This window comes from Bos grunniens, chromosome 9 (assembly GCF_055505025.1).
Source record: "Bos grunniens cultivar Pamir isolate PY7600 chromosome 9, Bosgru_T2T1.0, whole genome shotgun sequence".
Taxonomy (NCBI): Eukaryota; Metazoa; Chordata; class Mammalia; order Artiodactyla; family Bovidae; genus Bos; species Bos grunniens.
The window spans coordinates 91801441-92038209 of record NC_141173.1 but is presented as its reverse complement, the minus strand read 5'-3'; the positions used below and the strand labels follow the sequence as shown (position 1 = coordinate 92038209).

The 236769-nt window shown below is 40.0% G+C and overlaps 1 protein-coding gene across 24 annotated transcripts; it reads left to right on the top strand.

Moving 5' to 3' along the window:
- Positions 1-21408: 21408 nt before the first annotated feature.
- On the top strand, positions 21409-185869 carry IPCEF1 (interaction protein for cytohesin exchange factors 1). 24 transcript variants are annotated; one of them, XM_086318432.1, is made up of 15 exons: positions 21427-21590; positions 31562-31921; positions 32142-32252; positions 63331-63599; positions 69961-70004; positions 97549-97601; positions 113185-113221; positions 113845-114014; positions 144276-144349; positions 145770-145841; positions 153347-153405; positions 154717-154805; positions 163873-164245; positions 177945-178138; positions 184654-185869. In XM_086318432.1, the coding sequence occupies exons 6-15, from the start codon at positions 97578-97580 to the stop codon at positions 184858-184860; spliced, it is 1299 nt and encodes a 432-aa protein (XP_086174558.1). In that variant the 5' UTR covers positions 21427-21590; positions 31562-31921; positions 32142-32252; positions 63331-63599; positions 69961-70004; positions 97549-97577; the 3' UTR covers positions 184861-185869. The 24 variants fall into 24 exon arrangements, with proteins under 24 accessions (XP_086174559.1, XP_086174548.1, XP_086174560.1 ...); XM_086318420.1 differs by having other exon boundaries at positions 113182-113221; XM_086318433.1 differs by lacking the exon at positions 31562-31921 and having other exon boundaries at positions 21409-21590.
- The last annotated feature ends 50900 nt before the right edge of the window (positions 185870-236769 follow it).

Here is a 236769-nt window from a genome sequence, read left to right as displayed (position 1 = left end):
AGTTTATGCAATCGCCTGCAGTTAATACACTTCAGTAACCTGCTATTTGTGCCATGTAATTGCACATCTGGTGTCATCTAATTAAAACATAGAAGTTTAGGCATATTGGAACTGTTGCATTATATAATTTTGTGTATATGTAAAATTTCTTTATCTGGATGTGTTTTATTTCTTACTTTTTGATAAGGAAAATCATATTAACACAATAAAACCACCTATATTATCACCTTGGGGCTTCCCTGGTGGCTCAGCGGTAAATAATCCACCCACAGTACAGGAGACACAGGTTCGATCCCCTGGATCGGGAAGATCCCCTGGATGAGGGCATGGCAACCCACTCCAGTGTTCTTGCCTGGAGACTCCCCCTGGACAGAGACCCCTGGCTGGCTACAGTCTACAGGGTCACAAAGAGTGGACATGACAGAAGCGACTTAGCATGCAAGCACATGTTATCATCTTAATACAAAATTTTAAGTTTATTTATAAAATGCTATCACTGCTGATAAGTTAATCTCTGACACCATTTCTCCTTCCATCCAAATACTAACCAGGGCCTACCCTGCTTAACTTCTGGGATCAGATGAGATCAGGCGCGTTCAGGGTAGTATGGCCTTAGGCCCATTTCTTCAGGCTTCTTTTTCTGGGTCACAAATGATCCCAGTAGCATTTTTCCCCATGCTCATAATTTTAAAAACTGAGGTGTCCCTTACAGATGTGACCCTGAATTCCACATTCAACTTCATGTTAACTTACTCTTAGATGCACTTTGCTGCCAGTCACAGCCTTATAGTTATAGTCTTAGTTTGGACTCAGTTTTTCAAACAGAGCCAGGGTTTTCTGGCTTTGTTTTCCTTCTCCCAGTGCCTGTGAGGGTTTTTCTGTGAATTCCCGCCAGGAGCAAAACGTGCAGATTCCAGAGACAGATGCTTGGACCACTCTGCAGGAGGGCTGTCTGGTGTTGGCTGCTCAGATCCAGGGGGCTTGCGCAGCCTTTGATGGGAACTGGAGTTCTGTCTGGCTCAGTGGTGGTGCTTGGGGTATGTTTTGTGAGCTTAGTCACGCGTTTGGTTCCTTCTCTGTCCCTGCTTGCTGTCTGGAAGGATATCAGAGCAGCATGGCCCAGGGGGTCATGCAAGGCTGAGAACAGTGAGCCTGCAGGAAGATGCCCTGGAATTTTCTCCATGAAATGCAGAGCTTAGCATGTGTGCGTGCTAAGTCACTTCAGCCATGTCCAACTTTTTGCAGCCTATGGATTACAGCCCGCCGGGCTCCTCTGTCCATGGGGTTCTCCAGGCAAGAATACTGCAGTGAGCTGCCATCTCTGTCTCCAGCAGAGATTAGAGCCACAGTCAGCTCTGTAGGAAAACAAACAGGGTTAGATCTGCCCCACAGCTAGGATACTGATGATAAACGGTGGAACTTTTCTATGAAAGTTTTCACTGTAGAAATCGCTGACTTGAGAGTTGAATGATGTTAAGCCCTGGGTGGTTTTTTTGCCCAACTTGTAGGGGAGAATAGTCTTTTCAATATCCAGTCTCTGGGGTTTCTCATGCTTCTCTGCTCTCTGGCTGTCATAGTGTGAGCCCTAAATCTAACTGGTTTGGCTCTGATGTTCAATTTTTTCTCCCAATTACAATCAACATGTGAAAATCTCCTCCACTTTACTTGGGTCTGCAGAAATTTAAATCAGAAATGCCACGTTTAAAAAAAAAAAAAAAGACTCAGCTATATTTTAGCTTGTTTCAATGTTTGTGGCTACCTAGATTTCCTGGGTGTGAAGAACCTGTTCAGAACATATTGTGGTAAAGAATCTGCCTGTAGTGCAGGAGACGCAGAAGACACTGGTTCAGTCCCTGGGTCAGGAAGATCCCCTGGAGGAGGGCATGGCAACCCACTCCAGTATTCTTGCCTGGAGAATCCCATGGACAGAGGGGCCTGGTGGACTGCAGTTGAAAGGGTCACAGAGAGTCAGACATGACTGAGCAGAGAGAGAAAGAGAGGGAAGGCAGTAACAGCATAATGATTGAGAAGTTGTAAGTGAATATTTTGGGCTTCAGAAATTTCCTGAAATTCCCTGAGTTAATAGCTGTGTTTCAAACATAATTGAGGGGTGGCATTTTACCAAGAATTATAATCTAAATATACCACAATATTATTATAAATATTAAAAAAAAAATCTCTGCTAAGTCACTTCAGTCATGTCCGACTCTTGGTGACCCCATGGATGGCAGCCCATCAGGCTCCCGCATCCCTGGGATTCTCCAGGCACTCAAAAAAGAGAAAGGCAAAGGCAAAAAATAATGGACACTGCCTGTATAAAAAGAAAAATGAACCATGTTGTGATTCTGATACTAGGCCCATCTGTATGCATGTATTAGCAGTTCTTTGCATCAGATACTTCTAAGTAGCTTAGAGGGGCTATTCCAGAACTCTTCTTTTCAAGAATCATATTTTCCATCCTGTAATTTTAGATGTCGGAAGAAATATTTGATCTAAAAGAGGAATCAGAATCATTTAAAGTTTTCTGAACAGGATTCCTAACCATATTTTAAAAAACAGTTGGCACATCAGCTTTATAGGTGAAAACATAATAAGACCAATTTGTTTATATTTGTCATAATTAGAGATAATTTCCCTCCAAAGACTGTTGTTTAGATTGATGCCAGTGGCCACAACCAAGGAAAAAACGGAAGAGAAAAGTCAGAAGTCCACAGATCAAATACAGAATCTTAATTTTTAGTTCCTCAGTGCTGCCTTGTTAATTAATGACTGCATATCTCAGCTCGCAAAGTTCTTGGTGACTCAGATGGGTGAAGAATCTGCAGTGCAGGAGACCAGAGTTCAATCTCTGGGTCATGACGATCCCCTGGAGAAGGGAGTGGCCACCCACTCCAGTATTCTTTCCTGGAGAATCCATGGACAGAGGAGCCTGGTGGGCTACATGTAGTCCATGGGGTCACAGAGTCAGACACCACTGAGTGACCAACACTTTCACTTTCTCTCCCAGCTCATATATTCAGACCACAGTAATAGATTCCAGGACACCTGGCCACTAGTTTGGCATTGCCACTAATTCTGTGAATGTAGTCAAGATGCTTCTTCTTCTTTGTTTCTTTTGGTCTTGCGGCCTGTAGGATCTCAGTTCCTGGTGTGGAATAGTCATGGTGAGGTTAGTGGCTGCCATCCTGGACACTGTAAATCATGAGACATTTCTGTCTTTGCAGGAAAATTCTGTTGAAGGAAGAAACTAGAGGTAGAGTTTTCCTCAAGTATAACTGAATTTGGGTGTTTGAACAAAACCTCTGACACTCATTTCTTTCTACCTTTCAACTATTTTTCTATTGTGTTGGCTCCGTTTTCATTCCAGCAAGGTGGCCATAGTGACTGTAATCTCACATCTTAACAAACTTAAGTTCAGCATGAAAGAGCTTCTCTTTCCAAGAACTCCTGTGCAAATGCTGGAAGCTGGCTGATTGGACCTGCTCAGATCACAAGGAAGTCTCTGATTGGCTTAGGCCTAGTCACATGCTCTAGCCCTGGGCTCTGGACCATTAATGAAACACAAAGGAGCATAAAGGATAAAACAAGCTGACAGAAGAGTAGGTACAGCAGTTTTAAGAAACAGAAGCAGACATAAAGTCTTAAAGTATGTTTGTACAAAGCATCAGACAATATCCTATGAACAACAAAAAACACCTAAAATGAAATTACTTAGAGGTGCAGGGAAAAAAAAAGGTGGGCAAAGATTAGAAAACAGACCCAAGAAAATGGGTAATGACGGTATTAGTTTCGGATAAGATAAATTTCAAGGCAAAAGCATTGGGTAAGACAGAATGTCATTTTAGATGAAAGATACAGTCTACAAGGAAGACATAATACTCAAAAACCTATGCTATCCCAAGTACATGAACCTGAAACATATTATACAACATCTACTGGATATATAAGAAGAAATTGACAAATACCCAATGTCATCAAAGTTAACAAATGTCCCTCAGTCTTTGACAGATCAAGCAGACAAAGTAAATAAAGGTTTAAAAAGCATGACATAATTTGAAAGTAGAAATAATAGATGTAAATTATTTACAGTACAAAGAACTGACCTTTTAAAAAGCATTCATGGGACATATATGATAATTAATCATAAACTCAGATAATACAAATCTATTTTACATAGCATAAATTGTACATCTTACAATCTAGTTATTATTTTGTGGTAGATCTAGAGATAAATAGCAAAACAATGATTAAAAAATGATCAGTGCTCCAAACTTAAAAAAGCAAACCAAGACATCCCCACTAATGACTTTCGGGTTTAATATTGATACTATTTTTAGCTCATTCTTTTGTTTTCAAGGATCAGAGATTCTTGTAATTTATCTCAGGAATAGGGGAACAGATTGCTACGCTACGGGAACTAGAATAGGAGGAAAAATGCCTTTGGAACCCAGCTCCCTGCTTCTCTCTGTTAGGGGGGCATCTTTTTGTCCCCCTCTTCTTTCCTCCTGCCCTGAACCCCAATCCCTGTTGCAGGTACAGAAAAGAAAAATTAGGTTAAAGTCATGTGTTGCATTTCTTTTCTCAAACAAATGCATAAATCTGCTTTCACATTTTTGTGTGTGACTTGGTTAAGGAGAGTCAGCATCCTTGTGTCCAGGAAAATCCCAAGGCAAGCACAAAGTGGAGTTTCTTTGTCATAAGGATGGGCCTGATCCTGGACGTTGGTGAATTTACAATGTTACAGGCATGAAATTAAAAGACACTTGCCTCTTGGAAGGAAAGCTACAACAAACCTAGACAGCATATTAAAAAGCAGAGATATCACTCGGCCAACAAAGGTCCATATAGTCAAAGCTATGGTTTTTCCAGTAGTCATGTATGGATGTGAGAGTTGGATCATAAAAAAGGCTGAACCCCAAAGCACTGACACTTTTCATCTATGGTGCTGGAGAAGACTCTTGAGAGTCCTTTGGACTGCAAGGAAATCCAACCAGTCAATCCTAAAGGAAATCAACCCTGAATATTCATCAGAAGGACTGTTGCTGAAGCTAAACCTGCAATATTTTGACCACTTGATTCAAAGAGCTGACTCACTGGAAAAGGTCCCGATTATGGGAAAGATTGAGGGCAGGAGAAGGGGGCGACAGAGGATGAGCTGGTTGGATGGCATCACTGACTCGCTGGACATGAATTTGAGCAAACTCTGGGAGATGGTGAAGCAAACTCTGGGAGAGGAGCCTGACATGCTGAAGTCCATGAGATCACAAAGAGTCGGACATGACTGGGCAGCTGAACAATAATAGCAGGAGCCAGCCCTCCAAGCAGTGACTGGCTTTTCATGGCTGCACCAAGGGAAACAGACACATCATGTTATTCTAACTTCTGTGACAGCGAAGTTAGAACATTATAGATGGTTAAATTGTCAAAATAATTCTTGAAGACACAAACAAGTTACCTTGAAAATAACCTTCTAGTTTGTCATATTCCCTTTAATATCAAGAAAAAATGAGGCATTACTGTGTTTTGCAAGGTTGAATGTGGAAAACAGAAGGAAAAAACTGATTTCTATGGTGACACTCAAAAGAATTTTTACATCTTTTTTCCTACTGTGATATAAAAACCCCACAAATTGCTATTCTAAGTCTCAGCTCATGACCGGTGAAGGTCTGAGACATATTTCACCACCTTCCTTATGCTTCAAAGGCTTAATAGGAAGATTGAGAGGCTGCTGTGTCTGGCTCGCTGATTCAATGACAGCATTTGCCACATGGTGGCAGTGATCAGACCTGCCTGAGGAGTCGATCACAGACTCCTGTGATTCATCTGGATCGTGGAAATCTGATGGTATAAATATGCAGTATCCACTCATGTGAATTACATACAAACTAATAGACCAGTGACAGGCTTCCTTATAGAATGAAACATGTGAAATCCACCCTGTATGCGAGACAGCAAAAAAGACACAGATGTATAGAACAGTCTTTTGGACTGTGGGAGAGGGAGAGGGTGGGATGATTTGGGAAAATGGCATTGAAACATGTATAATATCATATAAGAAACGAATCACCAGTCCAGGTTCGATGCAGGACACAGGTTGCTTGGGGCTGGTGCACTGGGATGACCCAGAGGGATGGTATGGGGAGGGAGGTGGGAGGGGGGTTCAGGATTGGGAACACGTGTACACCCGTGGCGGATTCATGTTAATGTATGGCAAAACCAATACAATATTGTAAAGTAATTAGCCTCCAATTAAAATAAATAAATTAAAAAAAAACAAAAACTGCACTCTGATCGAACACACACACACACACACACACACACACACACAAAATCAAAATAATAAAGAAGTGGCAGATTCCAGATGATAGGATCTGGTTTTCAAAGAATTTTTTTTTTTTTCGAATCAGTATCTATTATCACCAGTTAGTTATATTCAACAACTATTTCAGCAAATATTTCTTTGGTGTTATATGCAACTCCTGGGGAGGGACAGATGTGTGTCTTTAAGGGGTTACTTGAATCAGGGAGGATGACTTGGCGAAACCCATTAGAGGTGAGGGGATTGGTCGGAAAGGTATCACAGGTCTGCCGAGGATGAGAGCTGCACGTGGAATGAGGTGGTTGGCAGAGCTGGAAGGAGATTAAAATAATAAAATTTGGTGATTTACTCCTGAGGATAGATAGGGATCTGGAAAACAAAAATCTAGTGTCTCTCTTGCTTTGGCTTGCTGTTGTTTAGTTGCTAGGTGTATCCAACTCTTTGCGACCCCATGGACTGTAGCCCGCCAGCCTCCTCTGTCCATGGATTTCCCAGCTGGAAAATACTGGAGTCAGTTGCCATTTCCTTCCTGACTCAGGAATTGAAACCGTGGATTCTTTACTGTCTGAGTTGCCCAGTAATGTCCATATTCTAATCCTTATGTGTGCCAAGTTGCTTCAGTCATGTCCAACTCTTTGAGACACTATGAACTGTAGCCTGCCAGGCTTCTCTAGAGGTTCATGGGATTCTCCAGGCAAGAATACTGGAGTGAGTTGCCATTCCCTGCTCCAGGAAGGAGATCTCCCCGACCCAGGGATCAGTGCACATATCATTTTATGTCTCCTGCATTAGCAGGCGGGTTCTTTACTACTAGCATACCTGGGAAGTAGTCTATGAATATATTATTTCACCTGGCAAAGGGACATTGCAAACATGATTAAGTTAAGGATCTTGAGATGGCGAGATTATTTTGGATTATCCTAGTGGGCCCGGTGCAGTCACAGGATCCTTACAAAAGGGAGGTCGGAAGGTCAGAGCAAGAGGTGATTTGACAACAGAAGCGGAGGTTGGAGTGATATGGGGACAGTGGGCCGAAAGTGAAGGCAGCCTTTAGAGGTGGAAAAAGCAAAGAAGTGGCTCTCCTTAGAGCCTCCAGAAGGAGTCCAGCCCTGACAGACCGTCTGGAACTTCTGTCCCTCACAGCTGTAGGACAGTAATAGGGCTGTGATGCTTTAAGTCTCTGAGTTTCCGGTGATTGGTTACAAAAGCAATGGGAGGGACTTCCCTGGTGGTCCAGTGGTTGAACTTTGCTTTCTAATGCAGGGGGTGTGAGGTCAATCCCTGGGTAGGGAAGTAAGATCCCACATGTCTCGGGGCCAAAAGACCAGAACATAAAGCAGAAGTAGTGTTGTAATAAATTCAATAAAGACTTTAAAATGGGCTTCCCAGGTGGTGTTAGTGGTAAAGAATCCTCCGGCCAGTGCAGGAGATGCAAGAGACACGGGTTTAATCCCTGAGTCTGGAAGATCCCCTGGAGTAGGAAATGGCAAGCCACTCCAGTATTCTTACCTGGAAAATTCCATGGGCAGAGGAGCCTGGTGGACTACAGTCCATGGGGCTGCAACGTGCCTCAAGGTCAAAAAAACAAAACATAAAACAGAAGCAATAGTGTAATAAATTCAATGAAGACTTTAAAAATGGAACACATGAAAAAATTCAAAAAAAGAGCAATGGAAAACTGACGCGTCCACTTACATTGTTTCTTTCCTTCGTCCCTCTTTTCCTTCATTTTTTCAACAAATATTTATGGAGTGTCTGCTACGTGCTGAGCATTGTGAGATATATCAGTGAAGAAGAGACTGGCCTTGGCTTCTAGAAATTTATAGTGTAGAGTGAATTATTATCATAGAAGTACTTCAATTTACTGTATCATGAATTTTTGGACTTGTAGGTTTTGAAGAAACTATCAGTAAGTCCTATGTCTAGACAAAACTTTGTTCTTCAACACTTCTGTCTTCATTCTATACTGTCTCTAGTTGCTACTAACATCTTGAAAATTCAACAATGTATACTAGAAAACTTGCCACAGATATATGTTTAAAAATATTTCCAGCACCTACCCCATTGCTTGTATGTCAAATTTTTTGATCATCTATTTTGTGAGAGTCTCTTACCCTGCCTCCACCACTGTCCATCCTTGCAGGCTCCAGACTGTCTGCTGATGGATGGCACTCATACATGGCATGGAAAATCCAGTGGCGCTGAGCCTCTGAGCCACAATCATGGCTGGAAATGTAGGAGATGGGCAAAGAGTACTCAGAAGTGTTAGAAGGAGTCCTTCGGGAGAAGCATTTGTGGCTGAGAGATGCGACCCTCACTTGTCAAAGGCCTGCTTCGCCAACCAGCTACTGTGTGCCTTGGGCGGGCCCTGGCCTCACCTACAGAATATTGGTTTTGTCCTGTCCTCAAAACTGAGTAAGATAAGTATGGCTGAGATGTTGTGTCTCACCTAGGCATGGTCTTCTTCTTATTGATTACTGCTTGATTCAAAGATGGTTTATAAGGTTCTCAACCAATAGCATTGCAGACTCCATGGGATTTGTCAGCAGCTTGCTAAAAGGCTAAAATTGCCCCATTTACCAATTCATTCACCGAAACAGGGAATGGTTATTTTAAACTTTTAATTCACAAGCATAGGGGTTTCTGAAAGCTGATAAAACAACCCATTAGGTGAAACTGATATGGGGATCTTTGCTGGCTAAGAGGAAGACTCCAAAGGAATCAGGTTGGAGCTACTGATTTTCCTATTAAGCAAGTGACTGAGGATTGGGAGAGAAAGAGAGAGAGAGGCCAAGCACCGAGCTTTTACATATAAATAATTCAACCAATATTACTTGATCATTAGATACGCATTGTATATTGGGGTTTATAGTTAAAAAAAATCCATGCCTTTCAAAATCTTCCTTATTTTAACAAGGAGAAGATTTCTGCAGAGAAAAATAATAGAATATTAAGAAATTACATTATATTCAGGATGGTTTTTATTCAGGGAGGCTGGGATCCTTCTATACAACTTACCCCACACCCCTTGGCTTGGTAGGTGAGCTGTGCCCAGTTCCAGCTGTTCTTCTGCTTTTATTTGTTACTTTTCTTTCTCATCAGCTTCAATTATCAACTGTGCCACTGATTCTCCTCCTTACCCAGCTCAATGCTTTCCTTTTCTTGATAAAAATATGTAGAAATGTCCTCTTTACTAGCTTGGAATGAGATTCATAAATGATATAGCATACTTATAAGCTTAAAAAAAAATCCTGTGTGTGTGTTAGTCGCTCAATTGTGTTCGACTCTTTGAGACCCCATGGACTATAGCCCACCAGGCTCCTCTGTCCATGGGATTCTCCAGGCAAGAATACTGGAGTGGGTTGCCATTCCCTTCTCCAGGGGATCTTCCAGACCCAGGGATCAAACCCAGGTCACCTGCATTGTAGGCAGATTCTTCACCATCTGAGCCACCAGGAAATCCTTATTTACTTTTAAACTTAAACAAACAAATGAACAATACAACGCAGTACAGTAATTTGACTAAGGGCAGGAGGCCTAGAGCCAGCTTGCTCAGGTTCAAATCCAGTGTCTGCCATGGGACCTTGGACAAGTTACCTGACCTCTCTGTGCTTTAGTTTCTCCTTTATGAGATGGGGGTAAGAATACCCATCTCAAGGGGTTATTGTGAGGATCACAAGTGAGTCATATGTACAGCTCTTAAAATACATATGGCACACAATAAGCTCTCTGTTACCTCATAATGTCCTCGGTGAGATATAAGGAAGAAATAAAAGTAGTTTATAATAAAATAATTTATATTTTAATATATGAATGTTCAGACATGATCACATTAGCAAAACAAATGAAATAGTCAGACTCGTACTCCAATTCATAAGGAGTAAGTTTTTATTTAAGTAAGATATTCAACTGAGTATTGTTGACATTTGAAAGGATATTTGGCTTTTGAAGAACACCTAACTCACTGTATCCTCATACGTATGTCAAATCTGTGTAACCTGATGGCTACTAACACAAGTGTACAAAAGACTGATTCCATAAGCCAGCCTTCCAGTGCTATTGTGATTTTCTGAAATGGTAACTTGTTCTTTATAAACTTCTAAACAAAAGAGATTTATAGGATACATTCGGAAGTAATGATACTTTAAAGTATATTAAAGCCATGCCAAAAATACTTTGTTTCTAGACTCAGGTAAAAATATACTATTCATCTCTATGAATATCTGTTCGTAAACTGGGCTTCCCAGGTGGCCCAGTGGTAAGGAATCTGCCTAGCAATGCGGGAGACACTGCAGACTTGGGTTCCATCCCTGGGTTGGGAAGATCCTTTGGAGAAGGAAATGGCAACACACTGCAGGATTCCTGCCTGGAGAATCCCATGGACAGAGGAGCCTCGTGGGCTAGGGTCACAGAGTCAGATACTGTTCACTGCTGTTGTTCAGCCTCTAAGTTGTGTCTGACTCTTTGCGACCCCATGGACTGCAGCATGCCAGGCTCCCCTGTCCTTCACCATCTCCTGGAGTTTTCTCAAACTCATCTCCATTGAGTCAGAGATGCTGTCTAACCATGTTATCCTCTGCTGCCCCCTTCTCCTTCTGCCTTCAATCTTGAATAGTATATAATAGTAATAAATAATAAATAAAGTAAAGGTAATTATATTGACTAGTGGAAAAGGTTGAAAAAATATTTCAGGTCAGGCAGAAATTAGAGATGATGGCATATGCTTTGGATGGATGTATTTTTTTTTTGAATCTTGAATATTGACGTATTTTCATGTATCACACTTAACTGATATGCAGTGGCTGAGGTTCAGAAAGTTGAGTTATTTGTATATATGTTTTACCAACATGGCCCTAAATCAGTAACACAGCTGAGGGTTGTGTTCAAAATGTGATCTTGAAATGATTTGCCTGCTTTTGGAATAGGGTTGTTTCTGTCTGAACTGAAAGGATCTAACAAATTCATATTGGTTCAGGTTCACTAGTGGAGCTTAAAGGCTGCCCTCCCAGAGGGATTGACAGTGAAGAGAAGGAAACGTCTTAAAAAGACAGGAATAAAACTGTAATTATGGCATTTCAGCCACCCAAGAAAGAGTCAGAGATGTTTTATGGATGGTGTTAGGGTGACCCCTGGCATACTACAAATCACAGCTTTCCTGAAAGATAGATTGTGTTCTTGGATCTTAGAGTATAAAATTATAGCCCTCACCAGTAAAATACGCATAAATATCAGTTATGAGAATGGTGATTTACTGAGGGCCTTATGCTAGTTTATGGGGATACAATTTTAAAAAACAGTAATCCATCCCTGCTTTCGAAGAGCTGACAGTCCAGTTAGGAAGAAAACTTCCAAACAGGGCAGCTGCACAGTTTGCAGGTCCTAGTTCAAAGTGAGAGCAGGGGAACCCTTGTCTGAGGATTACTGAGAATTTTGAAAGGGTGAGTGTTAAACCAGAATGGGGGCCTTTCTAAGGACCAGGACTTGAGAAGACACATGTCACATGTGCTTATAAACATAATTATAATAAAACATAATTCGAGATTTTGTACAGAATGCTATGAGAGCAACGAGGAGGGAATAGCTCAGTCTGAAAGATGGGGAATGCTTCCCTGAGGAAATGACTCGTGGGCTGAACCTTGAAGGATGGTAGCTAGGTCTGGCTGAGGGATCAGTCAAGCGGAGCTGAGGGACAGCACTTGCCCTCTGTGTCAGCCCTCTCCACTCCAACCTGAGGATAGGCTTCCCACTTAGCTCTTCTGTTTTGAATCCTTCTTGTGATTTCTTTACACCATGTTCTTGGTCTTTTTGTAGTTGCTGTCAATTTCAAATGTTACCTTTTGACCTCAGAGGACAAGAGGTGAGGGTTTGGCTCACTTGAGAACACCTTCCTCATCCCATGATAATACAATCTCCATCTTCAGTGCTTTAGTGTTGGTTACTTGGGTGACTTCCTCCTGCTCCTTTTTTTGGTGTGTGTGTTTTAGATGCATTAACAAATTTTTATTTATTTTTAATTGAAGGCTAATTGTTTTACAATATTGGTTTGCTTTCTGCCACATATCAACATGAATTAGCCATAGGTGTATATGTGTCCCCTCCTTCTTGAGCCTCCCTCCCACCTCCTACGCTTTCCCAACCACTCTGTAGGTTGTTACAGAGGCCAGTTTGAGTTCCCTAAGTCATATAGCAAATTTCCACTGGCTATCTGTTTTACATATGGTGGTGTATAAGCTTCCACGATACCCTCTCCATTCATCTCACCCTCTTCTTCCTCCCCCACCCTTGTCCATAAGTCCATTCTCTCTGTCTGCATCTCCATTGCTGCCCTGCAAATAGATTCACCAGTACCATCTTTCTAGATTCCATATATATGCATTAATATACAGTATTTGTTTTTCTCTTTGTGACTTCCCTTACCTGTATAATAGGCTCTAGGTTCACCCATTCCCCCCCCCCCCTTTTTTTTTATTGGAAAGAAATAGTTTTATAATATTGTGTTAGTTTCTGCTATGACTTGGGTGACCTTTTTAAACAATATGCTCACACTTTGTAAAGATGCCTATGTAGCATCTCCTGACTCTTCACATAGTTAGCACCTCAAAGCTCTCCTTCCACTTCCCAAACTCTCCAGTGGCTCTTTCTGCGTTAGTGCAGATGTTCCATACTTGTGCTGTCCAGCCCGGTAGCGACTGGCAAGTCATCTTGAGCACTTGAAATGCAGCTAGTGTGACCGAGGAACTGGAGTTTTAAATTTCATTTCATCTTAGTTACTGAAATTATATTTCAATAGTTAGTGGCTGTTGTTTTGTATAGCCTAGCATGTTTTAACTTTTATATTATCAAGGCTTATTTACTGTCTTTCCTAATTTTATATTTTCTCAATACCTTTATTCTCAGTGTTGGAAATCTGCTGTGAGTATTGCATTGTCATGACTATATAAGTATTGCTTATTTTACAGCCAAATTATATAGAGTAATCAACGTTCAGTTCTTTCACTGTTTTTATTTTTGATGTATTCTAATTACTTTTTCAATTTGTATTTTCAATTCTCTACTGACCCTTAGCTTCCTCCATATTTTCAAGGATAGTACCACAATCTGTGATTCCATTTTTTTCTCCCAGAAAGTTTGCTTTTGAAGATATTTCCCCCCTTGCTTGTCTGATGCATTGCTGTCTACATCAGCCACTTCATCACTTCTTTTCACTCCATTGCTAGCTTGGTCTTCTCTTTCCTGGATTCTACCTCTTCGTTGTCTGGTTTACTCCCCCCATTTGCCAGGATACCTCACCAAAGAACTTCCTAGGAAAGGGTTGTGGGAGGTCATCTTTCTGAGTCACCCTTTCTGGGTCTGAAAATAGGCACGTTCTGCCTTCATGCTTAATTGATAGCTTAGTTCAGGATCAACAAGCTTCTGCCATGGGCTAAACATAGCTGCTGTCCAGGTTTTGTACAGCTCAGAAGTTAGGATAGTGTTTGACATTCTTAAATGAATGAAAAAAAAATCAAAAGAATAAGAATATTTTGTAACACATGAAAATGATATGCAATTCAAATTCTGGTGACCATAAATAAAGTTTTATTGTAACACAGTCTTGTTCATTCTTTGATATATGTCTATGGCTGCCTTCAGGCTGCAGCAGAGGTGAATAGTGATCTGTGACCATTTATTACCTAAATATTTACTATTTAACTCTTTACAGACAAAGCTTGCTGATTGCTAGTTAGGTGGTCAGAGTCAGAAGCCAAGTTCTCACTGACTTGATGCAATCAAACCATAACTCTGGATGGCCTTCCTTCACTTTCCTGAATGCTTTTCCTCTACTCTGGTCAAACTCACCTCCTGGCTAGTCCTCTCACCTATCATCACTCAGGCTTCAGGGTCTCTGGACTTCTGCATCTGTCCTTCCCTCTTCCAGTCATTCTCTTTCCTCAGATGTCTCTTGGTTCTCTCCACTTCTTTCAGATCTTTACCCAGAGGTCATCTTCTTTGTGAGTTCTTCCCCGGACACCTCATCTAATTTTTAGCCTGATTCTCTCCCTGTATCCTATGTATTTCTTCAGTTCAGTTCCGTCACTCAGTCATGTTCGACTCTTTGCTACCCCATGGACTGCAGCATGCCAGGCTTCTCTGTCCATCACCAACTCCCGGAGATTACTCAAACTCATGTTCATCGAGTCAGTGATGCCATCCAACCATCTCATCCTCTGTCGTCTCCTTCTCATCCTCCCTTCAATCTTTCCCATCATCAGGGTCTTCTCCAATGAGTTGGCTTTTCACATCAGGTGGCCAAAGTATTGGAGTTACAGCTTCAGCATCAGTCCTTCCAGTGAATATGTAGGACTGATTTCCTTTAGGATGGACTGGTTGGATCTCCTTGCAGTCCAAGGGACTCTCAAGAGTCTTCTCCAACACCACAGTTCAAAAGCATCAATTCTTTGATCCTCAGCTTTCTTTATGGTCCAACTCTCACATCCATACATGACCACTGGAAGAACTATAGCTTTGACCAGACGGACCTTCGTCAGTAAAGTAATGTCTCTGCTTTTTTTTCTTTTTTAAAATTTCTTAACCTGCTTTTTCTTTTTCCTTCTTAGCACTTATTACTACCTAATGCATTAGATGTGGCTTATTTTTTTAACCTTAACTTTTTATTTTGTGTTGGAGTATAGCCAATTAACAATGTTGTGATCATTTTAGGTGGACAGCAAATGGAGTCAACCATACATATACATGTCTCCATTCTCCCCCAAACTCCCTTTCCATCCAGGCTGGATGTGGCTTATTTTGTGTAGAGAGCACACCATCCTGATTGGAAGGCTCCTGACGGCAGCGTTCTATCGTTCAATCCCTGCTGTAACCATTGGAATGGTGCACCAAGATGTTTGCTGATCGTATGAATGAATGAAAATAGTGTAAAATTAAGATACTGCAGAACTTCAGAGGTTTTACTCACTTGCCTTCTAACCCTCAGTTCTACTTCCAGAGAAGTCTGGAACCCTTCTGTTTCTAGTTTCTGTGGAAGTAACTTGTTTTTTTTTCTACTTGGGAGATTTTAGGATTTTCTCTTTTTTATGTTTGGGAATTTGATTGTGAGTTGAAACTTTCTCCTGGGCCCTCAATGAGGCTTTTTAATCCAAATACTCTTGAACCTCACTTATTGGAAATCTTTCATGCTATTTCTTTGATGAAGTCATTGAGTAACATTTCCTGAAAGATTTCCTTGAATTTATCATCCAAGCCTTCCATTAAAATCTTTATTTTGCAGTCATATTTATAATAGATTGCCAGGAGAAATATCAATAACCTCAGATATGCAGATGACACTACCCTTAATGGCAGAAAGTGAAGAGGAACGAAAAAGCCTCTTGATGAAAGTGGAAGTGGAGAGTGAAAAAGCTGGCTTAAAGTTCAACATTCAGAAAATGAAGATCATGGCATCCCATCCCATCACTTCCTGGGAAATAGAGGGGGAAACAGTGGAAACAGTGTCAGACTTCATTTTTCTGGGCTCCAAAATCACGACAGATGGTGACTGCAGCCATGAAATTAAAAGACGCTTACTCCTTGGAAGGAAAGTTATGACCAACCTAGATAGCATATTGAAAAGCAGAGATATTACTTTGCCAACAAAGGTTCGTCTTGTCAAGGCTATAGTTTTTCTTGTGGTCATGTATGGATGTGAGAGTTGGACTGTGAAGAAGGCTGAGCGCCGAAGAATTGATGCTTTTGAACTGTGGTGTTGGAGAAGACTCTTGAGAGTCCCTTGGACTGCAAGGAGATCCAACCAGTCCATTCTGAAGGAGATCAGGCCTGGGATTTCTTTGGAAGGAATGATGCTAAAGCTGAAACTCCAGTACCTTGGCCACCTCATGTGAAGAGTTGACTCATTGGAAAAGACCGTGATACTTGGAGGGATTGGGGGCAGGAGGAGAAGGGACGACAGAGGATGAGATGGCTGGATGGCATCACTGATTCGATGGACGTGAGTCTGAGTGAAGTCCGGGAGTTGGTGATGGACAGGGAGGCCTGGGGTGGTGCAATTCACAGGGTCGCCAAGAGTCGGACACGACTGAGCGACTGAACTGAACTGAACTGAGGGGTTCTTTCTTGTTCTCAGATTATTTATCTTTCTTAACAGCCTTTTGGAGAAGGCAATGGCACCCCACTCCAGTACTCTTGCCTGGAAAATCCCATGGACGGTGGAGCCTGGTAGGCTGCAGTCCATGGGGTTGCCAAGAGTCGGGCACGACTGAGTGACTTCACTTTCACTTTTCACTTTCATGCACTGGAGAAGGAAATGGCACCCCACTCCAGTGCTCTACTCCTTTTGGAGAAGGCAATGGCACCCCACTCCAGTACTCTTGCCTGGAGAATCCCAGGGACAGAGAAGCCTAGTGGGCTGCCGTCTATGGGGTCGCACAGAGTCGGACACGACTGAAGTGACTTAGCAGCAGGAGCAGCAGCAGCAACAGCCTTTTATTTTTTTATGGATATACCATCTTCATAAATATCTGTAAGAATACCTATCAGAAGATCATTTTCCCTTCTTCTTCACATTTCTTGTTTACCCAAAAAGGTGATATGGTATGCCTCAGCACATCCTGAGTGACACTGTCATTCCAGAATGTGGTGCTTTCCCTCTGAAGCACCCATATGCACATATGGTCTGTATTCTCTGTATAACTTTAAATTTTTTAAAAGAAGAATCCCTCATGATATTGCTCAGGGTAGAGTGAAATGCTGCCTGGAGGACTGTGTGTACTTGATATGTAAAGGCTGGGCCGATAGAGGTATTTGGCAGAGGGGTATGGGAGAAGGCTAGGTTCTTAGAGATTTTCAACGAATCTTCCAATTTTCATCCTCCTTGCTTACTTAGATGTTCCGCCTTCTCTTGGCTTTCTGAGTTTTGATGCTCTCAGGCATTCTGCATCACAGATGACCTGTTTCTTCACCATGGTGTCCTACTCACGGATGGAATTCTGTGACTCCCCTGCCCTCCTTCATCTCTTTCCCCTCCTCCGTCATCCCATCTTCCAGAAATTTGTTGAGATCTCTCAAGCTCTAATGCTCTTCCTCCATTTCTGCTTCTGCAGAAGTAGTAGTATGGGCTTATATGTTTTTTGTACTTTTCCTATCATTTTAATGGAGTCTTGGGAAGGAGGGAAAGGGGCAAAAAAAAAAAAAAAAAAAGAAATCTGTGATAAACCCATCTTGAATTGGAAGGACTAGAGGATTCCACTTCTATAAATCAGGTGATTATGCTTGGAGGATTTAAGTGGCTTCAATCCTGTCCCCACAGTTGTAAATTGCATGCCCTTTGAGGATGTCTTTGAAGATGGCATTTAAAGCCTGATGAGAAACAAGGTCCTGCTACTGATGTGACTAAATACTTTCCATATCATCTGTTACTTTTGCACTGCTGTTGCCTGATGCAAAGCACGAGAGGACAACTCAGCACAGGGAAAAGATGAGGCAGAACTGCCTAGAAACAGATGTTTCTAAAGCAAGAAGCCACTGGGAGAACTTTCATTGTATCCCTGGTCAAAATGTACAGCGTCTTCTTATAATCCCGTCACTCCTCCACAGATTTGATTTAATTTTTGTCATCTCATGAAATTAATATAAAGAAATGAAAGGATGTCTGAGACCAGAAACTGAACTAGTTTTCAAACTTTATTTATTCCTCAAAGGCAAAGCTTTGAATGAGGTAGTAACTTGGTTATATATTCTCTTTCTTCATTCCTTCAACACTTATTTATTTTTAATGCAGTTTTTATTGACATTGGATGGTGAGGTATGGGAGGTGTTGGAATGCAGACTATGTTTAATCAATAAATTAAATAACTTCTGAAAAAACAGAGACACAAACCATGCCTTACAGAGGATTTCCACTTTGCTTTTGAGAATGTTGCCCTTAATCCAGTGACACTGGTCTCTGTCAGCTGTTATCAGCACCTCTTCACATGAGGAAGATCCAAAGTCAATTTAGGTCTTAGAATTATTTACTTCTCCTCCCAGAATGACCCTTCTCTCCTCATCCCCAGTGGCTGTGGACTAGGAAACAGACCCTCTGTTTGTGCTGGTCTAAGTAGTTCGTGTTCACAAAGGAAGATGGAAGGAGTGACCTGCTTTTGTGTCTGGTGGGGTTGGTGGGGGCTCCATGCAATAAAACTCTGCCTTGTCATCCTTGGAAGGAGCAGATTCATTGACCCTTAAGAGGAGAAGGGCCAGGTGTCAGGGAGTTCTGATCCTAATGGGACAAATGATTAAGGTGATTATATAAACCCATATAAACTTACAGAAAGGTCCAACTCTGGGCTTGTGTTGAGGTTTTCTCATGCCTGTGGTTAGGTAAAAAGTTATACTTTTTTTTTTCCCACTGAAATTGCTTCAGCCACTTTCCAGATTCTAGGCTACTTTTATAGTGTCATTTATGATGTTCTTATGTGGTACTTTGTTTCTTGGAGATGGAATCATGAAGATCATTAGGTGTCCAGGTCTGAGCAGTGTAATCTTGGTAATGACTGGAGTGGGCTGCAGGCTGATTTACTGCCTGGGTGAAAGTCTCAGATTTTCCCTTATTGGTATGACTATACTGAAGATTATATCTTTAGGTGAGTCTTCCCTTTTGTTAATATTTGGATGGACAGGAACAACCTGTGTGAGCCCCACCTCCTGGAACGCATGCTTTATAGAGTTCTGTCCCCTAGAGTGTAGATTGGATCAAGAATTTAGCTTCTAACAAGCAGAATGTGACAAAGTATTAGGATATCACTTCTGAGAAAAGGTTACAAAAGATTGTGACTTCTGTCTTGTTCACAGTCTCTTTCTGTCAGAAGGTCCACTGAGCTGGGCAAGGGAGAGCTGAGTTGTCAGGGGTTGGAGTAACAAGCCACAAAGGAAAGGTCACTCACTGTGAAGGCACAGGTGAGTTTACAACTGGAGGAAGGTTTAGGAAGGGGCATGGGGAGGGTTGGGACTGATGTGCTGTGGTTCGCTTGCTCAGTTGTGTCTGACTCTTTGCAACCCCATTGACTGCAGCACGCCAGGCTTCCCTGTCCTTCACCATTTCCAGAAGTTTGCTCAACTCATGTCTACTGAGTCGGTGATGCCATCCAACTATCTCATCCTCTGTTGTCCCCTTCTCCTCCCCGCTTCAATCTTTCCCAGCATCAGGGTCTTTTCCAATGAGTCAATTCTTTGCATCAGATGGCCAAAGTATTGGAACTTCAGCTTCAGCATCAGTCCTTCCAATGAACATTCAGGACTGATTTCCTTTAGGATTGCCTAGTTTGATTTCCTTGCAGTCCAAGGGACTCTCAAGAGTCTTCTCCAACACCACAGTTCAAAAGCTTCAGTTCTTCAGTGCTCAGCCTTCTTTATGGTCCAACTCTCACTTCCATACATGACTACTGGAAAAACCACGGCTTTGACAAATGGACTTTTGTTGGCAAAGTCATGTCTCTGCTTTTTAATATGCTGTCTTGGTTTGTCATAGCTTTTCTTCCAAGGAGCAAGTGTCTTTTAATTTAAAGGCTGCAGTCACTGTTCACAGTGATCTTGGAGCCCAAGAAAATAAAGTCTGTTACTGTTTCCATTGTTTCCCCATCTGTTTGCCATCCCCAAAGGAAAGACTTGGCAGTTTTATGGCCCCTGAGGTGCAAGCAGGTCTGTGGGAGGAGGGCCAGGAATAGACTGGTCCTAACTGAGTAATGGGGATTTCCCTACCTCCCTTCATAAGGAGGCCTCTAGCAGAGGCCCCAGAAGAGAACCCTGCCCCAAGGCCTCAGGTAAAATGACTCTGGAATGTAACTAAGCCACAGAGCAGGACTGACAGGGAGCCTGGGACTTTGACCACCACTCCCCTTAGATCCTGTGAGGTCCTGCTGTCACCAAGTCTGGTGTGGGGAAGGCAGTATCCCTATGAAACCTTCCAGGGAGAGCCTTCATAATTGCCTGTGATCAGGTCTAAAAGGTGACACATGGGGATTTAAGAGGAGCTGGACTCCTCATTCCCATCCTCCTTCACTCTCACTTATTTGCTCTGATAAGGCCAGCCGCCATGTCCTGAACTGACTGAAGGGAGACCTACGGGGTAACAGCTGGCACTGAATCGAGGTCATCAATCCTATTGCCCTTGAGAAACTGAATCGAACCAACAATCATGTGGGTGAGTTTGGAGGCGTTTCTTTTCCTTGAGATAATTACAGTCTCTGCTGACTCCTTGGCTGTAACCTTGTGGAGACTCCAGCTAAGCTGGGTCCAGATTCCCGGCACTCAGAAACTAAGACGTAATAGGTGTCTGTTGTTTTCAGCCTAGTGCTGGGATCGTCCGTTGCACAGCGATAGATAACTAATACATGTGCTAAGGATCTAGTGACCACATTTTGGGAAACTGCATGGTCATGAGCCTGTTTCAAATGACTTGATTCCTTTTTGTTGAAAGTGGACCATAAGTACAATGAGATCATGTTCTTTCCTCAAGAAAGTTTAAGGAGACAAGATGCTGGTATTGAAAAAGAGAAGTCAGAGGGCAGACATTTATTGATGGTGAGTTCAGGTCTCCCTAATTTTCCCCTGTCATTTTCCTTTTCGAGCACGTGAAATATAAGTTTTAAAGTTAGAGAATCTATTAATTATGCTGCAGGAGAAAGACAGGCTGACTTATTTTTAACATAAGATACTTTTTGCACATTTATCTGTGTCATCTATTTAGGAGTAATATGAACACTATGAGGTGAGAAAGAAGGGAAATGCAAAAGAACATTGAGCCTAAAAGAGGTTGATGATAAAAAAGCAGCATTTCAACTAAACCCACCAGGAACAGCTCTGCAAATGACCTCACCCCACCCCACCCCACCCTCGCCTGCAAATAAACATCTTTGCCTCCAAAATGAGAATGCAAAACGATGTAATGTTTCCCACGTGTGGCCTGGAAATGAACATACTGAATAGTGTTTAGTGATCAATGGAGTCTGACAGAGGAGAGGTAACTAATTTACATGAATTGTGTCCTGTGTTTTGGAATCAAGGAAGGCTTATTAACAATAAGAAGGAAGAACAATGAGATTGGGGAAGTTAGAGATGACACTTCCTCTTCTTTTGAAAGAGCTTTATTCTCTGGCCAGCTTCTAATGGTCGTCTTGTGGAGCTGCCCCAGCTGTGGCTGCATACGGAGGAATCCTCAACCTTGACCTCAGAGTATTATGAATTTTCTGAAATCAGGGATAAAGAGCTGGTACTTGGATTTACTCTCTTTTTATTGCATGTAAGTAAAACCACTCCTTGGCTGACGTATAAAGTCATTGCTTGGCATCTCAAGATGGTGAAGCAACGGATACTCTGGCACTCTCTTTAAAATAGTGAGCTGTGAGTAAGATGTGACTCTTGGGATGTCATGTTTGCTCAGCTTTTCATAAACTTGCTGTTGGGAAGTCCAGTGCTACAGACACTTTTAGAGTTTTGAAGGAGAGAACTGTGAACTCTCCTTTCTTCTATTTCTGTAGTGGATGTTGTATTGGTAACTGCTGGGACTGCAGACCACGAGTTTGATTTAGAGGAACAGTTTGGCATGTGTGTGGGTCCTGAGGAATTCATCTGGGAAAACACTCTGTGGCCACCCTCTTTTGAGAAGGTGTGTTCTTTGTAGAGAATCCTCCTTTGTATGCAGACCGCTGGAGGGGATTTTACTTTTAGATAAAAAGTCACAGGCTTGATAAGATATCTCCGTATGAAATGGGAACTTAGGTAATGTTGGTTCAGAGGTTTTTACCCTGGACGTCTGGAACGTTTGGTTTTCTTTGCTTGTGAATGTGTGAAAGAAACTTAATTGTAAGAGGCAGGATTATAAGCCACCAAGGCATTGCTGACTGTAGTAGTGGAATTTATTAGTATGTAGGGGCCTGTGTGTTCTTAGGCATTGTATAGTCATACACAGACTCGGATTCCTCTACAGCTAATTAAAATTTGACTTGGAAATAGAAACAGAAAGAACATGGGTTTCCTTCTGCGCACATCATGCAAGTGAGAAGAAAAAGGACTTCAGTTTGTATATTTGTTGGTATACATATTCTTTATTTTTAAACGTCTCTCTCCTCTCTTTATATATCAAGTGTCTTTTCTGAAGATAGTCCATGTGTGAACTCTTGCAGGCAAGCTGCGTTAAGCAGTATGGAAATAGGAAGTTCTTTCCTGTGGTGGCTTGCTGTGGCAATAAGTGATAAGAAGTTACTTCATGACTATTGCCTGACTTTCTTTTTCACTCGCGTATCCTTTTTGAGCAGTTCACTTCTGCTTTCCACCTGCTGTGGAGGCCAGGCAGAATGAGTTGGGAACTCAAGCAAGTTTAATGGGTAAATGGTGTATGAGAGTGAAGAAAACCCTATAAGCTCTTTGGTGTTGAAGAAAATCCTACAAATGGAAGAATTCTGGACTCTTGAGTGCTCGGAACAGTGCCCGTCCCATACTAGGCTCTCAGTCAGTGTTTGTGCAATGAATGAATGATTGGGCTTGTTCATCACATGAGTGTGGTCTGGCAGTGTTTGCCTTATCTCTATGACTCAGGCACGTAAGGAAGTCCAGGTTGGAAAAGGTCAGAGTGAAGCAGGAGAGGAGAATATGAAGGTGGGAAGAGAAGAAAGGGTATATAGAAAAGACATGATAAGAAACCTTAAGAGTGGCGTTATGGTGGCCTGTGTAGAGGTGTAGAGGGGGGCGGAAGTGGTGATGGGGAAGGTGGTGAGGACGTAGAGTCTGAGCTGCTGGTAGAGATGATGGTTGAGATGGTGGTGGATCCTGGAGGTGATGGTGGAGATGGTGGAGGTAGTGGTGGAGATCCTGGAGGTGGTGGTGGAGATAGTGGAGGTGGTGGTGGAGAGGGTGGAGGTGGTGGAGAGGGTGGAGGTGGTGGTGGAGAGGGTGGAGGTGGTGGAGAGGGTGGAGGTGGTGGTGGAGATGCTGGAGGTGGTGGTGGAGATGCTGGAGGTGGTGGTGGAGAGGGTGGAGGTGGTGGAGAGGGTGGAGGTGGTGGTGGAGATGCTGGAGGTGGTGGTGGAGAGGGTGGAGGTGGTGATGGAGGTATTGGAGGTGGTGGTGGAGAGGGTGGAGGTGGTGGTGGAGATACTGGAGGTGGTGGTGGAGATGCTGGAGGTGGTGGTGGAGATGCTGGAGGTGGTGGTGGAGATAGTGGAGGTGGTGGTGGAGAGGGTGGAGGTGGTGGAGATGCTGGAGGTTGTAGTGGAGATGCTGGAGGTGGTGGTGGATACTGGAGGTGGTGATGGAGGTACTGGAGGTGGTGGTGGATACTGGAGGTGGTGTTGGAGATACTGGAGGTGGTGGTGGTTACTGGAGGTGGTGGTGGAGGTATTGGAGGTGGTGGTGGATACTTGTGGTGGTGGAGATGGTGGAGGTGGTGGTGGAGATGGTGGAGGTGGTGGTGGAGATGGTGGAGGTGGTGGTGGAGATGGTGGAGGTGGTGGTGGTTACTAGAGGTGGTGATGGAGGTATTGGAGGTGGTGGTGGATACTTGAGGTGGTGATGGATGTACTGGATGTGGTGGTGGAGATGCTGGAGGTGGTGATGGAGGTCCTGGAGGTGGTGGTGGATACTGGAGGTTGTGGTGGATGCTGGAGGTGGTGGTGGAGATGGTGGAGGTGGTGGTGGATACTGGAGGTGGTGGTGGAGATCCTGGATGTGGTGGTGGAGATGCTGGAGGTGGTGGTGGAGATCCTGGAGGTTGTGGTGGATACTGGAGGTGGTGGTGGAGATGGTCGAGGTGGTCATGGAGGGAATGGTAGAGGACGTGATAGAGCTGGTGGTGGAAATGGTGTTGAAAGTGGTGATAGTGGAGAGTGGTGTTGGTGAAGGTGACGGTAAAGATCCATAGATGTGATTGTAGAGATGATAGTGGTGGTGATGGAGGTGGCGGTGGAAGAAGTCGTGAAGTGGAGGTGATGATGGCGGGTAGTGTGATGTAGTCGGGTAACAGTTTGGGGATTAGACACATCTGTTCATAGTCTGTATCCACCACGTACTAGCTCTATGACCTCTGAACCTTCAAAGTGATAATTATAATAAAATGAGCTTTTTGTACTGTCATGTAAGGATTAGAAATGCAGTTGCATGGTGCCTGCCATCGCATAGATCTTTACCAAATGGCAATTGCCAACAAATTTTCTTTAGTTTTTAAAACTCTATGGTCACACTTACAAATTTAATCACCAATTTATCTTTTTTTTATTTTGTGTTGTTTTCTACATTCATATAGGTTTCTCAAGAGGCAGGTCAGGTGGTCTGGTATTCCTATCTCTTTCAGAATTTTCCACAGTTTATTGTGGTCCACACAGTCAAAGGCTTTGGTATAGTCAATAAATCAGAAATAGATGATTTTCTGGAACTCTCTTGCTTTTTCCATGATCCAATGGATGTTGGCAATTTGATCTCTGGTTCCTCTGCCTTTTCTAAAACCAGCTTGAACATCTGGAAATTCATGGTTCATGTACTGCTGAAGCCTGGCCTGTAGAATTTTGACCATTACTTTATGCACCTGACTTGCCTCTTGAGAAACCTATATGCAGGTCAGGAAGCAACAGTTAGATCTGGACATGGAACAACAGACTGGTTCCAAATAGGAAAAGGAGTATGTCAAGGCTGTATATTGTTACCCTGCTTGTTTAACTTATATGCAGAGTACATAATGAGAAACGCTGGGCTGGAAGAAGCACAAGCTGGAATCAAGGTTGCCAGGAGAAATATCAATAATCTCAGATATGCAGATGACACCACCCTTATGGCAGAAAGTGAAGAGGAACTAAAAAGCCTCTTGATGAAAGTGAAAGAGGAGAGTGAAAAAGTTGGCTTAAAGCTCAACATTCAGAAAACGAAGATCATGGCATCTGGTCCCATCACTTCATGAGAAATAGATGGGGAAACTGGATACAGTGTCAGACTTTATTTTTCTGGGCTCCAACATCACTGCAGATGGTGATTGCACCCATGAAATTAAAAGACGCTTACTCCTTGAAAGGAAAGTTATGACCAACCTATATAGCATATTGAAAAGCAGGGATATTACTTTGCCAACAAAGGTCCGTCTAGTCAAGGCTATGATTTTTCCAGTGGTCATGTATGGATGTGAGAGTTGGACTGTGAAGAAGGCTGAGTGCTGAAGAATTGATGCTTTTGAACTGTGGTGTTGGAGAAGACTCTTGAGAGTCCCTTGGACTGCAAGGAGATCCAACCAGTCCATCCTAAAGGAGATCAGTCCTGGGTGTTCATTGGGAGGACTGATGCTAAAGCTGAAACTCTAATACTTTGGCCACCTCATGAGAAGAGTTGACTCATTGGAAAGGACTTTAATGCTTGGAGAGATTGGGGGCAGGAGGAGAAGGGGACTATAGAGGATTAGATGGCTGGATGGCATCACTGACTCGATAGACATGAGTTTGAGTCAACTCCAGGAGTTGGTGATGGACAGGGAGGTCTGGCGTGCTATGATTCATGGGGTTGCAAAGAGTCGGACATGACTGAGCGACTGAACTGAACTGGACTGAAATTTCATAAAAGAAGCATGATTCATGAATTATTGATTAAAAATAAATTTTATATGCTTAGTTTTCAAGACTGTTAAATACATGATAGTGTATTAAAAAGACCATCAATAAAATGATGTTTTTGAAATATTGTGATATACTAAGGTTAAATTAATAAAAAGAAGAAACAACTTTCAGCTAAGTAAAACACTAAGACTGAGGTAAATATGTTAATGCATTAACATGTAATTAATTTGGTTTATGGGCTTCCCTCATAGCTCAGTCAGTAAAGAATTTGCCTGCAATGCAGGAGACCCAGGTTTGATTCTTGGGTCAGGAAGATCCCCTGGAGAAGGAAATGGCAACCCACTCCAGTATTCTTGCCTGGAGAATCCCATGGTCAGAGAAGCCTGGCAGGCTACAGTCCATGGGGTCAGAAGAGTCAGACATACTTAGGGACTGCACCACCACCACCAATTTGGTTTATAGCTGATGATAGTTTTATTTGTCTTCAAGCTTTTCTATTTTTTTTTCAAATTTTTCATTAGTGAAGCATATTGAGACTACCCTAATAATCTGAAAACAAAATAAATGTGGAGTTAAAAAAATCAACGCAATTTTAACTCTCTTAATCTTCCACTAAGTAGTTTTTAGTTATAGTGTGCTAAACTTTGTGGTTCCTTGCAGTTGAATTGACATGAGTTATATTATTTAATCTTCATTGGGAATTCCCTTTGAGATTAAGTCTGGTGCAGAATTGTGTGACAGCTCTAAAGTGAGAATAGTGAACCAGATCCCCTCTGGGGCTGACTAGTCTACTTGGTTCCTGGAATAACATGAAAAAAGGCTATTTTCTCTAGATGATTTATAACTGCCTCTGAAGCTGTATTGGGTAACATTCTAGCAAGTTCAACAGTCAGTTGGATAGTTCTAAATTAAGTTTATATCTGCTGTCATAAGAGTAACTTATTTTTAGGGGAATATTGACTTGTCTTTTTCATTTTGGTATACCTGGGGAGAGATCAGAAAAATATTTTTGTAGAGTAGCAAATATTTCTTCTTAGGATCTTGGCCATCCCACTCAGTACTGACCGGTCACTGTGGAGGAGGCCCTTATCAGAGACTTAACCAAAATCATTTATTTTGGCTTATAGGCACTGGAACAAATCTCCTGTCCTTGTGTTAGAAATGATCAAGTGAGAGATTATTGGCAGACAAAGAGGCAAAAAAAAAAACCCCACAAATATCAGCAAAAAACAGATTTCTTAAACTGACATGGGAGTTGAAATAGAAGGCATTGAAATGTGAAAAGTTAACAAGTTTAAACTCATCCCAAATTGCTAGAGTATGGAAGAACTCTTAAAAAATTTCTGAATAAAAAATGACCACTTCTTTAGCAAAAACTGAAATTTAGATTAGGGATGAAAGAACTAAACCAAACAGTGAACCTTCTGCCCAGTTGTAAAACCCAGGGAAACCCAGTCAGTATGCAATGCAAATTGAACTAGAAGTAGCAACGTGGTAGGCTTTGGAACAGATGGTCCATAGCATTTACTGAATGTTCATGTGTGGAGTTGAATACAACTCCAAAGATATTGGATACAAGATATTGAATACAAACCAAAGATATTGTCGAACAAGGCACTGTAATCAACACATTTATTTTCACATGAACAATTGTCAAAGCAATCTCTTTTCAAAACAGTCCTGGGAAATACTAAGAGCACTGCTGTTATGTCCATGAAGTTGAAGCTTCTAGAGTTAAAATACCCTAAAAGCACTCAGCTAGGCAGGTACGGAGACAGGATTCAAGCCCAGATCTTTGTGCATTTCTGAGCCTGTGGCCTAACTACCAGTGTACATGACATTGCATTGATTTCATTTGCATTCAATATTTTCTTACATAAGTAGTGAACTGAGGCCAAGAATTGGGAGACCAAGGAGGAGTATGAGCAGATTCACTTCCTGCTTTGAAATCTCCTTAACTGACATTCCTTTCTATTTCTTGGTTGAAGAGTTAATGGAAAAGAATTTTTCTTTTTGGTGAGGGCACTCCCTGTGTCCTGACCTGACTGCATGTATGTGGTTGTCAATGTAGCTACTTCTTGGTGGTTGTGTTTGGTTGCCGAGTCATGTCTGACTCTTGCGACCCCATGGATGGCAGCCCACCAGCCTCCTTTGTCCATGACAAGAATACTGCAGTGGGTTGCCATTAGGCTGACCTAAAGGGTTACTTTGCCACAAAGGTCCGTCTAGTCAAGGCTATGATTTTTCCAGTGGTCATGTATGGATGTGAGAGTTGGACTGTGAAGAAAGCTGAGCACTGAAGAATTGATGCTTTTGAACTGTGGTGTTGGAGAAGGCTCTTGAGAGTCCCTCGGACTGCAAGGAGATCCAACCAGTCCATCCTAAAGGAGATCAGTCTTGGGTGTTCATTGGGAGGACTGATGCTGAAGCTGAAACTCCAATACTTTGGCCACCTCATGCGAAGAGTTGACTCATTGAAAAAGAGGGACTGGGGGCAGGAGGAGAAGGGGACGACAGAGGATGAGATGGCTGGATGGCATCACTGACTCAGTGGACATGAGTTTGGGTAAACTCCAGGAGTTGGTGACAGACAGGGAGGCCTGGCATGCTATGATTCATGGGTTTGCAAAGAGTCAAACACGACTGAGTGACTGAACTGAACTGAAAGGATTACGTAGGGAGTACTTCTCAACCAAATGGAACCAAAGGAGTCTGGAGATCCAGTGGGCTTCATGACTTTCAGAACCATCCTTGGATAGTCTGTGACTTTCGTCAAGAGACATAACCCTTGACCATCACAAGCGTCCCTCCTGTTGCTCTTTTGTAACAATGTCCTATTTAATTTGAAAAATCCAGTTTCTTTGTTGAGTGTCAGTGCACCCATAGTGATGATACTACATGTTAGGCCTTGTTTATTAGTGGGAACAGCACAGATGAAGAGGTTAGGAGGCCTGAGTATTCTGCCTGTGGCAGTACAAAGGTTGTGTGCTACCAAGCAAGGCCTTTAACTTCTCTGCACTTTAGTTTTCTCATCCATAAAACCTGAGATAAAAATACCTATCCAGTTTTGTTGTGTGGACCAAATGCAATTAAGTGGAAATGCTTTGAAGCAAATGAAAACATTATAAACCAATGGGGCCTTCTGTCTTGGCTCAGATTTTATTATCTTACCATGTAGAGACTCAGTTGATATATAAGAGCTTTACAGGCAAAAGAGGATTGGATGAAAGATAGTAGTGGGTGTTATGAGTTAAACTGTGCCTCCTCCCCCAAGGGAAAAAACCCGCTAAAGTTCTAACCTTCAGTACCTCAGAGTGTGGTCATATTTGGAAATGGAGGAGTTGTGGATGTAATTAAGTTAAAGTCATAATGAAAGGAGCCCAGATCCAAGCAGACTGATGTCCTTGTAAGAAGAAAGCCTTGTGAAGCCGGAGGTAGCTTGGGAGAAAGCCATGTGATGAGGCAGACAGAGATCCGAGTGATGTAGCTGCAAGCCAGTGGTCACCAAGGAATGGCCAGCCCTCCAGATGCCTTGGGGAAGGTGAGGAGGAATTTTCCCCTGTGGGTTTTATGGTGAGTGTGGCCCTGATGACACCTTGATTTCAGACATCTGGTCTCCAGGGTTATGAGAGAGTAAGTTTCTGTTGTTTTAAGCCACTCAGCTTGTGGTCTTTTGTAACTATAGCTCTAGGAAACTAAAGGGAGTAAAGAGTAAGAGTCATAAACTCATCTAATTGCTGGCAAGTGCTTCGAGGGACCAAATCCAGCATGACTCATTTCTCTGACTTTAACCGGTGGCACTGGGCCTCAAACAGTAGATCCACTTCATCACTGAATGGGAATGAATACAGACACTGAACAATGGGACACATTAACAGAATGGAAATTAGGCTATTGTGAAATCTGTAAAAGAGCCTCCTTTCATGAGTTGAGTCTAGTTGGGGATTCCAGATTATTATACTGTTGTGGTCATCTACTAGATATGGAACATGAGTGTCCGTTTGAGAGGATGTTTATTTCCTCAAGCTGTACAGTGAAAGAAAAGTTCAAATATTCTGAACTGGAAAATGATGCGATGTGATGGTGTTTTGGTCCAAACATAAAAACTCAAGACTTCAATCTAAACATATAGCGAAGAGAGACTTCCCAAGTCATCGACGTTGGGTCCTTTTAGTTCTTTCATCTATGATTGTTGATCCCTTTGATACATAAGGACTTCCCTGGTGGCTCAGACGGTAAAGCGTCTGTCTACAATGTGAGAGACCTGGGTTTGATCCCTGGGTTGGGAAGATTCCCTAGAGAAGGAAATGGCAACCCACTCCAGTACTTCTTGCCTTGAAAATCCCATAGACGGAGGAGCTTGGTGCAGGCTATCCATGGGGTTGCAAAGAGTCGGGCACGACTGAGCGACTTCACTTTCACACATAAAATTAGTTTGGTATCGCATAGCTGTTTTAATGGCAGCATAAACAGCCAGGGTTTTAAGTATATTCTTGGGTTTTTCTGCAACTTAAGAATCTCTTACTTCCTCTTTTCAGTCAGTCCAGTTTAAATTACCCTAATCCCGATTACCATAATTATCCCTAGCAGGACAACATTCTTATAGCAGGAAAACATTACTGTAGGTTGGCTAGTTCATTTAATCTATTCAAAACTAAAAATACCTTTTTGTTCCTCCTCTTAATTTATTAACAATCAATTTTCTTTAGACTTGTTATTAATTTTAGGTAATTTCTTTCAAAATGCTCAATGGAAATTTGTGGCTGGTTAGATTCTTTCACATTGAACAAATTAGAATTTCTTTTTTTCCCCTGACTTTCACGAAGGGAAAAACTTCCTTAGGAGTTTGGTGTACTAATCTCTAATATTACCTAGGAATAGAACATTTAACCATTTATAGAAAATTTTTATATCGATACCAAACATATCTAAAATAGGAAAATACAAGACCTCTCAGAAAAAAGGAAAGAAATGGAGACAGCTCAAAATTCTTCCCAGGAGTCTCAATTTAACATTATCCACTCCCACAGAATATAATTCGGTGTAAGGTGTCACTTCTCACCCAGAAGACACTTGGCTATACTAAGTCATGTTTGAAAGAGGAGACCTTTCATTCTTTTAAAAAAAACTGAGAAAATGACTGGGAACATGAAAACCATGCTTTTTATGGTTACGAAGCTACTTGTTTGTGATTATTCTGTTCGGATAACTCAGAGGATAAAGCCATATGGGGGATGTTTGCACTAGTTTTTCTGGTCTGATGACTACATGTTACCTCATCAACTTCTTGAAACTTCTGCAAGTTTAGCAAACTAATGGTTGTGCCAGGAACATTTAATTCGTTCACTTGAAGTACAGGTCAGTTATAACAACTTTGTTCTTTCTACCTGTTAAAAGCCTAAGGCAAATTACGCCAAAGGCCTTATTTGCTGATTCCTTGTTGAACCATGAATCCAAGCCTCTCTTATGATCCTGATAAAATAGGCAAAGAATTGTTCTCACTTGTGAATGTAAATATTAATCATATAATATGATGAAAAGGCCATGTTTGAATATTTAACATTCACCAAGAGCCTTTTGGATATCTCATGTTTTCCAGGGGTTTTACTGCAAGAGAACAGACATGATCATCTTGTAAGTTCCCTTATCATCATGTGAATTAACATTATCTTTCCCTGGTTAGAGTCAACTACAGCCATTCTGTCAAAGAGAAGGCTCTGAACTTGAACTCTCTTGGTGAAACTTGGCCAGGATTTTCCAGCTCAAGCTGCATTTCACCCTGGAACACAAGCCACTGAGCTCCCTGGACTTGAATTTTCAACTTGATTAACCAACTGGAACCTTTTTTGCGTAGGCAACAGGGACTTAGAGGGAATTGTCGGGCAGGGCTGGAGGTACGCAGTAGGCACAATTTATTTTGTGGACGCTCACCAGCATTCCAGAGTGAAGTACAGATCAGTTGCCTTGACAAGAACATCAGATCCCCAGCTATCCTGTCCCGAGAAGCCATCAAGAGGAGAGAGATCCCAGACCACTTAGCGGAGTAAGTGAGCAGAGCAAGCAAGGCTCGGCTATTCCTTCGGAAGGGACTTGCTTTTCAGTTTGGTGTTCCTGGGAGCAGCAGAGTCCTAGACGTGGGGTCGTTTCCACTTTGCATTAAACACTTACTCCTCTGTGATCTATGTTGGGTGTGGGTTAGCAAGAGTCTCCTCTCAGTCCCGGATGGAGTTCAGATACTGAGCATTGCCGTCTGTTCCCCACAGCCTCATGTTTCTTACCATGGACCTGGGCCTTTTGCCAATGGATGGAAGCCCCTGGCCAGTGAGGTCTCCTCTACAGTGTTTAGAACTTCCTGGGCAGTGAGCGCCACTGAGGTGAGCTTTGGAGTGAAGCCAGAAAATAGGGTTCGTGAGGGCTCCTTGTTTCCAACTGCTGTTTCTCAGGCAGGCTGCATTGGTTCCCACGTTCCCAGCTGTGTGATTGGCACTACTGTTATCACTAAGAGTTAACGTGTACTTGCTGCCTCCCAGGGAAGGTGTTAAAGGCAGTATAATCCTTGTCTAATTTTCTCAATCGAATCACTCTGGAAAGTGCTACCTCCCCTTCACCTGATGAAGAAACAGGTTCAGAGAGTTTAAGAACTTGGCTCAAGGTCACGCAGAAAGTAGTGTAGGCGGGAGCCCAACCCCAACAAAGCCCAACCTTTGATTCTGGCACCAGAATTTAACATATGGCTGCCTTGAGGGAAGAGGGAAAAGGATGCCACGAGATTTCTTATTTTTAGATAAGGCTGATTTGTGCTTCTTGCCCTCTCCTCTCATCCCCAGGCTGGAGTATATGTCATCGAACTCCATTTAGGCCAGAGGATGCTTGTTTGGGTGAAGAATATAATGTCAGGAGTGCTTGTCACCGATTTGCCCAAGTGCTGAGGAATATCTTATTTCTAAAGACATTTCCAGATCATAGCTGAGGAGGCTTGGGACAAAGCCTCATTCAAATTGGAAAGGGGAACAAAATAGACATTAAAAGTTAGGCAGGCAGGATTTTGAGGTGTGTTTGAATAGTCTCCTTTCATGGTTTCTATTTATTATAAGACCAGAAGAAGTTCTTGAGAAAAAAAGATTTGTAAATACCAAATTAGATAAAAGGATAGTATAAAAGATTTCTTTAGGCAAATACTTTGCATTCAACCTCATGCTAAATTTATATTATCAACTATCATGCTATTTACTGCTTGTTTTTAAAAATACTTATTTTTTTAGCATACATATAATGCATCTTGATTGTCAAAATGCAAATAAACAAGGAAAAGATAAATATTTCCCATTTTCCTACCATATTGAACTAAACATAGTTAACATTTTGGTGCAAAAATTTCAATACTTTGTCCTTTTTCTTTATATGTGTGTGTATTTGGAAAAAAAAAAGATACAACTATACTCTGACATATTAAAATTATATTTCTATTACATTACATGTGTTTAGAATTGAATGCTCAATATTCTCTGGTTGTTCTCCTTATATTCTTTTGAGAGTTCATGGAGAGCTGATCAAAACAAATAAACTTGGTTGGGTATAATTTTTAAAAATCATTAAGCTCTCTTCCCCCCTCATTTAGGGGTTAATTTTGCTTTGTCGAATCACACTTGTATTGATATTTTCTAGGACAAGGTAGCTTTGTTGTCTAATACTTCTCTTCCTAGACTTCTCTTCTTAGTTATTCATGCAAGAAACACTGTCTTCTTTTCCTCTACCTGTTCACCCAATCAGTAGCCCTCAGGAAATCTTGGCTGTGCCCTATTTTTTTTTTTTTTCTTTACCCTTACTCCCAGGTTTCTGGGCCTCTTTTTCAAGATTAGCTGGCCATATTGGACTAATCCCTCTGCTGAACCCTACCGATCGCCTTGCCTCTCAGAATGTGTCCTGCTTCCTGGTATAAAGCAGAGATTCTCTGACTTTTTTGCTTCCTTGAATGCCTTGCGTGGTCTGGGGCTTTGAGTAAATATGACAAAGACTTGGGTTTAGCAATCTTTTTTATCATGCTGTCATTTCCAGTGAACAGTCTGCTCCCTGTTCTCTTGGAGAGCCTAGAGAAAGTAAAGTGAAGTGAAAGTGAGAGAGTCACTCAGTTCTGTCTGACTTCTTTGTGACCCCATGGACTATATAGCCATGTCAGACTCCTCTGTCCATGGAATTCTCCAGGCAAGAATACTGGAGTGGGTAGACACATTCCCGTCTCCAGGGGATCTTCTCGACCCAGGGCTCAAACATGAGTCTCCTGAATTGCAGGCAGATTCTTTACTGTCTGAGTCACTGAAGTTTCACCGATTGACATTTCAGTGTCCATATTTTATAAGTGGGAAAGTTGGAAGCTGTTTACTCAAAAGATGTTCTTCCACCCTTTTGTTTGTTTTTGTTTTATTTTTTGGGAAGGAGACCTCCTTCTAAATCCTAAATGCCTCTTCATGTGGAACCTCTGAGCTATGATGTCTACAATCACCCAAGGGTGATTTAGATCGACTTTGTGCTGTGTGCAGGGAAGATAGTAATGGACCCATGGAGGAAACTGAGGCTCAGAATGGTGAAGTGACTTGTCCAAGGTTGCGAAGAGTTGGACACGACTGAACGACTGAACTGAACTGAACTGAACTGAGGCTCTAATCTAGTCTACTGCTTCTTATAGGATGTTTCTGCCTCTGGAGCATCCTATTGCTTTATCAGTGAGTTGTCTCTACTGATTTATCATTTAGGTAAAGTTTGATTTCAAGCCTAATTATCTTCTGCTCCTCACTGTGTCCTAGCCTGGGTCATCCCATTGAGCAAGTATCCTTAGCTTATATTGAATGTTTCGGAAGCCCTCTCCCCACCTGTGTTGGAGGCCTGATGTCAGTGCCTACTGCATAGGATCAGACACCAAACCTATTTTGGCTCAGAGGGACCGTGGACTCCATTTGGTCTCCATTGATCACTTTATGGATAGGGAATGGAGGTCCAAAGAGCTTTTGTGATTTCTCAAGTGTGAGCAGCTCGTTAGAGGTAACGCTCAGTTCACTGCTTAGGTTTCCTGACTCCCAGACTCTCCACTGTTAAATCTGGGTTAACATGAACACATTCTTGGAAAGGAAAAGTCTTTCAGTCGTTATGAGTTACAGTGCCATTGTGTGAATTAGCCGGTTCCGACTGGGAGCTAGTTTTGGTTGCCAAACCGTTTGGCTCATCTGTCCCACAACTTCAAGCTGATAAACACTTAGTCTAGACCCTCTAAATGTCAACTGCCCGGCAACAAAGACTGCAGCATTTATTCTTGAAGATTCGTTCAGCGTTTTTTCTGATTTAAAATGTTTTTCAGTACAATGCGGTATTGTCCTGTGTGTGTGAAGATGGTAGATTTCCCTCATTTCATCCTTCCTCTCTCCTAATCCTCATCTCTCTCAAGGCTGTGCCTGTACAAGGCACTAAGGTTGAGTCTGTGACTGATAAGACATCTAAGCAAACTGGCTCATTTGAGGAGCCAACCCATGACTTGAGTTTCAGTAACACTCCAAAGGCCGTCAGAAAAGGAAGTCGATCTGGGTTTGGGCACTTTGGATGAGAGACAAGCCTGTATTTCCACAGGGCAGCAGCTAATGCTGGCTTTTTCATTAGAAGAAATTTCTTTCAAGTCTTTCCAATCATGATCCTCTCCAGGGCACCCCCCACCAGACCTGCTTCAAGATCAGCTGAACATTGAGATGTTGTAAGGTTTTGGGGGAAACCTCCTGATTACACAGATCTTTACTGATAATTTTTCTTTACCTTGTAATGTGCTTTTTTTTTTTTTTTTTAACAAAGCCCCTACCCAATCTCCCTTTCTCTCCTCGGGCTCTCTTATTAAGTGACAGCTTCTCTTGGGCTCGGAGGGTTATTTGTGCTGACTTTGTGCCTAGTGGTTTCCTCAGTGATTTAGCAAGCTGCACAGATGGGGCTGGGGGAGGGTGCCCAGCTGGCAGAGAAGACGTGGCAATTCAAGCAGAACTGGAGACAAAATACTTGAGTCTCCAGTTCTGTTTGCCAAGGGAGAGAAATCTCTTCAAAGTTTTCAAGGTTTTTTTTTTTTTTAATCAAAAAGTTCTTAAGCACACCCTTAAACAAAATGACCAGTTTTAGCTTCTTGATAAGCTTAGATTCTCAGATAAATATTTGTCACTCACAGGCTTTCACCAGAAGGTGAATTTGCCTCATAAAAAGTTATCAAATGTTAGGTCAAGTGTCTGTCTCCTGAAGTATGAAAACGTCATGGTCCCTGATTTTTCAGTCACGTACGTCCTGCGTGCTTGCTAAGTCGCTTCAGTCATGCCCGACTCTTTGCCACCCTATGGACTGCAGCCTTCCATGGGTTTCTCCAGGTGGAGTGGCTTGCCATTTTTCTCCTCCAGGGGATCTTTCCGACCCAAGGATCAAACCAACTTCTCTTATGTCTCCTGCACTGGCAGGCGGGTTCTTTGTCACTAGCACCATCTGGGAAGCCCGTGTTTGTTCTGCATGTGAATTAAGGAAATTGTAGCGGGATTTTGTTGGTGACAACATCGCCTTTAAAAAAAAAATGGAAACAAAGAATTCTTTCATTAAGGTTCACCTTTAGCTGGTAGACTGTTTCAGTCCAGGAAGCTTTGAAAGCAAGGCGTAACAATAAAAGTCAAGAGCTAACAGAACTTTGGAAGGCTTGGATCCATGTCTGAACTTACTTGTAAGAGAAAATTCTTGGATTTGTTTTAACATTTAATCCAATAAAACTTTCTTGGGCAAAGTGTTAGCTGAAAGAGAGGCTGTAATTTTAAAAGTCCCATTGGTATTCTGTTAACAGGAAGGTTGTTTCCCATCCTATTTTATTTTGAGGAAGTGGTTTGAACTGGATCTCTTTTGTTCCATGCTTAAAAAAAATAGAGATTGCATTTGTTGTTATTGGTTATTCCTGTGCTCTCTCAGAGAGGATTATTCTTAAGAGGAAATAATCTGGTAGGTAGTATTGAATTTCAGTTGTTTTAAGCACACACATGTTCAGTCTTCACTTTCTTCTTACCAGGGGACCAAGAGTGAGCTCCTTGTGACAGAGGTATGTTATGCTGTAATTCTTACCAATAGAAGCTGGAAGTAGCTGTGAGCTAATAGGAAATATGACAACATGACTTCCTAGGGCCAGGAAGTACCCTAGAGTTTGCTGAGAGGAAAGCAACGATTAAAAATGGAAACGTGTCCTGCTTTGAGAACAGATGATAATTTCCTCTGATGGCAGGAAATCTATTTATTAACATAGAGAAGAAAGAAAGAAACAGAGGCTCAGAGTTAAGCACAATTCTCCTTGAAGAATTTTTTTAGAGGACTAATTTGCTAACAGGTGCTGTTACTCTCCAACGTGGGGAAAATTTTTAATTGTGGGGAAACTTAATATGCAGCTTTTTCCAGTTTATTGGCCAAGAAATCCCTTTATAACCAAACACTGAGCAAACCTTGTGCTCATCCACTATATTTTAGAATATTGGTCTTTAGCTACTCCATCCTTTAACTAAAATATACATTTTTAATAAGTGAAGCAAATTCTTAACAGCTGTAATTTTACATTTTGTTGGCATAGTTGTTCTATATCTAGAGAAAAAGACATAGAGATACAATGGAAATGAAAACTTAGGCCACTGGTGAAAATTTTGTGTGTATGAATGATAGTAAAAGTCTTTGGGATGCTTTTAGTCCTGAATCTTCGTGACATAGTTTAGGTTTGAATTCTAAAACAATGAATAATAAGCAATAAGGGAGTGAGAGGCTTCTACACTCTCAATAGATAAATTGTAAAACAGAGGTTAGAAATGTTTTGCTCCAAGGGCAATGAAGTTTTGCTGCAGCTGCTAAGTTGCTTCAGTTGTGCCCGACTCTGTGCGACCCCATAGACGGCAGCCCACCAGGCTCCTCTGTCCCTGGGATTCTCCAGGCAAGAATACTGGAGTGGGTTGCCATTTCCTTCTCCACAATGAAGTTCTAAAATGGTATAAATACATATGGAGGTATGAATCATGTATCTCTTCTTGTTTCTTCTAACTTGACAAAGCCTATCCAAATTATGATGATGACAATTGTGTCAGTTCCACGGAATGCGTGTCTATAGATACTATTGTATGTAAGACTCAGTATATTCCCTTACATTGAGAAGGGCACATATCCAAAGAAAACATTTGTGAAGTTGCTGTCAAAAAATAACGACTGAACAGAATTCATTAGAGACTTTTATGGTTCTCCCCTCGGGACCATGTTAGAGCTGGGGACAGAGATTTATGTTGGTTTTCCATCACCTATATTCTTAGCATTTGAACAGTGACTGACACAAAGAAATATCTGTTGAATGTATTAATTTAGCTTTTTTAAATCAACTAGTTATTTTTCACTGAAAAGGTAATACAGACATCCATTTAAAAATTTAGACTTTATATAAAGCACACAGGATGGAAAGTTATATTTACTACTCACACTGGATTTCCAGGCTTCCACTATAAAAGCAACCACCGTCACCAGTTTATACATTGTTCTAGAATATTCTATGCATATAGAACATACAGATGTATTTCAATACATATGAAAAGTATTTAAGCATAATGCATATATGTGTATATATAGATATGCATATACTACTACTAAGTCGCTTCAGTCATGTCCGACTCTGCGACCCCATAGACGGCAGCCCACCAGGCTCCGCCATCCCTGGGATTCTCCAGGCAAGAACACTGGAGTGGGTTGCCATTTCCTTCTCCAATGCATGAAAGTGGAAAGTGAAAGTGAAGTCGCTCAGTCGTGTCCGACTCTTCGCGACCCCATGGACTGCAGCCTACCAGGCTCCTCTGTCCATGGGATTTTCCAGGCAAGAGTTCTGGAGTGGGGTGCCATTGCCTTCTCCAATGCATATAGATATGTATTTAGTTATTTAGCACGGATAGAGGTGTACTACATAGATCATGCTACATCTTAAACTTTTTTCACTTAAATACTCTTAATGACGTATACTTTAAGAATTGCTTTCCAATAACTGAGCATTCATATAACATTTCCATTTTGCTTTTCATTTCTTTATGATTGAGGTTGTCTTTTTATTTGTTGCAAAGCTTTCGTGCTTGTTTTCTATGAACCGCCTCTAAGTTCTTTTTTAATTTTTCTATTGGTTTAATGGTCTTTTATAACTGATTTGTAAGAGGTCTTTTTACATTAAAAGAATGAGCTCATTGTCACATGTGTTGAAATATTTTTCCCAGTTGATCATTTGTCTTTTGACTTTGCATGTTATTTTTTTCTGTGCAGAAAAAAACTTTTATGTCATCACATTCACTAATCTTTTTGGAATCTGGGTTTTGTGTATTGTTTAGAAAAACTTTCTCATCTCCAGAAGGAAATAAATTCTCCTATACCTACTTTTAATAGTTTTGTTATTTTATTTTATGCATTCAAAATTTTTATTTACCTGAAAGTTACATTGGTGAAACAGCTTTTTAAGATGTTTTCCACACAGCTACTCAGTTGACTAAGTCATATTGCTAAATTTTAGCATATGGACTTTGTGACCCCATGGACTTTAGCCCTCCAGGCTCCCCTGTCCATGGAGTTCTCCAGGCAAGAATACTGGACTGGGTAGCCATTCTTTTCCACAGGGATCTTCATGACCCAGGGATCAAACCCAGCTCTCCTGCATTGTAGGTAGATTCTTTACCATCTAAGTCACCAGGGAAGTTCCAAACATTTATTAAAAAAAATTAACATTGTTATTATGGAAAATGCCCAACATATAAAAGTATATGAGGAAGATGACCTGATAAGCAAGATTTTGACATTATTGACCATATCTAAGACTGGAAATGTTTATTTCTTTTCTTTAACATTTTCAGCTACATAAATAAGAATTAACAAAGATGTTTATTTAAACTGATTTCCTGCATTTTCCCCATGAAAATAAAACAAAACAATCATCTTCATTAGGAAGACATTAGGAAAATTTTTCGTAATTTTTAAATGCCAAATAGGGTGATTGCAGGGAACAAAATATCAAACAGTATTGTATAATTCCATTTCCATGCTTTCTATCTTTCTGTTATTTTGTGCTCCATGATTCTGGGGATGCCTACAATTACCTGAAAAGTCTGACTTACTAACAAATTGCACTGATTTTCCAAGAGTCTCACTGGATTTCTGATCTTTCTTCAGTATATATATGAATAGAAGCTATTTCTTAGAAAACAGTACATCTTAGCATATTTTGTTATTTTGTGTTTCTGGTAATATTTTGATTTTTATGTTATTCATTTTTCTATATACACCTAGAAGGCAATGGCAACCCACTCCAGTACTTTTGCCTGGAAAATCCCATGGAGGAGCCTGGTAGGCTGCAGTCCATGGGGTTGCTAGAGTCGGACACGACTGAGTGACTTCACTTTCACTTTTCACTTTCATGCCTTGGAGAAGGAAATGGCAACCCACTCAGTGTTCTTGCCTGGAGAATCCCAGGGACGGGGAAGCCTGGTGGGCTGCCGTCTATGGGGTCGCACAGAATCGGACACGACTGAAGCGACTTAGCAGAGCAGAGCAGAGCTAGATTTAGTGGACGGAAGGCATAATCAGTATCAAATGAGTTACATTAAAATATAATCATTGTCAGAGAATAACACAAGCCACTGACTTGGGGAAAATATTTACAAAAGGCATATCTGATAAAGTACTACAACCCCAAATATACAAGGAACTCTTAAAATTCAACAAGTAGAAAACAAACAATATGATTAAAAAATTAGCAAAATATCTGAACATATACCTTACCAAAGATACAGATGACAAATGTGTATGAAGATACTCAACATCTTATCTTGTTAGGGAAATGCAAATTAAGACAGGGAGATACGTCTACACATCCATCTGAATGGTCAAAATCCCAAAGCACTGCCAACACCAAATACCTGTGAGGATCTGGAGCAACAGGAATTCTCATACATTGCCGATGAGAATGCAAAATATGGACAGCCAGTTTTGGAAGTCAGTTTGTCAGTCTCTTACTAAACTGAAATATTCGTATCATATTATCCTTCAGTTGCACTCCTTGGATTTTACCTGAAGGAGTTGAAAACTTATATCCATATAAAAACCTCAATACATGTTTATAGCAACTTTATTCACAATTGCCAAAACTTAGAATCAACTAAGATGTCTTTAACAGGGGAATGGATGCATAAACTATGGTTCATCCAGATAATGGAATATTATTTGATGCTGAAAAGAAATGAGCTATCAAGTCATCAAAAGACATTGAGGCTTCTGAAGTGAATTTTAGTAAGTGAAAGAAGCCAATCTGAGATTACATGCTATATGATTCCAACTATACTGTATCCTGGAAAAGGCTCAAGGAGCATTTCACATAAATGAGATCATGTTACTGCTCTGTTTATAATCCTCCATTTGAATGTATTTCACACAACTGACTGAGCCTATAAAGACACATGTGGTCTGGCCCCGCTTACCTCTGATTTTGCCTTTTAATTCCCTCTCACTCATTCTGTTCCTAGCTACACTGGCCTTCTTTCCGTTTCTTAAATTTATGGACACTAATTTCATACTCGGATGTTAGGAAAGAAAAAAAAACCAGCTTTGTTGAGGTACGTGTGCTGTGTTGTGCTCAGTCGCTCAGTCGTGTCCGACTCTTGGAGGCCCCCTGGACTGTAGCCCACCAGGCTCCTCTGTCCATGGGATTCTTCAGGCAAGCACACTGGGGTGGGTTGCCATGTCCTTCTCCAGGGGATCTTCCTGATGCAGGGGTTGAACCTGCATCTCTTGTGTCTCCTGCATTGGCAGGCAGATTCTTACCACTGTTCTACCTGGGAAGCCCTTTATTGAGGAGTGATTGATGTTTAATAAATGGCACAATTTAAAGTGTGCAGTTTGGTAAGTTTTAACATATATCTACACCAATGAAACTGTCATCACAATCAAGAAAATGTAATCCCTCTCACCAGCCCTTCCTTATTTTCCACATCCTCAGGTAACCACTGATCTGCTTTATATTATAGATTATTTTACATTTTCTAGAATTTTATCTTTTTTTCTGACTTATTTTTCACTCATCATAATTATTTTGAGACATTGCTCTTATTACCATGTATTAATATTCAATTTTATTTATTTTTATAATGGTTCAATATTCTGTTGCGGCCTTCCCTGGTAGTGCAGATGGTAAAGAATCTGCCTGCAGGTCAGGAGACCAGGGTTCAAACCCTGGGTCAGGAAGATCCTCTGGAGAAGGGAATGGCTATCCACTCCAGTATTCCTGCCTGGAGAATCCCATGAACAGAGGAGCCTGGTGGGCTACAGTCCATGAAGCTGCAGAGTCAGACACAACTGGGCAACCAACACTTCCACATTTCACTTTCAATATTTCATTGAGTGGGTATACCACAATTTTGTTTATCCATTTACTTATTGATATATATTTAGGTTGTTTCCAGTGTTTGGCTATTTCAAATAAAGCCGCTATATACATTTGTGTACATATCTTTGAACATACATATACTTTCATTTCTCTTGGATAAGTATCCAGGAGTAGAATGGCTGGGGTGTAGTTGGTGCATGTTTAACTTTTAAAGAAACTACTGGTTTTCCGAAGTGATTGGACCATTTTTTATATTCCCACCAGTAATGTAAGAGCATTCTGTTTGCTCCATTTCTACATTGAGGCCTAGTGAGACCAATATTTTTAACTTTAGCCATTCTATTAGGTATGTAGGGGAAACACTGTGTTTTTAATTTTCGTTTCCCTAATGAGTAATAGCACTGAACATCTTTGCAAATGCTTAGTTGACCTCTGTCTTCTTTTGTGAAGTTTCTGTTCACATCTTTTGCCCATTTTTAAAATTGGGTTGTTTTATTGAGTTTTGAGATGTCTTTAAATATTCTGAATATGAACATTTCATCACATATAGTTTTCATTTTATTCCCTTAAAAATGTCTTTCGAGAAATAGAAGTTATTTTAATAAAAGCTCCTATCTTTTCCTCTACAAATTTTATACTTTCAGGTTTTACCTTCAGGTGTATGATTCACTTTGAGTCAGTTTTGTATACAGAGAAAGATATGAATCAAATATGTTTTTTTTTCTTTTTTGCACCTAGATATTCAATTGTTCCATCACCATTTGTTGAAAAGATTATGCTTTCTCTGTTGAGCTGCTTATGCAGTTTTATCAAAAATCAATTGACCGTATATTTGTAGATTTATTTTTGGACTTGCTGCTTTTTTCCATTGATCTATTTGCCATGCTTCATGTCATACTATACTGTCTTGATTACTTTAGCTTTACAATGAATCCACACTAGGTGAGTAACTCGTTGTATTGTTATAAAGTTGTTTTGTCTTTTTTAGCTCCTTTGCATTTAATAAAAATAATAGAGTCAGTTTATCAGTTAAAAAAATTCTGCTGGAATTTTGATTGGGTGTGATTTGAATTGATAAATCAATTCAAAGAGAATTAACATCTTAACAATATTGAGTCTTCTGACTCTTGAATAAGGCATATCTTTCCATTTCTTTAGATCTTTAATTCTCCTCGCCATATTTTTTGCATTTTATTGTTAAGTCTTTCACATCTTTTGTTAGATTTATCCCTATTTTGAGTGCACGTCCTTCTACTCTGCCATCTTGAACAAATGTCCTCCCCCATTTTATATTTTTTGATGCTATTATAAATGTCATTAGTTTATAATCTATTTCCATTTCCAGTTTTTATTGTTAGAACATAGATACAAAATTTATACTTTATATTTACCTTCTATCCCACCTTTTGATAATTCAGTTAGTTCTAAGAGCTTTTCTGTTTGTTTTAATTTCCATAGGATTTCCTTTCAAAATGTTCATGCCATCTGCAAATGAAGAGTTTTTCTTTTTCCCTTCCATTCTGTAGAATTTGTTTAAAATTTTTTCTTGCCCCATTGCACTGGGTAGCTTCTTGAGTACAATGGTGAATAGAAGTGGTGAGAATGTTTCTATCCTCACCTTGTTCCTGATGTTTTCATAATGTGAGCTTGAGTTTTTGGTGCACACACTTTCTGTATCTATTGAGATGATCATGAGATTTTCTCCTATTATTCTGTTTATATGGTGATATATATTGATTGCTTTTCAATTGTTAAGCCTGGGATAAACTTCCCACAGTCATAATATAATATACTTTCTATATGTAACTGAATTCAACTTGCCAGTATTTTATTAAGAATTTTTACATCTGTGTTCATGAGGGGTACTGGTCTACAATTTTCTTTTCTTATAATGTCTCTGTTAGTTTTTCATATCTGAGTTCTGCTGCCTTCTTTAAAAGAGTTGGGAAATATTCCCTTCTCTACTTCCTGGAAAGTTTTAAAAGGCTTTTTGGGTCGTTTTGATCCTCATCATGTTTTAATTCTTCAAAAGTTAAAAAAAATTAAATGTATGTAGTATCTTTTTTATTGAAATATTTATCTAGTATGTAATGAAAGTTCATGGATAAAAATGTTGGATCATCTGTGTGCTTAGTTGCTCAGTCATGACCGACTCTTGCGACCCCATAGACTGTAGCCTGCCAGGTTCCTCTATCCATAGGATTTTCCAAGCAAGAATACTGGATCATCTGTAGGTTTTATTTATTCACATATTGTAATTCTTTACCTTCTTCTAAAGCTAGCATAAATATTTAAAGTGTAGAAATGCCAAACCAAAGCCAACATGTACATATATGTATTTCACGTGTATTATTTTATTAACATATAATATGCCAAAGCCTTTGACTGTGTGGATCACAATAAACTGTGAAAAATTCTGAAAGAAATGGCAATACCAGACCACCGGACCTGCCTCTTGAGAAATCTGTATGCAGGTCAGGAAACAACAGTTAGAACTGGACATGGCACAACAGACTGGTTCCAAATAGGAAAAGGAGTACGTCAAGGCTGTATATTGTCACCCTGCTTATTGAACTTCTATGTAGAGTACATCATGAGAAACGCTGGACTGGAAGAAACACAAGCTGGAATCAAGATTGCCAGGAGAAATATCAATAACCTCAGATATGCAGATGACACCACCCTTATGGCAGAAAGTGAAGAGGAACTAGAAAGCCTCTTTATGAAGGTGAAAGTGGAGAGTGAAAAAGTTGGCTTAAAGCTCAACATTCAGAAAATGAAGATCATGGCATCGGGTCCCATCACTTCATGGGAAATAGATGGGGAAACAGTGGAAACAGTGTCAGACTTTATTTTTTTGGGCTCCAAAATCACTACAGATGGTGACTGCAGCCATGAAATTAAAAGACACTTACTCCTTGGAAGGAAAGTTATGACCAACCTAGATAGCATATTGAAAAGCAGGGATATTACTTTGCCAACAAAGGTCCGTCTAGTCAAGGCTATGGTTTTTCCTGTGGTCATGTATGGATGTGAGAGTTGGACTGTGAAGAAGGCTGAGCGCCGAAGAATTGATGCTTTTGAACTGTGGTGATGGAGAAGACTCTTGAGAGTCCCTTGGACTGCAAGGAGATCCAACCAGTCCATTCTGAAGGAGATCAGGCCTGGGATTTCTTTGGAAGGAATAATGCTAAAGCTGAAACTCCAGTACTTTGGCCCTCATGCGAAGAGTTGACTCATTGGAAAAGACTCTGATGCTGGGAGGGATTGGGGTCAGGAGGAGAAGGGGACGACAGAGGATAAGATGGCTGGATGGCATCACTGATTCGATAGACGTGAGTCTGAGTGAACTCTGGGAGTTGGTGATGGACAGGGAGGCCTGGCGTGCTGCGATTCATGGGGTCCCAAAGAGTCGGACGTGACCGAGCGACTGAACTGAACTGAACTGAATATGTAAATATGTATATTTGTTTGTTTGAGGAAATATATTCTAAGAGGTGCTCTGAGTATATACTGTGATTTCTGGATTTGAGCAACTTTTCATATTATTTCTTAACAGAATGTCTAAAAATAGTATGTCTACTGTTACACTTTTAAATCAGTGTGACAGGAATTAAGAATATTAAGGATTATTTAAATTCTCAGATGCACCAAAAGCTTTATTAGCTGGATGTTCCAGGCTTCTTGAAAATAAAGCTTTTCCTCGGGGCTGTTGAGGTCAATTATATTCATTTTAGTCTCATCTCTATCTTTTTTTTAAATCTCCCTTTTTTCATTCAATCACTTTCTTTCCAGAGTGAAATGAGCTATTAAATGGCCAAAAGATAATCACGAAAAATAAAAGAAAGAAAAATCAAGATCTTTAGTCAGACACAATTTGGAAATATAAGTCCCAAATCTCTGAAAACAGTTATTCTTTTTATTTTTGCTTCTTGACTACATATGAACTGAGGTTTGCTTCCAGGCTTTATAGTGCATTCTAGAGTTTTTGTTTTCATTCTTTTTATCTTGCTTTGTTATTGCTTATGATAACACATGAATAAAAGGGAGAAATATTTCTGGGTTAAAACCCAAAACAATAGAATGATAATCAGATAGGATCAATTTATTCTAACTTAGTGTTCTAAAGAGTATGCTCTCATGATTTAACTGTGCCTTATATTTCTGGAAAAGTGTATGAACTTAAAATATGTTTGACTTTAAAAAATAAAGCAGGGAAGAATTAGAAGACATGTTTGTGTTGTGGTTTGAAATTTGGGGGACCTAGGAATGATTACCTCTTGAAAGCCAAGAATTTTCTCTCGCCTTTTTTTTTTTTTAATTTGGAAAACTCATGCTTGAAGTTGTGCACTGGGAACATGAAACAGGCTTCAGACAGGTTTGAATCATCAGAGGCTTTATTCAGATGAAGCCTTGCTAATCTTGGGGTTACCACTGAAGCCAGTTGTTGTTTGGGGGGCTTTTTAACAAGATATTTTTGCCTTCATATCTCAACTTAATTTTGTGCTTCTCATTCACAGATTAAAAAAAGACATGATGCATACTTTGATTAAGCTTGGGAAGTAATGATTGATAGCAAGAGAGGACCCTGAAGCCAGAGGAACGGAATTAAGGAATCAGAGACAGGCCATCTTATTTCTATTTTCTTTATGCAGAAATGTCTCAAGATGAGATTAGAAACAATGTTTTGCACAAATATATTTTAAAAATGTTTAGCAGGCACATTTTCCAGTCATGTTATGATGAGAAACAGATGTAGATGCTGTTAAATCATGTCAAATGTGAACTGCCTGTGTACCCCATGTATATGTGTAAATATTTAACTAGAAAACCAGTCACATGAGAATGACTCTGGAGAAATCTTGGAAGAAGGAAGCCACAAATTATAGGTCTGAAATTTACCATGCAAGGCTTAGGAGTCCAGATAAGTAAAACCAAATGAAGAGACAGAAAGTTGTATAAATAGTTCATGTTTTTTTGGGAGGGGGAGGAAAGAGAAAGGATTAGGGAGAATTTTAAAATACTTCAATGACAGGCAGTACATTTAATTATAACCAGAGTGCTAAGAATCATACGATTGGAATTCAGTTATGTACTTGAATCTAGAGTATATTACTTACCAACTCACATAGGAAAAATTACTATGGACTTTTAGCTTATCCACTGTTAGTTTCTAAAGTCACTGTATAAGGCAAAAGTCATACATTCAGCCTTATCCCTGACAGTCTTCCTGGAAGGCACTCAATTGGAGACAGAGAGTTCTACTAACACAGCTAGTAGATCTGTTGAAACAGAACTCCATATTTCTGTAGGTTCTGGATGATGAAGTTCATGGGCCAGAATGGGGCAGGGGAAGGTAATTACTGATTTCAGAAGCATGTTGTATGGAAAAGTAGAAATGAAAACAAAATTGCAGCTTCCATTGCACCCATAATCTTGAGTTTACACTTCTTGAGAGGAAGAGTGAAATGAATTTGCTAAATTTTGTTTATTTATTTTTTTAAGATGAAAAAATATAATTTTATGTATTTTTGTTTTTGGCTGTGCTGGGTCTTCGTTGCTGCTCCGACCTCCTCTTGTTGCAGTGAGCAGGGGCTACTTCTCTCGTTGTGGTGTTCAGGCTTCTCACTGCAGTGACCTCTCGTCGTGGTGGAGCACAGGTTGTCGAGCACACGGGCTTCAGTAGCTGTGGTTCCCACTCTGGAGCACAGGCTCAGTCGTTGTGGCACATGAGCTCAGTGGCTCTGTGGCATGTGGGATCTTTACGGATCAGGGATTGAACCCGTGTCTCTTGCGTTGACAGGTGGATTCTTTACCACTGAACCACCAGGGAAGCCACATTTTTTGTATGTGGAGCATTTTGAAGTCTTTATTGAATTTGTTACTATCTTGTTTCTGTTTTATGTTTTGGTTACTTGGCTCTGAGGCTTGTGGGATATTACTAGCTCCCTGACCAGGAATTGAACCTGAACCCGCTGCCTTGAAAAGGAAAGTCTTAACCACTGGACCACCAGGGAAGTCCCTGAATTTTCCCCATTTTATTACTTTATTTGTTTTCAGGTTTAATTTTCATTTCATCAAAATAATATTGTCTAATTATCTCCTGAGCTTTAGGTTATTTGATCGAAGTATCGTCCCCACGTAGTGAAATGTACAGCTCAGAAGGGTTAGTTAGAGTTCTGTGAGTTTTAACAGATGCATGTTTTCACGTAACCCACACTGTTACCAAGATATGAAGTATTTCCCTTGTGCCCCATGACAATCAATCCCTCATCCTCTCCTCTCCCCAGAGACAACCATGGCTCTGATTTCTTTCCCTGTAGATTACTTTTGTCTGTTCCAGAACTTCTTGTCAATGGCATCGAATGACATGCTCCCTTAGGAATCTGGATCCTTTTATTCATCACAGTATGTGATGTGTGCATTAATTTTTGCTGTTTTATGTATCGGTAATAGTTCATTCCATTTGCTGCTCTCTATTCTATCAAATGAGTACATCCCAATTTGTTACAAATGGAGGTTTGTACCTTTGGTCACCTTCACCCATACCCCGTCTTCCCACTGGCACTGCCTTTGCTGCCCCCTTCCCCTGCCTTCCCTCACCTCTGGCAACCACCAATACGTTCTCTGTATCTGTGGGCTTTTTTTTTTTTTTTAAGAGTTTCTTTTACTATTCCACATGTAAGTGAGAACATGTAATATTTTTCTTTCTCTAACTTATTTCACTTGGCAAAATGCCCTTTAAGCCCATCCATGCTGTCATAAACGGCAGAATTTTCTTTTTTATGGCCAAGTAATATTCCATTGTGTGAGTGTACACACACACACGCACACAGTTGACCCTTAAACAACATGGGTTTAACTGCACAAGTCTGCTTATGTGCAGATTTTTTTCCATAAGTACATGGAGTACTACATGATCCAAGGTTGGTTGAACCTGAGAGGTGTATCAGTTCAGTTCAGTTCATTCGCTCAGTCATGTCTGTTCAGTCGCTCAGTCGTGTCCGACTCTTTGCGACCCCATGAACCGCAGCACGCCAGGCCTCCCTGTCCATCACCAACACCCAGAGTTTACTCAAACTCATGTCTATTGAGTCGGTAATGCCATCCAACCATCTCATCCTCTGTCATCCCCTTCTCCTCTTGCCTTCAACCTTTCCCAGCCTCAGAGTCTTTTCCAATAAGTCAGCTCGTCTCATCAGGTGGCCAAAGTATTGGAGTTTCAGCTTCAACATCAGTCCTTCCAATGAACACCCAGGACTGATCTCCTTTAGGATGGACTGGTCGGATCTCCTTGCAGTCCAAGGGACTCTCAAGAATCTTCTCCAGTACCACAGTTCAAAAGCATCAATTCTTCGGCACTCAGCTTTTTTCACAGTCCAACTCTCACATCCACACATGACTACTGGAAAAACCATAGCTTTGACTAGACGGACCTTTGTTGACAAAGTACTGTCTCTGCTTTTGAATATGCTGTCTAGGTTGGTCATAACTTTCCTTCCAAGGAGTAAGCGTCTTTTAATTTCATGGCTGCAGTCACCATCTGCAGTGATTTTTGAGCCCCCCAAAATATACAGAGAGTTAACTAGGAGACTTGAGCATGTGGGGATTTTGGTATCCTCCCCTGGCTGGTGCTGGAACCAGTTCCCCTTGGACACTGATGGACAACTGTATACCACGTTTTCTTTATCCATTCACCCATCAGTAGACATGAAGGTTGTTTCCATGTCTTGGCTATTGTAAATAATACTGCAGTGAACATAGGGCTGCAGGTATTTTTCAAGTTAGTGTTTTCATTTATTTTGGATAAATACCCAGAGTGGAATTGCTGGCTCATATGGTAGTTCTATTTCTGGTTTTCTGAGGGACCTCCATACTGGTTTCTGTAGAGCAGACATTAATGTTAATCACACAAAATAAATACAAATTTGTGAGGTATTTGGAGTCCTGGGTAGTTTAACACAGAGAGCTCAGGGAAGAGCTCTATCTGAGAGACATTTTGGGGGAATGGAAAGGAGCTAGCTGCTGCTGCTAAGTCGCTTCAGTCGTGTCCGACTCTGTGCGACCCCATGGACAGCAGCCCACCAGGCTTCTCCATAAAGGAGCTAGCACTAGATACATAATGTTTAATAAAGGTTAAGTTTTCTTTTTTGGGGAAATCATATTACTTGGAAGAGACAGTAATGTTTTAGCATACATTAACCTTCTTCCCCATATGTCCCATTGCAGAACTTTCCTCATCTAAGATGACTTGTCATACTTGTAAAGGAGTTCCTTGTTTTTTTTAAAAAAATAATTGTACTTGTTTACACTTTAGAAATGGGAACTATGAAGACTGTGTAACTCATTTTTAATGGACTGCCCCATGTTCCTAAGTTACAAATATTGTAACTGATCTTAAGTTGAAAAATATTCTTATCCTGTAAAATTAACAAATTAGAACCTTCAGAAGTATTACTGCTTTATGGAAATTATAAGTGCATATTACTGTTCCCATTGTATTGCGGTAGGGGCTGGTATATTTACAGTTCTTTCACTAATGTCTTTTTGAGGAGGTTTGAAGTTAATATGAAGTATACTTTATTCTTTGTTGTATATAAAAACTGCTTTGGGAAGGAATGCTGACTTCTGAATAGGTTTGGTAAAAACGATGAATTAAGTGGTGAAAATAAACATTTGAAGTCCTCATTAAAATATTTCAGACAGGAATATAAGCATGTGCATCATAGATTTTGGCCCCTTCTCATCCTGTTCTCATTTCGTTCTTCATTTCACTCTCTTTTATTTTTCTCCCTCTCCCCCTAAGAATTGCTGAAGCTTCTAGAGAACTATTTACACTTAAGTGGCAGTTTTCAAAGGAACTCTGTGCCTTTCTTCTTTTCAACAGTAGGATTCTTATGAGAAATTCTTTGTTTGCTGGTTGTAATATTTGTCAGTGGGTGCATGTGAGAGGGGCAAGTTGGGAAGAGTAACTCGGTATGTGATAAGTGTATGTGCTATGAGTGTAGTACTTAGCGCATCAGTTCAGTTCAGTTCAGTCGCTCAGTTGTGTCCGACTCTTTGCGACCCCATGAATCGCAGCACGCCAGGCCTCCCTGTCCATCACCGACTCCCAGAGTTCACCCAGACTCATGTCCATTGAGTCAGTGATGCCATCCAGCCATCTCATCCTCTGTCGTCCCCTTCTTCTCCTGCCCCCAATCCCTCCCAGCATCAGAGTCCTTTCCAATGAGTCAACTCTTCGCATGAGGTGGCCAAAGTACTGGAATTTCAGCTTTAGCATCATTCCTTCCAAAGAACACTCAAGACTGATCTCCTTCAGAATGGACTGGTTGGATCTCCTTGCAGTCCAAGGGACTCTCAAGAGTCTCCTCCAACACCACAGTTCAAAAACATCAATTCTTTGGCACTCAGCTTTATTCACAGTCCAACTCTCACATCCATACATGACCACAGGAAAAATCATAGCCTTGACTAGACGGACCTTTGTTGGCAAAGTAATATCTCTGCTTTTGAATATGCTATCTAGGTTGGTCATAACTTTTCTTCCAAGGAGTAAGCATCTCTTAATTTCATGGCTGCAATCCCCATCTGCAGTGATCTTGGAGCCCCAAAAAATAAAGTCTGATACTGTTTCCACTGTTTACCCATCTATTTCCCATGAAGTGATGGGACCAGATGTCATGATCTTCGTTTTCTGAATGTTGAGCTTTAAGCCAACATTTTCACTCTCCTCTTTCACTTTATCAAGAGGCTTTCTAGTTCCTCTTCACTCTCTGCCATAAGGGTGGTGTCATCTGCATATCTGAGGTTATTGATATTTCTCCTGGCAATCTTGATTCCAGCTTGTGTTTCTTCCAGTCCAGCGTTTCTCATGATGTACTCTGCATAGAAGTTCAATAAGCAGGGTGACATATACAGCCTTGACGTACTCCTTTTCCTATTTGGAAGCAGTCTGTTGTTCCATGTCCAATTCTAACTGTTGCTTCCTGATCTGCATATAGGTTTCTCAAGAGGCAGGTCAGGTGGTCTGGTATTCCCATCTCTTTCAGAATTTTTCACAGTTTATTGTGATCCACATAGTCAAAGGCTTTGGCATAGTCAAGAAAGCAGAAATAGATGTTTTCCTGGAACTCTCTTCCTTTTTCCATGATCCAGAGGATGTTGGCAATTTGATCTCTGGTTCCTCTGCCTTTTCTAAAACCAGCTTGAACATCTGGAAGTTCACGGTTCACGTTTTGCTGAAGCCTGGCTTGGAGAATTTTGAGCATTACTTTACTAGCGTGTGAGATGAGTGCAATTGTGTGGTAGTTTGAGCATTCTTTGGCGTTTCCTTTCTTTGGGATTGGATGGGCTTAATGCTATTAGAAGACATTAATTATTACTCACTGTTTTTAATGAGTGTTTTAAGCAAAAGGCAGGATGTAGATAGCAATAAAGATAGGGTGAATACTTTTCTAGGTTCTTCTCACTTTAAATTTAGATCTGCAAAAGAGTCTAAACCTTATTAAATACTAATTTGTGTTATTTTTATCATAATTTGGTGAAAGAGATTATTTGGTGGGAGAGTGAGATTAAGGATAGCAGAAGTAGAAGGTACAATTCTGGACTCCTGTTATGGACAGAATGGTGTTCTCTCCAAATTCATGTTATAGACCTAACCCCTAGAGCCTCAGAATGTGACCGTATTTAGAGATAGGGCCATTCAAGAGGTAATTAAATTGAAGTGGGAATGTTAATGTGAATCCTAAACTAACTGTGACATCCGGATCTTACACTTCAGCCTCAACAACTCTGAGAAAATAAACTTCTGTAGTTGAAGCCTCCCTGTGGTATTCTGTTGTGTCATCCCTAGTAAACTAATAGAACCACCCGTATGATGGATCATACACAGAGGGGAAGAAACACAAATGTGGGTTGTATATAGTGTGTATAGGTGGAGGGAGCAAGAAGAGAGAGAAATAAAGTAAGATTTGGGGGTAAACACACTGAGGTCTGAGAACCGAGTCTGGCATTGACTATCTACATGACTTTGAGCAAATAAGTTACTGGGTTGGCCAAAAAGTTAGTTTGGGGTTTCCCATAACATTTTTTTGAAAACTCAGATGAACTTTTTGGCCAACCCAGTGTTTGCCCTTCCTGAGTTTCAGGTTTGTCCTTCATAAAATGTTTTCATTGTGAGGGGCAGGGCTGAGAATTGGAACTGGGAGGTGTTCCTGAGTGTTTATCGCTCTGCCCCTTCGTTGCCATGTACCTGCTTTCCTGAGAGCAGCTGTAGGGTGAGGGTGTGGACGCTGAGACCTTTCTGCAGAAGGATGTCACAGATCGTCTCTGGGTCTTGGTTTCTTGACTGCACAGAAATAAGGGGATTGCATTGCACTGTTGAGCTCTAACCCAAGGTCATTTCTTTAAACTCTAAAATGTTACATTTTTAAGGAATTTAAGGAAATGAGTTTGGATGAGAAGGCATGGAAGGGTATTCTGGATAAAAGTCACCATGTATACTGAAGCATTATTAAATAATGAGAAAACAAGCACTGATGAGGTTAATTTGCCTGTCATGGAGAGCTTCTTAGAATCAGATACCCGAGTGGGTAGAACCGGTGAAGAAGGAAGTTGAGGGTAGTTTCACTGGTTGAAAGGAAAAGCTTGTGATCGAGAACTATTATTCATTTCTTTTAAAATTAGTGAGATATAATTTTTGTGAAAGCTCATTCTAATATGTATGTGTAAGATGGATAGATGCAGGAAGAGGAAGAAGGTTGAAATATAGGGAGAAGAATAAAGATAGGTGGGCCTGGTGATGGTTGCAGAGATGGAAAAATGGTGACGAGTGTATGGTAGAAATTACTAAGGAGCGGGTGTAGTAAGTGAAGGACAACGGAGCCCAGGAAAATGAGAAGCAAGGGTGGTGAACCAGGCTCTTGAGGGGCAACTGGTTTTTCCTCCTAAGAAAAACACCTGTCTGGGTCAGTGTCGAGATGGAAAGGGCTGAGTAGACAGCCAGAAAGTACCAGCGTTCTCGTTAATTTTCTCATGACTTAAAACAAAAGACTGTTTTAGGCATAGACAAACTGACTCTGTCTAGAAATGCAAATGAGGATTTTTTTCCCTTTTCCAATTTGAAGATAGGTGGGAGAGTTCCCAGGTTAATGTTATAACCATTTGTGGTACTAGGAGGTCAGCAGAGAGCCGTCAGTAGGTGGCTGTCTATGGATCTGATCATCCTGGCCTCTTGTTTTTCAGGATCTCTGGTTTCTGTTCCAATGACTTACTCTGCCAGGAAGCCCTGATGTAACAAGTACCTCATTCAAGATATCAAAATGGTTCTTCATTTTTTTTTTTTTAATTTGTTCAGTGTTTGCTCCCAGTGGTGTTAGGGGTGAGCCTGCCTGCCAGTGGAGGTAGACGTAAGAGATGTAGGTTTGATTTCTGGGTTGGGAAGATCCCCTGGAGGAGGGCATGGCAACCCACTCCAGTATTCTTGCCTGGAGAATCCCATGGACAGAGAAGCCTGTTGGGCTGTGGTTCACAGGGTCGCAAAGAGTCGGACACGTCTGAAGCGAGTTAGCATGCAAAGTCCTAGGTGATGCACTGAGAGTTGGGAAGGAAAAGATAAATACAATGCAAACCCTTTCATCAAGAAAAACCTGGGCGAAGGGCTGACAGACTTGGATATGGACTTGTGTATGCTCCTAAGGCAATGTGACAGTACTGCTACACAGCTGCATTCGAAACCTTATGGGGACTTATGCAGAATGACTAAAGCTGTTGGGCTGTTGATCAACGCTGACTCCAGATGATAACTGTGTGTTCTGAAGGCGATCTATATAGTTGCGTATTGCAGAGTCAACAAATAGAAACATAAAGGAACGTGGGAAAAGAGAGGAAACCATTATTAAGCATCAACTAAGTGCCTGAGACCAACTTCCCTGGTGGCTCAGATGGTAAAGCATCTGCCTACAATGTGGGAGACCCAGGTTCGATCCCAGGGTTGGGAAGATCCTCTGGAGAAGGAAATGGCAACCCACTCCAGTACTCTTGCCTGGATAATCCCATGGACGGAGGAGCGTCGTAGGCTACAGTCCCTGGGGTCGCAAAGAGTCGGACACGACTGAGCGACTTCACTTCACTTCACTTCACTTCACTTCACTTCAAGTGCCTGAGACCAGCTGGGCAAATTCACGGGAACTGTGTCCCTTTTGCCCCAGGTCCTAAATTATGATCACTTAAGAGATGCAGACATTGAGACTATGGTTTCCCCAAAGTCCCACACAGCTAGTTGGAAGCAGAAGCAGGATTTCAGTGTTTGTCCACAGACCTTCTACCACGTGGTGTGGTTACAACTAAATGAGACAAATTAAGCATGGGTGAAAGAGGAAGTGGGAAAACTGAGTTTTGCTGCCTCTGTGAAAATACGTGTGTGACTCAGAGATTTCTGACAGCAGGACCCACAGTTTGTGCAGTCAAGGTCTGGAAATATTTCAGTTACTAGATGCAGGAGATTTTTTTTAACTCAATGACAGAGGCTTTCTATCAGCCAAAAGCTGTGATAAGTGTTTCTTTGAGCTGGTATATAGACATACCTATGAGAGCAAGGTGGCCTCTTTGAATGTTTGACACTGAAAACCAAGTAAGTATAGGTGAATCTCATTTATTTGGAAATTATCTATACCAAAAACTCATACATCCAGCATACAGCAGAAATCAGCAAACCAGTAAAACTGTGAATACTCAAATAGATATCGTAAACAACAAATAATAAATTCCATGCACTATAGTTTTTATTCCATTCAAAATGACCTGAAGCCCTCAATTTTTTTCTTATTGCGTATCTGCTTTCCAAATCTATTGGAACATAGAAGAAATTTTTCATTAGTACTATAGAAAACAGGGAGAAATAATGTCTGACATGAAAGAAATAGACAAAAATATTTAAAAAAATATAAAAAGCAGCTATAAGAGTTCAGAGATCTCAGCATCAATTCAAATTATCGTCAAAGACCCTCAGGATCCTAGGAATTACCCTGTGTTGACTGAAAAAAAAATGAACCCCCTAAAAATTGAGAATTATGTTTCATTCAGTGGACATTCTGAGGACTTCAAGCCCAGGGGACAGGACTCTCAGATCACTGTGAGGGGCTGCTCCTAAAGAGGCAAAAGGGGAGCCAGGATATATAGGAGTTTTTTACAACAAAGACTAGGTAAACGGAACATCAAAAGATTACGGTTAATGAAAGAAAACCAGGTATCTCAAGTTAATGAATTTAGTGCTTTTGCATGTATGGGGTGATGCAGGAGTCTGGGCTCACTGAAATATTCCTTTGATGTGCACCTCAGCTATCTAGGGCCAGTATCCTGTGCTTTTTCATCCCGTATGTCCTCAGGGTGCACCACTGGGGGCAGCTGTAGCAGTTGACTGCTGGATGTCAGGCATCCTGTTTCCATGCTGAGTTCCCTCAGAGCTCCCTATAGGGGAGGCAGCAATGGGATGGCTTGATGGCTGCAGCATCCTTTGTTTACTGACAGGGCAGGTGGCATTGTTAATTCACACCTTGTAATATGCCCATGCAAGAAAGCAGATTTTTTAAAAATTTTAATTAATTTTTTAATTGATGGATATTGTTTTACAGAATTTTGTTATTTTCTGTTAAACATCAACCCGAATCAGCCATAGGTATACATATGTCCCCTCCCTCTTGAACTTCCCTCTCATTTCCCTCCCCATCCCACCTCTCTAGATTGTTACAGAACCCCTGTTTGAGTTCCTGAGTCATACAGCAAATTCCCCTCTTGGCTATCTATTTTACATATGGTAATGTAAGTTTCCATATTACTCTCTCCATACACCTCACCCTCTCCTCCCTTCTCCCCATGTTCATAAGTCTGTTCTCATGTCTGTTTCTCCATTGCTGCCCTGTAAATAAATTAATCAGTGCCATCTTTCTAGATTCCATATATATGCATTAGTATATGATATTTATCTTTCTCTTTCTGATTTACTGCACTCTGTGTAATAGCCTCTAGGTTCATCCACCTCCTTAGAACTGACTACTGGCTGAGTAGCATTCCATTGTATATATGTACCACAGCTTCTTTATGCATTCCTCTGTTGATGGACATCTAGGTTGCTTCCATGTTCTAGCTATTGTAAATAGTGCTGCAATGAACACTGGGTACATGTGTCATTTTCAATTTTGGCTTCCTCAGGGTATACGCCTAGTAGTGGGTCATATGGTGGTTTTATTCCTAGTTTTTTAAGGAATCTCCATACCATCTTCTATAGTAGCTGTATCAATTTACATTACCACCAGCAATGCAAGAGGGTTCCCTTTACTCCACACCCTCTCCAGCATTTATTGTTTGTAGACTTTTTGATGATGGCCATTGTGACTGGTATGAGGTGGTATCTCATTGTAGTTTTCATTTGCGTTTCTCTAATAATGAGTGACGTTGAGCATCTTTTCATGTTTGTTCGCCATCTGTATGTCTTCTTTGGAGAAATGCTTGTTTAGGTCTTTTCCCCACTTTTTGACTGGGTTGTTTGTCTTTCTGATATTGAGTTGTATGAGTGGCTAGTATAATTTGAAATTTAATTCTTTGTCAGTTGTTTCCTTTGCTATTATTTTCTCCCATTCTGAGGGCTGTCTTTTCACCTTGTTTGTAGTTTCCTTTGCTGTGCAAAAGCTTTTAAGTTTAATTAGGTCGACTTATTTATTTTTCTTTTTATTTCCATTACTCTAGGAACTGGGTCATAGAGGATCTTGCTTTGATTTATATCATTGAGTGTTCTGCCTATGTTTTCCTCTAAGAGTTTTATAGTTTCTGGTCTTACATTTAGGTCTTTAATCAATAATGAGTGTATGGCATTAAGGAAGTGTTATAATTTCATTAGTTTACATGTAGCTGTCCAGTTTCCTCAGCACCACTTATTGAAGAGCTGTTTTTGCCCCATCATATATTCTTGCCTCCTTTGTCAAAAATAAGGCACCCATGGGTGCATGGGTTTATCTCTGGGCTTTCTATCTTATTCCATTGGTCTATATTTCTGTTTTTGTGCCAGTACCATACTGTCTTGATGACAGTAGCTTTGTAGTATAGTCTGAAGTCAGGAAGCTTGATTCCACCAGCTCCATTCTTCTTTCTCAGGACTGAAGAAAGCAGATATTTTTAATGTTGACTCAGAGTCATTAATAGAAGATTAAACTGCAGGCTACTTTTCTAAGTACATAAGAGGTATATAGTGCATTCATAATACATTCAGTTGTGTAAAATAACTAACATGAAAAAAAGTGTCATTGCTTAAAAGGTAAGAAATCAGCCATCTGAAAACTTACTAGTTATGCAAAGTAATGTATACTGAGCAGAGCTGGTGCCTTATCATTTAACTATGAACTTTGATTTCCAGCTACAAGTTTAGCTGGCATAGGGGCAGGTGGCCCAGTGCTAATAACCTCCTGTTGGTCTGAAAGAGAGAGAAAGAGACCAAGAAGATAAACTCCACCTTGGCAGGGACACACCATGCTGCCTCAATTCCTGCTTCTCGCTGTAGTTACCACGTGGAGTAGTGGCTGCTGCTGCTGCTGCTAAGTTGCTTCAGTCGTGTCCGACTCTGTACGACCCCATAGATGGCAGCCCACCAGGCTCCTCTGTCCCTGGGTTTCTCCAGGCAAGAACACTGGAGTGGGTTGCCATTTCCTTCTCCAGTGCATGCATGCATGCTAAGTGGCTTCAGTTGTGTCCAGCTCTGTGCGATCCCATGGACAGCAGTCCACCAGGCTCCTCTGTCCATGGCAGGTGAGAGTAAATATCCTCAGTCAGTCTTTAGTCCCTTTCCTTATCTTCCACCAAAGAAACTGGAAAGTAGGAACAAAGCCCCTTGCCCATGGCCTCTATGGAGTGCTGTTACCACATGTATACTGTTCCCCCAACACACTCATACAATGTCACAGCAGTAACTAATTTTCAAGTGTGTATTGAGTAATCATATTGACAGCTTTTTGTTTTAGTTCCTTATTCTTGTCCTACTCTAGTTGTGCTAAAAGTACCAAAGTATCTGATAAAAATTCAAAAGAAGGCTGACTCACAAGGAAAAAATAAAAGGGAGGGGCTTATATAATTTGCAAAGTGTATAATGAGTCTTCACACAGTACTGATTCTTAAGAGATGTTTTAAATGTCAGTTTTTTTCTCTCTTTGTCAGAGAAATGCTGACCCAAAGTTTCACAAAGCTGTTAAATGTCTTTTCAGAAGTTATAAGTACAGACTTAAGAAATGGATTTATTATGTCAGGGCTGATGGTGACCTTTAATGTCAAAGTGTCTATGAAACTTGTGCAGCTTCTAATATTCCCTTTTATTTAAAAGAAGATGCCTTAGTTCTCCAATTAAGAGAAACCACTATTTCCTAGGCATAGTATAGCTTTCAGTAAAATATTTGCAAACACTTTGTAAAATGCTGCCTAAACAATTTGTGTGTATCAGACTTTTGACTTCTTCTATGCCCTGGACACCCTTGGCAATTGGAAGAAGCCTGTGGACCCTTCAGCTGGGATATTCTGGGTGGCACAGTGGTAAAGTATTTTGGGCTTCCCCGGTGGCTCAGATGGTAAAGAATCCGCCTGCAATGTGGGAGACCTGGGTTCTATACCTGGGTTGGGAAGATCCCCTGGAGAAAGGAAGGGCTACTCACTCCAGTATTCTGGCCTGGAAGGTTCCATGGACAGAGGAGCCTGGCAGGCTACAGTCCATGGAGTTACAAAGAATCAGACATTAGTGAGCAACTTTCACACTTCACACACGGACCCTTATTCAGAATAATGGTTTTAAATGCATAAGACAAAATACAAAGGATTACAAAGAAACCAGATATGTAAAAATATAATAATAAAAATGTGTGATATAGTAATATGTGCGCTTCTATATTAATGCATTAAATAACAATCCAGCAGCAAGTCTGGTGACATTTGAATGATGGTGAGGAGCATAAGTGATATTTGGAGAGAGCTGCAATAACCCAGCTGGAGACAAGAACACCTGTGGTTTCTATGGGAAACAAAATCACAGACCCTGATAATACTTCTGTGGTTTGTTGTCAGCGTTTATATTTGAAGGAACTGTTAAATTTCAGTTAGAATTCAGTGAAACTGAAGGTATGTTTTCCCCATTTGCATGTATAGAATCCCAGCGTTCTGTTCACAGGATCCATGAGCCTCAAACTAAGGGCCCTTAGAAGAGGAAAATCATTCTCATGGAATTATGAGCATGGTTGAGATAGTTTCTTCAAAGAAATGTTTGCATATAATTTCCAAAGCAGTTATGAACATTTATATTTTTAATTTTAAAATGGAAATGTCATTCATTTATATTCTTTTTTTGGGTTCATTTTGTTTTTAATCTTATTTATTTATTTTTGGCTGTGCTGGGTCTTTGTTGGTGCGTGAGGGCTTTCTCTAGTTGCAGCGAGTGGGGGTTTACCCTCTAATTGTATTCCGTGGGCTTCTCATTGTGGAGGTTTCTCTTGTCACAGAGCACAGGCCCTAGAGCATGCAGGCTTCGGTAGTTGCGGCTTTTGGGCTCTAGAGCACAGGCTCAGTAGTTGTGGCACACGGGCTCAGTTGCCCCACAGCATGTGAAACCTCCCTGACCAGGAAAGATTCTTCCCTGATCCAACCGTGTCCTCTGCATTGGCAGCTGGATTCTTAACCACTGGATCACCAGGGAAGCCCTCATTTATATTCTCACTTATAATCTGATTTGTTTTTGAAACCATTTGAAGCAACTTGAAGAGATTCATACAGCAAACTATAATAGGATGGCAAGTTAGTGGATGAGAAAAAGGAAAATATTGATATGAAATGTAAATGGTGTCTTGAAGTAAAATTAATATACAAAGTGTATGTGGGAAGGTTCTAAAGTACTCTTGTACTTTACAAGAGTACAATGGCAAATTTAATTCTAAGTTTAACCTTCAATGTAAAGGGTAAGAAGCAATTAGCTACAGATTCATGATCACATCTCCTGAGATGCCCGGCTCTCTCTCTACTAACACTAGAGAACAATTCTTCTGTTAGCTTTGCCTCATACTCACTGTCTTAGCTTGAGCTGCTGTAGCAAAATACCCTAGACTGGGTGGTTTAAATGACAGACACGTATTCCTCACAGTTCTGATGGCTCACAAGTTCCACGTCAAGGTGACAGCTTGGCTGGGCTCCAGTGCAGACTCTCTTCCTGGCTTGCAGACGGCCACCTTCTTGATGTGTCCTTGGAGGGTGGAAAGAGAGTGATTGTTCTCTTTTATGTTCTTTTCTAAGGGCACTAATCCCATCATGAGGTTTCCATCCTTATGAGCTCTGAAAGGCCCATCTACAAATAACCTTCACACCGGAGGTTACACTTCAACATCTGAATTTGGGGGTGGAGGGATACGATTCAGTTCATAGCAATGATACACTGGGGAATGAAATTAACGGTACATTTGAAAACTTCCTTTGTTTTATTGGGCTATCTCTTATAATTTCTCATGTAAACCAATGACATGTTTCTACTGGCCCAGCTTACTTTAGTAACAGATTTTAAACTTTCTAGTGTAAATTTTTTTAAAACATTTTGAAGGTATGAAGTATTGTTATTTATTTTTAGTATCACCTCCTTGGTGGCACTTGAAATGTGGATTAGTGATTATTAACTTTCATGTGTCATAGACCAATTTGAGACTCTGGTGAAAGCTGTCAATGCAGACACACATTAAACTCTGTATACAATTTCAGGGAATCACAGACCTCCTGAAGTCTCAGCACTCTAAGAGTAAATAACTCTGCAATATACAGTAATAGATAGGCCTTTAGACATATTATATAAATATTGTTTACTGTAACTGAGCATTTGACATGGATTGAGAACCAGCCAGTTGGATTTAATGCTCTTGGCAAGCATAGGAATGCAGTTATTCCATGCAGCAGATTAAACAAATGCTTCAATAACTTGGAGAACAGGAAAGCTGCAGGCACATTTAACAAAATACAATGCTAATATTTCAAAGTTGGAGGGATGTCTGTGTTAGCCAGACCCAAGTCTTGTGCCCAAGATTCTCAAGTTCCTTGGGGAACATCACAAATCTCCAGCTACCACCATTTCATGGTCCCAGGAGACGACGCCCCAAACATGGGCATAATCCTCAACTCCCTCTTCACCCCCTTCCCCCCATCATTACCATTGCTCAACTGAGACCAGGCTGTAATGTGAGAAACTGGAGCTAAACAAGGTACAAATATAATACAGACTTACAAAGAAAAAGCTCTAAGAAACTCGGTATTGAAAAAACATGTTAGAAATGACAATAAATTTCACATTTTAAAAAGCTGACAAAATACCAGAAACAGCACATTAGTCAGAAAATTAAGGTCATTTAAAAACTAACTGCCTGACAGATCTCTGAAATACTTTGCCCCTACATGTTTAGGTGTGTGTTCTTTGGTGGCCTCGTCACACGATAGTGATCTTAGAGTCATTTTTCTCTAGATAGCATAGAAAGATAATCCAGTCTGTCTGGCATAAGCTGATTGGAATTGTTTTCATTTCTACTGATTGTTCAAAAAAAAAAAACTTCTTTTGGGCTTCACAGCTTATTGCTGATAATGTAAAATTTTAGGGTTTCTCTCTCCTGTTTTGTTCGACCGTGAGCTTTAAAATTTGGAAGGATTTTCCCCGAACTTGCTTCAGGTTTATTTGAAACCCTGTTTCCCTTCACTTGTCATAGACACAGAGAGACCTATTTACACTATGATATGATCTCTGGTCCTGAGCCATCCTTTGACTGTGCCAGGTGGGTCGGCCAGTGGAAAATAGAGTATTACTGGAAGTTATTACCACACTGAACAGCTGGCGGTAACCTAATTGTACAAAGAGAGTGCAAGCAACATATGTATTCCAGCAACAACAAAACAAGTATATCCCTCTCTGTATGCCTGCTCTCTGAACTCGTAAGTCGCAGCTCAACCTCATGAGAGTTTTTTGCTCTTCTCTCTCCCAGGCGGCTCAGGGGTAAAGAATTCACCCTGCAGTGCATGAAACACAGGTTCAATCTCTGGGTCAGGAAGATCCTCTGGAGAAGGAAATGGCTACTTGCTCCAGTATTCTTGCCTGAGAAATCCCATGGACCTGGCAGTCTACATACAGTCCATAGGATCACAAAGAGTCGGACATGATTCTGAACTAAACAGTGAACAGCTCTCCGCCTACTCCAAGGGCTGCCGATATATGGCTGTGGCCATTTTTGTAACACCTCCATAGAACCTTCTAGTAAGTATCCTTAGGGTTCAGGCTCAAGACAGCCAAGACAGAAAGAAGAGGAAAATTTTTCTCCTCCTGATGATGTTGGTTAACCTTAATAGGAATTACTCATTTTCTATTGAAAGGAGAAGAGATGTTCTTTACTCTTTACAGAAAGGTTGCTCTCCATTTCCTTTGCTTTCTTTGGGCTTGCATCATTTTTTTTTTTCAGTTGATACAGTTTTCAGTTGGTACAGTCAGTTTCTTGTATGAACAAATTAAAATGTCTCCTTTATTGGAGATGATATAATTGACTATAATAACTCATGAAATGTTTGGGAAGTTAGAGTTAAGCTGTTGGCCTAAATTTAGTTTGTTATTAAGGTGTTCTAATAACAGTTAGAACAAACCAATTCTAAAAAGACATTTGGGGGACAGTTTAAGAGATTGTTAAATCAAAGTGGTGTGTATGTGAAATATCATCATCCTATGTTTTCTAATATGTCCTCAACGTTTTTTCTAAGAAAATTTTTCTATATTTTCCATAGTTCTCTAACACAGAACCAGTTGATCCTGAATCGATGTTTTTCAGTGAATTTTGAGAGAAACAATCTTTGCTTTCTGTCATTATGTAGCTTTCCCCTTCAAAGAACACAGAAATATTAAACAATGAATATTTGATATGGCACCAATCATTGAACCTTATAAGTTATTGGTCTTGTTCTCAAAAGCACTTCTGTGCTTTATGTGCTGGTTTCAAATGTTGAAAATGTCCATGTGGACTTTTACATTGTTCTGCACCCTAGGACCTCCTGCTCAAAAACCAAGATAAGAAAAGAATGCTCTTCAGAGCATTACGGCTCATTAGGGTGCCGTCCAAAATCTCATACATGCCTGATAAAGTTAGTGGAATGTCAGGGCCTCTGCTGTGATTAAAGGATCTAAATGTGACTTGTCAAGTAGCTCAAATATTAGCTCTAATCCCCATTTGCACAGAGCTCTGAGTTGTGGCTTTGTAGACACAAAGCTGTATGTATAGAATATCCCTTGTTACAGTCCAAATTTTCCAAATGAATAGAAGAAAATGGAACAGGAATACACAACAAGTTAAGAGTGGGTTATCTCTGGAGTTGGGCTCATGGATGATTTTTGTTTTCTTTTGTTAATGCTTTTCTTTTGCATTTTAAATTTAAAACAATGTAAATATATATATTTTACTATAAAAAACATAAAAAGTGGAATTGATGCTGTGCTTATTGGCAGAGCCATCTTGGAACAAGGACATGGTGGACAAAGGTCCTGAAGACACTTTGTTCCTTCGAACACTCAATAATAGGCATCATGTCAGACGTGCCCATCAATTTCAGGTTTAAAAATATGCTCGTGGTTGTTGTTGTTTAGTCACTAGGTTGTGGTCCGACTCTTTTGAGACCCCGAGACTGTAGCCCACCAGGCTTCTCTGTCCATGGGATTTCCCAGGCAGAAATACTGAAAAAAATGGGTTGCTATTTCTTTCTCCAGGGGATCTTCCTGACCAGGGATGGAATCCTCATCTACTGCATTGGCAGGTGGGTTCTTTACCACTGAGCCACCAGGGAAGCCCATGCTTTTGGGTAGGCATGCACGCCTAGTCATTTCAGTCGCGTCTGACTCTGTGTGACCCTATGAACTGTAGCCCACCAGGTTTCTCTGTCCATGGGATTCTCCAGGCGAGAATACTGGAATGAGTTGTCATGCTCTCCTCCAGGGAATCTTCCCCTCCCACCATTGCAGGTAGATTCTTTAGGGCTGAGCCACTGGGGAAGTCCATGCTGCTGGTAGGGGTGGTGAATCAGGAGCCTACTCTTGCAAGAAGGGCCAAGCAATTAGAAATGTAGTGACTTTAGACCAACAGGAAAGAGAAGGGGAAAGCTTCTTGTATAACCTGCATTTAGCATTTGCATCTCATTCATCCACCCTCAGTTCCACCATCAGGAGGTGAGTGGGGGAGGGTGTAGGTGGGAAGGTCCTGATAGCCTCTCCTACTTTAATGTTCCTTCATCGTTACTGTAAACCACTGATGCTGACATTCATGAACCAGCATTTAATGTAGAATATCCGTTGTGTTCAGGGAGAGGTACAGAAGGGGAGTCTTCCTAGGTCAGGAAGTTGACATAAGTGAATTTGTGCTCATGTGAGTTTCTAGGGTGTGTGTTGGAACTTTGGTGTTAGTGGTAAAGAACCTGCCTGCCAATGCAGGAGATGTAAAAGATGGGGTTCAATCCTTGGGTTGGGAAGATCCCCTGGAGAAGGGCATGGCCAGCTACTCTAGTATTCTTGCCTGGAGAATCCCATGGACAGAGGAGCCTGGTGGGCTACAGTCCATAGGGTCATACAGAGTCGGACGCAACTGAAGCAACTTAGCATGCACGCATGCATGTTGGAACTTAAGGGAGGGCAGACACAGGTAAAAGGTGTGATTTCAGCCTCTGGGAGGAGCAGAATAGGGAATGGTAAAGCTGAGAAGTGACTTTTGTGTTTCGTGTTTGTCTGTCTTCTTTAAATCCTCTTCTGTGGCAGCTTCTTTCCCTCACCTCTCATGCCTGGCCCCCTGCTGCCCTCTGGCTGGTCCAAGACCTACAATAACTCACTGTCCAAATCGCTCTCTTCCCCTTTGTTTTCTTTCTCCCTGTGCTTCCTTTCATTCTCATCAAGTGTACCCTGAGTGCACAGCATATCAAAGCCCAGAAAAGTCTGAAAGTCATGAACTTTACTTCCTTCATGGAACACAGTCTCTTGAACCACGTCAGGATGAGAGTTGGCCAACACACGTGGCAAAGTTATGCTGCAGCCAACCAACTGCTAATGTACTTGTGCATGTCATAGCAGGGTCACTCCTGGCTGGCAGACAGCATCTGGTGAACAGCTGAGCAGCTTCAGAAAGGACTCAGAGGCGTGTCCAGGTGCAGTGCACGGGGTCCAAGAGCCCTGGGAAAGAAGGGCTGAACTTATCTGCAGTTTTGGTTTAGACATGGCAGACTCGAATGATGGACAGAAATCTTCCAAAAGCAGCTGGACTAGAGCAAGCCCACAGCCTCTCCTACTTTAACGTTCCTTTGTCTTCCCTCTAAACCACTGATGCTGATATTCACAAGCCAGCATTTTATATGGAATACATACTTTGGTCAGGGAGAGGTACAGATCAGATCAGATCAGATCAGTCGCTCAGTTGTGTCTGACTCTTTGTGACCCCATGAATCACAGCCCGCCAGGCCTCCCTGTCCATCACCAACTCCTGGAGTTCACTGAGACCCACGTCCATTGAGTCAGTGATGCCATCCAGCCATCTCATCCTCTGTCGTCCCCTTCTCCTCTTGCCCCCAATCCCTCCCAGCATCAGAGTCTTTTCCAATGAGTCAACTCTTCGCATGAGGTGGCCAAAGTACTGGAGTTTCAGCTTTAGCATCATTCCTTCCAAAGAAATCTCAGGGCTGATCTCCTTCAGAATGGATTGGTTGGATCTCCTTGCAGTCCAAGGGAGAGGTACAGAAGGTGAGTTTTTCTATGTGCAGGAAGTGGACACAAATGAATCTGTATTCATGAGCATTTCTAAGGAGTGTAATGGAGCTTTAGGGAGAGAGAGAGCCCTGGGTGCCTGGAAAAAGCTGAGATGAGGGAAGTTTGGCCTCATGAGAGGAGGTGGGGTTGTGGATGCAGAGGTCACTGACCTGGATCCTCCCTGTTCTCTACACCTCCTCACACAATCCCTCTTCCAGGGTATCTGGGTTCTGGAGAGAGAAATACAGTCAACTGAAAGTGTGTGTCTGTATGGAGAGCCCTCATCAAAGTACTGATTAAAAACAGACATGTTGGGGGTTTGTTAGGGATTCAGGGTAGCACAGGGAGCCACCTGTGAGAATTGGGGTGGCAGCTGTCTACAGAGTAGTGGATGCCAGCCAGCCAGAGCTGCATATTTCAGGACATTCATCTTCATTTGTAAAATGGGAATAAAAACAGCATCAACTTTACAGAGTTGTTGTGAAAACTACATGATGAATGCCCGTACAGCACCTAGCATAAACACAAATGAAATAATAATCAGGGCTTAATAAACGTGGGCTATTATGATTTTCGGGCTTCCCAGGCGGTGTTAGTGGTAAAGAACCTGCCTGCCAATGCAGGAAATGTAAGAGATATGGGTTTGATCCCTGGATCGGGAAGATCCCCTGGAGGAGGGCATGGCAACCCACTCTAGTATTCTTGCCTGGAGAATCCATGGACAGAGGAGCCTGACTGGCTACAGCCTATAGGGTTGCAAAGAGTCGGACACGGCTGAAGTGACTCAGCACACATGGACACTGTGATTTTCATTGTTGTTTCATTCTTTTTGTGAGATGCCTTCTCTCTGCTTATCTTCTACTTATTTTCAAGTGATTGCACAGCATTGATTTTATTTGGTACAATAAAATGGATTTTGGCCATGTTTTTGTTTTTAATCAGAGAAATTACTTCTTGGGATGTCATAGAAAAGGGTTAGATTAATCCTTAAGTAGATCAAATTGGAGCAAAATTTTTTTAAATGATTGTGGCATCTCCAGTTTGAATTTTTACTGAATAAAAATGTTAGGCACTAATGTCATTTTCTTTTTGCTCTAAGAAGATTGTGAGAATAACTAATAACATTTGGTAGAGGTTAATATAGTATTGAAAGCAGTCATTTGAACAGTTTTGAACTCATTTTCAAAGACATAATTGGAATAATTTTCAATAGACATCAGTCCTTATTTCTTAGGAAATGACAATGATTAAATTAACTGCAGACAGCTTCTCTTATTGTTGTTTGAAGACAATGGGAGTCTGTTGAGAATTGGTGGGGGGAAAATGAATGGTACATGTTCTATTAAAGACTTCACTGCTGAAACATTTTTCATCCACTCTTTCTGTCTGGCTGTAATTTATACATTTAAGGCATGGTCTTCAAATGCAGCTTTCTTTACTGTATTTGACCTACATAATGAATTCAAATGAAGGATAAGAATAATGCTTTTCCTAAGGCTAAGATATAGGTTTTTCTTGGAGGGGGTGAATGATATGCCAACTCAGAAAGAAAATGATGCTACATTTGCAGCATTCTGTGGAAGCTGAAAGGAGAATTTTGTTCCTTCTTTGGGTATTTTCAGGATTCTGTCTCTGCTTCCTTATGACACTGAGCACTGGATAAGGGTGAAGTATCGCACTCATTATTCAGGCATTTGAAATTACTCTTTTCTTTTGAAAGGAGATATTCAAAGCATTGAGTGTCAGAGAAATTGTGCCTGGGTGGAAGAGTAAATGGATCTTAATCTGTCCTCTCAGTGTGAGGCTTTCTGGAGGTGGTGAAGTGGTTTTAACCAGTGGAAAATAGCACCCAATTTCTTTAAGATCTTCCTAAACTCAAAGTGATTTCGTCAGTACATCTGAGTCCAGATACCACCCAGATAAGCATCTGCAGTCACATTTACCTAGACATGGGTGGTATTACTTTTAAAATTTCAGTATTACTATAAAACTTGTCTGGCTTTTACGCCCATGAGTGCTCTTGATGGGAAAACCTGTTTGTGTTCTTTCTGGCTGGAATGTCTACTTAGAGATTCATTCTTCTGGCGCTGAGCAAGTTACATGCACTGATACCCCAACTTTTCTTGAGTTGGCCTTCAACCAAACAATACCAGGATTGTGAGGTCCAAGAGTAGAAAGAAAAATTTTATAACCAGTTTAATATATCAATTCTAAGAAGTTCTTGTACAAATGCTGATTACCACAGCTGAAACAGTGCTGTTTTCTCTGCTTTGAAAAGCAGAAGGAAGTGACATGAGTCTTGTTGCGGGGAGAAATATGGCTGGTTCACTGCTAGGTGCTCTAAACACAGACGTGAACAGAAGCCAGTGACTTGGCATTCGGTACAGCTAACATTCATCTACTTTTATATCGCTTCTGGTGAGCTGTTACAATTTCAAATCATTGCACTCGGAAAATATTTAGATAAAACATAACATTACATTACCTTGCAGTTTAAAATAACAAAACTAGAAATTTAGGCCACAAAGTGTGAGCAATGTGCAGTGCAGCCCATAGAAGAGGAAAAAAGGATGTCTGGTTGTTTTTGATATGAAAATAGAGGACTTTTTAATGTAGTGATGGACTAGATATTACTTATATGTGAAATATAAAATATAATACAAATAAACTTACTTACAAACCAGAAATAATCTCACAGACATAGAAAAGGAAGCTATGGTTGTTGTCCTTGTGATTAGAAAGTTGCTACTTTGCTGCCTTTTCTTGGGGTTGATGTGGTAGGACTTTGACCTCCTCCCATGCAGTCGTCCTGGCAGAAATCTGATGACCACTTTCTTGACTTTTTCTTGTACAGATCTGAGTCAACGGAACTGGAACAAGGACCCTCATAGCTTTTTGGTATGTAATTGAGAACTCTTCAGAACTAATTCTTTCTCTTAGTGATATTTGTGACTTGAACAGCCTGTACTCCACTTTGTTATTCTAATTTGTGAACCAAATTGTAATAGCCTAGGTATATTTATTCCTATGGTAGGATTAATGCAGAGAGAAGCTAATAGAATTAATAAATAACCAGCTGTATTTGGTCCTCTGGATTTTCCGGAGGACCTGAAAATGGATTTTTGATAGTGATTACTTTTCAGTAAGAGAGCTGTTTAGCAAAGCAGTTTATTTATGGAATTATCTTGTTTGATCCCTTTAGTGGTCAGGAACGTACCATAACTATCGAATACCATAAAACTGTAATTATGTGAAGAATCTATTTTATAAGAAATAGATGCCCACATATAAATTACCACCATTTCCCATAGCCCTTTTCATCTTGTAGAGCTGAAACTTTATGCCCCTTAAGCAATAACGCTTCCCTTTCCCTTCCCACCAGCCCCTCCCACCAGTATAACAATACTTCCTGGCTCATCGTTTTGATTACTCTAAGTATTTCATATAAGTGGAATCATACAGTGTTTGTCTTTTTGTAACTGGCTTATTTCTCGTAACATAACGTCCTCAGGGTTCATTTATGTTGTAGCATTTTGCAGAATTTCCTTCCTTTTTAAGACCAAATAATATTCCATTGTGTGTATTTTGCTTATCCATTCATCTGTTTATTGGTTGCATCCATGTTTTGAGCTATTGTGGATAATGCTATTATAAACATGGATGTACAAATATTTCTTTGAGATTCTGCTTTCAATTCTTGTGACTACATACCTGGAAGTCAAATTGATGAATCGTATGGTAATCCTATTTTTAATTTTTTAAGGCTCCACTGTATTGTTTTCCACAGCAACTGTATCATTTTACTTTCCCACCAGTAGTCTTCACAGAGTTTTTAAGTACAGAATGCTTTTCTAATTATTTTGACATATTCTTGCTGGGCAGTCAATATTGTGAAGTTTTGTGTGAATATATTTTGAACACAGATGTATTTTTTTTGTTCTTTTTTTTTTTTTTGCTGTGCCTATGAATATTATGTTCTAAGACCTACTCAATGTTAATTTATGTTTCCAGGTGACTCAGAATGTCAATAGAGTTTTTCCAGAACAGAAATATGTAGGGCCAAGTCTCAGACTTCTAATGGAAAAACAACTTAGACTCCAAGGATTTCTTGACTTATTTTAAAATAGACTCTATGTTAAAATCTGTTCTGGCAGTGAAGGAGTAGTTACCACATATGTTTCTTTCTTCCCGAAGACTTGTAATTCTTTTGCACAAAATATACCATTTTGACCCTGGAGGAGGGCATGGAAATCCACTCCAGTATTCTGGCTTGAAGAATCCCATGGACAGAGGAACCTGGAGGGTTACAGTCCATATGGTCACAAAGAGTTGGGCACAACCCAAGCAACATAGTGTGCATGCATGCATACCAGTGTTAACAGGGGTAAGGACTAAATTACAAAGAGAGTGGCTAGCTGAGAAATTACTTACATATCCTTTGAAACAGAATCTGCCACTTCTTCAAATTATTGGGACGGCAGGTTAACATTGGGGCTGTTATTTTAACTGGTTAATGATATTTGTGCTTTCTTAAATTTTGGTTCAAAATATGAACGTAGCTTTCTAAGGGACAGAATCTGATTCTAAAACTGATAGGTATTCACTGAATATTTTGAAATCTTTTGAGGTTACTTGCACAAATTAATGGACCATTTCCCCAGAAAATGTTCTGTATTTATTGTTTGTAGGGAGTGAGGAAAAGGGGGAGGAGAGAAATAAGCTTACTCAGGAAGCAAAACAGTTCCTATTTCAGACGTTTTTCTCTGAGTTTATGGTCCTCAGTAGAAATGTCAATGTCTTTGCTAATCAAACACCTTCTACTAATGTGTTCAAAAAAGGGATTGACTACCTTAGGTATGTCAGTTTACTTTACAAGAGAAAAATTTACACCTAACTTAAGTAAATTAGAAAAGTCTTTTGTTAATGATTATAAAGGCAAAATAACCCTTATCAGGCCACGCTAGGCTGTGCCATGGTAGCAGATTAACTCTGAAGGCTCAGTGGCTTTACACAAGAAACTTCAGTTTCTTATTTACACTATATAGTCAATATTAGTTGACACGAGAAGGGGAGGGCTCCTCTGCTCCACACAGTCCCTCAGGGATGCAGCTGATGAAGCTCCACCCCTTGTGGCATCACCATGGCAGCAGGTGGCTGCAGGGTTTGCCGTGACAGCAGAAGAGAGCACGTGGAGGACTCACACTCGTCTCTAGACAGGAGGTGTTCCACATCACCTCCACTATTGGCCAGAACTAGGCATATGGCCACTCATCACCACATGGGGCTGGAAGTCTTCTTGCAGGCCCAGAGGGGAGAGGAAAACCAGTTACAGTGAGCACCAGTCATTTCTTCTTTGATGAATTTTGCTGGAAATCCTTGTACTTGGCACATATATGAAACAACTTTCTAACTCTGTCACCTCTCTGCTAAGTTGCTTCAGTCATGTCCAACTCTGTGTGACCCCAGAGATGGCAGCCCACCAAGCTCCCCTGTCCCTGGGATTATCTAGGCAAGAACACTGGAGTGGGTTGCCATTGCCTTCTCCAATGCATGAAAGTGAAAAGTGAAAGTGAAGTTGCTCAGTCGTGTCGGACGCCTAGTGACCCCATGGACTGCAGTCCACCAGGCTCCTCCGTCCATGGGATTTGCCAGGCAAGAGTACTGGAGTGGGTTGCCATTGCCTTCTCCATGTCACCTCTCTAATTCTTTATATTTTAATATGCTTTCCTTTGGTGAGCAATTTTAATCTTTTAAAATTAGTTTCCTGTTTTTTTACTTGCTGACTTTAGGTTGGGAAAAATAAAGCAAGTATTACTGACAAGGAATTAGGGATGATATATATATAATTGACAATGGAAAAAAATGGCCCTCGAGTGTTTAGATGTCTATAGACTCTATTTGTATTATTAATAATATCTATTATTTCTTCTAAATAAAACCATCATTACTTGAAATTAAATGTAACTCTAAACACAGAGGTTTGATTGCAAAATCAATTCATGAGATATCAAGCAAGGAATATGAAACTAAGAACAGTTTTAATAGATTGTCTTTCATAATTTTTCCCCATTATTCAGCTTTCCCTGAATCTTAATGTCATGGTTTTCTCCTTTTCACTTTATTAGAGTGTTTTACCAAGCAATACTTTTATATAGGGTACGTGGGGAATAAACATGTCTGAGAAGGTATTTTGACCTCATGATTGATTGCGTGTTTGACTAGGTATTGAATTTTATGGAGAAAATTTATTTTCATTTAGAACTTGCAAGGCAAAGCTCCAATATCTTTGACATTCCATGTTGCATATGAGAAAACTGATGCCATTCTTAGTTTGTTTCTGTGTAGATAATATCTTTTTATCTTGTCTATAAACTTTTAAGAATTTTCTATATCTCTTAGGAATTCTGAAATTTCATAAGACATGTCCCAGGTGGTTCAATGGTAAAGAATCCACCTGCCAGTGCAGGAGATGCAGGTCTGATCCCTGGGTTGGAATGATCCCCTGGTGAAGGAAATGCAACCCACTCCAGTATTCCTGCCTGGGAAAGCCCATGGACAGAGGAGCCTGATGGTCTAGAGTCCATAGGGTTGCAAAGAATCAGACACAGCTTAGCAACTAAACAACAAGGTTCAAGTGCACATCTTTGGAAATATATCTGATTCAGCATTTTGTGGCAGTGGAAGATTTTTTTCCCTTCTTTGTGTTCTGCTTCCCACTGTTTTGGTTTCCCAGGTATGGCCACTGTTAACTCCAGGTTCGTGTTGTATTATAACTAAAATCCCAGGGGAAAAAGGACAAATCTTATCCTAATACTCCAGGAAGAATTTCCTGAGTAGCCTGAGTTGGTTCATGTACTCCTTTCTGAATTGGTCATTATGTCAAAGAAGTTAAGTATTTTGGTCCATCTACTTCTTACCACCTCTACTGCTTCTGCTTGGGCTCAAGACATTCTCACATCTTCTTGGGATGACCTCAGGGAACTTTTAACTAGTTCCTCAGTTTATATTCTCTCTCCCTTCAGTCTCTCTCAGTGTTAGAGCCAGAGCTGCTAATGTGTTTGTCAGATCAAAACCCTGCAAAACTTGCCTGTTTCATTTCAAGGAAAGCTAGAGTCTTCAACCATCACTCAAAAGACCACCAAGATCCATCACTCGAAAGACCACCAAGATCTAAAAGATGATACAAGAGAGATGAGGGATGCAGATCATGGAGGGCCACATGGACAGATTTGTACCCTGTCATAGAGTTGATGAGAGGCCTTGGAAGGGTTTCTAATTGATAAGTGACATGATCAGATCATAGAAAGGTTTATCTGTAGCAGGATTGAAGATGAAATGGAAGCATAGGAACCAAGATAGGGGGAATCAACTAAAGTGGTCCAGGCCAGGTGATGATGGGCTGAACTACACTTTGAAGTAATGAGAATGGAAAAGAGATAAATTTCTATCAGTGATGCTAACAAAGGAGAATCAGTTGGTCTTTGTCACTATATATGACCTTAGTTCAGACCCAGTTCTCACACCTACTAGATTTATGTAATTTATATAATACACGTAATTCTCAATTCAAATTTCTTTTTGAATTTAAAATAAAAATGATAATTCCTAATGCAAAAAAAAAAATGACCACCAAGACCTGCATGCTCTGACCTCCCATGACCCTTCTGACCTCATCTTCTGCACCCTCCTTCCATTGCTTACTCAGCCTACACTGCTGGACTCCTTGTTATGCCTCAACAGGCCAGACACACACCCAATCCCAATCTGGGGCCGCTGCGTTGACTGTTCCCTAAACCTGGGCGGCTTCACCCTTGAGTAGCCATTGGCTGTTTCTTGATGTCTTTCAAGTCTTTACCCAAATGTCAACTATTTAGTGAGTCCATTTCTATCCATCTATTTAAAAATCACAACCCTCTATGATACTCTCTACTATTTTATTTTTCCCTGTTTATGTCCACCTGATATACCATTTGTTTTACTTACTTATCTTGTTGTTTGTCTGCTCCCATGTTTGTAGATCCCTTGAGGGCAGGAGGTTTTATCTGTTGTGTTCAATATTGTATCTTCAGTCTGTTAGACTGCCTGGCATATGATCAGCCAGTACCTATTTGCTGAATGAATGAATGGTTGGCCAACCTAAGCCATATACTTGCTCCTGTGTGGGAATGTGGAGCCACATGATTAACAGAGCCACACTGAAGGGAAAGAGGCAATTCTTGAAGTAAAAGATGCTGGTTAGACAAAAATTAGTAAATAGTCAATAAAAGATCCTTCTAGTGAAGGATTTGAGAAATGAGGGCCTGTATTTAAAGGGCCTGAGATTAATAGGTGGAATAAAGCAGCAGATCTGAAACCAGATGGTAATTTTCCAATTTGCTTGATTTGGAATTTTACATGATATAATTAGTTTTTAAATGTTAAGCAATTTTGCCTGAAAAAAATTATAGGGAAAATAATTTTCTCTGATTTTATGAATAATTTATTTCATTTTCAATTATATTTTTACTCCCACTGATCAGTGTATGAAAATATGTTAGACTTTGGCAAAGAATATTTTATTTCTTTCAGGAAAGCAGATTATAAGATGGATAATTGGGTAATATCTCTATATTAGATTTTTTTCTTAACTATTTTTCTGCATTTGAATGACATTTTTTGATGTTAACAATTTCGGGCTGAATAATTGGTAGGTTAAGAGCTATAACTCAGAAGCTTTTATGTGCATCTCATTTTTCCCCCTTATCAGTCTTGTTGAATTTCTACTTTACTAATTTTTGTTTAAAGAATTAGCTTTGTGTTTTATTAATCTTCTCTATATTTTTCTATTTTATTGATTTCTGCCTTTACTTTTTCTATTTCCTCCTTGGGTTTGTTATTTTGCTATTTTTCTAGTTTTTTCCTTAAGCTCTTAATCTGTTTTTATTCCTCTTGTGTTTTGATAAATGAATTTAAGGTATAAATTTTCCTTTGAAAAATGCTTTAGCTGTGTTTCCTAAAACTTTTGATATATAGTGTTTTCAGTGGTGATAAATTTTAATTATTTCCCATTTTCTTTTTAATCTATTAAAATTTTCAAATATTTTTAAAGTTTAATTTTTATCTTTATATTGGTGTATAGTTAATTTACAGTGTTGTGTTAGTTTCAGGTATACAGCAAAGTGGCTTAGTTATATACATATACATATACACATATCCATTCTTCTTCAGATTCTTTTCCTTTATCAGTTATTGTATCCTAGAATATTGAGTGGAGTTCCCTGTGCTATACACAAGTCCTTGTTGATTATCCAGTTTTGTTTTGTTTTGTTTTGTTTTTAGTACTGCAAGATTTAGTTTCCAGACATACAGACTTTTTAAAGCTATGTTTTCATTATTAGTGGCATTAGTCACTCAGTCATGTCTGACTGTTTGCGACCCCATGGACTATAGTCCGCCAGCCTCCTCAGTCCAGGGAATTCTCCAGGCAAGAATACTGGAGTGGGTTGCCGTTTCCTACTCCAAGAATCTTCTCAACCCAGAGATAGAACCCAGGTCTCCCACATTGCAGGCAGATTCTTTACCATCTGAGCCACCAGGGGCCAAAGTTTTCACTATTAATTTCTATAATTAATGCATTGCAGTCAGAGAACATAGTCTGTGTTAAATTGACTTTGTGAAATTTATCAAGACCTCTTTGTAATATAGTACTTTTATCAATTATTGACAAATACTGTGTATTCTGAACATGAGAGTTCATCCTTTGTTTCTCAAGTATAGAGTTTTGTGTGTATAAATTTGCTAATTTGTATCATCTACATTTCTGTTTATTTATTGTCTGCTTGGCAATGGCACCCCACTCCAGTACTCTTGCCTGGAAAATCCCATGGATGGAGGACCCTGGTAGGCTGAAGTTCATGGGGTCGCTAAGAGTCGGACACGACTGAGCCACTTCACTTTCACTTTTCACTTTCATGCGTTGGAGAAGGAAATGGCAACCCACTCCAGTATTCTTGCCTGGAGAATCCCAGGGATGGGGGAGCCTAGTGGGCTGCCGTCTATGGGGTTGCACAGAGTCGGACACGACTGAAGTGACTTAGCATGAGCTATTGATATAGTTTAATGTCAATAAACTATGACATTTTATTTTTGTTATCTATAACATATATATATAATTGTTAAGTTATATATTTCTCTTTCCAGTTCTGAGCTGTAGTTTCTTAAGACAATATATTTATATGTTTATGCTGGTTATATTTTCCGATCTTAGTTTTTGTTATAAATGTATATATTTATCATGAATTTTATATTTTCAGATATTAAAATTGTCATCACAGCTTTCTTTTAGCTTATGTTTTCCTGGATATCTGTTTCTATCTTTTAATTTAACATTTCATATCTTTTTAGATAACATATTGCTAATTCTTACTTCTTAAATTTTATTTTGAAATAAAACTTATATTAAATATAATATTAATAGAGAAGAGTGCACAAAACTAATGTGAATAGCTTGATTTATCACACAGAAAAAATTCTTGTAACTATTACTTGAATCAAGAAAGGATATTCTTGGGACCCCAGGACACCTTTTGTGCCCCTTCTAATAAATAATCCCTGCTTTCCTACCATTTGTAATCCTTACTTTCTTGCATTTCTGTATAATTTTATGACCCAAGTGTACTTTGCTAAACACTGAGGTCTAGTTTTGCCAGTTTTATTATTTTGTATAAACAGAATCATGCCATTTATTTTCTTTGATATCTGATTTTTTTCTCTCATTATAAGACTGTGAGATGAGTCTCCTCCTTTTTATTGCTAAGTAGTATTCCAGGTGTGACCAATCCACAATTTATTTATCCACTTTCCTGTTGATAGACATTTGGATTTTTAAAAACATTTTTGCTATTATCAATAAAGTTGCTAGAAACATTCTTACATAGGTTTTCGACTTTTGTGTGCATGCATATCTGATGCATGTACACTTAAGAATAAAATTTATGGGTCATAGGCTATACTGGTTAGCTTAGCAGATTTTGCCAAACAGTTTTCCAAAATGGTTGTCTTAATTTACACTTCCGGCAGCAGTGGTTGATTGTTTTCATTGGCTCTACAGTGTACTTGCTATTGTCAGTCTTCTAAAATTTCATGATTTTGATGGATGTTTAATGATGTTTCTTTGCAGGTTTGCCTTTCATTTCACTGATTGTTATATGAGGCTTAGCACCTTCTCATACATATATTTACTAATTGATATCCTCCTTTGTGAAATGCCTAAGACTTTTTTTTTCATTTTTCTTTTGGGTTTTTCTGTGTTTCTGACTGATTTATAGGAGTTCTTTATGCAGTTTGGTATATAGCCTTGTATAGGTTATATATATTGCACATCTTTTCTCATTCATTTTCTTGCTTTTACAGTCCCTAATGTTGTCTTTTGGAAAATGAAAATTCTTAATTTTAGAGTTCCAACTTACCAAGTTTCTCCTTTATGATTAGACATGGAAATGACAGTATTTTCAATAAATTATGCTCAGACAGTTAGTTATTAATTTGAAAAATAAAACTAACCAGAATCAAAATTCAATTGCAAGTAGATTATAGATCTAAAATGAAAGACAAAACAACAAAAAATTTAAAATAAAAGGTAAAATAATACCCCATGGCTGTAAGATAATAAAAAAAACAGCAAAGAAAAAGCACTAACTGTAGTTATCTTTGCAATTAAGTCCTCTAATTAATGAATGTGACCTAGCCTTCCATTTCTTTAGATGTTCTTAAATTTCTTCCAATAGTGTTTTGTAGATTGCCTCATAGAAGGATCTCATGTCTTTAGTTAGATTCATTCCAACAGATTTGGGATTTAATGATGCTGCTATATGCATATCTTCTTACAAATTTTATTTTCATGCTATTTGTTGCTGGAATGTAGAAAGTTATTGGTTTTTACATACTGGGCTGGTATCTAGCAAGCCTTCTATATCCACTTTTAGTTAAAATAATTTGTGTTGATTCTTTTCCACGTGTAAAATCATTGTTGTTGTTCCACAACAACATGTAAAATCATATTTTCTGAAAATAGACGATCTTAATTTCTTATTTTTTAATTATTGTAATTCTTACTATTTTTAAATGAGCACTTCTGACACAATGTTGAGAATCGTTAGTATAGTCCTGCTGCTGCTGCTGCTAAGTCGCTTCAGTCGTGTCCAACTCTGTGTGACCCCAGAGACGGCAGCCCACCAGACTCCGCCATCCCTGGGATTCTCCAGGCAAGAACACTGGAGTAGGTTGCCATTTCCTTCTCCAGTGCATGAAAGTGGAAAGTGAAAGTGAAGTCGCTCAGTCAGGTCCAACTCTTAGCAACCCCATGGACTGCAGCCCACCAGGCTCCTCTGTCCATGGGATTTTCCAGGCAAGAGTACTGGAGTGGGGTGCCATTGCCTTCTCCCAGTATAGTCCTAATATCCAAGAAAAGGTTCAAGATTTTTCCATCAAATACGCTGTGGAGGAAAGAGCTTATTGAAAATGATAGAGGACCTCATTGGTTTGCCCATGACAGAATTTGGGAAGGGCTCAGCTTGGCTTGGCTTGGCTTGGGAAGCCTGGCGTGCTGCAGTCTATGGGGTCGCAAAGAGTCAGACACGACTGAATGACTGAACTGAACTGAACTTGCTTGGCTTGGCTGTTCATCTGTTTCATGTGGTTTCAGCTGGGGTGGTTGGGACAGGAAGACCCACTTCCAAGACCACTTTTTCAACCACACATCTGTGTTCTTGGCTTTTCCTGGCACTTTGTCTCCTGGGACTCCACATGACTTGGCTTTTCCTGGTACGGCAGTCTCAGAGTGAGTGGACTTTGTAAATGTTGTCTGGTTTCCTCAAGAACAAGTATTCCTTTTTCAGAGCTAAAATTCTACAAGTTGGAGTCCATGCATTCATACACATTCAAATTTAACTTATCTATTTAATTAATAAAACGTTTCTAAACGTTGGACATAACCAAATTTCAGTAAAATGGTGTCAGGAATAGGTAAATAATTCCTTGCTTTCTTGTGATGACAAGACTTTTACTTTTGAGGTTAAAATTATCTAGGGCAGTGGGAGGGTGGCAGGTGCATATATAAGTTGAATATGAGAAGATGGGTATAAAACTGTGTGTAGGTGAGGTGTGGGTGAGAAGGGAGTATGAAATGAAGAGAGCAGGCAGGCCACAGGAAGCCCGGCAGACCACAGGAAACAGGCTGGAAAAAAAAAAAAAAAGCTTAATTAAAAGCAAGAATAAAACAACCCAAAGACAATGGAAAATCTCACACATAAGGTCTCTGAAGAGGTGGAAACCAAAAATAAGCACACGTATGTTCAGAGAAACACAAGTGGCTGGTCAATTACATTCTACTCTCATTTTTGTATTATTTCTCAGGACTTTATGTCAATGATAGTCTAATTAAAAAAAGAGCAAAAATTTCCTGTAGAAATGAACATAAAATAATATTTTGTAAAACTTATATATCCAGCTTTATGATTCCAGTAGTTTTAAAAACTGCTCAATTGACGTCTAAAGCGTGTTAAATTAGAGAGAACGGTCTTTGAGTCCCTCTCTGGTCTCAATAGTGTACATATATATTTGTCCACTAGGTGTCTCTTTGCATATATATTATGATTCCAGAGACAGCTAATCTAGTTCTGAAGGCAACAGTACATGGATTGTCAACAAATGTCTCAACTTGGGGGTATTTAAGAATGGCTTTTGACTCAGCAGGTAAAGAATCTGCCTGCAATGCAGGAGACACAGGAGATTCGGGTTCAATCCTGGTCAGGAAAATCCTTTGGAGGAGGAAATGGCCACCCACTCCAGTAGGCTTGCCTCAGAAATCCCATGGACAGAGGAGCATGTCAGGCAACAGTCCATAGGGTCACAAAGAGACATGACTGAGCGACTGAGCACACGCACACACACACACACACACACACACACGAGAATGGGTTTAATAATTTAACAGCTCTTCTTAGATAATAAATAGATATACATCTCTTTAAAAATTTTGGAGACATTAACCAAGAATTTGTCAGCAGACACAAAAATCAGATACTTGCATCAAGGTTGTTGAGAGATTGATACAGATATGTAGGACGGCAACCAGGAAGTGAGCCCTACATTATTTATGAATGAAGTCTTGGCAAGGATGCTTAATTCGAAAACAAACTTCGTTTGAGTCTCTGATGTCTCTTTCTAGGTACTATATTCCTTGCTGATCAGATCCTTCAAAATCACCCTGTGGCAGCGGATTTGTAGCCCTTTGAGTGCATGCTTAGTCGCTCAGTTGTATCTGACTCTTTGCAACCCCATGGACTGTAGCCCGCCAGGCTCCTCTGTCCATGGGATTCTCCAGGCAAGAATACTGGAGTGGGTTGCCATTTCCTCCTTCAGAGGATCTTCATGACCCCAGGACTGAACTCATATCTCTTAAGTCTCCTGCATTGGCAGGCAGATTCTTTACCACTGAGCCACCTGAGAAGGTCAGCCCTTTGAGTAAAAGATGTCAATTGTGGTGAGTCACATAAAGCTTCTCTGAATTGTTCAAATTTGGTACATTGTTTAAATTTACTCTAACTTGTCCTTAAGTAGAGGGAGGGTCAGAATAAGTCAACAGATATTTATTAGGTGCCTACTGTATGCCTGGCCTGGAGTGTCTACAAGAATTATGGCACTCAATTTATTCTTTAAGAATGTGATGAGATTTACTGTTTGCAGAAAAATTAAGCATGCTGTTAAGGAGAAGTTGAAAAGGCAAAGTTTATTATAAGAGGCAGCACTGCTAATATCCAAAGGACCCCAAGATGGGAGTCTGAAGACTTGAATTCAAATTTTGCCTTTATGACTTGCTAGCCATGTGAAGTAGCTAGTCTACGTGCTCTGAATATCAGTTTCTTTATTTGTGAAAGTGTATGTATTGTTACTTTACTGAGTTGAAGTGAAGACTGCAAAGAATTTTTGAGAATCCTGCAGAGTGTCACTGTATCTAAGAGAAGTCGCCTTTTTTTTTTTTTTGGATAAAGGCTGTACCTGTGCTCAGATGCTTAGTTGTGTTTGACTCTTTGCGACCCCATGAACCCACCAGGATCCTCTGTGCATGGGATTTCCCAGGCAAGAATACTGGAGTAAGGTGCCATTTCCTCATCCAGGGCATCTTTCTGACCCAGGGATCGAACCTGCGTCTCTTACCACCTCCTCCTGCATTGGCAGGTGGGTTCTTTACCACTAGTGCCACCCTGGGAGCCCCTTGGTTAAGGCAGCCTTTCCTGTGCTGATGCACAGCAGGTTAGCTCCTTATGGTCACGACCTCTGCTTTTAGATTGGGCCTCATGCATTATTTTGCAAAAGCAGCAAGTCCCATCGAAACAATGTTTCCCTAGAAAGAATCAGCCAAACAAAAGAAGAATTTTTGTCCAACTCCAGAGCAATGGGTACAAGCAGCAGGCAGCTTTTGTAATAGTTTTTCTAGCTTCTTTCTAGCCTGCAATGGTTCCATAGAAGAGGGCACTGCTGCATGGAGTTATACTTACTCACTTTTGTGGAAAGAGGGTTCAATGGAAGGTTGTTGGGTAAAGCTTAATTAAGGTGACAGGTTGCCTCAGAGCAGTGTAAACACAGTCTGGATATCACAGTCAGAAACATGTGCTCTCTTCCAGAGAGAGAAAATATGCCTGCAGTCACATGGAGAAATTTAGGGCTGCAGATTGTAGAAAGGGAAGGGTGATCATTTGCCATTCTTGTCTGGCCCATCTTAGCACGCAGCATCTACTCTGGCCCATACAGGCTGGAGTGAAGTGAATGTAAGGATCAGGTGTTGCCTAGGAGCTGCCACTATGGACAAACAGGGGTGTATGTACTTCGGGACACCCCGTAGCAGACCTAATAACTGATCCTTTGTGAGAAGGGCTACCAGTGGTTCCTGTGGCCTTGTCATATGCCTGGAAGCCCTGTTCATACTTGATGGAGCATACTGGGGCTAGACAGACTGGGGCTAGAGGAGGTTCCTTGGGTTTCCATCACAAATCTTATAAATCCAGCCTCAGCACACAGCTAGTTTGAATGGTAGAATTACTGACTCCTAGAAGTTCCTTCCATCTGTCACTGGTGTGGGAGAGGAGGCAGGTACTTTGCAGGCTTTATCTGCATTGGTGCACGAAGTTGCTACTATGGTGTGCATTTTTGTGCGTGTGTATGTTGAGGGGGTGGGTGAAAGTATATTTTGCAGGCCCCCTGCCTTTATACATAATTTGAAGAGCCAAAAATCAGTGTGCTAGCTCAGTTCTGGAGGGCTGGTGGGGTTAATCTGGGCTGGCATCATGGAATTTAAGACAGTCATAGGAACAGAATTGATCCCATAGGTATGAGTCCCACTGGTCTCTGGGCATCTGGTTGACCCCACTGGCTGTTAAAGGGAAAGTGCCTTCTTGGGAGCAATGAGCACAGGGCACACGTGGGCAGCACTGGCTACACTGGGAGGGGGATTGGCAGGGCTCCAGTCGCTTGCCAGAGCCCTAAGGCATGCTGGGTTGCAGATCATAATCTGTGAATCTTTCGGGTTCTGGAAGCTGCAAAGGGACCTATATGTCTGAGGTCAAAGATGTAAGGGAGCTTCGTGCCTCGCTAAGCTGGGGCGGCCACCAGCCTTCTGGGTTGGTGCAGGTTCCTCCAAGAGGTAGAAGAGGGATTGTTGGTCATCACTTACATTGCTTGTTACTATGGTAAAAATGATTGTTTAGGGATAGAGATTGACATTATTGGCTGAAAGAAGGGCTTTTCCATCTTAGATTTGTGGACTTTTATGTCTAAATTGTGATTGTCAGGGCTGAAAGCTTATGTGGGAAGGTAGGAGGGAGAAGAAAAGATGAAGGCTGCCAATTTCCCCAGACGATGGATCACAGCATTTCGGTGGTGTTGAAAATAAAGTAATTTTAATTATAGTTTCTGTTTAAAAAAAGCTGCGACTCTTAAAACCATCTGTTGGATTATCTTCAAAGTGGAGAGACCGCAGAAAAGAAATGTAGTGAAATGCGTGGAAGAGTTAAAGACAAAAAAGAGAAAATAAATGAAAGAAGAAGAATAAGACTTTTAAAACTTGTAGGAGAGATGGATTGGGACAGAATGACAATAAAGCTAAAAGGAAAAAGTTTTCAATAATTTGAATAAATTTTTCCCTTTCATAAATTTCCTGGACAAAGTGATAACCACAGACAAGCCCACCCAATACATGCATGCTCCCAGGGGGTGGGGATGAAGGGGGGGCATCTTGAATTTTGCTCCCTTCTCTTCTACTCTGCCTTAATAAGAGATGTCGTGCTAAGGAGCAAAGCTAATGGATTGTTTCATGTTCTTCACTTTTTTATCTGAGCAAAGACGCATTTTCTCTGCTGCTCCCATGGTGTTGCTATGATGGACAGTCACTTAACAGAAGACGCTTACAGGCTGGTGTCATTGCTAGTTAAGCGTGTACTTTGTTGTCACACATTTTCCATGCTTTTTTGATGATTGAGAGTTCTGCCTTTAGGTGACCAGCATTTTCTGCTTCTGAAGAGCTCTAGTTTTTGGATTAAGAATAATGCCCATTGTTTGCCTACGCTCTTGGATTGTCTATAAATCCATTTACTGTTCTGAGAGTGTCTTGTTGAGTGCTAACACTGTAATTTTAAAGGATAAGCCTGTTGTGAATGAATCTGTTGGCTTTTAAACTTTTTGTTCATTATGTTGTTTTCACTTAAGGCTCCATTAAAAAGAGAATAAGCCTAACCCATAGTTTTTTTCAAACGGAAAACTATCTTGAGATCATAATAAATTGTCTTCTTTAAAATAAAGAAGGCAATTTTTTATTTATATAGATATAAATAAAGACAATTCTTTATTCTTCTTTAAAAGGGTAGGCATGGTACTTGTTTCACTACATCATCCCCAAAGATAATTTTAAGACATAATTAAGACAGTTACTTTTGGATCAATGGAAACTATAACTGCCTTTAGTGAATTTTTTTTAACTTAAAAAATGCTAATTATCAACTGTCTGCTTTATCAATAGTGCATTTGTTGTGTATTGATATTCTTAATTTATTTTCTGGTTTTAAAATGGTATGGGACCAGAATACATATAGTTTACCAAAAAGTTTCTAAAATAAACTGCTAGAATGAAGTTTTATTTTGTTAGGATAAAACAAAAAGGAACAATTCTTCACCAGCGTCTTAGCTAGCTTGGACTGCTGTAACAAAATATTGTAAACAAGGGGGCTTATCAACAACAGAAAATTCATTTCTCACAGTTCTGGGGGCTGGAAGTCCAAGAATATGGTGTCAGCTTGGTTAGGTTCAGGTACAAGCTCTCTTCTGGGTTGCAGACTGCTGATTCTTCTTATAGCTATACATGGGAAAAAGTGAGTTTGGTCCCTTCTTATAAGGGCACTAATTTCATTTATGAGGGCTCCCCCCATACTGCATCATGAACTAATTACCTCCCAAAGTCCCCACCTCCAAATACTATCACACTTGGAATTAGATATCAACATATGAATTTTTCAGGGACACAAACATTCAGTCCAGAAAACCAGTAATAAATTCAGGAACAGTTTCGTCTCTGGAATTATAATGAAATATATTTCCACTTTTCAATTACAGGACTTATCAGAAATACAAATATTTTATTTGATTTCATTTCAGAAATACAAATATTTTATTTGATTTCATCTCACTGACTTAAAAAATAGTAATGACCTTAGTGTTTTTGCTAAGTCTCCTGTGGTATTGGGAGAAGGCAATGGCACTTCACTCCAGAACTCTTGCCTGGGAAATCTCATGGACGGAGGAGCCTGGTAAGCTGCAGTCCATGGGGTTGCTGAGTCGGACACGACTGAGAGACCTCACTTTCACTTTTCACTTTCATGCACTGTGTTCTCCAGTGTTCTTGCCTGCAGAATCCCAGGGATGGGGGAGCCTGGTGGGCTGCCATCTATGGGGTCGCACAGAGTTGGACACAATTCGAAGCGACTTAGCAGCAGGAGCAGCAGCATGTGGTATTGTGTTAAGGAATTGTTCTCTAAAGAAGGTAATTGTCTCAGATAACTGAGAAAACTATTTCCTTAAACTCTGAAATAAGGTACCAAAAATGTCTCTAGGAGAGTAGGTTAGGGAGTTTATTCAACCTTGAAGTGGGAAAGCTATTTTATTTGATGAAACCTGTTATCTAACTTGTTCAAACCCTTTGGTTGGGTGCTAACTCCATTAGGAAGAATAGTTTTCTATAATAAAGCTATTTCTGGGTAATTGCACCCATTCTAGGTAATTGCTACCTCTTGTTGAGCATCCACGTGTCTCCCATATGATATTTCACTTAATTGTAACAAAATCCTATCAGCTGGTTATTGTCATTTCTGTTTAATGGATGAAGCTCTTACTATTTAGAGAAATTAGGTGGGTTTTTTTTTTAAGTTTCCACATTTAAGTGGTGGAGTGAGATCTGTTTGGCCCTAAACCATGTGTGTGCACTGATTTTAAAACATTTTTTTTGGTTGTATATCTATAAAATAATATGGAAACCCTACGTACTTCCTCACATTTTAAGTTGTCACCCGGAGTTTTTATCATACGTTTGCTGCTGCTGCTGCTGCTAAGTCGCTTCAGTCATGTCCAACTCTGCTCGACCCCATAGATGGCAGCCCATCAGGCTCCCCTGTCCCTGGGATTCTCCAGGCAAGAACACTGGAGTGGGTTGCCATTTCCTTCTCCAATGCATGAAACTGAAAAGTGTAAGTGAAGTCGCTCAGTCGTGTCCGACTCTTAGCGACCCCACGACGGCAGCCCACCGGGCTCCTCCGTCCATGGAATTTTCCAGGCAAGAGTACTGGAGTGGGGTGCCGTTGCCTTCTCCGTTTAAATAGTTGCAAAAGATGTAATTTGTGGCATATTATGAATCTTGATAGTGAAAAAAGGTTATACGTGCGTGCTAAGTCAAGTCAATCATGTCTGACTCTTTGCGACCCTATGCACTATAGCCGGTCAGACTCCTCTGTCCATGGGATTTTCCAAGCAGGCATATGGGAGTGGGTTGCTATGCACCCCTCCAGGAGATCTTCCTGACCCGGAATCAAACCCACATCTCCTATGGCTCCTGCCACTGGGAAAGCCTGAAAAATGTTATATTCTCTTTATAACTTATTAAATATAAACAGAAATTTGATATGGTTAATTATTTTTTTAAAGTAATCTTTGGAATTTTAGATTTTACATAGCACTTCCCCCCCCCCCCCAGAACTCATATTTTTATTCCAACATTCCATGGATTTTTGTACAATTATAAAACATTTTTATGCTTAAAACTTATTAATAATCCTGTAATACATTTCAACAATATATTGCATATATTTAAAATGAAATTTATTAAAAAATTTTGAAGTGGCATAATCCTTTAAACCATAAATGATTTCATTTGGAGTGAGTCATTATAATTATTATTGGTTTGTAATTTAACAAAAAATATGAATATGTTACACATCTTGACAGATGATGATTAATACAAGAGGTAAATGTTTTTATTGAAAATGCAGTGTTTAATGACACAGATGAGATTTTCTTCCTAATTATGTTGTTCAGTCTCTCAGTCGTGTCCAACTCTTTGCAACTCCATGGACTGCAGCACGCCAGGCTTCCCCATCCATCACCATCTCCCGCAATTTGCTTAAACTCATGTCCATTGAGTCAGTGATGCCATCCAACCATCTCGTCCTCTGTCATCCCCTTCTCCTCCTACCTTCAATCTTTCCCAGAATCAGCGTCTTTTCTAATGAGTCGGCTCTTTGCAACAGGTGGCCAAAGTGTTGGGTATGTAACAATACCCATGAGTATTATTTATTTCCAGTATTAGAGTTCAGAACCAGTTTTAATCCTGTTTTTTATGTATGTGAGCACTTAAAACTATTTTTCATATAAATAAATAGGTGGGAATGGAGCACTTTTTGAACTTCTTCCAAGAATATGCCAAATATCACAACTACTTTTAGTGATTAATAGACTTAAAATAGATTTTTCTTCAATTTTGTTGAAAGCAAAGAATTGGAAACTTGATTTATAAATGTTATTTGTTACTCTTGTTAGGCTCTTATATGTTTTTAATTCCTGGGAATTATACAAAAATTCTTTATCAAAACATCAGAGAACTTAACACTTCTTCCTTTAACTCTTTCACTCATAGGCAGCTTCCTTAAACTAATATTCTCAGAAAGGTTGGGACTATGGAAAAATTATTACTTCCAAAGCACTTTTGCCAGCATTATTATTATTTTCCACAAGCTAATTTTATTGTGTGCTTTATAAGTATTTTTATCAAATCTTGGTGCTACCTAATTTTTAGAGACACCATGTACCCTATAACATCGTTAGCTGAGCTGGTTCCTTTTGTCCAGACCATAAGCAAGTGTATTTCCATGAGTCTTCATAAATATCATCCCACTTCCTAATTCTTCTAAAGTATGGCTGGGTGCTTTGTATGGAAGAAGAGAACCTAGATAAAGCTTAGGTTGTTCTGACGATTCTTCTGCCGCACTCTGAATCATTTTGGTGACATTTTAGATTTCACATATATCGACCACCTCAGGAATATAGTACCAAGGCTCCAAAACCACTACATGAACTACTCAAGTGAACACTCACGTAGCCTCCGTAAAGGCACATCTCCTCACCTATGCCTCCTTGCACCAGTGTTTGCATATTATTTCTGCCCATTTGCTCTCTGACTCAGGGAGGTTTGACATCACACAATCTCATTTCCACCTTCTGCAGATTGGGAAGGGGATTTCTCATGGGCTATTCATGACAGTACTATTCCACTAAATGAAAAAACAATTGAAATTCATAGGTTTTCTTTATGGAAACTCATCTGTAGTTCAGAGCTTTTATTTTCTGTATTTTAAGTTCATTTACTCAACAAATGTCTATTTACTCAACCAGTATACAAAGACGAGATAAAGAGCAATAAACAGATAGACAAGGTAAGAAAGAATGCCTGCTGCCCTCAGGTAAGTTACTATAGTGGGAGTCAGATGTTAGCAAAGTAATTGCAAAATTAAGAATCCTATACAATTATGAGACCTAAGGGGCTATGAGAACATACAAAAAGATACTGATCTCTAATAAATATAGTGGAAAGCTTTCTTGACTAAATGAGAATTGACCTGACTGTTGAAGAGCATGCACTAAGGTTCTGAAATGGGTAAAACATGTTTAAGGAATTGATTCTTAACCACTGGACTACCAGGAAAGTCCCACTATACATATTTGGCTATAGATTTCTTCAGACTTTTCCCTCCAAGGCACTGATGTGTGACTTGTATCACATAAACTTATATTTTTATAATAAAAAGTGAATGAAGTTCCACTGCATATATTTTCCCTACTGTTTCATTAAGAATATATTGTAAAACTCTTCTCATGTTTGGTATGGTGCTCAGTTGCTTCAGTCGTGTCTGACTCTTGCAACCCCATGGACTGTAGCCCACCAGGCTCCTCTGTCCATGGGATTCTTCAGGCACTAATACTGGAGTGGGTTGCCATGCCCTCCTCCAGAGGATCTTCTCACACCAGGGATTGAACCTGAGTCTCCTGTGTCTCCTGCAGTGGCAGGTGGGTTCTTTACCACTCATGCCACCTAGGAAGTCCATAGTTGATGGCAGATAGTAAAGATTCAGCAAATGTCAGCAGTCATTGTGAATGTCACTATTGTCATCAACATCACCTTGACAAATTGTCCTCCAGCAAGGCTATAATAATTGGGTATCCCAACAACAAATTTTTCTTTTCGACACCCTCCACCAAACTTGGCTTCTAACAATTTTTTTGTGTATGCCAGTTGTGAAGATTAAAAATGGAGCCAGGCTGTTGTTTTACTTTGAGCTTATTTCATTACTAATGAGACTGAATATTGTGGTTGTTTAGTCGCTAAGTCGTGTCTGACTCTTTGCGACCCCATGGACTGCAGCACACCAGGCTCCTCTGTCCCCCACTATCTCCTGGAATTTGTTGAAATTCATGTCCAGTGAGTCAGTGATGCTATCTAACCATCTCATCCTCTGCTGCTTCCTTCTCCTTCTCAATCTTTCCCAGCCTCAAAGTCTTTTCCAACAAGTTGGCTCTTTGCATTAGGTAGCCAATGTTAGTCATTTGTATTTTTATGTTTTGAATTTTCCTTCACTTGTTATCTTATTAGTTTGATAATTATTTTGTTTTATAAAATTTTTAATATTTTTATTGAAGTATAGGTGACATTGTGTTAGTTTCTGGTGTACAACAAAGTGATTCAGTATGTGAGTGAAGTGAAAGTCGCTCAGTCATGTCCGACTCTTTGCGACCCCATGGACTATACAGTCCATGGAAATCTCTAGCCCAGAATACTGGAGTGGGTAGCCTTTCCCTTCTCCAGGGGATCTTCCCAACCCAGGGATTGAACCCAGGGGTCCTGCGTTGCAGGCAGATTCTTTACCAGCTGAGCCACAAGGGAATATATATAATATGTACATGAATATAAATGTATATGCATATATACATTTTATATAGTTTTTCAGATTATTTTCCATTATAGGTTATTATAAGGTATTGAATATAGTGCCCTGTGCTCTACAGTAGAACTTTGTTATTTATCTGTCTTGTATACTGTTCAGTCGCTCAGTCATGTCCGACTCTTTGCGACCCCATGGGCTTCAGCACGCCAGGTTTCCCTGTCCATCACCAACTGTCAGAGCTTGCTCAAACTCATGTCCATCAAGTTGGTGATGCCATCCAACCGTCTCACCCTCTGTTGTCCCCTTCTCCTCCTTCCTTTAATCTTTCCCAGCATCAGAGTCTTTTTTAGTAGGTCAGTTCTTTGCATCAGGTGGCCAAAGGATTGGAGTTTCAGCTTCAGCATCAGTCCTTCCAATGAATATACAGGACTGATTTCCTTTAGGATTGACTAGTTTGATCTCCTTGCAGTCCAAGGGACTCTCAAGAGTCTCCTCCAACACTACAGTTCAAAGCATCAGTTCTTCGGCACTCAGCTTTCTTTATAGTCCAACTCTCACATCCATACATGATTACTGGAAAAACCATAGCTTTGACTAGTCAGACTTTGTTGGCAAAGTAATGTCTCTGCTTTTTAATAAGCTGTCTAGGTTGGTCATAACTTTTCTTCCAAGGGGCAAGTGTCTTTGAATTTCATGGCTGCAATCACCATCTGCAGTGATTTTGGAGCCCCCCAAAATAAAGTCTGTCACTGTTTCCATTGTTTTCCCATCTATTTGCCATGAAGTGATGGGACCAGATGCCATGATCTTTGAATGTTGAGTTTTAAGTCAAATTTTTAACTCTCCTCTTTCACTTTCATCAAGAGACTCTTTAGTTCTTCTTTACTTTCTGCCATAAGGGTGGTGTCATCTGCATATCTGAGGTTATTGTTAATTTCTCCCGGCAATCTTGATTCCAGCTTGTGCTTCATCCAGCCCTGCATTTCATTTGTGCTTCATCCAGCCTGGCATTCTGTATACTGTAGTGTGTATCTATTAATATGAAGCTCCTAATTATCCTCCCCCCCTTTCCCCTTTGGTAATCACAGTTTTGTTTTCTGTCTATCCGCGAGTCTGTTTCTGTTTTGTAAATAAGTTCATTTGTATCATTTTAAAAGATTTTATGTGTAACTGACATAATACGATATTTGTTTTTCCCTGTTTGACTTATTTCACTTAGTATGATAATCTCTAGGTTCATACATGTTACTACAAATGGCATTATTTCATTCTTTTTTATTGCTGAATAATGTTCTATTGTATTCATATCACAGTTTCTTTATTCACTCACATGTCAGTGGGCACTTAGCTTGCTTTCTTGTCTGGCTACTGTAGGGTGCATGTATCTTTTCAAGTTAAGAGTTTTCATCTTTTCTGGATATAGAGGCAGGAGTGGGATTGCTGTATCACATGGTAACTATTTTTAGTTTTTAAAGAAATCTCCATACTATTCTCCACAGTAGCTGCACCAATTTACATTCCCACCAAAAGTGTAGGAGGGTTCCCTTTTCTTCACATCCTCTCCAGCATTTACTATTTGTAGAATTTTTGATGACAGTTATTCTGACTAGTGTGAGGTGATACCGCATTGTAGTTTTGATTTGCGTTTCTCTAATAATTAGCAATGTTAAGTGTCTTTTCACGTGCCTGCTGGCCATTTGTATGTCTTCTTAGGAGAGATGTCTATTTATGAATAGGTCTTCTGCCCATTTTTTGATTGGGTTGGTTCTTTTTCCTTTTTCTTTTTTTTTGATATTGAGCTGTATGAGCTGTTCACATATTTTGGAAATTAATCCCTTGTCAGTTGTAGAATCTGCAAATATTTTCTCCCATTCCATAGGTTGTCTTTTTGTTTTGTTTATGATTTCCTTTGCTGTGCAAAAACTTTTATGTTTGATTAGGCCCATTTGTTTTTTTTTAATTTTTATTTCTTTTGCCTTGGGAGACTGACCTGAAGAGACATTGCTACAATTTATGACAGAGAACATTCCTTCTATGTTCTCTTCTAGGAGTTTTATGGTGTCATGTCTTGTATTTAAATCTTTTTTGTTTTTTAATTTTTACAGCGTTGTGTTGATTTCCGCCATATGACAATGCAAATCAGCCATAATTATACATCAATCCCTTCCCTCTTGAGCTTCCCTCCCCTCCCCCATTCCACCCTTCTAAGTCATCACAGAGCACCGGACTGGGATGCCTGTTATACAGCAACTTCTCACCAACTATCCATTTTACACGATAGCATATTTGTTGGTGCTACGTTCTCCATTCATCCCACTCTCTCCCTCCCCAACTGTGTCCACAAGTCCATCCTCCACATTTGCATCTTCATTCCTTCCCTGCAAAAAGGTTCATCAATACCATTTTTCTGGATTCCATATATATGCATTAATATATGATATCTGTTTTTCTCATTCTGGCTTACTTCATTCTGTGTAACAGGCTCTAGGTTCATCCACCTCACTAGAATTGACTCAAATTTGTTTTTTTAATGGCTGAGTAATATTCCATTGTAAATATGTACCATGTATTCTCTATCCATTCATCTGTCTATGCACAGGACTGCTTCCATGTCCTAGCTGTTGTACATGGTGCTGCAATGAACACTGGGGTACATGTGTCTTTCAGAACTCTGTTTTTTTCAGAGTATATGCCCAGTAGTGGGGTTGCTGGGTCATATGGTAGATTTTTTCCCTAGTTTTTTAGGGATACTCTGTACTATTCTCCATAATGGCTGTATCAGTTTACATTCCCACCAACAGTGTAGGAGGGTTCCCTTTTATCTATATCCTCCCCAGCATTTATTGTTTGTAGATTTTTTGATGATGGCCATTTTGACTGGTGTGAAGTGATACCTCATTGTAATTTTGATTTGCATTTCTCTAATAATTAGCAGTGTTGAGCATCTTTTCATGTGTTTATTGTATGTCTTCTTTGGAGAAATGTCTGTTTAGGTTTTCTGTCCATTTTTTTAATTGGGCTTTTTGTTTTCCTGACGTTGAACTGTATGAGCTGTTTATATATTATGGCGGTTAATCTTTTGTCAGTTGTTTCATTTGCAATTATATCCTCCCATTCTGAGGGTTGTCTTTTAATCCTATTTATTGTTTCCTTTGCAGAAGCTTTTAAGTTTAATTAGGTCCCATTTGTTTATTTTTGTTTTTATTTCTATTACTCTAGGAGATGGATCAAAGAGGATCTCGCTGTGATTTATGGCAAAGTGTGTACTGCCTATCTTTTCCTCTAAGAGCTTTATAGTTTCTTACATTTAAGTCTTTAATTCATTTTGAGTTCGTTTTTGTGTATGGTGTGAGGGACTGTTCTGACTTCATTGATTCACATGCAGCTGTCAAGCTGTTGCAACAACACCTGTTGAAGAAGAGACTGTCTTTTCTCCATTGTATACTCTTGCTGCTCTTGTCAAAGATGAATCAACCATAGGTCTGTGGGTATGTTTCTAGACTCTTTATTCTGTTTCATTGACCCATATGTCTGTTTTCATGTCCTTGCCATGCTATTTTGATTACTGTAGTTTTGTAGTATTGTCTGAAGTCTGGGAGAGTCTTGCTTCTTGTTCTTTTTCTTCAGGATTGCTTTGGCAATTCTGTGTATTTTGTGGTTCCATATGAATTTTAGGATTGTTTAATTCTGTGAAAAATGTCATGGGTTATTTGTAGGGATTGCATTGAATCTGTAGATTGCTTTGGGTAGTGTGGTCATTTTTAATAATATTAACACTTCCAATCGAAGAGCATGGGGTATCTTTCCATTTCTTTGAATTGGCTTTAGTTTCCTTTATCAATGTTTTATAGTTCTCAGTGTGTAAGTCTTTCATCTCCTTGATCAGGTTTATTTCAAGGTGTTTTTTTTTTTTTTTTTGACATGATTTTCAAAGAGATTGCCTTTTTACTTCCTCTTTATGACTTTTCTTTTCTCCCTGTATCTGGATATGTTTCCTTCTTTAGGTCTGGGAAGTTTTCAGCTGTAATTTCCTCAAATACATTTTTGATCCCCTTTTCTCTTTTTTTTCTTTCTGGTACCCTTATTATGTGTAGATTGGCATGCTTTATATTATCTTATAGGTCTCATATGTTGCCTTCTTTTTTTCATTTTTCTATCTATTTTCTCTTCTGATTGGGTAGTTTCTAGGTCACTTTTTTGTTTGGTATGGTTTAATTTGCTATTTATTGCCTTTAGCTCAGTTTTCATCTTGGCAATTGAGTTGTCTAATTTTAATTGGCCCCTCTTTATAGTTTCCAGTTCCTTGTTACAGTGATCCCTATTTCTAGCAATAATCTTTCTTAATTTCTTCAGAATTTGTATTACTTCCTTTTTGAACTCAGGGTCTGAGTAAACTGAAAAAGCCTGTTTCATTATTTGGTCTTTCAGGTGACTTCTCTTATTCTTTTATTGGTGAATAGTTTCTCTGCTCCTTCATTTTAGTTGTATTTCTGTGACTCAATTTAGGAGAAACAGTTATCTGTTGTGGTCCTGAAGGGCTGTTTTTATGTGGGAACATTCTATATGAGTCTCATTAATGCCGGGGCTGCTTTTGGTACCTGCCACATTGTTCTTCAGGGGTGGTGTGCCAGCCAGTTCCCCTTCGTCGGGGGTGAAGGTTATGTTGTGGTGACCAGAGGCTGCACTCGTTTTTGGAGGGGTCTCCTCTTTGCTCTGCGGTTGTCATAGCTCTGTCAAGGACGGGGCCTGTTCTCCAGCTGTTGGAGTAGAAGCTCTAAGATCTGGTTCTAAGCTGCGTGTGAGGTAGGCAGGACTGGCGCACTTTTACTGGTAGCGGAGCCCGTGGGTATTTTTCCGCCAGAGCTATCCACTGGGACATGCTTTCTGTGATGGTCCCTGTCACTCTTGTGTGTGCTCACGAAGCGCACTGTTGACAAAACTGCCCTCTGCCCCACCTCAGCAAAGGAAAAGCCGGTAGTCAGCTTGGAAGTCCTTCCGGTGCTGTGTTCCGGAAGCTGCCAATGGCGTAAATCTTCTGTGAAAGTCATGCACCCACCAGGAATCAGTTCAGATTTCAGTCCCACCCTGCGTGTGGGCCACCCACACGTGCTTGTGTGTGCCCAGAGCTTGTAGAGTGGAGCTGCACCCCCCGTGAGCAAGCTGAGGATGAAGCTGCTCTGGTGGGGTCATGCCACTCCCTTTGCACGTGCATTTACAAATAGGGTTCCCATTGGTCCTATACACACCTCCAGTGGCCTGAACCATTCTTGAGGCCCTTGGAATTGTCTCTGCATCCAAACCAAATCTTCTCCCTGGTTCTGTCTGCTGAAGTCCCGTGTACCAGCAACCAGCCACCACCATGCCTTCCACCAGTGATGCATCTCAGGCTGGGGTGTGCAGTGAGGTGGCCAGGACCTTCTGGGCACCTTTCTCTCTGTCCTGCTCCTGCAGGCTGGCTGCTGCATCCTCCTCTGAGCTCCTGAAACTCCATATCTGGTTGAGGGGTCCCAGAGTGAGAGAGGCTTTCATAGCTCAGGTCCATCCCAAGCTTCTTTGTTCTGTCCTTTCATCCTGCCCAGTTATGCGGTGGTCTTTCTTGCAGCGTTGGTTCTATGAGATCTTCAGTATTCAGTGGGTATTCTGTGAGAATTGTTCCACATGTAGATGTGTTTTTGATGTATTTGTGGGAGGAGGTGAGCTCCATGTCCTTCTATTACACCGTCTTGGTCTCCCAGTCTACTTATTATTTTCTTATTGGTGAATAAGAGAACTGTTTATGCTATGATTTTTTAAATGAATACTGCAAATGTTTTCACCAGCCTGTGATTTGATTTTCCATTTATGTTTGACTGTATTTTTTAAACAAGTGAGTTAAAAATTAAGTAAATTGGTCAGTCTTTTTTTTATTGTGGTTTTTCTCTTTGGCATTTTACAAATAAATGTTTTATTCATATCAGTGTAATATAAATATGGCATTTTTGACGTAAAGAAGGGCTATGCATTTTCAGAATTTGGGAACGATTGGTGTAAGAAATAAAGTCACATGGGGTATGGATCTGTCACTGGGAGAGGTGAAAGGCTTTTTGCTTTGCAGAGAGTTTCAGTGGCTTGTGGATGTTTAACAAGTTTGTTGCTTATCAAAGTAGATTTTTTTTCTTAGTCTGAAGATATGAGATTTTCGTCTTTTTGTTTTCATCTTCTTTTCTTGAAACCAGAGTGTCTTGTTTCTCAGGTAATCCACTACAAAGTGCAATACATCAAAGGGGGCTCATCTTCATATTAAAGTTGAGATTTCTGAGGCTGAGGGATTGGTTACATTTTTGAAATTGTTCAGTTAATACCATCAGAACAATAGTAATAGATCAGATATGTCCACATCTTACATTGTTATTCATCTTGAAGATGAAAATATTTTCACTTTTCAAAAACATATGTTTATGTATGATTCAGTATTGTTGTTAAGTTGCTGGGTCATGTCTGACTCTTTGCCACCCCATGGACTGTAGCCAGGCTCCTCTGTCCTTGGGATTTCCCAGGCAAGAATACTGAAATAGGTTTGCATTTCCTTCTCCTGGGGAACTTCCTGACCCAGGGATGGAACCTGTGTCTCTTTCATTGTAGGCGGATTCTTTATTACTGAGTCACCAAGGAAGCCCATAGTACAATATTAAGTAGATAAAAATATATATATAATATATCTTCCTGTAGACTTGAAACAAATACTGACACATGTGCAATTAAAATTCTGGCTTATTTTATGAACTCAGTTTTTAACAGTTGGCTTATTCTGAATTAAAAGGCTTTGTAATGAATTGCTTTTATTGTGAAATTCATCAATCAGAATACAAGTGCTTTTCTTCCTGTCAAGAAGATATACAATTTTAAGAGTGATTTCCTCCAACATTTAACTGAAAATGCTTTTTCTCTTCTAGCTTTTGTTTCTACCAATCTGACGTCATACATGGCTACTGATGGCAATGAGCTTGTAAGTATTCTTTGGAATATTCAGACTTTAAGTATCGTCAGTTTGATGAATGAGTAAAAAATTAGGTTGATTTTAAGTTCGACTAACTACTTATTGTCCATTTCATTAGTCATAATGGAATGAAAGAGCTTCCCTAGTAGCTTAGATGGTAAAGCATTTGCCTGCAATACAGGAAACCTGGGTTCGATCCAGGGGTTGGGAAGATCCCCTGGAGAAGGAAATGGCAAACCACTCCAGTATTCTTGCCTGGAGTATTCCATGGACAGAGGAGCCTGGCGTGCTACAGTCCATGGGGTTGCAAAGAGTCAGACACGACTAAGCGACTAACACACACAACAGAATTAAATGATCCCTTTGTTAGAGTTCGAAAGTTTCTTATGATCACCAAGCTTTTGTTTAAGACCCCTAGCTGTTTAAATATCATGAAACATAACCATGATTTTGACATAATGTACATAAATTTGTCCCTATTTTCAATTAATTCTGGTATAGTATAACCTCTCATGCAACTTCTATGGGAATAATTCTGCTAATTATTATGCCAAAATTATAGGTTCCTTTAAAAATAATTTTATGGCCATAAATTTGCCTAAATTAGGTAAGTCAGTTAAGCAAGTTTCCTCTACTAGATGAAGAAACTCATGCAGGGAAAATAGAGATGTTGATGTAACATGATACTTCAGATGGAAGGGGATACACAGACTGTAGCCCACCAGGCTCCTCTGCCCATGGAATTTTTCAGACAAGAATACTGGAGTGGGTTGCCTTTTCCTCCTCCAGGGGATCTTCCTGACCCAGGGATTGAATCTGCATCTCTTGTGTCTCCTGCATTGGCAGGCAGATTCTTTACCACTAGTGCCACCTGGGAAGCCCCTTTATTGGTTGATTATGCAGGGAAAATAGAGAAGTTAGTATAAGTAACATGACACTTCAAATAGAAGAGGCTGTAGTGCAGTGTGGGATTGGATGGTGTGCATCTTTTGGCAAATCTAATGACTTCATGATGAATGCGTAGGACAGAGTTTTTGGGGTAGAGCCAAAAGCAGAAGCAGAAGTGGGGTGTTAAGAAAATATAGTATAGACTTCCTGCCAAATAGGGAATGTGGACAGTGGTTTCCTGATGCACATTAAGAAATGGATGTCAAGGCAAGTTGTATTATAATGATAGAGAAATTGAGTGAACTAGACAGCTCCTGGAAGAGACACCTTACTAAAAACCAGGACAACATATTAATTTTCTGCTTGATAAAAATTTCATATTCCAGAGGGAGAGAAGGCAAAGAGCACTTTTGTTTTGATGCTCCTTCTAAATGAGGAAATCTTTGCTAATGATGAAAAATGGTGGATAGTTTGGGAGACAAGGGTGCAGAAAACCAAAAAAGAAAATGAAAATTATAGTCGCTTATGCAACCTAGGAAATTCACTATCTAAAACTTGCAGAAAGAGGGAAGTCTGATTTTTTGCACATGAATGGGTGTGTGTTTGATAATAGAATATGAATAATCACGGTGAATATAGGGAAGAACAATAAAGAGAATAAATGTGCTTCAATGGAAAATTTTTGCAAAGATTAGATATAAAGCTGTGTGTCAGTTCAATTCAGTTCAGTCAGTTGGTCAGTCATGTCCGACTCTGCAATCCCATGAACTGCAGCACACCAGGCTTCCCTATCCATCACCAACTCCTGGAGTCCACACAAACCCATGTTCATGGAGTCGGTGATGCCATCCAACCATCTCATCCTCTGTCGTCCCCTTCTTCTCCTGCCTCCAATCCCTCCCAGCATCAGGGTCTTTTCCAATGATTCAGCTCTTCGCATGAGGTGGCCAAAGTATTGGAGTTTCAGCTTCAACATGAGTCCTTTCAATGAACACCCAGGACTGATCTCCTTTAGAATGGACTGGTTGGATCTCCTTGCAGTCCAAGGGACTCTAAAGAGTCTTCTCCACCACCACACTTCAAAAGCATCAATTTTTCAGCACTTAGCTTTCTTTATAGTCCAACTCTCACATCCATACGTGACCACTGGAAAAACCATAGCCTTGACTAGATGGACCTTTGTTGGCAAAGTAATGTCTCTGCTTTTGAATATGCTATCAAAGTTGGTCATAACTTTTCTTCCAAAAAGTAAGCGTCTTTGAATTTCATGCCTGCAGTCACCATCTGCAGTGATTTTGGAGCCCAGAAAAATAAAGTCAGCCATTGTTTCCATTGTTTCCGCATCTATTTGTCATGAAGTGATGGGACCAGATGCCATGATCTTAGTTTTCAGAATGTTGAGCTTTAAGCCAACTTTTTCACTCTCCTCTTTCACTTTCATCAAGAGGCTCTTTAGTTCTTCTTCACTTTCTGCCATAAGGGTGGTGTCATCTGCATATCTGAGGTTATTGATATTTCTCCTGGCAATCTTGATTCCAGCTTGTGCTTCCTCTAGCCCAGCATTCCTCATGATGTACTCTGCATATAAGTTAAATAAGCAGGGTGATAATATACAGCCTTGACATACTCCTTTTCCTATTTGGGACCAGTCTGTTGTGCCATGTCCGGTTCTAACTGTTGCTTCCTGACCTGCATACAGATTTCTCAAGAGGCAGGTCAGGTGGTCTGGTATTCCCATCTCTTTCAGAATTTTCCACAGTTTATTGTGATCCATACGGTCAAAGGCTTTGGCATAGTCAATAAAGCAGAAATAGATGATTTTCTGGAACCCTCTTCCTTTTTCCATGATCCAGTGGATGTTGGCAGTTTGATCTCTGGTTCCTCTGCCTTTTCTAAAACCAGCTTGAACATCTGGTAGTTCACGGTTCACATATTGCTGAAGCCTGGCTTGGAGAATTTTAAGCATTACTTTACTAGCGTGTGAGATGAGTGCAATTGTGCAGTAGTTTGAGGATTCTTTGGCATTGCCCTTCTTTGGGATTGGAATGAAAACTGACCTTTCCAGTCCTGTGGCCACTGCTGAGTTTTCCAAATTTGCTGGCATATTGAGTGCAGCACTTTCACAGCATCATCCTTCAGGATTTGGAATAGCTCCACTGGAATTCCATCACCTCCACTAGCTTGTTCATAGTGATGCTTTCTAAGGCCCACTTGACTTCATATTCCAGGATGTCTGGCTCTAGGTGAGTGATCACACGATTGTGATTATCTGGGTTGTGAAGATCTTTTTTGTACAGTTCTGTGTATTCTTGCCATCTCTTCTTAATATCTTCTGCTTCTGTTAGGTCCATACCATTTCTGTCCTTTTTCAAGCCCATCTTTGCATGAAATGTTCCCTTGGTATCTCTAATTTTCTTGAAGAGATCTCTAGTCTTTCCCATTCTATTGTTTTCCTCTATCTCTTTGCATTGATCTCTGAGGAAGGCTTTCTTATCTCTCCTTGCTGTTCTTTGGAATTCTGCATTCAAATGGGTATATCTTTCCTTTTCTCCTTTGCTTTTCACTTCCTTTCTTTTCACAGCTATTTGTAAGACCTCCTCAGACAGCCATTTTGCTTTTTTGCATTTCTTTTTCTTGGGGATGGTCTTGATCCCTGTCTCCTGTACAATGTCATGAACCTCCGTCCATAGTTCATCAGGCACTCTATCAGATCTAGTCCCTTAAATCTATTTCTGACTTCCACTGTATAATCATCAGGGATTTGATTTAGGTCATACCTGAATGGTCTAGTGGTTTTCTCCACTTTCTTCAATTTAAGTCTGAATTTGGCAATAAGGAGCTCATGATCTGAGCCACCGTCAGCTCCTGGTCTTGTTTTTGCTGACTGTATAGAGCTTCTCCATCTTTGGCTACAAAGAATATAATCAATCTGATTTATGTGTTGACCATCTGGTGATGTCCATGTGTAGAGTCTTCTCTTGTGTTGTTGGAAGAGGGTGTATGCTATGACCGATGCATTCTCTTGGCAGAACTTTATTAGCCTTTGCCCTGCTTCATTCTGTATTCCAAGGCCAAATTTGCCTATTACTCCAGGTGTTTCTTGACTTCCTACTTTTGTATTCCAGTCCCCTATAATGAAAAGGACATCTTTTTTGGGTGTTAGTTCTACAAGGTCTTGTAGGTCTTCATAGAACCATTCAACTTCAGCTTCTTCAGCGTTACTGGTTGGGGCATAGACTTGGATTACCATGATATTGAATGGTTTGCCTTGGAAACGAACAGAGATCATTCTGTGTGAGATCAAAGCTGTGTATACAGGATATTAAAGGAGGTCACGGGCAAAAGCACACAGAGGTCACAGATCTGTAAAGACAGAATCAGGGAAACTCAGGTGTAGAGTATCCAAAATTTATGAGAAATTTTAAAAGAAAAAATGCATGTGATTATAAGCATGTGTATGTGTTATTTGGGAAAATGGCATGAAAAGAAAGAATTAGGACTGTTGAGTCCTTGAGAAAGATAATGCAGGGTTTAATTGTGATAAAAAAAAAAGTAATCTTCCAGCTGGAAAGCGTTTATCTTATATGTTTAAGAGGAAATGGAAATTAAGATAATGAGAGCACCTAAGGACTTCAAATGAATAAATTGATTCATTGAAACATTCATTTAATGTTCACTGATTACCTCTCCTGAGTTTATTATGTGTCAGCCACCTACTACGTAGGAATTGGAGATTTAATGGTGAGTTGAAACAAGTCAAAATCTCCATGTCTTTAAAAAAAAAGTATGGCCTTGGATTTTTGAACAAAGATGGCAAATCTGATTAGCCAAGGACTAATGCATTATCCTGGAACTCCCAATCTAGGGCTCTTAACCGTGTAATATGTAACCTGCTTCCCCTTTGGTTCCGGGCACAAGTGGATTCTGTTCTTGGTGGAAACTGTTTTTGGGTCTTTCTCATTTCATGAGCCATCATCCTCCACCCCTTGACTGAATCAGCTCAGCTCTCCTTGTGTGTCAGTTTTCCTGTTATTTTTATCTCACAGCCATCAGTGTCTGGCTGGGAACGCTTAATATCTCTCTCAAGCATTTCTTCCAGCTGCTTTTCAGTGGTTACCCTACTTTATCTTTCCATTTAGAAAATTAGTTCCATTTTCTGCTGTCATTTGTTCTCTAAATAATATGTAGCACCAGAGACCTATTTTTATGCTAGGTGGTTTTGATAGGCCTGACACATTTGACCTAATGACATCCCAAATTACCCTTCATTTCCATTAAAATAACATGTATTGAGCTGCGTGTGCTGAGCTCTCTGCTTGGTGCTGGGGTACTTAGAGGAGGAGCCGACCACCTGGTGGGGGCAGGGTGATACTTCTAAGGGACTTTTATTGATCCCGACGTGATAGGTATCATTGAAGTGGTATGTAAATAGTGCTAGTTCAAGAAACTAGACTCTACGCATTTGAAATTTTATTATGTGCACAGTAAAAAAAACACTGTTCTTTTTTTTGTTGAATTGTTGTTATCTGATAGTATGTTTCTCTTGCCTCTGATTTTCTCTCTTCTGAAGGGAAGCAGCAGGATTTTCAAAGCTAAAGCTTCACACAGAATCAAAAGGATTAGCTCATTAAGTTCTGTCTGTTTTAACACCTAAATGTTGGGTTGGCCAAAAAGTCTATTTGGGTTTTTCCAGAAGATGTAACAACAGCCCAATATGTTCCCATCTTCGCAACACTTGCCCTCCCCCTGCTCACTGGGCTCTTTGCTTCTCTCTGCACTTGTCTCCTCCCCACCCCTCAACCAACCTCTACCTGCCCAACAACAGCCAGGGTGAATTTGCCTACACATAGACGTGATTTTTCTACTCATCTTTTCCCATCTGTTCAATGGCTTCCATTGGCTTTCAGATGAACTTTGTACTTTCCAGCATAATTTACAAGGCTCTTCGTGATGTGACTTGGCTCCTCTGAACACGGTTTCCACCCCCAAATCCTGCCATCCTCTGTGTGTGGTCCATGCCTCCTGATTGTACCTGCATTACTGTGCCACATCCTCTTATGCATAGGTCTTTATCTGGAGGCCCGGCTCTGACTCCTCAGTTTTAGGTCAGCACTGTGATGGGGTGAGACCTTGTTATCCTTGCTCAGTTCTCTTTCCTCTGTGTTGCCCTGGAAGCTGTGTTAAAACTTTCTTGCCACTGAATTGCTGGTCCTTGGCACTGAGTAACTGTGCAGTAAGGGGTGGTTGAATAAACAAAATCCATAATCTACCAACTTGTGACCTGAAAGAAAGCACTCGCCTAACACCTTTAGGATCTGGGTCAAAGATTTTGGGGAAATTTCCACCATTATGATTATATTTGGTACAATCAGTAAACATCCATTGTGTAGTTCGTATAAGGCTTTCCGTACATTATACTGTGCTTCTTCATGTGGCTCAGTGGTAAAGAATCCGCCTGCCAATGCAGGAGACATAAGAGACTTGAGTTTGATCTCTGGGTCACGAAGATCACCCTGGAGAAGGAAATGGCAATCCACTTTAGTATTCTTGCCCGGAAAATCCCATAGACGGGGGCGACTGGTGGGCTACAGTCCTTGGGGTCGCAGAAGGGTCAGACATGACTTAGCAACTAAACAACAGCAAGCAGCACGATACTGTGGTCATTCAGCATTATACACTAAATCAGTATGCTTAGTTTTCTTTTATGATTTGTTTATCATTAAAATAAATAGATAAATATGAGTCTTAAAGGCTTGATTACTAAAGTCTCAGATTTCAGTAACAGCATTTTAGCTAAGGAAGGAAAGCAGCCTTAATTTAAGGATGACAAAGCTCAGAGAGAATGTGACACAACATCTTGTTTACCATTGTACACAATTCTTTTACCTAAAGCTTTCAAGAATTGCTTTCAGGGATTGCTCTAGTGGGGAAGAAATGTCACAGTTCTCTTAGATCAAAACTTTATGACAGTGTTTTCTCAAAAATTGTTTAAAATAAATTTCCTTCCCTAAATGTTTCCTGGAAAAAAGAAATGCCAAGGGAAAACTTTTTCCTGAAATGGAAGTCTCTGCATAGAAATCTGGAGAAGGCAATGGCAACCCACTCCAGTACTCTTGCCTGGCAAATCCCATGGATGGAGGACCCTGGAAGGCTGCAGTCCATGGGGTCATGAAGAGTCGGACATGACTGAGCGACTTCACTTTCACTTTTCACTTTCATGCACTGGAGAAGGAAATGGCAACCCACTCCAGTGTTCTTGCCTGGAGAATCCCAGGGACGGGGGAGTCTGGTGGGCTGCCGTCTATGGGGTCGCACAGAGTTGGACACGCCTGAAGCGACTTAGCAGCAGCAGCAGCAGCAGCATTGTTGTCTTAGAACTACAACTACTTACCTCAACATGGGGAAAAAAAAAAATCTAAAAAATACTGAAAATTAAACACCTCCATTAATGCTGTTAGGGTTTCCCTCGTAGCTCAGTCGGTAAAGAATCTGCCTGCAATGCAGGAGACCCGGGTTCGATTACTGGAAGATCACCTGGAGAAGGAAATGGCAACCCACTCCAGTACTCTTTTTTTTTTTTCCCACTCCAGTACTCTTTTTTTTTTTTCCCACTCCAGTACTCTTTTTTTTTTTTCCCACTCCAGTACTCTTTTTTTTTTTTCCCACTCCAGTACTCTTTTTTTTTTTTCCCACTCCAGTACTCTTTTTTTTTTTTCCCACTCCAGTACTCTTTTTTTTTTTTTCCACTCCAGTACTCTTTTTTTTTTTTCCCACTCCAGTACTCTTTTTTTTTTTTCCCACTCCAGTACTCTTTTTTTTTTTTTCCACTCCAGTACTCTTTTTTTTTTTTCCCACTCCAGTACTCTTTTTTTTTTTTTCCCACTCCAGTACTCTTTTTTTTTTTTTCCCACTCCAGTACTCTTTTTTTTTTTTCCCACTCCAGTACTCTTTTTTTTTTTTCCCACTCCAGTACTCTTTTTTTTTTTTCCCACTCCAGTACTCTTTTTTTTTTTTCCCACTCCAGTACTCTTTTTTTTTTTTCCCACTCCAGTACTCTTTTTTTTTTTTCCCACTCCAGTACTCTTTTTTTTTTTTCCCACTCCAGTACTCTTTTTTTTTTTTCCCACTCCAGTACTCTTTTTTTTTTTTCCCACTCCAGTACTCTTTTTTTTTTTTTCCACTCCAGTACTCTTTTTTTTTTTTCCCACTCCAGTACTCTTTTTTTTTTTTTCCCACTCCAGTACTCTTTTTTTTTTTTTCCCACTCCAGTACTCTTTTTTTTTTTTCCCACTCCAGTACTCTTTTTTTTTTTTCCCACTCCAGTACTCTTTTTTTTTTTTCCCACTCCAGTACTCTTTTTTTTTTTTCCCACTCCAGTACTCTTTTTTTTTTTTCCCACTCCAGTACTCTTTTTTTTTTTTCCCACTCCAGTACTCTTTTTTTTTTTTCCCACTCCAGTACTCTTTTTTTTTTTTCCCACTCCAGTACTCTTTTTTTTTTTTCCCACTCCAGTACTCTTTTTTTTTTTTCCCACTCCAGTACTCTTTTTTTTTTTTTCCCACTCCAGTACTCTTTTTTTTTTTTCCCACTCCAGTACTCTTTTTTTTTTTTCCCACTCCAGTACTCTTTTTTTTTTTTCCCACTCCAGTACTCTTTTTTTTTTTCCCACTCCAGTATTCTTGCCTGGAGAATCCCACGGACAGAGGAGCCTAGCAGGCTGCAGCCCATGGGGTCGCAAGAGCTGGACACGACTTATCGACTAAACCACCACCACCCATTAATGCTATTGCTTATGGTATTGTTAAATGCTCCTTATAAATACTAAAATTGCATGGGAATGACAAATATCACATTCGGTTTAGTGTAACCTGGGGTGAATGAGAGGGAAATGGAAAAGGGAAGTTGTATATCATGTATTCATATTTCATTCCCTTAAAAATAAAGTAAAAGCTAAGAAAGAAAAGAAGGAAGTGAGAAATGTGTACTCAGTGAGTTAGAATATGAACAGCTGAGACTTTTGATATCATGTAGTTAAATGGCTTTTCAATTTCAACATCCGACTGTCAGTGAACAAGTGTTTGTCTATAGTTTATTGCAGGAGAGATTATAAGCACAGGAGCATAGTTTTGAAAACACGTGTAACAACCTCTGTCTTTTGGCTCTAGGACTCCTGTTACTATCATGTCTCCTCTTTTCAGTCAAGATTCTGGAGAGACTAGTCTTTAGTGCTCTGTTAACTTCTTAAATTCCCATTACTCTCCAACCCACTGAAATTTGTTTTCTAGCCAACACAATGATGAAACTGTTTTGCCAAGGTCTCTAGTAATTTTTTCTTTCTCTTTTATACTGGTGAGTGTTTGATGGTTTTGGCTCACCTGTCCCTTCAGTCTTTCCCTCACTCCCACGACAATCCCTCTCCTGATTTTCTTGTTTTCCTTTGCTTGTCTGCTCTGTCTCCTGGCAGTCTCCATTCCTCTTAGTTCTGTGTAAATGCGTTGGTCTTCCTTTGGATTTTGACTTCACTCCTTTTACATCCTACACATCTGAGTGATCTTACCCAAACTCAAGATTTCCACTCTCTATATGCTGATGATTCCTAATTTTACATCTTTATTCCAGACTTCTCCCAAATCTCTAGACTCATAAATACTATATATGCTATTTTCCCATATGTTTACTATGGATATATATGTATATATTTATAAATGCTGCTGTGTTAAGTTGCTTCAGCTGTGTTTGACTCTGTGTGACCCTATGGACTGTAGCCCACCAGGCTCCTCTGTTGATAGGATTCTCCAGGCAAGAATACTGGAGTGGGTTGTCATTTCTCTACTTAAGCCATATTCTCTATCAGTTCAGTTCAGTTGCTCAGTCGGGTCGACTCTTTGCGACCCCATGGACTGCAGCACGCCAAGCCTCCCTGTCCATCACCAACTCCCGGAGTTTACTCAAACTCATGTCTGTTGAGTCGATGATGCCATCCAACCATCTCATCCTCTGTCATCCCCTTCTCCTCTCACCTTCAATCTTTCCGAGCATCAGGGTCTTTTCCAATGAGTCAGCTCCTCGCATCAAGTGGCCAAAGTATTGGAGTTTCAGCTTCAGCATCAGTCCTTCCAATGAACATTCAGGATTGATTTCCTTTAGGGTGCCTTGGTTGGATCTCCTTGCAGTCCAAGGGACTCTCAAGAGTCTTCTCCAACACCACAGTTCTCTATATTGTTGTCATTTATTCCACTGATTAAGCTAGACACTCTTTCCCTGACACGTTTCTCTCCCTCACTTTCCACCTTCTAGCTTCCTCCTCCTCACCCTCCTCTCCTTGTCCCTCCTTCTTTTTCTTCTCCTTCTTTTTCCTCTTCTCCCTAGTTCTTCTTTAATTTCTCCAGTTTCTCTTCAATGTAGAAAGTGCCATTGCATCCAGCTTCTCCTCAAACTTCAATCCCTGCTTTTCTCTTCTCTTACTTTATATAACATCAACAACCAAAACAAATATCTTAAAGGTTACTACTTTGTGAATTTTATTCTTAAAATAAATATATGTATTTTACCATTTCCTTTTGTGACTTTGGGCAAAACACTAAACCTTGATTTACTTCAGTTTTCTCCTCTGACCTAAATGGTGGGAAGGAAATCTAAAAAAGAGGGGATGTGCTTATACATATGACTGATTCACTTTGCTGTATGGCAAGAGACTAATGCAACACTGTAAAGCAATTATACTCCATTAAAAATTAATTTAAAAATTTTCTTCTCAGTAAAATATGCATTATAATAATGTCTAAGCTGTAAATGTGACAATTCAGTCCAAGTATTTATGAAAAGACTCACCCTGGCTATGGCAAACACTATCTAACTATAAGCTTTATGCTTCTTGGTTATCATTGTTTTCAATTATTGTCTATTGTTATTATAAAGTCTCTTATCTATCTTCATTTTTCACTATCAGAGGGTTTCTTTTCATATTAACTTAGTAATATTTAAGGTAGCTAGTCTTCTGAAAAAAAGTAGCAAGTTTTTCATGTATTTTTACAGGTGAAATTTTAATATTTAAAGCTTGAAAATTCTCTTTACAAAATTGAGTTTAATTTGCCAGGAAAAAGGAGAGATTTTTTTTTATAGGGGGGCAAATGTGTTTTGTAGAGAAACTCCCTAATGGTTTTATCAGCTGGAGCTGGCTTGGCCCTAAAAAATTTAGGAATTTTTGTAGCTTGGTTAATGGAGAAGGAAATGGCAACCCACTCCAGTATTCTTGCCTGGAACATCCAATGGATGGAGGAGCCTGGTGGGCTATTGTCCATGGGGTCACAAAGAGTCAGACTGACAGAGTGACTAATACTACCCTAGAGCTTTGAGGCTGTTTGTGTCCTTTGGCTCAGGCTGCTGGCCACTTAAAGTATTGGTAGCTTAAAATTGACAATGCTGTGAGGTTTTATACCATGGAACTTGGGAAAATGGCGCAAATCAGGACCCATCATAGCATGCTGCTGCTGCTGCTAAGTCACTTCAGTCATGTCCGACTCTGTGCGACCCCATAGACGGCCTTCTACCAGGCTCCTCTGTCCCTGGGATTCTCCAGGCCAAGAACACTGGAGTGGGTTGCCATTTCCTTCTCCAATGCATGCAAGTGAAAAGAGAAAGTGAAGTCGCTCAGCTGTGACTGACTCTTAGCGACCCCATGGACTGCAGCCCACCAGGCTCCTCTGTCCATGGGATTTTCCAGGCAAGAGTACCGGAGTGGGGTGCCATTGCATCATAGCATATCACCGTGTAATTTTAAGACACGATCATTGTGAAGTTTGATGTAATGACAAACTATTTTATGGTGAATTTTAATATGTCACAGGTAAATTGTACCTTTTAAGATTTAATTGCTATATAAATTAGAAATCAGTATAATAATTACCCTTAACTTGGATGTGAACACCATCATTCAATATCAGAGGAGGTCCATTTGTATATTTTACACTGGTTCCTTTGTATATTTATACAGCATGTGTTTTTGAGCGATTAATGACCAAGTGAATTTTTTTAACCCCCCCTGCTTAAAAAGTAAAAGAAAAATACTCTTTTTCAATACAAAGGAAATATGTATTTAAAAGAAAAATTTCCTCAAATTTTAGAGCCAAATTAGGGCAAATTCAGAATTTTAAGTTTTACCTACAATATCCCAATAGGAAGAAAATCTTGTGAGAAAAACACCTTATTAGGCTTCAGATATTTGTTATGAAGAGACACAGCTTCAATCCCTGGGTCAGGAAGATCGCCTGGAGCAGGAAATGGCAAGCCATTCCAGTCTTCTTGTCTGGGGAAATCCCATGGACTGAGAAGCCTGGCGGGCTGCTGTCTATAGGGTCACAAAGAGTCAGACATGGCTGAGCATACTTACACACACATTTGTTATAATGGTTATAATTCCCTATCAAAAAAAATGGTTTCATAAAGTGCTCACTGTTTGCTTGGCTTTTTCTCGCTCATCTAGTGGAATAAACCACATGTGAGATCTTTTTGAAACTGACGAGCTCGTGGGTTCCACTTCCTGTTGTGAGGAGTTAGACATATCTCAAACTTACTAAAGTTCTCAAGATTGTTTTCATTCTTTCTTGTAAACCAATTTAGGTTTCAAGTTCATGTCGATCAAGTGAAAATGCAATTCCCACTAATTTATTGTTCCTGTAATATGCAGCTCAGCTTCTGGTTGGGGGAAACAGTTTGAACACTTACACAGATTTTATGATCATTTGCCTTAGGAAAAGTTCTGTCTGAGGCATAGGGCTGACTCAGTGACTAAACTCCTTGCCCGAGTTTTAAAAAAAAAGTCTGAATAAAGTCCTCTCGGTTTTGGGTGCTCAACCTGCTTGAGGTATCGTCCAGCCTAGAGCCCCACTTCTCATTAGTCCAGGTGCAAGAATCTAGCATAGACCGAGGCCTGTTTTGGGGCCACGTTGAGACAGAGTGTGCAGTTTGATAGAGGGTTTTCTCTAGAACCAGCCATCAGCTTGTATGGTAGAACTGGAAAGACCTTGTCAAATTGTGCTGTGCTGAGTTGCTTGAGTTGTGTTAGACTCTTTGGAGTGGACTCTATGGACTCCATGGACCATAGCCCACTAAGCTTCTCTGTCCATGTGATTTTCTAGGCAAGAATATTGGAGCAAGTTGCCATTTTCTCCTCCAGGGTATCTTCCCAACCTGGGGATTGAACCGATGTCTCTTACATCTCATCTCCTGCATTGGTAACAGGAGATACCTTTATTCCTAGCGTGACCTGGGAAGCCTGCTGCTGCTGCTGCTAAGTCGCTTCAGTCGTGTCCGACCCTGTGCGACCCCACAGACGGCAGCCCACCAGGCTCCCCGTCCCTGGGATTCTCCAGGCAAGAACATTGGAGTGGGTTGCCATTTCCTTCTCCAATGCATGGAAGTGAAAAGTGAAAGTGAAGTCGCTCAGTCGTGTCCAACTCTTAGCGACCCCATGGACTGCAGCCTTCCAGGCTCCTCCGTCCATGGGATTTTCCAGGCGAGAGTACTAGCCTATAATTAATGGGTGGAGGAGATTCACCTGCTCCCAGTCAGGAGGGATGGAGCGTGGGCTGCCTCCCTTCACGGATACTACAGTGTCCTCTCCTACTTTCTCTTCCTTTCTAAGCTGCTCTTTTTTATCAGCTAATGCGATTGACCTTGTTCAGATGCGCCAGAATGGTCTAGGACTGCCTCTGTCCATAATTCCCTTTTCTTCCTACTCCCTGTGGTTCTTAATTTGTCTTGAGAGCTTCCTGGGGTCTCCTGGACCCCAGATTCTCTTAAATTATTCCCACTGTCTAAATTGACTTACTCTCTTCTTTTTCAGTCCTGGCTGTCAGCTAAGTTCTAGCTATCAAAATAAAATACATTATCTGAACAGTATATTTGGGTTAAAATATTTTGTTAATGGGCTTTGCTGAACTCAGATAATTGCATATAGAAAAAAGCCCAGGAGAAAGAACGTTGGAGAGAATAGTGGGAACTTTAGATCAGGATGCAGGTCAGTGTGGGAGGTATCTTATGAAGTAGAAATGACTAGAATTTGGTCAAAAATACCTACATTTTTGTTGCCTGTCATGGCTCTAACAGGTCTTCTCTTGACTAAAATTTAGGGCAGATATTGCCTTTGTCATGTCCATTTTTCAAAAGAATGATTTATTTCTTCAAGAATAAAATTTTATTCTAATATTTGTAAAGTAAAAAGTCAGTATGAGGTGTCTCAGGAAATACAGTTTAAGGCACTTTAACTTCATCACTGAAGTTAAATGATTAGAGAAATACATCTGAGAGAAATACAAATCCTACCTATCCTAAAACTTGATAGGAAATTTTTGTTTATTATATATGAAACATTTGTTTACATCTATAATCATATAATATTACCATGCATACATAAAGGATTTTTAGTTTTTAGTGCATTTTTGTGTACAACCATATTAAATACTTATGAGACTTATGGGATTGGATTTATAAATATCTTGATTTTACAAATGAAGGAAGTTGGTTTTGAGTGCTAAACTGACTTTTCCCTGGGTAACACAGCTACTAATTACAACAGCTGTAAGTTGATTTCAGGTCTCTGGATTTAAAAATCCCATCTTACTTCCACTCTGTCACATTCCCTCTTCAAAAATATAATAGAACCATTGTAATTATTAAAGCAATAGTTAGATACAGAGGATATTAGCCAGGTGCATCTAGAATAACTTTATAAGCTCTTGTAATAGAATTGCATACCAATGTTTAGAACTCCTTTTCGATTATGTACATTTTTTTTCAAATTCTCCACTCAAAAGATTATGTCATTTAACCCTGACTGAATTCAGCTTAGATATAATGGAGGAAAAAAAAAAATCTCACACACATACAGAGCCAGTTGAAAGATTTTTTTTTCTGTTTTTGTTTATAGTCTGATGATTTTACTTGAATTATTTAAAATGTACTGTGAAAAATGTGTATTTCAGATATAGTATCTTTTTTCTAATTTGAATCTTAGAAGAGCTAGTATAAAATAGAAATTGGTAATTAATTTATCTTCCATAAGACAATATGTGAATTAAACCTGGCTGCAAATCAGAATTTCCCAATAAGGAGGGTTGATAGGTAGTTACACCTCACCAAAAGAGGTTGTGGAACTTCTTTTTCTGGGATGGTTAATTCATGTGGTTTACATGCAACCCGATGGAGGTAGCAGGACCATGAATTTAGTAGTCTGATGTACACCTGTAGTCCTGTGAGACTGTAATGGTTGTCTTCCAGGTTTATTTAAATAATTGTTGCTCTTTAGAAATGGCACAAAATAAAGCATGCTATAAGTTTTTCTTCTCTCACAAAGAATAAAAGGGGAGATTTTTTATTATTTTTAAGAACTTGAGTGAACACTATCCTGTCATAACTAAAGTGGTAGTGAGAAAGGTGGTTGTGGCTGGAAACAGGAAACATTAGTGATAAATGCTGTGTTCCGTAGTTTTCAGGTGCAGCTAGATGTCTATTGATTCTAATTAGCACATTTTGTGCCTCAGCTAGTAAGCGCCCCTTTAGCTCTGCTGGGAGAGTCGTTTTTTTTTTTTTTTTTAGCTTCCATCCTGCTCATAAACACTGCCACCTCCTCCCTCCTTCTCTCTTTACAAATGTTACAACACAATCAGAAATTTCCTCTTTTCTCTCCTTCTTGCATTTCCAGCAGGTTCCCTTGCGTCAGAAGCAGAGAAAGAAAACTCAAGGTAATTAGATCTTTTGTTTCTTTATCCCCTATGTGTGTGTGTGTGTGAGTGTCGTGTTCTCCTGGATGTCTTCTTTGGGATCCGATGTTTGTCTGTCTTAATGCTAATACCAGGACGTGGATGGCAGATTAATGTGGGGTTCTTGTTTTTGGATCGATTTTAAGAAATGATGGCTTGCTGTTCATTTGGATTAATCCCCCGTGGTATGTCAATAGAGCTTACAAAGACTGGCACTGAGTCGGCAAGTGGCTGTGTTTCTAGGTGGGCATTAACCCTTTTCCATCTCTTGCATAACTACTGCTATTATTGTGGCAACAAGCTGGTTAGTGCAGTGATGTGCCTGCCAGAATCATGATTTTCATGTTTTCAATTTACTCGATTGAAGAACGTTCTTAGACTTACACCTGTATGTGTCTCACTGTTTCTTTGATCTTGTCCCTTCTAAGCACCAAATGAATGTTTAAAAATAAAATCGGTAGATTACTTTAATTTTCACATTTACTTTGCATAGATCTTGGTACAAAAATCCAACTTCCTGAAGGTAAACAGTGTACAGTTCCCTTTCACTCTGTCTTATAAAGCAGGGTACGACGTTACGTACTTTTTCATGTACTTGTTTGCAGGTTTTTTCAGCATGAGTCGAAGGAGGATATCATGTAAAGACCTGGGGCATGCTGACTGCCAAGGGTGGCTCTATAAGAAAAAGGAGAAAGGAACTTTCCTAGGCAACAAATGGAAAAAGTTCTGGGTGGTCCTGAAGGGGTCGTCGCTGTACTGGTACAGCAATCAGCTGGTGAGTCCACTCTCTTCCTCCTCTTCCCTCTTCAACAAAGGGTGGGTCAGAGATCATGATGGAGCAGGTGGTCCCTATGGGAAAGATCATTTCAATTTCTGGGACTTGGAATAGAGCAAATAAACCAATAAGCTCTAGAAACTGTTTCTGTGGATACGTAGGTTTTTCTGTTGTACTTGGAGGAGAAAACCATCCCGCTTGACTAATCTTTGGTTGGAGAGGAGCATCCCAATGTATACCTGTCTTGAAGGAGGATTTCAGGGCCTGTTAATGTTACTCTGCCATGAGAGATGCTAATCATTTCAGGATTTCCATGGACAACACTTGCTATGGACACTTGACATTGCTAAGATCTCTACTAAAAAAAGGGTCTCAACTTAAAGAAAAGTTGAGGGTATAAACTGATTCTGTCCACAGAAGCTGTTTTCATTTTCCCTCCTTCATTATTTTCTTTTCCTCTGACCTTCTCTGTGGCTGGAGTGGGCAGGAGTTGGTTTTGGAATCTCTAACCTGTGTGCCAACATTGTGTCGCTGACTGTCATCTCTTGTTCTTTGGCATGTACGCTGATGGCTTTAAACTAATGATCCTTGGACAAGTCTTGATAAGAAAGTTGCCTAATTTATCCTGTAATAGGCAGTGTACTTTTGAGATCTATTTTGCAGGCAAGTTTTCTGTTGGAAAGGGCTGAAAATAAAGTTATTGTTAAAATGTGTAATGATCAAAATTAAAAAAAAAAAAAAAGTGTGCTGATCCTTCCTGGCTTGAGGCATTCTGAAAACAATGATGTTGTTGAATATTGAGCAGAGACCTTTCACAGAAGAACTCTCTCCACTAACCCGGAGTAGCCAACTGCTGATCTAAGGAGAGCTTGTTTCCCGTTTTGGTTGAGTGAAGGTCAGCAATGGATGTCCTTTAATCTATTAAGGGGAAATCATTTAAAAATTGACCACAAGCCAGAACAGTTCTTTTTATATGACACCATTCTTTTAAAATATCTTGTGTATGCCCATCTCTTGAGCAACAGAGCTTTAGGGCAAGTAACTTTATAAATGTAAAATAAGTGCCCTGTGTAGTTTGAAGGTGAAATTTTCAGCTAAGAAATCTACATTCACTGGCCACTAATCAAAAACTTGTGTATCCACGTGACCCAAGGACCTGTCCTGTAAGGGTCTGGTTAAACTGCACTCAAATCCAATTCCACTGCCCTGGAATCAGCTCCCTCTCTTGTGCTTCTCTCTGTACGCCCCCTCCTCTGTCTCCTGCTCCCAAGTTTATTGCTTTGGTTTCACCCAAAACCTGGTACAAAATTCTTCACTGAGTTTTATAACAATATATATTTTTGAGTTTTAGCAATTTTATTAAAGATTTGGGAGGTTCACAAGTAAGAACCACCTTGTAGAATATGTAATCCTCCACTGTCTCCTTTTCACTCTTTTGTTCTCTCCTGGATACATTCATCATCTCCTCTAGCATGGAATGGTTTCATCCAAATTAAGGCAACCTTGGGCTGGGCTCTCACCTTCCACCCTAAGGGGTTTTTCCTAAACAAATACAGCGTCCTTCTTCTTCTTCTTCTTTTTTTTTTTAATGACAAAGTTTAAGATTTGTTTACTTTAAACTTTCAAAGATGCAATACAGTATTTTTTACTATAATCACAGTATTGTACATTACATCCCTATGATTTATTTATTTTATAACTAAAAGTTTGTACTTTTAGTATCTTCACCCCTTTTGCTCACCCCTCAATCTCCATTTCAGACAGCCACCACTCTGTTATCTGCATTTTTGAGCTTAGGTTTAAAGATTCTACATAAAAGTGAAAGCATACAGTATTCATTTTTCTCTGTCTAATTTATTTCACTTAACATAGTGCCTTCAAGGTCCATCCATGTCGTTACAAGTGGCAGAACTGCATTATTTTTAAAGCTGAATGTGTGTGTGTGTTAGCAGCTCAGCCATGTCCGACTCTTTGCGACCCCATGGACTGTAGTCTGCCAGGCTCCTCTGTCCATGGGATTCTCCAGGCAAGAATACTGGAGTGGGTAGCCCAGTACCCACCTGGGATCTTCCTGACCCAGGGATTGAGCCCAAGTCTCTTGCATTACAGGCAGATTCTTTACATCTGAGCCACCAGGGAAGCCCGTTATAGCTGAATAATATTCTACTATTTACATATCTCAGTCAGTTCAGTTCAGTTGCTTAGTTGTGTCCGACTCTGCGACCCCATGGACTGCAGCACACTCACATCCTTTTAATCCACTCATCCATCGATAAACATTTGGACTGTTTCTGTATCTTGGCTATTGTAAATAATACAGCTTCCTTCTTAATGAAGGTTAATAAATTAGGGTTAATATAATTTTCTGCTTCTTATTTATAATGTTTCAGGCTTTTGCTTTTGGCTAGTTGTGGCAAGTTATAGTCTGGATCTTTTATGAAATGAGACGGCTTACTAATTTACTTTTTAATAGCTCTTTAGGAATTTTCTGAGACTGTTGGGAAGATTGGGTGCTGATGGAGCATAGCACATCTGTGGGAAGTAAAAAAGCTCAGATATAAGCCTGGCATTAATTTCCTTGTTCAATCGCATTTTCCCTCCAATATGTTCTCGGTGCTGTTCCGGTCTTCATAGAATTGAATCCCCTCTGAACCACACATGGTTACAGAGTTGGCTTATTTGGCCTCATCAGTTCATTTGGCTTGTTTCTCTTAAGGGAGCAATGAATTACCTATTTTAGGCATTAGGAATCTCATGCTTCCACAGGGACTAGCACTGTTGACAGAGACTTGATGCGGAAGAGGAAAAGGAGGGACCATCAGACCCCCTGGAGGCCCCCGTCCTCAGTTGCTGTCATACAAACACATAAAGCAATACTCAGGGAGCAAATGATGAATTCGAGCAGAAATAGATTAGCAACATTGAATGGAGATAAACTTATTGTTATCTGGCCAGAGAATTATCCTATTCAGCTAGTGGTATATAACAGAACAACCCTTTCAGCTCCCTAATTCTATGCTGTATTATAGAGGAGTCATCTCTACACACACACATACACACACACACACATACACCCTGACATCTTAATTATATGTTTGTTTGGGGGGAAAAAGTCTACTCAGTGAATACTTAATTTAAGAGTCATAGTCCTGCCATCCGTGTGAATATCAACTGTGAAGTAAGAGCCAAACACATACGCTCAGGCTGAGAACATTTATTTACTTTAAGCCACTCAAGGAATTCAGACTCAATAAAGTAGCTCCCAAGGCATCTATGCCTTATGAAGAAACTTCTTTTTCTTCTACATTCCCTGTTGCCCATTCTTTTTCATACGGTAATGAAGCTGATGGTTTCATAGCCAGAGTCTCCTCTTATCAAATGCCTGCCAAATGCCAAGAGAGACTCGAGGTACCTTTCCTACATGTTTTTTTTTTTTTTTAACTCCTCCAAAATACCCTCTGAAGTAGCAGTTGTCACCTATTTTGAACGTTGGGAGAAGGCCGAGACTCAGGGAACTCACGCACATTCTCCAGGTGATCAGAGTCCTAACGGAGGGAAAACAGATCCCCTTAAGCCCCTTAGACGTCTCAGCCCCAGGTTTTGTCCTATGCCAACCTGACTCCATGCAGGGACCAGGATAAGCTTGGTTCCGTGTGGTTCCCCGCTATTGTCTGCCTTCAGAGGGGCTCAGAAGGAGCAACTCGAGAAGTGAAACGTGAGGCTGGGCTTATGTGCAAGTGCAGCTGCTGTTGTGGTGTCCCTCTGCTTGTCGCGCTTGTTACCTGACAACCTGAGGAGACGCCACTCTCACCTCTCTCAGGGTTTTGTTATCGTCGTTACCTAGTAACCGACACATGGTGTACTTCCTTCTTCCACCACACTTTGATGCTTTAAAAAATGCTACGCAGATTTTCTTGAGAAAGGTCAAGTCCAGACATTCATCTATCGCTTTTCACACCCCATCTTACTCGCATAGAATCTCATGCTGCACACAAGAATTTATGGCATGTTTTACAAAACCATATTCAAGTTGAACAGCCTTAAAAATCCAGGCTGTTTAAAATCTTGGATTAAAGTCCACACAAGTGCTTTTCCTTGCCCCTGAAGTACCAGTTCATTTCCTGGCTACTGATAATCTCCTGGCCCCTATCTGTCTTATTCTCCCTACCCTCTACACTGCCACCCAAGCTGCAACTGCAGAACTAATTTTAATTCTTTATTAATGGCATGTATGCCAGCTCTCTCTTTAAGCCTTTGCATATGCTGTTTATTGGCTCAGATAACTCTTTGTCTTCATCCTGTAAAGTCTTTCTCCCACTCAATCCCATCAAGCTTACTCCTCCTCCTAAATCAAATTTTAGTTTGAATAGCTGATCCTCTTAGTGTCCTTACCTTTCCTCTGACCCAGATTAGGCCACCTCTTCTGTGCCCACGGCAGCCTATGCTTAATACTTATTACACTTATCTTCCTCTTTTGTACATCTTGTTGTGTGTGTTTAGTCTCTCAGTCATGTCCCGCTCCATGTGACCCCGTGGACTGAAGCCCGCCAGGCTCCTCTGTCCATGGAATTCTCCAGGCAAGAATACTGGAGTGGGTTGCCATGCCCTCCTCCAGGGGATCTCCCCAACCCAGGGACTGAAGCCTGATGTCCCATATTGCAGGCAGATTCTTTACAGTCTGAGCCACCAGGGAAGCCTGTACATCTTGTTAGTCTTGCTGTTTTCCACTACTGATAATAATCTCTATAGAGCAAGACTGAGTATATCTTTAGCCCCTTAGGCGGTGTCTGACACTTACTAGGCACTCCTGTTGTATTTGTTGATTTTATAAATAAACAAGATTTAGGAATCACCAGCATTTATCTTACCCGTGGGGGTTTTGAGAAATGGGCTGGGGAGTAAAGACGGCTTTTGATGGAAAATGATTTTCCAGTAAAATAACATCTATTAAAAAAAAAAAATATATATATATATATAGTCACACCTAGTCATGTCTGTTCTTAAAAATACAGGACAAGATCCAATTTGAGATTTGCTAGAAGGTTTCCATGGTCCCAGATGGGTCCCACACAGCTGCTTGCTCCCATTTTGTTAACGTCTTACTAGAGTTTATTTTATTAGATTCTTTCTAACCATGGCCTCTGGCTGAAAACGAGGGTTTATTGATCCAGATCACCAGGTTAGGGCAGAAATGTTGAAAGAGAGAAGGAAGACTTCCCAGGGAATCCCCTCCACTCGAGATTTTCACCTGGATTCCAGGCACATCTGAAGACTGATGTTTGGGATCAGCATCTTCTCTCTGGAAGAGAACAGACAAAGTTTTGAATTATTGTTTTCTTTCAGGCGTGTTGCTATGAAATAGTGACAGGATAGGTCCTGAAGATGTGATTACTTATTGGTGAAAAGTATCATATTTTTTCAGCTTTAAGATTTCCCCTTTTGCTATAACTTATTTTTCTTTTCTAAGAATTCTTCATTAAAAGTTTGCATAGTTCCTTGAGAAATATGTTGTGGATTTTATTTATACCCAAGACTGATCATATGGTAAATATTATATATATATATATATTATTTTGTTATATAACCCACTTAAAATCAGTGAGGTTCTTAAACGTTTCTGCTCACAGAGCATTTAATCATTTTGGTGGCGTATCTTCTTACTTTATCTAAGAGCATATGTGAGCTATCAAAATTCATCAAGGGAACATATGCATTAGGCTAGTATAAAACTTGGAGGCATTGCCTAAACAATTTAGGCTTTAATTACAAAGCACAGTTTAATATTAATTACAGATAACAGATATTAAAATTCTCTTTCTAAATGAGCCAAACATGAAAAGTTTATCATCTATCCTTCCATTCATCCACCTACCCACCCATTTATATATCCTCTCATCAGTATTTATTGAGACTTAAAAATAATTTGGACTAAGTAGTAGATGTAGATGTTATAAGTGTAGAATTACAAATAAATGAGAGACTGCAATTCTTCAGTCTATTAAAAGCTTAGAGACTGGTGCACACAAAAAGACCTGTGTCAATGACATGATCAAAGAGAAATTGGTGAAGAAATGGCTCTGAGAGTGAGAAATACAGATGAATTCTATAAAATTCAGGGTAAAGGGAAGTATTTTGGGTTGAATGTGGGAGAGTTCTGCCAAGCAACTTTTATTCCTGAAAGATTCTTCTCCCTTTCTATCTAGGAAGGTGTGTTTTTCCTTATCTCATCATTTCCCAAAGCTGTGTGATTTCCTTGGTCAAAGAAGCTAGCCTTCTTTACTGGATAAATATAATTTTCACCAACAAAAAAACATTGTTCCTGTGGATTGCAGTGAATTTAGAAAGTCTTCGTGGAGAAGATCAGCCTTGGAAGACAGTTTTTATTATTATTATTATTTTTTTAAGGACAGAGGGTAGAAGGGTGGGCATTCCAGTCTGGGGACTAATGTGAACAAAGGAATGAAAATATAAATGAACTGTGCCAACCCATTGTGTTAGGCATTATACTGAATTCTCAGAAACCCTGGCAAGATAGAGTTTATTATTCCCATTTTTCAAGGCGTTTAATGCAGCTGAGGGAATTTAAGTAACTTGCTCAAACCTGCTTAAGGAGTAAGTGGCAGGACTGGAATTCGGAACAAGATCTACCAATACTAAAGTCAGGCTACATGACCTCCCCGTTGAGAGGTGAGCCAGGATCAGTAAGTGTGGCCCCAAATGCACATGGTAGGGATGTGGATTTGGTCAGTAGGCAGTAGGGAGCCACTGCAGATTCTTGAGTCTGAAGATGACCTCATGAAATTGGCTTATGAAAATACCAACCGAACAGTAATATAGGGGCTATGTGCTGTGCTGTGCTCAGTCGCTTCAGTCATGTCTGACTCTTTGCGACCCATGGACTATAGCCCACCAGGCTCCTCTGTCCATGGGATTCTCCAGGCAAGAATACTGGAGTAAGTTGCCATGCCCTCCTCCAGGGGATCCTCCCAACCCAGGAATCGAGCCCATATCTGTGGTGTCTCCTGCATTGTAGGCCTTTTCTTTACCCACTTAGCTACTTGGGAAGCCCATTAACACACTAAGACCCCCTAAACCTTTTTTCCCGTTAGCTCATGGTATCAGAAGGTGGAGAAGCAAACCTACAGATCTGTCTCTTGACTACCTTTATAAGGCATGTGACTGGTTTGTTATCTGCTGCACACAGGCCTCCTGAATGCATGGTTTCTCCAGCCCAGCAGAGCCCCTTAAACTGCTGCTGTAAGTGACATTTGCAATAAGCAAGGGCACCAGTATAAAGACAAATACTAATGGAATAGTGGCAGAGCAGCATGTCACAAACTCCCATCAAGTACAGGACATGGAGTGAAGAACAGAACCAGGAGAAATCGTGTCAGAGCAGGGCTGGTAGGCAGTGCGAGTGGGCTGTGCAGGAGTGTCCTGTGTACCCACAGGAAGCCAAGAGATGCTCTCCATACCATGTTTCTACCAAGAAATGGGAAGAACGGGGTCTGACAGGAAAACATTCTATCCCTAAGTAAAAGCAGAGCTTGGTTCATGGACTCTGAATGCACATTTATGGCATAAAAGAATTTCAATTCTCTGTCTTCATAAAGCAAAAATCTCAAGTCTTTGTGATTGAGTTTCACGTTAACTGGCACTTTATTTTGCTTAAAACCTAAACGTTATCAGTTTGAGAAGAAATCCACTGTGGTAGATCTCCCCATTTTAGTTCTAGGGTTTCTTCTTTTGATCCTTGGTAAAATATTTTTTATCTAAGAAACAGAATAGATACATGTATACATATTTAAAAACATGAACCACTGGAGAACGAAATAGGAAATCAAGGAAGATTTAAGTTCTGGGGGAAATCAAGAAAGATTTAAGTTTTGGCGGCCCTTGCTTTTTTTGTAAATTCTTTGAAGACTGTAGCAGAATAAAAGGATCACTGGCTCCGAGTCTCCTAGAGATAACAAGTAATGAAACTAAAAACAAGCAAACCTACCTACCTCCCCAAACAAAGTCACCTCAATTCCTTGCCCTGCCCAACAGTAAAAAACATGCATATCTTTAGTAGCAGTTCAGAGTTCATCTTTATAGCCTATCCGCCTCATCAGTGGAAGTTTAAAGCCATGATTTTTTTAGACTTCCAAATTTTTGTATATAGAATATAAACTTGTATTAGATGACAACTGATTTTTTTAAAAAATTCAGGTAGAGAAAGAAGCAATAACTTTTAACTAACACCTTCTCCATTTTTTATTACTGTTCAACTTGCTACCATTTAGCAAAAAGCAAAATTTTCATATTGTTTACCTCAAATCTTATTGCTTTACAATTGTGGCATACTCTCCATTAAAAATAAAAAGATGAAGCAGTCAATCCAGTGATTGATTTAACATGGCTTTCATTTGGAAAAGGGGGAGGGGAAAGAGGGAGTCATGACGAAGAAGAGACCAACAAACAAAAAAGGTAAATTAAACATACAATGGTTTTCTTTAAAGAAGAAGAAGAAGAAGAAGAAAATGTTATTTTCAACAAAAGGGGGGAAAAGCATTGAAAAGCCTTGAGTCAAGCCATAGCCAAAACCATATTCTAAGTAGCTTTTCTTTTTTTCCCTGTCTTTTTTTTTTCTTTTTTAAAAATAAAATCTCTTCCCAAACCATTATCACTTTTAATCTTCCCAGGACTGGGCTTCATCTTCAGTCTGGGGAAGATGATATGATATAGGGGCAATATAGGATGATATATATAGCCTATAGGATGATATAGGGGCAATATAGGATGATATATATAGCCTATAGGATGATATAGGGGCAATATAGGATGATATATATAGCCTAAAGGATGATATAGGGGCAGTATAGGGGCTATATTGGAGAATAAAGGAGCTTTCAGAGGGTCAGTTAGGAGATGGTGACAAAAGGCAGTTGTTGAAACGTGAACTCCTAGACTGGAGGGGAAACTAAAAATTTAGGACGCAGTACACAATAAGTGGGGCTTCCCAGTGGGTGTGAGTCATAGAGAACTGAGTGAAAGCTGCTCAGTCGTGTCCAACTCTTTGTGACCCCATGGGCTGTGCAGTCTATGGAATTCTCCAGGCCAGATTCACTAGAGTGGGTAGCCTTTCCCTTCTCCAGGAGATCTTCCCAGCCCAGGGATCCAACCCAGGTCTCCCGCATTGCAAGCGGATTCTTTACCAGATGAGCCATAAGGGAAGCCCAGAAGTCGTAGAGAAGGGAAGCCAAGGGAAGTCATAGAGAACCAGCCTGCCAATGTAGGAGATGTAAGGGATGTGGGTTTGATCCCTGGGTTGGAAAGATCCCCTGGAGGAGGGCATGGCAACCCACTCCAGTATTCTTGCCTGGAGAATCTCATGGACAGAGGAGCCTGGAGGGCTACAGTCCATAGGATCACAAAGAGTAGGACACAACTGAAGCGACTTAGCATGCACTCACACAGTTAGCAAGGGAAAGGTATGTGGAGCGCTTGATATAGAACACAAAATATTTGAAGCTAAAACGTCTCCAAGTTTTAGAGCCTGGAGAGACTAGGAAAATAATATGAAAATTGAGGAAGGACAAATTTGTTGGTAAAAATATGCACTTAGACTCATTGTCAGTGACTTTTCTGGTTTATTTTAGTTTTGTACATTCTTTGTATAAAATTACTAGGAAACCTATGTTCTTTAGTAGTAGAGTAACCATTTATTGATGCCTTTTGTGCTGTTGCATCAGTGATTCAAGGGAGCCCAGGAACCCCTGGGCCTCATACAGAAAAAGGTGAATCACCAACTCTTTATTTCATAAACGCTTTTGGTAAACTGCTGAGTTTATATGTTAATATAAACATATAACCATATGTTAATATATGGTTTAATGGGCTTCCCTGATAGCTCAGTTGGTAAAGAGTCTGCCTGCAATGCAGAAGACCACAGTTCAATTCCTGGGTTGGGAAGAACTGCAGGAGAAGGGATAGGCTACCCACTCCAAGTGAAGTCACTCAGTCGTGTCTGACTCTTTGTGACCCCACGGACTGTAGCCTACCAGGCTCCTCAACCCACGGGATTTCCCAGGCAAGAATACTCGAGTGGGTTGCCATTTCCTTCCCCAGAGGATCTTCCCAACCCTGGGATTGAACCCTGGTCTCCCGCATTGTAGTCAGACACTTTACTGTCAGAGCCAACAGGGGAGTCACACTCCACTCCAGTATACCTATTATACAGACCTTGCAGTTCTTTGAGAATTCAACCTGCCAGCCTGAATGTGACTGACTTTCCCCCTCACTGCCTGAATGATTCCACGTGTCTGTAGGTTCAAGTAACCGTGACTATATCAGATGTTTTCAGTATTCAGCTGCATATTTAGGTCATGTGAATTTTGGAAGATCTTAGGTTTGGAAGGGATTTTTCTTGGAATCGGTTTTATAAGAATCTCTATAGAAAAGACTAATACGGTTTTTAGATTAAACTGAATATACCTTTGCAGAAAATGTTACTTGAAAGCCTGAATTTCTCTTTTTATGAGAAAACTGCTCTGAAAGTTTCACTCAATATAGAGCATCTTTTTTTTTTTTTCCACCATAAGAAAATAAGAAATGGGTTAACTCTCCCTTTGAAAGAGTTGTTGATGTTTTCTTAACTTTTTTTAGTAATCAGTTATTAACATAGATTTGGGGGAAGATGTCTGAACAAGTTTAGCATAGGTTGAAAAAAAATCTGTAAGAATTTATATTGCAATCAGAGCTTATTATATTCTTTTTTTCCTTTTCCCCAGTATAATGGGAACACCTGAGGGCATATTTTTTATCTCTCTGATTTAAACTGTTTCTAGAGACTCCCCTGGCAGTCCAGTGATTAAGACTCTGGGATTCCACTGCAGGGGGCATGGGTTTGATCCCTGGTCAGGCAACTAAGATCCCATATGCTGCCCGGCGTTCTGCAGTCCATAGGGTCACAAAGAATCAGACATGACTGAACAACAATGCTGCACGGAGCAACCAAAAAAAAAAAAAAGAAGTCAGTGTTCAGCATTCAGAGTTATCCTCTGTGAATACTGGTGACCGCCTTGGTCTTGGGATATCACTGAATGTATAGAGTAAATGACACACCCAGAAAGTGAAAAAAAAAAAGCCAAAAAAGAGAAAATTATGTCCCTGGAGCCTAGAACCAGTAGGCACAGAATAGGCACCAATCATTTTTTAAAATACAATTACTTAATTATCACATTACATAATTGTCAATTATTTATATAAATCAATTAATCAAAGCATGTTGGACGCCTGATTATTCCTGGAGTTCTACCAAACAAGATCCTTCATGAATGATGGGCTTCTAATTTGTTTGATCTCTGTATTCATTGTTTTGGCCAACAACCAGCTTCTGAGAGTGTCCCATACAAAATTCCAGTACTTAACAATGCTTCTTCAGTGAAGGCAATTCAAACCACTGAAGTAAAATGGATACACTTGTTGCCAACCCATATTCCTGGAGTGTGTATGCGAAAGGAGAATGGGAAGGTGGAGGGCGAAAGATTGTTGAGCAGCTGGAAGTGAGCGGTTACCCTCAAGATGATGACTTGAGTGAAAGGAGGAAAACGAATTTAGGTACCACTTGAAAGCCTGAATTTAGGAATGACTGAAGACTTTTTGAATTCTTTTCCTTCCCTCATTATAATTCAGGCATGTGGAAAAGATCTTTAAAATGGATGCTTGGTTTTGGTTTAATGTATTTGTTGTCTGTGATACTATCACCATGTCTTAACATTTATTTTCCTTGGTAGGCCTCCGAATGCATTTCTAAAATAATGGTTCCCCACCCATAGCTTTATTTATTTATTAAAAATTTTATTGGAGTGTAGTTGCTTTATAATGTACTAGTTTCTATTGTATAGCAAAGTGAAGCAACTAGAAGGTATACTTGGGATTTACATATATACAGTATTGATACTGGGATAAAATAGATAACTAATGAGAACCTACTGTTTAGCACAGGGAACTCTACTTGATGCTCTCTGGTAACCTAAATGGGAAGGAAATCCAAAAAAAGACCAGAGACATGTACACCCATTGTGACCAGGGCAGTCTGTAACTGAGGCAGGCTGTCCTTTGTGACTTCTTATTGCTAAATTCCCACAGTGTGGGAACAGTTGCTGACATAGCCAATATTATTTTCCTTTCAGTTCTTTCCAAACTTTGCCGAAGAAGCTGTGAAATACCAAGGCTGTGAAATATTTCGCCTGTTGTCTTGTGCTCAGGGCAGGTCCACTGTGTTTGGGCACTGATGCTTTGACGGAGGACCCCAGGGTTCATGACAGCGGCTGGGCTGTCCGAGGATGGTCCTCAGCTCGTGGCAGGGACTGGAATGCCCTCGGGAGATCAGTGGTACCTCCTCTCCTCTCCTCTGGCGGCCAATGCCTAGTGCTTCTGCTGGTGTTTCCACAACCTTCCTCTGTTTTACTTCATCTTTTTTGGGTGGAATCCAGCTTCTCACTTCTTGGAAACTTAAATAATTTTTTAAATGCCTTAAATAATTAAGAAGATGGTTTAAAATGTCAGACAGATATGGAGAGAGACAGAAAGAAATGAGTGAATTAAGATCATTTATTTATTTAAATGAATTATGATCCCGTGACCTTGATGCAATCACTCCAAACATTTTGGTGTATGTGTTTGCAAATATTTTTCTGTGTTTCCCAAAAATACAGTTATACCATGTGTGAGATCATAACTTGATTTTTTCACCAAGCAATTATTACAAAAATATTTTCATTTCTATATACTATATATATACTATATACTATGCATATATACTATATGTATATATATATATCCACAGCATCATTTCTAATGGCTGTATTACATATGGATATATTATAGTTCATTAATGCATAGAATTTGAAATCAGAAATCTTGGTTTTAAAAATTCTTTAAAATAGCTAACAGGAAATAGAATTTACAAACACACATATACTAAGTTGAATATAAAGCAACATGTGTTTAATTTATAGTATATGTTTAATATGGGCTTCCTGGGTGGTGCTAGTGGTAAAGAACCCACCTGCCAATGCAGGAGACGCACAAGATGTGGGTTCAGTCCCTGCCTGGGTCAGGAAGATTCCCTTGGAGAAGGGCATGGCAACCCACTCCAGTATTCTTGCCTAGATAATTCCATGGCTGGAGGAGCCTGGAGGGCTCGTGAAGAGTCAGACATGACTGAAGTGATTTAGCATGCAAGTGTGTTTAATATATTTGCATTTATATAGTTATTGGTATGCGTATAAATATATTGATAGGTGAATGCGAGTGTGTGTGTGTATCTCGGTTATTCTTTTAAACGAGCAGGCAGGAAAATGAGTTTTGCCAGCATGGATATGAAGGACAAATGTCACAGGGTCCTTAGTCCTGCCCTTTCATACTAACCTGTCTCATCCTAGGTCAGTGATGCATTCATTTTCTTATAAGTACCTTTTGACCAAGAATACCGTCCCTACGTAATTCAGAGTGGTTGTGAGAAGAGTAAACGCATTTTAAGGCAATATATAAAAGATCAAAGGAATACGTATAATGGCAAATTTGTGTACACTTTAGATGAAATGTGTGTGTATAGCATTGTGATTTTAGGATGCAAAAGGGTTGTGCTAAGGATTTTCAAACACTAGAAATGTTTGTTTTTGTTTTGGCGGCAATGGCTGTCATGTGCTAGAGATTCTAAAAATACTCCTACTGACCCTGTGTAAAGGGTGATTTTTAAGCCATAAAACAGGAAAGTGAACTAGGAGGCCCTGGGGGCATTCTTCAGCACAGTAGTTCCTAACGTGGAGTAAGAGCTTAGGTAATATGTGATTTAGTGATGAGGGCTGTGTGCACATTTTCCAAACAATAGAATGAGAAGTGACCCATGGGATGAGCTGAACTTTTGGTTAGATTTGAGGATTTTCCTGAGAAGTCATTATTTGAAGATTTATCGTTCCCTGCAGTGCAAGCTTTTTAAGGTCCAAGGGACCAGATGCTTCTACTGACAAGCTAGCTGATAAACTCATCTGTCATCGTGCTGCTGTGTTTGGTTTTCCATAAAGTGTGTTTCAAGCACATTTTGAAAGGAAGCTATGCAGTGGAAGTGACAAGAAATATATATATAGAACATTTTTTAAAGGAGCCAGAATTTAGAACATGTTTGAAACAATGTCTTCAAAAAGGACAAAAGGGACTTCCATGGTGATTCAGTGGTTAAGACTCCATGCTTCCAAGTGCAGGGGGTGAGGGGTGTGGGTTCGGTCCCTGATAGGGGAACTAAGATCCCACATACTGCACAGCATTCTCCCTGCCTCCCAGATAAATGAAAAGGACACAAAGAAATGACATCTTAGAGTTGAAGTTGTCCCTAGATTCAAAATCAGGAGGATGGGCGCTCCTCTGATGCTAGAGCCACTCATCAACCTAGGCCAACCCCTCACCCTCTCTGGGCCTTCTTTCTTATCTGTTAGACTGGAATGTGAATCTCTGGCTATTCCCTGGGAAAGAGGCAGTCTCATGAACAGCATGTTAACCACTGATATTTTCCTATTGGAATCTTAGGAAACTTACTGTGGCAAATGCATTCTCATCCTTCACTGACAAATAATGATTTTCAGAGGAGTATCACCACATTTTTTGGAATTTATTTTTAGAAAATTGTAGTACCTCAAACATAACATGCAGTCACCCCTCTTAACCATTTTGAAGGGTACAGTTCAGTGGCAGTAAGTGCATTCACATTATTGTGCAACTGTATCCAGAACTCTTACCATCTTATAAAACCACAGTACTATATTCAGTATCTCCACCTCTGGAAACTACCATTCTACTTTCTTTCTTCATGAATTTGGCTATTCTTGGTACCCCATTCAACTGGAATCATGCAGTATTTGTCCTTTTGTGACTGGCTTATTTCACTAAACATAATGTCTTCAAGGTTCATTGCATCATTCTGTGGCATGTGTTAGAATTTTCTTCCTTTTTAAGACTGAATAATATCCCATTATATGTGTAGACCACATCTTACTTGCACGTTCGTATCTGTTGATGATCACTTGGATTGTACCCACCTTTTGGAGATAGTGAATAATGCTGCTGTGAATACTGGTGTACAAAAGTCTTTTTGAGACCCTTCTTTCAATTCTTTCAGCTACATACCCAGAAGTGAAATTGCTGGATCATATGATAATTCTATTTTTAATTCTTTGAGGAACTGCCATACTGTTTTTTTTTTTTTATGGTGGCCATTTTACATGCCCACCAGTGACGCACAGGGGTTCCCTTTTCTCCACATCTTCACGACCATTTGCTATTTTCTGGTTTTTTGTTTGTTCGTGTTTTTGGATAGTGGCCATACTAGCAGATATGAGGTACTGTCTCATGGTGGTTTCGATTTGCATTTTCCTAATGATTTGTCACCTTGAATATCTTTTCATGTGCCTTTTGGGCATTTATATATCTTCTTTGGACAACTGTCTTTTCCCAGTGGAGTCTGTTCAGCTGTGGCTGAGCAGTAACTTAATGGGACTCAAGAAACTCATGAAAGCAGTTTGAAGAGATTTGAAATTTTCTGGAGTTTTGGAAGATTTAATATGCATGGTGTGAAGGCACAATTATGTGCTATAATAACTGTGATTTTGAAACAATCTGCCTTATTTTTCTTATTTCCACCAAATTTCTAATATTGAAAGCAAACATGCCAGACTTCAGGTTTCTTAAATGATGTTCCTTTATTTATTCTTCCTTCACTTCTGCTCTAGCCATGGATGGAAGATGACCTCTATTGGGAAACAAGACACGTAGCTTATTCTGTAATAGTGACATTTAGCCAAATGTCTTCCTATTCATTTAAAAAATTTCCTTCCTGTTTAGTGCTTTTTCTTCCCTTTTTTTTTTACCCTGACCATGCTGCCAAATAGACCAACTCTAAATAGGTGGAAGTAATAGCGTCTCTAGGGTTTTAAGGCTTCTAAAACACTGGTGGGAGTTGAAGCTGGATGTGGAAGATCACGTATGGCCTTCTGTGCTAAGGCTTGTGCCCTGTGAGGAAGATTTTATATTATAGAGAACAATAATAGAAGATTCTTTTATACTAAAATTTCCACCTTGTTCTTATAATGATATTTCAGAAGATAATGACTACTTTTGTATGTCAGACTGCCAGAAAATTCACTGATAACTTAATTTCGTTAAAACTGTGATTTCGTAGGGAGAGAATGGAAGAATGTTTAAGTAAGCATGGCTAGCTAGGATTGCTGATTTACACATCATAGAGTGAGATGCCAGTCACTTGTATGTGTGCATGCTTGGTCACTAATTATATCTGACTCTTTGAGACCCCACGGACTGTAGCCTGCCAGCTCCTCTGTCCGTAGGATTTCCCAGGCAAGAATACTAGATTGGGTTGCCATTTCCTTCTCTGGGGATCTTCCCAACCCAGGGAACAAACCACGTCTCTTGCGTCTCCTGCGTCTCCTGCAGTGCAGGCAGATTCTTTACCACTGTGCCACCTGGGAAGCCCGTGGTCACTACTTAAATATGACCTAATATGATAATGAAAGAGTCATATCCTTGGGCAATTTTTAAAAGGAAATCATGAAGAGGGCTTCAGGTGCAGAGCAGATGGGCTGTTCGTGAGCAGGAACCACTAGTAGGAACACTTTCTGTGAAAGGAATAGCATCGTGGTTTAGATTTCCCAGAAGCAGACCCTGAGAGAGAATTTAGGTGCAAGTACTTTATTTGGGAAGTGATACCGGAAATATGTGGAAAGGAAATGAGGAAGTGAGAAAAGGTGGAAAGTCAGCTGATAAAGCTCTCTTGAGCATGCAGATCGTGACTGTGAGTAGCTAAAGCTTAATTCTGCTGGGGAACCCTGAGAGCCTGTGAGAAAGACACACCTCTGAGTTTTCCTCCCAAGGGACAGGGACCCTGGAATATTTATACACCAAGTCGCATCAGTCGTTGCTTGCCCTGGGGGCAGGGCACCCCTGCACAGATGGGGAGCTGGAATCTGGCAGCCAGAGAAGCCTCCCACAAAGAGATGCAAGGGCCGGCAGTCCAGTCTGGCCAGCGTGCCCCGGGTGATCAGGACGTGGCCGCGTGGCTGGGTCACCCACAGCATTCTCTGCAAGTGGTCGGCTTCCTTCTGAGGCCTTTTCTCTCCCCCTGTTAGAGCCCCAGCCTCTTCAGTACCATCCTGATTATCACCACCAACACCTTCAGTCCATTTTTATAATGAATGGCCACGATCTGTGGGTTTGGTAGGAAATCAGGCCTTTGTGTTGATTAGTCAAGAACACTTGCCAAATGTTTTCTATGTAGGACATCTATTTCTAAGCATTTATAAGAAGAAAAATCTCTTTGGATGAAAATCTCATTATATGCAAAATACAGCGCTAGATAAACTCAAATGCAATAGCATTTAAATAGCATACCCCGGATACTGTATGAAGGATGCAGAGAGCTTGCTAGCATTATTGCTCTCCAAAGAATTTAAAATATTTTTCTACAGCCATTAATCTGAGACAGAGGAAATAAGGAAGAGTTTAGACTGAGAAGGAGCTATTTGGAGGGCTTGGCTGACAGTGAGCAGAGTGAAAAACTTATTTTACTTTACCTTTGTCTTTTTTGGGTCATTCCTTCTATTTTCTTTCCCAATTCTTCTCATTAATAATAAAATCTTAAATTTTATTTTAACTGTATAAAATTATATACTTCTGACAACTTTACAGTATTACATAGATTCATATTAATTCTAATTAGGCTCACTGACCCAAGAGGTTAAATGCTCTGCCTAGGATTACACAGTAAGTGGCTTGCTTCAAGATACTCTGATTCAAGTCCAGGATTCTTTCTTCTATGACATTTGTCAACTGCAGATTCTCTTCTATGATATTTCATCTGTGGTTGAGACTGAAGAAATTGTTGGCTAGAATTATTTAACTGACTTCTGGGTTCTGGTCTGAGTTCTGTCACTTTAATGAACCATATAATTTTTCTCTTGTACGATGCCAATCTATTTATTGGTTGTGCTCGGTCTTAGTTGTGGCATTTGCATGCTTAGTTCAGGCATGTGGGATCTAGTTTCCTGATCAGGGATTGAACACAGATCCCCTGCATTAGGAATGCAGATCTTAGCCACTAGAGCACCAAGGAAGTCCTGAATGCCAGTCTAGTTTCATGTCTAGGTTAAATAGTGATCAATTTTGTAAATTCTGGCATTTGAATATGATAAATTTTTCTCTAAATACTAAGATATTAGTACCTAGATGTCATGTACTTAGTACTCAACAAAAGTTAGGTTTTACTAGAGATTTTACTCAAGATTATTATAATTACTTCTCAACAAAGGTCCGTCTAGTTAAAACTATGGTCTTTTCAGTAGTCATGGATGGATGTGAGCGTTGGACTATAGAGAAAGCTGAGTGCCAAAGAATTGATGCTTCTGAACTGTGGTGTTGGAGAAGACACTCAAGAGTTCCTTGGACTGCAAGGAGATCCAAGCAGTCCATCCTAAAGGAGATCAGTCCTGAATATTCATTGGAAGGACTGATGTTGAAGCTGAAACTCCAATACTTTGGCCACCTGATGTGAAGAGCTGGCTCATTGGAAAAGACCCTGATGCTGGGAAAGATTGAAGGCAGGAGGAGAAGGGGATGACAGAGGGTAAGATGGTTGCATGGCATCACCGACTCAATGGACATGAGTTCGAGTAAACTCCAGGAGTTGGTGATGGATAGGGAGGCCTGCTGTGCTGCAGTCCATGGGGTGGCAAAGAGTCAGACACTACTGAGTGACTGAACTGAACTGACTGATACTTCTCAAAAGGATTTCAAGTGTTCTCACTGCCAGTCTTGCTTCTGATATCTAAAAGAGGAGAGAAAATCATTCTTTCTTCTTCCTTTGCAGTGCTTATCAAAACCCAGTGCTAATAATGTCAGCTGTCTGCCTGCAGGCCCACATAACACTAGCAGACTGGAGATGGCCGTGGTGTATAATCTTTCTAGTTCCTTTCCTGAAAGGAAGAGGGAGTGGAGTTGACTTTTCATAACAAAGCAGCATCACATAGTCTGTCATCTAGAGCCACAAGCCAACTCCACTCCCTCTTCCTTTACATTTCAAGGAATTTTCTGAGGGGAAAAAAAACTACTAAAATCACCTAAAAATAAGGACAGTGTCACTACTAAAAGTTTTTAGACTGTGTTCCACTAACTATCTTGTAGTCAAAATTCTGTGCTCTGTTATTATTTGTGGGGTTCTGTCACCATGTTTATTATATTCAATTGAGTTCATTTGTTTCTATTTGTTTTTAATTTTGGGAACTGCTTCTTTTTTGTTTGCATTTTTTAAAAAATATAAATCATTTATCCAATTTCAAAGTCAAAACTATATAACTAATTATAACCAGGTGAGTCTTGCTTTCGTCCCTGTTCCTCTACCCTTTTGCCTTCCCCCTTTTACGTTTGTTTTTAAAATTTTTTTCTATGATTTATTTTTACAAATAAAGATGAGTATGTAGGCATGAACATATCCTATCTCTTTTTTCTTACATAAAATTAGCATACTGTATCTATTGTGCTATACCTTACTTTTTCTCTTGCCTTGTCCTGGAGATTACCCTGTATGTATATATGTCATTTTTCTTAGTTATTCATTGTATGTGGATACCATACACACTTTATTCAATTGTCCCCTGATGATAGACATTTGAATTCTTTACAGTCTTTTGTTCTTGCAAATAATGATACAATTCATATGCCATTCAACATATTTATATTTAGGACAGATCCCAGGAGTAGGGTTTCTGGGTCAAAGAGTAAATACATTTTTGCTAGTTAATGCTCAGTTTCCTTGCAGTGGCTTCCATTTTTGCATTATTGCCAACAGTGTGTGAGTTCATATAAAGTTGTTATAAAATATTGGCTTATTCCCTGTGCTGTACAATATATCCCTGTAATTTATCTATTTTATACCCGGTAGTTTGTACCTCTTAATCCCCCTCACCCATTTTTCTCCTCCACCCACCCCTCTCTCCACTGGCAGCCACCAGTCTGTTCTCTGTGTATGTGAGTCTATTTCTGCCTTGGTGTATTTGTTCATTCATTTTAGTTTTTAGATTTCACATATAAGTGAAAACACACAGTATTTGTCTCTTCCCATCTGACTTAATCCACTAAGCATAATACCCTCTAGGTCCATCCACATTGTTGCTAATGTCAAAATTTAATTCTTTTTTATGGCTAAGTAATATTCCATTCCATTGTGTATATGTATACCACATCCTCTTTATCCAGTCATGTTGGTGGACAAGAAAATTGGGCAGCAATACTCATATCAGGCAAAGTAGACTTAAAAATCTATAATAAAAGACAAGAAGGGCATTATATAATGATAAACAATTCAATCCAAGAAGAGGATATATCATTTGTGAACATAAATGTATCTACTATAGAAACATCTAAATATATAAAGCAACTATTAACAGACATAGAGGAAGACATTGACAGTAATATAATAATGCAAGAGGACTGTAGTAGCCTACTTATATCAATGGACAGATTATCCAGTCAGAAAATCAATAAGGAAATAGTGGCCTGAAAAGACACATTAGATCAGATAGACTTAATAGATAGCCACAGAACATTCCATCAAGATCAGCAGAATACATATTCTTTTCAAGTGAACATGAAACTTTGTCCAAGATATATTACATGCTAAGCTACAAAATAAGTTTCAGTAAATTTCAAAAAATTGAGATTATTTCAAATATTTTTTCTTACCATAGTAGTATGCAACTAGAAGTCAATTTCAGGAACAAAAATGGAAAAACCACAAACACATGGAAACTAAAAAACTTACTACAAAAAAACCTAATGAGTTAATGAGAAGATCAAAGAGGAAATCAGAAAATATCTTGAGACAAATAGAAATATAACTTTTCAAAATCTATGGGATGCAGCAAAAACAGTTCTGAGATGTTTTTAGTGATGTAGGCCTACCTTAAGAAATAAGAAAAATCTCAAGTAAACAACCTTAACTTTCCATCTAAAGGAATTAGGAAAAGAACAAAGCCCAAAGTCAGCAAAAGGAAGGAAATAATAAAGATTAGAGAGGAAATAGAGACTAAAAAAACAGTTAAAAAGATCAATGAAAGAAACTAGAAAGATATTTTTAAAACTGGTAAACCTTTAGCCAGACTCATTAAGAAAAAAAGAGAGTGAGACCAAATAAACAAAATTAGAAATGAAAGAGGAGAAGTTACAACCAATGTCACAAAAATATAGTCACAAGTGAATACCACAAACAATTTTATGCCAAAAAATTGGACAACCTAGAAGAAATGATTAATTCCTAGAGATGTACAATCTTACAAGATTAAATTAGAAAGGAATAGAAAATCTAAATAGACCAATTCTTGATACTGAAATTGAATCAGTAATCCAAAATCTCCTAACAAATAAAACTTCAAGACCAGATGGCTTCACAGGGGAATTCTGCCAAACATTAAAAAAAGAGTTAATCCTTCTCAAAGTGTTTCAAAAATTAAAGAGGAGGAAATACTTTCTAGCTCATTCTACAAGGTCAATATTACCCAGTTAACAAAATCAAAGACACTGCAAAACAAGAAAATTGAAGGCCATTAGAATTTAGTGACACCTGTTCCAAAGTGACATGAGAGTGAACTGCTCTGCTTAGAGTTTAGACTTTGCTTGTTTCCTTGGAAGGAAAGTTATGACCAACCTAGACAGCATATTAAAAACCAGAGACATTACTTTGCCAACAAAGATCCATCTAGTCAAGGCTATGGTTTTTCCAGTGGTCATGTATGGATGTGAGAGTTGGACTATAAAGAAAGCTGAGTGCTGAAGAATTGATGCTTTTGAACTGTGGTGTTGGAGAAGACTCTTGAGAGTCCCTTGGACTGCAAAGAAATCCAACCAGTCCATCCTAAAGGAGATCAGTCCTGGGTGTTCATTGGAAGGACTGATGTTGAAGCTGAAACTCCAATACTTTGGCCACCTGATGCGAAGAGCTGACTCACTGGAAAAGACCCCGATGCTGGGAAAGATTGAGGGCAGGAGGAGAAGGGGATGACAGAGGATGAGATGGTTTGATGGCATCACCGACTCAATGGACATGGGTTTGGGTGAACTCCGGGAGTTGGTGATGGACAGGGAGGCCTGGCGTGCTCCAATTCATGGGGTCACAAAGAATCAGACACGACTGAGCGACTGAACTGAACTGAACTGAACTGTTTCCAACATACTGGGAGTTTCAGGGTAGAACTGAGCAAACCATGGATTTATGTGGAGTACTAAAGTTTTGCAAATTTCCCGATTTTGATATTCATTGGGTAACTTCACTGAAGTTTATTTAAAGTAATTTCAAGAGTGTCAAATTCATATTCATGCATAACTGCAAAAGCATATTACAAAGAAGTCTATATTTTCTTTTTTAAACTATTTTCCCCTTGAATTTAAGATATTCATTTAAAGACCTGTACTTTATTGAATAACAGGATTTTGAGGGAAATGGTACAAGGAAAATACACATGGTTTCTAAGGTGTCTCTTGATTTCAGAATTATTGAAATGTAAAAAATCAGGCTTCTTAGAATCAAGGAAATAGTGTTCCACTGAGAATAGACAGGTAATTATACTCTTTATTTTTAACCATGAAATACATAATAGTTTCCTATATTATACTTCATTTGTTTCTGGCTTGGTCTTCTTTGACCTACTTAGTCTCTGGGATATATTTATAACACTCTTATTTTTCTAGGCCTGCCCTTCTACCTTTCTGACATATGTAGGTCCTTAAGAACTGATTTTGTCTATTTTGTACTATGAAAAAGTCAAACTTTATTGATGGCAATGAACACTTATTTTGCATTTAGATATTAAAACTTAACATCTTATTTTAATTAATTTAAAAAATATGTCTGAGTGTGGCAAATTCTATGTAAAATACTTTTCACTCTAAAATTCCTGTAGTCCAAAAATTGAAGCAAATAAATTTTAACTTAATTTTGTGTCTAAAGTTTGAACAAGTCATACTGAGTCATCAGTGGAGTCATCAAAGACCTCATATTTTGCCTTCTTTTAAGTCTTATGGATAGACAAACAGGAAAAATTTCATTCATTATTTTTTACTCCCCAAACTTTTCCTGCATCTCATATTTTTAAAAAGTTTTATTGAGATATATTTCACATATCATAAAATTACACTATTCAGATTTACAATGATTTTTGGTAAATTTACTGAGTGATGAGCCATCATAATAAATCAGCTTTAAATAATTTTCATCATATCAATAAAATCCTTTATGCCTTTACAGTCAATCTTCATTCCCCCTCCAGGCAACCACTATTCTATTTTCTGTCTTTATAGATAGATTTGCTTTTTCTCTACATTTTATATAAAAGAATAATATAGTATTACATGATTTTTTGTGTCTGTCTTTTACTTAACATTATGTTTTCAAGATTCTTCTATGTTTGAGCTCATGTCAATTGTTCACTAAACAGTATTCTGTTGTATGAATATACCACACTATTTACCAGTTGATGGATATTTAGGTTGTTTCCAGATTTGAGCTATTATGAATACTGCTGCTATAAATGTTTGCAGGCAGATCTTTGCATGGGCATATGCTTTCATTTCTCTTGGGTAGATACCTAGGAATGGAATTGCTAAGTTGTATGGTAATTATTAGTATATATTTATATTTTTTAGAAACTGCCAAATGTTTTTCCAGGTGACTTCTGCATCTCATTTTAGCACTTTATTGACTGAGGAAAAAGACCATGTTTCTGTCCTTCATTCATTCATAAAGCTCATTTCTTTATTTTATTTGTGTTGAACACCTTCAGTTCAGTTCAGTCGCTCAGTTGTGTCTGACTCTTTGCAACCCCATGAATCGCAGCACGCCAGGCCTCCCTGTCCATCACCAACTCCCAGAGTTTACCCAGACTCATGTCCATCGAGTCAGTGATGCCATCCAGCCATCTCATCCTGTGTTGTTCCCTTCTCCTCCTGCCCCCAATCCCTCCCAGCATCAGAGTCTTTTCCAGTGAGTCAACTCTTCACATGAGGTAGCCAAAGTACTGGAGCTTCAGCTTTAGCATCAGTCCTTCCAAAGAAATCCCTTCAGAATGGGCTGGTTGGATCTCCTTGCAGTCCAAGGGACTCTCAAGAGTCTTCTCCAACACCACAGTTCAAAAGCATCAAAAGTTGAACACCTTAGCTTATCTCAATAATTGATGATATAACTGTAAACAACAAAATTATTTCCCTCAAGGTGCTCAGTCTGTTGGAGAAACAGAGGAATACCTTGATAACTAAATACAGAAAGAGAAGTATGGTAAGCAAAGCCCATTGTGGAGGTTGGGACATAAAGCAGAGGGCATTAACTCCAAGCTTGGAGGAGCAAGGGAAAGTTTTGGAGAAGGTCACACCTAAGTTGATTCGTGGAGACATATCTAGGAAAGTGAGAGAGGAAGGGCTTTTTAAGCCTAGGAACAGAAGGCATCTTGCCCTGCTTGCAGTCAGAACCCCTTTACCCAGATCGGTTTTACTTTTCTCTGTAGTAATTATTGCTTAGAGTGTGCTATGGAATTTATGTGCTCATATGTTGAGCTATTGTCAATTTTTTCCTTGAAAGTAGATATCCCTGTCTGTTTTGTTCACTGATAAAGCCCAAATATCTGACACAGTGCCTGACACAAAAGAGGTACTCAGTAAATGTTCATTGAATAAATGAATGTATAACATGAACAGTTTTAATAAACATGTGTGTTTAATGCTGCTAATATACCAACTGCAGATGAAACTTCACCAAGTTGAACAAAATCAGAGTTGCTAGAAAAGTGGAAGGATGAATATGTGGTATTTAAGATTGTAGAGCATCATATCACAAAGTGAAAAGCAGTGTCTTGTTTCAGAATGTAACACTAAATCTGATAAGACAAGTTTGCACAGTGACCAAAGGATGGTGTGATACTTCTGGTAAGAGAACAAGATTTTTATGACATTAGAATCCAGGGAGAAAATTGCAGGTACCAATGAAGAACTTTCAAGTAACTTTTCAGAAAGTTAGAAATGATTGGAGAGGAAGGATGCTATTTGAGAAAGTTAGTTCAGTTAATGCAATAAGGAACAAGGGATCTGAGGGGGTGGGAGGAGGGAAAGGAGGAGAAAACTGTCATTTCCTTAGGATTTTCCCACTGTGATTGTCATTTTTGAGGTATTTTTTGCAAGTCAAATAAGCAAAGACAATTTTTGACACAGTTATCTGTGATTTTGAATACAGTTTGAACATAAAGTGAGAAATGCCTTTGCTCATAGAAGAAAAATTTACTGGGGAAATATTAAGGTATCTTTTACTCATTTTTATTTAGGCTCTTATTTGAAGGAATCTCAGCCATTTCAGTTTTGCCAGAAAGGAATCCATCAAAATGAAGATTTACAGTTTTTCTCTTACATATATCTGTATTTAGTTTTTTGTTGATTTATTTTTGTGTTGTTGTCATTTAAGATGGCCTTCTTGTTCTGATAGTAGATTATCTAGAGAGTACTAATGCTATAAATTGGGTATCAATTATAATTCAGCTCAATAGAAGTATTTTTTCTGTGTTTTAATTTTTTCATTTACTTTTGGTTGAGTAAGGGGTAGGGACACTAGAGAAAATGAAACTATATAATTGTAAAAGTGAAAAAGTGAAAGTGTTAGTTGCTAGGTCAAGTCTGACTCTGTGATACCATGGACTGTAGCTCTCCAGGCTTTTCTGTCCATGGGATTCTCCAGGCAAGAATCCTGAAGTGAGTAGCCATTCCCTTCTCCAGAGAAGATGAAACTGTGTAATTAACCATGGAGTAATCATGAAAGGCCTTTTATACTCTGCTTAAACACTTAAGGAAATGGCAACCCACTCCAGTAATCTTGCCTGGAAAATCCCATGGAGGGAGGAGCCTGGTAGGTTACAGTCCATGCGGTCCCAAAGAGCCAGACATGACTGAGAGACTTCACTTTAAACACTTAGACTTTCTCCAAGAGCAATTGGGAACCATGCAGGATTTTAATGAAAGAAGAGGTTTGTGGAGTGAAGATTTGCTGTGATTGTGATTTGGACACTAAATCAGAGGAAAAAACAGAACTATGGAGAGGGATAATGGTTAATGGTTTCGAGGACTTCTGCAGTAATGGTAGTCTGAAGGTGGTGTGGGTAACAGAAGCTTTGAAGAGCTGTGGCAGACGCAGCAATGATACAACTTAGTGGTTACTCGCACAGATGCTGAGAAGGAGATTGAAGTGTCAAAGATGTCTCCCATATTTCCTGTTTTTGGACAACTGGATAGAAAGTGACATCATTCACTTCAGAGGAGAACACAGGAGAAAGAGAAGCAGGCCTTTTGTGGAGGGAGATGATGAGTTTGGTCTTGGATTTACCACTCTCGAGGGGAGAATCTTAGTTTGTGCTGCCACATAGCAAAATACCATAGTCTGCAGGGCTTAAACAACAAATACTTGTTTGTCAGAGTTCTGGAGCCTAGGAAGTCCAAGATCCAGGTCTCGTGGATTCCATATCAGATGAGAGGTTTCTTTCCGGTTGGAAGACAGCTGCTTTCTTGCCATATGTTCAGATGGAGGAGGCATGGGCAGGAGCGGGAAAGCACTGGTGTCTTCATCTTTTTATAAGGGCACTAATTCCATCAGAGGGGTTTCACCCTTATTACTTCATCTAAACCAAACTACTTCCCCAAGACCCCACTTAGAATACCATCAGGTTAGGGCTTCAAAATATGAATTTGGGATGTGGGGGAACACAAATATTGGGTCCATGACAGGGAGCCTGTGGAGTACTCATCGAATAGGTACATTAGGCAGTTGGATCTTGGGATGGGCGCACTAGGACTGAAAGGAGTTTGCGGCTATAGGTTTTGGATACGTGTGTACAAATGTGGTTATACACGCTGCCATGGAAGTGCGTATGATCCCCTGTGGAGGGTATTGGAATAAGAAGAGAGTGAGTTTGTACTTAGAAATCTGGGGCATAAGAAACAGAGCGGGAAAGAAGACCCTATGAAAGAAAGCAAGGAGCAGTTAAATGGGGAAGAGGGGGAGGCTGCAGAAATGCATTGTCAGAAAAGAGACATTTCATGAGGGAGGGAGTGGGCTGGAGTGTCAGTTTCCAGAGTTCAAGTAACTGAGGGCTAAAAAGGGTACATGGGATTTAGCAACATGAAAATCATTGCGGTTTTCGGTAACAACTCTTTCTGTGGACTAGTGGGTGTAGAAATCAATGAAGGTAGGAAGTAGAAACAAATGGTGAATATAAATTGTTTTATTCTTTCTAAAGTAATTGTAGGAATTTACTTTAAAATACCCTAGCCCCAAATAGCATTTTTTTAATTGAGGTAAAATTCACATGAGACTGTTGTTTAGTTGCTAAGTCAGGTCCAGCTCTTTGCGACCCCATGGACGGGTGCCCACCAGGCTCCTCTGTCTGTGGAATTTTTCAGGCAAGAATACTGGAGTGGGTTGCCATTTCCTTCTCCAGAGGATCTTCCCAACCCAGGGACTGAACCCACATCTCCTGCATTGGCAGGTGGATTCTTTATCTCTGAGCCACCAAGGAAGTCCTCACATGAGATTACCCAACTTTAATGAGTAATTCAGCGGTATTTGGTACCCTCACATGTGCAGCCACTTCCTCTATCTAGTTCTAAAACATTTTCAACAACCCAAAGGAAACTCATGCCCATTAAGCAGTTGCTCCCTATCCCCTCCTGCTTATGGCCCCTGACAACCACTAATCTGTCTTCTGTTTCTATGGATTTACCTATTTTGGCTATTTCATATAAATGAAATTATGCAATATATAGTGTTTTGTGTCACTTCTTTTCCTTTATATAATGTTCTCAAGGTTCATCCACATTAGAGTACTTATCAGTACTTCCTTTGTTTTTTATGACAGAGTAATATTCCATTGTATGGATAGGTCACTATCTGTTCCTCTGTTGATGGACCCTTAGACTGTTTCTGCTTTTTGACTATTGTGAAATAATGCTACTGTGAACACGCATGTATTTATTTGAGCACCTGTTTTCACTTCTTTTGGGGTATATAAGACTGGAATTTCTGGAGCCTAATGTAATTTTTTTTTAAACTCTAATTTTTAGTATGGGTGAGGGAGGGCTGCATTAGGAGTTTGGGATGGCAGATGCAAACTTTTATTATATAGGATGGATAAACGGCGAGATCCTACTATATAGCACAGGGAACTATATTCAATATTCTGTGATGAACCATAGTGGAAAAGCTGAATAGCTGAATCACTTAGCTATACAGCAGAAATGAACACAATATTGTAAATAAATCAATTATACTTCAATTAAATAAATGAAAAATAGTATACTTTTATATAATGCTGAGAGTCCACAAAAAAGCATTGTGCATTGTAGAGAAAGTTGAATCTCTTCAAATGCTTTACATTCTCTTTAGATAGTATTGGTGAAACCATCATCCAGTGATTAAATAGCCCATCCAAAAATAAATAAGTCTAATTGGAAAAACATATAACTTTTAAAGAAGGAAGTATCCTTTGAATTGAGTTTTGAGTTTTATAAGAAGAAAGATCTTCGAGTGAAGAGTCTGGCTAAGTTGGTGCACGTAGGAGAGAACAGACGGAACAGACCTAAGATTGGAAGTTTCACAGTTTAATTTTTCTGAAGAAAGAGTGCAAGTTACACCCTAGTTGGTGATAAGGGAAAGAAGCACAGATGAAAACATGAACTATGAGCACTCAAGGTGCTGACCTAACAACTAGCTGCCTTTAATTGTGTTTTCAAAACCAATTTTTACATATCCTCTAATAACCACTGACTCATTTACGTTTTGCTTTGTTTTTCTGGCCATGCGGTGCAGCATGTGGAATCTTAGTTCTCCCACCCATGCCCCCTGCATTGGGAACTTGGAGTCTTAACCACTGGACTGCCAGGGAAATCCTAGACTCACCTACGTTTAATGTTGTGGACTGTATTTCTCCATTCAGAGATACTAGTGTAGATGGAAGATTTGAGTTCTATCTGTGACAAGCAATCTAGCCTCCTGTGGGTCAGTTAAATTTTATTCATAAAGGCTAAGAAACTTTTTAGAGGCAGAGCAATGATTATATTCCCTGTAAAATTTTTGGTATTGTTTAATCTTTTATCTTGAAGTCTCATAGTTTTTATATAAAACTTTCATAATGAATCAGGTACAGTACAAAACTCACTAGATTTTAAATAATGGTTGGAATAAATTAGGTTAAGCTGCTGAAATGCCCAACATCTTTTATTATTTGTTGAGAAGATTTTTAATATTTATATTTGAAACACTGACATGCACTTTTTAAAAAGCATTTTATTTTGCATTGGAGTATAATCAATTAACAATGTTGTGATAGTTTCAGATGCTCAGCAGAGCAACTCAGCCATACATATACCTGTATCCATTCTCCTCTAAATGGTGTTTTAAAGTGGCATTTGTTTTATGTCCTTAGAAGTATCATTTTCCTGTGCACTCTTTCCTTTATAGAAAGAACTCGAGGAATTGATTATGGAACTGAGATTTTCCAAGACATGGCTCTGTGATTTAACCCTCTGGGAACTTACTAAACTTGAGAGAGAAAATAATGTTTGTTGAGTATCTGTTAAGTGTTTTATTTTTCCGAGCTTATTTAAATCCTATAACAACCAGTAAGTGGTGGATCCATGATATGAACCTCAATTTTAATTAACTCCAAAATCAGGCCTCTGTTCATCATGTAATAGGGCATGCTGTTAATGACTGTGTCTGTGATGCTAATTAGGTTCCACCTTAGATACTTGCGGCTCACTAGAGAAGTAGGATGAGAAAGATACTGAAGATGGCCATGGGCTCAAGAGGAAGTAGAGCTCTGATCAGTTAGCTCTGATGTTTTCTAGGAAGACAGACAAGAAGGGGTTGGGTGGGTCTTACTTGTGCCACACGTTGGCTGTCCCTAAACTGTGTCATGTTACTTCTCAGAGAAGATTCTGGATGCTTTGTTAGAAGAATATTAATTTCTCTTATAAAATGTATGTCCGGGGGAAGTCCAATGCTGATTCAGAGAAGTATCTTTTGATCCTCCTCCATTTCACTTGTTCTGTCCCTGTTCAACATATGATCTCAATAAACGAACTGCTAGGATTGATGCATTTATTCCTATTTGTGGTGTGTGTTTATTTCAGGCAGAAAAAGCTGATGGATTTGTTAACCTGCCTGATTTCACAATAGAGAAAGCATCTGAATGCAAGAAAAAGCAGTAAGTTGTCTATCATTTCCCACAACATAATGGGGCCAAGATAACAGCCTTTTTATAAGCTCCTCAGGTGATATGGTGGTTTAGAAGTTCATGATGATGATATTCAAATGTCTAAAAATTTTTACTTTATGTTTTGGCACACCAAACAGTAATAGAAGCTTTTAACCTCTTGTTTTCTGGAATTTCACTTTGTGAAGCAGATGGTTTTTAAAACCCCATGGAGCCCTGGCAGGGCATGCTGCTAATGACCATGTCCATGATCCAATGAGAAACGAGCTGCCATCCAGGACTGGCAGGGTGATCAAATGTCAAGAATGTGTCCTTGTAAAGAGAATGGCTAGTTAAATAGGACTCACAAGAGCAGCAGATATGATATGAGACCAGTTTCTTTTTCTTAGTTCATGAAATTGTCAGTAGCATTCTGAAATTGAATTCTCTGAGTTGTCTTAGACTTGGGGATTGCACCCTGATACACTTAAAGTCTAAGAGATTTGATAAGCAATGGGAGCCAGAGTCCCCAGCCTCCAGACTCCCAGTCAAGTGCTCTTCCCATAACAGGATCCATCTTCATTTTGTATATGTGTCTTTTTCATCTTTTACTTATTCTTTGTTCTGCTTTTGACATCACTTCCTGTTTTGTTAGAAAAGGGCAGTTCCCTATTGACCTGTGTTTCTAGTAGCAGCAACTGATTATTAAAAAAAAAAAAAATTAACCTGTTGTGAGCTTTAAGTCTGTGCCATTGTGATGTAGCTGCATCAGAAAGTACCTAGTGATGCATGAGGTTGCGTCGATTCTTGTGGTTTTGACCAAACCGGTCACGTACAAAAACTCTGGTCCACACTACAGGACTTCCTGTCTAAATGGTAAAGAGGAAATACTTTGTTATCGTCGATGTTTTTATACTTTTCTTTTAAACTCAAAAATCTGCCTTGTATTTTTTCTTCACCAATAGAGGATAGCTTGGTTAATGTTTTTGATGTGTTGTCACAGTGTAGAAACTTTATACTTAATTATTTTTCTATAAATGCAGTATCTGAATTTAAATATTTTGCTTGTTGGAGTTGATCTGGGTACTTTGAAGTTGCACATCTACCACTTTATATTTTAGTTTATTGTCTCTATAACAAACAGCAATTGAAAATAAAAGAATATGTTCATATGTTTTAAGAACAGACTATTGATTAGTCAAGACTAAGTCCTGGTCTGAAAGTCCTGACGTGATGAATTCACCCTCTGCTCCCTACATATAATAGAGATTAGACAATAGATATTTAATGTAATTAAAAATTCTGCTTTTGTAAATTAACAAAGAAATCAGATGAACTTACCATGTATATATTTGACTGTTTTACTGTTGACTGCACTGTTGACTGTACTAATTTCTAACTTCTCATGTGTCTGTGCTTTTCTCCTTCCAAGCGCTTTTAAGATCAGTCATCCACAGATCAAGACCTTTTATTTTGCTGCTGAGAATGTGCAGGAAATGAACCTGTAAGTAGAGAAAAATCACTCGATATAATCTTTACAGATTATTTTGGTTAAGTGTCTGAATTTTAAGCATATGTGCATTTCATTTGTTTCTGCTGCTTTACAGCCTAAACTCCTTAGCGATTATAAAGTCTTTCTGCTTTCTTTCCTAGTATTTGGAAGCATTTTGGAGCACTATACAGATCAAAATGGCTGTTTTAGGAAGAAGTAGTAGGGTTCTTCTAAGGGAAGCACTCAGACACTAGACTGAGAAAGGAAAAGACAGATGACATTGTAAGAAAATGTGAAAGTGAGAATTAGCCTCACAGGGAGAAAAGCCTGCAAGAGTTGTGTTACAGGTCCCACAGCTTTCAGAAATCTACATGGAAACTCCCTGCAGGACTTCGTATGTGCTGTGTGATTCATAGTGACTCACGTTTATCATCTCTCCATGTTCCATCCTGAACATTTTGCAGCACGTCTTGTTCAGAGTCCCTCTAATATAAAAATGTATATCACTAACTTCATTTCCTGTTTGCTCAGGTTAAGTGGAATATCCTGGTAGAGCATTGCCTGCCTTGCAACATCCCCTGCTGGTTTATATTACAGTGTGATCCCAGTGGGTCTTATTTGAATGAAACTATATATATTTGAGGTGCTTGTGGCATTGGAGGGCGTTCTGTTTAATTAAGTCCTATTCTCAGAATTGTCAATGTTTCATTGCTTTCAGTTAATTAATTAAAAATATGTGTATGGATTATCTATGATGTACTCCCTTGTAATAGATCTTGGGCATTAAAAATGAAGAATACAGATTTAATATCTCCATTCATAGAGCTTATTGTTTAACCTATTTATATTTTTGTATCTAATTATATCTATTAATTTAGACATAATGACTTTATCCTTTTGCTCTGTGTAATTTCTTTTTTGCCTGTTGCTCAAGAAACTTAAAGAAAAAAAAAACTACTTTTCACTAAGCATGCATGAGCAAGAGTACACACACACATGCACACACACACACACACAGAGCACCTTACTCTGTATCCTCACAGAAGCCCTTTGTCACTAGAATCATTCTCATCTGTTCCCTACATTTACCTTCCCATTACAAACCTTCAAATGAGGGCAGAATGGCTTTTTAACACAAAGTTAGGAAACCCTGTGTTAGAAATAACAAAGCAAGGTATTGACAATCGAGTCTTCCAAACGAGTCTTTTATTTCCTTGGACAAAGGGAGAAATAGTTTCTATCCTCTTTTGATTTTAGCTTTTCCCTCTGGCTTTCTCAAGCATCTGAGAAAAATAGGAGCAGATACACAAAAGGAGGATGAGATGGTTAGATAGCATCACTGACTCAATGGACATGAGTTTGAGTAAACTCTGAGAGATAGTGCAGAACAGGGAAGCCTGGCGTGCTATAGCCTGGGGTCACAAAAAGTCAGATATGACTTAGAAGACAACACAACAACACAAAAGGAGGAGATGAAAAACTTGACAGTCAAAGTTCTTTTTTCTCTTTTTATCTGCGTTGGTAACTCTAAATCCTATTGATTAGCAAAGTCTCAGTTCAGTTCAGTTGCTCAGTTGTGTCCAACTCTTTGTGACCCCATGGACTATAACCCACCAGGCTTCTCTGCCCACGGAATTCTCCAGTCAAGAATACTGAAGTGCGTAGCATTCCCTTCTCCAGTGAATCTTCCTGACTCAAGGATCAAACCCAGGTCTCTTGCATTGCAGTTGGACTCCTTACCTTCTGGGCCACGAGGGAAGCCCTTTTTAAGCTTTACTGGTGGTGAAATAGAGCTGCCCGTCAGCCACCTCTCCCCACCCCTATAGGCTCCTGCCAGTACCTAGCTTCTCCCACGAACTTCCTGTATCTCCAGCTTTCTTCCGTTCTGTATTCTTTCTGTTCATCCCAGGGCTGGTTCTTTCAAAGTAGTTCTGTTCACTCCAACAAGGGGGAGAGTAAGACTGACTTTACCAGGAAAACAATGACACAAAGTCTTTTGTTACCTAGAGAATTTCTCTAGCTACATGGTGAAACACATTTTAAAAGTGTGAGACCCTTACAAGATTATCTGAAACTCCTCTATTTCAGGCAAATTTGCTCTCTCAATCACACATCAGAGTTATTTAGCTCTTGCTCTCCCACTATTCCAGTTTTGCTTACATATCTGGTCCATTCATCTTCCCTTTGAAGTGATCTATCTAATGGGGAATACAGTTATATGAGCATTAGCTACACACTCTGCCTATCTGACTATTAAGTCTAAGCCTTTCACAGTTATCAAAGCCAAAGTCTTCGGGCCTTTCTATGCTGTGAAGATCTGTGTTACTTGAGATTATTTTAGCATTTATCTTTCCAGCTTACAAATAAGATTATAAATTGAAATTTGAGTGTGAGGTGTCCTGGCCCCATATTTTTGAATCTCTCAGTGACTTTTATATACAAAAATTGTCTATCTGGCCACTCATAAGTAAATGGCTCATTTTGTCTATGCCTGAATGTATCATAATTTTTTATTTGTAATATCATTATTAAGCTTTATTTGGAGAAAGCAATGGCACCCCACTCCGGTACTCTTGCCTGGAAAACCCCGAGGATGGAGGAGCCTGGTAGACTGCAAACCATGGGTTCGCTATGAGTCAGACACGACTAAGTGACTTCACTTTCACTTTTCACTTTCACGCATTGGAGAAGGACAATGGCAACCCACTCCAGTGTTCTTGCCTGAAGAATCCCAGGGACGGGGGAGCCTGGTGGGCTGCTGTCTATGGGGTCGCACAGAGTCGGACACGACTGAAGTGACTTAGCAGCAGCAGCAAGCTTTATTATTCTGAAGATGATTTTTTCTAGTAGCTAACAATGCAGAATCCCTTTGGGATTGCTAGTTAACCTCCTCCTTCTCCCACAAGACTAGGCAGAGGATGTTTAAAGATTTGCTCTTCAGTAGCCACTGAAGAACTTCCTTTCTTACTGATGAGGCGTGTTGGAGCCAGGACATAATGCCTCTGGGTATCAGTGAGACGCAGAGGTGCTGGGGAACAAGGGAGTGGTATTTGGAGAGATGGGGCCTGTTTTAGAAGTTCCCCTCCTTGAGAAACTGCCTTTTTGGGTGGTGACGTTTCTCATGAAGGAAAAGGTAATTAAGTTTAAGAAACACTGTGTGTTCTGCAGGGACCCTCAATTTACAAGTGCAGGGGTGAGTAATTAAGGGTAATGTAAAAGTTGGTTTCTAAACAAAGGCTGGTGGTAGCTGCCTTTCTCAGGCAGTGTTTGTGGGAAGAATGTTCTCATTTTGTACATCAATTTCTTAACACTTGTACTTCTTCAACGCACACATTCACAGCAAGTTAACATACAACAAACTCCCAGGAAACATCTGTCGTCTTCTTTTATATAAATATAAGTCTTTTTGCATCTATCTATTTAGCTACAAATAGAAAGTTTTCTACTGCCTAGATGTTAAAAAAAAAAAAAAAGTTCTTAGCAAAGAAGGTACTCTAAGCCTGTAGGTTCTAGAAAGAAAACAAACAAAATTCTGAACAATCACGAGTTTTCCCAGCAAGTAACTGATAGTGTCAATTACAGGGAGAAGAGTTTTGAGTGAGGGCTGAAAGGAATCTTTTCTTTACTGTCAGTATTCTTCCGTTCTGCTCATTTCTGAAAAGGAACTTAGGAATGTCTTTACTTGATTCAGGCATTCTGAATCCATCATTTTTTTTTTGCATTGATATGTTAAAGAATTTTGTCTATTTCATTTTGAGATGCTTTTTTTTGGGGGGGGGAGTCAAATGCAATTATAAAATTATGAAATCAGGAATAAACTAGGGATTAGTTAGCCATTAAATTCATTGTGCTTTGCCTGATCAGTTTTTAAAAATGTATTTTTAAGTGTTTAGTTGAGTAATGTGTAAAACACATTCTTGTAAAAAAAAGTCTTGTAATATAGAAGTATGTAAAATGAAAAACCTCCCATCCCCCCAACTTTACTTCCCAATTTAACTTCTCTCCCTAACATTAAGCCACTTTTCACAATAAGACTATATCCTCTCTGATGCTTTGCTTTGCAAATCAAGTCCTGCACACGGTTTTAGAAGCACATTGATGACATGAATACACTACTATGTATAAAGTAGGTAACTATTGAGAACCTACCATATAGTACAGGGAGCTCTATTCAGTGATCTCTGGTGACCTAAATGGGAAGGAAATACAAAAAAGAGGGGATATGTGTCTGTATAGCTGATTCACTTTGCTATACAGCAGAAACCAACACAACATTGTAAAGCAATTACAATGAAAATTAATTTAAAAAGGAAGCACATTGAATCAGGATAAACACTTTGTTTTGTATTTGCTTTTTTTACTTAACAGTATGTTAGGATTTTTCCAGGTCATGACAAGGCTCCCTCACCCAACCGCAGTCTTTTTATTAGTTTCTTTATAACATGGTACTGATGGAATTGTTACCATACTTCATCCATTTTTCTGTTAATGGACAATTCTATTGTATCCATTTTTTTTTGTCATTGCAAGGCTATCGAATTAATATTCTTCCATATTTCTTATATACATGAAGATGTGTTTTGAAGGATAGATATTTAGAATTAGAATTATTTGGTGAAGGGGAATGAATATATTTTGAATTCAGTTCAGTTCAGTTCAGTCGTTCAGTCGTGTCCGACTCTTTGCAACCCCATGAATCATAGCACGCCAGGCCTCCCTGTCCATCACCAACTTCCGGACTTCACTCAAACTCATGTCCATCGAGTCAGTGATGCCATCCAGCCATCTCATCCTCTGTTGTCCCCTTCTCTTCCTGTCCCCAGTCCCTCCCAGCATCAGGGTCTTTTCCAGTGAGTCAACTCTTCACATGAGGTGGCCAAAGTATTGGAGTTTCAGCTTCAGCATCAGTCCTTCCAATGAACAGCCAGGACTGATCTCCTTTAGGATGGACTGGCTGGATCTCCTTGCAGTCCAAGGAACTCTCAAGAGTCTTCTCCAACACCGCAGTTCAAAAGCATCGATTCTTTGGTGCTCAGCTTTCTTCACAGTCCAACTCTCACATCCCTAGATGACCACTGGAAAAACCATAGCCTTGACTGGATGGAGGCAAAGTAATGTCTCTGCTTTTCAATATGCTATCTAGGTTGGTCATAACTTTCCTTCCAAGGAGCAAGCGTCTTTTAATTTCATGGCTGCAATCACCATCTGCAGTGATTTTGGAGCCTCAACAAATAAAGTCTGACAGTTTACACTGTTTCCCCATCTATTTCCCATGAAGTGATGGGACCAGATGCCATGATCTTCGTTTTCTGAATGTCGAGCTTTAAGCCAACTTTTTCACTCTCTTCTTTCACTTTCATCAAGAGGCTTTTTAGTTCCTCTTCACTTTCTGCCATAAGGGTGGTGTCATCTGCATATCTGAGGTTATTGATATTTTTCCCGGCAATCTTGATTCCAGCTTGTGCTTCTTCCAGCCCAGCGTTTCTCATGATGTACTCTGCATAGAAGTTAAACAAGCAGGGTTACAACATACAACCTTGATGTACTCCTTTTCCTATTTGGAACCAGTCTGTTGTTCCATGTCCAGTTCTAACTGTTGCTTCCTGACCTGCGTATAGGTTTCTCAAGAGGCAGGTCAGGTAGTATCATCCAATTAACTGCTTGATATTGACTGTACCAGTTTTTTAGGGTCAACTCAACAAAGGATGAGACTGTTTATCTTGAAATCTAGAAATTAGCAATATTTAAAAATTTTGCCAATCTCAGGGTGAACAATATTTGCTTGTGCTTGAATATGCATTTTCTAAAATATTATTGAGGCTGAGAATTTTCCCTTATATTTATTAGCCATTTGTAGCTTTTTGTCATTTTCCATTTCTTTGTTTTGTTTATTTTGCAGTTGAGTCTTGATGAACATTTTTCAGTTCCTCTGGCATGATCTTGGCTTGGGTCTTGGTCTAGTTTTAAGTGGCCACTTAGAGACACGTGTTTATCATGATACAAAAGGGGACTTCCTAAATGAGGCTGAAACTCATCTTGCTTCTTATAGAAAGTTCTATTTTATTTGAGGGCTGGGTAAAGATTCCTAATTTGTTGACAATTGCAGATTTGGGAATATGCAGTGTTTATGCTTTGGTGAGGGTGTAGCTGGATAGTTTATGACGCATTATTGGACTAGCAAAAATAAAACATCAGATCAGATCAGATCAGATCAGTCGCTCAGTCGTGTCCGAAGTGAGTCAATAAGTGCATAGCATTATTATCGTCATTTTGTTGATAGTTGACTTCAGCTACTTATTTTTCAAAAAAAGATTAATATGTATTATGGAATATGTTTTTAAAATAAAGAAAAGTAGAAAGAAATGGGAAATAGGTCATTTAGATTATCACTGTCCCCAAATAATATTTTTCCTTTAAATAGGTTATATCAGTTCAGTTCAGTCCCTCAGGCGTGTCCGACTCTCTGTGACCCCATGAATTGCAGCACGCCAGGCCTCCCTGTCCATCACCAACTCCCGGACTCAAACTCATGTCCATCGAGTTGGTGATGCCATCCAGCCATCTCATCCTCTGTCGTCCCCTTCTCCTCCTGCCCCCAATCCCTCCCAGCATCAGAGTCTTTTCCAATGAGTCAACTCTTCACATGGGGTGGCCAAAGTATTGGAGTTTCAGCTTTAGCATCAGTCCTTCCAATGAACACCCAGGACTGATCTACTTTAGAATGGACTGGTTGGATCTCCTTGCAGTCCAAATAGGTTATATAGCTAGGAACATATGAAATAGATGCATTTTATGTGTTTTAAAAATTTGTGTATTAAAATAAATTTCTAACTGAACCCTTGGCCTGAAGTCATAAGCCACATTTGCGTTCATTCCCTCAGGTTTGTCTAGTTCTATTTTTATTATGGATGTGTAGTTGAAATTCATTGCCAATAATGGTAAGTCAATGGAAAATGAGACATTGTCAGTTTTACCTTATATAAAATTTTTCAAGAAATTGAAAATTTCCCCAGCTTAGGAATAACTGTGAAACTCTGGCCAGATCTTTTTCCTTATTGATATAAAGATCATGGTTTAAAAATAGATCATCATCACTTTTTGTGAAGTAAGCTTACATTTTAAGAATTAAAGAGAACTTTAAAGGTCAAGTTATGAAATTCATTTTGATGGTTGTGAAAGAATTTCAAATATGCAATTACAAAATGTATATTTGTTTGTATATTTAGAATATCTAATGTAGTTACCCACTTTAACTAGCTGTATAATGGGCCATCTCATTTCTTATCCTCATTTCGTATCATATTGCTTATGACACGGATCATAGTGTGAAACCAGTGGTCTTAGGTTTCCATAACACATGTTTAGGCTGTTTCTGAAAACATTTATACTGATATAGCACTACGATTAATTTCGTTATAAAGTCTGATACAAGACCTTCCTCTGGGGTCTAGGATAAGGGTGACTAGGTGAGGGACCAATCTCCCTGGTCAAACGTCTATTTTCTATTTGAATTTTAGGTGGTTAAACAAATTGGGATTAGCTGAAATCCATCCTGAATCCACTTCAAAGGATGAAGGTATGTTCTATTTTCAATTTCTGAAACTTTAACAAGCATCTGAGAATAGGGTGAAAATACAAAGTCAAGTTCTATGTAGAGCCTTGTTCTAATGAAACATACCTTGTTATTTAAAATTATCTGAAAATATGTAGAGACAGACATAATCACACTGGCTCACTAACATGGAATAGAGCCTCCCGGGCTGGCTAAGAATGCTTTTCACACTTCACCCACACATTAGCAGCTGTAGGCTTCATGGAGATCGCAGTCAATTGCCAATGCAAATGTTTTATTGCCCCACTTACTGAATTCTTACTCATCGGTGTGATCTCATCGTGATCTCTAGGCAGATAACTTTCAGCCCACTCTTTCCTCTCTGATATTTTAGTATTTTCACCAGGTGTGTGCCAAGACTAATTACCCTAAGTTTGCACCAGGAGCCTGAATGTCAGACTGGGACAAAGGCCATCTTTTTAGCTCAGTCTGTAGCTTTCAGTGTTCAAAAGCTCCAGGAGTCTAATTCTTCTTAATGATGCAGTTGCTCCTTAATATTGAGAAGAAAGATGTCTTTATGTGTCTGGGTCACAGAGCTGACACTATTTCTGAAATGCTCAGACCACATAAAACTCAGGAGTTAGAAGTAGGGAGTTATTTCTTTGGAGAGCAAAATCATAAAATCTTAAATTTAAAAATGGAAAAGTGACAACTTGTTTTAGAATAAAGAAGTATAATATGATAGTGTGAAATCAGTGTCCTAACCGTCTTCTTGATCCTCTTTTCCATAAAATAAATTCTCATGGTATATTTGCAGTATTTTATAGATTGTGAGCACAAAAATAACTACACAAAACCCTCCTCCTTATCCTGTTATGTAAGGCCTTCTGTGATACGGCATCAAGCAAACTTTCAGCTTTGTTTTCCACGCTGTCCCTTAGGGAACTCGGAAGACTTGGCGCCTGGGACTCACATTACTCTGTGTGCATCATTGGTGGTTTACTTATCCTGCCATTTGCAGCTCATTAAGATTTCTATGCTCAAAGTTAATCACTGCTGATTTTATACTCCCTTAGAGTATGACTCACAGCTCTTTTGAGGAATTAGTTTTATTTTCCCTGAGCTATGATTAGTCCTCTTTCTGCCTAGTGGACACTCTTTGAGGGCAGAAACCCTAACAGAGAGAAACTCTTATGTATCAGGTAGCCCACTAGATGAGGACTTTCTGAATTGGATTGGAATTGCGATAGCCAGATGGAAAAAAACCTCTGCTCATGCATTATGGAATAAGTGATGACAGCGTTGAAACATTCAGCATTTTCCTTTTTGTTCTAGAATGCTACAGTGAGAGTGAACAGGAAGATCCTGAAATAGCGGTCCAGACACCACCCCTTCATCACTCTGCAGAAAGTCTCTCTCCTTCGGTAGGTACCAAATTAGCCTGTTGCTCATCGATCAAACATATGGATGTCATTCCTTCCAGCTGGGTAGAAACTACCTTGACTGATACGTTTTTAGAGCAGGCTAAATAAAGGTATTGCCAAAAAGCAAGTGTAATTCCCGGGGTGCCATAGCAACCCATTAGTATGACAAATTTGGTGCATTTGTTTGTGACCTACAAGTGTATTATGCCCAGAGGATTCATGCTAATGCAGAGGGCTTCTAGGTAATAGGCCGATGCTGGCAAAGATTTATTTTATAACATTTATTTATACCCTACTTGTTCTCAGAAAGAATTGAAAATGCCTTTCCTAGGTGCAGGCCCTATAGTGATGTAAAATGAATGTAAAGGGGGTAAAGGCAAGACCATGAAGAGAAATTTAGAATCAGAAAGAGAGCTGGAAGCCAGGAGTGGGGTTAGAGCATTAAATCTGCCTATAGAATGATTCGGTGTGTTCACCAGAGAGCAGTCCACGTTTGATTCGAAACTTTGGAAGCATCCAGTGTAAGTTCAGGTTATTGATGGACATTAAGACTATGAAAGTGAGTGTTAGTCACTCAGTCGTGTCTGACTCTTTGCGACCCCATGGACTGTAGCCCACCAGGCTCCTCTGTCCATAGAATTCTCCAGGCAAGAATACTGGAGTGGGTTGCCATTTCCTTCTCCAGGGGATCTTCCGACCCAGGGACGGAACCCACATCTCTTACGTCTCCAGCCTTGGCAGGGGGATTCTTGACCACTAGCGCTGCCTGGGAAACCCCCTCTAACTTTACAGGACATGACTTTTCCACAGTACCATGACACTCATCCATCCATAGACCCCAGTAACTATAAGTTCTCATAGGTTACAGCATCTCCTTTGCCGACCAAAATTCTTCTGCCAGAATTTTCTATTTTGTGTGATAAGGTTTTTAATCTTTATTTGCATTTTTCCAGTTCCTGAGTTAAAGGTGTTAATATCATTTAAATAATGAGCTCTACTGCTTTTATTTGCTATCAGTGGAGAATTATGGTCACATTTCTAATTTATTTGGCTAGCAGTCAAGACCAGAAGTAAATATTTGTTGAATGAATGTTTATTTAAAATTTCTATTAAATAGGATTAGCCAAAGTTAAGCAAGATATAAATAAAATTAAATGTTGACTATGGTAAAATGTAGACCAATTTTTTAACTAGATGTACAATATAGCCTTTCTTAATATATTCTTAGCTTTCCCTTGATGTAGACTGAATCCTCTTCTAAAGTTAGCCTTGTTGGCTTAATGGAGAAGCCTATATTTTTGTTTAGTTTCTTTTTGTCTTTGTCTCTTTCTCTCTGTGTCTCTCCTTCTCTATCTCATATGAATTATTTTAGTTCTAAAATATTGTGATTTTAAGTTTTATAAATGGCAAACTATATCACAGATTCAGTTCAGTTCAGACGCTCAGTCGGGTCCGACTTTTTGTGACCTCATGGACTGCAACATGCCAGGCCTCCCTGTCCATCACCAACTCCTGGGGTTTACTCAAACTCATGTCCATTGAGTCAGTGATGCCATCCAACCATCTCATCCTCTGTCGTCCCCTTCTCCTCCTCTGTCTCCTCCTGCCTTCAATCTTTCCCAGCATCAGGGTCTTTTCAAATGAGTCAGCTCTTTGCATCAGGTGGCCAAAGTATTGGAGTTTACAAAGAGCTTTTTAAGGGATCTAGACCTCTACTTGGTGAATGTAAAAGCAACCACATTGTCATCTTAGATGAAGGATCATGGCTGAGTTGCATTATATGATGATTTGTCGTGTTGTTCAGTCACTAAATCGTGTCTGACTCTTTGTGACCCCATGGACTGCAGCATGCCAGGCTTCCCTGTCCTTCACCATCTCCCAGAGTTTGCTCAAATTCATGTTCGTTCAGTCGGTGATGCTATCTGACTGTCTCATCCTCTGCTGTCCCCTTCTCCTTTTGCCCTCACTCTTTCCCAGCATCAGGGTCTTTTCCATTGAGTTGGCTCTTCTCATCAGGTGGCCAAAGTATTGGAGCTTCACCTTCAGCATCAGTCCTTCCAGTGAATATTCAGGGTTGATTTCCTTTAACATTGACTGATTGGACCTCTTTGCTGTCCAAGTACTCTTTAGGATAGTGGTTCTCAATAAATATTAAATGAATGAATAAGCATATGCCTGATAAAGTCACTTCGGTCATGTCCGACTCTTTGCAACCCTATGGACTTAGCCCATCAGGCTCTTCTGTTCATGTAATTCTCCAGGCAAAGAAACTGGAGTGGACGGCCATGCCCTCCTCCAGGGAATCTTCCCAACCCAGGGACCGAACTCTAGTATCTGACAGCTCCTGCACTGGCAGGCGGGTTCTTTACCACTGAGCCACCCGGGAAGCCTGAATAAGCATTTAAGCAGCGTCAAGTTACCAGACAACGCTTTTTAAAAATTAAACTTGAAAAATATTTGTAACAAATTTTTAATGATCTTTGAGCTTTTAAATCACTTTATATCATATAAAATTAATGAGTTTGAAATATAATGAGGTCAGTTCCTTTTTTGCTGTTTTGTGGGTTTCAAGAAATCATGGGTGGTGATTTTCACAAAGGATCTTCCAAAGTGAAACCTACAGAGTCCCATCTATCTTAAGCCTGCCAAAAAGCTTTCCCTTTTTAATTTCTCTGTAAATAAATGGATGTCCTTTCCATTATCCATCCTGTGGGGCCTTCTCAAGAAGAATAAACATGAACAGAAATCTCTTATTTACTCAAAGACCCTGTAATATTCCTTATGCTCTTTGTGAAATGTGGTTTCACCCATGAGAAGCATAGGTCCAAACTGGTCTGGTGCTGAAATCTTACTGTTTATAGAAATCAAAATGATTGGACATAGAATTAAAATTTTAATTCAAGATTTTATCATTTTTGAAATAATTTTCTAGAATAGTAATTATTTTATACTCATGAATTCATTATTCCAAAATGAAAGTTCATTACCACAAAATTAAAAAAAATAAAACAAGAACTTGGGAAAGATTTGGGTGTTTGGGAGTTTGGTTTTATTTTGTCTTCTTTACTTGTCTAGGCTTAGATAGCTCAGTCATGACTAGCCTATGCCGGATTCAGCCAAAAAATGTTTGCTCTTGCTCTGTACAAACGTTACCATAATCTCAAAAATTTCATCTGTTTAAATAAAAAGCTTAAGTGTTATTTTAACCAAGTGTCTAGCATGTCTGTTTTTCAGAAACAAGAGAAAACAAAAACAAAATCTGCCTGGGATATATGTGAGCAGCAGCAACACATTCTGTTTCTAAGGAACATAAAATCTAACTGTTCAACATTTATCTATTTCTAATACATTCCTTCAGAAAAATAATGTTAGCCTTAGTGGTCTTCCAGACAATGCTTAACTTAGAACTTTAAGGAATAACATTTGATTGACATTTGGAATAACATTCTAAACACTGCTCCCATCTCAGTGACCTAACTTAGTGGTCTCACATCCATCCTTAAGTCCATTTGTATTGAAACAAGCATTCCCTGGGCTCCTGCTATAACATTAGGTAAGACTATCATCATATAAGCTCAGCATTAAGAAAAGTAAGCTCATGGCATCCCATCCCATCACTTCATGACAGATAGAAGGGGAAAAAGTGGAAGGAGTGACAGAGTTTATTTTCTTGGGCTCCAAAACCACTGAAGACGGTGACTGCAGCCATGCAATTAAAAGGTGCTTGCTCCTTGGAAGGAAACCTATGACGAATATAGACAGCACATTAAAAAATGCAGACATTACTTTGCTGACCATTCTGAAGGAGATCAGCCCTGGGATTTCTTTGGAAGAAATGATGCTAAAGCTGAAACTCCAGTACTTCGGCCACCTCATGCAAAGAGTTGACTCATTGGAAAAGACTCTGATGCTGGGAGGGATTGGGGGCAGGAGGAGAAGGGGACGACAGAGGATGAGATGGCTGGATGGCATCACTGACTCGATGGACGTGAGTCTGGGTGAGCTCCGGGAGTTGGTGATGGACAGGGAGGCCTGGCGTGCTGCGATTCACGGGGTCGCAAAGAGTTGGACACGACTGAGTGACTGAACTGAACTGAACTGAAGGACTTTGATGTTTTGAGTTCCTCAGCCTTTGGGTGTTTTGAGCAGAGAAGTGATGTGAACAATGTCCAGTTTGAAAGGACCACTCAGGCTGCCATGTAGGAGTGACCTGTGACATAGGGAGAAAGTCCAGAAGCAAAGAAATGTAAGGAAAAGTGTTCAGTCATCTAGTGTGAGAAGTGAGGATTGGGGTCAGGGTGTAGTTGAGAGATGGAATGGTTGGATTTTGAACATAGTTCTAAGACCAATTGGTGGATCAGATATGAGAGAAACTGAGAAGATATTATCATCCCAGATTTAAGCAGCTCATGGAAATTATTTTAGCACCATAGTCCTTATATTTTAACGCTTTTCAGAAGTACAGTTCCTTTATATCCAAAAGATGGGGGAAAATCAACTAAAAAAAATCAAAGAAGCAATAAGTAGAAACAAACGCTGCACATTGTGGCTCATTGGGCAGAGGCAGAGGAAGAGGTCAGAGATTAAACACAAGAAGGGGTAAAAACAGTTGTAGAAATTCAAATTTAATCTTACTAGGATAGTTCTTGCTCAGTTATTTACTGGAGGAAACGATCTTTAGTTACGTGTGCTATATATAATAATAGAAATGTATGTAAGGGAGATAGTATGGATGAAAAATTGGATGAAAAAATTTTGGATGAAAAATAAGTGGATTTAAAATTATTTGTGCATTACTTTTGTATTTTCATGTACTTTGACTAAAGTTGCTTAAGATTTATATGCTGACTCACTCCTTTCTAATTACAGGCTTTTGGTGGCCATTTTAAACTCTTTTTTGCCATGTCATGCTTGTGCTTTAAAAGCAATTCAAAGAAAAGAATTTTAGAGCTAATCAGCTTTTTAACTAAGCTTCTTCAATGATTAAAAATGTCTTATACAGAAAATGGGGAGAAACATGTCTTATTGATTATTTTATTTAATAACGCACATAGTTTCCTCATGAAAACTAAGATTTTAAAAATGTCCTGTATTTTCTTATTAAAAAATAGCATTTTAAAACCCAATTGTTGTCTAAGAAGTGAAACAGCATGCAATTATTAATCAATAATAAATAAAATAATTTTGTTTGAGATTGTGAAGACATTTGTGGGAATATTGGCATTGCAAGCAGTAATTCTGGATCCCGGGATTAGGATAAATCATCCATAGCACTTTGCAGAGAATTCCAGGGTGCTCCTGAGTAAGAGACTGAACTTCTCTAGGCACTTTTCTTGTACAGCTGGCTGTCTAGACCAGCCTTTGGAGCATTGGTTTATTTGTTGTTTGGTCACTAAGTCATGTCTGACTCTTTTGTGAGTGCGTGGATTATAGCCTGCCAGGCTCTTCTGTCCATGAGATTTCCCTGACAAGAATACTGGAGTGGTTGCCATTTCCTTCTCCAGGGGGTTTTCCCAACCCAGGGATCGAACGGCATCCCTTGAGTCTCCTGCATTGACAGGGGAATTTTTTTACTGCTGAGCCAGCTGGGCAGCCCCCTTTTAGTTATTACCAACTACTAGTTTATTAATGTCAGGCACAAATGCAAAACATGGAGACACAAAAATGATTAAAAACAGCCTTCTCTCAAGTAACTCAGCAAAAAAGAAGAGCAAGTTGTTCAACAATTACAGTAATAGTTGACAAATAAAATTATATTCCACCTGGTATAATAGAAGTAAGCATGGGAGAACCAGGCAAAGATGCCTGCCTCTCCCTGAGGCAACCAGTGAAGGCTTCCAGGAGGAGCTAGCCCTTGAATGGATACTTGAATGGTTCATAGAAGGCAGTGAGCTAAAAGTTCTCAGTTTGACTTGTTATAGGTAGCTAGAGAGTCATAGAAATAGTGAACCGAGTTTAGCACTGCAGGGTTTGCAAAGCTCATTCCCATATTGATTCTCTGTGGCAGCACTCCAGGGAACTTTAGATTTGTGTCCACCTTTCTTTGAATGAAAATTCCCTCTGACCTGGTACATATCATCTTTTTCTCATTTGTTTGTCCTTCTTTCTGGTTCTTTTCTTATTCTCTTTTGTCCCTCACCCTTCTTTTCTCTGTTCAAAAATCAGCTTTATAAATGCTACATGGTGCTGGAAAAAAATGGATTGGGAGCATTTGCTGTGTGTTTGAGGAGTACCACAACAGAGTACATTTCCTAGAAATTTCTGATGCTCATTGACATAGTCTTTTAAGTCTTTCATTCTTTTAGGCAGAGTTTTTAAGTTCAAAAAGGCTTATGAAAAATGCTGCAGCAACAGCTTTTTGCACAAATAGCTTATTTTGCTATAATCAAATTACAGTAGTATCAGTAGGAGCAACAGGAAAAGCTTGTGCTTGGTCTCTTTTCAGGAAAGGAAACTGATCACACTGAAGCCAAGTTTGACTAAAATAGCTCACAATAGGGGACCATGTCAGCACTGGGCCTGAATGGGTATTTTTGTTAATATTTATTCTGTAGATCTTGTTAAAGAGTAAACAAGTCTTGGCCTTTATTTGGACAGTTTGGTAGGGGGGTGTATTAACTCCTTCAGATCGCTAGGGTTTTCCTTTGTTGTTGTAGTTGCTTTTTAGTGAACTGCAGATCTTGGATCTCCCAGCTAAGTGGTCTAGGTGGTTGAAGGCAGCCAGTTTGAAAGCTCATTGACATTCCTGAAAGGAAAGTTTTCATGTCATGCCAAACATGTTGCTATTAGGAAGACGTGTGTGATGAATTAGTGTCCTCAAGCAGTTCAGTTCAGTCACTCAGTCTGACTCTTTGCAGCCCCATGGACTGCAGCGCACCAGGCTTCCCTGTCCATCACCACTCCTGGACCTTGCTCAAACTCACGTCCATCGAATTGGTGATGCCATTCAACTGCCTCACCCTCTGTTATCTCCTTCTCCTTCTGCCATCAATCTTTCCCAGCATCAGGGTCTTTTCCAATGAGTCAGTTCTTCACATCAGGTGGCCAAAGTATTGAAGCTTCAGCTTCAGTGTTAGTCCTTTCAATGAATATTGAGAATAGATTTCCTTTAGAACTGACTGGTTGGATCTCCTTGAAGTCCAAGGGCTCTCAAGAGTCTTCTCCAACACCACAGTTCAAAAGTATCAATTCTTCAGTGCTCAGCTTTCTTTATGGTCCAATTCTCACATCCATACATGACTACTGGAAAAACCACAGCTTTGACTAGAAGACCTTTGATGGCAAAGTAATGTCTCTGTTTTTTAATATGCTGTCTAAGTTGGTCATAGCTTTTCTTCTAAGGAGAAAGTGTCTTTGAATTTCATGGCTGCAGTCACCATCTGTAGTGATTTTGGAGCCCAAGAAAATAAAGTCTGTCACTGTTTCCATTGTTTCCCCATCTATTTGCCATGAAGTGATGGGATCGGATGCCATGATCTTCACTTTGTGAATGTTGAATTTTAAGCCAGTATTTTCACTTAATATATTAACTAGATGCTTTAGTGCCATGGCTCAGTGGGTAAAGAATCCGCCTGGCTCAATGAGTAAAGAATCCGCTTGTAATGCAGGAGACACAGGAGACACAGGTTCCATCCTTATGTCAGGAAGATCTCCTGGAGGAGGAAATGGAAACCCATTCCACTATTCTTGCTTGGAAAGTTCCACGGACAGAGGAGCCTGGCAGGCTATAGTACAAAGGTTTGCAAAGAGCTGGACATGACTGAGTAACTAAAAATGCATGCTGCTTATTTATTTATTGCTTATTTGACAATCCATGTCTAGCTTGCAGCTAGCTAGGCACTCATTGGATATTTACTGATTTTTCCATCAGAACATAAAGCTTAGAATCTGAAAAATTCTTGGGAACATATTAATTTAGAGCAAAGTCAACTATCCTGAATTAGTTGCAATCATTCTGAGTGTTTTGGGAGAGGGTCCTACTTTGCTTTTTGGCTCCTTCCCTTGAACAGTCTCCTCCCTACCACTTCCTCCACTTCCTTGGAGTTCTGAATGCTTGAAATTGACAGCAGGATCTCATAGAATGATGTAATGAAACAGAACCAGAACACAGACTTCGCTGTCTTATCTGCCACTGGAGATATAGGGTAACCCCAGAGCACTGGTGTTTAGACTTTTGGATTTTTATTGAATGATAAAATTAAAAACGGAGGACCAGCATCTAGTTGCCAAATCTTTATTTTGCTATGCAGAACATTTAAAAAGCTCCAAAAAGACAAAAGGTAATAGCTACCATTACCATTTTCCAAAAGAAAGCGTATGTTTTAATGCAAATATATGATAAAGATAAAATGTCAGAATAAATGAAGTTCTTCTCAAGAGAGGACATTGGTGTTGTTGCATTGATAGACTGGTGAAAATTTTACCAAGGCTGTCATTCACCCTTGAATTGTGTGTCAGCAGCTGCTTTCAGAAGATCCTACATCATCAACCCATTTCTCATAGTTCTTGGTTTCCTTTAATGAATTAGGACCCTGCATATGTATTCTTGTCTTTTTTGGAGAAAGTTTATTGACATTTTAAAATTATTGAAGAGTGAATGAGTTAACATTAGTTCACCTAATTATGTAGTTATGAGCTGATACTGGTCATGTGCTAAAGAATATCTGAAAAACATTTGAGAGTATAAATACATGTGTTTTGTCTACATCACTGGTCTTCCATTCAGTTCGTGTTATTATGCTTCCTGTTTGGCTCCAGCTTTTTCTTTCTTTTAATTACCTTTCTTAAGAGTTTTTGCCCGATCAGTGAAAATTCAGTAATCTACTTTTTGCTCAAAGTGTCCTTCAGTGTTCCAGAGAATTCCTCAAAGAGGTCTTCTAAGTATTTGGGAAAATGGCATCATCATGCCTATCACACAGGTATAAACACCATCTAATTTTCTTTCAACTCTTTTATTATTGGTTCTTTTTTGAAACACTGGTCTACCTTCATTGAAAATGACAAGTAGAGAATGTTGACTTAATCATAATTTATTTCATGCTCTTTTGGTTTTCTTTGTGAAAAATAGGCTGCACAGCAGGCATCTTCATCTTCACCCAAATTGAGTGAAACATCACGTTCCTTCTCTTCCATGGAAAACATAAAAAAGACTCCCAGCAGTCTGTCTTCCTCCATATCGAGAGAAAGACAGTCCTGGATTGACATGGTGAGCAGCTCATCTGCCACTGAAGATATGGGAAAGTCTGTGACATGTGCAGTGCAGTTGCTTTCACCTGCCCCCTCAGAGGCAAATGGCCGCGGGGCCCTAGAAAACAACGCTGACGCATCAGAAAGTGGATTTTTGAACTCTCTATCGAGTGATGACACTTCTTCCTTGAGTAGCAACATTGACCATCTTACCGTCCCAGATAAGCCTGCTGGATCAAAGATGACAGACAGAGGTAAAAGCAAGAAATTATTATTTTTTTAACATAATTTTATTTATTTTTGGCTGTGCTGGGTCTTTGTTGCTATACGGGCTGCTTTCTCTAGTTGCAGTGAGCTGAGGCTACTCTCCAGCTGTGGCGTGTGGGCTTCTCCATATGGAGGCTTCTCTTGTTGCAGAGCACAGGCTCTAGGTCATGTGGGCTCAGCAGTTGTGGCTCCCGGGCTCTAGAGCACAACTCAATAGCTGTGGCTCACGGGCTGAGTTGCTCTGTGGCATGTGGGATCCTTCTGGAGTAAGGATTGAGCCCATGTCTCCTGCATTGGTGGGCAGATTCTTTGCCACTGAGCCACCAGGGAAGCCCTAAAAATTTATTTACTCTTTTCAGAGAATGGGTATTTGTATGTGGATATAGAATGCTAATGTGGATTATAGAAAGAATGTTGGAAGTCTTGAATGATTCGATAATTAAGTCAAGTGAGGCGAAGTGCGGAGGTTACTTCTGTAGAGGAGGTTGCATGTGGAAAACTCCAGCTTCAAGGCCATTCATTGCCCACTGTGTGTGTGCTTAGTCACGCAGTCGTGTCTGATTCTTGCAACCCCATAGACTGTAGCCTGCCAGGCTCCTCTGTCCATGGGATTCTCCAGGCAAGAATACTGGAGTGGGTTGCCATTTCCTCCTCCAGTCTGACTCTTTAGGACCCCATAGACTGTAGCCTTCCAGGCTGCTCTGTCCATGGAATTTTCTAGGCAAGAATACTGGAGTGGGTTGTCATTCCCTTCTCCAGCCCACTGTAAGTGTCACTAACCAAATGCTTGCAACTATGAGACATGTGTTCACAAAATAATGATACCTTTTCACCAATCTGAGATAAAGTATGAGTTTTTTTTGTTTTTTGTTTTAATTAATTATTTTTTTGAAGGATACTTGCTTTACAGATTTTTGTTATTTTCTGTCAAACCTCAACATGAATCAGCCATAGGTTGTTTTTGTTTGATTTGGTCCCATGTCCTCTGCTCTGGAGTTCATGGTGACTAGATCAACATTTTGTAGATGACATCACCTCCTTTGTTCAAAACATGCACAGAGCAACCACCTTCCCCGAGCTATCATCACAGATAAGGGCTGGGTCCTAAGCTAGTTGGCTCCTGAGGTGCCTGCCCATGTAGTTAACAGGAAGAGGCAATCTACCTTGGAGGGCATCACTAGAACTTTAAAACCAAAGGAGAGGACAGCTTATGTGTTAATAAAAGAAAAAAAATCATTTGAAGTCTTAGCAAAAGAAAGAGTTACTGGAGTGTAGAAATGAAGAGTGTGAGCCTTCTTAATGTTGTCGTTGTTCAGTGTCCAAGTCGTGTCCGATTCTTTGCGACCCCTTGGACCACAGCATGCCAGGCTTCACTGTCCTCCACTGTCTCCCGGAGTTTCTTCAAGTTTGTGTCTGTTGAGTTGGTGATGCTATCTAATACTTTTTAATACTCCATGGTAATTGATCCTTGTCTTTTATCCAGACTAACTTTAAAAAAATGATTAGTTTTCAGTCATGATGGGTTGTTCCTGACGGTCTGTGCCTTATTCTCTCCACTGTCAGACAAGCTTACCTGATAGAAGATACTTAAAAATGAGAAAATGATAAGTTGACTGGCTAAATTTCCAGGATCGCCAGCCACGGTGATCTGATGGTGTAAACGACTGCTTCGCCCCCTCTCCCAGGTTCATCAGGGACAATTCTTTAAGTTCTCAATTTTTTATATGTACCCTATTAATTTGATATTTTGTATCAGAGTAATTTTGGAGAAGGAAGAGGCACCCCACTACAGTATTCTTCCCTGGAGAATTCCATGGACAGAGGAGACTGGTGGGCTACAGTCCATGGGGATGCAGATTTGGACATGACTGAAGCGACTTAACATAGCACAGTACAGAATAATTTAGGCCAAGGATTAGAACTCTACAGACCTTGGTGTATGTGTGTGTGTGTGTGTGTGTGTACAGCATTTATTTGAATTCTCAGACTGGGAACTCATTCTCCAAGTCACCACAGTTGTTAACCACTCCCTATGGCCTTATCTGAAGATGCTTCACACAGTTGAATTACCTGCTGGGCCCCAGATGACATTATATTTTCAGGAGAGCTTGAGAATAGGCTATTTTATTTTGTTAATTTATTTAGTTTCTGGCCATGCTTCTGAGGCATGTGGGATCTTACTTCCCTGACTTCACTTGTGACTCAGACGTTAAAGAATCCACGTGCAATGCAGGAAACCAGCATTTGATCCCTGAGTTGGGAAGATCCCCTGGAGAAGGGGATGGCAACCTATTTCAGTATTCTTGCCTGGAGAGTTCCATGGATAGAGGAGCCTGGTGGGCTACAGTCCATGGGGTCGCAAAGAGTCAGACACGACTGAGTGACTAACACTTTCACTTTTAGGGATCAAACCCATACTCCCTCCATTGGAAGTTTGGAGTCTTAATCACTGGGAAGTCCCCATCTGACGGCATTTTTGTTGGATACCCTTAATTAATGCTAATGATCTACTTTACATTAGTAAATAAAGTTATTGCCAAAATAACCTGCTTCTAGAGATGAGCGAGGTTGGGTAGGGGGGAGAATGGAAATAGCACCACTGATGAGTAAGGGGAGATGGGTTAATATTGGACTGTGCAGGATAGAAGGCAGGAGACTCAGGCTGGCCTCAGCTTGGGGAGGTGCTGTCATATGAAGGTGCTGGGCTTAATTTGCACCTCTGTGGAAGTTCAAATTGATGTAAATTTTGAGGCCAATCGTTCACATAAAAAGGAAATAATTTTCAATTCAACATTAGACACTTTTTAGCATTGAGAATTGTTCAGAACTGAACAGGTTCCTTGGAAAGTAGTGTGTTCCTCATCACTGAAGGTGTTTACTCTTTCTGAGACAAACATTTTCATTGCGTATTAATTGCATATTATGTGTTGATTACAATTTTTGGCCTTATGGAGATATACTAAAGAGGGAATTTAAGCGTCTTGAACTAGATTGCCTCTAATGTGATATTTAGAAGATCCTTCCAGATACAGGATAGGTGGAACTAAAGAAAGTAATGAAAAGGGCCATATTTACTCTCTCCTGTTATCAACTCTTACTTTAATCACTGGACCATTGGTAGGACTAAAAAGTTTCACGCATGCACAAACAAGCTTGCACACACGCACACACACACAGCACCTAGGACGAGGATGGCTTCAGAAGCAAATGAGAATAAAATTCCATTCTTGTTCATTCTCAGGAGGTAACTCTGCAGATTGAGTTTTCCTTTAGGATGAATGATTTGAAAGTCAAAGGAAGATGCCTGCAGTTCTTGTCCATGTCTAACGTCATTCTGGGCATGTGTGTGCTGCAGAGCCTGGCTGAGTACCAACAGGTCTTTTAATCTCCAAAGGAAGAAACCAGGTATTTTAACATTTTGAGTTAGGTGCAGAGTGACCAATGAAATCTGTGTGCTTCTTCAAACAGCTCCACACAAAGGTATTCCTTTGGGTAGAAAGGAAGAGAAAATAAAACTATTTTTCCCCTCATTGATTTGTTGGCATTTGCCATATGGTACAGAATGTTTGCTGATGCTTTTCTCCTGCTGCTGGGGATTTGGTCAAATTCCCAGCAGAGTTAAACCACAGAAAGTCATTGCTATGGAAACAGCCACCCAGTTTTTGCTTGCGTTTGCCATGACATGTTGAGTAATCAGGTTGCGTATTTGTGTGTGTATGTGTGTGCGTGTGTGTTTTATATATGTGTTTGTGTGTTGGAAAAGAGGTAGCTTTTCATTTTTCTGACTTCTAAAAATTATTATTTTTTATCTGCAAATTAAAAAAGAAAAATGCTAAAAGTCTTGTGCCTGACATATGGTTCAGGATGCTTTTATTAATATGACAGGGATTGAAGTTTCAACAAGGTCTATGATAGGACTTAGGATTTTAGATTAAGTCCCAGTCTCAAGATGTGTTTGCTGGAGAAAGAGGCTTTTATCCTAGAAAAGATTCTTAAAGGTTAATAACTGAGCCCAGAAATAAGCAGACAGCACGTATTATAGCCTTCTTTTTATTTAGACAATGAGAGAAATATTTTACAGTTGGTATGCAATTAAAACTGTAGTTGCTAGAATTTTATACTGAAGTTAAACCCTTTTAGACATCTTCCTCCACAGAGTAAGCTAGTTAAACAATACATGGTGTTAATTGTATCCTGTTGCCTTTCTACGTTGGTAGATCAGAGGTCTTCAGACTCTTCACTGAGTCTTTCCACAAAGCAAAGCAGGGAAAGAGATGATGAGGTTAATGGAATGTTCATCTCAGCTCAGTTTTACTCTGTCCTGTTTCTTTTCTTTTATGAAAGGTTATTTGGCCCATGACTCATGCCTGTGTGATGATGACTCACACTGTATTTTTCTACTTATATTATGTCGACAGTGTGAGACAGTTACACCTACTCCATGAATGAAGTGGCCATACCCTGGATGCTGACAAGCTGAATAGTCAGTAATAAGTGTGTGTGCTAAGTTGTGTCTGACTTTTTGTGGCCCCATGAACTGTAGCCCGCCAGGCTCCTCTGTCCATGGGATTCTCCAGGCAGGAACACTGAGTGGGTTGCCATGCCCTCCTCAATCAGTAATGAGACTAATACCCAATTTATGCAAATAGATTGTTAAGTAGAAGTACAGCAAGATTGAATGTGGAAAGCATTTTGAATAGAATGCATCTTTAATGAAGATATACAAATAACTAGAGGATGCATGACACCCCAGGAAAGTGACACAAATGAGCCAGATTTAGAATTTAGCAATTACCCCAAACCTGACCAAATTCTAGTTTGACGTGCATGCTGATGTTTTTTGTCTGCTCAGAGTATGAGTAGATGTAGAAATTTTTTGTTTGCATTAACTATTTCACCTAATCCAAGGTGCTCTTATGATTGGAAGAATACATTTTAAAAACAAATGGAATCTTTGTTTTAAAAATGTAAAAAGCCACTTATTAGAATCTTGGGTAATGAGGGCACCTCAGGTTATTTCTGAAAATCACTGCCACACAGGCAATAATAATAAAACAAAAGAACAGAAAACACTAAGGGTCTCCCAATGGACTAAGTTTATTCTTATCAATGAAAGCAATGATACAGTACAGGGGTACTGAGTTATCTTGCTTAATAGAAACATCAAATATCCATGATAAAATATTAATAGATATCTGATTGGTAGAGAAGGTAAATCAAATATAGGAAAATATGGGAAACCAAAGTAAAATTAGTCTCAGAGTTACAGAAACACAAGATTATACTTGGTTTATACTTGAATGCTGTCTCTGACCTTCTCTCAATCTGTTTGATTTTTCTCTTATAGAATTTTCTTTACCTGCCATCATTTTTTGAGACCCTGACTTTGCATTCTCCATTTCTGTGCCTTTATATCTTTGTTGTCTTTGGGGGTCCAGCCTACCATGATAGCTCCTGATGTGAACTGGTTCATTATCCCTAGGTGCCCGGTTCAAACACCCAAGCAGAGAATCTGATTCTCCAGCCTGTGTCTTAAGTTGCTGACCAGCTTATGAATTTCCTCTCCTAGGACTGAGTGCCCTGTGAGAACAGAATTTAAGGTATAAAATCTGGGCACCTCGGAAGCAGAGGCTTTGGGTGGAGACTTTTCCCTTGGAGACAGAGTAGAGGGGCCAGGGATCTGAGCCTTGGCCTTGCCAGCTACTGTCTTGATAACTATGCATTATTTGACTTGAAATCCTCTTCCTTGAACTTCATTCAAAGACAGTGTGTCAAATGTTTTTATAGCATAAAGCATAATGTTTAAGGCAATGAGCTTTGGATCAGAACTTAGACTTGTTTCTTTGTGAATTTGGTCAAAGTTTTTAATCTTTCTGTGTCTTGACATTCTCTCCTTTATATTAGGACTAATAATACTTCCTTGTAGGGTTGTTACAAAGGTATTAGGATAATGTTGGTACAGTAGTTAACACAGTACCTGTTACACAGTTAAAAGTTCAGTACATGAAAGCTGTTTCCACCAGCAAAAAGCTATTTCTTAACAGCAGCAGAGACAAATAGTTAATCTGTCTCTAAAATTATACTATGCTAATATTCTTGGTTAGTAGTATCCTTATGAGTAAGTAAGATAAATTGTCCAGATGTATCTTAGTTGCATAAATTATAGATAGCATATTGAAAAGCAGAGACATTACTTTGCCAACAAAGGTTTATCTAGTCAAGGCTATGGTTTTTCCTGTGGTCATGTATGGATGTGAGAGTTGGACTGTGAAGAAGGCTGAGTGCCAAAGAATTGATGCTTTTGAACTGTGGTGTTGGAGAAGACTCTTGAGAGTCCCTTGGACTGCAAGGAGATCCAACCAGTCCATTCTGAAGGAGATCAGCCCTGGGATTTCTTTGGAAGGGATGATGCTAAAGCTGAAACTCCAGTACTTTGGCCACCTCATGCAAAGAGTTGACTCATTGGAAAAGACTCTGATGTTGGGAGGGATTGGGGGCAAGAAGAGAAGGGGACGACAGAGGATGAGATGGCTGGATGGCATCACAGACTCGATGGACATGAGTCTGGGTGAACTCCGGGAGATGGTGATGGACGGGGAGGCCTGGCGTGCTGCGATTCATGGGGTCACAAAGAGTCGGACACGACTGAGTGACTGATCTGATCTGATGATTCTAAATTTGACTGTATTATGTAGAGTCGTCAGAATCATTAACTAGAGGAAGCCTATAAAATGCTTTTAATCTCTTTGCATCAGGTGCTATTGTTGTTTAGTCACTAAGTCGTGTCCAGCTCTTTGAAACCCCATGGACTATACAGCCTTCCAGGCTCCTGTGTCCCTGGGATTCTCCAGGCAAGAATACTGGAGTAGATTGCCATTTCCTTCTCCAGGGGATCTTCCTGACCCAGGGATTGAACCCACATCTACATTTGGAGCAGGATTCTTTACCACTGAGCCACCAGGGAAGCTCGTCAGGTGCTAAAGTGAATGACATTTGTAAAGTCTTAAAGTCTGAATGTCCAAATGACTGTGTAGTTATATCTTCTCTTGGTAACAAGTAACTTCCATAGTCTTTCTTTTCTCAAGTACTTAGAACACTGCATATGAAACAGGAAATACTGTTTTCTACGTAAACTTTTTTAAGTGTTTCATATTTAGGAATGACTATCTTCCTTGGGAGAGCATTTAGATTTTTCCAACCTCAAAAAGTTTTCCTTTCAAATTCTGATTTGAAATATGGTGTGTGAATTTCCCTCTTGTCTCCTAAAGTCGGCTTTTATGTTCTGAACAGAAAATAAAAAGCCCACAGTCTAGAAAGCACAAGGAAGCGCCAAAAATAAGATAGTGGGGGAGGCCAAGTTGACAGTACAGCGTTTAAAGAGATAATCTTCATACAGTGTTCTCGACAACCAAGTTCCAGACTTACTGGAGCATGTGTGTCCCATCAGAAGCACACAATAGGCTGAGTATGTGGGAGGAAGCAAGAGAAGAGTGCATGCATTTGGCATCATCTTGGAAAGGAAGGAACTAGTAACCATTAGTTAGAAGTGTTGTTTTGTCTTTTGCTCATGTCAACAAGAAAGATCTTGTTAAAAAAAAACAAAAAACAATCATCCCTTTCTTGAGTCTAAATCATTAGATTATTAACCTAAGTTTGGAGAATGTTTTATGTCTGACCCCTTCAGACATTCTGAGCAAGTCTAACAGAAGTAAAGGGTTGCTAACACTGACCTCAAATTCCTACCAATTCAATGTGTGAGATACTAATGCTTTAGAGCAAGGATTCTTGGATCCTCCTTTGAGCAAGCCAGATTTTTTTTTTTTTTTTTTAAATTAAGCTATGGCTCAGAGAAAGAGATGCTGCTTTCTGGATGAGTCCCAACTTTCTGATTGTAATTTCAGCCCCTTTCTCTTCCAATGAACTGAGACAGGTTCTGTGTGACTAGCTGTTGGGAAGCAACCCAGCCTTGCTACTCAAAGAATGTCCAGGGACCAGCCATTCTGACATCACCGAGGAGCTCGTTAAAAATTTAAATCTCAGTGCCTGCTGTCCTGGAGTGAATCAGAAGCCACATTTTAACAAGATCCCTAGGTGATTGCTTATTAAAGTTGGAGGAAACTCATCGAGAATTGCACAGGCCTGCACAGCGTGGAACTGAACTCTTGTTCCTAATTTTGCATCGATTTACATTTTGGAAAGATTGCGTGCTGTTTTTCAAGAATCTCTACATTTTTTATCATCTGTAATATAAAAATAGTTTTCATCTTCCTCGGCAAGGAACTTGTGAGGCTTGATGAGATAGACTACAGTGTGCCTTATGAGAAGAAGGAAATTAAAGTCCTGTTATTTTATGTAAGAAAACTAAAATATGCACTTGAGAGGAAGGAGAGCAATTGCATGGGAAACACTTGATTGTCAGACAAAATTCATTTTATTTTGCCACAGAAGACAAAGGAGGTGAAGATAATGAACTTGGCTTCTGTTTACAGTGGGAGAGAGACCAAATGCCTTTCCTGCCAATCATTTTTTGTTATTTTGCTCTTTTTATAATCTGGTAAAATAAGGGAATAATCTAGTGTTTTCTAATATGAAATTAGAATTTAGAAAAGTATTTATATTAAAAAAAAGATGAAAAGGAGATTTTAAAAAATGCTACTTTATTGAAAAACCTTTGAAAGGTGTGGAGGTAGCCCTGTAAGGTTAGCCAACCAGTGCTAGTCTTCATGTAATGACTAGTAAGGACTTTCATTTCTGCTTTGAGGTCAGGCGCAAGCTGTCTTTGATATGCTTGTACCCTTTGGGTCCTTTTTTGTCCTATGCTCCTACTTATCATCTGCTTCCATTTTTATTGGGTTTTCTGTTTATGGTCCTGTGAAGACCTACGCACCAGCCATTAGCAACAGTAAAATAGAGTAAAATCCCCATCTAGGTCATGGACAAGGTTGGGTCACAGGTCTTACCCCTGAATATCTAGTAATATGTTGAGTATTCCATAGATTATTATGCAAAAAAAGCCATCAGGGTATTTTCTTGACTCTTAACATCATCATTATTATTTTCTCATCTTTACCTTTGCGAGTGATTCTGGAATCGGGTAATCAGAGGTCAGACATATAGTTTTCTAGACTCAGGTTTCTTTTGAGGAGGGACAAGGAGATGAGTGGTAGAAGGTAATGGTAATTTGAATTCATTTTTCTCCATTTTTCCAGCAGCTTAAAACTTTCTTTGAATATACTCACTCCTTACTACTATCTCCAATTTCTAAGTGAATCCCAATGAGAAAGTGTTTGTTTTTTGAACATTGTTTGGTCATATTTTAGGTAAATTGTATTAACTTTTTGTAATGGCAAAAGGTCCACTGTACCTACGTCTTAATTTGAAAGTTCCACTATTTCTAGGAGGAGCAAGTCACACACACACACACACACAGACTCACACACACATCCTCCTGGGTAGTGCCCTGAAGTTTAATTTAGAGAAGGGAATGTTGGGGTGGGTGGGGAGAGGGAGATAGTCTGTGATTTTTTTTTTAAACTTAAAGGTAATATATATTCATAAAGATATATTAAATAATATAAGATTATCCAAATAAGCCATCTTCTTTTTCATTTCGGGAATGTACTTTATGTCATGCTATTCCAAGCTCCTAAAGCTTATTTTCATCCTTACCGATTTACTGTCTGTCAAATTAGATATAAGATCTTATAATCATTTTACTCTGACATAATTACAAATTAACGTGCTAGTCAAAAATAATTTTATTTTCTATCACAGTCTTTAGTAGCACAACTGAGCATCTTGGTACACACAGAGAAAGTAACCATTCTGTTTATTTTTGTTGTATACTTATTTCACTGATTTCTTAAAATTTGTTAAATATATATTACTTTAAAAATACTGTGGTATTAAAAGCCATGTGAAAGTGTTAGTCACTCAGTCCTGTCCGACTCTTTGCAACTCCATGGATTATAGCCCACCAGGCTCCTCTATCCATGGAATTCCCCAGGCAAGAATACTGGAGTGGGTAGCCATTCCCTTCTTCAGGGCATCTTCCCAATCCAGGGATTGAACCTGGGTCTCCTTCATTGCAGGCAGATTCTTTACTGTCTGAGCCACCAGGGAAGCCATAAAAGCTATATATCCAGACTTTATTTGAAGTAGAGTCCTGCTTGCCTATCTGTAAAAAAAAAAAAAAAAAAAGATATATAAAATTACTGTGATCTTGTGAGACTGAAAACTCGTGGAGTCTTCAATGCTAATGTTACCCTCTAGGAGTCAGATGTCTTTTAATTTCAATTTCTTAACACTTTTTAATGTCTCCAGCTTAACTCCAGGACTATTACCAAGCTTAGTATTTTTCCTATGCAAATGTCATCAGTTATCATGATAATCTTATTAAAGCCTAATTTTTAACAGCTTTATTGAGATATATTTCACGTATGCATGCTTGTTCAGTTGCTCAGTTGTATCCGACTCTTTGCGACCACATGCACTGTAGCCCACCAGGCTCCTCTGTCCATGAAATTTTTCAGGCAAGAATACTAGGGTGGGTTGCCATTTCCTTCTCCAGGGGATCTTCCTGACCCTGGGACTGAAACTGTGTCTCTTGCTTCTTCTCATCGGCAGTTGGCTTCTTACACATACCGTAAAATTCACATATAAAAAACAGTTCAGTGGTTTTTAATATATTCATAGAGTTGTGCAACTCCACAGTCTGATGTGAAGTGTGTCACATCACACACAGGAAAACCCCATACGCATTAGCTGTCATTCCTGCTTGTCCCCTCCTCAGCCCCAGGCAACCACTAATCTACTTTCTGTCTCTATAGATTTGTTCTGGAAATTTTATTATAAATGGACAATATGGTATGTGCCTTTTGTGACTGGCTCCTTTTACTTCAAAGAATTTTTTGCAGTTCATCCATGTTTTTGTGTGTGTTAGTACTTCATTTCTTTTAATGACTAATACTCCATTCCCTGCATGTACCATATTGCAGCAATCGATGAACATTTATTTACACTGTCGCACCTTTTGTTTGTGTCTTTCATCACATTCATGCACAAGTTTTGTGTTAATGTATGTTTTTAATTTTCTTGAATACATAGTTAGAAATGGAATTGATGGGTCATATGGTGGCTCACAGTAAAGAATCTATTTGCAATGCAGGAGACACAGGAGACATGGGTTTGATCCCTGGGTCAGGAAGATCCCTGGAGGAGGGCATGGCAACCTGTTCCAATATTCTTGCCTGGAGAATCCTGTAGACAGAAGAGCCTGGTGGGCTACAGTCCACAGGGTTGCAAAGAGTCAGACATGACTGAAGTGATTTAGCACACACACATGATAAGTCTACAGTTAGAATTTTGAGAAACTGCCAGATTGTTTCCTAAAGTGGGGTCCATTTTACATTCCCACCAAGGACTTTAATGTTCTGGTTTCACCACACTTATGTCCTTTTTAATTTAGCCATCCTGGTGAGTATGACACAGTATCTCATTGTGGTTTGGATTTGCATTTCTCTAATGACTAATGATACTGAGCATCCTTTCATGTGCTTATTGGCAAAAGCCTACTTTTGATATCTGCACCAACTGAGCCAAAAAGTCTGTGTTTGAATGTAATTTTGAATATTTCCCCCTTTTTTTTGATATTGTTTTGATAGAAAACAAAGAAGTTTATTGACCAGTGCTATAATTTAATTGCAAAGTTAACCCAACATCTTTTCTCTCCATTTCATGAAAGAGTACTATGCATGCTTATGGACTTTCTGGTAGTAGAAGGGGGAAAAAACATTGCCTAAAGACACTTAATCTTACAAGAATAAACTGTGAAGGAAGTGAGTGTGCTTGATTTTGATGCTCCTAGATGACTATTGTATGACTTTTTTATCCCCTTTGGAGAGACTGTTTTTTAGTTCTCCTAAGGCCATGCTTTCTATATGATCCTCTGTCAATCTTGTTCTCAGGACAGGAACCAAATCGCATGATTCCTGCATGTGTAGAAAAAACTAAGGACTGCATGGTAGAAAAAAAGTCTTATTGTCTATCTTTCCCAAGACTTTTCAGAGACCAAAGTGAATAAAGGACTGAAGTTCTTAGTAAGAAATTAAAGCAGCGACAGGAGATGATTTTCTTTGAGTAAATTTCTATATCTTTCGAGACTCTTTCAGTTGCATATGACTGAAGACAACATCCAGAATACCTTAACAAAGGCAATGGATTGGCTCCCAGGGGCTCAGATGACACTAACAGTATCACCAAGATCCATGCCTCAATTGTATCCTATGGATTGGCTCCATTTTCATGACTCTTGGCATGATTCCTGGAATCTTCCAGGTCATATCATCACATTGCTCAGTTTAGGAAAACAAGGAGATTGATTCCCTGATACTCCAAACCGAAGTCTCAGAATTGAGTCTCTTTGGCCCCGTGGGCCTGATCTGAGACCCGTATGCATCCCTAGATCAGTGACTATGGCTAGCACGATGGGACTGCCTAAATATATAGGGTCCCTCTGGATACCCGGGAGACTCACTCCAATGGAAGCATTTGGGCTGAGGCTGGCGAGGCGTGGTTAAGGAAGAGAAGGGGGGTGTGTGGCATGAGAAATGATTATTATCTGCTCAGAGCCACAGACCACAGGCAGATTCCTTCTTTCAAAGGGCAGTTCTAGGAAGGACATTAAAAAGGAATCTGGGACAATGGTTCTCATTATTTAGGATGTATATTGGTTTGCAAAGGTTTTCCTCTCCCACTGTTATATCTGAGAAGCAGAGAACTTGTTTGGTTTCACATGTTCACAGGTGGAGAGGAATTTTTCCCTAGGATGAATCTTCCCCTGAGTCCCACTAATCTCTGATTTAGTGTTTGGACTTGACTTAGAGTTTCAGACTTAAAGTCGATGTTGGAATGGGTTAAGACTTGTGGCGATGTTAGGATGAATGAATGTATTTCACCTGTGAGAGGGACATGAATTTTGGGAGGTTACGGGGTATATACTTCCAGGTAGTGCAAGTGGTAAAGAACTTGCCTGCCAGGGCAGGAGATGCAAGAGATACAGGTTCAAGCCCTGTGTGGGGAAGATCCCCTAGAGAAGAAAATGGCAACCCAATCTAGTATTCTTGCCTGAAAAATTCCATGGGCAGAGGATCCTGGTGAGCTACAGTCCACGGGGCCACTGAGAGTCGGATGCAACTGAGCACACAGCACAGAGGGTGTACTGTGATGGGTTCAGTTTTGTCCTTCCAAAATCCCTGGGTTGAAGTCCTAACTGAATTCATCTCAACATCTCCAAAAGTCTGAATCCATTCCAATATCAACTCTAAGTCAACTCTGAGTCTCACCCAAATATCATCTAAATCAGAGATTGATGTCCCCCTAATCAATATGACTGGTGTCTATAGAAGGGGATATTGGGACACACAGACGTGCACACCATAAGACACCAAGTCAAGATAAGAGTCCTGCTGCCACAGCCAAGGAACCGTCAAAAGCTGGGGGAGAGGCTTGGAGCAGATCCTGCCCTAGAGCCTTCAAAGGGAACATGGGCTGTTGTGACAAATGTATGTCTCACCATTGTGGAGCCTGGAAGTCTAAGGTGAAGGTGTCAGGAGGATCTTGTTTTAGGACTACAGTGTCAAATGTTCTGTCCTTGATTAACTGGGCGTATTGTTATGTTTTTAATAGAAGAGACAAAAGCCTCCGAAGATGATGAAATGGAGAAGCTCTACAAATCGTTAGAGCAAGCTAGTCTGTCTCCTCTTGGGGACCGACGACCTTCAACCAAAAAGGAGCTGAGAAAGTCCTTTGTCAAGCGGTGCAAGAATCCATCCATAAATGAGAAACTCCACAAAATACGAACTTTGAATAGCACATTAAAGGTAAGAAATTCCAGATTGTGGATGAACTCTGTGGGTGTGGGGTGAGAAAATGCTGGTTTTGTGGAACAATCCATGCTAACCACATGTGTTTATGTGGCTAGAGGGTGGGGAAAGGCAGTAAAGCCAATACAGTCTCTGTAGGGTGAGTTGACCCTTGACATTCCTAAAGCCCTAGGGAATGTGGTTTTTACAATAGGCCTCGATTTTTGCATTCACTCTGGCATAAAATCTCAAATATTAAGCTTCGAGATGGCAAGGATCATGTGTAATTTGTTTTTGTACCCTTCTACCTGGAATAATAAATGTTAGAGAGAGTCTGAGATAGTCAACTGGCAGGAATACACAGTAATATTTAATAAGATCTTGGGATTTCACCTGATTCATGAGAGGAGGCCCTTCTTCTATACTATATCCAGAAGAAAATGTCTACATTTTAGAGACAGCAAAGATTTAAGAGACTTCAAGCTGTTGGGTTTGAAGCTACAAAACACCATGAGAGCTGGGCAGTGGGAAAGAGATACTTCCTGGTAGCAGGGGATTTCATCATGAGAATAAGGGGCAGTGTACAGGATGTACTGGAGCTATTTCTAGGGCCTCCTGTAACTGAAAGGGTTCTCTGTAGCAAGAGCATCCTGGTTTCACATTTAGACAACAGTACAAACAAGGGGAGGCCAGAAGAGTTTGTAAAATAGTTCTGAATTAGCAGAAGATTTATAGATTCTGAAAAGCCTTGACAGACCTGAAATTTAATTCTGTTTTGTACATGTCCTTTTGTATCATATGAATGTGAATCCCTTTCCGGGAAGAAATGTCAGCAAGCAAAAAGACAAGGCTACCAAAGATGACTGAGTAACTCTTAGTCAGATGTCCCTGTTCATCTATAGAAAACTTAAGCATCCTAAAAACCTTGCTAAAATGAAGCTGAAAAATAAAAGGCAAAGGTACATTTTATTTATAGAAAGAAAACCCAAATGTAGAGAAATTTCCTTAGCATTTAATGATGAAAAACATTACTAGCACTCCTTTCAAAATCAAATATAGTCTGTCATCATGGGTTGGCCAAAAAGTTCATTGGGTTTTTCTTAGGATGTTACTGAAAAACCCGAATGAACTTTTTTGGCCAACTCAATATTTGCAGAGTTGTGGTTCTCTGTGACCTCTTGTTCTTCAGGCACTATAGCCACAGAATTGATGAATCCAACAGATTTTTCTTTTCTTCCCAGGTTTTAGTAATTACTAACTAGGCAACAAAAATACCCACAAACATAGCAGCTCCAGGTACTAGACATTTATTGTCTCACAGTTTCTGGGAGTCAGGACTTTGGGTGTGGCCTGGTTCAGTGTTTCTGCTTCCATGTCCCTCATGAGGCTATAATCCAGGCACCAGCTGGGGCTATCCACAGTCCTCCACTGTGGGAAAGTGTGCTTCTAAGCTTTTTCACAGCAGAGTTCAGGTCCTTACAGGTTGCTGGACTGACGGTCTCAGTTGTTCATTTGTTCACTGTCTATGGGCTGGAGGCCACCCCAGTTCCTTCCCATGTGGGTCTTTTCATAGAGCAGCTCTCAAAGTAAGAGCTGACTTCCTGCAGAGCGAGTAAGGTGGGGAGAGTGAGCAAGCAGGGTGGGTCATACCCCAGCCTCAGGAGAGACGTGACATTGCTTTTACAGCGTTCTATTCATTAGAAGCAAATCGCTAGGTCAGCCTCCCTACAGTCAAGAAGGAGAATTACAGAAGGGCATGAATCCCAGGGAGCAAGGAATGCTGGATCATTTCAGGGGCTCTCTGCCCCACCCAGCTGCACTCTCTGAACATCACTGAAAAGAAGGCCTTTCCACAGATCCCTTAGGCTGGGGCTGATGAGATAGATTCCACGTTGTGTATTTCTGTGAACCTCCTACGAGGTCAGAGGGCAGGATGACATGGAAATTGACCATGTTGGAAAAAAAAAAAATCAGCCTCTTCATTAGAGAATGATCATTTGGTACATGCATGCTTATTCATGTCAGAAAGCTATCAGAATAATTTTCTTTTAACTATCTTAACATTTTTTTTCCATTTATTTATTGGCTACACTAGGTCTCCATTGCTGCATTGTAGGCTACTCTCAAGTTGCCGTGCATAGGCTTCTCATCACAGTGGCTTTTCTTGCTGTGGAGCATGGGCTCCGGACGTGTGGGCTTTATTAGGTGCAGCACACAGGTTCAGTAGTTGTAGCTCTCAGGCTCTAGGGCTCAGTAGTTGCCGCACATGGGCTTAGTTGTCCTGGGCCATGTGGGATCTTCCTGGACCAGAGACTGAACCCATGTCCCCTGCATTGTCAGGGGGATTCTTAACCACTCCACCACCAGGGGAGTTCTGTCTTTAAAACTGAAGCTGTTAGGATAGTGGTCACCTTTGAGGAAAAGGTGAGGATATATACTGAGTAGGACCACAGTAAAGCTTTTGAAGTGCCAGATAAGAGTCTTTCCTTGACTGTGACAGTGGTTACACAAATGTGCTCTTTTTGTGATGATTTTATTAAGCACAGACTTTATGTGTACATTTTGCTCTGTGTATATTACATTGCAATATAAATATATAAAAAAAATACTTCAAAGCTGGAGTGTGGACAAGCCAAAAAAAAGAACAGTTTCATGCAGAAGCAAGCAAACTATTTTAATAATAATGTTTATAGTAGTGTAGGCACATTCCAGAAATAAAGAAAAATTCTTGCACGGGGATTGTATTGGAATGAATACTCTCTATAGAAATTCTTTTAGGAAGTTGAGCAAACTATTGTGTCGCACACTAGAGATCTTTAGATCTTTAAGAGTCTCCGAGAGCTCCACCTTCCCTGACTTTTGGCTAAGCCTGTCTTTATTTTTAAATGAATGATTAATGAAATGATTAATGAGTCCAACTGAAACTTTCTCCGAAAACTACCCTCACTTGTATCTGAAGGGGAACAGACCTTTCTTTGCCCAACTGCTCTGATAGAATCCATTTCCAATGCTTAGGTCTTGATACAAACCATGCACTGAATAGTTGGAGTAAAAAAATGAAAGGATGATATTTTTCAGAACTCTATCAGACCCTGCCTGCCAGAAAACCAGAAGGGTGTTGTAAAAGTAGTTCAAAGCATTCAGCAAGCCTCTTGCTCTACAGGGGAGAAGCAGGACTTTTTGCCTGATGCTCTTGACCCTGGGTTGCCAAGTCTAGGAAGGAGCTCAGAGAGTTTTATTGTTTTGCTAATTTCCTTCCTCTCTATTCTTATCTACAGTTTTTTTCTTTTATCCATAAAGGAACTAACACAGACTTGAGCTGAATGGGAAGAAATTTGAAGTATTTAGAGCTAGAAACCATATGAGAAGTGTTAGCCCAAAGTTGAAGAGATCTTTTCCTAAAACCTTTTATCCCCTTTAGAGGGGTGGTGAATTCATTTTTGCCTTGAAAAAATCAGTTTTCCAAATTTTGTTGATTTGCCAAGATCTTAATTAATAATTTCTTCAATAGCATATTAGGATCACTCTCTGGACAGATATCAAGATTTCTTAAGAACGAAGTGAAACTCCTTAAGTGACTACTTACGATAGTACTATGGTAAGACTAGAGAATAGAAGCATATTTTTGGGTGAGAAAGATTGTTTTCTGAAGTGTTGATGTTGGACTCAGAGAGAAAACTGCCTTGGTTTTGCTTGACTTTCTGGCAGTCCTTCCTAGTTACCCACTTTACTTACTAACCATTCTTTCCTCTGTTTCTTGGTCTTGGCCAACCTCCTTGGTATTCCTCTTTGGTTACTTTCCTTCTGCACAGTTTTTCTCTCCTTCCTGAAACCCCAAAATATCTTTTAACCTCCGTTTATCACCACACCCTTGCTTTTGTGATTCAAAATGATAAATCTCACTACTCAGATTACTATGTGTGTGAACCTTTTCCCTTGAAATGCATGTTACTCCAGTCAATTTAGAAACAGGAAAAGAAGAAGACAAGAAAATATAATAAAACATTCCAAATAAAGCATAAGTTAAAGCTGAATGTAGAGCACAAACAATACATTCATGTGCCAGTGGGTCTAAAAGAGGAGGCACAAGGACATTGGAAGCAGAGAAGGGGGTCAAGGAAGGGCTTTTATGATAAATAAGAGCATATGAGTACGCCAGTGAGAATGATCACCTGCAGATGGGAAACTGATGAGTCACAGGAAAGGGGTGAGAATTGCTGGAGCAAATTTCCTAAATGTACAGAAGAACATGCTTTTACAAGTAGAGAGATGGGTCTTTGCTGGAAGCACAGACATTTCACCCAAGTGAACAGGAAGGAAGGCAGCATGTACCTGTGCTGATGTAGATAGAAGGCAATAGGAGCTTGGGAGAACTACTCTTCTGATTGTTTCCATTTCCTCAAAAAAATAAAGAGCAGGGTCATCAGCTACAGGGGAGGATTGGGGAGGAGATCTGAGCAGAAATGAGAAACTCTGAAATAGTCATTTAGGGGAGTGGGAGAAAAAAGGGATGAGAAAACACAGTTACTGAATAGTCGTGCAAGTCCACTTAATGGCAGTGGTCATGCATTTGAACTTGGACCAGTAAGCACAGCAGTGAATGCTTACCTATGCACATCCTGCCCCGGATTAGCAGAGATAGTTCATAACTGAATGTCTACCTGGCCCTCAGCACTGTGTGAGATTCGGGGAATGCAGGAATGAATAAAATATGTTCCTTGTCGCCTTCCTTAAGAAGCTTTAGAATAGACGACGTGACAGACCCATGAACATCTAAGTGTGATGTGGTAAGTTCTAAGAGGGTTCCAAGCATTGGAAGGCATGCAAGCATGAAAAAATCTTCTCAGTTCAATCTGGGGGTTCAGTTTTTTGGAGAGCATGATACCTGAAGTGAATGTACATTTATGAGCTGTAGTAAAATCCATTAAAAAAAAAAAAAAAAGAGATTGGCCAATGTTCCATGTGAAAATCACTCTAGGTAGGAATTAGAGTCGACTAGGTGAAGGAGGTCCTCTGCCTGAAGTGAATGTACATTCATGAGCTGTAGTAAAATCCATTAAAAAACAAAAGAGAGAGAGAGGGAGATTGGGAAATATTCCATGTGAAAATCACTCTAGGAATTAGAGTCCACTAGGTGAAGAAGTGGAGAAGGAAATGGCAACCCACTCCAGTATTCTTGCCTAGAAAATCCTGTGGACAGAGGAGCCTGGTGGGCTGCTGTCCATAGGGTTGCACAGAGTCAGACACGACTGAAGCAACTTAGCATGCATGCGTGCTTTGGAGAAGGAAATAGCAACCTGCTCCAGTATTCTTGCCTGGGGAATCCTAGGGATGGAGGAACGTGGTGGGCTGCCGTCTATGGGGTCGTGCAGAGTCGGACACGACTGAAGCGACTTATCAGCAGCAACAGCAGGTGAAGAAGGGTGCAGAAGGTCCTCTATGTGACATGTCCTGGGGTGGTGAAGCAGCATTGTATGGGGGAGAAAACCCATGTCAATACTCCTAGAGAGGAAAGGAAAAAGCAAGTGGAGAATCAACAAATGGGCTCATGTCCGTGGAAACTTGGGTGAGAAGGGGAACCGTTGAGAGGACTCAGAATTTCAGGGGGACTCCCTGGACTGTTGGACAGAGGGTGGATACAAAGTGGGGACTGGGGGCAGGAACCTCACTTGGTAGGCTGTAGCAGCAGATTAAGGGTGATAGGTGAGACTTTATATCCCAAATTGGGATTACGGTCACAGAGATGGAGGAAGCAGGAATAGGTTTGCGATAAATATGTAGGCTGAGAAATCTTTTATTTTTTTTTTTAATGTGGAAACTGATATGTCTTATGTCTCATTCCATTCCTTGACTACAGAAAAGTCCCCTGACCTGAGACAGACATTTCAGAAATGTGTGTCACTGGTTGCGGAGGAGGCAGGGTGAAATGATATGAACAGACTGTTGGCGTCATTGAAATACGCATTGTTTGTATGGAAGTTTAATGATATCTTCTTTGAATAAAAAGATAGCCTACCTGTTTAGTGTGTATACATTAAATAAATGTGTGAAATTTATTTAAAATTAATACAATTTAATAGAAAATAAAAAAAGAGACATTTTTTACTGTCTTATGTCTTAGGATAAGTACTGTGTGGTCAACAACATGGTTATACAGTTATCCATCCCAGGAGGAATAAAGCTCACACTGAGATAGAAATATGACTGTGATGTGGAATACTGGATTAATCAGGAACATAGGAGACATAGGAGACCTTGGTTTTGTGTCCAGTTCTTCCCCCAAGCCTTGTGTGCGATGTTTACCTCTTTGTGCTTAGCTTATCTAAGCACAAAGGGCGGGTGTCCTGCCATGTCTCTTAGGATTGTTGTAGAAATTTGAATATTAGTGTGTAAAAACACTTTGATAATTTTACAGTCAAGGTATATGTGCATTTATTTGCAAAAGGCTAAAGATGGTTTATTGAAGTTAAGATAGCTATCACATCTCACCCTCCTCTCTCTCTGTGTCTCTTTTTATTTTCCTACTGGGACAGTGTAAAGAACACGACCTGGCCATGATTAACCAGCTGCTGGATGATCCGAAGCTGACAGCCAGAAAATATAGGGAGTGGAAGCTCATGAACACCCTGCTGATCCAGGACATCTATCAGCAACATCAGCAGAGGCGAACCCCCACGTCTGCCTCTGAAGGCTCCCCCCAGAAACCACCTTCCTCTGCCCGCCTTGAAAATTCAATTTGAGAACCAGCCAGGATGCTCTCCCCTCCTGTCTTACCCCTCAGGCAACTCTTCAAGACGTTGCGAGAGCTTAACATTTTTCCTTGTAAAGGAAAACTGAAACCCAGTTCCTGGAAACACCAGCTCCTCCTGGAGGGATGCGGTTGGGATGGAAACAAACGATGATGCTGCCTCACCAATTCCAGTGCTCCCATCGTACTGGAGGGATGGAGTTCAGCTGAGAAAACAGTGTCTGTGTTCCTTCTGGGACCCCTGACCACGCTGGGTTCTAGGTGGGATATGCAAACCATATTTTTTGTTTCTTGTTCTCAAGAGAAGGACAGCATTCCATGGGCAAAAGATCACTTTTGACCAGGGATACTTCTTCATAGAAATATTCTGTTTTCCAAAAGAAGAATGTACATATTCCATCTGGTTGGGTAGCTGAGTTCCCCAAATCACCTTTTGAGTGGAGGAATGCTTTCTACAGAGCGCCCGGAGCAGCACAGATGTGGCATCGTGGAACCCAAATCCCTTGCCTTTGGTCCAGACTGCTGGTGCCTTTCCCACGTGTTGAGAAATGCTTCGTAGCAAATGGTGTATGGGAACACTCAAGAAAGAGACGTGTTCTGTATTCCACTCATTCAAAGGACAGCTTCATATTTTCACACTTTGTCTGGGTTGGGGTCGGGGACCTGATTCATGTGTCCTTTCCACGGAACAGCTAAAGACAACTCTCTCATCACACTCGGACACCTCTATTCCAACCTAAGCTTTTCTGAACCAGGATGTAGTAATACATCCAGCGAATAATGTTTCCTGCCATGGCCCTTGGGTGCGGTAGCTATGCATGGTATAAATGTACATCCAGGGAGTTCCCTGGTGGTTCAGTGGTTAGGACTCCATGCTCGCAGTGCCGAGGGCCCAGGTTCAACCCCTGGTTAGGGAATTAAGATCCCACAAAGAGCACAACATGGCCATTAAATAAATAAATGTGTATCCGTGATCCCCAGGATCCGTATTGACAAGGTGATTCTGGTGTCTGAAATTTACTCCAAAAAAAAAAAAAAAAAGTTAAAAGATGATTGTTTTATTTTTGTATGGTTATGTGTCACTGTGTCCTATGTGAATAGCTATCTATAATATGTTTGTTATTTAAAGATATTTATAGAAGTTTAGATTACTAATGTCTTAAAAGAGGCTATATACTATGGTATGTTTTGTTCAGTATATATTTCAAAGTATATACTTTTTGCTTGAGAAAAATAGAAATACTATGGGTACATTGGAGTTATGATATTGCACTATAATGTCTGAGGAATGCTCAGGAAATCTTGTGGGATAAATGTAGGGCATGCATTGCTAATAATAATCTTTATTTTCTGGCTTTTCTCTCTGCTTCTGTCTCTGTCACCAGAATGCTTAGGTTTCTATCTGTTGTAAACCATTCTCCTAACCAGAAAAGGACTTTCCTTTTACATCATCCCTTCTAGTAAATACACGTTAAGGTTTATGCCATTTATGCCCACACATCCTAAACCAAATGAAGCACAACTAATGCAGTCTTCTGAAGACTATTAGGCTAATACCCTTAAAGGAAACTCATTTTATTAGAGAAACGAGAGGCAAGTCTCCACTCACTAATCACCACGAATACTTCTCTCCATAAGAATAACCACATCAGAGACCCATTTCAGCCTGACCTCGAGCAAATTGTCAACACAACCTCATTGGGTTTGTAGTGTCAGAGTGTGTGGCTTGACATTCAAATGGAAATACCCACCCCCCACCTCTGAATTTTATCTGCAAACTAAATGGAAATAGTTGTTGAAAATTTCCCTAAGCTTTACTAAGAGGTCTCAATACTTTGTAAACAAAAAACAACTTTAAACCAAACAAAAAGCATGTTGTAAAACTAGAAGCTTCTGAGAGATAAAGGCCAAGCTGGTCAGTGTGATCCAGTGAGCATTTAGGTGCTGTTGCCCCAGGTAGAACTGGTAACCCTGAGAGAAGGAACCATTCAGGTCCTCAGGCTGGACCCTGAAGCTTCTGGTTTGAAGCCTGGTGTTTTATCCTCTTTACTCTAGAAATTATCATTGATTCTGCCTATAATTAGCAGCATCTGATTCTTCCTGTTTCCATTGCTTCCCCATTTCCCCCTCTATTTGCCATGATGTGACGGGCCCAGATGCCATGATCTTCATTTTTTTGGATGTTGAGTTTTAAGCCAGCTTTTTCACTCTCCCTTTTCACTTTCATCAAGAGGCTCTTTGGTTCCTCTTTGCTTTCTGCCATAAGGGTGGTGTCATCTGGGTATCTGAGGTTATTGATATTTCTCCTGGCAATCTTGATTCCAGCTTGTGCTTCATCCAGCCTGGCATTTCGCATGATGACTCTGCATATAAGTTAAATAAGCAGGATGACAATACACAGCCTTGATGTACTTCTTTCCTAGTTTGGAACCAGCCCGTTGTTTCACGTCTGGTTCTAACTGTTGCTTCTTGACCTGCATACAGGTCAAATTCTTCCTGTAATCAGAAGGTGGATTGTTCAGGGTTTGCAATGGAAACAAAGTGGTGAGAAAAGCTGAAATAATCATGGAGGAAAGGATATTATGATATATGTTCTTCTGCCTTATTTCTCTTTAGTTTCCAGCACCACCCTATAAACGTCAAACCAGTTTTCCCCAGGTGGAAGTGCTTCAACAGCTTGCAGATATATTCTAATGCTTTACTGTGATTTTTTGTTAATATACATGTAACTGACCTTTTCAAGTCCATACCGCTTGATGGAGAAGCGCTTGATACCGCTCCTGGAGAAGACAATGGCACCCCACTCCAGTGCTCTTGCCTGGAAAATCCTATGGATGGAGGAGCCTGGAAGGCTGCAGTCCATGGGGTCGCTGAGGGTTGGACACAACTGAGCGGCTTCACTTTCATTTTTCACTTTCATGCATTGGAGAAGGAAATGGCAACCCACTCCAGTGTTCTTGCCTGGAGAATCCCAGGGACGACGGAGCCTGGTGGGCTGCCATCTACGGGGTTGCACAGAGTCGGAGACGACTGAAGTGATTTAGCAGCAGTAGCAGATACCACTCCAGTTTTAAGGCAAAATAGATCCGTGAGATGACTTGTCTTTCAGTTACTTTTCAAGGTGAAGTCAGTTGACACGTTTTTGCTTTGTTAGTTGAAACAGTTGCAGAACCCCTCATGAAAGTTAAAATTGAGTTGCAGGATTTTGCGCCCAGCTCTTCTAGACCAGACTCACCTGCTCACTTGTGACTTCCCTTCTGGGGATGTGTTCGCTCTGTGTTCTGCTGTGCTAGGAAGTAGTGGAGGCTGCAGCTCTGAGTTCCCACCTTCAGCTGTGGTTGAAGAGGAGGGCAAGAGAAGTGAGAAGAGGGGGGTGACTTTCGTCAGAAGTAACGCCAGTAAGTCTCTGGGCCTGAAGCCATTTTTTTCTGATCTGAGGGATACTGAGAAAATTGGATTACTTCCGATTTATTCCTGAGGACTGGACCATCTCTGAAATGGATTTGGGGCCATTTCATGTGGGTCTAAGGGGAGATTTCTACACCCATTGCTGTTTTCAAAGTTTACTGTTCCTCCCATACTGATCTGCTGCTGGGCTGGCTGTGGATTGGGGTGTAACTTATCATTCTGCTTCCTTTCCTTCCTTCTGTAAAGTACACTGCTTGTTAGGAGCTGTGAGATCCTTGGATAAAAGAGATCTGTGGTCAAGCGCTGTGGAACGGCACACCACCATGACCACTCAGGAAGTGGAGAAGCTCTGAGCATAACCGGGTCTGAACCCGCGGCACCTGGCGTGGCCTAGGATCTGGCTTGGACTCCTCTCGGGTTGTTGTGGGTCGGGGGCTGCTCCCTCCACTGTTTGTCTGGTGCGGGATGTGACGCTCTCACTGACTGGCCCACTGCAGGATCTGCTGAGTTGTGTCCCTCACATGGAGGACGTCTGTTGCTTTGAGCAATCCTTAGTTGTGTCACAGTCTCTGTGTCACACCCCAGGCCTACAGCCTTGGACAAAGACTCTAAAGCACACTATGGTGAAGACTGCAGGAAGCAAGCCTGGGCAAGCGGTTGTGCTGGAGTCAGAGGTCAAGGTGAAACGATGGTGCCTTAGATTTAAGTAGCACTTTGTAGTAGTTTGCAAATGGATGTATTTCAAGTTCCCCCTACCCCTCTGGAGGGGTCTCTGTAATATTGGGGATGGCTGTGGATTATTGTTCTTCCTTCTGGCCCAGGATGAGTGCCTTGGGGAGACCCCCACGTGGTGTGGCCAGGACGTGAGTCTCCCTCCATCTCTGCCTTGTGCAGTGGTGTGGGGACCAGCAGGTGAACTTGACTGTACGTGCCCTTGCACTGCCATGGGCACAGGGCCATGGTGGCTTCTCTGAGGTCATCCACCAAAAACCTGAGGGCCCCTGTTTCTTGAGTACAGTCTCTTCCTCGTGGCCTGAAAGTTTACCGTTCCTCCCGTACTGCTCTGCAGCTGGGCTGGCTGTGGATTGGGGCATAACTTATCATCCTGCTTCCTTTCCTTCCTTCCGTAAATTACACTGCTTGGTAGGAGCTGTGAGATCCTTGGATGAAAGAGATCTGTTTATTTTTCCTTTTTAAAATGTGTCAGGAGATACCAGACACTGAGCTTAGTGATTAAGGGTTAGGACCTTAAGTTCCTCTGAGTTCTTTTTTATGTAATTATGCTAATTTCCTCAGACAGCCTCTAAATCACAAGCAGTATCACAGAGGTGAACCAGACACTTAAAAGTCTTTTGAGGAGAGGTGCTGTACCAGTTCCAGCCATATGTAAATTTATGGACATATACCTCTTTGTATGATATTCCAATTGAAAGATAATATTTTGATGAAGTCCACAGAAGATTGAGTGAGTAATTTAGGTGCAGAAGGGGGCCACCCAATAGTCATTCTGTGTTGCAAAGCTGCCGTGTCTAAATGAAGTTTGAGGATGGATCTCCTCTTCGGTCTAATATTTGATATTTGATTGGGGTTTTCCAATTGGCTTCACCATCCAATTTTTTTTTTTGGGGGGGAGTATAGTTATATATAAGAGAAATAGAGTCCTAGAAATGTGGAGTGACTGCCTACCTAGGGTTTTGTAATATGTCACAAAAATGGAAGCCCCCGAAACTAGATTTTAACAACTCATAGGAAATGGACGGAGGTGGATCAGTCATTCCTCTAGCACCCAGAGCTGCTGTCTCAGTGAACAAGAAAACGATCTCGTTTCTATGTGTTGTGAGACAGGAAGCCTTCTCTACATCTTCACCCTTGCACACATCACCACAGACCACAGAGAAAACGAAGAAGAAATGGATTCTACATTTTGAATAATACTTCTGTTTCTCATGCTGTGAGAAGACTTCGCTGCCCTGTTTTGATATTTCTTTACCTTGAATCCAAAAGGGGACGCCTGCCCCAGGGAGATGATGAACATCTCATCATAAAGCCCAGGATTTTATTCCACCATGTCCTTTAATGTCCTTGCATGATGCGGATGTGACTTTTTGCACTGCATGATGTTTGGGGGCAAATGTTAATGTCAAAACGATACCTTCAATCTCATTGTACTCTCATCTCCCCTCTTGGAACAAACTGAAAAAAAAGAGGCATGACTCATTTCTCCTGCTTTCTGTGTTTGAGGATGACTTTTCAGATAAAAATAAAAACAGAAGAAAATATGTCTAGTAAAATGACACGGGAAACAGTGGAAATGTTCTGTTCCTGTTCGTTTTCTGCCCTGCAATGTTGCTTGGTCAAAATAAAAGTTCCCTGGGAAGTATTGAGTGGCTGGGCTTTTATCGTCTACAAAGATTAGGGCGCCCTCTGGTGGCATCTTCAAAATAATTGCTTCTAAACGATTTTTAAATAAAAGAATTTTATTGAGAAATCTATTTCAACAATAACTCAGGTGACCTTCTCCAGTGGTCTTCAGCTGACAGGTTTTCTCAATGCAGATATATTTATACTTTTCAAAATTGTTGATGCAAACAATTTAACTCGTCATTGTTATGTACCCACATCTTGTTTAGAGAATCTTAAAAATCTGCAGATTACAAAAATTACAACCAGTAGCACATAAGCTCCTTAAAACACATAAGATATGTTCGTGAAAAAGGGACAATGAAAATATTGAAGTAGCATCATAAATCGCCTTTATTCCGATCCACTGATGAAAGGAGGTTAGTTTGCGTTGAACTTAACACCTCCTTGACTGCTGTATACACAAAGTGTTTATTTTTTTTCCTCCCTCCCTCCAAATTTTCACTTTACATGCCGAGTCTCATCCTCTTTTTCCTCTATCTGCTACCAGCAAGTCTGTCTATGCTCCCACACAGAAGCAGTAAAAAATTATTCTAGACCAAAGGGATTATCCAAAGGCATCGATACAGCATGTTCTTGATTTCCAGAACAATCTTGCATTAGTTTTATGTTGCTGCTGTACCACTGCAAATGTAGCAGCTTAAAAATGTGTTGAATGTATTTCCTTGCTCTCTCCAGGTCACCCACATTCTTTGCTTCTTGGATATCTTCCTGCATCTTCAAAGTGGCAACATTGTATCTCTCTGCTTCTGGTCTCTCTAGTGAGAGACCCTTTCCCCACTGGCTCTTTTAAGGACCCCTGTGATTGCATTCAGCCCACCTAATGCAGGCAACCTTCTCTATTTTAACAACCTGAATACAACCTCCAACCTTAACTCCTCTTTGTACAATATATGCAGGTCCAGAGATTCATGACCATCATTCTACCATGTAAATCTGCTGACTGTAAACCTCCATTTCAAATATCCTGTTTAGTCTCCCTGAACCATCGATGTCTTCCAGAAATTTCGGAATGTCTTAAGTTTTAATGACAAGCAGGAAATCCTTTGTCATACCGTGTGATGAATTTGATTTCATCAAAGTATATTCACTATAGGAAAAATATTAATAATTCCATCTTTATGAGTAAGGGGGAAATTTTTCTAGTTTTTAAACTGACACATACTCAGGTGTGACAGATACAGGAGTTTCACAATTAGATCAAGTTTTAACAACACCTGCATTTAAAGACAAAGCATTAGAAAGCTTCTTTTGAGAATTGAATATTGTTTAGCAGAGGGTGACTTAGGCCTCAAAATCTTAGGTTTATGAGCTGCTCCATGCCAGGTCCCAGCTTGTTCTCACAGGAAAGAGTCCCAGAGAGCCTAGTGAGTCCATGATGATGTTCAAATGTACCAAGAGGCATAGAATTTCCATTGATTTCAGCCCTTGTAAACCACCATCTGAATACTATATTTGTCTTTTCTCTCTGAACAGCCCAAGCAAGCCTGTCTTCATAGGTAATCCCTTGATGCTGGTCTGCTTGTTTTTCCAGCCTCATGCTTGAGGAACTCATAAGCGCTCTGCCTGCCCTGAAGTCTCTGATGAGCGTGTGTTGGCAGTTCTGTCTGGAGCAGGTGGTGTGGGGAAGGGACAGAACTCCCAGGCCAGTGGGGTGCCTGGATGCTTCACTAGTTACTGTCCTGGTGCCAAATATTATAGTTGTGGACGCTGTGGAAGCCGGCCCAGACCCCTTCACTTGTCCAGAGTTTTCATGCCTCAGGATTTGCAGTTAATAGCATCCTCCTTTTTCAGAAAATGGTCCTCAGCCAAATGAGCCCCACTTAGGCCAGGATGTTATTTATGCCCGTCATTCTCGACCAGGGTGGCTGTGGCCAATAAATGCCAAGGCCAGATGGCAACACTTAGCAATCACAAGCAAGGTAGTCAGAATTAGTGCAATGGGCAACAGCGACAGCCTGGGGCTGGTGCTGACCATATGGATCTTTGGAGACGGCTAATAGAAAACGAGTCTCCAGACACAAAATACATGGGAAGACAGTGGTATGCAGAAATACCTTCAAGGGAAATTTGATAAGGCCCAAAATGTTGCTGATTCCCAGGAACCCCTTCCAAATAATATGGCTGCTAGGTTAGGGGAGGGAAGGGAAATATATAGGCCAAGTGATAAATGGCCCATGTGCTCTAATTTCTTTTTTCTTCTTTAAAACTTTTGGCTGCACTGTGTGACATGTGGAATCTTAGTTCCCTGACCAGGGATTGAACCTGCACCCTCTGCAGTGGATGTGTGGAGTCTTAACCACTGGACCTCCAGAGAAGTCTCGCTAATTTTTAAATGTACAATTGGAAATGCTATACTTGGCAACTGGAAGAATTCTCATGTCAGTTTTTTTTTTTTTTTTTAACCAGTAATAAGTATTGTAGAAGTCCTTGAAACCACCTCTTTCAGAATAGACCGTAAATGAAAACCAACATTGCATCCAAGGGAAACGGCAGAGGTTAGTGCCCCTGTAAAGGACTTTGAGGTATAGGTGCCCACTCATACCTATTCAATTTACAAGTTTGTCTCCTTAAAAACCAAGAAGGATCATGGCAAATTATGATGGATTCCTGTTAACTGAACCAAGTTACAACCCGCGGAACCTGCAGTGTTTGCTGTGGTCTCTTTACTAGAGCAGATTACATCCACCAGCACATAAACGTTGGCTGGGAAGTAGATTCTCTTCAACATCCTTCAGTTCACATCTATATGGAATGGATGACTAAATGCATTTATGGTCTTGACCCAGGACTCTATTAATTCTCTTGCTGTGTGTTATGATATAGTTGAAAGGGACCTAGACCATTTAAACATTCCACAGAAAATCATATTGGTTCACCATATTGATGACATCACGTAACAAGCAATAAGAACTTGATGAGCAAGAAGGGGAAAGTGCTTTGGAGGCTGTGGTTTGACATAGGAACTCCGGATAGTGAGAGAGAGATTCAACAAAGGCTCAAAGTATTGCTAAATATGTGGAATATCTAGGGGTCCAATTGCTTGGGGGAAAGCCAGGACATCTCATGCAAAGGACAAAATTATTGTACCTTGTGTGTGGCTGTGCTCAGTCATGTCTGATTCTTTGCAACCCCATGGACTGTAGCCCTCCAGGCTCCTCTGTCCACAGGATATTCCAGGCAAGAATACTAGAGTGGGTTGCCATTTCCTTCTTCAGGGGATCTTCCTGACCCAGGGATTGAATCCTTGTCTCCTGTGTCTCCTGCATTGCAGGCAGATTCTTTACCACTGAGCCACTTGGGAAGCTTAGACATCTACAATAAGAAAGAAGCATTATGCTTGGTGGGTCTGTTCAAGTTTTGAAGGCAAGATGTCCCGTACTTGGGAAGATTGTTCTGACTTCATTCATTGAGATGGGAATCTTCTAGAGCCCAGAACAAGAATGGGCTCTACAGTAAGAATAGACCGTAGTGCAAGTAATCCTTCTCGTGCTTGGGCTATATGACTTGGCAGGTCCCACAGTAGGTAGTAGAGATAGATACAACACAGAAAGAAACAGTGTGGAGTCTATGACAGCCTCCAACAGGAGAGTCACGGCACAGATCCCTAGGATGCTGGACCAAGGCCATGCCATCTACAATAGAGAATGAGGTACCATATGGTATTTTGTCATAGACATCTGAGTAGACTGGGACCATGACCTTAATGAGCAGCCCACTGTATGGCCAAGGAACTGAGGCAGTGGGTACATGACTGTGGGACCTGGTGGTTCTATCACATTCTATATGTTCATGAGGCTGCTGGCTTGAAAGAGCTTTGGAAAAGTCTCCTGAAGGGGCAGCTGAGACACCTACTGGTAGGAATATATTGTGAGAGTGGAGCACCACCCTTCAGAATACAGTGTGCTTTTCAGAGCCAGTGGCCATTGTATGGTACCCTAAATTACACAGGTCAGGAAACAAGAGGCAAGAAATAGAACTGGCTGACTCAATGTCACTCCAAGAGCTTCGGCTGGGGAATTTGTGTTTTCCATCCTTCCAAGGTCAGGCTCTGTGGATCTATAGGTCCTACTTCTGCAAGGGGGTGGGGAGTGGGCAACGAGAGTCCCCAGAAACCAAAGACTATACCACCTAGTTACTTAGAACTCCTCAGGCTGGGAGACCAGCAGGCCCTGAAAGGCTCTACCATGCTGGCAGGGATTATTGACTATAGTAACTACAAGGAGATAAGATTCTGGGTACATAGTGGAAGAGGGAAAAATACGTTTGGCATTCAGACAGTCCACAGGGGCATCTCTTGGTGCTCCATGGCTGGTTATAACTTGCCCAATAAAACAGCAAGAGCAGTCACTGGCCTGAGGAATGTATGGTGACCAGGAACTCAGAGAGGAGGTTTATAGCATCAGGTAGCAGATATGCAAAGAAAGGGAGTCTAGGATGTGTGCTGGAGGAGGGAGATAGAGTGTCACGGGAGGCCTTGGGAACCATGACACAGCTGGGCTATAATTCAACACACTAACTTGCCTCTTGGGAGTTCATTCAGAAATTGTGACTGTGCCAATATGTAGCAAGCTTAATATGATAGTGAAAAGCAAGAACTCAAAAGGAGGATTCCTTCACATCACTTCAACAATAATCTGTCTCTGGTCATGCTTCTGTGGAATCTGATCTAAGACAGCTGTCCACCTCTCTGCCTGACTTTTTCACGTGGGGGGAGCTTTTTGTTCTGTGCTGTGTAAGGGTACCCTGGGAAGCATGGCATAGTGAGGACTATATTGTTTTTCTTCTTGCTCAATAGCTTATCAGCCCTGAGAAAGAGTCTAGAATGCAACTGCTCTTTACTTCACACGCCTAACCCACCACCTTAGTATATTTTAAGTATCATCTAATTCATGAGTGACAGAAACATTCATTAGCAACCTCACAACACATCTTGATTTTCTACATTATGCACAGAATGCTCCATTTCATACCTTTCAAAGATTGATTGGAACTTAAGTATTTACTCCTGTCACCACCTGTCTTTACAAATTATTGATCAGGGTTAGACTGTGAGATTTTGTTTCTCACTTGCTTTACCTAGACACCCAAGTTAAGCAAATATCTCTCTAAAAATGGTTACTTGGGGAAGAGTAGGGGAAAGGGATAATTAGAGAATTTGGGATTGACATGTACATGTTGCTATATTTTAAATGGATAACCAACAAGGACCTACTGTATAGCACAGTACTGAACTCTACTCAATATTATGTAACAACCTAAATGGGAAAAGGATTTGAAAATGAAGAGATGCTTGTATATGTATAACTGAATCACTTTTCTGTACACCTAAAACTAATGCAACATTGTTAATCACCTATACTCAGTGATAAAGAATCTGCCTGACACGATAGGAGATGCAGGAGATATGGGTTCGATCCCTGGGTAGGGAAAATCTAGACAAGGAAATGGCAACCCACTCTAGTATTCTTGCCTGGAGAATTCCCATGGACAGAGGAGTCCGTGGGCTACAGTCCATGGGGTCACAAAGAATTGGACATGACTCTAATATATAAAGTATACTTTATATATTATATGCTTTATAATATATAAAGCAATACTCTAATATATAAAGTAAAAAGTTGAAAAAACATACTGCCTTGCAGAAATGTCCTCATATGACCTAATCATTAGCCCATTTTATCAAGGACAGTGTGATACTTGTTATACAAGGTGCGATACTTACAAACCTTTTAAATTGGGGTTAATGTTTGGTTATGGATGTCCAGTGGCTCCAGAACCACTTGTTTAAAATGCTGTCTTTCTTTCCTTGAGTTTTTGCACCTGTGTCAAAAATCAGTTTGGTGTATTTGTGTGGATCTATTTCTAAGTTCTCAGTTATGTTCATTTGCTCTCTGTGCATCTCCCTCTGCCAGTATCCCACAGTCTTGATTACTGCAGCTATATAAATAAAAATTGAATTCTGGCAGACTGCTTCCTCCCACTTTCTTTTCTTTTTCAAAATAAGTTAGCTATTCTAGCTCTTTGTCTTTTCCTCTAAATTTTAGAATAATCTTGACTATATCTATGAAAAAACTTGCTGGAATTTTTTGCCAGTTTTATTGAGATGTAATTAACAAATAAAAATTGTATATATTTGTGGTATACAATGTGAAGTTTTGATAGATGCATATGTTGTGAAATGATTACCATGATCAAGCTGATGAACATATCCATCATCTCATATAGTTATCATTTTTTGTGTGTTGTGTGGTAAGAACATTTAAGGTCTCTCAGAAAATTTCAATTATATAATATGGTATTATATTGACTACAATCTCAAAATTGTATATTAGATGCCCAGAAATTCTGAACTTTAGAGTTCTTTGACTGACATTTCCCTATTCGCCCCATCCCTAGCCCCTGGCAACTGCCATTCTAATCTCTGCATCTATGAGTTTGACTTTTTTAGATTCCAAATATAACTGAGATCATGCAGTATTTGTCTTTCTGTGCCTGACTTCTTTCACTTAGCTTAATGTCCTTCAAGTTCATCTATGTTGTCACTAATGGCCGAATTTTCTTCTTTAGGATTTTTTTGTCTGTAAAATTCTGTCACTGCAGAGACAATTTTACCTTTTTCTCTCCAGTTTGGATGCTTTTTGCTTTTCTTGACGTATGCTCCTTGGAAGAAAACTTCTGACCAACCTAGACAGCATATTAAAAAGCAGAGACATTACTTTGCTAACAAGGGTCTGTCTAGTCAAGGCCATGGTTTTTCCAATAGTCATGTATGGATGTGAGAGTTGGGCTATAAAGAAAGCTGAGCACCGAAAAATTGATGCTTTTGAACTGTGGTGTTGGAGAAGACTCTTGAGAGTCCCTTGGACTGCAAGGACACCCAACCAGTCCATCCTAAAGGAGGTCAGTCCTGGGTGTTCACTGGAAGGACTGATGCTGAAGCTGAAACTCCAATACTTAGGCCACCTCATGCGAAGAGTTGACTCATTGGAAAAGACCCTGATGCTGGAAAAGATTGAAGACAGGAGGAGAAGAGGACGACAGAGGGTGAGAGGGTCGGATGACATCAGGGACTCAATGGACATGAGTTTGAGTAAACTCCGGAAGTTGGTGATGGACAGGGAGGCCTGGTGTGCTGCAGTCCATGGGGTCACAAAGAGTCAGACACGACTGAGCAATTGAACTGAACTGAACTGACTTACTCTGTTTAGGACTTCCAGCACTGTAGTGAATAGAAGTGATGAGACTGGCATTGTTGTCTTGTTCCTGAGCTTAGAGGAAAAGCTTCCAGCTTTTCACCATTGAGTATAAGTTGTGCATTTGCCGTATACAGCCTTACTTATGTTTAGGCGCATTCCTTCTAATTTATTGAGAGATTTTATCACGCAGGGCTGTTTTAATTTGTTACATGCTTTTTCTGCACCTACTGAGATGATCATATGATTTTCATCCTTCAGTCCATTAATGTGGTATATCACATTTACTGATTCGTGTATGTTAAACCATCCTTGTATCCCATGGATAAATCCCACTTGAGCATTGTGTATGATCCTCTTAACATGTTGTGGTGTTGAATTTGGTTTACTAGTACTTTATTGAGAATATTTACATCTATGTTAATCAGGAATATTAGCCTAAATGTTTTTTGTATAATTGTTGTCTGGCTTTGGTATCAGAATAATGCTGGCCTTGTAAAATGAACTTAAGTGTACTCTTTCCTCTTCTTTGTTTGGAAGAGTTTGAAATGGCTTGGCATTAATTCTTTAAATATTTGGTAGAATTTACCAGTGAAGACATTAGGTCCTGGCATTTTCTGTGTCCGGAGGTTTTTTGATTACTGATTCAATTTCCTTCCTCCTTACTGGATATTCATACTTATCGACTGGTCAACACAGGGACAAACTGGTGACGTAACGACGTTAATACGTGTTGCCCACGTACTGTGTGTAAGGCAGTGTGCGTTGTACTATTAGTAGTAGTACGTTATCGCTTTCATGTGAAGGAAATGGCAACCCACTCCAGTGTTCTTGCCTGGAGAATCCCAGGGACCAGGGAGCCTGGTGGGCTGCCTTCTATGGGGTCGCACAGAGTCGGACACGACTGAAGCGACTTAGCAGCAGCAGCGGTAGCAGGTTTCATTCATTTGATAAGTGGGCAAACTAAGTTCAGAATGATTAAATTCTTTGCCTGAAATCATGTGTCCAGTAAGAACCGGAGGTGGATTTGATTGATTTCAATTTGACTCTGGCTCCATTACTGAAGCTCTGACCAAACTAGAGAGTCTACCGCTGAAGAGCTCATTTGCTCATTCTTGCTTCTACAGTGTCAAATATTGGTCTATAATCAGAAAAGACCCTGATGCTGGAAAATATTGAAGGCAGGAGGAAAAGGGGACAACAGGGGATGAGACAGCGGATGGCATCACTGACTCGATGGACATGAGTTTGTGCAAGCTTTGGGAGATGCCAAGCCTTTGACTGTGTGGATCACAATAAACTGTGGGAAATACTGAAAGAGATGGGAATACCAGACCACCTGATCTGCCTCTTGAGAAATCTGTATGCAGATCAGGAAGCAGCAGTTAGAACTGGACATGGAACAACAGACTGGTTCCAAATAGGAAAAGGAGTATGTCAAGGCTGTATATTGTCACCCTGCTTACTTAACATATGCAAAGTACATCATGAGAAACGCTGGACTGGAATCAAGATTGCCAGAAGAAATATCAATAACCTCAGATATGCAGATGACACCACCCTTATGGCAGAAAGTGAAGAGGAACGAAAAAGACTCTTGATGAAAGTGAAAGTGGAGAGTGAAAAAGTTGGCTTAAAGCTCAACATTCAGAAAACGAAGATCATGGCTTCTGGTCGCATCACTTCATGGGAAATAGATGGGGAAACAGTGGAAACAGTGTCAGACTTTATTTTTCTGGGCTCCAAAATCACTGCAGATGGTGACTGCAGCCATGAAATTAAAAGACGCTTACTCCTTGGAAGGAAAGTTATGACCAACCTAGACAGCATATTCAAAAGCAGAGACATTACTTTGCCAACAAAGGTTTGTCTAGTCAAGGCTATGGTTTTTCCTGTGGTCATGTAGGGATGTGAGAGTTGGACTGTGAAGAAGGCTGAGCGCTGAAGAATTGATGCTTTTGAACTGTGGTGTTGGAGAAGACTTCTTGAGAGTCCCTTGGACTGCAAGGAGATCCAACCAGTCCATTCTGAAGGAGATCAGCCCTGGAATTTCTTTGGAAGGAATAATGCTAAAGCTGAAACTCCAGTACTTTGGCCACCTCATGTGAAGAGTTGACTCATTGGAAAAGACTCTGATGCTGGGAGGGATTGGGGGCAAGAGGAGAAGAGGATGACAGAGGATGAGATGGCTGGATGGCATCACTCATGACTCAATGGACATGAGTCTCAGTGAACTCCGGGAGTTGGTGATGGACAGGGAGGCCTGGCGTGCTCCGATTCATGGGGTCGCAAAGAGTCGGACATGACTGAGCGACTGATCTGATCTGATCTGATCTGATGGACACGGAGGCCTGGCATGCTGCAGTCCATGGGGTCGCAGAGAGTCGGACACGACTGAGCAACTGAACTGAATCAGAATGTAACAAATAATAACTGCTTTGCCCACATCAGGGCAGCAACTGAGTTATGAGGGTGTGACACAGGGGAAGCAGTCTGCAGGAAGTTTGAAGAAAGGGCATCCTTTCTCGGAATGTAGTCACTGGGGGATAGTGCAGAGTGGTGCCTCCCTGGCAGCTGACCTATGAAATCTCTGTTCAGTAGTTTTTTAGAGCTTTCTGAGTCTGCATGTGATTCTTGGGAGACCCATCTGTGAGCAGCTCCTCACAAATAAATAGCTGAACTTTATATCATTTTTATGGTTGATGGTGAAATAAATCATAGGTCTGGGAAGAGTGTGAGCTTGAAAGTTGGAGTTCTTAAAAATCGTACTTCCTCTGGGGAGGATAAATGCTGTGGTTCTTTTGTTGTGCTAATGACAGCCTGTCACTGTCTGTCTGCCGGAGTCGCGCTCACTGAATAAATGCTGGTAATTGCTAATTACTTCAAGAAACTGACTCATAGCCTGCGAGTGACTTGCATATCAATGTTGCAGGTCCCTTGTGCTGGTTTTCCTTTGAGAGCTGACGTCTTGTTATCAGAGTCTGCACACTGATTTCTTCAACTTCCTGTGGGTTAGGATTGGTTCAAGTGTGACTTTTTGCAGGGATATCATTACCAGGAAATTTAACATGTAGGCAGTGGGGTTAATGTTCATTGTTTCTGGCCATTTCAGTCTGCAGATCATGTTTTTTTCATTCCATAAATAGTGGAGACAATGAAAAGCTTTTGATTAAATCTCCAGTGTGCTAGGCATTAGGGGCTGATGTAAGTGGCTACCCACATTTGCTGGGTCCATCAGTGTCTTTGACTTCTCAGAAACTGTATCAGCCTACCACAGTTTGATGGCTGTGTTAGACCCAGCTGCCTGGAGGAGGGCATGGCCACCCACTCTAGTATTCTTGCCTGGAGAATCCCACGGACAGAGGAGCCTGGTGGGTTACAGTCCATAGGATCACAGAGGTGGACACAAATGAAGCAACTGAGCATGCATGCATACAGCCACGGTGACTTCTTTCCTTCAGGACAATTCTAAACTTAAAAAGGGTGTCCCCAGGGCACATCTTGCCCTCCATGTTAGAGACTTTTTCTAACAGTGACCAGATCAGAGTGAGGGTACATGATCAGAGTGAAGATGGTGTGAATGAATATATCTCCTGCCACGTGTGTTAGTCAGTCAGTCGTGTCCAACTCATTGCCACACCATGGACTGTAGCCCACCAGGCTCCTCTGTCCGTGGAATTCTCCAGGCAAGAACACTGGAGGGGATTGCCATTTTCTTCTCCAGGAGATCTTCCCGATGCAGGGATTGAACCCAGGTCTCCTACATTGCAGGCAGATTCTTTACCGTCTGAGCCACCAGGGAAGCCATCTCCTGTCGTATCAATAAACAAAAAATATCAGAACCATCAATGATTTCTGGCCTCCAAATGTGAATAAGGGCTCCCCAAACTGATCCAGTGGATGCTACCATCCCCCACCGTGATTGCTGAAGAGCTGGGGGATGCAAGAAGCACGGTGAAGAAGGAAATAGGACTGGCCCCAGATAGCCGAGGTGTGTATGAGAGGGATGAATTCAGTGAGTCCAGAGGCTTGCATCTTCCCATACAAAGAACGTGGAATTCCTTAACTTAATACCTGACCTGTGATGCTCGGACTGTCGGCTCTCTTTGTTGCAAATTTGTATAGAGCCTGACTTCCCCTCTTGCCACCTTGGAGCAGCTTTCTTAGAGCTTCTGAGATGCAGTCTCCAGGACTCAGAGTCCTAAACATCCCCATCAAATAAAATAACTCTCTACTTTCAGGTCGTGACTACATTTTTTAGTCGACAATGGATAGGAGAACACTTGAGGGGCTGCTGGTCTTGATTTCTGTCCTTTCCCATTGCATCTGCCCAGCTCTTTATGAATTTTCTGGTTTGTAGCTTGCTCCTAGTTGGAAGAAAAGTAAAAGGGAAGAGAAAGTAAGTTAAAGTAAAAGTGGAAAACTCAATGAGTTTGAGATGCATCATAAAGGGGACTCCTTTTTTATACCCTTTAAGGGAAAAATGTAACCTGGCTCCCAACCTCTCCAGTGTCTGTTATGCATCTGATCTTCCTCCCATCCTTTCTGTAGGACTCTGATACCTGCTAAACAAGGCAGGACTCATCAATTCCAGGATGCCCACCTTGGCTCTCTCCCTGCCCTCCAAGCACATTGGCAGAGCTCCTCATCCCTTCTGTGTGTTCAATCAGGAGGGCACATGTGTAAGACTTACCTGTTCAGTTCAGTTGCTCAGTCATGTCTGACTCTTTGCAACCCCATGGACTGCAGCATGCCAGGCTTCCCTGTCCATCACCAACACCCGGAGTTTGCTCAAACTCATGTCTTCAAGTCGGTGATGCCATCCAACCTTCTCATCCTCTGTCGTCCCCTTCTCCTCCTGCCTTCAATCTTTCCCAGAATCAGGGTCTTTACCAATGAGCCAGTTTTTTGCATCCAGTGGCCAAAGAATTGGAGTTTCAGCTTCAGCATCAGTCCTTCCAATGAATATTCAGGACTGGTTTCCTTTAGGATAGACGGGTTAGATCTTGCAGTCCAAGGACTCTCAAGAGTCTTGTCCAACACCACAGTTCAGTTCAGTTCAGTCGCTCAGTTATGTCCAACTCTTTGCGAACTCATAAATTGCAGCATGCCAGGCCTCCCTGTCCATTACCAACTCCCGGAGTTTACCCAAACCCATGTCCATTGAATCGGTGATGCCATCCAGCCATCTCATCCTCTGTCGTCCCCTTCTCATCCTGCTCCGAATCCCTCCCAGCATCAAGGTCCTTTCCAATGATTCAACTCTTTGCATGAGATGGCCTAAGTATTGGAGTTTCAGCTTCAGCATCAGTCCTTCCAATGAACACCTAGGACTGATCTCCTTTAGAATGGACTGGTTGGATCTCCTTGCAGTCCAAGGGACTCTCAAGAGTCTTCTCCAACACCACAGTTCAAAAGCATCAATTCTTTGGTGCTCAGCCTTCTTCACAGTCCAACTCTCACATCCATACATGACCACTGGAATAGCCGTAGCTTTGACTAGATGGACCTTTGTTGGCAAAGTAATGTCTCTGCTTTTCAATATGCTATCTAGGTTGGTTATAACTTTCCTTCCAAGAGGTAAGCGTCTTTTAATTTCATGGCTGCATTCACCATCTGCAGTGATTTTGGAGCCCCCCAAAATAAAGTCTGACACTATTTCCCCATCTATTTCCCAAGACAGACAGGTCATGGTGGAGAAGTCTGACAGAATGTGGTCCACTGGAGAAGGGAATGGCAAACCACTTCAGTATTCTTGCCTTGAGAACCCCATGAACAGTATGAAAAGGCAAAATGATAGGATACTGAAAGAGGAACTCCCCAGGTTGGTAGGTGCCCAATATGCTATTGGAGATCAGTGGAGAAATAACTCCAGAAAGAATGAAGGGATGGAACCAAAGCAAAAACAATACCCAGTTGTGGATGTGACTGGTGATAGAAGCAAGGTCCAATGTTGTAAAAAGCAATATTACATAGAAACCTGGAATGTCAGGTCCATGAATCAAGGCAAATTGGAAGTGGTCAAACAGGAGATGGCAAGAGTGAACGTCGATATTCTAGGAATCAGTGAACTAAAATGGACTGGAATGGGTGAATTTAACTCAGATGACCATTATATCTACTACTGCAGGCAGGAATCCCTCAGAAGAAATGGAGTAGCCATCATGGTCAACAAAAGAGTCCGAAATGCAGTACTTGGATGCAATCTCAAAAACGACAGAATGATCTCTGTTCGTTTCCAAGGCAAACCATTCAATATCACTGTAATCCAAGTTACTGCCCTGACTAGTAACACTGAAGAAGCTGAAGTTGAACGGTTCTATGAAGACCTACAAGACCTTTTAGAACTAACACCTAAAAAAGATGTCCTTTTCATTATAGGGGACTGGAATGCAAAAGTAGGAAGTCAAGAAACACGTGGAGTAACAGGCAAATTTGGCCTTGGAATATGGAATGAAGCAGGGCAAAGACTAATAGAGTTTTGCCAAGAGAACACACTGGTCATAGCAAACACCCTCTTCCAACAACACAAGAGAAGACTCTACACATGGACATCACCAAATGGTCAACACTGAAATCAGATTGATTATATTCTTTGTAGCCAAAGATGGAGAAGCTCTGTACAGTCAGCAAAAAGAAGACTGGGAGCTAACTGTGGCTCAGATCATGAACTCCTTATTGTCAAATTCAGACTTAAATTGAAGAAAGTAGGGAAAACCACTAGACCATTCAGGTATGACCTAAATCAAATCCCTTATGACTATACAGTGGAAGTGAGAAATAGGTTTAAGGGACTAGATCTGATAGACAGAGTGCCTGATGAACTATGGACAGAGATTTGTGACATTGTACAGGAGACAGAGATCAAGACCATCCCCATGGGAAAAAAATGCAAGAAAAGCAAAATGGCTGTCTGGGGAGGCCTTACAAATAGCTGTGAAAAGAAGAGAAGTGAAAAGCAAAGGAGAAAAGGAAAGATATAAGCATCTGAATGCAGAGTTCCAAAGAATAGCAAGAAGAGATAAGAAAGCTTTCCTCAGCGATCAATGCAAAGAAATAGAGGAAAACAACAGAATGGGAAAATTAGAGATCTCTTCAAGAAAATTAGAGACACCAAGGGAGCATTTCATGCAAAGATGGGCTTGATAAAGGACAAAAATGGTATGGACCTAACAGAAGCAGAAGATATTAAGAAGAGGTGGCAAGAATACACAGAAGAACTGTACAAAAAAGACCTTCACGACCCAGATAATCACGATGGTGTGATCACTGACCTAGAGCCAGACATCCTGGAATGTGAAGTCAAGTGGGCTTTAGAAAGCATCACTAGAAACAAAGCTAGTGGAGGTGATGGAATTCCAGTTGAGCTATTTCAAGTTCTGAAAGATGATGCTGTGAAAGTGCTGCACTCAATATGCCAGCAAAAATTTGGAAAACTCAGCAGTGGCCACAAGACTGGAAAAGGTCAGTTTTCATTCAAATCCCAAAGAAAGGCAATGCCAAAGAATGCTTAAAGTACCACACAATTGCACTCATCTCACACACTAGTAAAGTAATGCTTAAAATTCTCCAAGCCAGGCTTCAGCAGGCTTCAGTTCACGTGTACCGTGAACTTCCAGATGTTCAAGCTGGTTTTCAAAAAGCCAGAGGATTCAGAGATTAAATTTCCAACTTCCTCTGGATCATCAAAAAAGCAAGAGAGTTCCAGAAAAACATCTATTTCTGCTTTATTGACTATGCCAAAGCCTCTGACTGTGTGGATCACAATAAACTGTGGAAAATTCTGAAAGAGATGGGAATACCAGACCACCTGACCTGCCTCTTGAGAAACCTATATGCAGGTCAGGAAGCAACAGTTTGAACTGGACATAGAACAACAGACTGGTTCCAAATAGGAAAAGGAGTATGTCAAGGCTGTATATTGTCACCCTGCTTATTTAACTTATATGCAGAGTACATCATGAGAAATGATGGGCAGGAGTAAGCACAAGCTGAAATCAAGATTGCCGGGAGAAATATCAATAACCTCATGTATGCAGATAACACCACCCTTATGGCAGAAAGTGAAGAGGAACTAAAAAGCCTCTTGATGAAAGTGAAAGAAGAGAGTGAAAAAGTTGGCTTAAAGCTCAACATTTAGAAAACACCACAGTTAAAAAGCATCGATTCTTCAGTGCTCAGCTTTCTTTAGAGTTTGATTATTAGGAATTACCTGGGAAACTTCTAAAACATACTGATGGTCAGGCCCCACTTCCAGACACTTAACTGATCTAATTCATCTGGAGCAGGGCCCAGGCATTGGTATTTTTTATTTGAAAACAGTCAGACGATTTAGATGAATAATTGGCATGAGAATTACTTCTATATGAAGACACTTTACAATATTAACCTACCTCAAGCCACATAATGGTCCCTTTTTATTATTTTACTGAAAGCTTTCTGTATATTGTCTAATTTAGTCCTAATGTCAATTCTTAATGATTTTGCAATGGCAGAAACAGGCTCAGAGAGTTTAAGAATGTGCTAGTGAGTAGAAGGGGTGAGGGATTAAACCTGGTCAGTGTGGGTAAAAAGCTCAGAATTTTAATTGCCTGTGACACCATTCCACATTCTTCTTGGCCACTGTCTCTAGGGATACTGGGCCAGTGGGGCAAGAGGGCTCACAGAAGGGGCTGAGGGGTAAAGGTTTAGGTGGAACAAGGGGTCCCCTAGCCATTCTTAAGAGGGAGCATAAAATGAGCGTGGAGATTTAGCAGAGCTTAGTCTGCAGGATCACTTGGCTACATCTCGTATCTCTACATTATTCAGCTGAAAGTTGATGCCATTGTTTCACAAGAAGAGTCAAGGATAGCCGCATATCATAGATTTCCATAAAGGTTTCTCTCATTTCTACTTCTGTCCTCTGCCTTGGGCAGAGAACTTTTCATGTGAAATATGAGCCTCAGAATGGAACTTTGATGCAGATGAGAATGGGAGGAGGCGGGAGGACTGGTGATGGAGAGGAGAAGCAGGATCTCAGGAAAACTGCACGGACTGTGACAGAGGTGAGATTGTGCATGTGATCCCTTTGATATGGCTTCTCACTCTTTGAGGATAGTCAGGTCCCAACAAATTCATTTGGTCATTTACATGTGACCAACCGGACCTCTCTGGGTATAATGACTCAGGCTTTCTGGCTGGGCAGAGCTGAATTATATCTTTACAAGTCCTAAGCATACAAAAGAGAATGGTTTTCCACTTCCCATATGTAAATTCAAATAGTGAATATACTCTACACTACAGAAAGTCCAGTGAGCTTGAATCTTCCTATTATGATTGTATTATTGCTTCCTTAGGGAATATTAAATATCATATTCTTTCTATTTCTCTCTCTTGGTGTTTTTAACTAAGCCTGCTTTGATTTTCTGCTAAGAAAAGGCATGTCTAGTTTCAGTGGGGAGGCTTGGGCACTGCTCCAGTATCAGGCTACACTAGGAAAAGTTTGAATGGAGCTCCAACTCCTGGTTTCATTTTCAGGGAGCATCCATGTCTCTCCACCAAGGCTGAAAGGTACCAGAGGCCTGGATATGAGGCCCAGGTGGCTCAGAAATGTTGGTCAGTGTGACTGGTCCAAGCCTTTCATATACTGGACATGGACCCTGTCACTAGGGTGGAGGATGAATTGAAAAGTAAACTAAAGTTCACCTTGGATTTGGACAAAGATACACTCTATCAATATCTCTCAGGATGGATTGTTGTTTAGTCACCAAGTTATGGCTGACTCTTTGCAACTCCATGAATTGATACACAGAATTAATAAGGGAAAATATCTGTTCTCATAGACTTCTAGTCAGTCTGGTCTATTTTGGTTTTGCAAAAGACATCTACAATCAAGTCCATGATACACACAGTGAACAAAGGTTTATCAAGAGCTGAAAAGTAGATTTGATCTAAAGAAGTGATCTAGGGTTCAGTGGGTCACCAGACTGTCCCCAAAAGTCCCATAACCCCAGAGAGGGTGGGTGGGAAGTAAAGAGGTCTTCTCAATGTGAAATCTATTTATGTATTTAGGAAATATTATTTATTTGGCTGCTCTGGGTCCTCATTGCAGGATGTAGGTTGTTTTAGTTGGGTCATGTGGGATTCAGTTCCTAACCAGAGATCGAACATGGACCCCCGGCATGAGGAATGTGGAGTCTTAGCCATTGGTCCACCAGGAAGTCCCTGAAATCTAATTTAGATAGGTCTTTTCTGCCATTGATTTTTGATTAATGAGTTAACTGCTATGCCCATTTCCTCTTCTCAGAGAGTGTTTTCCTTTGACTCTTGACCTGAAAATGCATATGGATTTTTAAACAAGCTGCTTAGCCAGTTTCTGGGGGAGAGCTGTCTGTACTTTTGCAAGACTGCCTGACTGGTCCTGCTATCTGGGTGAGAAGTTGGAGCGGAAGGAGCCCAAGTCATGGTTGAATGTCTTTTAACGAGTTGCTGTTTTGAGCACGTTTTCTTGTACAGAATGTGGCTTTTGAGTGCATTCTTTCTCTAGCACTTTCAGCACTGAGTATTTTTCCTGCCTCAGTCTGGAATTTTAAGGAAGGAGAAGGGATGACGTGGAGTCAAGGATGGGTAATTCGGGCACAACTGAAGCTTCAAAGCCATTGTTTCTTCTCTTATTGTCTCAACATCCTAGAGAATTCTGCATCTCCCCTACAGATATAAAGTGGTGGTTCAGAGACCCTATCTCCCCCTGCCTCTTGGATTAAGACTTGGACTGAATTTTGGTGCATCAGAAAGGAGCACGTTGCTGGCTGTGTTTGCTTTAAACATAGGGAGGACTTTCATCCATTACTCCTACACATGAACCAACCTCTCTGCTTTTAGAGGCCTGAATCAATAACTCATTTCTCAGCACCTGAGTATGAACATAACCCTACTTTTAACACAGGTGTCTGAGAATTAAATGGATGGAGTTGGGTATGGATGCTGCTTCCTGGTCATGTAAAAAATACAAATCTAATCATCTGACTTCCTTGCTTAAAGATTTCTGATGACTGCCACTGGCTACTGAATAAAGCATACTCTTCTTAAATAACATCCAGTACCTGCCCAGGAGAAACACATATATATGTGCACCAGAAGATATGTATATACTAACTTTGTTTATGAGCGTCTCAGACTGAAAACAGCCTGACTGTCCATCAACAGCTGAATGGACGAATACATTGTGGTATATTCACACAGAGTATGAAGACCCTCGGATATCATGCAAAGAGGTTGGACTTTGTTAATTTATTTTTTAAATAAATTTTTTATTTTGTTTTGGAGTGTGGCCGATTAATAGTGTTGTGCTAGTTTCAAGTGAACAGCAAAGGGACTCAGCCTTACATGTACGTGTATTCATACTCCCCAAATCCCCGCCCCCCCATTCAGGTGGCCACATAGCACTGAACAGAGTTCCATGTGCTATACAGAGGGCCAAAGGGCCTGGACTTTAGTTGTTAGGTAATGGAACACCATTCAGAGGTGCTGAGCAGAGAACAGAGCTGTGAATGAAGAGGTTGCTATGATGCAGAGAAGATATTTGCACATATTGGGGTTTGGACAAAGGTTTTTCTTTTCAAAAGGTCTAGGTTTAAAACTATTTTTAATATGTAATCTAGAGTGATCCAATGTTATTTTGAAATAGTTTTTTCCTCACCACGAAGTGTTTTCATGTCAAGATTGCTTCCACATTAAAAAATTATACTTAATAAATTAAAGTACCCTCTAAATTTCACCCTGTTGAACTGCCTAGTTCTTGTGAAGAATTTCCTTGCTTAAGATATTGACTTCATTAAAAAATAGACTAGCAATGAATATAGTTATGCTTATTTTCAACTTTGGACTTTACAACAGAGGATTTTTTTCCCTCTTTGCACAGATTAGTTCTAGCTGAAGGAGTCATGAAGTTAGAATTAGGGACATTTTGGTTCTAAAAACAGAAATAATTCATGAAGAGGAAAAAGCCCACTTCTTTCATTGATTTTGAAGTGCTTATTCAGTATCAAAGTCATCTGTCAGTATGATTCTTAAGCTCCTTATGTACGTTGGAATATTTACCTGGAAAACATTCTTTCTAAGCAGGTCAGTGATGCTGTGTGAATGAGAAAGACAAGAGAAAAGTCTAGATTTCTCTTATTATCAGGTTTTCTTTATTGGTCACATGTATAATCATATATTACATGCAAGAAAATCACAATATAGAGCAAAACATATATGTATTCTGGCACAAGAGTAATACAGTGCAAACATCTGCTTTTATACACAGTTATATCAAACAGTCAGATAAGAATACAGTAAAATGAATTTAGTGATACACTCATTGGTTGATGTACGGATCAACATTTTCATTTGCATGTGAGACCATTGTGATTTGACAGTTCATTCTTTTGAAGCTTTGGTGGATCATCCTGTCTTGTTTGGAAATATTCATTAAACGATAGTTTAATCTTTTCTTCAAATGAAAATACTTGTTTATCAACAGTGAAAAAGACATTCTGATGGGACAAACAAAAAGCTAAAGGAAAACTACTAGATGATCAAAAGGAAAAGAATGCCATATATTTTTAAAATGTTCCTCTTTGTGTGTTACCATAACCAACAATACATTCTTTGTCTCTATTTCCCTGGCAGGGACACGTAGGCATAGTACAGATACCTGGCAGTACTTCTGTCTTATTGTGGTGAAGACAGATGTGTGTATGTCTTGGGGGGAGGAGATCTGAAAAATAAATACAGGAAGTATGCTGTATTCATTGTTAAATCCAAGGATTTCATACTATGTTTCAAAAGACATGGTTAGATTTTCGTTTACTTGAGTACGAAATCTGTAAAACATGAACTGTTCTAGACTTTCTGTTTACGATACTGGTTGGCATCTCTGCTTGCTCTTTGAATAGTTAATACTGCAGGGAGGCTTAGTCCATAGGCTGAGCAGCAGATCGGTTTCTTCTTTTCACCTCCAATACTTTCAAGGAAAATTATCAATTCTGCTCTTTTCTCAGACCCTGAATGGGAGCCACTTGAGTGAGATTGATGGATGGAATTTGACTTGAAGCTATAGAAATAGGAAGTAACAATTCTGCTGCCATTTCTATTGCTGGGGAGAAAAGCATCAACCATAGACAATCTCATTTAATGAAACAGATTCCCTTATAATATTTTTTTTTTCCACAGAAACATGATGGTCATCTTTATAAGCTAAATGTTTTTTAGTTACCTGAATTTCCAACATAATTGAAAGCATGCAGTACATCTTCTCCTAACGGAAATTATCTTTAAAAAGCAAAAATGTGTCAATACTGCTACAAAAAATTTCTCAACAAGTGTCAGAGCAACTACTGTTTAGATTTACACTCTTTAAAAAGATCTTTTTCTATTTCTTTTTTTTTTTAGAGCTCCACTCGCAAAATGGTTTCTTTTTTCCATAACAGAACAAAATTAAAACTTGTCATTTTGAGTTTTCAGAATTATGTCAGTAGGTGAAAAGTTCAGAAAATGTTTTACCAAGGGAAGGATGAGTTAGTAGAAACTGGCATTTCTTCTTTAACTCCCATTAAGTTAATGGGAACTTATATGGCAATATATATAGGTACGTTTATATCAATATATAGGTTTCCCCGTTGACTCAATGGTAAAGAATCCACTTGCAATGAAGAAGACATAAGAGATGCAATTTTGATTCCTAAATCAGGAAGATCCTCTGGAGGAGGAAATGGCAGCCCACTCCAATATTCTTGCCTGGGAAATCCCATGGACAGAGGAGCCTGGTGGGCTACAGTCCATGGGGTTGCAAAGAGTTGGATACAATAGCACACATGTATATCAATATATATATTCCCTGTATATACTCAAATTTATAATGGGATATATAATGGAAATACATATTCATATATCTATATTCTTAATTTGTTTCTCATTAAATTAATGGGAATTTATATTCTGATATTCATAGACCAGAAATTTTATGTTGGGAGTATTAAATTATAAACAGTAGCTTTGAATTCTATGGATTCAGGATTTATGACCATTCAAACTTTTCACTGAAATTGATGGTCTGAATGGAGATCATAGCATCATTTAAAGTTCAAATTAAGATTTAAATAGAGAATGTGTAGTTGAAAGCATTTTCTAAATTCATTTTGAGTTTACAAATAATTTTTTTGATTCTGGAGTGTCAAATAAGAAGCTACATTTTTGATAAATTTGATTTTATTGATTGCTTTCTATTTTGATTACAATTATTCCTAACAGTCTGGAAGTCATATGTTTATCAGGCCATGAACTAAATAAATATGTTTGAGAATAGGCATAGAACTATTTTTCAAAAATATGTAGATGCTCTTAACAGAAAGAAAATCCAATCTAAGAGTATGATTGATGTTTTAGTTTTTCCATTATGAATTTTCTCAAACAGAGGGCAAAGTCAAAATGATATTTGTTTGTGGGAGTGTCCAGCATTATATCATGTTGAGAGGAAACTTAGATTTCAAATGTTATAAAGTACAGACACAGGCCAGACGATGCTCTTTTAACATGACAGAGTCAAATTGACTTAGGTTATAGATCCAACCAAACATTAATTTCCTATTATTTACAAAGATATCTGTATGCTATGCAAAAACAGAGCTAGAGGAAGTCCTTCTGGTTTTTCAGTTTATGTCAGAGATAGCACGGCTGTTACTAGGCATTCTTTCCCCTCTCCTGTCCCTTGGCCCTGCAGGAAGTGTAAGGCAACTTTTTTTCCCGTGGTGTCTTTAATTGCTCAGTTTTTCAGTTGTTTCTAAATGAGAAACCAGCCAGTTAGAAAGCAACTAGCAAGATTGCTTCAACAATCTTTAGATCAATAAGAAAAGTAACCAAGTTGGTCCCCCAATTTCCTACTGATTGGTATGTATTTGATTATGATCAGATTTAGTGTATTCCTGGACAAAGGATTTCATAATAAAAGTGAAAAAGGAGCCATGTAATCAGGATGAACATCCCCCTACCCTGGCTAGTAAATGGATTGAATTTATTAAAACAAACAAAATCATTGGTCAGTTTTTCACATTAACCCGTTTTTTTCCCTGTTGTTATTTTGCCCCAGTTCACGCAGAAGTTATATGTTTGGTTCGCAGACAAGCAAGGGGATCCATGTGCCAGGTTCTACTATTTGCAATATTGAGTTTATAAATCTTGAAAATAAAGTCATTTGAATCTAATTTATGTAGATGCAGTCACTCGCATGGAAAGTACCCGGCTGGTAGGAGGTCTATTGGTTTTCTCCATTCCCTTGAGAAATAAGGGCCAGGAATTTCCATAAAGCAAATGAGTTTTGAATTAATGCAGCAGTGATCAGTACCAGCTTCCCACTGAGTCAGAGTGCCAGGTGAGCCTGGGAGCAGATGGGAACAAATTGTCTCAGCCAGAGAGAGTAGCAGGAAGACTTTGTTATTTTTCTGAATGGACCCCTGTGGAGGCTGGAGCAGAAATCAGGCGGCCCACTTGCAGAGATGCAGCTGGAGAATCAGCTGATGGGCTTCCTGTGCTAGACAGGATGTAGGAGATTGAATTCTGACCAGCTCTAAAATCCAAATGATGTAGGAGGAAGGGGCCGTTGTTTGGTGAAAGAATGTAGGTGGCCCCACCAGGGTGTCGAACTATCCACAAAGATATGCCTCAGTTTTCCACTTTATTCCAGTGATGCTAACCTCCTACACAGGTCATTACAAAGGGAAATCCATTCAGTAGGGAGAAGAGAGGCACATGAATTTGTGTGGTGACAAACATTCCAAAGAGACCTGAAAAATCTTGAACAGCAGCTACAAAAACCCACACATCATCTAGCCAACCAGCCAGCCAACAAAAACATCTCCAAGGGTCAACAAATGAGGAATAGGCATTCTGAAACACCTAGCTGACCCTTTTGTTTCAAAATCATGTTATAAATGGGAACTCTTCTCTTTTGGAAGTCTTTAGTTATCAGAAAGCTTAGACAGTAATATACACATGGTCAAGGCACCAGAGCAAAAGACACATGTTAGGTTTCCTGTACATGACTGTAGGGTGAAGAGCAAAAGTTTCCTGCACATGACTGTAGGGTGAAGAGCAAAAGTTTGATTCATGACTTAGCTTTGAATGACAGCAGATCATTTAAAAGTGTGATCACCCAGCAATCCCATTGCTGGGCATACACACCAAGAAAACCAGAATTGAAAGAGACACGTGTACCCCAATGTTCATCGCAGCACTGTTTATAATAGCCAGGACATGGAAGCAACCCAGGTGTCCATCAGCAGATGAATGGATAAGAAAGCTGTGGTACGTATACACAATGCAGTATTACTCAGCCATTAAAAAGAATACATTTGAATCTGTTCTAATGAGGTGGATGAAACTGGAGCCTATTATACAGAGTGAAGTAAGCCAGAAAGAAAAACACCAATACAGTATACTAATGCATATATATGGAATTTAGAAAGATGGTAACGATAACCCTGTATGTGAGACAGCAAAAGAGACACAGATGTATAGAACAGTCTTTTGGACTCTGTGGGAGAGGATGAGGGTGGGATAATTTGGGAGAATGGCATTGAAACATGTATAATATTATATGTGAAACGAATCGCCAGTCCAGGTTCGATGCAGGATACAGGATGCTCGGGGCTGGTGCACTGGGATGACCCAGAGGGATGGTATGGGGAGGGAGGTGGGAGGGGGGTTCAGGATGGGGAACACGTGTACACCCATGCTGGATTCATTGATGTATGGAAAAACCAATACAATATTGTAAAGTAATTAGCTTCCAATTAAAATAAATAAATTTATATTAAAAAAGAATAAAAATAAAAGTGTGATCATTGAGATGTACAGACAAGAGCCAAATTTAGTTACTGAGAAAACTATCCCCTTTTATGAGATGTACTTATATACTTGTAACCAAAGTGTCAAGAACGACTGTTGCAAAACCAAAACTGAAGAGGACACACCATCTGAAAAATATAAACATATTTATACTCTGCAATTCATGGGGTCACAAAGAGTCAGACACAATTGAGCAACTGAACTGAACTGAACTGATACTTCCATTGAGTAATTGGAGGCTGCAAAATCACTACAGATGGTGACTGCAGCCATGAAATTAAAAGACGCTTACTCCTTGGAAGGAAAGTTATGACCAACCTAGATAGCATATTCAAAAGCAGAGACATTACTTTGCCAACAAGGGTTCATCTAGTCAAGGCTATGGTTTTTCCTGTGGCCATATATGGATGTGAGAGTTGGACTGTGAAGAAGGCTGAGCGCCGAAGAATTGATGCTTTTGAACTGTGGTGTTGGAGAAGACTCTTGAGAGTCCCTTGGACTGCAAGGAGATCCAACCTGTCCATTCTGAAGGAGATCAGCCCTGGGATTTCTTTGGAAGGAATGATGCTAAAGCTGAAACTCCAGTACTTTGGCCACCTCACGCGAAGAGTTGACTCATTGGAAAAGACTCTGATGCTGGGAGGGATTGGGGGCAAGAGGAGAAGGGGACGACAGAGGATGAGATGGCTGGATGGCATCACTGACTTGATGGACGTGAGTCTGAGTGAACTCTGGGAGTTGGTGATGGACAGGGAGGCCTGGCGTGCTGCGATTCATGGGGTCGCAAAGAGTCGGACACGACTGAGCGACTGATCTGATCTGATTGATGCATACTGGGCAATTCTTACATTAACACAGGGCTGTTTGTGCTATTGCCACAAGTACAGAGTTTTTCCAGAAACACTACTTGCACTCAAATGTGGTTTTAATAGGTCTTGTTTCTGGTCTGATGGATCCCATAGACCCTTTGCAATTTTGAATAGACTGCTACCAGCTCTATAAAATATCTGAGTACTTTTTATAGATAATCTCTTTGCATAAGGGTACTACTGTGGGAATTCCCTGGTGGTCCAGTGGTTAGAACACAGTGCTTTAACTCCTAAGGTCTTGGGTTTGATCTCTGGTTGGGGAACTAAGATCCTGCAGGCTGTGCAGCATGGCCAAAAGAAAAAAATGTATCATTTTTCTAGATTCCATATATATGCATTAATATATGATATTTGTTTTTCTTTTTCTGACTTACTTCACTTTGTATGACAGTCTCTAGGTCCATCCATATCTCTACAAGTGACCCAATTTCCTTCCTTTTTATAGCTGAGTAATATTCCATTGTGCATATGTACCACATCTTTTTTTTCTGCCATACATCTTGGATCAGCTATAGATATAGATATGTCCCCTCCCTCATGAACCTCCCACCAAGCTCTCATCCCAGCCCACCTCTGCTGCTGCTGCTGCTGCTAAGTCGCTTCAGTCGTGTCCAACTCTGTACGACCCCATAGACGTCAGCCAACCAGGCTCCCCCGTCCCTGGGATTCTCTAGGAAAAAACACTGGAGCGGGTTGGCATTTCCTTCTCCAATGCATAAAAGTGAAAAGTGAAAGTGAAGTCGCTCAGTCGTGTCCAACTCTTTGCGACCCCATGGACTGCAGCCTACCAGGCTCCTCTGCCCATGGGATTTTCCAGGCAAGAGTACTGGAGTGGGGTGCCATAGCCCACCTCTAGGTTGTCACAAAGCACTGGTTTGGGCTGTCTGAGTGACACATCAAATTCCCACTGGCTATCTATTTTACATATGGTAATATACATGTTTTCACGCTACTCTCTCCATCCATCCCACCCTCTCCTCCCGTCCACGCCCACAAGTATGTTTTCCATTTCTGTGTCTCCATCACTGCCCTGCAAAAAGGTTCATCAGTACCATCTTTCCAGATTCCATATATAGGCATTAATATATGATATTTGTTTTCTCTTTCTGACTTACTTATTCTGTATAATAAGCTCTAGGTTCATCTACCTCATTAGAACTGACTCACATGCATTGCATTCATTCCTTTTTAAAGCTAAGTAACACCCATTGTACGTATGGATCACATCTTCTTTATCTGAAAAAGAGGGGGTGTATGTATACATATAGCTGATTCATTTTGCTGTACAGTAGAAAGTAAAAGCATTTTAAAAAAAGAAAAAAAAGGATGGTAATGCCAACTACTTTCTCTGAGAGGCAGTGAAGTGTTATGCTAATTCATTCTAGTGATTAGGGTAAAAATGAATGAACTCTCTCCTTCCTGCTTTATCCCATATTGATTCTTCTTGATTCTTAACTATCTTATTACAAATAAATAATAAAGCTTTCCTATTGTCGCACACCTAGTAGTACATTTTAGGAATGTCTTAATCTACTGCTATAGAGTTTTACTTTGTCTTTAAGTATCTGAGACGCTCTTGGATATGAATGGAAAGAGACTTGCTAAGTTTCTGGAGTTTGGGAGAGAAGAAAGGAGATAATGCCTTGTACCACATAAGATTGTAAAAATATTTTTTCTAGGCTTGGGGTCTGGAATATGGCGGATCTTAGAACTCTAAGCATTAGCATCTAGATGACTTTTCTATAAAATGCAAGCCTGAATTTCTCTCAAAGTTCAGAAGAAACAGTAACTCTTCCAATTTCTCTTGAACTTTGTAAAGTTTAAGTGAAATCCCAAGTGCTGACTTTAATGGAGTTCTCATTTGCTGCAAGCTGATAGATAATGCAAAGTGAGTTGAAAAGTACCTTATCAGATTTCTATTAAATTTGTGATGGGGAAAACCCCATAAAATTTTTCTTTTCTCTGAGTATGTGCCCAGGGTCTAGAATCATCTTAACGTAAGTCAAGAGATGCTTTTGAAGATAGATAGATTTAATTCAATGATTTCTGAACTCTTAAAATTCCTTTAAAATGCATATGTAGCTATCCAATGTTACTTGCAAAGTACCTTGTTGTCACAAAACTCATTTTCAATCCACCTGCAAGCCACTTTTTGTAATCTTAAAATTTTAGTGTTGATGGTTCTTATGTTTATAACCCAAGCACCCATGACGTAATAATATTGGTTGAAGTAAGCTGAACTTGACTCCTTTCAGAATCACCATGGTGTTATATAATAAGAGCTTGGATGTCTGCCACACGCTGCAGCACACTAAACTTTGGGCATTTGGTTTTGCTTAATTTTGAACAGTAAGTAATGTATATACTTCCTAAAACTTTTAACATTTTGATCTCACTGGAAAACAATGACTGCAGGTTGAAATTATTTTTAATTAAATTCTATCAGCTCCTGGCTGAATGTCCCAAAGTTAAGCCTTTTAATTAACTTGTCACTTTAGGCCCAAGGTCCTAATGACTATGGTCTTAAATATAATCTGGATGCTGTGTTTCATGACTATGAATCCTAAAACATCTCACACCAGGGAAAAAACAGTTATTCTGCATTGAGGAAGGTTCATGTTCTCACCCTTTCCCTAACCCAAGCAACACGGTTCATGAGAAAAGAATTATGTTGAGAAACTAGACAAGAATTTTGTTGCTTCCATAATGGCAATAAGGATTCTCCAAGACACTCCTTTCTTGCTGTTGAATATTCTATGAAGAGGATAGTGTTTTTAATTATGACCAGCCTCTGGAATTGCACAGAACAGGGGCATGTGTGACATGTAAAGAGGTCAAGATGCTGAGGCTGCCATGTCCCATTCTCAGTTTGCTCTGGTTGGAATGCTCTAAAGTTTGGAAAACCCCAAGGGATAGCATCAGCTTCTGCAGTATTCATGTCTGAAGCCAGAAGAGTCACTTGTGAACTATCTCATCTTGGTAATTACCAGTAGGCAGAGCATAAGTCTGTATAAATGGATCACCTCCAGTACATGAGAGATGCAGCACATATCTTATCATTTCCATGCATCTTGAATGAAACAGTCCAATGTTTATCAAGAAAGTTTTCTTTTAACTTTTGAACATATAAATATACTTGACTTAAGGACTTTGAATGCTTTGGGGGATCTTTGTGATAACTATGATCAGAGAGAATCTTTTCAGAGGTACTTTCTTTGTATCTTAGTTACATTTCCCTAATAGATTTTGAATCTGTGCTTCTGAATTTCAGCCTTTGCCTGGATCCTGAGACATAAAGTGTTGGCTATGATAACGCTGGATATTGAAACTGTTAGCATCATTTGGGGGGGTGGATAATATTAAATAAACTAAGCATGCTTTTTCAATAATGAAATTTGCAAGTGAATGGATATCAGTTTTATTATTTAAGAGACCCATCTTATTATTTAAGGAAATGAATATCTTCTTACTAACTCAAAGCTGGTTTTTTTTAGATGAATTTATTTTAAAACTGCCAACTGTCTATTTCAATGTAGAGAAGTATTTCAAGTGGCCAAGTTAAGAGTCCCATTCTTCTGATGGCAGTTGGGATGCCATCCCATCATAGTAAATTTTCCTTAGATACTTCCTGCCTTCTTAAAAGAGGTTCCTCTCATGGGTTTTGTGCCAAGGGTGATTAGAGGTAATTTCCAACAAATTCAGCAAGTTACTCTAGCTCTTTTTTTTTTTTTTTTTACATTGATAGTTTTCATGTATTATGTTCACTATGCATAGGAAGCATTTGCTATGTGGCAGGTCAAGTTTTTTATAAACATTATCTGACTTGATCCTGAACACAACTCAATAAGGGTACTATTATAGGCCCTACTTTTAAAGAGAAAGCTAAAGTCAAAAAGCTGAAATATATTACTTAAAGCCAAAAAATATCAGTGTGTTTTCAGACATGGCTGTAGATGAACTAGAAGCCCAAACTTTTAGCCTCTCTACTAGACTCAGTAAAATTTTGACATCATCAGATTGTTAGGGTGGACCTAGAATATTACAGGAAAAGTTTAAAACAAAAGTGTGATCAAATCCCCTTCCGAGGACCCCATCCGTCCAGCAGAGAGATTGGCAGTAAAGTCCTGATGACTCATTTTTGCTCCAGCCGAGTCTCATCTGACTCTTCTTTCCTCTCCAGTGATAGGCAGGGAGAGAATGCAGGAGCAAAATAACAGTGAAGGCAGAGACCAAAGAGGAAAGACCACTACCTACTGGTGATGAGAAATTCCACAGCAAGAAATCAGACAAAGACGCCAAACTTCTGCTTCACATCCACAGTCTGCATTACTAGAATGCCAAATAGGAAGACATTCCGTCCATAGGACAGAGTGAAATACAAGAATAAAAGAAGGAACAAAGCAGAACATTACATTTTCTTTATCTTCAAATTTTATAAGAAGCTGTAGCTCATTCATCTGGGTCTGGGCTGTTATTTCTCTATTTGCACAGGTAATTCTACCAAATTTATGATAAAAAAGAGCAGATACATGCACGTGTGCAACTGATTCACTTTGCTGTATATCTGAAACTAACATTGTAAACCAACTATAACTCCAATAAATTTTTTTTAAAAAAAGGAAAAGAAGTATTTCTTTTAAAATAAAAAAAATGGTTTTGAATGAAACATATAAAAACCCACTAATGTACTGTTTACTTTAGAGTGTCTTAACTAAGAGCTGGTCATTAGACAGAAATAATGAATACTGAGAAACAGTCATGAGCAGAAAGTAGTGTCCTGTCATCTCTTGAGAAACCCTTGTTATTATGGCCCATTAACAAGAACTTTCCTCCCCAATACACCAATATTTCATTCTTCCTTATTGGTTGTGTTTCATATGAATTATCACTTTTACTTGTGGAAGCTCTAGTAGTGTGTATATGTATATAATGTATATACAACAAACGCATTTATTCACCACTCTAAACCTTTTCAAGGCCCCGATTTTAGTTATTTTGATCTGAAAATCTAAAAAATAAAAAATAATGCATATCCATACTGGGACATTATATTTGAGAAATGGAGATTATTGGAGGCAAACAGAAGACTTCATAGAAGGAAACACTAAAACACTCATCTTGCATCCTTTTTTTTTTTTCCTCATCCAACAGATTCACGGGCGATATCCACATATGGCCATATAACTACAGCCAATAGGATCTGAGACAGTAAATTCATTTAGTCCAATCTGTGACAGCTGTCTTTCTGAAACATTGCCCTTAGATAGCTGGTGCATATTTGTGCCTTGTTAGATTCCAGAATGAAGACAGATTATAAGATTGAGACTATTGGCAGCCATGGACTCAGGAATATTCTTACAAGGGAAGCTGGAACCCTGTTTTCTACCGTGTCTTCACAGAAAACTATGATGTATTTGATTCATTTAATCAGTGCAGTCAATAGTTCAAAGTGGAGAGCTTTTTGGCATGGACCATCTAACTCGATTGTCTGTATAGATTAAATAAAATGTGTGGACTGCCAAATCTCTAACTGTATTTCATGCCAAAGAGAACCTGTCAAAGAGAAGAATTGTCTTAGAGAAGCTACTCAGAAGACTGACATTTTACAAAGGAAATCTTGACATTTAGCAAAGATCAAAAAGACCAACATATTGGTGATGACATTATAGAAACATAATCTTCAGGAAAATATTCTCGGGTCATTGTTAATATATCATGTCCAAGGAACTACACAGAAGTGAAAAGTAGATCACCCATTTTTCTCCACGGTCTTTTGAGTCTTTCAAGTTTGAGATTAAGCTTACTGGCTCCATATTTTCTTAAAGAGTTTAAACTTCTGAAAATCAACAAAAAACAGCTGTCATTTTGTTGTGTTGATTCAAAAGGTGTAAGTATTATGAGAAGAGTTTAAAAAAAAAGAGAGAGAAAGTATGATGTAAAGAGCATTTAGTAAGAAGAAATTATGAGAAATAAAGAGTCCATTTTAGGGCTTGACTTCCTGTGGGGATAAAGCAATGAAATGAAGGTGGAAACTATATTTTAACTCCAAAGATAATTTTGAGGTTATTATTAGAGGGTAAAAATGGGACAATTAATTCTCTTACAGACATGGAAAGTCTTGGATGTTCACATAAGGTGCTTTGATCAGAGGTAGCATTTAAATTACATTATACGATGAATTGAACAAGTGATGGTTTTCCTTCGATGAGGCTGTAAATATTTGCTTGAAAACAGAATATTACATACAGTAGGGCCATCTTCCACGATGGCCTTAATGAACATACCACAGCAGGTTTCGGTCCCGTGGGGCGTCTTCCTTGCGATTATGTACACACAAACTCACAATGGTTTAGTTCTTTCCTCCCTAATGCTTGATTTAGCTTGGATGTCCCTCTCGTGTGCAGAGTGGAGGGGCCAGAGAGGAAAGAATTTTGATGACTTTGGGCAGGAACAGGCACTTTCCCAGGAAACCAGAGCTTTCCACGCATTCTCACAGTGACCTGCTTCCACATAGATGGTGGCGTCTAAGCTCAGTGAGGGTCTGAATGGTATGAGACCCAGTTAGGGTAACGGAGTGGTTTCTGCTTCCAGATTTTCTAGCTGAAAGAAGAGAAAGTGCAAAGACAGTGAATATTTCAGGTTGGGTTGCAGTACACAGTTATTGGACATCTTCTGTGTCAGAAAATACATTGAGAATCTTCACGTATACTTTCATCTGCAACTCTCAGAGTTTTTCCTAAATATCAAGACATTATTTAATCTCTTGGGTCTTTGTGAATATGCTATTGCACCTGTATACACTGATGAATAAGAATTATACACTAATCATAAAAGAGATATGATATGATGGCTTCTTGAAAAAAAAAAAAAAGTTTAACCCAAACTGTTTCCCTCTGTCCTTGGTCCTCTTCCCTCCTTGTCTTCAAATTATTCATGATTTGATCAAAATTTCAAAAGAAAAGCAACACCTCTTTTTGTAGTACCTTTTACGTTCTTTCTTTCTAGATGAAGAACTTTTATTTTTCACCAAACTCACTAAATCAGTGGATTTTTTTTTCCTAAAGCCACTGATATGCAGTTCAGAGATATTTTCCCCTCACTACCCCCACCATAAACCTAGCATATCTGCTGAGCATTAACTGGACATTTGTTCACACACAAAAATGTGGCTTGATATTTTCTAGTAAGGGAGGAGGATCACAGACATGAAGTGAGTTTTACGATGAACAAATAGTTATTGCTGTCATACTTGTTACTTTCATTGAGAAAAAAAGGAGTTGTTTGTATAGTAAGTGGAAAGAGATGAGATTTTTTTTTTTCCTTTAACTTTATTTTGGTAACTTCCACACTTCAGGAAAAGTACAAGAATTAGACTGGTATTAATACAAAGAACACTTGTGCACCTTTTACCCAGATTCACCTACTGTTAACATTGTACCCCATTTGCTTTACCACTTGCTTCCTCTTCTTTTTTTCCTCCTTCAACAGACACACAGACATACAGACACACACATACATAGACACACACACTTTGTCTTATTGAACCATTTGATGCTAAAATTTGATCCCTAAATATTTCACATTGCATCTCTTAGGAGTAAGGAACAGAGAGCTCACTATGGGATCTCTGTGGGAGAGGCAGAGTCTGCCATGACCCCTGGATGCTCCTGTTCGTGCTTGCTGATGGTAGGGCTTGACCAGTCTCTGACCCAGAACCATTTCTGCAGTGGTAGCATAGGTGATTAAGTAGGTCAAGCCGACCACAGAGTTGATCACTGTGTGACTGCTTGCTCCTAAGAGGCTGGTTTATTGTTTATTACCAAAGGGACTGAGACATTAGCTCTGGTTCTCCAACTGTGACACAATCATTGTGTGTACAGCCACATCTGGTCCCATTGCATCATCCTTCGCAACAGCTAAAGTTTCTACTGTTCATTGTGCTATGACTACCTAAGTATTTTTATCTACTTTTGGCAGATAAAAGTATCTTGCTTGCTTGCTTGCTCTGTCATTTCCCCCTTTGGGGTCTTGTTACTTCCTGTCCTCTTCTAAGAGGCTGAGGTTCTTCCCCAACTGGTACAACAAGCAGTATGTCAAGATGAATGATGAGTTTTTGAAAGAGAAAAGACAAGGGCTCATGGAAGAGATGTGAGGATGTGAAGAAACTCCTCGGGAGCTGGTGGCAAATGTTCTGGCCCACGTGGTGAAGAGAGAGGGTGTGAACCCTCCACCCTGTTCTTTGTTGTTGTTGCTGTTTAGCCACTGAGTTGTGTCTGACTCTTTTGTGACCCCATGGACTGTAGCCCTCCAGGATCCTCTGTCTATGGGATTTCCCAGGCAAGAATACTGGAGTGGGTTGCTATTCCTTTCTGCAAGAGGTTTTCCCGATGCAGAGATCGAACTCGAGTCTCCTGTAAGGGCAGGCAGATTCTGCACCACTGAACCACCAGAGCACTCTTCCCCATCTGTTGATAAACAGGAGTTGAGTGGATGGATGGAGGCTGAGCCGTGAAGGGTGAACTCTAACCAGATGCCCAAGTGGTGCCATGGTTGCCGCTTGGTCTCCCTTGGGCTAGGGGGCTAGGAGAGCACTCTGAGCCCCACGAGGGAGGAAAGTCCAGCTACATCCAGTCTAAAGTCACAAATAGAAACATCTAGAGGACAGTAAGTCCCTAATATTGAGCACCAACATATAGACCCTTAATGAGAGGGAAAGGAAGCAAGCTCAGGAGCATTTTGATCAACAGACTGAGCAACTTGTACACCCGTGGATGACAAAGGAGTGAGGAAAGCTTTGCTCTTAGAGGGTGAATGAAGCACCTAGGCTGTCAAAACCTTGAATGGACTATGACTCAAAAGTGGATTCTGGAGGCAGTAAAGAAAATATTCTTTGCACTATGACTCCCTATTATCATAAATGTAGCCCAGCACTTAATTGCACTGTCCAGCTATTGGAGACACAATATGTGCCTTATCTATGCATGCATACTGTCGTCTGCAAGTTAATCCGATAACCTGTCAAATTTTGCTGAAGACCTAAGCAGCAGGTGACACCCTGGGGCTTTTCTGAACTACAGATTTCTCTAAGAGGAGGCAGCCTCCGTGAGGAGTGTCCCTTGGAACCTTCCTGGGACCATCATTATCCACTTCAGCTGGGGAAGGAACAGCTCAGGCTTTGGAGCTACTGGGAGGTGAAAATGATTAATGCTCTCTTTGTTTCCGAATTCCAGGCTGCAGCCTGGTAGAGCAATCACATGGTCCACTGGTCGGGGAGCAGCTCTGAGAGCAAAACTGACCTCCTGCAGGGTTTATCACCCCAGTCTGTGTGCTGTGAGATCAGAGGAACTCGTGTGGGTTTGGCTGGTCTTGAGTTACTCTACGATGCCTAATGTTATTAAAGGCAGCTCTTAAATGTGAAAATCTTGTACATGTACAAACACACACAGACAGATGCAGCCATAGACTCATAACTAGCTGACCTGCTTAGTTGCTAAGATATCTCTCTTGAAAGCTTGCAACTTGAAAGCTTGCAACTCCCTGACATTTTCTAAGACCAGGCTTTTTTCCTAACTGTAATCACAGTTGCTGTTATAAATTCAGTAAATTTAACATTTGATATAGATATAATATTTTAATCTACCACCAGCTTTCCATTTTTAAAAAGAACTTCTTAAACTGTTAAGTTCTCCAGAAAGTCAACCAGCAAATACCCTTGAGCTATTTTTTGGCCTACTTTGAAAAATAAAGTTTCCAAAAGCTTTTAGGTTCAAACTGAAGCTTATTTGAGGCACTTTTAATCTCTAGTGATACAAAGATTGGTACGTGCTTCCTATCCCTGGAAGCAATTTAAGAGCCTGCCTTTTTCCATTTTATTAATCTCTGGGAGGAAATAGAGGTCCTGGGTGAAGTGACGGGCCCAAGAGTATTGGTGGAGGAAAGCCCCTTTAATGTTTTTATCTTTACTCTTTGTAGCGCTCTCTTCCACTTTTATTTTCTCCTTCCCACCCTTGATGCCACCCAAAGTTGCAGTTGAAGCCAGTACAAGGCTTGGGGTATTTCTGAAGCTGATCAATGTTTTAGTCAGTCATAGACTTCAAAATGCCATTCATTACAGAATCCATAAAAACAGAGCCACCCACCCACAAGAAAACTTTGGGAGTAGATGACTCGTCGGCAAAGATTTCCATTTATGTAAGCAGTAGAGAACTCACCCTCTCTTCCATGTTTCATTGCTAGAATCAGACACTTTGGAATGTAGAGTGTAACAAGGGGTCATACTTTAGTAAGGGGGAATTCAAGGAGAGGTGGAATAATCTGATATTTCAAAGGTTGCTGTTTAACTGCTAAGTCATGTCCGACTCTTCGAGACCCCTTGGACTGTAACCCGACAGGTTATTCTTTGTCCATGGGTTTTCCTAGGCAAGAATAGTGGAATGCGTTGCCATTTCCTTCTCCAGGGGATCTTCCTGACCCAGGATCAAACCCATATCTCTTGCATTGGCAGGCTGATTCTTTACCACTGAGCCAGTAATCTGGATTCAAATATGCCATATGCTTCTTTCTGCTTTTAATATGAATTTTTGTTCAATATAATAAATTCTTTTACAAAAGGAAGCTTTGGTGGTCACCTCTTTTGTTGTTCACTAGGAGTAGCTATTCCCCAGAGCCTGCATGGGGGTAATTAATCAAGACTAGAAATAAGCCTGATTCATTGGCTAGCAAAAGAAGGTAGGAAAGTCCTGTTTGAGAAGAGTTTCCCTAGGCAGCCAGTAGCACGAGCTGCCAAACCCACACAGCTGGCACCAGAACCCAAGTTTTTAAATTTCTGATCTTGTATTGTTTCACAAGAAGGACTGTAATTATTCAACCTTTGGTATGGTTTTCACAGTTAAATATAGATCACTCTTAAAAGAAACCTATTTTCTAGAGGGACCTTGTTGCATAGCACGGGGAGCTCTGCTAAATTCTCTGTGAAGACCTAGATGGATGGAGTGGGATCGGGGTGGGAGGGAGGTCCAAGGAGGGGATATATGCGTAGGTATAGCTGATTCTGTTCAATGGTCAGCAGGAACTAATACAACATTGAAAAGCAATTATACTTCAATAAAAAGAAACACATTTTCCTCTAAGATGTTTCATTCAAAACAAAAGAAGCTGTCAGTTATAAAGCTTCTTACTAGCAACGTGTAGTTTAAAACACTGAAAACATATCCCAAAGCTATGTAGATTTTTTCCCGCTTTAGGATGGTAACCAGAAAGTGACAAACTTCAAAATGAAACAAAACAAAAGTGAAAACCCAAACAAAATACAATCTGTTCTATTTTCAGAGGTATAAAGTTTCATTATTTTTATTTTTCATTGTTTGTATTTAGACCATACGTATTGAATGAGAGAGAATAAGAGATCGATAATCAATTTTAGAATCCTGGTTAATGCCTAGAATTATGAGACCTTGTCATTCATTCTAGTAAAACATTGAATTTGAAACAGATTTGTGCCTAACTGGAACTAATGCTCTATGGTGGGCTTTTTGAAGTGCTTAGACAAACCATTCTGTGATTTGTTAAAGAGAAAAACAAGTATCATATATTAATGAATATATGTGGAATCTAGAATCATGGTACAGATGAACCTATTTGCTGGGCAACAATAGAGATGCAGACATAGAAAATAGAGATGTGGACACAGGGAAGAAAGGGGAGGGTGGGATGAATTGGGAGTTTAGGATTGAGATATATACACTACTGTGTGTAAAATAGAGAGCTACACGCTAGCAAAGTCATGCTCAAAATTCACCAAGCCAGCCTTCAACAGTGCGTGAACCATGAACTTCCAGATGTTCAAGCTGGGCTTAGAAAATGCAGAGGAACCAGAGATCAAATGGCCAACATCCACTGGATCATTGAAAAAGCAAGAGAGTTCCAGAAAAACATCTATTTCTGCTTTATTGACTATGCCAAAGCCTTTGATTGTGTGGATCACAACAAACTGTGGAAAATTCTTCAAGAGATGGGAATACCAGACCACCTGATCTGCCTCTTGAGAAATCTGTATGCAGGTCAAGAAGCAACAGTTAGAACTGGACATGGAACTACAGATTGGTTCCATATTGGGAAAGGAGTATGTCAAGGCTATAGATTGTCACCCTGCTTATTTAACTTATATGCAGAGTACCTCACGAGAAATGCTGAGCTGGAAGAAGCACAAGCTGGAATAAAGATTGTCAGGAGAAATATCAATAATTGCAGATGTGCAGATGAAACCACCCTTATGGGATAAAGTGAAGAAGAACTGAAGAGCCTCTTGATGAAAGTGAAAGAAAAGAGTGAAAAAGCTGGCTTAAAACTCAATATTTGGAAAACTAAGATCATGGCATCTGGTCCCATCATTTCATGGCAAATAGATAGGGAAACAATGGAAACAGTGACAGACTTTACTTTTTTGGGCTTCAAAATCATTGCAGATGGTGACTGCAGCCAAGAAATTAAGACACTTGGGAGGAAAGTTATGACCAACCTAGATAGCATATTAAAAAGCAGAGACATTACTTTGCCAGCAAAGGTCTGTCTAGTCAAAGCTATGGTTTTTCAGTAGTCACATATGGATGTGAGGACTGGACTATAAAGAAAGCTGAGCGCTGAAGAATTGGTGCTTTTGAACTGTGGTGTTGGAGAAGACTCTTGAGAGTCTCTTGGACTGCAAGGAGATCCAACTAGTCCATCCCAAAGGAAACTAGTCCTGAATATTCATTGGAAGGACTGATGCTGAAGCTGAAACTCCAATACTTTGGTCACCTAATGCGAAGAACTGACTCATTTGAAAAGACCCTGATGCTGGGAAATATTGAAGTCGGGAGGAGAAGGGGATGACAGAGGATGAGATGGTTGGATGGCATTACCAACTCGATGCATGTGATTTTGAGTAAACTCTGGGAGTTGGTGATGGACAGGGAAGCCTGGTGTGCTGCAGTCCATGGGGTCGCAAAGAGTCGGCTACGACTGAGCAACTGAACTGAACTGAACTGAGTGGGAATCTGCTGTGTAGCACAGGGCACTCAGCTCAGTGATCTGTGACAACCTAGATGGGTGGGATGAGGAGTGGGTGGGAGGGAGGTCCAACAGGGAAGGGATCTGTGTATATGTCTAACTAATTCATTTTGTTGTACAGCAGAAATTAACATAATATTGTAATGCAATTATGTCTGTGTTAGTCTCTGTCATGTCCAACTCTTTGAGACTCCATGGACTGTAGTCCACCAGGCTTCTCTTGTCCATGGGATTCTCCAGGCAAGAATACTGCAGTGGATTGTCATTCCCTTCTCCAGAGGATCTTCCTGACCCAGGGGTTGAACCCTGGTCCCCTGCATTGCATGCAGATTCTTTACCATTTGAACTACAGGGAAGTCCCAGAAATTAAGTACCCCATGGACTCTACAGTCCATGAATTCTCCAGGCCAGAATACTGGAGTGGGTAGCCTTTCCCTTCTCCAGGGGATCTTCCCAATCCAGGGATTGAACTCAGGTCTCCCGCATTGTAGGCATATTCTTTACCAGCTGAGGTACTAGGGAAACCCAAGAATACTAGAGTGGGTAGCCTATCCCTTCTCCAGCAGATCTTCCTCACTCAGGAATTGAACCAGGGTCTCCTGCATTGCAGGAGGATTCTGTACCAGCTGAGCTACCAGAGAAGCTCAATTAAAAACAAAAACAAAAAATATAGACTGTGTTCAGATAAGTTTGAACAGTTTAGCTTAAAAACAAGACGTGAGTACATATACAGAACTAAATGCAACACATATACATACACACACATAAATATACAATAGGGCTTTTCAGAGCCTTTAAAGTGCTAATCCACAGTATCAGTCCCCAGGACCTAAATAAGATATGCAACATTTCTGAATATTCACCTAAAACCTATTTTTTCATGGACTACATATTAGCATTTTACCGTAGTAGTGTTCTGTAAGAACTCAGTGGAACTTGTAAAAACTAAAAAACTTATGAAAGAATCATTTGTTCTGATTCCCTAAATATCAAATCTTAACACTTGAATTTTTGTAGCATCCCATTTTATGGATGCAAAATGTGATGTTTGGACTTTTAAGACTGCCAGTGGCAAGGGAATCCTTGTGTCTCTAGGTTTAGAAAATTAGAGATTCCCATTCAGTTCAGTTCAGTCGTTCAGTTGTGTCCGACTCTGCAATCCCATGCACTGCAGCACGCCAGGCCTCCCTGTCCATCACCAACTTCCGGAGTTTACTCAAACTCATGTCTATTGAGTCAGTGATGCCATCCAACCATCTCATCCTCTGTCGTTCCCTTCTCCTCCTGCCTTCAATCTTCCATCAGGGTCTTTTCAAATGAGTCAAATGAGATCCCCATTACTGAGTTTCTAATTCCCTATGCTAGTCATTAAACATCATTTGACTGCTTATTCTTACACACAGATACAAAAATACACTATGAGTACATCTAAACAAACCTATATAAAGGTCTTATGGCATTCAAACTGTCAGTATATAAATGCTATAATCTAGTTCTCAAAGCCACCACTGAGTGACGGGGAAAACAGACTGGGAGGAGAGTAGGGTAGGTCTATAATGTCAAATTTAACTGGATTCATTCCTCAGCCACTACTTTTTACCTATGACCTTGGGCGTGTTAATTCCTTAAACATTGATTTCCTCAACTGTAGAGATAATCCATACCTTATATGATTAAGTAAGATACTCTGGATACAAACTGGTTAATAAATGTTATTTCTAACAGTCTTATTTTAGATAAGCCTAAATTTATCCAAATGCAAATATTGTAACTCTGTTTTCTTCTTTTCTTTTTTTAGCCATTTTTAACTGAAGTATAGTTAATTTACAATTTTGTGTTAGTTTCAAGTGTACAGCAAAGTGTTTCAGCTATACATGTACATACACATATTTCTTTTCCAGATTCTTTTCCATTATAGCTTATTACAGGATATTGAATATGGTTCCCTGTGCTGTACAATAGATCTTGTTATTTATCTACTTTATATATAGTAGTGGGTATATGTTACTCCCAAACTCCTAATTTGTCTCCTGCCTCCTGTTATCCCCTTTGATAACCATACATTTGTTTTCTCTGTCTGTGAGTCTGTTCCAGTTTTGTAAATATATTCCCTTGTGGCTCAGCTGGTAAAGCATCTGCCTGCAATGCCGGAAACCTGGCTTCGATCCCTGGGTTGGGAAGATCCCCTAGAGAAAGGAAAGGCTACCCACCCAATTTTCTGGCCTGAAGAATTCTATGGACTGTATAGTCCATGGGGTCGCAAAGAGCTGGACACAACTGAGCAACTTTCACTTTCATTTGTATCATTTTTATGTAAGTGATATATATGCTATTTGTCTTTCTCTTACTGACTTATTTCACTTAGTATGATCATCTCTGGGTCCATCCATGTTGTTGCAAATCGTGTTAATTTAATTTTTTTTGTGGCTGAGTGATATTCCACTGTGTATGTATATATATGTGTATATATGTGTATATATATATATATATATATATATACACCACATCTTTATCCATTCATCTCTTAATGTACATTTAGATTACTTGCATGTTTTATGTTACTATAAATAGTGCTGCAATAAACATTGGAGTATGTGTATATTTTGAATTAGAGTTTTGTCTGAATATGTGCCCAGGAGTGGGATTGCAGGCTTGTATGATAACTCTACTTTTAGTTTTTTAAAGGAAACTCGTACTATTCTCCATAGTGGCTGTACCAATTTACATTCTCACCAGCAGTGTAGGAGGAGGGTTCCTTTTTCTCCATGCCTTCCCCAGCATTTATTGTTTGCAGACTTTGATGATCATTCTGATTTATGTGAAATGATACCTCATTGTAGTTTTACTTTGGAGTTTTCTAATAATTAGTGATGTTGAGCATCTTTCCATGTGCCTGTTGGCCATCCATATATCTTCTTTGGAGAAATGTCTATTCAGGTCAGTTATTACTAGTAGCCAAATATTTTGTGGGAATAAACATATTTCCAAGTAAACAATATTTTCTTTTCCCAGACTGTAGTCAATTTAAAGAAACATAATTATTTTTTCTGCTACTTATGAATGGTGGGATTCATTTTCAACTTAGATATCCTTTAGTACTACACATGCATAGAGGCACACCTACATCATGCACATGCATGCTCTCTCTCTCTCTCACACATTCATAACTGGGACTGTTTTCCTTTTAAGTCAAAGAATTGCAAGCATAGCCACTTTGACCCCATTCATAAAATATGTATTAATATAGTCAAGCATGGTAATTTTGTGAGCTATTCTCATTTTGGGTCTTTTGTCATGGAATTAAAATACTTTTCCATCTTAAATTGGCTCTCCAGAGATGTCTTGTAAAAAACATTGAGAGCCGACTTTTAAGAATGATGTAGTTGATTTGACAAACTAGGCTTCCGCTTTTAGTTTAGCTAGGGATAATATAGTTTGTATTAATATAATATATATAATTAATATGTATCATATTATTATAATTAATATATGATTAATTATAATTATATAATTAATATGGGGTCTATGGGGTCACACAGAGTTGGACATGACTGAAGCGACTTAGCAGCAGCAGCAACATAACATTAGCTTTATCACTGTTGTCTTACTTTCTCCTATAAGACTCACTGATTGATAAGGCTTTATCAAAGGTTATCTATATCATTTTACTAAACACAAGATTCATTTGGTGAAAAACACTGGGCCAGTCATCTTGACTGAATGGGCTACTCAAGTTAGACACACCAGTAACTGTGATAATATTTGGATGAAGTCATATTTTAATTCGGAGTTTTCAGTTTAGTGCTTTATTCAACATTCAGATTTTTGGACCCTACCCTGACTCAGTGAACCAGTCTTTCTTAGAGTTACTCCAAAATTATTCTGGAGCTCATAGTAAAGCTTGAAATCTTCTGCTTGAGGCCACACCCTAATATTTGAATGCACAATGGTGTTTTGTGGGATAACAGAGGAAAGTTTTGGATTTGTATTAGAATTCTATCTAAAAAGAAGTGATACAAACAGACTTATTTACAAAACAGGAAAAGCCTTTCAGAGAATGAATTTATGGTTGCTGAAGGGAAGGTTGAAGGGAAGGGATGGTTAGGGAGTTTGGGATAGACATATACACACTGCTCTATTTAAAATAGATAACCAACAAGGACCTACTGTATAAAACAGGGAACTCTTCTCATTGTTGTGCAGCAGGCTGGATGGGAGGGGAGTTTGGGGGATAATGGTAAATGTATATGTATGGCTGAATCCCTTTGGTATCCATCTGAAACTATTACAGCATTGTTAATATTCCAGTACAAAATAAAAAGTTAAGAAAATATTAGAATTCTACATGTCTGTCTGAGTTTTACCTCTTACTGATGATTTGATATTGTATAATTATTAACCTCCCTGAACATTTATTTTTTTCATGTTTACCCATTAGGGTTATTATTAGAAGCTGATATGATAAAAGTCCTTTTTAATCAGCATGCTATTATATAAGATACCATTATTATTAATATTATAGCTATAGCTAATACAAACTCTGAATACTAATAACAATCCAGTAGATATAATAGAATTCTCTTTTCCAATATAATGTTACGCATTAAAAATCAATCTTTTGTCAAAACAAAAATGCATTTGAGAATATGATTAGGGTGGAAACCACACAGGAAGGCAGGTCAGTAGTGGCCGACATCTCAGGTCTGAGCTGGACCTGGACTGATTTGAGCAAACGATGGAAGTGTTTTGAAGCCAAGTAGAATCCAATGAGGACAACAAAAGGGTGGTACACATACAAAGCAATTAAACTGCACTGACAGCAAATGGAAAATGAATACCTTTACCTAAGTCTACCTAACAAAGATCTAGAAGACTTAAAGACAACAAGTTGAACACAAATCACGCATTATCCTGGAGCAGTAGGCTGGACCCTGGAATGCACAAAAGAATATGAACCTATCTTTTTTTTTTTTCCCCACAATGAGCCAGGACATGACCTCTTTAGGGCACTGAGTCTCGTTCTTGATTTCCTCATCACTAGCGTTTATTTAAAATTAGAAGACAAGCACAAATGTAAGAAAATTTTTGAAAGATGTAACTGGATTAGAGGACTAGAGACTGGAGAGAAAAAATGAAGAATACCTCCTGTGAATATTTTCCTCTTATTGAAGGGTAAGTATGAAATAAGTCAGGGTGTCACACGATCCTTTAGCTTGTCAATCAGTTCCAAGAAAAGGATCATTCTGGCCCCTTCCATATCTCCTGAAATACCAAGAGCCCTCCGAGGTCATTCATGTATTCAGATACTTGGAGGTACATGGAAGACTGAGGCAGATGTGGTTTGTCCTCCAGGAAGCTGTGACTTGCCTGCTCCAGGCAGCATGTGCTACTGTAGATGGTGATCACATGTGGCCACAGTGACTTCCCTCCCTAAATCCACATCCCTTTGCAATGCAACTGAAGCTCCAGACATCTATAGGTGGAGTCTGTTTTCCCATCCTTTGAGTCTGGAACCTGTGATCACCTGATCACCATGGGAACACTCCTGGGCTAACATGAATGACAGAAGATGCGGATCCATGAAGAGCCAGCCATTCTTACTATGGCCACTAGATCAGCTGGCTGACAGCCCAGCTGAGACTGGGGAGAACTGCCTATCTTAGCTCAGCCCAAATCACTGATCAATAGAATTGTAAACTAAGTAAATGGCTTCTGTCAGCCAATAAATTTTGGAATGATTTGTTATGCAGCTAGAACTGACCAAGTAGCCCTTACCTATCTATATGACTCAAAGTTTATTCTGGGCACAAAACTTTCTTATAAGGTGTATTGAATTACCTTGATAACTGCCACCTCTCCACTTGACTTTGCGTTGTATGGACATGGTCTCAGTATACAGTTGTCAGAGTACAGACACCCTGGGAAGGTTTGATATTGGATCTCTGATCTGCAGAATATGAAGTTGACTAATGTGCTTGAGATGTGACATAGATAGAATAACACATTTCTTGGAGAAAATACAAAGACAAAGTCAGGACATAAATATCTACAATGGTATACATTTAAAACAAGCAGTTAAAAAGTTAATATGAATCCAATTAGCTCTGTCTCATAACATGATGGCTCATGAGTTAAAAGAAAAAAGAAAGAACAAAACCTGCCTATCAGATACTGAATTTATAAACTAATCAACTATGTCCTATATATTCTGTGTGCTCAATTGCTCAGTTGTGGCTGATTCTTTGTGGCCTCATGGACTGTAGCCTCTCAGGCTCCTCTGTCCATGGGATTTCCCAGGCAATAGTGGAGTGGATTGCCATTTCCTCCTCCAGGGGATCTTCCCGACCAAGGGATCAAACCCATGTTTCGTGTGTCTCCTTCATTGGCAGGCAGATTCTGTACCACTAACCCCACACAGACAGCCATAAAGTCTCCAATTTTTTCCTGAAATAATTTTACCGTTTTGATATATTATTGATGTGATCATCAAAGGCTTGTATATTGTTCTAGGTGTATGTGTGTAACTGCCTTGATTCTAATGATGACACACCAATGGAGAGATCTTTGATTTACCTTAATTTTCAGATATGTCAGTATGTCTTTTCCTCTTTCCCCAGCAGCAGCTCTTCTCTGTCAAACTCTCCCAGCTGGGCATTTTGGGAAAGCAGCCAGCTCTAGGGCTAATGTGTTTCTGCTGTTATCTGACACTGATGCTGCTTCATAGAGGCAGCAATGAAGATAAGCCCTAATTGGATGTATTTTTAAGACAAACCTTTTAGTTACTCAGAACAGAGCTCCCCTAATTAGCTTCCTTTCTCCTCTGTCTGGCTGTGCAAGGACCACACGGATGTGGAAACGCAGGATTTGGAGGGGACTCAAGGGCAGTGGCAGGACAGCTGGAGGGCATTCATGGTGAACTCAGGAAACACACTCCAGCAGACAGGCCGGGAGCTGTCTTGCCAGGAGAGCAAGGCAAGTGAAGGATGCTGAGAGGATCAAATGTGACACGAAGCTCCGGCAATATCCAGGGTATGAGACCAATATCCACACTCCAAAGGAGAGAGAAGGTATGAGCTGGTGCTTAAGGAGAAAGAACTAATCCTTTGTAATGGCCATTGTCTTGTTCCAATGGAACTATATTTCTCCAATATATTTGAACCATAGTTTAGGACTGAGATATTTGAAAATATTTGAACCATAGTTTAGGACTGAGGGTTTGAAGTTGCATTCTTTAATGTATTATCCTCGCCTTAGAGAAAAATCTATTTAAATGCCTACCCACTTTAAGTTATTCACAAGATTTCCATAGCCACTGAGAAGGGGCTATGCTTAGCAAAAGGAACAGGCTTAGAGGTCTTGATGATGAAGGAAAAAAAAAAAAAAAAGAAAGGAGCAGAGTAGGAAAACATTTCTTTCTGGCTTTCCTTTCGGAAATGGAATTAGAAATGAGACATAATAAGTTAATCACTTCCCTTTGGTTGGAAGTAGGTCTGCCATCATTACCTCATGCTCCCTAGGGCTTGCCAGTTCCTGGGTTCATGTGAGCGTGATTTAATATTGAGGGTATGAGGATTAATGCCCCTGTGACAGATCCATCTGGGCCATATTGCATTAGTCCTGCAGTCAATTAGAAGGGTGAGCCTGGGTTGGGGTCGGTTCGGTGGCGGTAGTGGGAGAAGAGAAAGCAGAGATGAAGCAGCTGCATCTTAAGGAAGTCAGGCTCTCCTTCTGGCCCCTTGATTTGGCTTCCAGGTGATTGTCATGGAGCCATCTGTTCCCATGGTTGCTCCCTGATCCTAGAAACTTTATCTAAGCTTCTGACATGAGGATTTACTTTCACAGGGAGTTTGCATTTGAGCTCTGTTTTATAAAATTACATAAGCCATGATTTGGGGGATGCCGGCACCATTATTTGGAAATTTACTTGCTTACATTGATAAGTAAGTGACTGATTTACTTAACAGGTTGGAGGCCAAATTTTCGAAATCAGAGGCTGAACAGGCAACAGTAGCCTAGGGACAGATGTTTTTCTCTTTTCTTTTTTTTTGATTTCTTGAGTGATTATACTGCTGTGTGTAAATCTGGCCTCTTCCATGC

Excerpts from the sequence above, each read along its gene's own strand:
- IPCEF1 (XM_086318422.1), top strand. The coding sequence starts at position 97,578 with ATGGCTACTGATGGCAATGAGCTT. Across the intron at positions 114,015-144,275 it reads ACTGGTACAGCAATCAGCTG|GCAGAAAAAGCTGATGGATT; the intron begins GTGAGTCCACTC and ends TGTTTATTTCAG. Across the intron at positions 154,806-163,872 it reads CAGAAAGTCTCTCTCCTTCG|GCTGCACAGCAGGCATCTTC; the intron begins GTAGGTACCAAA and ends TGTGAAAAATAG.